The 230171-nt window shown below is 40.6% G+C and overlaps 14 protein-coding genes and 4 non-coding genes across 32 annotated transcripts; 8 read left to right on the forward strand and 10 right to left on the reverse strand.

Moving 5' to 3' along the window:
- Positions 1–7948: 7948 nt before the first annotated feature.
- Positions 7949–10586, reverse strand: LOC113148965 (zinc-binding protein A33-like). Its single transcript, XM_026340738.1, has 6 exons — positions 9935–10586; positions 9750–9845; positions 9437–9667; positions 9298–9320; positions 9018–9136; positions 7949–8873 (listed from the first exon to the last, which is right to left on the reverse strand). The coding sequence occupies exons 1-6, from the start codon at positions 10337–10339 to the stop codon at positions 8389–8391; spliced, it is 1359 nt and encodes a 452-aa protein (XP_026196523.1). The 5' UTR covers positions 10340–10586; the 3' UTR covers positions 7949–8388.
- Positions 10587–17568: 6982 nt separating this feature from the next.
- eya4 (EYA transcriptional coactivator and phosphatase 4) lies at positions 17569–56394 on the forward strand. 5 transcript variants are annotated; one of them, XM_026341224.1, is made up of 20 exons: positions 17569–17965; positions 21622–21684; positions 38614–38663; positions 40498–40619; positions 43013–43096; positions 43714–43791; positions 44381–44447; positions 44629–44771; positions 45187–45330; positions 45557–45639; positions 46601–46775; positions 47990–48126; positions 48370–48453; positions 50835–50924; positions 51285–51343; positions 51519–51679; positions 52294–52408; positions 52605–52726; positions 53934–54034; positions 55353–56394. In XM_026341224.1, exons 2-20 carry the CDS (start codon positions 21652–21654, stop codon positions 55431–55433), a joined length of 1929 nt encoding a protein of 642 aa, XP_026197009.1. In that variant the 5' UTR covers positions 17569–17965; positions 21622–21651; the 3' UTR covers positions 55434–56394. The 5 variants fall into 5 exon arrangements, with proteins under 5 accessions (XP_026197009.1, XP_026197008.1, XP_026197012.1 ...); XM_026341223.1 differs by lacking the exon at positions 53934–54034 and adding an exon at positions 54114–54214 and having other exon boundaries at positions 17570–17965; XM_026341227.1 differs by lacking the exon at positions 43013–43096 and having other exon boundaries at positions 17570–17965.
- A 7-nt stretch (positions 56395–56401) lies between these two features.
- rps12 (ribosomal protein S12) lies at positions 56402–59038 on the reverse strand. The gene is made up of 6 exons (XM_026341228.1): positions 58969–59038; positions 58797–58843; positions 57950–58066; positions 57661–57763; positions 57234–57335; positions 56402–56487 (listed from the first exon to the last, which is right to left on the reverse strand). Exons 1-6 carry the CDS (start codon positions 59005–59007, stop codon positions 56425–56427), a joined length of 471 nt encoding a protein of 156 aa, XP_026197013.1. The 5' UTR covers positions 59008–59038; the 3' UTR covers positions 56402–56424.
- LOC113149885 lies at positions 57506–57590 on the reverse strand. Its single transcript, XR_003297603.1, has one exon. It is a non-coding gene; the product is annotated as a small nucleolar RNA SNORD100 (small nucleolar RNA).
- On the reverse strand, positions 57830–57912 carry LOC113149886. Its single transcript, XR_003297604.1, has one exon. It is a non-coding gene; the product is annotated as a small nucleolar RNA SNORD100 (small nucleolar RNA).
- Positions 58157–58232, reverse strand: LOC113149895. Its single transcript, XR_003297612.1, has one exon. It is a non-coding gene; the product is annotated as a small nucleolar RNA SNORD101 (small nucleolar RNA).
- Positions 59039–60122: 1084 nt separating the features above from the next.
- Positions 60123–61699, reverse strand: zgc:153284 (GRX_SH3BGR domain-containing protein). Its single transcript, XM_026340772.1, has 3 exons — positions 61526–61699; positions 61137–61304; positions 60123–60485 (listed from the first exon to the last, which is right to left on the reverse strand). The coding sequence occupies exons 1-3, from the start codon at positions 61568–61570 to the stop codon at positions 60423–60425; spliced, it is 276 nt and encodes a 91-aa protein (XP_026196557.1). The 5' UTR covers positions 61571–61699; the 3' UTR covers positions 60123–60422.
- A 4480-nt stretch (positions 61700–66179) lies between these two features.
- On the reverse strand, positions 66180–85307 carry LOC113149616 (scavenger receptor cysteine-rich type 1 protein M160-like). Its single transcript, XM_026341826.1, has 27 exons — positions 85146–85307; positions 84904–84981; positions 84602–84628; positions 84191–84502; positions 83003–83293; positions 82600–82914; positions 82155–82445; positions 81496–81810; positions 80968–81267; positions 80287–80589; positions 79595–79909; positions 78665–78973; positions 75293–75319; positions 74882–75193; positions 72549–72839; positions 72118–72432; positions 71673–71963; positions 71032–71346; positions 70522–70821; positions 69791–70099; positions 69240–69554; positions 68711–69019; positions 68309–68602; positions 67867–68202; positions 67653–67760; positions 66877–66961; positions 66180–66768 (listed from the first exon to the last, which is right to left on the reverse strand). Exons 2-27 carry the CDS (start codon positions 84953–84955, stop codon positions 66618–66620), a joined length of 6588 nt encoding a protein of 2195 aa, XP_026197611.1. The 5' UTR covers positions 84956–84981; positions 85146–85307; the 3' UTR covers positions 66180–66617.
- A 4825-nt stretch (positions 85308–90132) lies between these two features.
- On the reverse strand, positions 90133–96178 carry sh3bgrl2 (SH3 domain binding glutamate-rich protein like 2). Its single transcript, XM_026341616.1, has 4 exons — positions 95956–96178; positions 92965–93150; positions 92426–92506; positions 90133–91654 (listed from the first exon to the last, which is right to left on the reverse strand). Exons 1-4 carry the CDS (start codon positions 95998–96000, stop codon positions 91640–91642), a joined length of 327 nt encoding a protein of 108 aa, XP_026197401.1. The 5' UTR covers positions 96001–96178; the 3' UTR covers positions 90133–91639.
- A 726-nt stretch (positions 96179–96904) lies between these two features.
- lca5 (lebercilin LCA5) lies at positions 96905–102682 on the forward strand. 6 transcript variants are annotated; one of them, XM_026341611.1, is made up of 10 exons: positions 96905–96980; positions 97722–97819; positions 98753–99162; positions 99444–99685; positions 99905–100210; positions 100336–100473; positions 100577–100673; positions 100825–100961; positions 101089–101266; positions 101347–102682. In XM_026341611.1, the coding sequence occupies exons 3-10, from the start codon at positions 98775–98777 to the stop codon at positions 102267–102269; spliced, it is 2409 nt and encodes an 802-aa protein (XP_026197396.1). In that variant the 5' UTR covers positions 96905–96980; positions 97722–97819; positions 98753–98774; the 3' UTR covers positions 102270–102682. The 6 variants fall into 6 exon arrangements, with proteins under 6 accessions (XP_026197396.1, XP_026197399.1, XP_026197395.1 ...); XM_026341614.1 differs by having other exon boundaries at positions 98768–99162; XM_026341610.1 differs by having other exon boundaries at positions 96918–97057.
- A 1296-nt stretch (positions 102683–103978) lies between these two features.
- On the forward strand, positions 103979–109372 carry fam167ab (family with sequence similarity 167 member Ab). 2 transcript variants are annotated; one of them, XM_026340815.1, is made up of 3 exons: positions 103979–104019; positions 106515–107075; positions 107630–109372. In XM_026340815.1, the coding sequence occupies exons 2-3, from the start codon at positions 106710–106712 to the stop codon at positions 107891–107893; spliced, it is 630 nt and encodes a 209-aa protein (XP_026196600.1). In that variant the 5' UTR covers positions 103979–104019; positions 106515–106709; the 3' UTR covers positions 107894–109372. The 2 variants fall into 2 exon arrangements, with proteins under 2 accessions (XP_026196600.1, XP_026196599.1); XM_026340814.1 differs by lacking the exon at positions 103979–104019 and adding an exon at positions 106283–106406.
- Positions 109373–112511: 3139 nt separating this feature from the next.
- Positions 112512–120959, reverse strand: ccm2 (CCM2 scaffold protein). 2 transcript variants are annotated; one of them, XM_026341978.1, is made up of 10 exons: positions 120555–120959; positions 116983–117159; positions 116719–116802; positions 116451–116631; positions 115897–116033; positions 115370–115505; positions 115165–115222; positions 114931–115066; positions 114694–114832; positions 112512–113795 (listed from the first exon to the last, which is right to left on the reverse strand). In XM_026341978.1, the coding sequence occupies exons 1-10, from the start codon at positions 120582–120584 to the stop codon at positions 113491–113493; spliced, it is 1383 nt and encodes a 460-aa protein (XP_026197763.1). In that variant the 5' UTR covers positions 120585–120959; the 3' UTR covers positions 112512–113490. The 2 variants fall into 2 exon arrangements, with proteins under 2 accessions (XP_026197763.1, XP_026197762.1); XM_026341977.1 differs by having other exon boundaries at positions 116451–116634.
- Positions 120960–128465: 7506 nt separating this feature from the next.
- xkr6b (XK, Kell blood group complex subunit-related family, member 6b) lies at positions 128466–165647 on the reverse strand. The gene is made up of 3 exons (XM_026341662.1): positions 165079–165647; positions 130069–130265; positions 128466–129436 (listed from the first exon to the last, which is right to left on the reverse strand). The coding sequence occupies exons 1-3, from the start codon at positions 165645–165647 to the stop codon at positions 128466–128468; spliced, it is 1737 nt and encodes a 578-aa protein (XP_026197447.1).
- Positions 165648–170245: 4598 nt separating this feature from the next.
- mtmr9 (myotubularin related protein 9) lies at positions 170246–178871 on the forward strand. Of its 4 annotated transcripts, none has more exons than XM_026341750.1 (11): positions 170246–170301; positions 170715–170904; positions 171516–171624; positions 171852–171977; positions 172082–172255; positions 172367–172584; positions 172840–173001; positions 173184–173325; positions 173477–173697; positions 173877–174028; positions 176451–178871. In XM_026341750.1, exons 2-11 carry the CDS (start codon positions 170723–170725, stop codon positions 176612–176614), a joined length of 1650 nt encoding a protein of 549 aa, XP_026197535.1. In that variant the 5' UTR covers positions 170246–170301; positions 170715–170722; the 3' UTR covers positions 176615–178871. The 4 variants fall into 4 exon arrangements, with proteins under 4 accessions (XP_026197535.1, XP_026197536.1, XP_026197537.1 ...); XM_026341751.1 differs by having other exon boundaries at positions 170250–170301; positions 170720–170904; XM_026341752.1 differs by having other exon boundaries at positions 170256–170293.
- Positions 178872–180745: 1874 nt separating this feature from the next.
- On the forward strand, positions 180746–186044 carry tdh (L-threonine dehydrogenase). The gene is made up of 9 exons (XM_026342173.1): positions 180746–180863; positions 182229–182423; positions 182564–182606; positions 182713–182783; positions 183368–183517; positions 183608–183780; positions 183873–183963; positions 184251–184520; positions 184968–186044. Exons 2-9 carry the CDS (start codon positions 182237–182239, stop codon positions 185105–185107), a joined length of 1125 nt encoding a protein of 374 aa, XP_026197958.1. The 5' UTR covers positions 180746–180863; positions 182229–182236; the 3' UTR covers positions 185108–186044.
- A 4836-nt stretch (positions 186045–190880) lies between these two features.
- Positions 190881–208823, forward strand: pinx1 (PIN2 (TERF1) interacting telomerase inhibitor 1). The gene is made up of 7 exons (XM_026342012.1): positions 190881–190957; positions 191526–191635; positions 191787–191879; positions 192770–192851; positions 193673–193762; positions 197764–197846; positions 207422–208823. The coding sequence occupies exons 1-7, from the start codon at positions 190939–190941 to the stop codon at positions 208124–208126; spliced, it is 1182 nt and encodes a 393-aa protein (XP_026197797.1). The 5' UTR covers positions 190881–190938; the 3' UTR covers positions 208127–208823.
- Positions 208824–211183: 2360 nt separating this feature from the next.
- sox7 (SRY-box transcription factor 7) lies at positions 211184–214313 on the forward strand. Its single transcript, XM_026342195.1, has 2 exons — positions 211184–211716; positions 212571–214313. The coding sequence occupies exons 1-2, from the start codon at positions 211482–211484 to the stop codon at positions 213560–213562; spliced, it is 1227 nt and encodes a 408-aa protein (XP_026197980.1). The 5' UTR covers positions 211184–211481; the 3' UTR covers positions 213563–214313.
- Positions 214314–221928: 7615 nt separating this feature from the next.
- trnal-cag lies at positions 221929–222011 on the forward strand. Its single transcript has one exon. It is a non-coding gene; the product is annotated as a tRNA-Leu (tRNA).
- The last annotated feature ends 8160 nt before the right edge of the window (positions 222012–230171 follow it).

The raw sequence follows: 230171 nt of genomic DNA on the forward strand, positions 1-230171 counted from the left end.
CTGCAGTTTCTTTTGTGCCTAAGTTGAATTTGCCCACATCCCAGCAGTCAGAGCATATTCAATAAAAACTAACTCAAACATCACACACTAAAAGGGTTTTTCTGCAGACTAAATAAGCTTTTCTGTCACTTACATTTTGATATTTTCCCCTGGAGTGGGTATAAAGCAGATTCTAACCTGATATTATCCGTATTACTGGTTTTAAGAAGCATTCACCCATTTGAAGAACTCAACTTGCTCTGACACAAAGTCTTAAAACGTGTTATTTGCTTCTGCAAAAGACCAAAACCCAATCACGGCAACATTCAAAGTGGCGTAAATCTGTTTCCTTCAGTTACATTTGCTGTTTTGAGGAGTGATCGACTTGTGGGGGGAAATTAAATCTGAGGGAATGTTTCATGTTGAGTTAGACTTCGGTGAACATTAGCATGAATTTGCACCGAGGAAGCCGTCTTGACTGTGTTGTCCTCTGGAGCACGGAGTGAGAAATGAATGAAGCTATTATTCGCTTTCATTTAACCTCCTCTGTTAGAGTTCCACAAAGGAGGAGAGGTTTGCAGATAGCAATAAACTGTGTAAACAGGCGGTAGCTGTTTTTCATTTTCACTAACTCTGACATTTTGCTGTGTCACTTTCTGGTGTTTCTGGGACCTGGAATAAAGATAATTGTAAGGTTAGACAGCAAAAAATATATATATCAATATATATTCAAATATAAACTTGGTGCTTGCTTTAAGAGAACTTCTCCTATCATTATTTTACTGTAAATAAAGTAGCACAGTTTGGCATCTTCTGCTGTGTTTTTACTCTAATAATTCATTTTGTGATGCATCAGTGTTTTCACAGGTTCCTTATTTATTGTGTGTGTGTGTTTGTGTGTAAATGTCAGGATTAAAGAGTGAAAGAGCCACATTCACCAGGAGTTTCATCAGCAAGTCAAGAGTTAGCTGTCCCAGGCAAGAACACATCACCCACCTACTCACCCATTCTCTTCGCCCTCGCTCTCCCTCTTTCTCTCTAGATGCCATTTGTCCACCTTGGTACGCTGATGCCCTTCCGGAGAGGCAAGTATCAGCTTTCTTCCCCAAGCGGCCCGCAGCTCCCTCCACCATGCATTTTTAATGGACACACTCGTGCAGCGGACAAATGATTTTTATTTTTGACAGGGGAGGGCTGGCTCCGGTTACATAGGGATATAGAACGTGTGAGCGAGCGAGCACACACTCAAGTGAGCATGATGAAGAATGCACACTCACACACACCCACACAATAGACAAGAAGACACAATAGACTAGGAAAGAAAGTATGTATACTTTATGCTGTAAGTTTAAATCTTATGGACAACCTCATTAGACCATGTAGTTATGTCTCATAGGCTTTGCAAAACACACACGAACACAAACACACACACACACACACACAATCGCATACATATCCTCCACTTACCATGAAGTGGTTGATTAATTCACTACTTAGATTATGATTGGCTGTCGTCCAGGATGACTAGGCAAGCAGCCCACCAAGGCCTTCATTAAACCAGGATTAGAGCCAGTCTAAACCCATTAACTCTGGCTTAAAACCACTTTAATTCCAATCAAATCCGAATTAAAATTCACACTGCGAGACTACGTGCATCCTACGCATTGTGACATTATGTGTGTTAAGTTCCACCTCACAGCGCACGCATGTGTGTGTGGTACCTGTGCTGGCTTTGCAACTGGACGGTGTAATCTGTTCATTAAGGGAAGAGAGATATTACTGAGCACTCGTAACAGAAACTATAAAATTACCAATAAGCAGGGGAGGGTAAAGAGGGGCGAATTAAAACAAGCTTTAACTTTGTTGCACCTAATTTGAACACATTTCTGGTTTTGCTGGTAGATGTAGTTTGTCCCACCTGAACCTTTGGAAATCATGTTTACTCTTATTTCCAGTCTTTAGACTAAGGCTAAGCTGTCTGCTGGCTGTAGATAGACTTTTTACTTTAAACAGAAGAACGTCAAAAAGTGAATTTCCCTGATTTTGCTGAAAACAATGTGTTTGTTGCAAGTGAACCGTTCCAATCACCCTTTATATTTCAGTGTTAGAATATGTATTCTGTAAGTAGAATGCAGTTTAATGTGTTTTTATGAGAGCTTAAATGGTAACAACCAGCTGTTGTTAATCCTATCAGAACATTACTTGTTATTTGTACACGATAAATCTCATACTGTTTACTTATTTCTCTTTTATCAGTAGAAGTAAACAAAAGTAAAGTAAATGTAATTTGTTACTTTCCACCTCCAGAGAAAGGAAATGATGGAGACGAATGTTAGGCAGGTTAGCTGAAAGAGCATTCCCAGTTCTGACCACAGCATTCCCTCCATACACTTTAATAAACCACTGTGTGTGGTTTGTGCGTGCGCGTATGCAGGCAGGTCTGAGATTTGTAGCTCGTAGCCAAACTGGAGCTGAACTTCGGTCCTACGGCCAATAACAACAACTTCTAACTCAAGTGTACACACACGTACACACAAATAGGACCTGGCTAAACACATTTGTACTCGCAGAGGTGACAAGTGAGGATAAAATGATTTTTATTTGAACTCACACTTTTGGAAGTGTTGGTGGTGAAAAAGTCATTTGATGCAGGGTGGCAAAATGACTGTGTCCTCGTAAGAACTCTATCGGTGTGTATTGTTTGACGAATAAATGTGTGTTCTGGGTTGTACGAAGAGTGTGTGTAGCCGTGAGACCTAAAGGTTTTCCTTTTAGCTCAGTTTCAGTTTTTTACCCCTCTCTTAATCGTCTCCCTTTCTTGTTAAAGATTTCAATTTGGAGACAGCAATGAAGGAAACTTGGCAGGACACCTACTGACAACGGGTCTCGACTGTATGTGTGCGAATCACATGGTCTGTGTATTTGCATGCTTAAATATCGAGTATGTGCTTGTGTATGTGTATGACTCTGTGCGTTTAATTATGTGAATGTGTGTATTTGCGTGTGTGTGTAATGTGAGCCTCTTTGTGACACAGCAGTTGGCAGATAGAGGGGACTGAGTTACCCAAGCTCCCCTGGGGCATCCACATTGTGGAGGGCTGTCTGGGGCTCTGCAGTGGTATGTATAGGTGTGTGTTTGTGTGTGTGTGTGTGTGTGTGTGTGTGTGTGTGTGTGTCCCATGGCAAGGAAACATGATGGTTCAGGGATTACAGGAAAGGTGGATGTCAGCCTGAGGCAGAAAAAGAAGTGAAATGAAGCTGAAGGCATAAAAGAGTAAATTGATGGTGAGAAAGGGAGACAAAGGAGGGGGGGGGGGGGGGGGGTCAACTAAAACAAAGTTGCTGAAGTTAAAAGTTAAAAAAAGAATGAAAATCTGACTTTAAGCTAAAGACACACTGTGGATTACAACTCAATATTATCCAATAATAGATGTCAGAGTCAGTTCCGCCTTTTCTACCTTAGCTCCCCTTCTTTAAAATACTTCTGAAGGGACTTTTGCCATTATAAGGAGAGCCAAATCAAACAGTGCACAGAACTGTGTGCTACTTCTTCTTACTCTATTGTATACGCCGATTTCCTAGCAAGCAGTCTGAGTGGTAATGTGAAAGTCACAATTCTTATATTAACAAGGAATTATGTGGAATGTGAAAGGTGCAGCACGAACAGGGGTGACAAACCCAAACTAAAATATATTTCAAGAACAAGAAAGGCTGCTTTGAGGCCATAATGAATTAGCCCTGGTAGGCTGAAAACAGTAGCAGCTGCTGGATGTGGCCAAACAGATGGCACAGGTACAGTCCTCACACATGTGCACCCACACAGTCACCCAGTCACAACACCATCCGCTTGCCTGATGTGAAGCACTACTCTCGCACACCCCTTCTGCTGGTGTAAGATATGAATGAACAAGGATGAGGTTTAATGGCTGTTTTACAGACTTATTATCTTACTTTGTCCCCAACCTTTCCATCAGTCTCCCCTCTCATCGCCAGCTCCATTCAGTCCAAGCTTGTTGTTTGAATGAGAGGAGTGGACCACCCCGGGGAGAAATGGGGGAGATCACATTACCCCCAAAAATGTAGAGGGCCTACAAAAGGGCCCTGATACATCGGGGTGAGGGAGAGAGGGCGGCAGGGAGAGAGAGGGAGAAATAGGAGAGCACATGAAAGAGTGCATTAGTGAGGGGGAGGGAGAGATTGATTGGGATGGAGAGATGAGGGAATGGATAAAGAGGGGTGGAGGTGAGAGAAAGGAGGGGTGGAATGAGATGAAATGCTTTTTTATTATGAAGATCTAAGTATTGCATAAATACACAACGTGCCTACTGAAAATCTTGAAAAGCTTGTTTAATGTGCTTCAGGACAAGACGCGGAACACAAGTAGTGAGACATTTGTCAAAAGTCAGAGTAGCCAAAGTAAAAAAATGACAAAGTATTGTTTGGCCTACCGTTGGTATTGTTTATATTTTGGGTTACTAGATTTTCCTCTCCTACAGGAATCAAAGCATTTTTCATGGTTAGAACTGAATACTCCCTCGGTTTAGGTTGCCTAAGCATGCATGATTAAATACTGAATAAGTCAATGCTGACTTGAAACACACAACACTTTATTTTTTAAATATTTAATCAATGTTCCCCCGACCTCAACCGAAGGTCATCTAGCAGCCCAAACCTCAGTCTCCAAACAAAAAGCCTTTGGATTTTTGTATGCCCACCGAGCACCCAGGTCACTACCCTACAATTTCAATAAAAACAAGCATCTTGGTCTGGAAAAGCTGTTGCCAGTGAACACAATCAGGGCAGCTATTACAGCGGCAAGAAAAAGTATGTGAACCTTTTTTTGGAATTTCATGGTTTTCTGCATTAATTTGTCATAAAATGTGAACAGGTCTTCATCCAAGTCAAGAGCATTAACAAATATCATGTGCCTAAAGTAATAACACAAAAGAAAGTAAAGTAAAGAAACAATCCAGAGTAACAACCAAAGATTTAACATACATTACATGTTCACATTTTCAATTAGCACTGAGGTGACTACAGTGCATCATGACCAATAGATATGATAAAATGAACCTTTCAAGTTAAGACAAGGTTCTTTAAGTGACCTATGGCAGGAACGTGACTTAAATCCTGCAAACTGCTGACCACAGTGATGACTATCTGGAGTATCTATTCAAGTTAATGTATACCAGTTGATTCAGGACATTTATTATTAATGTGTTAACTATCCTCTGTGACTCAGCAACATAATTGTAAATGTGAAATCTGAACAGAGACATGTAAAGGAAGATGGGATTGTATGAGGTAAAGGCCTTCTTCTTATTTCAGTTACATGTTGCAAATCAAAAGGTAGTGATTCCCGCACGAGGTCAAAATGTTTTCACATCGCTGAATCGAATGCTCTGTTCACTAAGGCTGCAGTTTTCAGCAAGTGTCCTTAGGAGGCGCTGTGGGTCAAAGCTTCAGGATTCATCTGAAGAGTCTAGCTCTTCCTGGGCGTTCATTGACATTTAATGATAATTATAACATGGGTCACACCAGGGGCAGACGCACACGCACACGCACACACGCGCACACACACACACACACACATTGCCTGGTTAAAAACATGAAGACATTAGTGGTAACCTGATTCTGAGTGAGTATTGATCTACTCTCAGGGGGCTTAGAGAGCGAGAGTACACCAGACAGCACTTTATCACAGCACCTGACCATCTAGGCTGGCCACTGCAAGTGTGTGTGTGTGTGTGTGTGTGTGTGTGTGTGTGTGCATGTTAGAGAGAGGAAGCGGGTGCCTTAAGAAAAAGAAAACAAGAACAGGTCTCCGCTGTCAAAAAAGTCTTTGAAATCCAGCCTCGTTTCACACGAACATCTTCTAACTCTGCGCTTCATTCATAACTTTTCCTTTCTTTCATTGCTCTTTTCTTTCTCCACCATTTCTCCCAATATCCTCCTGTGAGGTCCTGACTGACATGTTCAATCTGCATCTACAACATTACACAGACCAGACTGAGCCCCAATCAGGCCTGTGTGTGTGTGTGGGGGGTGGGTGTGTGTGTGTGTGTGTGTGTGAGAGAGAGAGAGAGGGAGAGAGAGACCAGAAGGGATTTCGTGATTATGATTGCTGAGGACACGTGCTGCTCAAATTCTTCAATGATTGCCTCCAAACGAAACATAACTGCCAAACAAAACAATAAACCCCTCGAGAAAGAGGGAGAGACACATGCACTTGGAGCCCTGTTTCTTGAAGATCTCCAGACCACAATAACATGAGCAAAAAGTGACCAAAAGGGACCCAAAAACAAGGAGCAGATGGAAAAACAGCCACATAAAAGTGCACGTGTGGATTTTTTTTTTTCATGTGCCTGTTCCTGCGTCGATGCGTCGACTCTGTGTAAACCTGCTGATATACACTGAGCCGTGCTCGTTTGTACTACGTCCTCATTAGGTTTTGTTGTTCTAACATTTAGCTGTCCAGTCCCACGGCCATGTAAGCATTTATTTCCGCCCTCGACACAGAAGAGCAGAAACACACCTTTGCAAAGAGACGCATACGTCTTCTCAGAAGTCAGGCCAAGTCAGACTAGATACTGTAGGTGCTAGATGCTCTCAAACCTCCAGGCGCCTGGCACATCTCCCGCTTCCTCCCTTTTGTCTCTCAGTTTTTTTTTTATATACGTCTCTTAAGTTGATATGTCTGCCTACTGTTTTGGCTCCAGTTCAGAGCCAGGTTGTCACTCTGATCACAAAGACTCACTTTTCATCTCTTTATCCCAAGTCATTCATTTTCTGCACTTTTGTCTCACACGTGATTTATGACTAGCGTATGTATAACACCCAAATCGCACCCATATACAGTAAATATACACACAGGCTGCTTTGTTGTGCCCTTTTACTTCTTGCAATAAAAATCATTGAATGTGATTGATTCTCTTTGTAATGTCTTGGGACGAAAGTAATTTCCATGTCATTACAAAAACAACACTGAGTGCTTTGAAATTCTTCAGATTAATGTGTTTATTTCATCTGATTGGTACAAAAATGGGGCTTTCAGTACAATTATGTGACGTATTCTGCTCGGTGGCTCCGTGGTGCTTTCTGGTCAACACCGATGATTGATCGCTCAAAGAGGATTTTAAAAAACAAAAAGTCTTGGACACGCTGGTTTGCAGTCATTCCTTTAAGATAAAGCAATGGTTTACACAGGAAGAGGAATGATTTGTAGAGAGAAAAGTAAAACTAAAACAGCAAGAAGAAGGTTCTTATTCCAACATCTTAAACCAGCCACATCATTGCTGAGTTGAATGGAAGTTTGCACATCTAAGGATCAACCGTGTAATGTTGACTTCCTTTAAAATGACATGTTTATGTCAAGCAGCTAAACTGCACTTTTGGATAAATATCAAATCTTAATAACAGAGTTGAGTAATGACTGAAACTATCTATTTATGTTGGGTAATCAAGGGGAAAAAATCCCTTCAAGGCCACATTTGAGCAGATGTTGACATGTCAGTCAACCCCTGATCTTCAACCTTCATTAGCCCCGAGATAACTAGATTCAGAAACCCATATAAAACTCATACGAACAGAATGAGAGCTGCCTATACGCCACTCCTGTTTCCTCTTCTCCCTCACTATGATTTCTCCTCTCGGTCCTTTTTCCTCTTTTAATTTGGCCCCTCTGTTTGTTTTTTTTCTTCATTCTTTCATTAGTTGAAAAAACCTAGCAGGAATTCCAGCTGTAATACCACTGAGATTCAGTATCAGTGTGGGGATTCAGACTCGTGTGTGAGTGGTGAGCAGAGACACAGAGAGACGGCAGCGAGACATGATTATCTCCTAATCGATCAGCTTTGTGTGTGTGTGTGTGTCTGTGTATGTGTGTGTGTGTGTGTGTGTGTGCATGTTGGCAGACAAGTCAGTTGCACTGGGGCATCATGAAGACAATCAGGCAGCATTAGAGCTTCATTTGTTTATTATCTGTTTGTTGTACTGTATTATTATTATTGTTGTATTATTAGTTTTCTAGCTTTCTTACATATTTTTCCTTAACAACAAAAGACATTCAACTTGATACACATTTATAGACATTCAAAAGGAAATAACAATAACAGGGAATAATAATATATACACACATATGTGATATGATGAATGTATTGTAAATTCAAATGTTCATTTCATTAGCCGACCAACGACGGCTTCATCGACCAATGGATCAAATCATATCAAATCATTATCCAGCATATCATAAATTTTGTACGAATGATGCTTGCATAAACAATATGTATGGAACAAAATGGCGAAGTGTCCAAACTCTCTATTTACTGCTCACTATTGAGTGGACTACTGATTGTAAATTATATAATGTGTACAGGATGTGTGAATAGGGAGCTGTTTAACAGTCCAATTTTATCTGGGCTGTTTAATCCTCACTGCCAGTTCAGCTGGAAGAATTTTCACAGTCGAATTAAAATATGGAAAAACGGTTTGTGTGAAACGGTATTTGATGGTGTGTACATGTGTTTTCCTATCAAGGTCAAAAAATGTTAATAATCCCCTGTTATAATCTAGCAGCACTCTGACCTTTTTGGGTATTACTGCCCTTATTATTTCTTGAGATCCATGCAGTTCACATAAAGGTCCAAGGGTTTCTGTATGCATGGCAATGCCACAGATCACTGAGGGTGTATCAGTCACACCAAGACCCCACCAACCATCCACTTCCACATCCCAGCTGTGTTTTCCAGAGCTAAAGCCTTCATAGCCAAGGACACCTGAATACCGCCTCTCTGGGTTCTCAGGGAGCTGCTTAGCCTTGTCACTTTCTGAACAAGTTAAATTCTGTGATAGAGTCAGTGAAGAGCAACCAGTGTTGGGATTGAGAATTACGGGACCTAAATGGGAAACACACATACAACAGGAAATGTTTATTGAAGTGTACATTAAAGTTTTACTAAAGGCTACAGTGCACCGGTTAACTGTTTCATCTATGGTGAACTGGTGTAATGTTTGGCAAGAGAGACGGTGACACAGCTTACTGTATTGGATTATAGAAGTCATCTTTTTCAAGACTGTGAACAGCAGGTTCCCCACGTGTTTGGCCTCATCGATCAGGGCTCCTGATGGAGTTTCTGGTCCTGGCAGGTTACAACGGCCTCTGAAATATGTAGTGACACAGTGCAGATATAGTAAATTAGGTATTTCATGTTATCAATAAGTGTATGCTGGTTAAAACTGGTTAACTGTTTCCCACGTAGTGGATGAGACAGTCCAAAGTTGAAGTCTGTATGTTGACAGTGTACAAGAAGCTGTACTTACTGTTTAAGAATGGATTTGACATCCTGTTAAATAAAGAGAACAGACATCAGAAAAGACATCATCACATGCTTTGTTAGATACAAATTTAATATAAACTTTATTTATGTACTATCATTCGATCAAACAAATCATCAATTACCCTCATGAATGAAAAGTCCTCAGCTTTTATCTCCCTTTCTATGGTTTGGATTTTAGCTCTGAGTGAGGAGATCTCTGAACTTAGGTTGACAATCCTGATGCTCATCGCGTCACTCTTGAGTTTCCCCTCGTCCCTCACCGCATTAATCCTCGCAGTCTCCTCGGCTTTCAGGAACTTGTGAAGTTTCTGAAACTCCTCTTTGATTGTTTTTTCGGTCTGCTGAGCCTGGAACTGAGGAAAAAACACCTTTTAGGAAAAGTGTGAAAACACATGTTGCCAAAAAGCCTCTGTAGTCATCGTGTCTGTGACTTACCTTGATGTGTCCGGCCATTTTATCACATTTGAGTTTATTCATTTCAAATGACCCCAGTTTGCTTTTTAAGTGCATGAGTTCAACCTTGAGTTTGGTCTAGAAAGAAAGTAAACAAAGCATAATTTATAACCGTTACTTGCTTGTGTGACTAGACTACTGCATGTTTACTACTGTTTATTACTTACTTTTTGGCTTTCGGCTGCTTCGTTGATGGGAATGCAGTTGTGTTTCTTATGCTGTTGTGCATCCCTACAAATCACACAGATGAGCTGTTCGTCATCCTGACAGAAGAGTTTGAATTTCTCACCGTGTACACTGCAGAGATCATCAAGTGCCGCCATCGCTCTATCGCTCCTCTCTTGTCTCTTGTTGTCAGATAGGTTTCTAAGTGCTAGATTAGGTGGAGGCTGTGACATTGGAAAAATCTCCTTACAGACGGGGCATTTCTGGATGGTACTCTGTCTCCACCACTCCTGAATACAGGACTTACAGAAGCTGTGACCACACAACAAGACAATGGGATCCGTAAAGATGTCACAGCACACAGGGCAGGTGTAATCCATTTCAGACTGTGACATGTTAGTAGCCATTGTGTCGTTTTCCCGTCTGGCCTGGTCCTGCTGGTCTCAGACAACTTACTTTCACTTTCACAGGCTCACTCTTATTTGCTCAGCCAGTCCTCTGATTCAGCAATTTTGGTTCCAAATGGTTTGAACAGATCCTTAAAAATACACTGCTACAAATCTAAACGTGCTATGTGCTGGATTGACGTCCCTATGTTTGTTTAGAAAGACAGTACTGAGAGCTGCTGTAGGTGCCAACTTCTCCTGCTGCTTCCTGTCTACTGGGAAAAAGGGAGGAGCTCTTGCTTTGCACTGCACTGGAGTTTTGTCCTGCTCTGTGCAATGAATAGTAACACACTGATCTGGTCTAGCCAAAGAATAAAGAAAGAAACAATCCAAATTTTTGATTGGCTTCTGTGGTTTTGTTTAGTGTTGAGCTGTTCCTGCATTAAGAGTGGACTGCAGCATTTATTCATATGCAAGAATCAATCATAAATCTGTCATTTGATTAAGCTGTGAGAATATTTAGACAAAGTGACAAATCTACTGCAGCCTAAACACCACATTTGTTAATCTTAAATTACTTATAGGCTACATGTACATATGTGGGTAGCAGACAACATGCAAGAGTAATGAAAAGTGAAATACCACTTTTGTTATGGACTTGCACTTTTGGAAAATGTAATTATAAACTATTGCAATGTTTGAAGTTACTGTATCTTTCTGCTGATGTTGAGATGCTAAGAAAAGTTAGGTGGTGAAGCCTCCAAGATTTTTATTCTTCATGTGTTGTTACAAAACTGCTGATGATACTGCCCCCACTGGCCAAGTACTGAGTTGTCTCTGTAAAATTAAAACATCTGAAGATGTGCACAACCAACGTCCAGTCATCATGCACATTGTAACACTTAGTTATTAGAGGGCAGAGCAATGAAGTGGGGCACTTTTTTAGGTGTGCTTATCAATTGGGTGTTAAATGCACTGCTCGAACAATTAATTTAGTCACAACAGGTTCAGTTGTATCAATGACTGTTTTCAGATAGATCGTACAACCCCTAACTAAACAGAAAACTATGGCAATATCAGTGTGGAAGGTAATGGTTTCTTTGAGGAAGAGACTACAGTCTGCAAGACACATGATTGTTGGCAGAACAGGTTTGCTCACAAGCTGGCGTAATCACATGCGGACTAGATTGCTGGCATGTTCACTTTCATGTCTGGTGTTTGTCGTTTTGTGTCTCTCAACAATGTTACTTCATTATTTGAGTTTAATTTTCTTTTAACTACCAGTGCATAGTAACATAGACATAACTAATGCCACCATGTCCATTGTGTACTAGAATCCCAGAGATCCAGTCATATTTCCAGCACTCACAGTACATTTCTTATTTCAGTACTCTAACACATCTCCCTCCCTTTATTGATAATAAAACACAGGCACATGAGATTCTCAGCAGTGAAAATCACAAGTGATTTGCCCCTTGACCGCTGCAGCAATAGCTATCAAAAGGCTAAATGTTTTAACATGACAGCACACACCACCATGTGGCCTGCTAATGTGTTTCCCCACTCTTTGTCTTTTTCTAATTTTTTATATGATTCTTTAGAGAACTAGACACCTTCTAGACATATTTTAGACATGATACAGTGATTGTGTGTGGTAATAAACCTAAAGAAACAGGTAGCCTGGCTGTAATTGTTGCACAATTAGATTAGATATTGTCTGGCAATGTGTAAAAATCTTCATAGTCATCATTAGGAGTAGTGGTCAAACCGGGAGTCCTCTTCTCTCATAAAGGAAACACTGAGCAGTGTGAGCTCAGCTGCATAACTTCACAATAATTTATCTCCTACAGAAATATGTATTTTTCCCACTTACCTGTAGGCCGGGGTAATTGTTAGGAATGGGGATAGTGGTGTGGGGGTGGACTCTTGTGAGACTGTTCCTATACTTAAATATTATGTCCATAACCATAAAACATTAGATCTACATAAAGAGTTCTGGATCTGGCCACAGTAGCCTCCCCAGGGTGGTGCCATAAAACTGCCCTGAGCCACCATTAGGTGGAGGGAGCTGGAAGAAATACTGGACAGAGGCTGGGACCGAATGAGAGTGGGAGCACAGATGATGGTAAACTAATTTTAAACCAGCACAGACACAAAGACAAACACACACGTGTGCAGTAAGTGCGGCGTTCACACACAGCGTGCACGTCTGCATGTAACACACACTCTGTCACGTCTCCACACGAGTAAGATGTCTCTAAGGACCCTCAAAGTGGAACTAAATCACACACTCTCTCTTGCTCTTTCCATCTTTTTCCCTCAACTGCTCTCACACACACTTGATCACAATCTCGCCGAATAAGACACATGCTTCATCATTTGCCTTGAGGGACAGAAGACTGGGAAGGCAGTCAGTGCTTTATTTGCATGTATTAACGGTGTTCCTGCACACAGTTTTCGTGCCTGTGAAGCAAAAGAAACACTAGTCTAAATCTGGACTTGATATTCGGTGTGGACTGTTTCAAATAAAGGGAAGAAAACATTAGTCATGTTCTTTAGATGATAAATAGCCCCAATTATGTCTGAAAGGAGGTGCATGTTAATGCCAGCAATCATGTTGCAAGAACATGTCAAACTTCCAAACGTTAAACATCTTACTTAGAAATTGAATCAGCTTTTCCTGCTCTATGAACGTTTAAAGCACCTGAGACTAAAACCACTGTCTGTTGATCTGATTCAGTTGATGAAGTTTTTTGCTCTCTGATGAACAGATAGTGGACTATTTATTTATTTATTAAGTTTACATAGAGAAACTTTGATGCACTGATTCCAGGAGGACATAACAAAACTTGCAAAAAACGTAATATTTTTGCTTTAGCTGTCCGTGTACTGTGTTGTGTGTGTATCTCTCTCTGTCACTGAGCACCAATGAAGAGTAAGCAAAAAAAACAAAAAACAGAGTGACAGTTTCTCAGCAGGAGACTACAGGAATTTACGATGTGTTAAATGTCCCCTTTGTTCCTCCCGTGGCAGCTCGCTCCATTAAATGGGGAAGACAGCAGCCTGCAGTGAGCTCCTTTACCCCCACCCCCATCACACTGTGTAATTTTTTTTTGTGATTGATTGATTGACACAAGTCAGCAAGTCATTACACGTGCAATTTAGTGCTGTTATTAATGTTCACACAAAAAAACTCTCATATACTCAATATAGATTGATCCAGATCACTTTTCTTTTTCTCTCGATATTGTTGTAAAATCTGACACCCACCTGTGGCACTAGGCCAAAGTCTAAAATGCCAGCAGACTTTTTTTTTTCTTTCCACACACACACACACACCCTGAAATAAACCCCATTCGCTGCTCCATTTGGCAAACCAATTTGGGACAGAGGGTGGGGGCAGGAAAGGAGAGGAATAGGTTAGCTGTAGTAATAATCATAAATCACCTCTGAAATGCTGCCATGTCACATGCCGGACTGCAGCACTAATGATCAGCCCCATCTTTCACTGAGTATTTTTATCTGTGTATTCTGACACTTGACTTCTGGAAGCGTCCTCTCGTTTTACGTCGTCAGCACCTCGGTCCGGTCTGAGCACAAGTTCCTTGCATATCTATAAATACCAGCCAGCTAAATGGTATTTTCTCCCACCCACCCACTGCTTGGCAAGAACCAGGGGCTCTGTGACTTGGCAAAGGAAGCTGCAGTCCTACGCCACTAAACATCTTGGGGCTTAGCCCCCCAACCCCAGCGTCACCCTCCTGAGAACAGCTGGCCAAAAAAATAGATCCATCTGCCACTGCCTTCAAATACCAAATCGGTTCCACTTTAATTAAACAGAGGGGAAATAGTTTTCTTTAAGATTTAAAATAAAGTAGAACATATTAGGACACCAACATGATTTAAAAACACCTGTAGGAGGAAGTTGTTGCTTCACAGGTGCAGTTAAAGTATGAGGATACAGTGCATCAGAGCGTACGACTCCTATACTCACAGACATGCTCTGTCACACACATAGAAACTCACAAACACCTGTACGTGCTTCCTTTGTGCAGAGTGTCCTGCCAAGTTTTTTAAGCTTGCTGACATGTGGCTCTAGAGACTGCAGGTCAGCGACAGCTTCCTGCTATTTTGGGCCCTGTCACAGCTTGAGGTTTTAATTTATTCTGCCAGAATGTGTCAATCACTGAGCAGCACGAGTTCAGGCCCGAGTTTGCTTCTGGATTAGGTCTTATTCTTTTTGAAGGAGTCATACAAAATAAAAACAAATGGAAGATGACAGCAAGTAAATGTATTCATTTATGCTGCATTGCATTGCTTCATAGACTATCGCCGGCTGTGTTTACACACGTGCATGTGTAGATCCAGGAGAAATAGGTGTGATGCTTACTTTCATTTTCCACCTGACACAAGTACCACAAGGGTGCAGCTGCATAAAATAAGACACCAAGTGCATAGAAACATAGAGCACAAGAAGTTAAAGACACCATATGTTCCTAAGGACGGATAAAGAAAATCATTGTGCAATGTTCACTAGTTGTTGTTGTTATTGTTGTTGTTGTTGTCATTGTACTTTTAGCACCAGGCTACTGTTTGCTACGCCAGCGGCCATGCCAAGGGTTTGAATTTGTCCCTCCCAGTGCAGTGCCAAACACATGCACATCAGTCATCATCGCATGATATCATGTCTTCTACACATGAGATCGTAAGACTTTACCTTTTTGTAAAGCAAATCATTTGACTCACAAATTAAATTTACATTTTCAAGCCATTTTTTAGTAGATGATGTGTTTCTTTCTAGTTTTCCTAGTTAATGTCACTTCTTTTTATGTATGAATCAGTGGTAAATGTTAAACCAATACAGAGCAGTAGTCTGTATTTGTTTAAATTGTACGTTGCACTGTAAAATGTTTTATTGTTGTAGTACTGTGAAATTTACTTTTTTTGTATTTCCTCATTGATTCACCATCATTTTTGTGTCTTGTGACAATAAAAAAAAACATTACCTGCAACATCAAAACAAATCAGTGCTGACATTTAACTTTAACCACATCTTTCTAATCATAACCATGACAGCAGTAACTTCAACTATGTGTTTTAATTAGATGTTTAACGCAAACCACAGCAGGACCTGACCTAGATTTTTGACTGGCAAGTTTCAAGTCAAGTTGTTTATGTTGCTCCTATAGGCCAATATCCAGACGTGGGACAGTTTGCATGTTATAATCTTATCTCACTTGCGGTACTGTGCTAACATGTTAGCTGTCAGAGTTGTTGTGTACAGTTGAGTTACACAACTCCCACCTGCCATTTGATTGTTAGTCTTGAATTTACTGTTCTTTTTATTTTTTTTCCCTTTGCGTTTGGGCACCTCTCTCATGCTTCCTGATCGTCAACAATTTTCGGATTAAATCACGCGTGGGTGTCAGTTCACAAATCTCTTGTACAGCATGTGTCGCTCTTGAAGGGGTGATCAAACAACGTATTTTGACATTTAACGAGGATGAATGGCGACAGATCAGATTCTAACCCAGCTTCAGCACCCACCCACACTTCAATTTTCTTGCTGACAAGATACAATGACAAGTGGTAAACCCAACATTGTAGCCATGTTTTCTGCTGACTACAGCTGGGATAGACTTCAGCACTCAATGAATCTCATTTTCTCTGGGACTGATGTATGAGCCAATACCACAAAAATATATCTTTTTAGTGTTTGTGTACAGTATGTGATGCCAGGGAAACTTTGGCTCTTTACATTCTACAGAAGAAATGCTAGGAAGCCTTGTTTTAATCACATAAACAAATAGTGCATTTGTGTGCATGAGAGGAATAGAGAACGCTGGGGGAAGAAAGTAAAATGTTTGTGTGTGTGTGTGTGTGTGTGTGTGTGTGTGTGTGTGTGTGGATGTCAGCAAAATCTCTAAACCAACAATCATGGATCACTCAAAGAGGCCGCTGACATCATCATCTCAAATCAACAGCAGCATGGTAAAAGAGCACTGGTTCAAGGCCAGCGGGATCTAGCAGTCACAGAATCCATACACCATAACAAACAGTGAATTTTTCAAATAAACTTCACTCCGTGCCCAAGTCTGTCATCTTTCTGGGGCCACTGTGGAGCAGTGATGTCTGATTTCAATCTCGCAAGATTTATTTGAGTCGGACTGGTTTGTGTTTGTTATGTCGTTTTTCAGATTCAGCGTTTTCCCGTACTGTGTCTATAAAAGTGAGCAGGTCAGCAAATGCATCACGGCTATCTGTGTAATTCTGGATTCTGCCATTAAGCTGCCATCAACCACAGAGCAGGGTTACACAAGTTGTTATGAAACCTTAGGGAAATATGGTTGACCCTGTTTTAAAGGGTCAGTCTGCATAAATTACTTACCTCTCACTTTTCAGATGTTTGCCTCCATTTCAACGGCCGAGCAAATTTAATTTGTGTTGTTTACAGCATCAAAAAAATTACTTTAAAAAAAAAAAAGTCAGCAGCCACTTAAGCAGTAGCTGCTACTGCGGACCGTGAACTCATACTGTATGGAGTAGCTTGTTTGTTGTGGTAGTTTTAACAAGCTGAGAAGGAGATTAGATTCTCCAGTTACACAGAAACAGAAAGTGTGGTTTAAGTCTGTCATTTTTGACCAGACTTAATCTGAGTATTCTGTTGTTTTTCATATAAATCAGCTTTTCTTTTCTGTTCTGGCACTGTAAATAGACTAGGATGCCAAATATGTTTTAGCTAACAGAATGAAATGTAAAGTAGTGGTATTAGTTTTATTCTCCTTTTCTCATTTCTCATGCTTTTTTTTTTTATTTATGTAATAAGTTATTTGTTTTCTATCAATTTCTGTTTATGTAAATATCTTGTCCCACATATGTTTGTGTGTATAAGGAGTCCCTGGAAAACCACATCAGCTGAACTAGTGCTTTGATCACATAATCAAACATAAATACAATTAACAAATAAAAAAGATTAAAAACGCAAAACACAACATGAACAATCTGATCATTTTGAGCCATTTGCAGAAAATGTCTCTACTAGGATTATTCCTCACATTGCGGAGAGGACTTCCACCTGTTAAATAAATATAAAAGTGCGTGTTGTCTTCGCTCTGAGGGAATAAATAAAACTGTGAGCACGTCACTTGGGCCCAACTATTAATAAGGTTCCCTCATCTCCCCTCTGAACCCCATCACTCCTTTGGACGCTTGCCCACTAGTGCCCGCATGGCAGCTGGACGCATGCGCAGCGGCCGGGTTCCTCAATAATCAAGTGGAGTCTGATCCCTCTGCGCAGCCTGGTGCTCAAAAAGTTTGGAGGCGAACTGAAAATTATGTCGTTTCACCAAAGAAGTGAGCTGTCTGCCCACCGAAACCGTGTCCGGGGACGCGCGCCCGAGTTTGCAAATTAGTTGGATCGAGGCTAAGTCACTCGTCGAGCTCGGTTTTCTGGACTCTTTTCAAGATATGGCTGAAGTGTTTTGATCTAGTCAGTGACAGCCTGCAAACAGCAGGGAGAGCTGCTGCGGCGACCACACTGCGTCTGATCATGAGAGATCCGAGCCGTGGATGAAATCAAGGAGCTGGGTTTCGTATTGGCACCAAAAAAACAAAAAAAAACAAAAACAAAAATCAACTTTAACACAGGTTTGTTCACGTTTTAATTTTTCTAATCATAACACAGTTACAGGCTTTACGCTGCAGGTCTGCGGCTCTTTAGGTGGCTGGAGTGTGAGGATGGTAAATGTCACAGTTTGGTTCTGGCTGATTGATTTAATTAGATTTTGATTACAAAGTTTTTTTTGCAACACACATGTCATCCTTATTTAAAACATGTCATATTTTACATTTCTCCTCCAAAGATTAACGAATAGACTGGAAGTTTTTTTTTTTTTTTTTTTTTGTAAGTGACAATGATAACATTTATTTTACATTTACATTTATCTGCGCGCACTGCTGCTGAAAATTACCGACCCATCACATTTGTTAGAGAAGATCATTTATTTATTTATTTTTTTATTTCTTTTTACACGAGTTAGTCTGGGATGAAATCCAAACTTCATCCTAACATCGGAGCCTCGACAGGTTCAGCCCGCTTCAATTGAACTGACGTTATCTACCTCATGATTTCCAGGTGAAGAGTTTGCTTATCGCTTATTTTTATTAAAATAAACATCGCATTTAATCAGTCCCATCTCTGTAAACCTCAACTTTTTTAAACCTTTAAAATAAATAGTTAAAAGATGATGAGATGATTTGATCTGTGAGCCCAGCACCGTGTACTTTCTGCATCTTTGTATCGAGACATGTGGACGCATGTGGGGGGATTTTATTCCCTCTCAGTCAGAGCTTTGCCTCCATCCCTGCGTGGTTCCTCGGGTTTTCCATCACGTCTCTCCTCTCATCCCACGTGTAGTTTGTGTTTATATTTGATATGTAGGAAACGGGAATCTTACGCTACGGCGGGGCTCTCAGGGCTTGAATGGCCCCTGGCTATTGGCCTGTCCGTAACAACATGACAAGTTACGCGCTGACTCAAAATCTGATAGGGCCTACTACGAAGTAATCCATACAGATTAGATTTCACATTAAGGACTCATACTTAACCAACGCGCATTAATGCGCAAATGATGGATGGGATTTGGTGCGTGGAGATTTGGTGGGAAAAAAAAAAAAAGATAAAGTCCTGGACATAGATGGTAAAAATAAAATTGTAATGGCGTTTTTAAAAATTAGAATAAACCCTGACATGGAGACTGTATTTAATTATGAGTTGATTTTAACCAGCAAATGATTCATGAATGACATTTAGTTTCCTTTTTAGGATTTATTAATTGTATTATTGATCCTGCACACTTTGTTTTAATATAAAAAAATAAAGATGGGTGCAGACGCTTTTATAGCATTTAATCAAATGTTGATTTATTATTTGGACAGAAAAAACATTTTCATGCCTGACATGGTTATTTCTCTCACTCTCTCTTTCATTCCCGTTGTCCTGAAAACACATAGAAAGATATTTGGAGTTTGGCTGAAAATATTTGTGAGATTTCTTTTTTATAATAATGGCGTGCACAGTGATTCCCACCAGTACAGGCGGTGTGTGTGTGTGTGTGTGTGTGTGTGTGTGTGTGCTCTCAGTATTTATACTGGGTAATAGGCCTACATGTGGCCCAGCTACAGTAAACCCAGAGTCATAAGAGTGAAGACGTTTCACCAGATCATCCTTAACTCTGTCATCTACAGATGAATCCGTGCGTAAAGCAGCGGTTGTTAAGTCGGTGAGGATGGAGCTGAATTGAAGTTGCGCCTTCACTCCGACCTCTGCAGACCCAGCAGCAGCAGCAGCAGCAGTCTGCGGTTTTGCTCGACATTCTCCTCTCTTCGGCTTTTATAGCGTGAAATTACCGCAGTGTCGCTGGGCAGTCCACTCTCTAATTCCCCGCCGTCCCACATGTGTTTCTTATGTCGCTGTCAATATCCATAGTGAGAAATATAATTCTCTCTTCTGGGACGGTGAAGGAAATGGCAGGCATTATTGACTCCCTGTGCAGTGTCAGGTAACTGGGTGGTTTTAAGGCCATGCGAGGCGGTCATGTGCAGTGGGTTACAACACTTCAAGAGTTGTGCTGCTCTTCAGCAGGTAGCAAGATTTAACAGGCGCCTATTTTGACATGCATGGCAGTAAAAAACCAATTCTAGACTGAAATGGAAGATGTGAGCATCAAACATGTTATATGTTTACCACACAAACCCTTCATCTCCTCATAAAATGAGATGATAATGATAGAAAAGCATAGATAGTGGAGGGGAGAGTGAAACACCAGATAGAAGACTGATTCTGCCCTCCACAAAGGTGAGAGAGCGAGAGAAAGAGGGAAGGGAACGAGGGAGTGAGGGGGCGAGGGAGGGAGGGAGGGAGGCTTAGGCTCAAATCAATTCACCTGAGAGACGCATTATTGTCTTGGGTTTCAGGCGAGGAGGAGCTGAATGCTATGAAAAATTAAAAGGATGCCAGTTAGTTTAAAGGATCGAGCCAGAAAAGTCCACAGCGAAGGAGCACACACACACACACACACACACTGTTCTAACCCATGTAGCAGGATTATCATTGTAATATTGTAATAATATGGATTTTAAAATACTGCCCAGCCTTTGTAGAGGAGTAGACAGTTCCCTGATCGCACAGAACAGGTGCGCAGCACGTATGTGATGATGTAAATACCATTATTCACTTAGAGTATGACGCAAAGCCTTGATTACACTAGGACACAAGGACACCAAGCCCGCTCTTGATACTGGCTCAAAGTTCAGGTGCAGAAGAAGAAAAAAAAAGAAGTGGGAAAAGTGCAGGTACCTTGAATTGAAAGTAATATTTTTATTGTCATGGGGAAAATAAGCTGGAAAAGGTTCAGTGGCACTCCTTACCACACTTGGTGGGAACCGCAGATCTAATGACAGGGAGGGACTTTTGTGTTTGCATGTCAGTGTGTGTTTTTGCAGCCTACTCTTTTGTTCGGCTGTCAAACCTTTTTCTGACGAGCTTTGTACAATATGGCGTAGAGAAAAGACATTTTGTTCCATTCCGTTGGGATGATGGCATTGTTGTCCATTGTTGTCAACTGGACTTTTGTTGCAGCGTCACCTTCCGCGTGAAAGTAGCTGCAAAGAAAGAAAGAAGGAAAAAAAAAAAAGTGAGAAAATGTCATTTCTTTCTCAGTTTTTCTGATCGCGTCGTCTTATCTCACTTAAGTTGTAGACGATCACCTTGGCCTCCAGACTCCTGCGTCAACCTGTCTCCTGTCTAGTATTAATAGGGTCACTCACTGTCTTCGTGCTCTAGCCAGCCACTGTGTCTGTGGTCCTGAGCGAGCCAAGCTGCCATATCTTTTACACTTCTCCATTTTCATTGTTGATATTTACTTCTGCAATTATCTCTCCACTTCACTCTGGGCTGAAGATGATATGCTGAAGTTAACGCTGCTGCTTCCCTCCTTCAGTCTCCTGTTGCTCACACATAAACACATTGACAGAAGGTCCAACCAACAGATGCGTACAGACACTAAAGCAAAGCAAATTAATACAGTATGGTGGGTGTTTCATATATAACCTGAGTGCAATTAAATAAATGAAACAAATCAAACTCTCAAGCAAGTTAAGTTTGAAATCATCTTTTCACATACAGCAAAGTGCAGGTCATCATTAAATGTTAAATGTGTGCACAGGTGAATAAGAAAAAGGTGACTTCCTTATTTTATAGCCGCTGACCCACATTTTGTTTTTTCTAATTTTTGCTTCTCAAGTGTGTGTGACGGATCACAGCCCAGGACGCAATGGAGGCCTCACAGGACCTCAACGAACAGATGGTGAGTTAAAGGCTACTGTATGCATCTGAGTGTGTGTGTGGGTGTGTGTGTGTGTGTGTGTGGGTGTGGGTGGGTGGCTGAGTATACCTTGTGACGACCACACAAGTCTGCGATAGGCTGTGTGTGTGTGTGTGTGTGCACGCTAACACACGGCAGATGTGATTCAGTGAGTGTACAGTAACCATATGGCAGCAGTCAGAGTCAGTGAGACTTAGACTTAGACATCATTTAGCAACTGTGTGTGTGTGTATGTGTGTGTGCGCGCAGTATACAGCAGTGTATATGTGAGCATAGGTGTGCATGTAATTCAAGGGACACCATAGTCATTTAAATGACTCATTAGCTAAATTGAAAAAGGTTTTTTTTTTTTCTCTTCTCTCTGTGTGTTGTAGACCTCCAACACACACTCAGGTGCAAACACACCCCACGCACATAGCCTGAAGAGTTGTTAGTGTGTCAGCACAGCAGGCCGTCTCTGCGTCACATCAGCGCAGCGTCCCAGTTCTGCTTGTTTAAAGATCAGGCTGTATTGTTGGGAAAATGATTTTGGCGGCGAGCTAGGTCCACTCGCATTTCAAAGTCGTTAGTCAGCCACCAGAACAGGTGTAATTTCATCTCCTCCTCCTCCTCCTCCTCCTCCATCAAGCTTGGTTCTCCCTCTCCCTCTGACCTGCCAGCCTCGACAGTAATAATAGCACAAAGTGGGACAGAGCACATGAAGTATGTTGTTTTTCTCCCACTTTTTGTGTTGCTCTGTCAGACTCGCCCTGGGTTAGATTACGGGCTGACCCCAGCGGAGTACTGTCACTCACACGCACAGCACCAGTACACATGCACACGACAACAAAAAAACACCGAGAATTACTAAGAAAGAAAAGACAAGAAAGGAGGATCCATCTTGTCCTGCTGCCATCCAAATATCAAATATTGATGTCCATATTCCACAATTACTTCACCTGCTTTAAATAGGGCAGTGATATCATTTATAATGTGAATTTGAGCTGCTGCTCAAAGACATTGATTAATTGTTCAGGTTGGGAAATGAGACCTGACCATTTCCAACCTGAAAGACCAGAGCAAGGGCAGATTATAATCGTACCACAGAGCTTATAGGCTTATAGAGCCGAGATTTGTGAGTTCTTGAATTGTTTGGTCAAATCTCTAATCGGGTTTATTAAATGTCATAAAAGACTGAGGCTATAGCACAAGGATTTTTAGTTTAATAGCATAAAGAGGAAGAAAACCAAAACAACTAAACGCAGAAAATGAGAAAACAGCCAACATTTCACAAATGGTTCAAAGTAACAGTTCATTTTCTGTTCAGCCTGTCTCCCACTATGGTGAAACAAATCCCATCATGAATTTATATCAGTATTATATCACAGTAGATATGTCTTCCTGCTCTGTTTCAAAGGTTTGTTTTTTCAGTTTTATCAAAAATTGTTTTAATATGTTAATATTTATCATAATAATAAATGTTCTTGAAATGTTTTACAGCACTTGCGTTTAATATTTGAAGTAAAAGTGGCTAATTGTATTTCTGCACCGCTTCATTAAAATAGGTGTTTCTCGGGTGACTAAGAAAACTTCGCAGACCTCACACACAAAGATTTGGGGAGTTGTCTGAAGATATCTGATATGTTGATTCCTCCCATCTACCCTTTAAAGTCTCCCCCCTATCCCTTACTTCCTCCACCCTTTTCCCACATCCATCCCACGTCATCTGGGTTATGGTCAGGCGTCCCCTCTGGCCTCCTGCCTACTGAGGACCAGCCTGCCGTCTGGGGTCCTCAGGGAGCATTGGAAGGAGCCTGAGGCAGGGCCGACCACGGTTATCCCCATAATGCTACTTTTAGCTTGTTTAAGTGTCTCACTCCATCTGTTATCTGTTGATTGGCTGTTTTGTTGTCAAGCGATTTGAGATGATGCTGACGAGATGGTACTGGTTCAAGATGTTACTTAAATCCCAAATATCGGTTTGTATAATTATAATCAGGTATTTAATAAAGCTGCAGCATGAGTCTCAGAATATATACACAAAAACACACACACATGCTCTGCATACATTCCCACAGTGGCTCTTGATCCAGCAGAGCTCAGAGTCTCCAGCCTGTTGGCTCATGGAGGCAGCAGTGAAAGAGAAGGGGAGCAGCAGTGGACCCTGAGGAGTCTTGCAGGATTTAAATGTATGGCCACCAGAAGAAAAAAGTGAGAGAGATGGAGGAGGAAAAAAAAAGGATGAAAAGGGGAAACGAGTTCTTTTAGCTATAGCCTTTTCCTCTGGTGCACTGGGAGAGGCCCAGAGTATGGCAGCTGTCCCAGTATATGTGTGTGAGACAGAAAGACGAAGTGAGAGAGAGCGAGAGAGACCAAGTTAGAGGAGGAAAGGGGTCAGGTTGCACCCCTCTTTCACCCCTACAACCCCATACAGACGCATTCACACAAACTTACATGCAGCAGCAGTAGCTAAATATGAGCATGGCCCCACCCGTTTGCCAAGATTGCACTGGCATCATAGACAGTCGTTTCGAAATCTGCCCGGCGACAAGGCATGTGGACAGCTCACAGAAGTGCGGAGTGTAACAGCTACCCCCTGGCATCCCTCTAGTAGGCTGGCATCCTAGTTGTGGCACCAAGGTGCACTTCAATTTCAGCTTAGTGTACAGTGATTCTTGTAAGATTTATGTTTAGTTGACAGCTGAGTGTTGGTGAGAGTCTGCCGTTCAGACATTTAGTCACCTCTGTCTGAGCTTGATAACTATGGCAGAGAAGATACAGGAAAACGAAACAAACTTGTGCAAAGCATTTTTAGAAGCACGTTTGACGTCCAAGTCTCGCAGAAACATTTCCACACAGACCCCCTAAACACACTCGTAAGATGAGGAAAGCCTAATTTCCGCAAACAGCATTTTAAATCACATTACACAAATCTTGCTTTTTGTAGCCTCGCTTAGCATAAAGACTGAAAGCAGAGAGAAAGTGTGATGATGATGTTATTTCTTGAATGTTTAATCTGTACAAACAGTAAAAATACATTGTGGTTTTATATGTTGTTCTATTTTTCCATGAAGGGTGCTGACTAAGTCAACAAACCACTGTACAGAGGGGGTGACAGGGTGATTTTGTTATGTTTGGGCAGAGCCAAGCTACTTTTCCCCACTTATTCCAGTCTTTATGTTAAGTTGAGCTAACTGGTTAAGTGAATGCTGGCTGGATTTAGCAGACAAACAGGAGAGTGGTATTGATTTTCTGTCAGTACAACAACAAATAAGCTGATTTCCAAGTGATTAGTTAAAATACAATACTTCTACTAGTGTGAGGAAAGGAAACAAAAACGTCTGCAGCCTTTTTTAACATGACCAAAGTGCAAAAAAACTCCATTCAGCTCACACCTTGGTTCAGATAATTTATAACTTGCATATAAGGCAGCTGAGTGAGAGTCTGGGCAGCCAGGGAAAGTCAGCTAGGTGTGAGGTCAATAGGTCACAGACAGCATGTGAGCCAGTAACTGTCTGACAGAATCAACCCCCCCAAACAGACTGGAGAATTCATCTAGAAACCCAGAGCAACCAGCGTGGGCTTTCTAGAAGAACGCAGCAGACAGGAAACCACACGATATGTGTGTATGCATGCATGTGTCTGTGTGAGATGAAGTGCGTGTGTGTAGGTGTTTCTTTGTCTGTTATACACATATAGTTTCTGTGGTGTGAGACAGTTGAGGTCATCTGAGTGGAGAGTGTCTCATATTGTGACCATGCTTGTTTAATGGAAGTCAATCAGGGAACAATATTTCATGCCAAGATTCTTCACTTTATTGATCACTCAGAGCTTTCAAAGAAAATCACATTATTGCCAGATGTTACATTTGTGTGTACTGAACATTTTGACATGATGAAGTTGATTCTTGACGTTGAATTCAAACACTTCCAAAATTACATTACACGAACAGAGGATCTCTGTAAAGTAGTAAAACATTTTATTCTGTGTTCCCAGCAACTTCCATAAATAGAGCCCTTGACAACACAGCCCACCTTTTGTTCAGCTTGGGCTTCTGGCTAAACACTCATCTGCCGCTGGTTACAAAAAAAAAAAAAAAAAAAAAGAGCATATTTCCTCATTTTGCTGGGAAAGAAATGAAATTGCAACAATTGTGCTTTGGTTACGGAGGAACCTGCCTGCCCTGCATGCCGCGAGAACTTCCTCTGCTGCTCTGCTGGGAGATTGGATTTCTCTCTGCAGCAAAGAGTCAGAGAGGTATCAGGGGGTTCAGTGTGGCCAGATGGGCCATGACCTGGTCTCTGTACTGGCTTTATAGTCTGTACAATGGCTGCAACTAATCATTACTTTTATTATCAATTAGCTCTACCTTTAAACTCTTGTACTTTTGTGACTCATGCACATTGCTGCAAATTAAATTAAATTCTCACTAATAATAAAGTTGAAGTTATTCTACAAAAACCTCAGAATTGCCTAAGGTGACATCTTGAGATTTTTAGTTTTATTTTGTCCTCCCGGTAACTGAATTTCTCTCTTGTGATAACAATTTGAATACCTCAGATGGTAAATTGCTTCTCATACTGAATGCAGTTATTGAACAGTTATTGTATAGAAAGTACTGAAACCAATTTTATCTAATGTAACACGAGACCAGGGTTTACTGTGGTGCTAAAAAGTCAGCTGGCCAATGATGACTCAGTGAGGACTGTGAGCGGGAATATAAAATTGTCAAAAATTCAATATTGACATTGATACTAATCTGCTTTCCTAAATTAGAAAGACATAATATAAAGTTTTTAAGGATTTAGCATGTTGTTGGGCTGTAGAATGCCTAAAAGTTAAGGAGATGACAGACGTTTGTTCATATATCGGGATGATCCTTTTGAAAATGGCAACAGTTAAATTATAACATTACATTTTATTGTAAATTTCTCCATGTCATCCTGTTTGAACTGGATCCGTCCAGTAAGAGACACATTTTACTCCGTCTGTCCTTGATTCTTTCTGTCTTCCTGTCCCACCGTCTCTTTGTCCGTCGGGCCTACGCGCCTCCTCGTCTCTCCCTGCGTCTCTCTGGCTCGAGTGATGATTCAGGGGCTATTGTGAAGTCAGCAATCCGATACAGAGCTAGCCTGAGAGCAGGGGGGGGGGGATGGGTACGATGGAGGGATAGCGAGAGCAATGAGAAACAGAAAGGATTATGGGTGTTCTCATAGCCAGGTTCATGCTGTCTGGAGCCCAGGGTGCTTTGGCACCCTTATCTGCCCTATGCTTTACCTGTTGCTCTCATTCTGCCGTTTTCCCCTTATCTTTCTCACACCTCCAAGCTCCTCACTACCTCTTTTTTTGTGCTCTGCCCTTCGCTTGCTTCTTTTCACACTTACGTACATCCCCCTTTCACTGTCAGTCTGCCTTCCCTCTTCACAAGACATATGGTATTGTGAGTGATTTTATTAGGAAGATGATATGAAGTGTTTCAAGGCCTGGTATGAAGGAACAGCTTGTGACTTTTGAGACATTCTACTCCTGTTCCCTGTCCTCAGTGCACAGGGCAGCAGTAACTTCTAATAATCAGCTGCATATTGAATCTGAGAGCAGATGGTGTGTGTGTGTGTGTGTGTGTGTGAGTGTGTGTGTGTGAGACAGCATACCTATCTGTCTGGTGAATGTTTTTTAAGGATATCTACCTTATGTTGTACCTCTCTCATACACACACTGTGATGTCATGAGCAGCATTATTTAACAGGCAGCTGGGAGGCCATTCATCATTTAATTAAAAGCGTCTGAAAGGGATCTGAGGCCTAATGAGATTAGCTTTAATTATTGATGCGGCTGCTGCTGCCACAGACACGCACTTAGACACACAGGCTCACAAACACATACACATTTCAGTTACGACCGCTACGGACACTCGGTCTTAGATTCTAAGTCTTAACACGCAGACACTTACATGTGAGTCTTTTTGCTTTTCAGTTCATTCCTCTTTTACCTGATACACACACACACACACACACACACATATACATCTAATTGATTGATTTCGCTATACTGTGGGATGTGGAGTTGCTCGGGGGGGTGGATTTAAAAGGGGGAAGGCTGCAGTATGGGGGCAGAGCAGGGGGTTCGGTAGCTGTGGTCAGGTTGGGGATGAGGAAGGGTGGGGGCAGGTGGGTGCAGGATGGAGTTGTGTTTCCTCAAGTCCTGCAGCAGCAGAGAGGAGCTCTTACTGTTCTAGTTCACCCACCCTGTTCCCTATTTCATCACGCTGAATTCTGCCGCAGAACATGGAGTCCATATAAAATACCAGTGGAAGGATTACTTGAGTGTTGGTTAACTATATAACCATCGCTTTATCTACTTTTATTCCTGCTTGAAAGTAAACATTGAAATATTCAAACTTCACGATTCATTGTCTTATAATCAGAAGAACTGGATCATTTCATAAAATCAGAAACACTACATAATGTAAAAGTGGACTATTGCCAGGAACATTAATACCAAGTTAATAAGAGATACAGTATGTAGGTAAATGACTCACTACTGGCCTTGTGTGGGTAGACCACTCAGTCTAAGGCCCATGGTCGATTCACTTATGGTAAATAGTGAAGAACATAATGGAATCGGGAGGATCTGAAAATGTGATCCAATTGTAACTCATTTGCAACAGAAATAGGGTTTGAATAGATCATAATGGCTAGATAACATGTTTGTTTTTATGTAATAAAGAAATGTTGTTTATTTAAATCACAGATGTGGTGATACTGAGTAAAACTCTCACTGACACCATTTTTGTAACAAAAACTCTGAACTTACCGTACACAAACTGGTCAAAGTGAGGGGAATATTTAGTAACGTTCAGTCACTTCAATCACAATATGTTTCATCTGGATTTAGCAATAGATGTTACAGTATAGTTTGCTGATTTTTAGTTTATTGTTCAGTCATTATCTCAATATAAAATTATAAATAATTAAAGACAGTTCAACAGTTGGCAAACCAATGATTTCAGTACTACAATCATGCAGCTATCTGTCCCAGTGTCTGTTGTCATTATTATCTTTAGACATTTCATGTTGAGCTGTCTGTTCTTGAATGTGTTTCTGCTGCCACTGAGTAGAATGATGGCCAGAGTTGTTGTGTGTGTGTGTGTGTGTGTGTGTGTGTGTGTGTGTGTGTGTGTGTGTGTGTGTCTGTGTGTGTGTGTGTGTCTGTGTGTGCTTGGTCAGCCATGGACTGGTTTAGGTTTCTCCCAGTTGTTTTTTTAATCACTCTCATCAGATTAGCTGAGCAGGGGCAGTCGAGGCCAAACGCTTCACAATTAACAGCGCAGAACCGGCCCACACGCACACACACACACATCCATCATTGACTTTTCATTTGTCTCCACTGGGTAAAGCTGCATTAAATCATGTCTGTGATCCCCTCACTCTCTGAGACAATGAGGAGCCAATTCTCTGTAAATGGTAGATATGAAGACCACCAGGACAGTAAGCTTCTCAAACATGTGCCCTATAAGTTGATTAAATAAAAATAATCTTTGGGATTCTAAAATTAGCAAGATGCACTGATCACCCTTGTGGTTTTATGAAAAAAATGAAATAAAATACATTATTTTTAAAGCGACAGAAGGAATGATTAATATCTTATTATATAAATTAGCAAGACGGGACTTTTTAACAAAATAAATCAATCTCAAAAAAGGAATAATTCATTTTTAAATCATATTTTAGCACAGGATACTGGTCAAATCAAATTTGCATGTTAAAGTAAAAAGTGCCTGTCGCAGCAGTAACTGCCAAAACTATCTGTGGCACTCTTCTCATTGTTTTTTGCAGATATTTAGGCCTGATTTTCATCCCAGGCTTTCTGCAGCACCTACCCAAAGGTCTGCTGTGCTCTCTGTTTGAAAGTCTTGGTTAAGGTTTCTCCCACCCCAGCTCATTGGGGGGGTCAGAATAGGTGATTGAGAATGGCCAAGCCTTCACAGAGAGTATTCCAGCAGCTTATTTGTTCTCAAAATAATTATTACACAACCTAGAAGAATGCCTGGGGCCACAGTTTTGCTGCAAAATGAAGTTATCCCCAATGAGTCATTGCCCAGGGGGAATGGCATGTCTCTTCAGCATGGACTGGTATCCAAACTGATCGAGGATGCCTTGCATATTATGCAGATTGTCCGCTCTCCCGTTGCCAAAGCATCCCCAGATCATCATGTTTCCACCTCTATGCTTCACTGACGGTGTAATGCTCATCTTTTTATGAGCTCTGTACTGTATGTTCTTTGCTTGGATCCAAACACCTCATCAGTCCTCAAGACTTCCCTTTCTCCACTGCATGTGCATCTTGGTCTACTGCAACCTTTTCTTACAATGTGCCAACTTTCGTAGGGTTTTTTTTTTTTTTTCTAGAAATCTCTGACCGTGCCCTACAGTGTCTGTGCACACTGGTTTCTCTCTCTTCTGTTCAACAATGCAGCCAATTCAGGAGCAGTGAGGCATCTGTTTCCCAAGGAGGACACTCACAAGTACTTGCCTTCTTAGACAGATTGGACACACTTGGGCTTTAAATTGCATTTTATGTTTTGATAGGATCCAGTTGCAGCATGTCTCTGGATATTATAGTGTAGACTTTTTAAAGAAATCTGTAATTTCTTGGCCATATCTGACAGAGAATGTCTTTTCAAGACAATAAAGACTAAGGACAGTTTTGTTTGGCCAGTCTTTTTATATGTGTTATATTTAACTGCTTATTAACTTATTACAGATGAATGAGGAACATGTTCTCTGTGTTTTTGTTTTGTTTTTTACATATTTTTTCTTGGCAGCGTACCTGTTACAAGGTTGGGGTGTGACCTCTGTAAGTGCCTACATCCACCTACAGCCTAAATGTATTTAAATCTGAAATTCCTAATCAGGTTGCAGAATTTAATGGGTCACAGAAACCTGGGCAGAGGTTTCTGGCCCTCGAGCTTAGATTCATATTGGCTCAGATTGTCTGTGTGGTGATTACTCTGTGACAGTTTGATTAATTGCAATTTTGTTTGGAAATGCACCACTAAAGTACAATTTATATTAAAATAATAAGGGTCCTAATGTCGTTCCAACATTTTTTTAATTCTTAAATGTCTTGTGGTGAAAACACCTCAGACACATTCACTGTAGCTGGAGACGGTGTCCAACTTCAGCACATCAGTAAAACTAGATTGGATTTCACATGACCTGGTTAATGCTGATTTGCTGTTGTTTTTATTGTACTAGAATTCACAGATTACAGCTTTAGATTGATGAAGTGTTTCCTTGTATTTATGCTACAAAATCAGTGTTGTCTATTTGTTGTCTGTGCAGTTAGGTAACTCCTAAAAGTAAATTTCTTTCAAGCTGCCTCAACTCACACACCCAATTAGCCCCTTTTCCTTCTGTCCGCCATAGCATCTCTAAGCTATATCGCTGGGAGTGACCGCTCTCATATCACAAACTGTTTGCATTGTCTTGGAGTACGTAAAGGCCCGTTCTAGTTTTAGCTCTATTTTTGTCATTTTCTCCCCTCCCCGGGGAGATTCAAAGATAAAGGTTCAGAGACATGTGATACTCGAGGTGCAGAAACTGCGTGTGAATATACTTTTGTGTTTGTAGCCATCAAAATTGTGAGAAACGCCAGTCGGCTCTTGGCAATATCATGCAAGCTAAGGCAGAGAGGTACACCTAGCCAGAGATGTTTTTGGAGACTACCTTTTCACCCAAACACCTCCTCCTCCACCTTTTCCCTTCTCCACAGACTCACCCTGTTCTTCCCTTTCACTCTGTTGCTTCTTTTTTTTTCTTTTATAGCTTCCTACTACACCTGAAAAAGGGGCATTTTTGGAGGCATAAAGAGAGGGATAGTTTTACACCTCCCCAGGCTGGGGGAACTAGGGGGAGTAGTAGGAGTGGTGGAGGGAAAGAGGGAGGGAGGAGGCTCAGCACAATGTATTTTACATGAAAGGAAGGGGATAGAGTTACCACACCGATAACCACTCATACAAATGGGGAAGGCAGAGAGCTTTGAGCAGGGGACAGGTAAACGGTTGAGGGCGTGTGTGTGTGTGTGTGTGTGTGTGTGTGTGTGTGTGTGTGTGTGTGTGTGTGTGTGAGTGAGAGAGAATGTGGAGGATAGAGATGAAGGTTGTGTTTGTGTGGTGACTAACATCCTTCATGAGTGTGTTTTGTGGTCAACACACACCAGCCGATGTCAGAGACAGGAATGGCTGGATGATCACATTGCACAGGTGTGTGTGTGTGTGTGTGTGTGTGTGTGTGTGTGTGTGCATCTGTGAAAGACTGTTTTCTTTCTTTCTTTGTTTTTTTTTTGTTTTGTTTTTTTGTAATGATTTCTCATGAACCCCCAGCTACTATGTGTTAAGATGTCTATATAACTAAATTTGACTGTTTTTGACTTTTTTGTTTGTCTATAAGGTTAACATTGCAGATTGATGCACTCATTTTCTTTTTGTCAAGTGTTGCATTTGAAGATTAATATCGCTCTGAGTCTGTCTCCATCATTTTTGCTTTCTGCTGAGGGGAAGATAAACTGCTGTTATTCCGCTTGAAGAACAAAGTTGTCCTCGAGGGCCTCTTAAAAGACACCTCCATCCACACTTTTAAAACACCCCTAAAGTCAACAAAACCAGTCATTGAACTCTCTAACATACTGCCCTTCCTTTGCTCAGTTTACTGCTCTGATGTTCCCATGCAATGCTACTGTTTTTCTTTTTTTAATCAGGCACGTTGTTGGTCACCTCCCTTGCTCCTGTCTCCACTTGCTGTGAAAATATTTCACTGGGGATGATTTTGGACAACCCCCTCCTGATGGGGTCCTGCCTGGCTAATAATAAAGTGCTTGAGTTGTCAAGCACTTCGGCAACACCCTAATCTGTTCTGACAGCTAGTCCTCCACATGCGCTCTAAAGCATCCAGCACACGCACGCAAATGTATGTCGGCATGCACGTATAGCACACTTTCAACTGATCTGTGCACACAGGTTCACAGACAGTCTATCAATCAAGGTGTTTATTGGAGTTGGAGGATAAATGCTGTGGGACAGGGCCGCGTGCTGTCACCATGGCGACCGAGCCAAAGGTGACGGGTGCACAGTCGTAGACCCTGTTTCAAACTGGTCTCTAGGGATGTATACATGTATACATATATATATATACTCCCTTCTGTAGACTCATACTTGTACAGTAGGATTTAAGCTAGCATAAATGGCATTAAAGGATCAGTTCACCCAAATAGTTATGCTGGTATTTATGCTTAATTTATTTGAGCCCCATATTACTTTGTTACATGTAATGTAAAAACACATTATAGTGTATTTTATAGAATTAGCTTTAAAGATAAGCTTAATTGGCCATGTATGTTTACTGTTGCAGTGCCTATTAAAAGTAATTACCCTGCTTTTCACATTTTATTTATTTTATTTTATTATTATAAATTACAATTATTATTATTTTGTTAATATTTAGTAAAAGTTGGGATTTTTTTTTTGGGGGGGGTTTTTTGTTTGTTTTTCTCATCAACTGCAAAAGAAATCTTTCATGTCCAAGTTCAAATGGATCTCTACAAAGTAATTTACAGTACCAGTCTGGACACACATAGGAATTATCATGTTTTCATGAAGAATGCATGTCTTCAGCTGTGAAGTGTTATTGGAATACAGTAATGTTTGCTAATTATGTGCTACAGCTACAACATTCATTTACTATATTAACAATGTCTTCATTGTATTTCTGATCAATTTTAATTTTTTACATCTGCTTGTTTTCTTTCTTTCAAAAACATGGTATATTACTTATGGGTCCAACCTTTTGACAGTTAGTATAAATTCCAAATGTAAAACAGTAAATGCACAAGTATTCATCCCATTTCCATCTGTATTTAGTAGGTGTGCCTCTTTGTGTGTGTGTACAGACAGTTGGTCTCAGTCAGCTTAGCACATCTGGACACTACAAGTTTTTCCCCATTTTTCTTTACAAAACCATTCAAGCTGTGTTAGATTTCATGGGGATTGTGAGTGAACAGCCATTTTCAAGTTGAGCCACAAATTCTCAATTGGATTGAGGTCTGGGCTGACTTGGCCACTTCAGAATATTGACTTTGTTTTGAAACTATTTGTGTGTAGCTTTGGCTGTTGGCTTGGAGTCATTATCTTGCTGGAAAATATATTTTCACTCAAGTCGTAGTTCTCTTGTAGACTTCATCAGATTTTCTTCAAGGATTTCCATTTATTTTGCTGCCTTCATTTTACCGTCTGACTTCACAAACCTTTTAGAGCCAAGAAGCATCCCCACAGCATGATGTTGCCACTACCATAATTCACAGTGGGGCTGGTTTGCTTGTGATCACGTGCAGTTGCTGGTTCAACCCGAACATAGCATCCAGTCTGATCGCCAAAAGGTTCAAATCTGACCCCATCACATCATAGAAGCTTCTTCCAGTTGACGTCAGAGTCTCCCAGTACTTTTTTAATGTCAAGTGTCACAGCTGTGAGCAAGAGAGATTAAACTCTATTTGCCTCCACTGTATTCCTATGGTAGCAAGAAATCTGTGAGACAAATATCTCAAGACCTGGCAGAAACAAACAAAACTTTTTACATGGCTACATACTAATGTAGGTAATTGAGAAAATGGTTTTGAGCTGTATTGGTGTGGGTGTGTGCCTACCCTGAGAGCACCTTGGCGACTATAGTGAAAGAGTGCCATCTTCAGACCGAGGCAGCTGGGAGATTATGTTTCGTGTGTCCACCTCATTGATGCTACAACCCGACCTGTCCCTCTGGTCTAGCTACACTTTACATATGACACACAAACATGCACCACATGTGGTTCCTGTTAACACAGGCTGGATGTGTGTGTGTGTTCATATGCTCAGGTGTGCATTTGAGTCTCTGTGTGGTATCGGTGTGTGCGTGTCTTGGGGTCAATTGCATGGTGTGAAGTTTATGGTCTCACCTGTACTCTTTCTACTTCACAATGAGAAATTGACATTACATCCTCACTACGTCTCCATTTACTGATTAAACATGGTGGAAGTATTTACATCAGTAGGATTTGAGTGACACGCGGATGTTTCAGGAAGTGCTCCAACTTGTAGTTTCACTTTATATATTATATATTTATACAAATGTGGAATTCAGTTTGTGTCTATATTAGATACATTAAAAGTTCTTAGGCGTTAAATGTAAGCTTGAGTGAGTCTGTAGTGAGTGACAGCCAAGAGAGCGAGGAGGAGGAACAGGAGGAGAAGAGAAAAAGAGGGGGAGGAGGCAGAGGAGGAGGGCAACAGAACGAATGAAATGTTCCCCATTACTGGAGTCGGGGAAGACAGGAGCTGTGCGTGGATTGACCTTAGAGACAGAGAGGTAGAGAGGAAGAGAGAAGTGTGGCTCATTTGCAGTGTTTCCTTTTTCGAGCTGCTACACGTTTGTTCAGAATGAAAGAGAGAGACACAAAGAGAAAGAGAAAAATCCTGAGTTTTCCTGTGTAGAGCAAAAACAAGAAAAGTGTGACACCTGGAGTACAAAGTGAGGGGGCAGGTAGAGAGAGAGAGACGAGCTTCAGTGTATTCTTGTGTGTGTGAGCGCAGCAAGCCTGCGTGTGCCGGGAAGCTGGTGGATCGTACAGCTCTGTAATGCTTTGTGGAAGTATAGGACTGTTAACTGACCTGATTACACCCCGAGGTAAGAACGACCATTTAATTCAGAGTGTGCGTTTTAAGCTCAAATTCATACCGTGGATGTGTTTTTAAAATCAATGCAGTGTTGAGAATTTTCTGTTTTACTTGTAATAATTCTGGAAGAATAAATGTTGTTTTTATAGGTAAAGGTGAAAATTATAATAAAATTTTAAATGTAGTAATTTGGATACTCAATACTAAATCATGAGGTTAATAGGTTATGATTATAGCAATTTATAGCAACAGTGTGGTTTAAATAAATTTGTGTAAAATTGGTATATATTATGTTTCATAACAGGTTACTTATGTTACTTGAAATAATACATATATTAAATTAGAAAACAAATAATACAGGCTGTTTTAATTGAGCTTTAACCTTATCTACATACAGAGATTTTGCTTTTGACACAGGTCATGTTTTTTGATATTTTTAAATATTCTGCCTTTGGCTTTTGGTGTAATAATACAGAAAAGGATCTCCATTATCGATTGATTTCTGTTTTTTGTTTTTTTTATTTAGTTTTTTGTTTGTTTGACTTTTTTTTTTCAACGATTAAGAAAATGAGTTTAATTTACAATTCATGTGAATGCAAAGCATGTGCAGTTATCGCTGAGTGGAATTGCTGCACTTCTAGCAGAAATAAAGTTTATAGTGTGATGATACGGAAAATATAAAATTCATGATTAAAAACAGTATAAACCGATTTTCTTAAAGGCTTCATCTACCATTTTGTGTGTGTGTATGTGGTTGAGTGTGTGCTTGCAACTCTATGCGTGGTATCGGATGTCTCATTGCAGATAGGTTGGGTTATTACCAGAAACATAGCTCTATTCCTCTTTCTCTGTCCTTCTCTCTTCCTGCGCAGGGTTTTCTCAGTTTGCCTGGAACAATAACACAAATCCATGTTGGTGCACCTTTCGTGTCAGATTTTAGATTTTCGAGTTTGTTAAAGGCAAAAAAAAAAAAAAAGCACAAAACAAAGAAACACAGCTAGAACTAAGAGTTCTGCTTATTTCTCACACCTACTGTTTGTTTCTGGCTTTTGTGGATAAAATTAGCCCTCATGCTGTTATTACATCCATTAGACGATAAATATCATTAGTAAGTAACAACACAAACACGGCAGTGTGTAATTCCCTTAAATAAATAATTGTTATTACTGCTAATTAGTTGGGATGCCTATTTATCCCTTAGGGAGTTCCCAGGCCAGGCAGGTTGTGTTCCAAGCCAGTCACCCAGCCAACCAGGTCAAAGGTCACCTATTTAAGTGGCTCAGGTGACACCAATGGGTAATTTAGGCATAGTGGCCACCTAAGCGGGTGCTTAGAAGCCCTTCATTTTGTATATTTGCCTGGAAGATACAAAAAGAGAAAGAATGGCACTGAATATCTGAATGCAGAACTCCACAAACACTTGAATGTTCGTAGCCTTATTATTGTAGAGTGCTGTTCGGTTTTCAGTTTTAATGGGTCTCAACTGGACTGAAACAACTGGACTGGAAATGTTAAACGTGGTCAGTGAAGAGACACTCATTAGAAAAAATATTTTAATGCCACGATTTACAATGCTTAATTGGGGAAAATGCTTGAATAACAGAATTATATGTGTAATAGTTTTAAATAAAAAACAGACAAAGATAAAAGTGGTGAAAGAGGTGAAGAAAGAGTCACAGAGGTTGACAGTGAGAGAAAGTGTGCAAGGGATAAAGCACAATGATAAAAGCTTTTCGGGATCAAAGCCTGCGTGTGCTTGTGATTTCATAGATCATGTTGAGACAGAAACCTTCAGGCTTGTGTGTGTGTGTGTGTGTGTGTGTGTGTGTGTGTGTGTGTGTGTGTCTGCGCGCACATGCGGGCTGTGTGCGTGTTTCTGTGTAACACTACGTGTGTGTTGCATGTGGATTGGAGGTTCTCACGGCCATGCTGTTGATGTCGTGACTGACAGCCTTGTTAAATTTCAGTAAAGCATGAAACGTGACATGAAAGTGGCTTGTGTGTGTGTGTGTGTGTGTGTGTGTGTGTGTGTGTGTGTGTGTGTGTGTGTGTGTGTGTGTGTGTGTGTGTGTATGTAAAGTGATCCATACGAGGGCACTGACTAACCTTTGAACCTTGTCTTAAACAGCTAAGTGCTGCTTCTTATTCCCTCTCAGCAGGATCCTCTAATCAGAACCATAACACTAAGTCTCAACACACACACACACACACACACACACACACACAAATGTCCTAGTTTCCATGTACCTGGAGTTTAGTATTTGCTTGGCCAAGCACATTCTCTGTATACTTACCTGTGATTGCAATAATGTGCAAATGACTTTAATATATGCAGCCTGGCTGAATTGGACCATGTGCGTTTGTATGTGCATTTCCATGGGTGTGTGTATTTGGCACCTCGCGCGTGCCCTACACCTCGACAGTGTGTTGACACAGTGATTATAGAGCAGCTGGTACACATTGGCCCTCGCTCCGCCCTGCATTTACTGTTCTAATTAGTTCCTGTTCCAAATAAGAGCGAGGAATTTTAATAGAGAACCGCTGGTCTGCCATGTTCCTGCACATACGCTGCGGTGAAAAGACGCTGATGCTGGAGTGTGTTTTCTTAATCCCCCCCCCCCCCCCCTATATATTTTATTTTTTTTGAACTTCAATGATGACGGAAAAGTTCCAGCGCACAGTGATTGACGTGACCAAATGTCTCGGTTACCACCCAAAGTCACAGCTCGATTTAGTGCCTGCGCTGACCCTGCTAAGGGTGAAGAGTGCTCCCTGTGACCTAACATGACCCCGCCGTGACCTTTCAACTTTTTAAGGACTGAGGAAGGGGCTTAAGAAGGAAAGTTAGTCCGTCGATTAGAGGCCAGTTAGCACTTCTAAGGCAGTGTCTCAATTAGTTTTTCTTTCAGAATTTGAGTAGCATTTAAAAATCACTGAACACGCTGTAATTTTCTCTTTACTTCGCTGTAATTTAAGATCTAATTGAGTTCTGTCCCTCTTTGGCAGAGTTGTCTCTGCTTTTCTTGGAAGTGCCGAGAGTGGGAATTTATTTTGTTATTCACAACAGTTCATGATACTAATGCAGTTTGTCTGATTCATAAACACTAGTTTATGAGGCTGCTTTATGACATGCTAAAGACCGGTTCTTCAGAGCTGGATGTGTGTAATTAAACGTGTGTGTGGTTTTTGTTTTTAGTAACATTTTCTCTACTCTGGTTTCTCTGCAGGTAAAGAAATCCCACAGTGAATCTCATGTTCCAGACCCTTCAGACTCCAGGTACCCTCACATGTGCCTGTTTGCACGATATTACTAACAATATTAGGTTTGGGAGAACATTATGTGTGCACTGGTGTACAGCTATGTGCGTGTGTGTGTGTCTGTGTGTCCTAGTTCTGTGGTCATGGTGCAAAGAGGTGAGGTTTCACTGCCGATGCGAGCTGTGATGAGGTCATCAACACTCTCCCAAGCCCTCAGTGTTCGAAATGCACACACAGACGAAAACATGCAGAGAACCAATTGAAGGACAAGAAGAGGGAGCATGCAGCCCACACAGTAACGGATTTAATGAACTGAAAAAATAAAGGCAGGCATATAAATAATGAAATCTTTTAGTTACAGACCCAAAACTATTTATTTCACATAATATAACAAACATTACAGTAAGATGCTCAATAGCTTAGCTGGTAAGACATAATGCGAAAACCCGAAAAGTGTATTGAGAAAGACCTTGAAGGGGAGACAGAATCATTTCCTGCTGTTGAGAGACAAAAGAACAGGACGACTGCGGAGGGCTGAAACACAAAAAGACAAAATTGAAAAGTGAAACAGCCCCATAATCTGGCAGAAACAATTTGGGCTTTGTGTTTCCAATATAAAATGCTCAGGAGACAGCATAAATGTTTATCTGTAAACAGAAAGAAGTGGACAGAGACGTTTGATTTAGACTGTTTATCTTTTGGACGTTCCCTCTTTTGCACTCTTTAGCTGTGTCTTTCTAGTCTGCTGACAGCTCTGTGTTTATACCTATCAGTCTGACTGTGGGTTGCAGTCATGTGTGACGCGGCTATCTGGCCATGGCATTGAGATGGCAAGCTTCCAGACCGCCACACAGATGTACACTCTCTCTTTTCGTACATATGTACACAAAGTGCAGACCAGCAGCCCGCATTTGTTTAATTCTGCCTCCATCTCTGTAATTTCTCACTTTGATGTCTCACACAATAGTACAAGTGTGACCAAACTGCGGGCAGCGTGAGTCAGAGCTCACGCACCCACACACACACACAGATGCTCACACACGTTCATGTGAGGCAGTATCCAAACACACACTGACTCACTCAAAATTAAACTATGTCTTCCACCAAAGGAAATGTCAAAATGTGGGTTTGTGGCAGCAGCGACAAAGAGCTGTAAGCAAGTGTTTTATGTTGGTTCTCTTACGGTGAGCATGCATACATGACAGTTACATCTTTCACTCGAGGTTGTGGACCCCTGAAAGAGTAGTTGTAGCCATGGTAACACCTAATACAGATGCAAAATAAACAGTAAACACTGATGTATCAAAGGCAGACTCCTACTCCACCATAAATATGTTTCTCCATTCTATTCTTGTATCTGTTTACTTCCACTTCCAACCATCCACACACACACACACACACCCTCACTTTACTATTATCACCTTGTGTGCTGGTTCGTCCCAGTCATGCATGTGGAACACATTGTAAAACTAAAGCATGCTGGCAGGCTGTGGGTTTGCAGAAGTGCACACACACACACGCACACACACACTCTATAAAAGAGCCAGCAGGCCCGCAGACAATGTCTAGCGCCTTTGAACACATGCTCACGTAAGCTAACTGGTACGGAGAAGCATGAAGTTTATGACTCTGTGTGTGTGTGTGTGTGGGGGTGTGTGTGTGTGTGTGTGTGGGTGTGTGGTTCCTGTGTATCTATTCAGCATTTGTGTGAGTGAGTGTTTTCACTGGGATCCTAATGTGATATATAGGGGTGGGACATTCCCAGCTGTGATTGCACACAGTTGTTGATCCGTTTTTCATTCAAAAATCGCAGTTCATCTCATGTTCTCTCCTTTTCCTATTCCCTCCTGTAGGTCTATGGAAATGCAGGACCTAGCCAGTCCTCATAACCGTGTGGGAGGTGGAGATTCAGCGAGCTCCAAGCTGGACAAGAACAACCTTGGCAGCCCCTCCATCACCACCAATGGAACAGGAGGTGAGATGGCAGAGAGTGTTGAGTGCCGGAGTAATGAATGAGCAATTGTGTCTGTGGGAAGGTTTGTTCAACTGTTAAAAAATATAAAATATCATCGTAGTGCCAATTATTTTTTTTCATCACTTCTATTTTTAATTTCAATTTCTATTAATCAATATTAGCTCAAATATTTCAAAAACAAAGTTGCTGCTCGGCCACAGAGCGAGATCACACACATTCCACATAAAAGGCATAACTTTACTTTCTTATCAAAAGATCATTTAAAAAAACGATACCACTCTCAGTTTATCCTAGAACCAAAATTGGAAACTGGAAAACAGCTAACTTGGCTCCTTCCAAAGTCAACAAAATGCATGCAAAAACCTACGTGTAAAACTTAATTGTGGTTTTAGTGGAGGTTATGTGCGCAACTGTTTCTTGGCTGGGAACTAGGTTAGACTCCAGGAATTTAGTGCAACCGGCTAAGAAATGGTTCTCCACTAAAACCACAACATCTTATTTGAAAAGCTTGATTTTTATTCAGTCTTTACAGATTAAACTATGAAGATATTTAACGTGTTAACAAGTCATCTTTGTTTCCTTCTGGTTTCAGTTTTATGCTAAATTAATGCTATAATTGAGCTTTCTATTTGCCATACAGACGTGCCAGTGATATGACTCTTGGTGAGAAAGTCAATGAGCTTATTTCTCCTAGTTTGTTTGTTTGTTTGTTTGTTTGGGGGTTAGAGACTCATTTTCGTACAGCGGGTCTTGCTCCAACCAAAATTCAATGTGCATAATGAAGGTTGCTTTTGGCAGATTTGCCGAGTGTAATAGAATGTAATGAAATCATCATCAGAACGATTTTCAACACACAGAGATAAGTACTTCTTGAGGAATTTATGAAGATGAAAAATAGACGTGCACATGCAGCGCGCGCACACGCATCCATGCTGGCATGAGGACTTGAGTAAACCACTAGAGAATGTGTGTAAACATACGGTGGAGCACTTCTGCTCTCCGCTAACTGCTTGGCAGTGTGTGTGTGTGTGTGTGTGTGTGTGTGTGTGTGTGTGTGTGTGTGTGTGTGTGTTGTTTGAGTGTGTATGTTTGAGTGTAAGCCCAAAATCCCACTGGAAACTATTTCCTCTACAAGAGCATTAAAGCATCACTGCTCTCTTAGATGTCAACACCAGCGGGCCCTCTATTCTCCTTTTCTCTTCTTTTTCTTTGCCCTCTGTCCAACTGAGTTTCTCTTTTCTCCTTCTCATTTTTTTTTCTCCGCTCCTGTCACCATTGATCTCGCTCTCTCTTATTCTCTGTCCACTGGAGTCATTTTTTACAGGGCGGTTTGATGTTATACCACTGGATATAAGTGCTTTTGTTGAGGGCGATCCTTTGATTTGTTGCTGATTTAACAGGCGATGGAAACATCTTTTAATAGTAATGTAATGGAAAAAGTGAGATGCTGCATTTTTGTTGATGCGTCAACACACACGCTCACAGAAATAGCCGTGTTCAGAGCGGACTTAACGGCGCATTCAGGCTGTATTAGAGCACATTAAATCATTTTTGATGAGCTCACGCTTAATGGTTTCACCAGACAGACTGGGGACTACACGCTCACAGCCAAAACAAACTACATACCCAACATTCCCCTCACCTGACATCAGCCAGTGTTCGGACCCACAGGCCATCTCCATAGCGACTCATTTGTCTTCATTAGGCTTGTCCAACAGGGTTGTATTGCTCCCTGAGAGGATTAATGAAGTTGTCCTGAATTAAATGGAGTTTTCAGATGGCCGCTGATAATGGCTTTTACTCATGTTTAGAGAGAAACAAGAAAAGTCACAGAAAAACAGCATGCTGGATGTAGGGGTGTTCGCGACCATGTGGCCATACACCCAGTTAGCAGGTTGTTCTGCAATACGTCCGTCATCGGTCATAATGTTTGCTTTTTCTTGTATTTCTTGTGTTCTGTTGTGTTGCTGCATCGCTTTAGGCAACAGTACAGATTAAATTGACTATAGACTGGCTGCTACAACATGTCTGGCTATAAGAATTTTTTAATCACATGACTATGTGCAAGTTAAAGTGCTCACAGGGTTACAGATAACTCCCATCACACTCTTTAGTTCTCCTTTATAGAGCATTTCAGGATCTTTCAGTTTACTGTTTTGGTTCATACCCATCTCTCTCATCATCACCAGGTCTAAAGCTAAAAGGAGAATGGGACCAGATATCTGGTGGGCTAGTTGGTTCGCTATCTTTTCCAGAAGCCATACAATACCAATGTCTGTTCTTCAAAATAAACCCACACCGTGACCTATATACGTCCTGTACTGTACGTGAGATTCATGTGTGCCTCTCAGTGCATCATATTCTCACCACCTTCCTACCTTGCACCCCTTTAGGTGAAAACATGACCGTTCTAAACACGGCTGATTGGCTGCTGGGCTGCAGCAGCCCGTCCCCTGCCGCCGGCTCCAAGGACTATGGTACAGAGGTGCATGTGTGTGAATCCTACGCAAAAACAAACATTAGTACATGAAATGCTAAAGGAATGGGTTCCTGTAGGCTGAACTGGCTGTAGATCTGATGTTCCTTGTGCTGGATTTGCTGTGATTTTCATTAGTTCTGCAGTGTTCCCTGCTCTTTGGGTCCAATTGTGAATTTATGACGTGTATATGGAGTTATTACATATATGCAGCGATCTCACTCGTCAACACATTTATGCTCATTTGCTGAGGAATTAAGCAAATATCAGATTAGGTTGATCATATTGAAATATTAACAGCTACGTTGCATGATTACGTTTTCAGAATTTATTCACTACATTTTCTGGCTTTCCTGAGGTGAAAATTACATTACATAGTAAAAGAAGTCACGCTAGTGTTTTGATGTTACAGAAATCGCTAGGACCTGTGGAATTTGAAATGGGAACCTGCGCACAACATTTTCTCACACATTGGAACTGCATGATCGTTTTTTTATTTGCTCTTTACTCAATAATGTTTTCTTTGTGTGTGTGTGTGTGTGTGTGTGTGTGTGTGTGTGTGTGATGGGACTTCCTTACTGGCCTCCCCTAACACTGATCCTTTCCCTCTTCCTTAAGTGAAAACAGAGCCCATGAACAACAGCGATACAGTCACCACGACAGGCGACACAGCATTGGACACATACGCAGGCTCAGGTAACAAACCCAAATGTATGCTCGGGTACTTTTTTTTTTTTTTTGATGTTGAGGAAAAAACGAATTCACGTCTCTGTACTCGTCAGTTCTGTATCACTGTCTTTTCTCAAACGCACACATTCAAGCTCAGTGGTTGGCCTGCTGAAAGCTTTAATCCTATGAAGTATTGCCTGTCCTTGGATTGCATCATCAAAGGCTGGCAGAATGATGGGAGCGCGGGAGAGACACACACAGACGCACAAAATCATTAAGTATGACACACAGTGAGGGTTTAGAAGCAGCGGGGTGTTTGTCAGTATTAAGCTCTGACATCTCAATGACCACAAACAGACATTGTGTTTTACTGTGAGGCCCGCTGTAAGGGCTTCGTGGACTACATGCTCTCTAAGGGGGGCGAGAACTTGGCTCGTCTCCATTGGAAAATGCTTCAAATTATGTTTACTGGAACAGCTCAAACAAGCTGGAGGCCATGAATTGTGCTATTCAGGAGTGATTTGGTTGAATGTGAAAGAAAACAGAAGATTTGAGTTGACACCATGCGTAACCTGTTTGTGCCTTGTTGTTTTTGATTATTGTGCTGTTTTTTTAGTAATCACCAGCAGCGGATACAGCCCTCGTTCAGCCCACCAGTACTCTCCTCCCCTCTACCCATCAAAGTAAGCGCGATTCGATTTCTGTTTTACAAAACAGACGCCGCTTTCTAACAATCCTTATAAGTATGGCAATTACCTTTAAATTGCCCTCATTGCGTTCTGTGCAGTAATCCATAATCTGTCCAGGACGTACCTCACCTGTCAGTCTGTCTCAATGCTGCATCTCATTCCTCTCCTTTCCCAGGCCCTACCCTCACATCCTCTCCACGCCGGCAGCCCCTCCCATGCCGACATACGCCGGCCAACCCCAGTTCAACAGCATGCAGCAGTCGACCGTCTACACCGCTTACTCCCAGACAGGACAGGCCTATGGACTTTCCACCTATGGTAACAACAACAACATAAAGTGCCATGCAGTTGGTTTTCAGTAGCAGCTTGTTTCTTTGAAATTCATGCACAGTAAAAGCAAGCAATTATTTATTTATTTTTTTATTTATGATTAATTAAAATGCGACTCTGGTGGAATAGGGAAGCAAAACTAAAGCAGAAATGCTAATTCAGGTGACATGTAATGAGTTAACAATGACTGATAATCATGGTATTTGTTGTAGTAATTCTAACAAAAAGCTTCTAAATTGTGTTTTGTGTGAAGCAAAACTGTAAATGTAGGAATGATCTTGGATTTAAGAAAATTGTGACATGCTTGTTTTGTTTGTTGGAAAAAAATGACTTTATATTTTGCTGCTGTACTTTTAATATTGAATTATTTACATCTGTCTTGAACATTCTTGTATTGTTCTAGACCTCGGTGTGATGCTCCCAGGCATCAAGACAGAGAGCGGCCTGGCCCAGAGTCAGTCTCCTCTGCAGACAGGCCTCAGCTACAGCCCCGGCTTCACCACACCCCAGCCCGGACAGACGGCATATTCACCATATCAGATGCCAGGTCCGCAGACAAACCATCCTATTAAACAACGCGATGCTTGATTTATGCTTCTGTGGTGAATCGACACAGAGCTTTGCTTCACTTGTCACTATATCAATGCTGAAAAAGACTTCCTCGTATTTTGGATTCCAGCTAAAATATTCAGCATTTACTGCGCATAGTTTGAGTCTGTCTGTCTTAAAACTGTCCATCTGGTGTCTCTCTGTGTCTTCCTCCTCCTCTAAAGGTTCCAGTTTCACCTCTTCCTCAGGCCTCTACACCACCAACAACTCAGTATCTAACCCCGCCAACTACACTGCCACACAGCAGGTACTGTATGTGAGTCTTATTCCAGCTTAATCTTCTACTATTCATTCTCCCCGGGCCAATAAGAAAGCCCATTTCCTAAGGGAGTTCTCGCCAGAGCAGATCAACTGTGCCACATTTGCTCCGAGTGGTCAAGTGAAAGTCATTTTCCTCATTATGCTGCCTCAAACAAAAGACGAGGACTTTATATGGTGCAGTTGTGATAGTGTTTGAGACCAGAAGTAGTTTTACAGTCATGCTCCCACACAACCTTTCCCATTCAGAGTCGCTTCAAGAAATAAAATTGAATTATACGGTTATCATAGGAGAGAAACAGACAATTAGTCTTTATGAAAGAGTGTTTTGTTCTGGGTATTTCTCTACGTCTATATGATGAATATATGTGGTAGTAAAATGCTTAAAGGTGGTTTTTAATGTCACTCTGTGATAGATGTGGTTGTTTACAAGAAGAAAGTTAAGTTTTGGCCCGAGAGGGTGGATTAAGAGGGAAATAGTTTAAATGAAAGGAAAAAAAAAACACAAGCAAGAGACAGAAAAGGAGGGGGGGTGACAGAAAGCAAGTCTCTGTGTGTGAAGCATGTGTTAATATACATGCTTGCATATGCTGACTACACACTAACCCCGCGTGCGTGTGTGTGTGTGTGTGTGTGTGTGTGTGTGCATTCATATAGTGGGCTCAACTTTATAAGGACTCGGACAGATGGACGTAGTGACAGGTTTAGAGAGCTGACTCATATAAGTGCCCATCTCCACTGGGTCAATAAAAAGCAGCAACACAAGGATTGAACTGTTTCTGGAGATGTAAAATAGAGATTGGAGGGAATCAAAGATTAGAGAGATGAGGAGGAACACTCGTAAAGTTTGTGTTCAAAAGTCGGCCTGAACCTTTCTAGAACAGTGAAACATTTTAATTCTCCAGCTTTCTTCTGTCCGTTTGTGTGTTTATAATTCTCGTTCTCTGCAGGAGTATCCCTCATACACCACATTTGGCCAAAACCAGTATGCCCAGTATTATTCTGCCTCCACCTACGGGACTTATATGACCTCCAACAGCGTGGATGGCACCGGCTCCACAGCAGCCTACCAGCTGCAGGATCCCACCCCCGCCATGACTGGACAGGCTGCTGAGCTTCACCCAGGTTCGCATTTTACAACGAAACACACCAGTCAGAAACCATCGAACTGCAGACACTCCACCGCAGTTCTACCTTCATAAATATGCAAACAAATGTCAGGTCTTTCATTGCTCCTTGATTGTGGCTCCATAATCTTGTTTCCAGTAGAAAAATACCACAGTTTGGGTAACTGAGTTCAAACCCACTTTCAACCATGATGAAGCACAGGAAGTAACTTCAGACCTATGTAACCATAGTTACCTGGCATCGTGCTTGCTAATTGGAGAATTGGCATGTGTTTACGTTTGCCTCTGAGGCTTTGATTAGAGTGAAGTTACATGAATTATTGCACTTTTGTGGACAAGTCAGAAAAAGAGGAGAAAATACTAAATAAGAAAGTTCATATGTGCAAAAATATGGCTTCATGTTTAATTTTTGTTTCTTTTTTTTTTCACATTTTTCCTCGGTTTATCTTGGCTGTAATTCAGGAAGCCTGATTAGAGGAGCTTATCATTCTTCCTGTCACTGGCACTTTCGCTCTCTGCGCCTTTCTCACTTTTTCTCTTTCTTTTTTTACAGTGTCTTTTTTTTTTTTTTTTCTTGGTAGCTCACATTCTCTCCGTGTCTTTCTGTGTCTTTATCCACCCCCAACCCATGTGTCTCCTCCTCCCTCTTTCCCTGATTGAGACATAACAATATGAGAGCTGAAGCTTAGAGTCTGGTTCTAGTTACCACACAGCAGTGGGAGCATATGGCATTAGGAGGGGGTCTGTGTGCACAAAAGAATGTGTGTGTGTGTGTACGCTCGTGTATCCTCCTGCAGAATTTTGTGTGCACAGTTTCTTTGCAAGATGCATCAGATTACATAACTTTTTTAAATTTATTGCACATTTCCATCTTTCCCCCCTCACTGCTAAATCTTTATGTGAATGTTATTAGTAATCAGTCAGAATACTAATGGTACTTTTGTACAGGTTTTTAAATTAAAGAAAATGCCAATTAACTTGAATTATTAAACCTGACCAAGATGGCTTATTACAGTACAAAGTTATTGCCTTCCGGAAGTGGATACAACCTCCAAACACCTGTGGGATCACCTCAAACTACATCATTACTGTTGCTTTAACAAACAAACTGTCATTTTGATTACTTGGTTATACTACAGTAGGACAGACATTTGATCATTTGTAAAATTTCAATGTTTTATATCTCCTGTGTGTGTTTGCATACTTTCTCAGGCGACTTTGACACAGTGCAGAGCCCCTCCACACCTATCAAAGAATTGGATGACCGAGCCTGCCGCAGCGGGGGTTCCAAGTCCCGGGGCAGAGGCCGCAAGAACAACCCCTCCCCTCCGCCTGATAGCGACCTGGAGGTAAAGGACCAAAAAAAATCCACTGACCAAATCGACTTGAATGAATGTTCCATCATATCAATAGAGATTCCCTTAGTATTCTCTTTTATCTTTATTGTCTCATCTCATTGATGTCTCAAAATGGAACAGAAGAGTATCTGATAGAGACCATCACCAATGTCACTCCATTTGTAAATATATACATACACATTTGGATGTAATGTTTTTGAAAAGTTTTTATGTCTCTTTTTTTCCCCTCTCCAGAGGGTGTTTGTGTGGGATCTGGATGAGACAATCATTGTCTTCCATTCTCTGCTGACAGGCTCCTACGCACAGAAATATGGCAAGGTACAGTAAGATCATCACCCTGCCTCCACTGTCTCTCTCATTACTGCATCATCTGCCTAGTACTTTCTAATGTAAGCAAACTGTTGGTCTCACTGTCTGACTTTGATTAAATAAAGGGTGATGGATCCTCACACTTAAGTCCAGTCGTTTGACGAATTGAAAAAGTTTTTAAAACTGAAGCGTCGGCTTTTCAAGTCTGGCTGCTAACTGCTGCACTGTTGTAGCTTAGGAAAGATGATGCATCATTTTGGTACTGACTGGACCCTAGAGAGCACTTTCAGCCCAGGACATAATTTCCACAGGGAATGTTTAATTTACTCAGTAAAATTTCTTTAAACAGTTTTCTCTGACTGTGCAGCTGCCAAAATTCCAATAAAAGCAGAGAGAGTTGATAAACATGCTGATACACTCATCTGGGTGCAGTAGGTATTTCTAGTCAGACAAAGTGCATACAAAAAGATACCTGATTGGCCTGTGAGATAACAGTACCAACCATCATGCTGCCCTTGTTGACCACATACATAATTAAATGTACTACATATTAAGACTACATGTAAAATCCACTGATAATAGTTTCTACTTACATTAACTTATAATCTGACCTACTTACATCACAGCTGGACTGTTTATAGTTCCCTTTATTTTAATAGTTCCTGACCACACGTTTTTATTGGGTGATGTCATTTCCTGTGGGTACCGGAGTTGCCACCAACCTGCCCGAGTCCATTCTTACATCTCGTTTGGCAGTCGAACAAAAGTTGGCATCGTGCACACACATGAAGCTTTAGGAGGCCGGGCAGTTTACAGATACAGTTTGTGGGCACTCATGTGCTTCCTAGTTGCTCTAAAGTATGAATTTAATGATTGGCAATTAGGCTTTAATGAGTATAAGATAGGCCCTATTGTATTATAAATCTGTGTGTGTGTGTGTTGGGTGGGGCAGTTCAGTGAGGTTAACTTTCACAGTTTTTATAGTTGAAACCCTGAATAACAAAGGGTGACATCACAGAAATGCTTTTGCACTGGCCGAGAATATTGTGCATTTCTCCTTATTTGCAAACAAATGATAAATGAAAATCTAAATGTGTCATCTTGCCTCACACGGACCACTGATCACTGCTTTTTTTCAACTCATTTATGGCTGCTGCCCCCAAGAAATACGGTGGCAGCTGTGTGTGTTCACACATCACCCAAAATAGTGTTTACACTGTTCACATAGCAACTGCAAGACCCGCTCATATAGCTGTGAGGATATATCTCTTCTAAATTATGTTTCGCTTTTCATGAATACGCATATACACGGACATATGTTTGACACAGATACACGTGTGTCACGCTCACTACAGGAGTTATTATAATCAGGGAGGATAGTTCCCAACATTATAAAGCGGTGAGTCTCCAGCGCTGAAATGATAACAGTGGAGGTGGATAGTAGAACAGATTTAAGCAAGCCATGCTCAAGCCAAAGTAATATTTGCAATTCTCGGAGTGACTGAACTTTACTAGCAAAATATTACAAAATCGCTATGTCAGCGTTTCTAGAGCCAAAAGTACAGCCAACTTCAACTGCTCAGAGAATAAACACATTTCAGCTACAAGGATTTGGACAAATCTGGATGTGCATAACTCCACTTTGGCTGGCAGCCAACCTGATTATTACCTGAGAGACAAACCTAAGTGCCTCTTTTCTGTGTGACTGACAGGAAAGCGAGAAAAGTGCTGGGGTCAAAATCACGATTAACCCCTGGTAACTCTTAGTGACGCTCACACACATTCAACTTTCAGTTTTTTTGGTGCACTTTCCGACAGTCAGAAATGGCGATCATCTCTCTGCCTGTGTGCCTCGCTTGCTCGCTTGCTCGCTTTCACTCTCCTTCCTGTTAGTTTCTTTCTATTCTGGTCGTCTGACAGCGTCAGCGAATCGCGCAGCAAGCTGTCGACCCTCGCTGACCTATCACAGATGATGGTTTTTGCAGCTGAGCCCTGGGCTGGCAGGGCGGTCTGCATTCTCCCAAACACTCACACATGTACACACACAAACCATTCACATACCACATATACTCAGAGTGTTTCCCTTTGAGAGTACCTACTTCCTACAACACACACATGAAGACTGTCACCCCCCCCAAAAAACATACCTCCCTACCAAGCAGGAGGAATGTTGATGGGACAGAACAAGTGCAACCTGTCTGTCAGCATCTGCTATGATGAGTGGAACATACCAGATATACAAGTGGGGGTTGGGGACAGGGGTATGAATTTGGATAAAATAGAAAGTATAGAAAAACTGACATTTCTGGGACTGAAAGAATTCACAACTCTGCAAGATAGTAAAAGCATATGACTTTAATCATGATGACGTTATCTTTGTCTCGTATCAGGACCCTCCGATGGCAGTAACGTTGGGTCTGAGGATGGAAGAGATGATCTTCAACCTGGCCGACACACACTTATTCTTCAATGACTTGGAGGTGAGATGCACTTCTGATAACTCAGATAACACCCTCATGCCTCCGTTAAAACATTTTCAAGAGCATGTTAAAAAGGGTTTTGTAAGCTTTTCAAATTTTGCACAAAGTACAACATTGAGAAGTTTCATGAAGCCACAGTCATTCAGTAAAATACTACTACTGCCCTCTAGTGTTATAAAGTGATGTAGCACCGCACTTACTACAGTTGTTTAGAGCAAATGGGGTCATACAATTCCACATTGTAAGTGATAATATGTTAATGATAATATTAACTAGCTTTATTCATTTAGTCTCAGTACAGTTTGCTAGTTACTACTTATGATGTTGAATGTAGTATTTCCTATTTGTTGTTGTGTGCAGGAGTGTGATCAGGTACATATTGACGATGTCTCATCAGACGACAATGGCCAGGACTTGAGGTGAGAATTGTTTTTCAATCAGACATTTGTTACATTTTACTGACTTTGTGCATAGTGAATTTGCATTTTAAAGATAATACTTAATTCTTATAAAAACATACTGAATAATAATAACCATCTTTTTTGTTCTACAAGAGCAGATTTTTCAAATAAATCATATCATTATTATTGACAGTACTTACAGTTTTGCAACTGATGGCTTCCATGCAGCTGCAACCAGCGCCAACCTGTGCCTGGCTACGGGTGTCCGCGGTGGAGTGGACTGGATGAGGAAACTGGCGTTCCGCTACCGACGAGTCAAAGAGTTGTATAGCACGTACAAAAACAATGTGGGGGGTAAGCCAATCAGATGGGTGGTTACTGGGACCAGGGACAGTTAAGAGGGAGAGGTCTTAATTAAAATAAACTTTTAAGTTGAAATGCTCTTTTTGATAAGATTCATGAAATGATTGATGTTCCACAATGATGAATCTGTGCTCCTGGATACTATAGTACATGTATATATTTGGAACCTTACTCGTTAATCTCATAAAAAGCCTTTCACCTGCATCACTTTGAAATAAACTGTATAATAACAAGCATCCCAAAAATGTAAAAATATATTTTCACTGATTCCTCCTGACAATCATCATCAGTACTAGAGTTTGAATGATTCTCAGATTCTTTTTAGACTGAAACATGATTAGCTTCCCTTTGAAGCGAGTCTGTTTCAGGTGCAGGAAGTTTGTAGTTCTTCTTTACAGCGCGTGAGAAGACTAAACCTTAAACACATTTATTAATGATAGACAACACCAAAGTCAAAATGTGATATTTCTCTACAGGCCCACATTACAACATCTGCATATGGATCTACTGGACCTTGTTTGTGGCCTCAGATTTGTTTATGCTTTTTGCCTTGATGTGTGACCTCTGTTGCTCCAAAGGTTAAATCACTGAATCCTGTGTTTTAGGTCTGCTGGGTCCTGCTAAGAGAGACGCTTGGCTGCAGCTCAGAGCTGAGGTCGAGGCTCTGACTGACTCCTGGCTCACCCATGCACTCAAGTCCTTGTCCATCATCAGCTCCAGGTGCAACTTTATGCTGGGTTTACTCTCTAAATCGGAAACTGTTGCTCATAGTCTGCTGTTACATTACTGCACGGATTGGTAGTGTCTATATCCAGATTTACATGTCATGAAGCCATGATCCATTTATCTGTATTGATCCATTCATTTATCCTTTTACCCACTTTTACTATTTCTAAACTGTTTCTGTGTCCCACAGGAGTAACTGTGTAAATGTGTTGGTGACCACAACGCAGCTCATACCCGCGCTGGCTAAAGTTCTCTTATATAGTCTGGGGTCTGTGTTCCCTATTGAGAACATTTACAGTGCAACAAAAATAGGTAAGACACCAATGCTTATGCAAACACAACCACACACACTTCATAGATTCTTTAACTAAGACTTAAATATTGATAGAAACAATACACAGTATTGCAGAATAGAAGTAATTTAATAATAACTGACTTAATGTATTTTAATGGTTCTAACCAAACATGTATGTTGTAGGTTGTTCTGTGTTTTAATGGTTCTTCATCCACTTCATGTGCTACTGATATCCTGCTCCCTGTTATGACATTGAAACTATTTAACTTGGGTTCAGGTCCAGCTTCATATGAAATGCCCAAATGATCTGACTTAGCGATCCAAAAATATGAAAATACAGACCACACCAATATTTACCTTTCAGCATTCACGACTTCTATTGCATCGAAATTCGAAATAAAGTAACCAGGAGACATTACAAGATATAGTGAACAATGTCAATTTATTGTAAAATATGAGACAAGAGTGAGATATTAAACAGTGGCCTTGAACAACTCGGACACTCGTGGGATCACGGACGCCCACACCCTGAACGGACTCAATTAGCCTGAACCTCAGTCGTTTACGCCAATGTGCCGCAACTGCGGCCAACACTAAATTATATTCAACTGTGCCTCTGTCTGAATGCAGGAAACAAAATAACTCAGATTACTGGAGGTAAAGAGCCAAACATTCAGCAACGAACACCCAAGCCAAATGTGTGTGTGTGTGTGTGTGTGTGTCTGCATGTTTTGGGGCTTAGGTTTCTACACCATCCAACCCCGCGCTGCCTCGATAGCAATGTGGTAGCTATGACAGCCACGTGAGGTTTAAGATACAAGCAGTTTGCACAAATGTTGGAGGCCAGATACTATATCCCACAGACTCCTGGATCCCTTTACCATCCATTTAACACTGTGTGCACTTGTACAGGAAAAAGGTTCATCTTGGGTGTGACTCCTGACATCGCTTTAAAGCATGTTTGCTCTTAAAAGTTTTTCATAGCAACTAGACTGATTGTATTTCTGTAAACTGAAACTCCTTGGATCCACCACATTGTGTCAGGATTAATCATAGTAATCTATCATGACAAAACTGTATTACATGTGTGAACGTTTCTTTTTTCCTTCACTTCATCCCTGACGCACACAGCTCCGCCTCTTCCTGTATTGTACTTTCATCCAAACCAAGTGTTTAAAAAACAAACAAACAAACAAACTGTGAAAGCCATTTGTTTGTCTCCAGGCAAAGAGAGCTGTTTTGAGCGTATAGTCTCCCGCTTTGGCACTAACATTACATATGTTGTGATTGGCGATGGGAAGGATGAAGAGCATGCGGCAAGCCAGGTAAACAAATGACTTATGAACTTTGACCCCTCTGACCTTGTGACCCTCCTTCCTCCCCTTGTTTATTTGTTTTTTGCAGGAAAAGAGAGTTGCTTTGAGCGCATAATGCAAAGGTTTGGCAGGAAAGTAGTGTATGTTGTAATTGGGGATGGTGTGGAAGAGGAACAGGCGGCCAAAAAGGTAATGGACCCACAACCCTCACCGCAACCCCGCCTACTCCACACAGTGTGAGCTCTGATTGGACAAAGCCTGCCTTTTTGCCGAAGCAGTTTTGTGTTGGTTGTTTATTTCGTTCTGTTTCCTTTTCCTGTTGTGTGGAGTGACAGGAAATGTTGCAGTGCAACTGCTGTGAGAACTCTGAGATTGAAGCTTGGTTGAAGATGTACATTTTGCACCTTTATTATCTAATAATTAAAATGATGGAATGATGAAATGATTGGGATCATCTACACCTAAACTCAATTTGGTCGTTGTCACATTTCGCATCAGTGAAGAAGGGCTGCCCAAATGTACACAGTGATTAAGCTTTGAACAATCTCATTTCATAGGAATAACGCTGGCTATCTAGTGGTGTGTGTTGTTTTATTTATTGATACTGTAGATTCTGTGGGAGAAAAGTAGAATTATATCACAACAAAATCATTTAATTACAAGTAGTGATGTACTCAAAATCCCATAACGTTAGCACAGATTTTTTGAAACATGAATATAAATCCTTTCTCTTCTACAGCTTTGGGTTTTATTTACAATACTTGGTGCTGGGACTGTTAAAGGAGCAGTTCGTCATTTTGGGAAACATGCTCACCGAGTTGGGAGAGAGGACACAGAAGTAAAAATACCATAAAGTAAAAAGTAAAAGTGCCTCAAAATTGTACTTAAGTACTTTAGTCTATGTAACTTACAACTCTGACAGGGATTATTGATATTAAACTTAGTTTAACTTTCATGTTGCCAGGCACCAGTGTCTCCATCAGCACATAACCCCCCTGTTTTAAAAGCATCCTAATTTTACACTGTTGTGTACGTTTTACACAAGATAAAACATTTTAATCAGTTGATGTGGTAGCAGGGGAAGTTTGGTTTTAGAGAGAATCAGATGAGGCATTTTCACCTGACACTCAACATGAAGGAAGCATATTTCCCAGAATGCTGTGCTTTTCCTTTAAGCCTTAGGGTTGCATGGATGTTGTTTGCAGTGCTTTCGCGATGTCCACAGCTACAAGCTACTGTGGTGTAGCTTGCATGACATCAGGTGGTGGTGTATATTGTGATGTAAACAGTATTGCCGGATTTAATGACATGTATGTCCACTTCACAGCACAACATGCCTTTCTGGAGGATATCCAGTCACTCTGACCTGCTGGCATTACACCAAGCACTGGAGTTTGAATACCTTTAACTATCATAGCAATATGGACTCATGCAATGTTACTATGGACACGGTCAGCCAGGCAGCCCCCTTCTTTTGTATAACTATTTAAGAACAAGAATACACTGCAGCTGTTTTTTGTGATTTTTCTTTTTGTCTTGTTTTTTGAACATCTGGATTTCCAAACTGAACGGTCTTAAGAAGCAAACTAGAGTTGGATGGAGGGTAATGAAAAGGACAGTGAGGCGGAGAGATGCTTCAGCTTTCCCGTGGCCCTGATGCTGACGTCTATAAAAACCAGTCTGTGTAGCTGTGGTAGACTGTACCTGTACAGGCTGAAGATCACCGTTGTCCTGGAGCACCCAGGCTTGGATCAGGACTGCTGTCAACAGGGAACGAACTATCCTCAATCAGTGAGGGCTTCTCAATACAGGCAGCATTGTGTGTGGGCATAAAAGCTTTTTCAAGTTTTCTTCCTTACTGGTGGTATAATCAACACCACATTGCAGTCTGTGGCAGAAATGTGTAAATTATTGATATTAAACTTAAGGGCAATGGTGGATGCTTTTGTTGAAGAATGTTTTGGGGTCTTGTTTTTGTTCCCCCCTCTGGATTTTTGTATTTTTCTTTCCCCCTGACAAATTGAGGATGTGCGTCATGTGTTGTGCCTTAATGTGTTTGAATGTCTTTTCTTTATTCAGAAGTGTCTATGTATGTAGATATAAAGGAGAACTTATCCAAATGACCCAATGCATCTTGTCTTCCCTGATAAAACAGTTGATCAAAGTAATGCAGTGCTGCTTTTTTACAGAATACAGCCTTTTCTGATAAAGTTATTGTGTAAATTTAAATACCCCTGCAGTGACCCCAGACAATCAATGATACCTTATGACTAATCATTTTGCAAACAAACTAAAACATAATTTCATATCAAAGCAACATGTTTTTTTTTGTCCCTGGAAATATCCAAATGGGGTAAATTAACAACAGACAACAGCTTCATTTCTACTTTTTATTGAACTTATTTCTTGGATTTGAAGTATTCCTCAATCACATCCTTGGCTTGAGATTCCTTGCCATAATCCTGTAGACAATAATGTTTGACTGTAAGTTACACATTTAATAAGTTATAAAACAATCATTTTATGTCAACTTCAAAAATAAACTTAAGCTTTGATTTAACTGAACAAACCCAACTAAACACTGTATAAGCACCAATTAGCCTTAAATCTATCAAATGCCACCTTAACTATAGAAACGACATACTGTGCCAGTATCACATGTACTACTCTGTATTTGCTTGTTCCCCACACACATTGCAGCTACTGTATGTATGCTGCTCGAGTGAAGTATTTTCAAGACATGTTTTTATGGCTGAACCATTAAAATTTAGCAAACACTCTTAATGTCTTGTGTATCATTTTCCTGAAATTCAGCCACTCGTGTTTGGAAACTTTGGCCTTGCTATAAGAATTTAAAGTTGGGTTGAAAGGGGCAAAGATTAGCTTTACAGTACAATGCTCCCTGTTAAACTGCTGCCATGTTATTGTATGTAGCCATTATTAGGGACCCCATGCACCATGGGTAGATGAAGGGGCTCGTACCCTGGCTGTCATCTTGCCAGGGTTTAACAACAGTTGCAAGGCACAAAGCAGAGCAACTGCACTTGACTGGCACAGCTTGTTTTTAAGTTATAATTTTCACTACTGAAAAGCCATTACTTTGTTCAACAAACTACAGTTTGACTAAAAGAGAGATGCCAACTTGTTTAGTCAATTACTTTCCTTGGTATACAGCTATACAAATTAAACCTTTAACAGCGGCACTCACCTTGACCACAACACAGCTGCAGCCCACCACCTTGCGGGGTTTGCCCTCACGGTCAATCTTGCACAGACCAACCCACTCACCGAGCTTCTTGTTGTCATCAACCTAAAATAAAGTGATGTTTTATTAGAGGCAGTGAAAATGGTGATAAAGTGAAAACCAAACTATTACTAACTAAATAAATACAGTCACTGGTGTGCACTGACAGTCTAACGCTTTCATATGCTCAGTTGAAGTAAAGACTAAGAAACAGGTGTAATGTGGGTACACCTGGCTGTATCTCAGACAAAAAAAATGGGTAACAGTGGCAATCTCCTCACAGTATTCAGTAGAGGGAGCCAAATTATCATCAGTGATACAGCAATAGCCATTGTACTACCACCTACACCTGTATTAATGCTAAGGGTCTAGTTTACAGAATGCTTATTACCTTGATCAAGTTGATTTGATGCTCAGCGCAGAGAGCCTCCACCAGCTTGACGTACATGGGCTCATCACAGTTGGCAGCAAGGACGCAGAGATGGGCTTGACGCCTGAAAGGGACAGCTGGTTAAGTCACAGTACAATGTTACACGTAACTGTGCGTATAAACGAAATGGTACATCTCAGACAGAAATTGGGTAACAATGGCAATCTCCTCACAGTATTCAGTAGAGGGAGCCAAGATATCATCAGTGACACCAAAAATGATGATAATGTAAAATTATCTTTGAACATACTTGTCCAGAGCCTTGGCAGCCTCACGGATACCACGGGCAAGGCCATCGTGGATAAGTGCGGTCTTGAGCACTTCAGGGAGAGCGGTGTTGACATCCATCACACCTCCGGCAGCAATGCTATTGAAAATAGAATAAAGAAAAACGAAAAGAGCTTAAGATCTTACTTTAATAGGCATGATAAACTGGTGCATTACAAATGAGCTTCCAGCATGTCAGAACGAGGATATCACTCATTGTTGAGTGAAGGGGTATCCGACAAAAGAATTAAAGTCATCATTTAAGTACCAGAAAGCTCATTTAAAGTGCCAACAACCTATTTTACAAGTCGAGTTGTCTGAAGCATGACCGGTGACAAAAAATTAATTGTGGAACAGACTTGATTGAGACATCAATAGCTTTATTTAGTAGTAGCTAGTAGTGTACTATGCGCATATCTATTTTACCTAAAATGCGGTGCGTTTAGCTTTAGCTTAACTGTAATCTGAGCTAGTTATGCTCTAGATTGGGAATTACCAAGATATCTGTATCAATTACAACAGTGTACAGCCGCTATTTTGTAATAAAGGTTCTGGCAAGATCTAAAATATCGATATTAGGTAGCAGTACTTATGCAGTTTATGTTACAGACGCCAATACAGTTTTATACATAAAACTCCGCTAAGCTAGCCAGTGAGCTCATATAAGAAAGTTTACCAAGCTGCAATATTTTTAAAGCCACAATAATTAAATATTACACCAATGTCATCTTGTCCAATAAAGAGTGGGTGTTTCTTTGCACATATTGCTGAATTTTGTATTTTCGCACTACTACTTTTGGACTAGTAACGAACAGAAACATCATGCTCACCCTTCCTCGGCCATTGTAGATTTGCGATGGATGCTGGACTTAAAAAGCTGCAATAAAGAACAGATATGAATAAACAGTCATTAGCAACCTCAGATTGATCACTCTGATCAATTTATAAGTTAAGATGTTTTGTTAATTTTGTGGATTGTGTCGCTAGTCAGACATAACGCACCCTATCCTCCTCTTGGGCAGCGGGTAAAGAGGACGTCATAAGCCCGCGACATTGGTTTAATATCACCAGGCCCCAGTGGTGTCCAATGTGTTGCCTGTAGCAATCTCGACTTGATCTAGGGACAATCTTTTAAATTTCTTTAAAGAAAAATATTTTAATGTTATAAAAATCGTTATCTATTAAAGTCAAATAAATACAATGTTTCTTTACACAAGCCTAGCCTTTTCATCTACAATATGTTGTAGTTTAATGCCATAGACATATACAGAGTATATATGGTCTAATCTAATCCAAGGTGTTTAACATTGCACAGCTTAATTAAGCTACATTATGAGATAAAAAATAAAATAAAATACATATAAAAAATAAATATAGGTATTATATGCATAAAGGTGTAATTTAAAATTTAGCTTTTTAGGCTGCAATAAACTTACTCACAACTAGGTAGGTCTAATAAAAAGCCATTGCTGATATTTGGTACAGGTTATTTACAAGATGTTGGGCAGGTGCTCTGCTCTGATGAGCTAATGAAACTTCCTTATTAACTTTACACTAGCTGAAGTCATTGTCTCTTTGAAATGATTATTATTCCATATTATTATTATTCCATATTATATTATTATTACACAATAACTGATCATTATTATTACAGTGGCAAGAAAAAGTATGTGACACTTTTGGAATTACATGTTTTCCTGCATTAATTTTTCCTAAAATGTGATCTGATCAAGTCATGAGTATTAACAAATATAATGAATCTAAGATAATACCACAACAAAAATCTGATCTTTCATGTCTCTATTCAGAACAACTTTATGGAACGACTTGAAGAGAGCCACACACGAGACGTCCAAAGAATATGACAGCACTAAAGCAGTTCTGCCTTGAAGAATGGGTTTTTATAGTTGTTCTCAATAAATATGTAAAAGAGCAAAATATTTTCATGTCATTGATCTAGGTACATTAGATTTGTTAATACTCTGGACTTTTATGGAGATCAGATCACATTTTAGGACAAATTAATGCAAAAAATCATGAAATTCCTAATAAGTCTGTAAAGTTCAGGCTGGACTCCTGGTGAATCTGGAGAGATCACTTTAAAACAGGCTTAAACCACTGAAAAAAACAACATGTTAATAAGTGCAAGAGGCAGATTTCCAATGATCTCAAACAAAAAATTTTTTATTTTTATCCCACAAAATGTTAAAACATGCAACTCCAAAAATTCTTAAATGCCCTTAAAGAAAGGCTGATATATCTATATATTTCCTTAAACTTTTAGCGTTGTTCATGAAACACGTGATGTATCCATCATCATCAAATCAAGCATTAGGAAGCTAAATAACTATATATTGCTTCATGGAAGATTTTTGAATGTTTAATTAGAAATGTAGATATTGCTGGAACATGACAATTTGGTTTAGTGTCCCACAGCTGGATGGTCATCGTTCCTTTTAGAGTTTAAGAAATTGATATAATTTGTCCTCCTCGATTGCATTTTCAAATGCAGTGATATCCTGAAAGAAAGAAAAGATAGGTAAGGGATTCAGAGATGGACAGAAAGAGAGAGACAGATAATCCGTTACTATACAGTTGTTTTATGTAATTTTATACAATCTCTTGACAGCTTGAGCACATTATTTTGAGATTTATAATGAACAGGCAGAACTGATATTAATAAGCACGATTCTGTTGTATAGGATTACATTTGTGTTATCAGATGGCAGCTTAGTGAGGGGCACAAAATACAAAAAAAAAAAAAGGTGCAGAGAAGTTTACCATGGCACTGACCAACTAATCAACCAACTGTAACCAACGTGTAAGGACAAAAGGAGAACTAAAAAAAGAGCAATCTGGTTAGGGTGTGTGTTGGGGAAGTAATTAGAGTGTGTGCTAACATACTTGTGCAGCTGAACAGACTGCATGTATTTCTGACATTTGTGTGTGTCTGAGCAAGCCCGTGGGTAGGCTAATGCTGTCAATATTTATTTAATCCCTTTGTCTACGCCCTACACTAGCCTAAGTTATTTCCTGTGTGACAAATGCAGGAAGAGTGTAAATGTTTTACATTCAATCATAGCATTATTACATTTGTAAAGGCATATGGTCAAAACATCCTATTGTTTCTTTTATGATATGAATATTTTAAGATATTATCTGTCACTTACTCCACAGTAGACACCCTCGCTGCATATTATAGGCGGCAGTGCAGTTGGGTTGCCTGCTATCTTTCTCATGGTATCCTTATCTGCAGGATTCTGAGAAATGTCCACAGGTTTGAAAGAGATCTTCTTAGACTGCAGGACACTGATGATTCTTTCTTGATCTTTCTTGATCTGCAAGGGACAGTGTTTTAGGCATTTCTAGTCTATTTCTAGTCTTTAACAAGATCCAACATGTACAGGTGGGCTACAGAAGTAAAGTGTAAATAATGTGCTCACAGACAGAACATAAAGTGCAGGATTCAGAATATTTTGGCGTTTTATTTAATATATCCAAAATGTATCAACAACAATGCCACAAGTAAGTATGAAACAAGTAAGAATGTATACTGTACCTTCACAGAACTGCTCACGCTGGTTATGTACACTGTCAGTGTCATATCTGCTATTTGAACAACAGTTCCTTAATATAAACACACTCAGGTTTCTAGCGATTTGGCTTTGAGAGAGGTTGAGCAAATGTTCCAGTAATCTACATGAAGGTATGTGGTGCTGTTTTGCTGGGACAGCAGACAAGGTGAGCAGGTTTGGACACAGCCCATTCGCCTGCATGGGCACACCCTCTTTTATGACGGCCAGCTGTGACTTGTCTGCAAGATTTTTTTAAATCACTAACATTTACCTACCATTGGTGGAAAGCTGCTTTATGATATGATCTCAAGTATTATGCTTTTAAACTGGAGGGGACTGTCTTTGCTTATCTCGAGTATTTCTGTATTACATGTACGTGTGTACATGTACCACCATATTTTATAACTTCCTCATACAGTATCACATGAGGAATGACACAGGTCTATAAATAATGCATACTGGTTCCCTGTAACACTGGGACTAAAGTGTATTGATGTGATTAGTCACGACACCTCTGTGTTTTCTATGATCAGAACAAAAGGAGTGCTAATCTAACAGTTTAAGTTAAATTAGTAGTTAGTTTGCATAATGAGTTTAATCATTAAGATGTAAAAAAATCCCACTATTTTACAGTTATCTAAAACATAAATAAGTTATATATATACTCATCTAAAACAGTCATAAATCGCATCAGAAACAACATTTAAATGTTGATCACACATTAATTCATTATACACCTGGCCAATCTATTTGGTACACCTATACAATCTAATGGGAAACAGCAGCTATAACATGAATTCTACATTTATAAGGTTGTCACCTCTCAGTTTTCTTCTCAATGCTTTTAGTATCTAATGTTAGTTAATGTATGGATATTCTGGACAAACCGAATTCAATCCACCCATGTGTTTGACTTGGATGCAGTGAGGTGATTCAGTTGAAGTATGAAGACACTAGGTCAGGGGTCACTAACAAGGCGGATCCGGACCCAGGAGCTGTCTCACATGGACCCGGAGCTACAGACAGAACCGAACGTTTTAATTCCAAATCTAGCGGGACACCTTAATTTTCGTCGGCGCAGCTATTTCGGTCTTTACGGTAGTTATTTACTGGACGCGAGAACGCACCGGCCAATGGGATGCGAGCCATCCCATGTGACTTCACTTAGCCAATAGATTCTGTGGATCACAGGCGGTAAATTTAGCGACTCAACAGTAGATGAGAGAAAGTTGGAGCTTGGAAAGAAATTAATAAACAAAGACGATGATAACAGAGAGAAAGAGAGGAGAGAGACAGACGACAGAGAGGAGAGATACAGACGACAGAGAGGAAAGAGATACAGACGACAGAGAGGAAAGAGATACAGACGACAGAGAGGAGAGATACAGACGACAGAGAGGAGAGAGACAGAGGACAGAGAGGAGAGAGACAGAGGACAGAGAGGAGAGAGACAGACGACAGAGAGGAGAGAGAGACAGACGACAGAGAGGAGAGATACAGACGACAGAGAGGAGAGAGACAGACGACAGAGAGGAGAGAGACAGACGACAGAGAGGAGAGAGACAGAGGACAGAGAGGAGAGAGAGACAGACGACAGAGAGGAGAGAGACAGAGGACAGAGAGGAGAGATACAGACGACAGAGAGGAGAGATACAGACGACAGAGAGGAGAGAGACACAGACGACAGAGAGGAGAGATACAGACGACAGAGAGGAGAGATACAGACGACAGAGAGGAGAGATACAGACGACAGAGAGGAGAGATACAGACGACAGAGAGGAGAGATACAGACGACAGAGAGGAGAGTGATACAGACGACAGAGAGGAGAGATACAGACGACAGAGAGGAGAGAGATACAGACGACAGAGAGGAGAGTGATACAGACGACAGAGAGGAGAGAGATACAGAGGACAGAGAGGAGAGAGATACAGACGACAGAGAGGAGAGAGACAGACGACAGAGAGGAGAGATACAGAAGACAGAGAGGAGAGAGACAGACGACAGAGAGGAGAGAGACAGAGGACAGAGAGGAGAGATACAGACGACAGAGAGGAGAGATACAGACGACAGAGAGGAGAGATACAGAAGACAGAGAGGAGAGATACAGACGACAGAGAGGAGAGATACAGAAGACAGAGAGGAGAGAGACAGACGACAGAGAGGAGAGAGACAGACGACAGAGAGGAGAGAGACAGAGGACAGAGAGGAGAGAGACAGACGACAGAGAGGAGAGATACAGAAGACAGAGAGGAGAGAGACAGACGACAGAGAGGAGAGAGACAGACGACAGAGAGGAGAGAGACAGAGGACAGAGAGGAGAGATACAGACGACAGAGAGGAGAGATACAGACGACAGAGAGGAGAGATACAGACGACAGAGAGGAGAGATACAGACGACAGAGAGGAGAGATACAGACGACAGAGAGGAGAGATACAGACGACAGAGAGGAAAGAGATACAGACGACAGAGAGGAGAGATACAGACGACAGAGAGGAGAGAGATACAGACGACAGAGAGGAGAGAGACAGACGACAGAGAGGAGAGAGATACAGAGGACAGAGAGGAGAGATACAGACGACAGAGAGGAGAGATACAGACGACAGAGAGGAGAGAGATACAGACGACAGAGAGGAGAGAGACAGACGACAGAGAGGAGAGAGATACAGACGACAGAGAGGAGAGAGACAGACGACAGAGAGGAGAGATACAGACGACAGAGAGGAGAGATACAGACGACAGAGAGAAGAGATACAGACGACAGAGAGGAGAGATACAGACGACAGGGAGGAGAGATACAGACGACAGAGAGGAAGAGATACAGACGACAGAGAGGAGAGATACAGACGACAGAGAGGAGAGAGATACAGACGACAGAGAGGAGAGAGACAGACGACAGAGAGGAGAGAGATACAGACGACAGAGAGGAGAGATACAGACGACAGAGAGGAGAGATACAGACGACAGAGAGGAGAGATACAGACGACAGAGAGGAGAGATACAGACGACAGAGAGGAAAGAGATACAGACGACAGAGAGGAGAGATACAGACGACAGAGAGGAGAGAGATACAGACGACAGAGAGGAGAGAGACAGACGACAGAGAGGAGAGAGATACAGACGACAGAGAGGAGAGAGACAGACGACAGAGAGGAGAGATACAGACGACAGAGAGAAGAGATACAGACGACAGAGAGGAGAGATACAGACGACAGGGAGGAGAGATACAGACGACAGAGAGGAGAGAGACAGACGACAGAGAGGAGAGAGACAGACGACAGAGAGGAGAGAGATACAGAGGACAGAGAGGAGAGATACAGACGACAGAGAGGAGAGATACAGACGACAGAGAGGAGAGAGACAGACGACAGAGAGGAGAGAGATACAGAGGACAGAGAGGAGAGATACAGACGACAGAGAGGAGAGATACAGAAGACAGAGAGGAGAGAGACAGACGACAGAGAGGAGAGAGACAGACGACAGAGAGGAGAGATACAGAAGACAGAGAGGAGAGAGACAGACGACAGAGAGGAGAGAGAGACAGACGACAGAGAGGAGAGATACAGACGACAGAGAGGAGAGAGACAGACGACAGAGAGGAAAGATACAGACGACAGAGAGGAGAGATACAGACGACAGAGAGGAGAGAGATAGACGACAGAGAGGAGAGAGACAGACGACAGAGAGGAGAGAGACAGACGACAGAGAGGAGAGAGATACAGACGACAGACAGGAGAGAGACAGACGACAGAGAGGAGAGAGACAGACGACAGAGAGGAGAAAATGAATAAAGTGACGGTAAGACAGTTTTTAATCCAGAATGGACAGACTCCTTTCTGTCCTGTGTGTCTGATATGTTCAGAAACTGTGGCTTTTATTAAAAGTGCCAATGTCAAACAGTATTATGAGACAAAACACAAAGGTTTTGAACACACGTACCCACTCAAATCTGAAGTGCGATCACAGAAAGTTGCTAGTATCAGACCAGTCCACCAGGATCTTGAGCCACATGCTCAGTTTGATGTTACATAACAATACATTTGTCAAAAGGTTTTTGAATTGTACTGAATTAATTTGATTGATAGTCAAGTATTGATTACATGCAGGCTACTTGATAATATATCGCAGTAAATAGTTAGACATTATAATCTTCTGGACCTTTGCTTCCAAAAATATTGTGTAACCGGACCTCTTTAAATTTTAGTTGAATAGCCCTGCACTAGGGTGTTTCCCCCTGGCAGATAATCATGTTTAGTTTTAGTTGGTTTAGCTCAAGGCTTTTCAAGCATTATACATGGATTTAAGGGTAGGCTATGGGAGAGTGCTTAGTCAGCCACAAGCAGAAGAAATGTCTTTACACAAAAGAGATGTGTAAATGAGTATTACTTTCTATTGTGCCAAATCTTAGTATATGGGAAAACTGTGAAAAAGCAGTGTAATGGTAAGTTACCTACCTACCTATTACTGTAAAAAAACAACAATTTAGTGAAATACCTTACTTTTGGCAACTAGCCCAACATGTCTAATGATGTTTTATCCAAATGCAGTGTCCAAACACAGTATTGATAAAATTAAAGCACACCTTCTCCCCAATAATAATAGTAACAATGTGGAAACTAAATAAAAAATTTGCAACATGGTAAGAAATGCAAATTTATTGACGGTGCTCACATTTGCCGAAAAAGCAAAGAAAGACAATGTAAAAAGTAAATCAAATGTACTATGCAAGGTTATTATGTTCCAACAGGTCAGTAGAGCTGAGCTTTGTGATTGTGATTAAAATGTCTGCAGTTAATTCTCTACATGTTGTTAAAATTGTTCTTATTTTTGCTTAAAAATACATGTAAGAACACACAAATCCTAGCACGTCAAAAGTTTTTGCTGACCTCCAAAGGTTAAACTTCAAATTGCAGCTTATGATGCAGACGTGTACCCCAGGGTGTGTCAGTGCATTATGACCTCACCGATGGGTGTGGTTACAGGCCCAACGAAAATTCAGCAGCACTGCTCTTTAGCCCTGTGTTGCATTACAAATTTGAATTTAGGAAACCCACATAAAACAGTTATTGTTTCATTATTAAAGAACGAGCGGTTCAAGCTCATAACACACTCTCCCAGCCAGGTCTTCAGGAACTCTCTCAACAGTGTTGTCAAACTCAACATCTGCGTTCTTGTCTCCTTGACCCCGACCACGTTCAACATACTCGTTCATTTGGTTATTCTGGTCCCTGCAGAAGGCAGAAGCGTGACAAGTGCAATCACTATGTCTTTCAAAATACATAAAATGGACATACTTTGCATGTAAGTCTCATCAACCTTTATATCCTTATTTCTACCTTTTATCAAGTGCTCCATTACTTCTGTCTTCTGTATTTGGTTTGATTGCTCCTCCAAACCTGTTACTGAACTGAACTCTTGCACCTGAAAAGTGAGTATAACATAACCATGACAATAGCAGTCATACGTTTGGTCAAACCCTAATCCAAAACTGCATTATTATTATTTTTTTGCCTTGTGGCCACTTGGGGGCAACACATAAGCTGCAAGTACGATTCTACACCACCCATCCAAAAAAAAGTCACCACCTGGATTTAACTAAGCGAATAGGTAAGAGCCTCCCATTGGATAATTACTGCATGGATGATTATTTTTCAGCTGGCAACAAATTATTTAACGCTAACTGAAGCAGTGGTTCTCACTTCTTAGACAAGCACAACAGAATCTGTTTCAGAAGGATCAAATTACTGACAACAAGCAAAGAAAACAGGATGATGAGTCCATGTACCATGTTGCAGAGTGATGGGCGCAACTTTGGACATTGCAGAAGTTCATCAAAACGATGCGACTGCAGAAGAGTGCTGTAATCAAAGCTAAAGACGGTTCAATGAAATATTAGTGTGTGACCTTTACTTTTTGGATGGGCAGTCTACATTTCATCTGTAGATTTGTTACTACAAGTGGCAATTTTCCCATGTCTCACAGTTTTTTCTTTTCTTTTTAAATATTGAAAATATATATTATATTATAAAGTCACATGCATGTGCCGCCATTAAAACAAATGCGGCACCGCAGCAGATTTGTAACATAAAAGATATGTTCATCTGCCACCTACCAGCGCCCTGCGATCTCTTTCTCCAGACCAAGAAGCCTATAACCAGCAAGACTAGCAACACCACTAGACCTCCCACAACTCCTGCGACAAGTGAAGACGATGAGGTTCCTGTAGGGATCAGAGAATCATGTAATAAGTTAACACAGGAGAAAATTATCTAGAATCACTAGATAGAATGAATAAAAACAGAAATGAAATCTTTTCTGGGTCATACCGACTACAGTGACTTGAAGTGGTTTGGAGGGACCAGAAAGGTAGGAATATGAGGAGATGTTAACACCATAGACACAGGTGTACTCTCCTTGTTGTTTATAGTCTATTGCACCAAATTCAAAAGTTGCCAGGTAGTAGATCAAGTGTCCAAAGGCTCGCTTCATTTCACTGGCTTTCATGTCACCCCTCATCAGATAGAAACCACCTCCAGGATATATGGAATTGGTAGAGCAAGTAATGGAGAAGCTGCTCCCTTGGGTGACTGATATTTTGTCAGGGCTGTAGATTACCATTGCATGTGGAGATGTCAGGGAGATGCTGGGCTTCTCCAGTTGCACTGCAGTATAAAGACATACTTTTTATAAACAAGTAATACAATATTACAAAATATTAACCCGTTAGTAGTCTAGATAATGATCAACTGGAAAGACATAATTATTGACCTTTGACAGACAGGTCAGCAGTATTTCCTTGAGGATAATAGATGACTTGATTGGGTAGTTTCTTCTGATATTCACAGAAGTACGATCCTGTGTGGTTGAAGTCCACTTTAGGAATGGAAAAGGTTACAGCTTCATGTTCAGAGAATTTTTCAATTTGAAACGATCCTTGGGTCTTTTTCAGGATGAATGTTCCACCTGAGTGCTCTGTTACTACAGTGCAGGTGATTTCAACTTTGTCACCCCAGTTGACCTCTGGAGCCGGACTCAGTGTGATCTGGGGTTTCTGTAGAGCACCTGAAATATACCATAAACTGTGTAACTGATGAGATGTGTTGTAACGGCCTAAATGGTTTAAGTTAAGAGGTAATGGATTGAATTATACATTTAAAACAATCGTCTTACCTAAACAGATAACACCAGCATCTTCACCGTGCCCACAGTTATTCGATCCAAAGCCAGCATGCGTACATTGTGTGAGAGCAGACTCTTGACCTGAACACTCCACATTGTCAAGCCATATAGGACCAGTGCCTTTGCCAAAGTGTGCACTTGTGGGAGCTGATACTGCATGGCCGCAGCCAATCTGTCTACATACCACGTCGGCATTGCTCATCCCCCATTCATCATCACACACAGTTCCCCACTGGCCTTTATAGAGGACCTCAACTCTACCAGAGCATTGGCCTGAGCCGCCGACCAATTGAAGTTGTGCTGCATATGGAAACAGTGCAAGTGCAAAGGAGAGTCCTTGAGTCATTTGTTTATATTCATACTTCAATTGCTAGTTTAAGAAAGCATAAGAAAAAAGCATTTTCCTGAAATGTTGAGGATTTAGCATGTTATTGACAGAACATCTGATCATTTTCTGTGCCACTGTTTTTATGATATGATGATACCATATTACAACTAGATGTGAGAATGTTGTCCTTACCAGCACAGAGAACACCAGCATCATGTTCATGCCCACATGTTCCCGCTTTGAAACCTTTGAGCGAACATTGCCTAAGGGATGTTGTGTTGTCGAAACATAGACCCCTAGCCTCCACTTGTTGCCCACTGCCTTGCCCAAAATTGGCAGCGCCGGGAGCGTTCACGGCACGTCCGCACTCCAGCAGCTCACACACCACATGAGCTTTATTCAAGGTCCACTCTGAGTCGCACACTGTTTTCCACTCCTCGCCTTGACGAACCTCTATTCTGCCAGAGCACTCATCCTTACCATTGACCAACCGCGCCTCCAAACTCCCTTTGAAGTCAAGTACACTAAAGTGATTATGGACTATCAAACTGTTGTATAATGATTGTAATAATATTACCCTTGACAACTAAGCAACTCCAAATCTCCAAAGCTAATATATGTTGAAATAGTCAGAAACACATGTAATGAACCAGACATTACAATTACAGATGTGTGATAAAACTTAACATAATAGACAAAACTCTTACTTTGGACACTGTTAGTAGCCAAATACTTTATCTCACCTGTGCAAACAACGCCAGCAATTGAAGTGACGTTGCAAGTTTTATCTGTAAATGGTCTTTGTGGGCACTGAGCCAACATTTGCTCTGTTCCACTGCATTCAATTTGATCAATCCAGGTTTGCCCTGGGCCGTGCCCATACTCGGTCATCGTGGTAATCCTATGAGCCCTCCCGCAGTCCAGCTGTCGGCACACTACCGTGGCATCGTTCATATCCCACGATTCACCACACACAGTTCCCCACTGCCCTTTGTCATAAAACTCCACTCTTCCAGAACAGAGATTAGGCCCACCAGATAATTTCACATTGCCTGAAAATGATAGTGGTTATATCAATATAAAAGCTGTCCAACTTTTGCATGTGTGATATTTGTTTCTTGGCCTAATTTAAAATCAACTAAAAGACTAAATTTAAGCTTTACGGTTGTGCTTCCTACATTTGCGTTCTCCAGGGGCATAGAGTTTTGGTACTGACTTACAGTTTCAGGACTGTAGTGGGCATTAATATGTCTTTTGTAAAATAGCTTGATTGCTTCATCTGACACAGCAGCAGTTAACTAACACTTGCAGTTAACCAACTGCCGGTGCGTCAGCCAACTGTGTTGCAATAGTGCTAAAGTCTAAAATAGTCTAAAAATACCCAATATAATATTTTATATGTCCTTTTCTATTTTACATCACCTTAATCAATAAAAATGGGGAAATTTAAATTCCCCCATTGTATAAGTTGTACCTGAACACTCAACAGTTGCCTCTCGAATATGATCGTTGCTGCTCCTGGTATGGTCTCTCACTGTGCAATGTGTAAGTGAACTCTCTCTGCCTGTGCAGCTGATCTTGTATCCGCTCAGATCTCCACTTTCACCGAAGGAGCCAGTGACCTTTACAGAATCTCCACAATTAATTTCTCGGCATACCACATTGGCTTCATTCGTTCCCCAGTCAACATTATACACTGGCGACCAGTGGTTGTTATAATGGACCATGACCCTGCCTGAGCACTGGTTAGTCCCATTAATCAGCCTAATGGAAGCTGGAAAGCAAAGCAGACAGAATCAACAATTAGTTAGTTGATCTTTTCATATGTTTGAAGTTGATTCTCTGCTTTATCACAAGTGTAATAAAGCAATCTATCAGAGGCAATGAGTAAATGAAAGCATTAATGTCAGTGTGTGAAATTAAGTAAATGATGTGCTAACAAAGAGGAGTGAACAACTCCACAGAGTATTAACTGAGATGATACCTGAACACACCACACTAGCATCCTCGCCATGCCCACAGTTATTTTCTCCAAAGGAAGGACGTTGGCAGTGCACAAGGGATGTCTCATTACCAATACAATTTACATCATCCAGCCAGATGACTCCATTGCCTTGACCAAAGAAGGCCCCGGATTTGACAGTCTGAGCTGTCCCACAGTCCATGGCTCTGCACACCACCTGAGCATCTCTGATGTCCCACTCATCATCACACACTGTTCCCCACTGGCCATCATGCAGAACCTCCACTCTGCCGGCGCAGCGGTCAGTGCCATTCACGAGTCTTATTGGTGAAAAACCTAGGGACAGGTCCACAATGTTGAAAGTTTTTACAACCTCAACTAACATAATGATATATTATGGTTCACATTGACCGTCAACTGTCAATTGACTTTACAGTCCAAAGGGACAACATATTAATAACAGCAGATAAAAAGCTAAAGCTGCCATTTAAACATATCAGAAATCATCACTGTGATAATGGCTTTTCCCTTACATTACTATAAAACAACCAAAACCAATAATGAAAAAACAATGAGTATTAACTATGTTTTCAAAATCTGGTATAACTTCAATTCCACATCTCATCCACACGCTGCGGTAAACATTATCTTTTGTGTCTTACCTGCACATGAAACAGAAACACCCTCACATGTTCCTGTGTGTTCTTGAAGAGTGCACTGGCTGATGGAGCTCACATTGCCAGCACATGTACTTACGAAGCTTCTCAGTCCACTTTCACCATAACTGAAGCTCTCTTGTGATTTTTTTGGATTTCCACAATTAAGCTCTTTACACACTATTGTGGCCTCTCTAAGACCCCAGTTATTGGTACAGATTTTCCCCCATCGGCCATCATGGAAGACCTCCAACCTGCCAGAGCACTGGTCAGTTCCATTAATCAATCTGACAGTCTCTGGAAAATAAGCAGATAAAACAGCTAAGTCTGGTATTTTCATCTCTTCAGAGTCATCGTTCCATCATTCTGCTATTTAACACTGGGGAGTTACACGCATTTTGTCAAGTACTTCACCAACTATGACATTTTTGAGCAACAAGAACAGTGTTACCTGAGCATACAACACCAGCATCTTCACTGTGGTCACAGTCATTTTCTCCAAAACCTCTGTGTGAGCAGTCACCAATAGCCTTCTCATGGCCAATACAGTCAATATCATCCAGCCAAATCTGATCCTGACCTCTGCCAAAGTAGGCTTTGTATTTGACTGCGAGTACATTCCCACAGTCCATCTGTCGGCAGGCGACAGCTGCTTCCTGCATCCCCCATCTGTCATCACAAATTGTGCCCCACTGTCCATCATGGTAGACTTCCACTCGACCAGAGCACTTATCAGTCCCATTTATCAGACGAATTGGTTTACTGTCTGTCCAGTTGAAAAGAATAAGAATAAGAATAAGTTAAAGGCATGCTTATTTAGAGGGGACTGAGGTAAAGTTTAAACACAAAATTACAGATGTTTTGGTCAGATGGATGACTTACTTGTACAGAGAACATTAGCGTCAGCACATCCTTCCTTGAACTCTTGAAGTGTGCACTCTGAGAGAGAGCTCTCATTTCCAAAACAATTAGTTTTTATTCCAACTACGTCGCTTGTCACTGCAAAACCAGGTGTTGGATTCAGGACAGGAGTGCCGCAGCTAATCTCTCTGCACAGCACATCAGCTTCTTCCTTTCCCCAATCGCTGCTACATACTCGTTTCCATTGGTCATTATGATAGACTTCCACTCTGCCACTACACCGATTACTTCCACCAACCACCCTCACGTGTTCTGCAAAGAGATATATACAAAGAATAGTTTGCCATTGTTTCTAGCTTCAAAATTGTCAAGCCAGAGCTTAGAGTCACAAGTAGCTTGAACTATTTCCCTAAGTATGCTGCAATCAAACATGTTTGTTAAGACTGCTAGGCATAAACTAATGCGTTAGCATCTCTCCCACACTTCCCACAACATGTCCATTATAGAAAAGCTTTAGCACACCTAATGATGCTGCTTTATTTTTGTTTAACAAGAAGAATGAAGGTGACATGAGGTGGAAGTATGTGACTGGAACGTGGCTTTTTACCAATCTTACAAACATGAGCAAAATGAGGTCATGTGATTGAATGCTGTTCTGTCACTTGTGTACTTTGTGCCCTTTGCACTTTACATTTGCAGTCATGTGCTGACCTTGCTGTTGCGCCTCTGCTGCAACTAAAATGCCAACACAGGTAGCCATAACCCTTAAAGTACACAATAAATTGTGAACTGACAAAACAACAGAGGTGGGTATAGTAGCCAAAAATTGTACTCAAGTAAGAGTAGCTGTACTTCAAAATAACATTACTCAAGTAGAGGTAAAAAGTAGTCATCCAAAATATTACTCAAGTTAGAGTAAAAAAGTATTCGGTGAAAAGACTACTCAAGTACTGAGTAACTGTTTCATCGTAATTTCTGATTCATTTAGTTATTTTCTTAGAAACTATGTAAACACTGCAGCCAGTTAAAATGATAATGCAGACACATTCCAAATAATAAAATAAGATGAATGAAATAAATAAAAATGAAAACACATCAAGTAAAAACATATCACAAAATAAAGCAGACATTTTGAACAATTAAACTTTTCCAGTGTATATTGAGTTGCCCTCCAAATGGCAGCAAACAACAGAGGGCTCACTTTACAATCAACTGTGTCTGCATGTGTGGCATTTTCACTCAGACTATTGAACTACTTCAATAGTAGTTGGCTTTCAAGGTTCTTGGAGTGGTTTTCAAAAGAATGTAGGTCTGTGCATTCTTCTTACCCTCATAATGTACAGGCTGCCACACTGCTGATGTTTGACATGAAAAGTTTCCTGAACTCTTGCCACCCTGTGGTTTTGACACTGACACACTGAACTCCTAATGGCAGTAACATTAACAAATAACACATTTCAGTTCCATTTGCTAAAGTTAACTTAACCAAAGGAGGATCGGTCGCCATTTGGTGGCAATTGAAATAACAAAATCCACCACATAGCCACAAACGCTACAGAAGCGAAACTGTAGAGGATTTAAACGTTATTAACGATATAACAGACAAATCGTTCATTGTGTTTCCTCAGATTAGACGTAGAGTTTTTATACGCTGAAATGTGTCTGTTTTGGCAGACAGAGAAGACACAGCATAACAAAGCTGTTCGTTTTCATTGTGTGTAACAAAACATGTTTTTAACATGAGGCTAGGGGTTGTTCGTCGTAGAATAAGAGTAGAGTTTCTTCTACACAAAAATATTCAGGTAAAAGTAAAAAGTTGGGTGCAGTAAAACTACTCATAGAAGTACATTTTTTTGAAAAAGTTACTCAAGTACATGTAACGGAGTAAATGTAACTCGTTACTACCCATCTCTGCAAAACATTTTCTATTTTTTAAATAACACAAGGCAATGATCAGTTAACATAAATGCTGTGTTAGCTGATTTTCTCCACATCTGCATTTCTCAACTTCTCTCTCCACAGTTCCACATTTTATGGATGTTTGTTTATATAAATTGGGGGAGAGACTTGTAACATAGGTTTTAGAACTTTCACTTACTCTGAAATATCACGCTAATGTTCATCTTTCATATTATAAGGCCTGCTCCAGCTTCAATTTAGATGCATTTAGCAAAAAGACAGAAAATAGTCTGTCTTAATGTGACTAGATCTGCCTATTAGCACCTGTATTATCAGTTTCTGTGCTACGTTATGTGGCCGCAGCTTTTTATTTAGGGGACACTGTCTCAACTCGGGTCCAACCATTTAAAAGTGAAGAAAACTTAGTTAAGATAAATGAGTAAAGTCAGTTTTACCTGAACAGACAACTCCAGCATCTTCACCATGGCCACAGTTATTTTGCCCAAGTGGTCTGTGCTGGCACTTGAGGATGGAAGACTCATGACCAGTACACTGCACATCATCTAGCCAGATCTCCTCCTTTCCAGGCCCAAAGAAGGCACTCTTTTTGGCCTCAAGAACTGTCCCACAGTTTAACTCCTTACACACCACATCGGCGTTGGTAATGCTCCAGTGATCATCACACACGGTTCCCCAGTTGTCTCTGTGGTAGACCTCAATTCTACCAGAGCAGCGAGAAGGACCAACCAGCCTAATTTTCTCACATTCTGGAAGTGACAAATAGAGACACAGTAGCTTTAGGCTGTGTCACCATAAAGTCAGTAACAACAATATATTTAGTAGAAAAAGATGTTAAAGCTACTAACCTGTAAGCAGTGGTAAGCTCAGCAAACCTATGGCAACAAATTGGTAAAACTTTGTAAATAAATCTGATACTTGTGGTCATTTTAAGCAAAAGTGCATCGGGATAAGCCACGGTTGCCCAACATTAAGGTTGTCATACTGATCAGAGGAAGAACATTAAAACAAACTTTCAGTTACAAAATTCTATGTTTCAGATATGTATGTCTTTTAATAAGACACAAATTACACTGAAGAATTGAAAAAGAACCCATTAAATTGAATAGGAACTCACCAATTGACAAATAAAGAGCAAAATGTAGTCTTTCAGCAGCCAGGAAGATCATACTGGTTCTTCAGGGTAGTTCAAAAGCTGTCAAGGTGTGGTTGAAATGAAACAAATCAAGTATTTGTACTCTTCATTATTACTCTTCGTTTGTAGAAATGATTGTGCTTCACTGCAGTGCCTCATCTGGCTTTCTTTAAGAAAAGCTTTCTAACTGTTTAGAAGTCATTAATTTATATATATTTTTTACCAAAAGGTTTAGTCATCTTACCTTTTAAATCCAGGTCTGGACAACTCTTAAATTGAACTCAAAATTCAAAATACATCTTGCCTAAAAAGATAGAAGACCCAGACCCAAGACTCAATTGTTATGAAAAACGTGGACTGCCTGCACTTGGACTGCAAACTGGACACATATTGACATTTTGATCAATCATTAAAGACAGAGCTTGTGAGGGAATTTCATTGCGTTTTACACAACATCTACGTTGCTATTTGGAAAAGACATTATATTCAACAGGAAAACACACCCACTTTTAACGAAAAAGTGGTAGTATAACTACTCTTAGTAGTATATGCGAGTAACGGTGATTCATGGACAGAGCAAAGATCAGCAGCAGAAAAACGTAAGTGGGAAACCTGAGATCAAAGGATTCTTGTTATGAACTAATGTCAAAAGGTGAACTTGACCAATGACTTCCAACATTGAACCTCACCACCGGTGCCCTCCCACCTCTGCTTATCATTCACAGCCCTTTTAAGTTGAATTTGTACAAGCCCCACACCACTTTTTTTTTTTTAAATAGCCTAAATATATAGGCGGTTTTCCTTTTTTTTATGCAAAAAACATTTTAAAAAGACTTTATCTGGTATAAATCAAAAATCTATTACCTATTTTGTGCACTTTTGTGTTAACCATCCATTTCAAATTTAATTATTGATGCTATGACCCACCTATTTCTTTAAATAACAAATATACTGTGTTAGGTTAGTTGTATCAAAGTTCAAAATTCTCTATCCAATAGAAAAATATATATATATGATTTCTTACCTGCTTTCACACAAACGCTTGACTTGATGGAACCATCTGTCATGCACAATATAATGGCACTGTTGCTGGGACTGATACACTCTTCAGTTTGCAAAAATTTGAACTACAGTAGTGTACGTAGTGCAGCCTGAAGATTTCTTGGATGTATCCAACACAATAGCCTGACTGAACCGTCTATTCAGCATTTTATATTTGCCTGGTTTGGTCAACTGATTTCACATGTACCCAATTTCCTTCTTCCCCTTTATTCTAATTTCATCACAGCATCAAAAATAATTTCATCCTCATTTTTCACACTCACCGATTCACACTTGCACGTTAATGTTTAACTAGTGTACAGTTGATAAATCTTTATAAATTTCTTTTTCAAATTTTCATTTTCAAGTTCAGAAAGAGATATGTGGCACTGGAGGTTCTATATAGTCATCATGTTTATTGATTGAGATTTTGAATTAAAGAAGCTGAGGAGGCATTTGGACTTGTTAACACAGTGGTTACTTATAATGTTCACACTTAAGTGACCAAACAAGCTGTTACTTTGTTTAAGCGTGCCAGGATGAACAGCACCATGTCTTTAAACTGAAGCAGCTAAATGGAATTCAATCATCATTGAGTTTAGTTATTTATTCATGCTATATCTGTGCTTATCATACTGTTACATGCTGAAATGTCTTCTATGAAAACAGCGACTAAACTGCTTGCCTTCTGTGACTATACTTGACTGATTTTATGATGTGGAAGTGTCCTTTCAAAACCAGGCTTCACTCATCTTTTCCAGATCAGCACAGCAGGAGGCTCTAGTACTGAACACTAATAGACTAATAGAGTGATCCAATGCTTCTCATCAGTATTCTCTATTAATGACAGAATTTCAATGGACAAGAGGTTAAGCACATATTGATGTCTGGGTAAATCATTACAGGACCAGAGATAAGCATCATTGATGGGAAAAGATGTTACAACTCAACTGGGTCAAATAAATAGGCATAGATCACTTTTTTATAAGCAAGTTAGAAACATTTGCACCATGTTTTTGGCTCATGTTCAGGTCGTTTATTGTGATATTACCTTGTTATAGACGAGTGAAAGAAAAGAAAGTGTTTTTTACATTTACCTCCTTGTAGAAATGACTTTGTTCTTCTTTCAGACAAAGTTCAAATAATCAACAGGTGAGCCTATAGACTGTTTATACTAATGAAAAACTAATAAAAAAAAAAAAAAACACCTGCTCCATTTTGTCTGTTTTAAACATCCCTTCTTTTTGCCACTCCTCACCTGTCCACTAGCTGCCACTGCAGTGTTTCTGTTCCTGTCCACTAGTTATCCGTCTGATCAGCAGCTCACCATCATTCATTAGTCACTAATGCCTTACGCTTAGTCTCTGCTTTAGAACTTTCAAAGTTGTTCCTATTGTCTAGATTAGACTCACTGAGTTCAAAGATGCAAAGAATAAACTAAATGTATAGCTGTGTTAATTCAACAATCATAACTTAGCTGTATTGTGCTTTGCTGTGCAGAAATCAACATACAGTAATGTGTCATTATTATTTCAGAAGCCTATTACAAACATAATAAGGGAGATGCTGGGCTTCTCCAGTTGCAATGCAGTACAAAGGCATATTTTTTACAACAAGTAATACAATATTACAAAATATGAACACGCCTGTAGTCTGCATTTCTAATTATGATCAACTGGACTGACAGGAGTATTTCCTTGAGGATAATAGATGACTTGATTGGGTAGTTTCTTCTGATATTCACAGAAGTGCGATCCTGTGGGGTTGAAGTCCACTTTAGGAATGGAAAAAGTTGCAGCTTTACGTTCAGAAAATTTTGAAATCATCCTTGGGTCTTTTTCAGGATGAATGTTCCACCTGAATGATCTGTTGCTACAGTGCAGGTGATTTTAACTTTGTCACCCCAGTTGACCTATGGAGCCGGACTCTATCGAGCACCTGAAATAAATCATTAATTGTAACGGATTAGTTGTGTGATAACAGCTCAAATGGTTTCAGTTAGGAGGTAATATATTGTATTATAAATTTAAAACGAGCCTCTTACCTAAACAGATAACACCAGCATCTTCAGCGTGCCCACAGTTATTCGATCCATAGCCAGCATGCTTACATAGTGTGAGAGCAGACTCTTTACCTGAACACTCCACATTGTCAAGCCATACAGGACCAGTGCCTCTGCCAAAGTGTGCACTTGTGGGAGCTGATACTGCATGGCCGCAGCCAATCTGTCTACATATCACGTCGGCATTGCTCATCCCCCATTCATCATCACACACAGTTCCCCACTGGCCTTTATAGAGGACTTCAACTCTACCAGAGCATTGGCCTGAGCCGCCGGCCAATCGAAGTGGTGCTGCATATGGAAACAGTGCAAGTGCAAAGGAGAGTCCTTGAGTCATTTGTTTACATTCATACTTTTTCAGATACTTATTTTTGCATATTGCATTTTGCATATGTGTGTGTTAATTCACATTACACATGTAAGTCACATTTGCACAGGTGCATTTTCAGAAACAATGTAAATGTAATTTACATATAAGTATACAAGTATTAGTGTCTTTTAGGTAAACCAGTGTAGGAGAGTTAGAGTTGAAGATAAACTACAACCAGCGGCCAGTAAGAGAAGCTCAGCACCAAGTCTGAAAATAGAGAAATTGAAAGTTTTGATTTGTTCTGAAATTTATCAACCGAGACAGTTAAAATTAAAGAATTAACACATTAGATTTATGATGCAAAATACACTGCTCTTTTAGCCTGTTTCTAATCTTTATGCCAAGATAGGCTGACCAGCCACTGGCTGTAGCAACATATTTATCCCACAGAGAGGTAAGAAAGAAGCATTTTCCTAAAATGTTGAACAATCCTTCTAAGGATTTAGCATGTTATTGACAGAACATCTGATCATTTTCTGTGCCACTGTTTTTATGATATGATGTTACCATATTACAACTAGATGTGAGAATGTTGTCCTTACCAGCACAGAGAACACCAGCATCATGTTCATGCCCACATGTTCCCGCTTTGAAACCTTTGAGCGAACATTGCTTAAGAGATGTTGCACTGTCGAAACATGGACCCCTAGCCTCCACTTGTTGCCCACTGCCTTGGCCAAAACTGGCAGCGCCGGGAGCTTTCACGGCACGTCCGCACTCCAGCAGCTCACACGCCACATGAGCTTTATTCAGGGTCCACTCTGAGTCGCACACTGTTTTCCACTCCTCGCCTTGACGAACCTCTATTCTGCCAGAGCACTCATCCTTACCATTGACCAACCGCGCCTCCAAACTCCCTGTGAAGTCAAGTACACTAAAGTGATTATGGACTATCAAACTGTTACTATAGTTAAAGATATGAGAGATGAAAAATAAGGAACTTTCTACTTTTTGCAGTTCAATTAAACACAGTTGAAAAAGAACTTTAAAACAATATAATGTTTGTTATAGTTGACAACTAAGCAACATCTGCAAATCTAATATATGTTGAAATAGTCAGAAACACCTTGTAAGTGGCCCTTTGAATTTTTATATTGCAATTTGTAGAAATGTAGAGGTTTTTTGAAGTGCATATAAAAAACAGACATTACATTTACAAATATGTGATAAAAATTACAAGAATAGACAAAACTCTTACTTTGGACACGGTTAGTAGCCAAATACTTTATCTCACCTGTGCAAACAACGCCAGCAAGTGAGGTGACGTCACAAGTTTTATCTGTAAATGGACTTTGTGGGCACTGAGCCAACATTTCCTCTGTTCCACTGCATTCAATTTGATCAATCCAGGTTTGCCCTGTGCCATGCCCAGTTATCGTGGTAATCCTATGAGCCCCCCCGCAGTCCAGCTGCCGGCACACCACCGTGGCATCGTTCATATCCCACGATTCAGCACACACAGTTCCCCACTGCCCTTTGTCATAAAACTCCACTCTTCCAGAACATCGATTGGGCCCACCAGATAATTTCACATTGCCTGAAAATGATAGTGTTACATGAAAATCAAAGCAGTCCAACTTTGCATGTGTGATATTAGTTTCTTGGCCTAATTTATAATCACCTAAAAGACTAAATTTAAACTTTACGGTTGTGCTTCCTACATTTGCATTCTCCAGGGGCATAGAGTTTTGGTACTGACTTACAGTTTGAGGACTGTACTGGGCATTAATATGTCTTTTGTAAAGCAGCAATTAACCAACACTTACAGTTAACTGTCGGTGCATCAGCCAAGTGTGTTGCAATAGTGCTAGTCTAAAAATACCCAATATAATGATTTATATGTCCTTTTCTATTTTATATTACCTTAGTCAATAAAAAAGGAGAAATTCAAATTTCCCCATTGTATAAGTTGTACCTGAACACTCAACAGTTGCCTCTCGAATATGATCGTTGCTGCTCCTGGTATGGTCTGTCACTGTGCAATGTATAAGTGAACTCTCTCCCCCTGTGCAGCTGATCTTGTATCCCCTCAGATCTCCACTTTCACCGAAGGAGCCAGTGACCTTTACAGGATCTCCACAATTCATTTCTCGGCATACCACATTGGCTTCATTCGTTCCCCAGTTGACATTATAGACTGGCGACCAGCGCTTGTTATAATAGATCACGACCCTGCCTGAGCACTGGTTAGTCCCACCTATCAGCCTAATGGAAGCTGGAAAGCAAAGCAGACAGAATCAACAATTAGTTAGTTGATCTTTTCATATGTTTGAAGTTGATTCTATCACAATCAATTCTATCGCAATTTTCATGCTTGACACTAATCAGCTAAATCTATCAGAGGCAATGAGTAAATGAAAGCATAAATGTCAGTGTGTGAAATTAAGTAAATGACGTGCTAACAAAGAGGAGTGAACAACTCCAGTATTAACTGAGATGATACCTGAACACACCACACCAGCATCCTCGCCATGGCCACAGTTATTTCCTCCAAAGGAAGGACGTTGGCAGTGCACAAGGGATGTCTCATTACCAATACAATTTACATTATCCAGCCAAATGACTCCATGGCCTTGACCAAAGAAGGCACTGGATTTGGCAGTCTGAGCTGTCCCACAGTCCATGGCTCTGCACACCACCTGAGCATCTCTGATGTCCCACTCATCATCACACACTGTTCCCCACAGGCCATCATGCAGAACCTCCACTCTGCCGGCGCAGCGGTCAGTGCCATTCATAAGTCTTATTGGTGTAAAACCTAGGGACAGGTCCACAATGTTGAAAGTTTTTACAACCTCAACTAACATAATGATATATTATGGTTCACATTGTCAACTGTCAATTGACTTTACAGTCCAAAGGGACAACATATTAATAACAGCAGATAAAAAGCTAAAGCTGCCATTTAAGCATATCAGAAATCATCACTCCCACCTACTCTGAGTGATAATGCCTTTTCCCTTACATTACTATGAAACAACCAAAACCAAAAATGAAAAAAAACAAAAACAATGAGTATTAACTATGTTTTCAAAATCTGGTATAACTTCAATTCCACATCTCATCCACACGCTGCAGTAAACATTATCTTTTGTGTCTTACCTACACATGAAACAGAAACACCCTCACATGTTCCTGTGTGTTCTTGAAGAGTGCACTGGCTGATGGAGCTCACACTGCCAGCACATGTACTTACGAAGCTTCTCAGTCCACTTTCACCATAACTGAAGCTCTCTTGTGATTTTTTTGGATTTCCACAATTGAGCTCTTTACACACCATTGTGGTCTCTTTAAGACCCCAGTTATTGGTACAGATTTTCCCCCATCGGCCATCATGGAAGACCTCCAACCTGCCAGAGCACTGGTCAGGTCCATTAATCAATCTGACAGTCTCTGGAAAATAAGCAGATAAAACAGCTAAGTCTGGTATTTTCATCTCTTCAGAGTCATCGTTCTATCATTCTGCTATTTAACACTGGGGAGTTACACGCATTTTGTCAAGTACTTCACCAACTATGACATTTTTGAGCAACAAGAACAGTGTTACCTGAGCATACAACACCAGCATCTTCACTGTGGTCACAGTCATTTCTTCCAAAACCTCTGTGTGAGCAGTCACCAATAGCCTTCTCATGGCCAATACAGTCAATATCATCCATCCAAATCTGATCCTGACCTCTGCCAAAGTAGGCTTTGTATTGGACTGAGAGTGCATTCCCACAGTCCATCTGTCGGCAGGTGACAGCTGCTTCCTGCATCCCCCATCTGTCATCACAAATTGTGCCCCACTGTCCATCATGGTAGACTTCCACTCGACCAGAGCACTTATCAGTCCCATTTATCAGACGAATTGGTTTACTGTCTGTCCAGTTGAAAAGAATAAGAATAAGTTAAAGGCATGCTTATTTCAACACAAAATTACAGATGTTTTGGTCAGATGGATGACTTACCTGTACAGAAAACATTAGCGGCAGCACATCCTCCCTTCAACTCTTGAAGTGTGCACTGTGAGAGAGAGTTCTCATTTCCAAAACAATTAGTTTTTATTCCAACTACGTCGGGTTTCGCTGCAAAACCGTGTGTTAGAGTCAGGACAGGAGTGCCGCAGCTAATCTCTCTGCACAGCACATCAGCTTCTTCCTTTCCCCAATCGCTGCTACATACTCGTTTCCATTGGTCATTATGATAGACTTCCACTCTGCCACTACACCGATTACTTCCACCAACCACCCTCACGTGTTCTGCAAAGAGATACATACAAAGAATAGTTTGCCATTGTTTCTAGCTTCAAAATTGAGTCACAAGTAGCTTGAACTATTTCCCTAAGTATGCTGCAATCAAACATGTTTGTTAAGACTGCTAGGCATAAACTAATGTGTCAGCATCTCTCCCACACTTCCCAAACATGTCCATTATAGAAAAGATTTAGCACACCTAATGATGCTGCTTTATTTTTGTTTAACAAGAAGAATGAAGGTGACATGAGGTGGAAGTATGTGACTGGAACGCGCTTTTTACCAATCTTACAAACATGAGCAAAATGAGGTCATGTGATTGAATGCTGTTCTGTCACTTGTGTACTTTGTGCCCTTTGCACTTTACATTTGCAGTCATGTGCTGACCTTGCTGTTGCTCCTCTGCTGCAACTAAACTGCCAACACAGGTAGCCATAACCCTTAAAGTACACAATAAATTGCGAACTGACAAAACAGTGTCTATTTTTTAAATAACACAAAGCAATGATCAGTTAGGATAAATGCTGTGTTAGCTGATTTTGTCCACAGCTGCATTTCTCAACTTCTCTCTCCACAGTTCCACATTTTATGGATGTTTGTTTATATAAATTGGGGGAGAGACTTGTAACATAGGTTTTAGAACTTTCACTTACTCTGCAATATCACGCTAATGTTCATCTTTCATATTATAAGGCCTGCTCCAGCTTCAATTTAGATGCATTTAGCAAAAAGACAGAACATAATCTGTCTTAATGTGACTAGATCTGCATAGCAGCACCTATATTATCAGTTTCTGTGCTACGTTATGTGGCAGCAGCTTTTTATCTAATGGACACTGTCTCAACTCCTGTCCAACCAAGTGAGGCAAGCTTAGTTAAGATAAATGAGTAAAGTCAGTTTTACCTGAACAGACAACTCCAGCATCTTCACCATGGCCACAGTTATTTTGCCCAAGTGGTCTGTGCTGGCAGTTGAGGATGGAAGACTCATCACCATTACACTGCACATCACCTAGCCAGATCTCCTCCTTTCCAGGCCCAAAGAAGGCACTCTTTTTGGCCTCAAGAGCTGTCCCACAGTTTAACTCCCTACACACCACATCGGCGTTGGTAATGCTCCAGTGATCATCACACACGGTTCCCCAGCTGTCTCTGTAGTAGACCTCAATTCTACCAGAGCAGCGAGAAGGACCAACCAGCCTAATTTTCTCACATTCTGGAAATGACAAATAGAGACACAGTAGCTTTAGGCTGTGTCACCATAAAGTCAGTAACAAGAAAGTATTTAGTAGAAGAAGATGTGGAACCTACTAACCTGTAAGCAGTGGTAAGCTCAGCAAACCTATGGTAAAATATTGGTAAAATGTTGAAATTAAATCTGATACTTTGGTAATTTTAAACAATTTTATGCAGCAAGGTGAAGTAATTGGTCAGTTTGTCAGTGTATCAGGTTAAGCCACAGTTGTCCAACATTAACTTTGTCATACTGATTGGAGGACGAACATTAAAACAAATTTTCAGTTACAAAATTCTATGTATCAGATATGTATTTCTAAATAGGACACTAATTACACTGAAGAATTGAAAAAGAACCCATTAAATTAAATAGGAACTCACCAATTGACAAATAAAGAGCAAAATGTAGTCTTTCAGCAGCCAGGAAGATCATACTGGTTCTTCAGGGTAGTTCAAAAGCTGTCAAGGTGTGGTTGAAATGAAACAAATCAAGTATTTGTACTCTTCGTTTGTAGAAATGATTGTATTTCACTGCAGTGCCTCATCTGTCTTTCTTTAAGAAAAGCTTCCTAACTCTTTAGAAGTCATTAGGATTTTTTTACCAATAGGTTTAGTCATCTTACCTTTTAAATCCAGGTCTGGACAACTCTTAAATTGAACTCAAAATTCAAAATACATCTTGCCTAAAAAGATAGAAGACCCAGACCCAAGACTCAATTCTTATGAAAAAAGTGGACTGCCTGCACTTGGACTACAAACTGGACACATATTGACATTTTGATCAATTATTAAAGACAGAGTGTGAGAGGGAAAAGACATTATATTCAACAGGAAAACACACCCACTTTTAATGAAAACGTGGTAGTATAACTACTCCTAGTAGTATACAGTGGCAAGAAAAACTTTGTGAACCTTTTGGAATTTCAGGTTTTCTGCATTAATTGGTCATAAAATGTGCTCTGATCTTCATCTAACTAAAAACACAGTCTGATGAAAATAATAGTGCATAAACATTATATGTCTTCATGTTTTTATTGAACATAACGTGTAAACATTCACAGTGCGGGGTGGAAAAAGTAAGTAGACTTAATAACTGGTTGACCCTTGGGTTGAGATCAGGACTCTGACTGGGCCACTCCAGAAGGAGTATTTTATTCTGTTGAAGCCATTCTTTTGTTGAATTACTTGTATGCTTTGCGTCATTGTCCTGTTACATCACCCATCCTCTGTGGAGCTTCAGTTGGCGGACAGATGGTCTTACGTTTTCCTGCAAAATGTCTTGATAAACTCTGGAATTCATTTTTCCATCAATGAAAACAATCCGTCCAAGCCCTGAGGCAGCAAAGCAGCACCAAACCATGATGCTCCCTCTGCCATGTTTTACAGTGGGGATGAGGTTTTGATGTTGGTGTGCTGTGCCTTTTTTTCTCTACACAGTGTTGTGTGTTTTTGCCAAACAACTCTATTTTGGTTGCATCTGTCCACAGAATATTTTGCCAGTAGTGGTGTGGAACATCCAGGTGCTCTTTTGCAAACTTAAAACATGCTGCAAAATTTTATTTGGACAGCAATGGCTTTCTCCGTGGTGTCCTCCCATGTATTCCATTCTTGTTTGATGTTTTCCTTATTGTTGATGTGTCAACAAAAATTTTAGCATGTGCCAAGTCTTTAGCTGACACTCCAGGATTTTTCTTTACCTCATTAAGCATTCTCACTTCTGGCTCCAATTAGCTCATGGAGAAGTCATTAGCCTAGGGGTTCACATACTTTTTCCAACCTGCACTGTGAATGTTTACATGTTAGGTTCAATAAAAACATGAAAACATGTAATGTTTGTTTAGTATTATTTTAAGCAGACTGTTTTTCTGTTGTTGTAACTTAGATGAAGATCAGAGCACATTTTATGTGTTATATATTAACAATATATATATTAATGCAGAAAACCATGAAATTCCAAAAGGTTCACAAAGTTTTTCTTGCCACTGTACGAGAGTAATGGTGATTCCTGGACAGAACAAAGGTCAGCAGCAGACACAAAATAAGAGGGAAATCTGAGGTCAAAGGATTTTTGTTATGAATGTCAAAGGTGAACTTTCATTTTACTTCATGCACATACAATATAAGACGTTAAAACACCTGCACAGAACCTTAAAGATGCCAAAAAACATTTTAAACAACTTGTTCTGGGATAAATAAAAAAATCGTGCCTATTTTGTGCAATTTTGTGTTAACTATCCATTTCAAATTTAATTATTGATGCTATGAAACTACATATTCGTTAAATAACAAACATACTGTGTTGCGTTAGTTATATCAAAGTTCAAAATTCTCTACCCAAAAGAAAAAATATATTTATATGATTTCTTACCTGCTTTCCCACAAACGCTTGACTTGATGGAACCAGCTGTCATGCACAATATAATGGCACTGGTACTGTGACTGATAGACTCTTCAGTTTGCAAAAATGTGAACTACAGTAGTGTACGTAGTGCAGCCTGAAGATTTCTTGACAACAACTACAAAATTGCAAGGATGTATCCAACACAATAGCCTGACTGAACTGTCTATTCAGCATTTTATGTTTGCCTGGTTTGGTCAACTGTTTTCACATTTCACACCGAATTTTTCTCTTCCCCTTTATCCTAATTTCATCACAGCATCAAAAATAATTTCATCCTCACCGATTCACACTTGCACGTTAATGTTTAACTAGTGTACAGTTGATAAATCTTTATAAATTTCTTTTTCAAATTTTCATTTTCAAGTTCAGAAAGAGATATGTGGCACTGGAGGTTCTATATAGTCATCATGTTTATTGATTGAGATTTAGAGTTGAAGAAGCTGAGGAGGCATTTGGACTTGTTAGCACAGTGGTTACTTAAAATGTTCACACTCAATTGACCAAAAAAGCTGTTACTCCATGTAAGCGAGCTTTAAACTGAAGCAGCTAAATGGAATTCAATTATCACTGAGTTTAGTTATTTATTTATGCTATATCTGTGCTTATCATACTGTTACATGCTGAAATGTCTTCCAATCTAGCTACAGGGGTTGCAAGCCAGTGACTTCTGTGCCGGTCCCAAGCCCGGATAAATAGAGAGGGTTGCGTCAAGAAGGGCATCCGGCGTAGAAATTGCCAAAATAACCATGCAAATTGCCCATAAGACTTTCATACCGGATCGGTCAAGGCCCGGGTTAACAACGACCGCCACCGATGCTGTTAACCTACAGGGTCCCGGTGGAAATTGGACTACTGTTGGTCGAAGAAAGAGGGGAGGCAGAAGGGTTCGTGGACAGAGAGAGAAGAGGAAAGGCAGGAGCATAGATCTGAGAATAGGGACTCTAAATGTTGGCACGATGACAGGGAAAGGTAGAGAGCTGGCAGACATGATGGAGAGAAGGAAGGTAGATGTACTGTGTGTGCAGGAGACAAGGTGGAAGGGCAGCAAAGCACGTAGTATTGGAGGAGGATACAAATTGTTCTACCATGTTGTTGATAGGAAGAGAAACGTGGGAGGGGTGATCCTGAAGGGGGAGTTTGTGAACAATGTTCTAGAGGTGAAAAGAGTCTCGGACAGGATGATGAGCCTAAAGCTAGAAATTGAAGGGGTGATAGTGAATGTAGTCAGTGGGTATGCTCCACAAGTTGGCTGTGAGTTAGAAGAGAAGTAGAGAGACAGAGTGACATACAAGAGTGGAGGTAGGAGTACGCAGGTGGACTACATCCTATGTAGACGAGGTCATTTGAGAGAGGTTAGTGACTGCAAAGTGGTGGTAGGAGAGAGTGTAGCTAGACAGCACCGCATGGTGGTGTGTAAGATGACTCTGGTGGTCAGGAAGAAGAAGAGAGGGAGGACAGAAATAAGACCAAGTGGTGGAAGCTAAAGAATGAAGAAACTTGTGAGGAGGCAGAAGTTGAGACAGGTTCTGGGCGGTCAGGATGAGCTCCCAGATGACTGGGAAACTACAGCAGAGGTTATCAGGGAAACAGGTAGGAAGGTGCTAGGTGTGTCATGTGGAAAGAGGAAAGAAGGTAAAGACACTTGGTGGTGGAATGAGGAAGTACAGGACTGCAGCCAGAGGAAGAGGTTGGCTAAAAGGAAGTGGGATGTAGAAAGGACTGAGGAAAGTAGACAGGAGTACAAGGAAGTGCAGCGTAGAGTGGGAGGGGGCAAAGGCAAAACAGATTGCTTACGATGAGATGTACGACAGGTTAGACACGAAGGAAGGAGAGAAGGACTTGTACAGGCTAGCCAGACAGAGAGATAGAGATGGGAAGGCTGTGCAACAGATAAGGGTGATTAAGGACAGAGATGGAAAGGTGCTAACAACCCAGGAGAGTGTGCAGAAAAGATGGAAGGAGTATTTTGAGGAGCTGATGAGTGAGGAAAATGACAGGGAAAGAAGGGAGGAAGAGGCATGAAAGTCAGGCGTAGTAAGACAGAATACATGTGTCTGAACGAGAGGGATCAAGGTAGAAGCGTTAGGTTACAGGGGGCTGAGGTGAAGAAGGTGCAGGAGTTTAAGTACTTGGGGTCAACAGTTCAGTGTGATGGGGAGTGTGGAAAAGAGGTGAAGAGGCGAGTGCAGGCAGGTTGGAGCGGGTGGAGGAAAGTGTCAGGAGTGTTGTGTGACAGAAGAGTGTAAAAGACAGTGGTGAGACCAGCTCTGCTCTATGGGTTAGAGAGAGAGAATATATTGTTAAAAGGATGTTGGAGATGGAGCTGCCAGGCAGGAGGGCAAGAGGACGACCACATGATGTAGAAGTATCTCTTCAAAACCAGGCTTCACTCATCTTTTCCAGATCAGCACAGCAGGAGGCTTTAGTATTGAAGACTAATAGACCAAGTGATCCAACACTTCTCATCAGTATTCTCTATTAATGCCAGAATTTCAGAGGACAAGAGGTTAAGCACATATTGATGTCTGGGTAAATCATTACAGGACCAGAGATAAGCATCATTGATGGGAAAAGATGTTGCAACTCATCTGGGTCAAATAAATAGGCATAGATCACTTTTTTTTTAAAGCAAGTTAGGAACAGTGGCACCAGGTTTTTGGCTCATGTTCAGGTCGTTTATTGTGATATTACCTTGTTATAGACAATAAATGTTCTATGATAAAAAAGTGTTTTTTACATTTACCTCCTTGTAGAAATGACTTTGTTCTTCTTTCAGACAAAGTTCAAATAATCAAAAGGTGAGCCTATAGTCTGTTTATATTAATGATAAAAAAACACCTGCTCCATTTTTCTGTTTTAAACATCCCTCCTTTTTGCCACTCCTCACCTGTCCACTAGCTGCCACTGCAGTGTTTCTGTTCCTGTCCACTAGTTATCCGTCTGATCAGCAGCTCACCATCATTCATTAGTCACTAATGCCTTACACTTAGTCTCTGCTTTAGAACTTTCAAAGTTGTTCCTATTGTCTAGATTAGACTCACTGAGATGCAAAGAATAAACTAAGTGTGTAGCTGTATTAATTCAACAATTATAACTTAGCTGTATTGTGCTTTGCTGTGCAGAAATCAACATACAGTAATGTGTCATTATTATTTTCAGAAGCCTATTACAAACATAATTCCAAAATAAACCACAAGCAGAATCCCAAGTAGAGAGGTATTGCACAAAGGTCGTTTAGTCAGATTGTGTTCCAACCTATACGCATTTACAAAAAATTACAACAGTCATTACACGACTTGACAATAAATGAGGATACATGTAAGCAAAACAGGAATGTTGTCAGTGTAAGTGGTGGCATTGTGATGCCCTGTGTTTGATTTGAAATGACATTATCTTTTCGCAATATGGCATGACATTTAGGGAAAGATAGCTCGTAAACATTAGCTGTGTCTTTCGCGTGTAAACAGAAGGAAACCAAGCAGTGGTTCTAGTACAGGAAGATACATTAGTGTTGTTCATGCAGGAAACCCGAGTTCATGTAAGTTATTCAGTAAATGTGTCAATCGGTGTTCTTTCGAAATTTGTAAAACGCACAGTAAGTATTTTTCGTGCATTTCAGCATCTGTTTACTTTTGGAAACACAGAGAAGAGGCATGCACAGGAAATCCTGAGTAATGGTAAAATCTGTACTCTTGCAGCTCATGTGATTGATTGTTGTAATGCTTTATGTAGAAGAATAAAGCTGGTGATAATCTATGTTTTGTCAACAAATCCAGGGAAAACACCTGACACATACTGTTTTGAGTGACATGGATTATTCCACCCAGCCTCAGAGCACTATTATTTTCCAAAAACTCTGTCCTCTGGTCACACTAGTTTGGGAGTTGTATGATTTAAGAACAAGGTGTATTGTATTTTATGACAGTGATGACAAACTGGCACTGATATACGTTATATGTTATCCCTTATATAAGTATGCATGGCAATTGGTCTCATTTGCTTTGTGTTTGTAAAGTGAAGTGTCACTGGCACCTCTGGAGAAGCATCTATGTGTGCGTATGTGTACACACACGCGCACACACACAAAGTAAATAGGCCTCAGGCTGTTTCAGGTTACATTAAGCACTCCTTCTGAGCGCCACTTCACTTAACACAGCCTTCATTAACAGCTGCTGACTGAGACAGAGACATGCGAGGCAGACACACACATTCACACACACAAAATCGCACAATCGCACACAAAACAGTTGTATATTCATGTGACACTGTATGTGCCGCAACTAAAAACTTCTTCCTCATCCACTGCATTGTAGACTGACCCAAACCAGACGGTGTACTTGTGCAGACGCTGCTACATTTTGTTTTAGTTTGCACAGAGTTTAGTGTTTATGCTACTGCATTTTTAAACAGTGTTTGCTGTCACAGTGTGTTAAACAGGAAAAAAGGACCACAAATGCATCCTTTACAAAGTGAATCCCCTTCTTCTGTGATAAAGCATCTGTGGCTACTTGGGAATTAGACACTTGTGGAGGCTTAAGGGAAAGTGGAATGTTGTTTTAAAGACTTTTTAAAATCAGAAGAGGTCATGTAGGTGCAACCCATGGGTGTTTGGCAAATTGCTGGCATCATAGCAGGAGGATCATGGGTAAGGAGGAGATGCAGTTTTTGTCTTCAGATTTTTAAGGTCCCCTGGATGGCACACACCAGTTGTTTGATCTACGACTCAGAATCCTGGAAAGAGTGAGGAAAAAAAAGTAAAGCAGGTTGTGTTTTATCTATTTGTTTATTTCATTATGTCACACTTTGTGTCCTCTAAATCTTAGATTTACTAAACCAAATGTTGTATAGGCTACCTACATAGCCAGATATTGTCTGCTAAACATGAAACTCTGGAGTTGAATGAATGCATCTGCTTTCTTACATATAATCAGATCTTCTCTAACTCAGTTATCCAATTAGCCTCTACAGGAGGGACAGAAGAATTATGTGATTGGAGGAAAATCAAATAAATATTGCTAGTGATAAATGGAGTAAGCTCTGTAATTTGTACTGCACCACTGAGCTGCGCTTTGTATTGTATTTGTTTTGCTGATCATCCAAGTGCTAAGATGAACTCTGTCCATCTACGGTTAGAAACTATGATTATCTAAATGATTATAAATGTCTTGGTGAGACATGGTGGTTAAATCTCGATATTTGTAACAGATTGAAGGGAGGAGAAGGAGGCCCACAGAGTCTATATACTGGCTGTTCTCCTTACCAAAACAGTTTGATGAAATACCAACAGCTCATAAATCAAATGTTTTTATAGGCTCTTTGCAGAACTAGTGCTGCTGTTTCAGCACTATGGAAGGATGATACAGGGTTTAGTGTTTGATGAAGATGAGACTGACAGGAAATCTTGTACAATTTAAACAGCACCATCTCTGTATGTGTGTGTGTGTGTGTGTGTGTGTGTGTGTGTGTGTGTGTGTGTGTGTGTGTGTGTGTGTAGTCACTTACTTTCACTGAAGGTTGGGAACTGAGCCCAAGGAATGCAAACACAGTGTTGTTCTCTTTTGATTGGAAGAAGTCTTCATAGTCCTAAGGGGAAGGACAAAAATGAGCATGCTCAGTGTTTTATAATATCTACCTGTTTGACAATTGTAAACATTGCTGACAAACAATTCTTTAATATTATTCAGTGACCACACATTGCAGAGCAACATTGGATTGCCCAGGCAAGCAAGAGTGATGGCAGGGAGAGCAGATAATCTTCCCTATCTGTGAAACTGGATTACGACAGGATTACAGAGTAGTGTGCAATCTCAGTGGAGGACGTAAACTGACAAGCTCCAACTGGTCAAACTCATTTGCTAGTATGGTTAGCTCAACCTTGGATTGGTAGGACTGATACTGGTGATACATAACGACATGCAGTTTAGTGTGAAACAATAACTCCAGCACCCCTAACCTCCAAACAAATGAATATTAGAACTGCAAAGAACAACGCTCTAAGTGTGCAGGAAGGCGTCACTGGTCTAAACTGACAACTGTCATACCCCACAGTAGCGATCATCATTGAAGATCTGCGGAGGCAGCGGGTTGCCTTTCTCTGGTAGCTTGTCTCTGGGGATGTTGCGATACATCCAGAGCCTCTGCTCCTCTAGCATGGTGATATCTATTTCCTGGAAGTTGATTCGATTGGCCTCCAGGAAGCCAACCACTGCCTGCTGATGCTTTTTCACCTTTGAGTAGACAAAAATGAAGAAATGAAATGAAGAGGGTGAAGAAAGGTTTGGACATTTTAGATTATACACTTTTGATACGCAGAAAGTGCAGCTCATCACTACATGTACAGCATGTATGTACATCTTCTCCATGTCTCTGTATACTGCTGGTGGTTGGGTTTAATAAACTGATAGCCTCTGAACCAGAGCACACAGACACACACATCACTGCACAGTGACTGCATTGTTAATAGCAACATTAAGAAGGATTATTGATTAGTGGAGAAGATTAGGTTTGGAATCTGAAAGCTGACATCCTTCTCTTACAGTATGTCTTGAATTTTATATCACATCAACCACATTTAGAAGAACTCAGAGAAGACCGTAGTTTACACTAGATCGTACTGATCAGTGAAAGTTATCCTTTCACTTTGTTCTATTCACATCTGGCTTGTAATGTTTATAAATGTAGTTTTTGTATATCAATTCTTTCCAATCCATCTGTAATTTGTTATAGATTGCAAATTAAATTAAAGCATTCCATCTATGGTGACTCAGATTCTTCTAATAATTATGCTTCAATCTTCATTAGCATCACAAAAGGCAGATTACACAGTGTGAACAAGTAAGACAGGGGATAAATACTATTGTTTATTATGCAGTGCACTGTCTTTGATGGAGAATGAATTTACAAGGGATGATCAGGGCCACAATGAGGTTATTGTTTTATCTTTTACACAGTAAGGTCTGTTATAGACACACACCCAAACAAGTCTACATAAACTGTTGAGTCTCTGTAAATGATTTTCTGTGTCTGACTAGAAAACAGTTTAATCTGGACCCTTCAAGCCTACAGGAAGGTAAATGACTGAAAAGAATAATGACTTTAAAGACAAAAAGGCTAGGTTTGTTGTGGCAGTATATTACGCTGTTGGTGAACAACTTAGTATAGAGTGAATGACTCAACCTACCCCTAAGCTGAAAGGCAGACAACATCAGTTTAAATAATGAAAGAGGTGCCCCCAGTAAGGGTGAGTGTGTTTTCCAGGAGATGGATTAATGTGTGTGTGTGTGTGTGTGTGGATTAAAGACATACAAACACTCAAATTACAGTATATGCGTAAACATGCATTGTTTGAAAGCCGTTTGTGAAATGTAGGGATTAGTTAAAGGTTAAGAAAGAAGTAATCCATTGTTCACACACACAAGGGGGGGAGGGGAGGGGTTCTAACAGAAGAATAATATTCAAATACTAATATATTAACAGCCTGGACAACAAAAGAGTGGTTTTAAAAATGGACTTCACATTACCTCCAAAATGGATTTTCAACGTGCACGGTGTATGTCGGGAGGGAATTACCTTTCTTGTAAACGATTAGTAAAATGGAAATTATCAAAAGTAAAATCTGATGATATTAAAGCCAACACACATCAACAACATGGAGAAGTGGGGGATAACCTAATTTGCTCTTTTCTCATTCCGTGCTGATAATTTCCGCCCTACTAATCTGCAGTTGTAAATCTGTGAACAGCTCTTTTCATGAGGACACTTCTGTGTTTTTAATAATACCTTTTCCTTTAAGTTAATCTTCTTCTGCTTATAGTATATATTCCTGCATTTGTTGCATGCATGTATTTTCCAGATTACTGGCCTCACACTATTATCATTTCCTCCCTTTCAGTCCATTTGTTTTTCTACACACACTTCAACTCTGCTGACAGATTCACTCCCACCTCTCCCTTTTATTCAATTGCTTGCAACTCAAAAGCATTCAGAGTGAATTACATTCACATGAGCTCAACAACTAACACATCTGACCCCAGTAGTCTGTGCTTGGCTGTGCTTTGTGTGTGTGAGAAACAAAGTCTGTGTGTTTTGAATGTATGTGTCACGGAGTTAAAAATAACTCTCTTGTAAACAGTCAAAGATTGTGCTGCCTTCTTCCACCAACACGAAGCATGATAAAATAAATATATTACTCATTTGTCCCATTACCTAAGACTTTAAGCATCCAAGCAAGAGTGTTGTTTGATAGTTTTCTGCACAAACTCAGTATCAGCTGGAATCTTTCTGTGGCATATGTCTGTTGATCCCAAGAGACCCTACAAGTAGGAGCTGTACCTCCTAGAACTGCTCAGGGGCTAAACAAATTCAAAGGAACATCTCTAAATGTTCACTGGTAAAGAGGTGGCCTCAAAGGGCACTGGTATTTAATGTAGGTAAGAATAAAGCTACTAAAAAGGGAAGACTAATAGTTCCTAGGGTGTACACTCCTACTGCTGCCGCTGACGGTTTCACAGTAAATCAGACACATCTCTAAGGAACACATTGTCTCTGAAGCTTATAACTTTAACCATGTAGCTACAGTATGTATTCATATATAGCATACCTACAATAAATACAATGTGAGGGAGTGCAAATGGATCACTAATGGCTTATTTGCACACCCAACACGTTGTTTCCACTGAGCCTCTCTTTGGACACAGGTTGGGTTGCAAGACGTTGCCTACATAATAATACATAATACAAATTGCAGAAATCAACAGGCTGATTTGATAGATGCAATGCACAGACCACGACATGAACTCTCCCTATTGCAATGTGCATCTTAGTTACTGAGCGGCCTTCCTACCTGTCTGAATGGCGCTGATACTTTTACTGGCCGTGCACAGTCTGGAGCAGATGAGAGAACTCCCTGTCCCGTTACATAATTAAAATAAGCGCCATTCAACAGCAAGAATACAGATTTAAACGTGGGTTTTCACATGCATGCGTCATTTTAATGCACCTGTCAAACACGTCTGAGTGCAATAAACACTCACCGCGACAGAGCCGGTGGAGGAGGCGATGTAAACCTTGATGACCATTTTAATCCCAATTAACGAGAGACAGTCGACAACAAACTACGAGGTGGCAGCGAGTCCCGTTTTCTCCTCAGATTACAGCTAAAGACTGACTGACTTCACACTTTAGATGACAGAATACGAGCGTCTGCAATATTTGAAGTGAGCCATGATAATCAAACATCGTGCGCTCCTGCTAACTCAGTCGAGGCAGGCGAATAATAAACAAGGACTTCCGCTCATGACCTTCACAATAAAAACAGTCAAACAACAACACTCGTTTGTTTTCGTGTGGAAAACCCAAATCCACCTTAATATAGACTAAAGTTGTAACTAAGTACATTATTTCACGCTGCCTAATAAAGAGATTATATTTGTGTTTTTATTCTATAAAATGTCTACGTGATACGATGTTATGTAGACACTCAAATGATTTTTGTCTATTTATTTTGAAAAGAATAACACTTCCTTCCTAAGTCTGTTTCATTCACCGATATGTCTGGTAACTTGACGAAGGCATCAACCAAAACTAGTTTCAGGTAGACGCTTAAAGAAAGGAAGATGGGCCTGGGAGAGAGAAATGTGATTATCTACATAACTGTGACATCTTGACATGGTTTTATTTTAATCACACACTGGTAATCACACTGAATTGACTGTGTTTAAGATTTATACTATACCAATAAACTCGCCCTGCCCGTGTATATTTTGTTATTTATATCTGTAAGAAGGATGATAATGTGCATGTATCTAGCAATGCACTCATATGCTGGCGTTGAAGAAGTAGACATTGTGCCTTCACACATATCGCACAAATAAGAATAATAATAAGAAAAACAACTCGGCGGCTGTTTTGTCGTCACCGTAGCTCTCCACACTAACGTCACATGTATTACAGCGCCCCCTGTGGTAAACTGGTGTCATAGCAGGGAGTGCTCCGGTTGCCATGGTACGGTGTCAGCGGCTGATCTGGAGCAAACCTCAAGGCGTGGACTGAAAAAATGGTATCTCATCGATTCCGACTGCTAGGAACACTTCGTACCGTTTTGCTGTGCATAACTACAGGACGACGCATTTAAATGTAATGTCCATGTCTTTATAAATGGTAATGGTAGCTACAGTAGTTAGCTAAAGTTAAGGCTAGCTTGATAGCTAGTATTTGCAGCTAATCTTAGCCAGTCGAATGTAAACAAGAAGCTGGTGTTGTTACAGACATTAGTTTAAACCATACAGCACCAGCAATTTCTTTTTAACTAGACGTGGAAACAGGCGAGTTTGTGTGAGAAAAACCCCCAACTTCTAACTAAGTGTTACCTGTTGATGGTGGTTTCATGTTGCCATGCTAACGTAACGTTAATCACGTAACGTTAGCTAGTAAAAATGAAACCCCGACGATGAGCAAGCTGTCACTAACCCCACACATTTCCTGGACTCCTTTGAGATTAGCTCATGTTTGCCGTTGTCAGCATGCTGAACTTTGCTTGATTCATCGTTTACTTTCTTCTTTTATGCGCGTCTGTTTGATAATGCTGCTCGTAGGAAGTATATGGAGACGTGTGCTGCCTGGCTTTACTGCTCTCATTTGACAGGTAACGTTAACAATGCGTCCTGTCAACCGCAGACGACCACTTTAATCCCTTTTCTTTGTGTTCTTTGTATAACGCTGTAGGTACCGCTGTTAGCACTAGAAAGAAACCAATTTATTTGTACCTGAGGTAACTAAAAACAATCTTCTATTGTAACAGTATCACCAGGGACCTGGAGACAGTCAGATACAGTGCTGATCAGGATGAAGTAGAAGATGAGATGAATACAGAAGAGGTGACTGAGAAGGATGATTGTGGTGAGTGCTTAAATACTGGGGCAAATTATAAGACAAATCTGTTAAAATCTGTCCAGATGTACAAAATAAGCATAATTTAAAAATACAATTAAAGAAATGTTAACATCTTATTCAGTTTGTTCCATTGTAAGACCTTCTATCCTGCTTACATTACTCGGTGATGCAACTGTGTGTGCTGGTGTTGCCATAGATACTTGCCCATCAAGTGATTCTATTATTGTCAGGATGGATGAAAGGACCAGATGACTGCATGACCTTTATATACCATTAACACAAATATTAAGGAGCCAGCTTGCTATTTAGTGTTAGGTTGAAATTATGGGTTTCTTCTTCAAACTGTTTAAATACTTACAGTGCACACACAAAGAATTACAAAGATTACACCAAGAATTGACAGTAGAAAAAACATTACACAGAAGTTCACCTAAAATAATGTACAGTATGTTTACGAAATGCACAACACTTTATTTCTACATTTGGTGAATATGTGTGTAAATGTTCATCTACTTATACTCACAAATAATGTTTAATATGTTAATGACTCACTAAGGCAGACAGGGCCAAAGTAGTATTTTGTATGTAGCAGCATTGATGTGGAATAGTGATATCATACATCATTAAGCCTAATGGAAAATTCCACCTCATGTGTGTTGTCGCTTAGTGACCAAGGTACACAATACGGAAAACCTGAGAGATACAAATTGGGCTAGCTCCTTGGTACAGTTTTGGATGAATTCTGAGAATTTTCCTTTTGCACAGTACAAAAGTTGAGGTCAGTTTACCACGACAACTCTAATGTAAGCCTGTTAAATCAAGTAAGGTACATCCTGTACAAGAAAGTAAAATTTTACATTGAAACTCTGAAAAATCCTGTTGTAATTCAAATGGTGATATGTGTTTCTTTTCCGCTTTTTGTGTTTAAATTTAACACAGCATTTCTTCTCAAAGTGAGAACATGGAATCTGAAATTGCCTCTGACCTGTACAAAGACAACCGGGATGCTGATCTAAGTCGTCAATCCCTCCGGAGTACAAGGACAAATTCTCATGCATCGTCCTTCCAAAAACACAAAAAGAAATTCCAGGACAAGAACACAGATGAAGGGGAAAAAGACACCTTTGAGGGTAGATCGAAAACGCAAACCTGGAATTCAGATCCTGATCGGGACCACTTATCAGACAGAGAGGGACGGAGAAGTGGTGGATCTTTTTATTCAGAGGACTATGAGAATGAGTCTCCAGAGCGCTCACTCTCACCATATTCACATTCCCGGACTCCATCTCCTACTCCTCAAAGAGAGGTCCGGGCCAAGAGAATTTCTAGCAGCCCCCTACACAAAACAAGTATGTATAACATTTAAAGTGTATGTCCAGGTGATGGCAGTGTAGGGCAGATTTTAACATGAGGATTGCTATAAATGTGGGGGATAAGATGAGGATAAGATTTCATAGCAATTTTCACCATCAGTTTTTAACTCCGTCAGGCTATTATTTCTTATTAAGTTCCATCCTTAAATTATATTTACTATTCATTAAGGGATGTGTTTAAGTAGTTCCCTGTAAAAGTGTTTATTGTTATTATCTTTAAATAAGTTCTACACCATTTCTATTTGTTCTTCTTGTAGGTGGTTTAGGGCGACGGGGTGTGTCCCGCCCACAGCGTCCAGGTGGTCAACGGCTAAACCAACAGCATCGTAGGGGAGGACAGTCACAGAGCAAAGAGTCCACACCACCCAAAGACCTGGACCTGGTGACTAAGCGTATGCTTTCAGCCCGCCTGCTTAAGATCAATGAACTTCGTAATTCTCTCGCTGAACTTCAACAGCGTACTGATGAGCTGCAGAAGGAAAATCGCATTCTCAGACAGGTATGTGTAGGCCTAGAGTAAATTTTGGATTCATTGTATGAAGCAAGTCTAGACACACAGTATCATCTCTTAGCAGCTATTATTAATGTTGTATAATATAAACTCATCTTTTTTCCGGAATATCTGTCATACATTTTTTGAAAAATTTCTTCTCAATTTAACATCTGTGGTCCCCTAAAATAGTTATAAATTATTATTGTATTATTTTCCATGCTGCAGCTTCAGGTGCGCCAAGAGAAAGCCCTGCAGCGCTACGATGACACAGAAAGCGAGATTTCTCAGCTGCTTTCTCGCCACTCCAATGAGACCCATGTGCTGCGTGAACGGCTCAGACGCACTCAAGAGCGGGAGCGGGCAGCTGAGCGGCGTTTAAAAGACAGTGAGGAGCAATTGCAGAGGAGTCAGGTGACCATCGTCCGACTGAAGAAGCTCGTTGACCAGCAAGAGTTAGGAACTAGAGATGAACTAAGCCGCAGGCTGGACGAAGAGAAGACACGGGCCCAAGAGGCAGAACACAAGATTAAGGTTTTTACTGAAGCCAGTCTTTGCAAATATTTGGCACATTTATTTCTCCTGTTTTTCATTACTACTGATTTTTTAAAATTAGATCTGCTTTATATAAATTTCATGTTTTCCTGTGTAATTTGAAGGAGCTGGAGCGTAGCATGGAGCTGAGCAACAGCAGCTATCAGCGACAGCTGGCTGCAGAAAGGAAGAAAACCATCAGTGCCCAGGATGAGATCAGAACTCTGCAGGAAGAGCTGGAACGACTGGCCAATAAACTAAAGGTGCATGAGCACAAAAGACACTTTAAATAGCCACAGAAACAAACAGTCCTGTTGTTTGCATAAAAAGCAGCTTGCTCATTGTATGAAAATTAAATTGTGCCAGGAGAAGGAGAGAGAACTAGATGCCAAGAACATCTACGCCAATCGCATGTTGAAAGGTTCACAAAGAAAAGATACTGACAGCTGCATAAAGCGGAAAGGTAAGACCTAATTGTTTGTTGGTTTCATCATAATTTTCCCAACTATTATCATTCAGTTTTTCTGCCTGTTGACATTTAATAGATATTAATGTAAGTATGGTTAAGAATAAGTGTAAAATTGATAATAATAATAATAATATTTTTTGTCTAGTACCCAGCAGGAACAGTACCAAGGCAGTGCAGACTGAAAACAGGATGTCAAGTCTGGATTTCCCCACACCTCCCCCTGCCATCACAGATGCCACTGAGTACAGTGAGCAACCACCTGATGAATACCTGTCACTCAAGGTAAACTGTCTTCCTCTCACCTTTTCGGTATCCACATTTAATCTTTGGGTTGATGCAGCCTGTCACTGTAATTGTTCTGTTGTTCACCTGTTGTATCTATTTCTCTCAAATCAATTTCTGTCAAAAGGAGCTTGGCAGAGTGGACAGACAGGAAGAAACAGACAGGTATCAAAACCAAAAACAGGAGAAGATGAGAGACAATGAGAAGGACTTAGCAAAGGGTAAAAAGCTTGAGAAAGAAGAGAAACTGCAACTCAGCCAGGAGCTGAATGTGTTTGAAGAGAAGGCAAATAGACTAAAAGATGGTAAGAAGAACATACCTACACAAACTTATTGCCTACATCAGTGAAAAGGAACATAAGTTAATTTTACTTTGTCTACACAGGTTGGGAGAATAAAATGGGGGAGCAAGACAGAATGAAGACAAATTCCTTACTGAATCAGGAAGATGAAGAAAACAAGAAGAAACATGGTCGTGTCCAGGAGGAGGTGGCGAGATGGAACCAAGAGGCTCTGGTCAATCAGCAAGCAGCAGAGGAAGCCCGTCGCAAAAAAGATCAGCTGCTGGCTAAAATGCTCGAAATAGACCGTCAGAACCAGGGAGTGCAGGATTCAATGTGTGTTGGGTCAGATCCTTCTGAGTCTAGTAATGATACTGGGGACCATTTTTCTCCACGTCCACCTGAGCAGAGGAACCATAACTCTTCAATATTTAACCTCACAGAATCAGAAGAGTCAGCCAGTTTGCGTACTGGAGCTGGAAGCAGAGAAGGTGGAAGGAGAAGACCAGGCACAGAGGGTGGAGCTGTTACCACTGGAATAGGAAGAAGAGCACTTCGTACCCAAATCTCCAGTAACGACTTGGCATTTGGAAGCTACGCACCCTCTTTTGCACATTCAGCTTCACGAGGCTCCTCTGGGTTCCCTCCACCTCCGCCCAAAGAGGACAGGGACTCTGCATTAGAAGCAATAGGTGTTTTTAGTCTCAGAGGGTTGGAGACAGAGAAGGAAAAGGAAACAGAAAAGGGAATGGAAACGGACAGGAAGTCTAGCCTCATGCAGCAGCTGTTTGGTGCCCTGGCCATGCCTGCAGGTGACAGCTTGAACACCTCCAGTAAAATGGAGGTCCTCAGTAGTCCTCCAACTACAAATGGAGTACGTTCAAGAAGGGAGGGACTGCTCAGCTTTAACTCAGGGTCCTCTACCCCTCCAGCATCCTCTCGAAGCACCTTACATGTAGCAGAGAGCAGACCTGCCATCCGAGCCATCAACTCATTTGATGATGACATAGAAGAACTGACATTATGACAGCAGCTTAAACCAGAGTTAGTCCGTTTCACAGCCATAAAATCAGACATTGTGAGTTGAATACAGAAATGTAATAGATGGAATGCAGGTGTGAACATATCTCTCAGTAACAATTGGACATTGACAACAGAAAAATACACAGAAGCAAAAATAAACATTATGTAAACACTACACGACTATAAAAACATTATTGTTATGTTTCTTTGTGTAGAAAGTGTGTATTTGTAATATCCCAAGATTTTGATTGCAAGTCACAATTCCTTGCATTTCACATTTTAGTGCTTTACCATATATTTCAAATTAAAAAAGGGCTCTTAGTCGTTGATTAGTTAGGGATCCTACATTTTCTGTATATCTTTCAAGTACAAACATTGCAGGGAAAAGTTAAAGCTATAGACGACCTTTCAAGTCCATGCCAGTTAAACACAGTTGATAGTTTACTTTTTACAGGCTACCTTGAGTTGTAGTCTGAAAATGTCTTTCACCACAAAGAGGGATGTTGATGTCATATAAGAAAACCTTTATTAGTCCCACAATGGGGAAATTGCATTTTTACAACAACTTAAATACTAGAGTGTCAGAAAGACAGTCTGACCAAAGGAGACGAAATACTAAACTGGCACAGTCCGAGATAAATAGGCTATGAAACCTGACAGTATAAACAGTTCAGTAATAAATAAAATATATACATGTAAGTACAGTATATGTAGCAGTATGAGTATGTACAGTATATGGATATTACTAGATGGCAGTATTGAAAATGTACATTGTGTAAGTTGGTTTATGATTATTGTCCAGGTGTAATATGAGTATCAGCAGTGTTCATTGTACAGTCTGACTGCAGCAGGGAGAAAAGATCTGCGTAATCTCTCCTTCGCACAGCGAGGGTGGATCAGTCTGTCACTGAAGCTGCTCCCCAGAGCAGACAGGGCGTCCTGCAGTGGGTGAGACTCGTGGTCCAGCATGGATGTCAGTTTTGCCAGGACCCTTCTCTCACCCACCTCTCGCACTGAGTCCAAGGGACAGCCCAGGACAGAGCTGGACTTCTTGATTACTTTGTCCAGCTTCTTCCTCTCCCTCTCTGTGATGCTGCTGCTCCAGCAGGCCTAAATATACTAAAATAAATAATTAGTAATAAGCTGATGGAGAGGTAGGGTAGCTGTGTTTGTACCGTGTGAAATGAATTGAACATACTTTTGTATTTAGATATGTTTTGTATTTAAATGAACAATTATCAGCAACAACAATGTTCCAATAATATTAACTAAAAAATATAATGTTCTGTTATTGTCTCTATTTATTAGTGTTTGTTAAATTCAACACAGAGCATAACAACTCTTAGTCTAGTTGCACATTCTTACAGATTTCTACCATTTTGTATTTATTCTTTCAGAATATATTAGACTTATTGAGAATTATGAAGTTATCACTAGTTCAGATTCGTTTTTTTCTTTTCTATTTTGTACTTACCCTTCAGTTGATGTCGTATTTTGTTGAATGGAAATAAACGATAGTAAGACTGGAGCTGTCCGCTGGTTATTGATTATCGATGAGTTATTATCGACAGTCGTGTGGCGGGAACTCTGGCAGGGATTCCCGGGACGTCTCCAAGCAACCAGAACCTGACGCAACCTCCCCGCCCCTCCTCCGGCAGCTCACTGCTCAAAAACAAGTGGACCGAGCAGGAGAGAGGTGTCTTCGCCGTCACCGCCCGCCTGGACTCAGGGAGCCGCCGGACTCTTCACCGCAGGTAAACGAGCCGGACGCGGACTGTGTCTCTGTACCTGACGTGACGCCGGCAGCTGATGTAACCTTCAATGTGGCAGCGATCTTTGACACGCAGGAGAGAATTTAACCGGCAATGTGGAACAGAGATGGAGATCAAACACGACTTTGACACGAGTTTATATTCCTGTAGTCTCCGTTTGATGGGCTATGGCTAAGTTATTATTGAAGAAGAGAATAAGACAAGCTACTAGTGTTGTCTGTTAAAAGGATGAAAACACTGTGAGGATTCATGAAAAACATTCAACAGGTTCAAGAAAACGCTCAGAAATGGCATGTTGAATGTTTTGCATGTTTGCATGTTTTGATTTTTATATTGTTTTAATATAGAGTGAGACTTATACTGACATAACTGGAGAGTAAATCAAAAATCATATTAGATTATTATTTGTGTAAGCATGCAAAGGAAAGAAGGAGATATTTTAACTTCTTCAAATGTTGTTTTAATTGACATGAAACCTCCTTTTCTGAATCTACACGACTATACAAGAACTGTTTGATCGTGCTATTTATGACACTCTGTTTTATTGAGTTTCTTTCGTTAGACCAAAGGAACCCAATACGCCTCAGTACAGTACGTTATTATTATCTTTATGTAAAGCGTTTGTGCATCTCTTTGAGTTAACTCATGATTCTCTCAAAGATTTCTAGAGAAATGATCTCATGTAAGCATGAAAACGCAGCAGATTGAAATTCAGTACGTCTGCACTGGAATGAGTCAGAGGCCGGTTGTGCTATAGATTAGTGAGATACATTATACATTAAAGCCTGATTAGTTATTCTGCTGCGGTCATGTTTGCTGCACAGACATGTCTGCATTTTCCAGACAGGAGAGCCAGGCTTCCTAAACCCTTTTAGCCAGATGAGGTTTTGGCATCTCAACGTGCACCACCACCAAATACATTTTATTGGTGTGGCAACACTGCAACTGGATGTTGCTGAACAATCAACTTCTACAGTCCTGAAACCAGAGGAATGTAGGGGTGATGGGGTTTTTTTTGGATGCCAGTAAGGACATTTGGATAATGGTGATAAGTGCTGTTTTCCTTAAGTGTTTTATTTGACCCAGACAACATTTGATATTCAGGATTTACATCTTGGCTTCTCTAAGACAAAGCATCCCTGCTGGTCTAAAGTGTCCACATTCACCAAAAGTGCCCCTTAAATGATCAAGCAACCAACAAGAGGCTGGTTTGGGGGGGTTTCCTGTCATTACAGTTGCTTTGTAATATTTGTACACACACGTTTCACATTTTCCTAACCCTAACCTCTTAACGCTGCAGTTTCCTTTTCAATCTTTACTGTGCATACATGGTCTTTAAAAATGCATATAGCATGGATTTTCCTCCTGGATTGGCCTCTGGAGACACACTGATTCCTGTAGAGAATAAGGAGAGGATCCGTTCTCAGGCATTCATAAGTCGGCTACTCTGCACAGCCAGAGGTCTACATTACCCTGAAAAAAAGCCAAGCCTATCATTAGATACAAGGGCAATGACTTCACTGCTGGTCTGCTGTGCCCATTATGGAATAACTTAGTGCGAACCATTTATTGAGTGCTTGAAGACTTTGTAAGAGGACACGGCAGAAAGTCTGCTTTTGTTGCCACTGTTGGCTGCTTTAAAGATTTAGACTTTATTTCCTGAGTTAGACTTTTCCAGTGTGCCTCCAGACTCAAAAATGGACTATATACCAACACCTAATTGGATTGAAGTAGGTGTAAGATTACTGACTTTTGCTTAAGCACCCTGAGGTTGACATTTGTGGTATTTTGGTAACTAATTGACAGGTTACCATGAAATTCTGCACGGGGACATTCTTGTCCCCGTGTGAACTTTAGTCATTTTCACGTCGTACCACCTGCTTAACTGACGCAGATGTAGTTTGTGATCAGTGCAAATGTCAGCTAGCACCTGTTGTCATTCACTGCAAAGGAGATAAAATGCAGATTGTTGAATAGTGTGTTAAAGCAGACAGACTTGTACCTGTGTCTAATGAGGTGTGGTTATATATATATATGTCCATAATCTTCAGCATCAAGTTATTTTAAAAACGTGATTCATTGCCACTTCAGGTTGGTTCAGGCAATAATCCCTGAGGACAGGAGGTGCAAAAGTTGCATATTCATTTACAGAGCCTGTGTCGTTGCCATGGAAACGATTTGTTCCTGTTAAATGAAAATCCTGGAGGTGTGTTCCCTCAGTTTGCTGATCCTTTATTAAATGATATGTAAGACGCCAAATGCTCCATCTCACTGAGTCTCACAGGATCACACGTTATCATCACTCAGTATTTTTGAAGTGGATGTCATGGATCCAGTTATACAGCTGAGCCTGTCACGCCAAAGCTGAGGTGTAGCCTTTTTGTCATGTGTCACATCAGTTTTGTCTCATCATTTTTACATGGTTGGCAGTAGTATTGTCAGCAAATGTTAAAGCTGCCTTCTTCTCTTCTCTGCAGTTGTAAAGACTATCTGCCAGGACACCAATGGACTGTTTAAAGGTCTAAACACCGACAAATACCAGAGAAAGTGAGTGCGGAGGACAGAAAGTGACGTATATAGCTATTTGCAAGAGGCCACCGATGAAAAGAAGATATTGTTAACTTTTATTTTCACGTTTTTTCGAGGAGCTTCTTGCATTTAACCAATTCAGGATGGATGTACCCTCACCTCCTCAAATCATGGTGGACAGGGCTGGTGCCCCAGAAATAGCAGAATGTGGAGAAGACGTGGATTTGTCCACTGATGATCACCTCATGAACTTGAAGGCCTTGGCAGAGAAATTAAGACTGGAAACCAGGAGACCCTCATACCTGGAATGGAAAGCCCGGCTGGAAGCAGAACGCTTCAGAGAGTCAGGAACGGTAAAAGGAGCAATCCAAGCCGAGACTGGAGGGAAGGTCGTCGCACCCAAAGACACCGCGGTGAACTCTGATGCGATTCAGTGCCGACTGCAGTCAAACGCACTGAAAAGATTTGGCAACGTCGATGAAGCTCTCAGCTGGCTCCGGAGAGAACTGGTGAGATTTTCTTGTAGAGTTGTTTTGGACCCCCTTGGAAAAAAAGAATATAGTTGGACACTTGAAATTAAAATACACATTATTTTACTTTTTGAAGAACCATTGTGTCATAATTTAGCTAATTAGAATTGAACAATGCACACAATGTCCAATTACTGTCCTGAAGAGCCCCATTCACAGTGGTGACTGATTGGGTCTCAGCGAGATGCATTAGACAGTTTCATTTTCAGCTCAATTACTCTGCACATTCAGTCGCAGTTCAGGAGCTCGGAGCGAGCACGCAAAGAGGCTCTGACAGAAGCAGACTCACACTTGCAATATGTGGTCACACACAAGACTGTGAACAAGAGATATGATTGGGATCTCTATACAGACGTTTGCACATAGACAGTGGACACCAAAGAGATAATGCCAAGAGAGCTTATGCTGAGAGACTTGTTTATGCCCCACTGTGGGTTTTCTCTTTAGCCTTAGATACACAATAAGAGCTGAATGAAGGAAAACAATCTGATATCACACTTGCTACCACTCATTTTAGTGTTGTTTTTTTGCAGACAGACATGAGGTTGCAGGACCAGCAGCTGGCGAGGCAGCTCATGAGGCTCCGGAACGACATCAACAAGCTGAAGATTGAGCAGACGTGCCACCTGCATCGCAGGATGCTCAACGATGCCACGTTTGGTCTCGAGGAGCGGGACGAGTTGTCCGACCTGCTGTGCGAGTGCCCAGTGACCCCGGGCCTCGGCCTCTCGGCTCCACTGAGACTCATCGGCGTCACCAAGATGAACATAAACTCTCGCCGTTTCTCGCTGTGCTAAGGCCGGTGACCGCACTTGAGCCGGAGAGTGCTGAAAATAAAACAGCTTGTCTAGTATTATCTTTCCTCCAGTGCAACACGCCAGCCAGTGACACGCATTAGATAGAGCTGCAATCGTGACCGCATCGTTGTGAGGATGCACCCTGTAATCAGAAGCACAGAAAAAGGAGGGTCAGCACACACAAATCAATGAGATGTTTCCTTTGATTGAGCTCAAATGGTCACAGTCCAATTTAGGTAATGTATATTATTTAGCAGGGAGAGTACATATGTGTTTATGCCAATAAACTATAATGGCAGCTTCAAGATTTTAGGCCTTCAGGCTGTCACTTGCAGTTTAACTAAAGCAATACTATTATTTTGTACCCTGTGTATTTCTATATACTTTGGTTGTTTGCTTGGACTATTGTGGTTTTTATATACAAGATACCTTTAGGCATATTTTCTATATATATAGAATTAGTACTCAATGTTCCGGATCCTAATCTAAATGTTTGTGCTTTCACAAGACAGTCTGTCTTATTATGCCCTGATCTAGTAATGACTTATTCTCTATAATGATCGTCCTTTTGCACTAGTTGCGGAACTCATTATAGTTTCCAGTTCTTTGCTGAAATTTGTTTCTGTAAACGAGGACGTCTTGAAGTCTTGGTTGGAGCTTTGCCTTTTAATCTGATAGTTGAGCTCCAGCTTTTTGAGGTGTAATGATCTGTTTGAGACAGAATCATTGGTCAGCGTCATGGATAAACATTAAATTGTAATAACTCATCTGGATATCTACAGTGCATGTATCCAATTACGTGATCTTATGGGTCTTGTTGTGAGCCTTCTATCGGATACTTGTTTCTTTAGATATGAGATTTAGTAGGATTGGATTTGAAACGTGAGCCTATGAAGTCAACGGCAACTAAAAAAAACATAACAAAAAGGATATCACTGTTCTCTCTGTGCTGTTTGCTTTCTGCTCTAACAATATCTTACACTGTCGAACAAAGAGGCACAGTGCCACCTGGCAACAAAACAACTATGTCAACTTGATCTTGCGTTACTAAACCTATAATTGAACGGAACATACCTTAAAAGTGGTGGAGTAAAATGTGATACCCTAAATTACTACAACTTTGTCTCCAAGTGTACTGTAAATAAATCATCCATCAAGAGTTTTGATTCATTACCTTTTAATTTGCTGTCATCACAACAAAACCTCACCAGTGGCCATGTTTTCCTACTTAAAACCTGTCACTCACAGGATAAGAAGGGAGTCTTTTATCAGCAAACTGTGTATTAGGAGGTTCAGTGAAGCCTGGGAAGATCTGAGAAATGAAGCATATGAAAAAGCTTAGATACTCTGAACTCGTGATCCCTCAGAAGTGGCACACAGTGATGTTACTGTTGACCTCTAACGATGCTGAGTGCTTTTAACAAAACATTTAACTGGAATATGCCGTGTCCTTGTTATCATAGGCACTATTAACAGGACAACAGGAACAAGTGAAAACAGTTGGGTCCAGTGTGGAGACATGAACATGAGGTCACGGGTTTTTGCACACGGGGGTCAGTGAACCCACTCGCTGATCCCCGTGTCCCTCTCATTTACTCTCCTTGCGGCCTGAAGTGGCATCTCATGAATGACTTTGCTGAGCCTGAGATTTTTATGCATGAGCTCCAGCTTTCTGCGGGCTCACCCTCTCTGAAAGCCACAACTCCTTTTGATAGAAACGCCGCCGTGGTTTCATCACTATTACTATTCAGAATCAGAAACTATTAATTGTCGGGTACTTTACAGCACTAGGAACTGGTGATATTTAAACTGTTACAGTTAAATAATACAAATGCAACTGTGTTTAAATTCGAGAACAATTAAAGAGAAAAGCACCAGTTTGCGCTTGTTTAAATTCCGTTTCTCGCCATGAGCTGTCCCTGGAGTGGGTCATTTCATTAATTTCATGCCTAAACCATCACATTTGCATGACAAAATGGCTTGACAGGCATAAAATCAAGCAGTATCTCTGCTGCTGAGCCATGAAGACCAGATACTGTATCAGTGGCTACAGTCCTGATGCCAAAATTAGGCCATGATGAGAATTTAAATAAGAGGCTGGTTTAGGATGATTCGGACAAAAATCACTTGACAGTGTGGTCTGCAACTACTTTAAGGGAAATTCTGGTATATGAGCACTTTCTATAGTTTTTATTGAGGGATGCAGTCAGTTAATAATTCTCCTTCCTTTCTCTACCAAGAGCTTTTTTCTTGTTCTTAATGTAGCTGCTGTTTTGTTCCAGTAATATAGCAGATGTGACACCACAGAGACGCACTTCTCACCATGACTGAGCTGCAAAAACAAGCACGAACGACTGGTACAAACCTCACCAAGGTGAAAGCCTTCGCCTGAGGCTGGCGAGAATCCCGGACTGCACCTCACGCTGTGAGCTGTCTCACTCACAGCTATGCCCCATGAAACTGAAACGGCTCTTTCTAGAGCACTTTACTTTAATGTTCGTCTCCCTGGCTTAAATGCTTTGCTTGCTTTGTACTTCACTTGTAAGTCGCTTTAGATAAAAGCATCTGCCAAATAACTGCATGTAATGTAAATGTAAGAATGAGATGGTTAAAGACCAGAACACCACAGCCCAGAGAAGAACACAATAAACAAAAGGAGTCGGCAAAGTTTTCTGTGACCACTCTATTAGGGATGTACTGGAAAATCTTTAACAAGCAATGACACTCTTAATATTCAATGGTGTTGAAATAAGAGCTGAATCAGTCAGCTTGACCACACAATAAACCCCCCCGGAGTGTGGAGATATTGATTCTTACTGTGTTGGTTCTTGGAAAATAGATTTACAGCGTCAGAGGAACACTTGGGGCCAACTCCTGGACACATATTAAACACGTGAACGAGCTGAAATAGCTTTCAAACCAAAGCCTTTAATGTGGGAGTTTCGAGTGAATAGATCTTTACTGTTTTTTTTAAATAGTGATTAAGCTTTATGATGAATGCAAAGCAATATTCAGCCTCCTTTAACTTTCTGACCTCCACTGATTTCTTGTCTATAGCTGCAAAATGCACACATGTTCTACTAACTTCATGCTAAGCTTGTTTTTCACACTATACAGCAACAACAGCTTGCTCTCTTAAGATAATGTTTCGTGACAGTGGTAAGTGTGAATAAAAACAATGAGCTCCAATGTGCTTAAAAAGCTCTGTAGGACTGAGAATAACTGCACAGTCGGGTGCTTCATCCTTTGAGTGCACAGCTACAGGTCACTCACATACAAGTAATCATATGATCCACTGTTAATATAGTCATTATAGCTTTTTGTAACATTCATATTTATGATTTGGGTTAAAAATCTGAACATGATTATGTTCATTCCTGACTACCAGAGCTATATTTACTCAAGGGAAACATTGCACTACATTTATTTAACAGCTTTAGTTGTTGCTGTTTGTCGTCATTTTTACATTTAATAATTTGATGAACAAATTTGGACATTTATCAACAACAACAAAAAAAAACTGTTTGATTGGAGGAGTATTTGTACTTTGAGTACATTTCAAACCATGTTCTTGACGTGGTACCTCTACTTGAGTGTTGAGTTTGTGTACTTCTACCACCTGTGCTGAATACAACTGTTTTCTCATTGGAACAAGTAATAAACACATCTGATTTTTCCTTGTAAATCATGGTATGGAGGCACTGTAGGGGATCAGTCATTGCTGGAAACATAATTGGCAAACGTATTATAAGACAGCATGTGATCCTTTAATGGCTTAATTAAACCAACTGATCTATTTAATAAGCATGGGATTTGAACGAGGTACCGTAATGAGTCACTCTGTTTGGTCTAAAATTGGATCAAGATGAGAATTTACAGGCGGCCAATTAAGACTCGTCCAAGTACTGTGAGAAAACAGACGCAGTTCAATTACACCAAAAGCATGTGAGGAACAATTATTTAACCTCGTACTGTACCAAAACAATGAAGCAACGGCTGAATAGTCTGTGTGAGGACAAAGAATCTGTATTTGCTCTGTGAGGTCACAGGCTTCTTGATTACCTCATTCTTTTGTTTGAGGCAGACAGCATCTCAAGCCAAAGTAGATATTCGAACCCAAGGTGTTGTGTTCCAGTCTGTATATGCACTCCTATAGTTCTGCACCAATCCCACAACAAATGTGAGACAATCCAGACAATAGACGAAAACTCACGTGTAAACTTTTCATATGCAGTACGTACATACGTGAAGAACAATCCCGGTGAATGGTTTCACAGACCGGAATGTGCTCAGTTCCAGCTGCCCCGCCAACTCCTCGTCCCTCAGACTCACAAAACTAATTCCCGACTTTGAGCCTGTTCCACAACATCCAGCATGTGTGCTTTGATGAAAATCAGGCTGAAGTTCTGCTGCAGCTTAGGTGCACCCAAGCAAACGATCTGTCAGAGAGCATTATGATCACATTACAAAACCTTCTTGTGTCAGTTTTGCTTTCACATGGAATGAGGCTAGCATCACATCAAACTGCTGATAATGCAGCAGACGGGCGTAAATGGTAAATATGCATTTCATTAGACACGATGATGCTTGCAATTTTACAACACGGACATGAACAGAGTAAAGTAGCTGTTATTTAATAACTATGATTTGCTCAACAACTGTAGTTACAGTTCATAATTACTTGTCTGTGCTCACAGACAGTTGGCAGCAGTACTGCAGTGCAATGGCACAATGACAGATGTAACGTCATAAGACACAACACAATGACCTGCATGAGTAGAACAAAGAATCTAAAATCGTAAATTTACATCAGCCATCAACTAACTGGCTTTGTCAAACACAGTCTTCATGGATTTTCTTCAACTGAATTTGTTTTTACAGCATTTCCTGGTCAGTATGAATAAGGAAAAAATATATAAATGAGTAAACGCAGATAACAAATGATAGTGTAAAACAAAGTGGTACACAAATCTTACTGAAAAACTATTACATATAGCAAGATGTTACACTCTCACAGCAAACACAAATATGAAATAAGTGAGGAAAACAAAAGTTCTCCTGGTTGATGAAGCTGATTTGACCTATAGTAATATTAAAGCACAAACCAGTACAGCCTCAGGCTTAACCTTTTAAAATATATACAGTCGCCTGTTGGATCCTCCAGAGTCTTTGAGTGTTTATTTGAAACAGAAAAGCTCTCAAAGACTGAGAATAGTTGCTACATTGCCAACAACAGTGGCAGATACTGCCAATAAATGAGTATAAAAAAAAAATCAAAGAAACTTTCAAAATATATCAGAAGCTATGAATCCATCTGAAATGCAAAAATAGCCAACTAACTGTGTGTCCTCTACAGGGTCTGCATTAAGTGCATATGTTGACTTCATGATTTTGTGGTAATAGGTTGAGGTTTTCCTTGAGTGTGTGGGGACTGTGGAACATCCTCTTGATAATTAAATACAATTAACCAAATCTTAGGTCAGTGCTAGGAACCATCTTCATCTGCTCCATTCAGCTGATGCCCACTATATATATGAAGAGCGGCTGTCAGTTCATGTCGTTAGCGCTTTCAAAAATATCTCCCTTTGTTCATCGTGTCAGGGTGTCACTCCCTCCTGGTCCATGCTGCAGCCGAGAGCTTCAATGTCATTACTGATATCGGTGATCATACGGTCCCATTCGTCCCCCTCAGACGCCTCTTGGCCTTCATCTGAGGCTGCGCTGTCACCACTTCCTCCAGCTGCTCCATTGCCATTGGTGGTGGAATCAGAGGCAGAGCTGGCAGTACGTCGATAGCGGCCAAAGCTGTCTGTGATGATTCCTCTGCCATCTTTGACACCAATGGTCTCGAGGAAATTCTCAAAGTGCTGGCTGTCCTTCTCTGGTATGAAGGGACGCAGGCCTGCAGGGACAGGGGAAAATATGGATGCTGGTTAAATGTCTTTTTAGCACATATTTTACAACAACTGCACTTGTGTTAAATAAGCTTGTGATGGACTGGCAATTTGTCTGGGGTGTATGCCACATTACTCTAAATGACAGCCGTGATCAGTTCCAGCACCTCCCCCAACCCGTAACCAGATAAGTGGTAAAAGATAGCAGATGAATAAATGTTTGTGTTACATGTATCGTGAAACATGAAGGTAGTAGAGGAGCCAGCAATGTAGATGTCTCACATTTTCATGTAAAGAGATTAAAGGGAATCGGAAACTGTTGTGGTGAAAAAAAAAAATCACAGGGTGTAGCATTACTTGCATACACGCTGAGAAGAATACTGCTGTCTGTTGTTGGCTTCACTAGTTCCTATCATCTACTCACAAGGTAACAACACTACCAACTTAGCACATTTTGGGAGCACTTACTTTGCGATAGTTAATAGATCCAAAGTTAATACAATGGAGTAGGTGACAGTGAAAATACTGCTGTAAGTATGAAACTATTGCTGAAGTTTAGACTAGTTCAATATAATGCACAGGAAAGAGGACTATGCAGGTAAACGTATTTCCTCTGGCAACAGGTGCTTTGCCAGGAAGCACTCCCTGACATCGATTAACATTTTTTTTTGTCCAAGTTGGAATTTTATTTTTCAGTGTGATTCACTATGCTCAACATTTCATCATTTTTCATTCTATCATTGTTAGATTAGGTTTCATATAATAATCTCCTGACGCCAGACAAAAGTCCACGATCAAAGCTTAGAAAATCTGTAAAGAAAAACATCAAGGAGGTATAGATATGCAAAATTATTGCATAGCAATTTGCAGATGGGGTGCCGGGGTGGGGGAATAAAGTGGCCGTACCAAGTAGGAGGAACTTCCTGCTGTCCCCATAGAGTTGTCGCAGGTTTATGCAGAACTCATGGATGGAGGCACCATCACGATACTCATGGAGCAGGGTAGCAAACTGCTGGATCTCCTGCGAGGACAGTTTTGTCCGCAGCTACAAGAGAACGAAAGTAAGAAAAGAAAAATCAAAACAAGAATCAATGCAGTGTGAATAAGAACGGTACAAAGAAAGTGAAAGTGTTAACACCATACTGTGGTCATGTAGTCTTGCAACAGCTCTGCAGCAGTTGTGCTGAGCTCTCCTTCACTTGCAGTGGTTGTCTGAGGGGATGCTGGGGTGGAAGCTGTTGGAGAGCTTCCTTCTGCCTCAATAGAAGCCTGAAAAGGACTGAGGAAATAATGCATGCCTTGTAAGTGACAGGCCAAAGTAAACAACCTTCAATGTGTAAAAATGTTTCTTGAAGGATGTACTCTTCAAATCCTTACAATGTGCTGGCTTCCACTTCGAAGGCCTCCTTCACATCAACTTTGCTCGAGGAGTCATCTGCAAAATTAACAAAGCACACATTTTATATTTCATAAATACCTGTGGTTTGAGAGGGGGGTAAAATTGCACTGGGTAAAACAATATTTCTCTGTATTATCAAATAAAGTGTTACAAAATGTTCTATTTGCTCTAAGTGTAACTTACCACTGTACAGAGAAAGGTGTCTTGTAGGTGTAGTTGCTCCATCATAAATGGCTCTATCTAAGAAATCAATGGTTGATTCTGTGTAAACAATCTGAAAGACCTGGCTGAGCAACAGGCACAGCTCCTCTGCTGCCGCCTAGAAGAAAAGAAGAGATCAGAAACACTCTTTAGCAAAAACCGGTTTAATATCCTTTTTGTTTGCGATACTGTCAGCATTATATCAATGTGAGTGAGAAGACTTGCTGAAGTCCAGACTGTAATAAATCATTTCTGATCCATAAAAATACATGAAGTTAGTTATGTGAATCAAAACAGACTGTGCCTTTTGTTAAAAGTCAACATTTATCTCATTGTGCAAATATTTTTAGATTTTAGACGAACACTTTTAAGCTTTCTCTGTATATTAATTTGTTTGACATCTTGGTTTAATTGCTCAACCCATAGCTTTACCATGACCCAATTAAAGAGATAAATCAATGTGTATTTAGTTACAAGATCTAAATATAACCACAGATGCACAATAATACCTTATTATCAACAGCCAGCACATGCAAACAGCAGACTTCTACAAGCATAGCTCCACTCTCTGATAGGGAGCTGAGGGTCTGAGATTTGTTGAGATCAGGACATGAGCTGGGACAGGGAGAGCCTCCTGAGTCCTGGGCTGAAAATATAAAATATTACACCGTTTAATTTATTAATTAAAAGGTCAGCAGGTAAACTTTTGAACATTTTAGTGACAGGTGAATTAAAACTTTTCTTCAATATTGGACCAAATTATATCAAATATTTGGATCCTGATTAAGGTCATTTCTAAAACTGGGGTTAACATTATCAGATTCCTCTAATTTGCTTTAATTTTAACCTTAGGCAATCAAATAAAAACATTAGCAAACAATCAAATATTCAGAGGAACCTGACAACCTGACAATAACTTTAAATAATGCATTACAGCAGGAGTGCAGGTAACTCCTATTAGTATTATCACCATGCGAAGTTCCTGCTAAAACAAAATTAAACTCCATGTGTTCTTATGTTTCCTTAATCTTAAGACTCTTGCTTAGAACCAGTATCTTTTTACCTGTTTTAATCACCACAAGGTGTAATGAGTCATCTCTGATGTAGGACACAGCAGCAATATCATGTATGGGCACTCTGAGGATGATGTCTTCTCCATCACGCCATACAAGCTTTATGTTGTAAGCTGACAAGCTCACCACTGCATCCTGCTCTGATGTCAGCTGGCCTGCCAACTGATGGGACTTCTGAGATAAATAAATATGGTTACTTATACACAGTAACACACAACAAGTGAAGGATCAGGTTAAACCTCCTACTCACACACCTACCCTTGCATTGTCAATGAGCTGCAGAACCTCTGTCCTGCTAGATGGGTTCAAGTATCCTGGAACTGATGTCAGCTGCCCCAAGTACTAGACAGGAGAAAACATGTGCAAACCTTTCACTAAGAGATGTACAAACATGTCTTATTTAGTTTAAAAATGAATCTAAAGTGTTGAAATGTTACATGACTGTTACATGACTGTTTATACAACAGTTTTAGAAAATGAGTATAAATGAGTATGAGCTTTAGAGCTGCGTGTCACACTAACTTTGACTTCTTTCTCAATGTAGTCATTAAGTAGAATGTCAGGGTCAATGCGGTGGTCGGGCTGAGAGAGTGAGAAGGTGTGCAGCGCCCTGCGCTCCGTGGCCTTCTCCTGGGCCTTTTTGTCCCTCCCCTTCTCTCCTTTCAGGAAGACTCGCTTGAATGGAGACACGATACCAGGCTAGTGAATAAAGACAAAGAGAGCATAGGGTCAACATCAGTCTACACTTCTGTTGATAAGCTGCCTTCCAAAATGCATTTAGAATGACACTCAGTTTTCTGTATACGTAGCATGTCAGACTTCATTATAAACCACTGACAGTCTGCCTGTGCTACAGAATATTAAAAATGATTACAAGTACATCCACAACAGACATAGGGTGAAACAGCAAATAATGGCATTACAGGAAAGTGATTTGAAATAAAAAGGACACAAAACACAAAAAGAAACTACATCAAACTTAAGTTCACTGTCATACTTGCTGCCTTGTCATTTCTACTGACCCTACTTCCCCTGGCTGTGCCGACTGCTGCAGAGCAAGACACAGATGCAAATGTAGAGCTCTCTGTGTTACTCAATACGTGTTGCTCAAATGTCAGTATACCAGCAGGTCCTAAAGGAAACTACATTTTGTAATAAAACAGGAGTGTGCAGACGCAAGTCTGAGTAAAACAGAATAATATAACAGTTGCCACAAACATATCAGAAATTAATTATAAAATTAAGTAAAATGTTGGTATTTTCAGTTTATAAGGCGTTTTCTGATTTGCTTGCATAGTACCAGTAGAAACACAGAGTAAAAGTTAATTGTACTTCGTACTTGACCAATTTTGTCCAAAAACAAAAAACTAGTTTTAGGTTTAAAGCAATGTGAAAAGCCTACCTCGTTCTCCATGAACCCACGCCTACAACTGTCACCTAATAAACAGCAAGCGCACAGCCTCGCCACAGATGCTACTACGCTTACTCTGTCCAAACTAGGCACCTGTTGCCGCCACTCACACACAATGACAGCTGCCAACCGGTGAGAGACGCAGGATCAAACAGCCTGATTGCGTATTTGAGGGGTGTGACCCCCCACAAAGGAAGGGAAGTGTCTCTATGTCTATACTCAAACACAAGAACAGGAAGGGGACCAGCCACAACTTCCTGTGATGACACGCTTATACATGCTTCAAATATTGAAACAGTTTAAAATGGCAACAGACTTCTCACAAAGTGCATCACAGCTAAATCCTGACTAAAGAGTTGTCTATATTAGATTGTGTGGTATAATCACTTTTACTTTATATGCTTTATTGTGATGTGATGGTTGCTTCTTTCCATCACTTACTCAAGACTAAAAGACTTTATAATCTATTGAACTAACAACAGGTGCCATCTTTACGGTACGGTTCACACTTCATACTAAATGCAGTATGCCGAGCAGTATACACAATCTAATGTAGCTCTTGAGGACGTCTTCCTTTAATTACATTATTTAATGTATTTTATTCTTACACCATAGTCCTAATTTAGTTCTTGTGTGTTGTGTTGACATTTGACCACAGATACACAGAAAAACACAACCTGTACGACAACTGCATAATGCAAGAGTATGTAGAAGACGAGCACATGAACATTTTATGTCTTTGCCTGGTAAAATGTGAGGCAACAGTTTCCATAGCTGAGTCCAGTAAACAGCCTGAATAGATGCTCTTATGGTGGTAGTCTCTTTACAAAAAATCATAAGCAGGGATATGGCTTCTTTGTGCAGTGGTGGTCAGGGTAAAAACAAGAACAGGTGACCGTTCAAACATTCCTACATTTAAACAATGCAGGGAAACTTAAACCAGTGTAACAGCAATTTACGTGCTTAGGAAGGAAAAAAAAAAAAATTAACCTTATTGAGACTAAAACAGTAAAGTAAAAGACTAGAAGTCCAGTTCCACAAATAATCAACATCTTACGTTTATGATGAGCAACAATTAAGTAGTAGTAAAGACAACTTTCACCTTTGCAATATTCCTTGGCAAGTAAAACAAGTTTAACAATTAGTTCGTTTAAATCCAACAGCAAAGTGATTCAAATATGTTATCATGTGAAAGGCTGTGAGCTTTATAAACATGTATAATGAAGTAACACTCTTAAAGGTGAATATAAATATACATCTCTGCCAAATGTGATTCACTATCACCACCAAGTGGCACAAACAAGAACTCTGTATGCACTGGTGACACTGTTGTCTAGATTTAAGTTATAAACAGAGGACAGAAGGAGTTTAAAAAAAGCTGTGAATGAATAACTTTGTCATTAGGATTTAATGGAGAGTGACTGATTTCATGTAATGATATATGTCTTTTCAAATAACGTAGATGGCAAGAGTTTAAAATTAATCTTTTATGAATGGATTTGTTTTCTGCCACTTCTAGGCAACCTAGTAAATCTAGACTAGTTAGTGATCGACACATTTTAAGTGTAAAATGTTGAAGCTACAGCGTGTCTTATCACGCTAAGTGCACAATTTGGATTAGATGACATCGGTGGAAAACATTTCCTTTCCACAACAAACCTTCCTAACACTAAGCTAACACTTCATTTCCTTCCAAAATTCCACTCTCTCTCTCTCAGACACTTCACGCCTCATTATTCTGCGCAGGCTGTGAGCCTCTAATGTCCTGCCTTGATGCGGCAGGTCCTGCCCTTCAGTTTCTTCCAGTGCCAAAGAGAAGAACAGAGGGATTTGTTTCCCCTCTGTTCTTCTCTTTGGCATAGACATAGTGGGAATAAAGGATTAAGGCACGTCTCTAAAAGAAATGTCAGCTATGTGTTGGAACATAAAACCCTGTCTTCATATCAAACAGGGTCATTAGGTAGTATGTGTCTGTACTGTAGCTATATATGAGAGGGAGCTGGATTCAAGACTTAACCAAGAAGTGTTGATTCTCTTTAACATGACTGACACTGATAACCACTGCCTTTGACAGCTAGTGGTGAGCATACAAGTCTCCCATGACCTCCATCTACAGGCAACAACGAGTGTTTTTATTCTGGGAAACATGTTTGTGCTTTTCTTACCTTTAGAGAGCACGATCACCGCCACGTACCAGCATCACCCTAACTTGTGAAAATGCCATTAAGAATAATACACTGATCCAATTAAAATAAGAATGCCCAGTGATATCCCACAATTACAAACTGCTGCGTCTGAGCACAGCTGAATGAACTCTGAAAACAAATGTTGGGAGACAAATTCGAGCTATGAAATCTAAAAGCAGCCAGAAGCTCACGGTGATCCTGGACGGAAACACTAACTTTATCTAACGAAGTAACAAACTTTAATCGTGTCAATTATATATGAGTTGAGTTACATCTTACACGCCACCGTATGTGATTATAGTTGACAGTACAGACAATAAACCTGTCGGTGTTATCGTGTTTTTCCAGCTAACTGACGCTAAACGACAACCTCCATCATTTGGCTAACCTTAGCCAGCTAACAGTTAACATCTGAGCTAACGTTACTTTCGTCTAACGTTAGCTAGTGAGTTAGCATGCTAGCCAACCAACTTAGCCAAGTCTATAAGTTGACTTACCTTTTTCACTTTTTTCACATCATCCTCCATTTCTATGTAAAGGTCCTCTTCTTCATATTCCGGTCCGTATCGAGATCCAGGTGGGACAAAGCATAATTAAGTTGACCTACAGAATCTTTTAACTATCTTAGCACTCATCTGACAGTAGTTAGCGTGCTAGGCTAGCTTAGCCAAGCATTGGTGAAGTGATGCCCGAAGTTCAGCTGATGGCAAAACGCCATGTTCATGCTCGGCCTATTCTGTAACTATTAAAAAAATCCCGGCGTACCACCAGTGTGAAAATATTGTGCTTCAATGCAGCTGAAGCAACTAAAGATATACTCTGTAAAAAAGACAAAGTCGGACAAAACAGGCAAAACTTTTCAATCGTGCCGCCATTTTGGGCGTTGAACAGCGGTCCAGCATGCTTTGCTCAAACCAAAACAGCTGCTACTGGGTAACGTTAGTCTGAAGAGAGAGGAGAGAAGCCTTACTAGAATAATAAAAATCCTCACTGTTAACATGACAGCCGCTTCAGATCTCTAAAAAATACCATAAATAGGCCTACAGACCTCTGTTCAAAGCAAGTTAGCTGTATCTATTTCTTCGTTACTTTGGTTTTATTTGTTTACTTTGTTGCTGCAGGCCCATGCTTTCATTTTCTGATGTTAAAAAACAGAAAACATAGCAGTAAACAAAAAGAAAGATGTGTGGCTTTCCTAAAGACAATTGAGGAGGCATGACAAAATGTCAGCCTCTTCCTAAAAGTATAAATTAATTATAAAGAGGCTATAAACAGAATTCGTTTAGTGTTTTCTAGTACGCTCTCATTTATTAACCTGCATCCCTAAATGTAACTTAGCTGTTATTAATGTCATATTAATGACCTTATTAAAAAAAACACTAGTGGTACAATGTGTTTCACATGTATGTACATGTTGACATGCTTTTTAAAGTTATGTTTTACTGTTTTTGTTTTACTAGAACAAGAATATGAACAATCAAGACAGCAACAAACAGAAAGAGACAGGTGAGACAGTGGGGAAAGACAGAAACATGCATAGCAGGAGGATATGGAATAGACCTGTCACTCACAAGGTTGGCTGCATCAAGTGTCTACAAAAGAAAGGTAATAGCACCTTACTTACTAAATAATATCATATATAGCAGTCTTATATTTTTTTTAAACTTGAGTATAATGCAGGTTAACAGTACTGTGGCTATCGATTTGAATATTTCATAATTTTGTGGTGAGGTCTGTGGAATCTTATTTGGATTTTATTATTTACAACATAAAATAGTTTATGGTGCTTAGCATTTCTAGACCTTCAGTAATATATTCTGAACTGAAACATAATGCTTTTGTAAAATGTAATTATCCAATGAGAACATTAACACCCTAAACATATACACTGACCTTAGAATTACTTTAATATTTACTGATATTGATGGGTTAAATGATTTGATCTTATTCAGCCTTAAAAGTCCATCATCCAACCACATAGGTAATGTCATTTAAATTAGCGGATTTTCTCAAGTTTATGACTGTCTCTCGTGTTGCAATGACTCAGACCTTTATCACTAGTTTGTTGATCACCTACAGAAACGCCACCGCAGCTCCACTGGCTGGAGATCTAATCTGTGGAAATGAGAACCTGGGTGGTTGTGCAGGTCTTTAACAAGCTAAATTTAATACTACACTAATTGCAACATAAAGCATCAGGAGACATTCAATAAACTATTATTGTAGTCTTAAGTGGAGACTCACATTTTACACAACCTTTACAGGCCATACACTGCAGCCACTATCATGTGTCAAAATGTGAGATATGCATGTGAATACAGTACCGATTTATTGCACTTTCAAATACTATATTTATTTTTCTCTTCTGGGATGAACAGTCTGATATATGAATCTACAGTAAGGCTTAACATTACATTTTCAGCATAATATTTCTCTTTTCATCTAAAAACCAAAACATACAAAAGAACTTTAGCACCATATGTTATTAATAATATTCATATTGTTCCCAAAAATCGGGTGTAGGTACAATACTGGACATCAGTTTTGCGTTTTTTAAAGAACGGGGATTCCATGAAACAATTTACTTACATTTTATATTTAACAACAACAAAGAAATCATTCCTTATATGTTCTCTGTCGCAACATAGGTTGTATGAGTATACGTTCATAAAGATGCTACAGACTGTAGCAAATTTGCTTACTGACATTGTGCCAACTTTTCAAATACCCAGGATTAATCATATAACCTAGGAAATATCCTGATAGATTTGTGAAATACACCAACAAGCTAACACAATCTAGAAATTGATTGAATATAAACAAAGCAATATTTCCCAACACCTTTGATAACAATTTCAAAAATCAGCAGCAATTAATATGACAACCATAATCGCTTCATTGGAATATCAAATCCATTTTAAAGAAAAGATTACAGCCAATTCTACAATAACAACAAAAATAGATACACACAGATTAAGGACATATAGATGACAGGAATTTACAACACAGCAATCACGTTCTATATATTATTTTACCCAAATTCCAGTAGCAGAAGTACATCTGTGCTCCTGTGTGTTTGCCATAAAAGATGCATTTTGTCATCTACCAGTTTCATTCTCTCTGAGAAAAGAAAGAAAATCCTAGTGCAGATTGAATCATAGAAAAACGAAAACATGCTATATGCTAAAACAACTGTAATAAACAAATGAACAGAATAGTAACTTTTTGTTGCTTTTTTGTGCAGGTTGGAAAATCAAAATGGCACCATTGAAAGTTGAGTTCTGCTGTAAACTGTGTGGATTTGAGGTGCTAGCTCTGGAGCATTTTGAGATTGCAAGTTTGTGGGGTGCAGGCTCTCAGTCAACCCGGAAGGCCATGCTCTCAAAAAGCCAAAAGTGGACTCTGCAGTCCACAGAGGTAGCACCTTTTAAATGTATTTATTCAGCACCAGGTTGTTAACAAAAACCAAAGGAGGAACAACAGTAAAGGAAGAAAATGCACCGTTTTATCATCTGAACAAACTGCTCCAATGGTCAAACAGGTTGATGACACAAAGGTACAGACTCAAACCAAGTTAAACACTACAGTGGCCTGCTGCTACACATTAATGCAGAAATCAGAGGCTTTATTGTGCAGTAGAGAGCTCTCACATGCTAAATGTTGAGGGTCACCTCACAATGAGTTCTAAAGGCATGCGGGGAGGTGGTAGGAAAACCATTAAACGAGTGATTGGGCCTGTTTCATCATACATGTCTGATTTTTGTCATCACTGACTTCTTTCACGTTTTACTCCAACTGCAGGCATTATTGTTCTGGCTAGGGGATGTACTGTTCACACAAGACAAACGACACAGAAAGTTTACGTCTTGGCACTATAAATCATTCATCATTTGCAAGACAGAAGAATATGTAAAGGCATAGACAAAAGTACAAAACAATCATTGACCAAATTGTTCAGTAACTTGGCTGGCACCACTTATGATCAAATAAACAGTCCAAAATTAATGCTTTTGATCTGAGTCTAGACTAATAATTGTAACTTGCTGAATCAGCTGGGGATTTAATGATTCAGCCTACTCGAATGTAATAAAGATGAGGAACCCTACGTTCAAGTACAGAAGATGTTCAGTATTGCCTTACTTTTTCTCCTAAGCTTTTGAAAGAACCAGTAATTGGGGTTCACACAGTACCCGTCGCTTGGTTCTGTCAGACTGTGAAGAGAAACTGTAACACTGTAACTAGGTAACATTGCAGTTCTGCGGACGACAACTTGGATGAAACTGTAAGACTAAATAGCATTGTCAACTGAGCTGACAGAATTGAGAACATGGCTCAAATCTGGTTTTGTGGAGACAGACAGAGAGGATTATTGTTTGGTGTTGTCATTTTGGTGAGTGTGCTGGCACGTGAAACGAGCAAAGAAAGATATTGGCATTGTTGTTTGCGGACCTGGCTGCCATGGCTGGATTGAAGCACCCAAAGTAACAAGGCACAACAAGGACTGAGAAGAACAAGCTTGCTGTTCAAATGCTCTTGCTGTGTGTTGATGGATGTAGAGTTGGGCAGGTAACCTGACAAACTATTCTCTGAAGGTGATTTGTTTTTGACCTTGTTTATGGTATAATGTGTGGCAGCATGAAGACTACACTATACAGTATAGAAACAGCTTCCACTAGCACTACTGTGCAGCTTAGCTCTTGAAACATGTGTATAATTTAAACAAAACAAGAACAAATGATCTAACCAACTTATTACCCAGCTAGCTTTACTAGAGACAGAATATGGCAAAATGATGATTGCTCTGTAGAAATACATAAAATATACTGCATGTTTTATAAAAATCCAGACTTATACATATAGACTCTTTGTAGACTTAGTTAAAATTGGTTTAATTAGGAGTCACTACTACTATTCTAATGACACAGTTATGCAAGCATAAATACTCTGCCTTATACAACATTAAGCACCACTAGATGAAATGCAGCCCAATTGTACATAATCTTGTTTATAATGCTATATAATACTGTTGCCACACACGAACGCACACACACTAAAATGATTGAATCACAGTGTATTTGCACCTGATTTGAACATGTGTCCATGTCTGGAAAAGGTCAGCAGTGTTTAGAAAGGATGCACCATATGCCAGGCAGCCAACTACCACAAAAAACGGCCCCCACCCACCTATCCAATAATAAGGATGTGTAATCATTTCCCCAAAACAAAATGTGCAGTCTATAACGTAGTGGCACAATCCCAGCCAAGGAGTAGTCCAGGATGTATGTATTATGTTAAGGAAAAAATGGAGACCCTTGAGGACATGCCTGGGGATAAGAACTGCATTGAGACACCCCTGAGTCAGCTGGTTCAGTGATCTGGTTTGTTGGTCCTGAGGAACCCCTGTATTGGCTGTTTTGCTGAGTTTTTGTTGTTTTTTAGTTTAACAATACTTATTATTCATTATTAATTTGTCGACTAACTATTAACATGGCTGTTTATTCACTACAACAGAGAGAAAAAAAACTACTCTAGCTACTATGGTAAACGATGAACAAGTTGGTTGTTTGCATACACATATCATATGGTGTGTTGGATGTTTGCTCCACCCTAGCTGACCCAACAGTTCTCAATTACTCAGGGCTGAACATCGCTTTTAAGCTGAAGGGTGGCAGACCCCGGATGTTGAAGCTCTTGGCTATGGCAGTGTACCTCATTGCATGTTCTCATGTCAGGATCTCCAGTTGTTCAGCCTCAACCCCGTTGTTCAGTTACCAGAGAGTGTGAGAGTGTTGCACGGGAGTGTACCAAGGCCCAGCACTGTAGAGATGGGGAAGAGGGTGGAGCAGCAACCAAGGATGGAGCCGAACAATCAGCTAAAGAACAGAACTGTGGGAAAGGGCTGAAGAGACACTGACAACTTAGCACTCAATATGTACTGTGCATTGTACAGTACACACTAAGGCTTTTGCACACAAGCACACAAATATCCATACACCATAATGCATTCAGGACCTTTATCACAATCTGTCTTAATGTTCTTTTCCAACCCTGGCAAAACCCCCCTCTCACCTTTAGCCTGGACTTACATGGCATCTGCTTTTTACAGTACGATGTTAACAGGAACATGTGGCCACAGCTGAACAGAAAGCCAGTTAGCCAGGAAAAAGGAATCTCTGTTTTGTGGAAGGCTCTTGGGCATCCCTTCTTGGGTGCATTTGTACTAATGCTTCATACTGAAGTCATGCCAAACACTACAATGTAAAAAAACAACAACAAAAAAACACATTTCTCTATATATTCAGATGAATATTTGAATAAATAGATAAAATTGGAGTATGAAATGCATTCATTTTTCTTATGAATTGTTCAGTAGCCCTCACTGGAAATTTTAGTCAAGCTCCTTTTGACTTAGAAGGCATGTTTTTTTCATTAATTTTTTCCATGAGTGAATACTGTGGGTATCTGTGGTGGAGAGCTACCCAGGTTCAGCAGAGAGATGGGTACATCAGTGTTTAATTGCTGCACTGCAGGCCTATAGATGACACATTTTGCAAAGACTCATTCTACTGGTTCAAAGGGGGCAGATATATCGAAAAAGACAGTACTAGAAGATGCGATTTGGCTTTGCTTCAACTGCATTAGCAGGTGCCAGAACAGTCGCCCTGTACACCCATTTAAGAGCATAACCTCTTTGAGGGCACACTGATGTTGAAGAGTATACCTTTTAACACTGTAACATGTTTTGTTATGTAAAAAAGTGTGTGTTTTGGTAAAATATAGTTGTGACTATAAATGTGGACACAAATACGCACTGAAGTATAATAGTATAGAAATATCTTCTCAGATGTCATATTTTTTTTAAGAACTTATGACATATCTTTGCACCCAATAAGCATATATGCTCACTGGCTGCTCTATTAGGAACACCTGTACAATCCAATGCAATCCAATAAAGAAGGTGTGCCAATAATTCTACTATAATTGCTCAGTCTTTGTTTAAACCATTCGAAAGGTGATAATTCTACTATATAATTGAGGTAATTTTGGGTGGTATGTCAATATTGTGGTCAAAACATTATAACTTTTCTCACGGTTTCCACAAACAGAAATTATAACATTGTAAAAGTAGAATTCTTGGCAGAGCTGCCATACAGGATTGCAATAAATTGCACTGGTGTACCTAATCAAGTGGCCAGTGAATGTGTATATCAATTAACCTAAAACTGTTGCTGATAAGAAAACAAACTAGGGAGATTGGAAAAGGGAGTACTTTCTAGGATTTAGAAGGGAATGGTGGAGGATTCCTTGAAGGCTGTCTTTGCACATCAAAAAAAGTGCACGTTAATATACATTTGTACCCTTCTACCGTTTACTAAATATCTACAATCTTTTTAAAAAGTCTTTGGAATGTTACTATGATTTTCTACTCACCAATTTAAAAACCTTGTGCTCATTTTAAGTACATTCTACATTCCTTCAATTGTGTTTTTTTTTTTTTTCCTCTCATATGGTCATCTTAATATTTTGTGCTGTTCTATCTACAGGCATTACTGACCGAGGTGCGCTATTAGAGCTTCCCTCCAGTGGAGGGCAGTCTGCACTTAAAAAATGGAATATGTGGGTGGAACTGATTGAAGGTCAGTGTGCTTTTTTTTCTTCTTTACATGAAGCGATTACGATTTAGGATTTTGAACAAAAATAGTACAGCCAGAACACAGCTGAGCCACGTAGGCTCACAGATGTAAAATCCATATTGAATTGCGTCTCTTAGACACATCTTTAAATGTGCCCTTTCTATTATTTGCAGCATCGAGATAAAAATTCAGTGCTTTTTATTTCACGGGCTAATGATTTGGTAAACACTATGATACATTTAAATGGTGTACATAAAGAATGGCAGTAAATGTCGAGGTGTGCAAAGACCTGCCCCCTCTGAGTCTCTCCTCCATCATTCCCATCAGGCTTTGCACCAGTCCCATATCACAGGGACATACAATATGCCCTTCACAAGTATTCACAGGTTGAAACACCAATACAGTATAATGCATTAAACACATTTCATAATGAAACATTCATATGTTATCTACACACTCATACAGAACCCTGCTCTATCAATATAGAGGGATTTATATGAGACTTCTGTATATATCACATAAGATACTGTAGGTTCATAATTTTACCATTTGTTTTTTTCCAAAAATAAATCATGACTGTGTGTTTAAACTGTCTTTGACAGATTTTCGGTTTACAAAACACACACCTCCTGCAGAAAGAAAAGAGAGAAGGAGAGAGCTGAGTGTCAAATGGGAAGAGACCAAATCTGAAGAGGAGAAAGAGCAGAATGAAGGAAGGGAAATGCATGTGCACCATTGTAAGGGGGAGTGACTGAGCTATGGAATAGGATGCCTTCAGAGGGAGGATTCGTACTGCAGGAGTTCATAAAGAAGTGGACCGTCCCTATACCTGATGCCCACCGCATTAGGGCTAATGTACTGCAGCACGTTTATGGTCCTGCGCAGGCGCCGATCCACAAAGTGTGCATCCCAAGCTGGGTAGCGTTTTCTGGGCATGTCTATCTTGATGAGGGGACCCTCAGGCCGGATGGGCCTGCCAGCTGCATCCACAGGCTCTGTGGACCTCACCTGGAAAACCGGAAGGCAAGTATCCGTGGCTGTTTCATCTGATTCCACATTTTCCCCGGCCAGACCCCGTGTGGGGGTGGCCTGAGAGCCACGGGGGCCTGTTGTGGGAGCCATGGGCTCAGCCTCGGGGGGTAATGGCAGGCCCCACAGCAGCTCAGCACAGCAGGAGCTGGCCAGCACCCTCAGCCGCGGGCCCATGGGGTGTAGGACCCCGTAATAGAGGACCATACACGCCACACCTGAGGCAAAGCACAGGAAGACGCCACAGAGGGCAAAAGAGGCATAGGCGTCAGTGGTGGTTGGGTCACGGTAAGCATACCAAAGGGAGCTGAGGATGGCATTCTCTAACAGTACTACTGTGTAATAGGCCACCATTCTGTACCGTGTCCGGCCCTCACGTACGTTGAACCAACAGAAGACATAGACAACGCCCACCACCATATTGAACAGTACCTCCTCCCACTTGGACATGCAGAAGTCGGTGCCGCCATGGATGACCCAAAAAGCCATGGCACACCAATGGAGCACCACAAAAATGCCAAAGTAGATGTGGAAAACAGAGGCAAATAGGGCAAAGGAGAGCACCCGTGAAGAGATGGTAAAAAGGCGCCAGAAGAGATGCACCAGGGCACCTCTGTAACTCATGCTCTTCTTGTCGTCACGTGAATCACGCAGGAGTTTGTGGTAAGAGGCTAGCACCCAAGCCAGGGACAGGAGGGAGGACATGGCAGAAACACCTGGGAATACACACAGAGAGAAAAGTAGAGAAAGACTAAGAATAGCAAGAATGAGACACACTGAAAAAGCTTTAAGTTTTATCTTCACTTGGCTGCTATTTCACCTACTGTACAGTGGGTTTTTATTTCAATATCATCGAGGGTCATTTGATCAACACAGTCTGAATTTTAGTGCAACAATTCAGATTCCTTAAGATACATATAATAGTAGAGACAGCAGATATGGCAGAGCAGTAACTTGCTACAAAAAATGAAGGGATTATCTGCAAAGTAGCAGCGCAGTGCCTCTCAGCAAATGTATTGATGGCAATTCTATAGACACCCTGACAGAGGAGGGTATCACTTGTTGTGAATGAATTGCCTTCCTTGGGGAACTATTGCATGAGGAAACTGAAATTGTGAAAGAGGTTTCGATATCAAGAGTGATGAATGTTAAAAATTGGATACAGTCATGGAGAATTTACTCTGTAAATAAAGTGATATGCTCAGAAAACTATGAATACATCACAGTATCATGTGATAAGCAGATTATAATGCAAAAAAATCAATAAGAGAGAGCAAACCAACAAAGAAACAAAAAAAAAAAATCTGACATAAACATTGCTCGTATAAAGCCTTAGGAAACGCCTTACACTGCAGCCACTCAGCCTTGTTGCTCTGGATCATGATGCAGAGCTGCAGCACCAGCTGAGGGGCACTTTCTAAGAAGGTCTCTAGCAGTCGCAGCATGTTGACATCGGCATACTCGTACATCATGGCCCAGTAAAAACGCCGCTGGTTCTCCTTCTGCCGGTGACTTTGTATGCCGAGGTACATGGTGCGGATGTATCTGCGGAGCGAGAAAGGATGGAGAGTTAGACAATTCCATCATTCTGGCATATTTTGCCATCCATGTAATGCTTTTACTGTGTTAACCCAAAAGCTATGACTTGGGACCCAGAGACATGTACAGTATAAAGTCACAGTTCGTCTGTACAGTTTTACTACTACATAGGGTGACTGCCTTGTGTGAAGCAACAACGAGGAAAACATCACTAGTATGTTGCTGAAAAGTATTTTACAGTCGTCTCTAGGGTCTCAGAATATGTGGTTATTGAACTTTTTATGATGCATATAGTAAGCATGGCAATAATCATCATCTTAAGTGCACCACCTGAGCTATAATGTCAGCTGCTGCAGTGGCTATTTTCATAACGGATGGGGTTTCATAATGGTGAAGTGAGGGAACTGGTAGGTAATGCAGCTGAGAGGTGGCAGCTAATTGAATTAAGCTCCTGTTGCAATCTAAGCTGTACTACTGCTTTTTTTTTTTTTTTTTTAAGGCCAAGACACAGAGAGCCATTGTGTGCTGCTGAGCAAAAATGTAATATGCTCAGAGCTGTGATATAGCTAATTAAGATCATTATCTTCTTTGGGTATGGATTTGTTTTGAAATGTAACACTGCGGTTGGAGCCGCCAATTAACGTGCACAGAAGAAGACGGGTAAACAATGATGAGGAAAACATTCAGTGGATCGAAGCTTTGGACACCGCACACTTGCCTGGGAAAAACATCAATCCATCCAACAAAAGAAAATCAAGACAACTAAAGGAATGAAAACAGCTGCTGGTGGGCCTTTATCCTCTCCAACCTATGAGCAGTCTTCAGTTCATGTTAACCCAAGTCTGGCTGTAGAAAACAGCACAGAAACCAGTATGACAGTTATAGTGGTTTATAGTTATCTTAACTGTGACTTCAGTCATTGCATATTGGGTGGTAGCTGCAGGGTCTATCTGCCTGAGCTGGCAGAGTGGCCAAATAAATACAGCACTTGATGTGAAGGCAGTCAACCGAGGACAATAGTGTGGCAAGGACAGAAATAGACTAGACAGTAGCACTCCTGTGAGCAAATTGAGAGGCCATGGATCTAAACACACTTCCTAAAAGTGAGACATAGGCATACGAAATGAAACCATAAAATGTTTATGTTTTCAACATAACTCGCTCCTGCGTTAACCGTGACACAGAAGACTGCTGTTAAATTGGAAACAAGGTTGAGAACAGAGCACTGTGAAGAACGCATCATCTAGTGCAGTCTACCAGCTTCCGGGTATTGTTTTGACGGAAATGTAAGCATTAACCAATTCCTATTACCACGCCACTCTAAGCAACTCGCTAGACCTTCAGTTCAATGTGATAAGACCTGAGAAAATGACATACGTTTTATACATAATGAAAATCTGCAAACCAATTGATTATCACTATTTCCACTTGTCTAGAGATTTCATGATCTTTACATACCTTTTGTTTAAGAAAATAATTATTCTTCAACAATAAATAATAAATAATTATTAAATAAATAAGAACATTTCACATACATTAGCCCTGAACTCCCTTTTTTTCTTGCATAATTATAATTTTCAGTAGGCTTTATTCCACACTGAGATCACAGAATAATCGTTTATTAGAGAAGATCAAATAAACCATGACATTTATAAGGAGACAAGACAATTCCAAGCACATACAAGGAAAGTGATTAGTCGTTTCTTTTCTTCAAGGAACAAACGCCCCTCTGCCTCCACTTCCTTTTCAGACAAAGCTGGCAAACCTCTATGTGGTCCAGTCTGTCAGTCAATTAGCTAACTTGAAAAGACAGCCAGAGTTTCCCAATAGATGGGAAAGAAACTGAAGTGAAACAACGGAAACAAAACTTCAGCACACAGCACATAAAGCTACAATATCACACAGCTACAATAATGCACAGAGTAATGAAAAACAGGGGAAGGTCTGGCTGAGCAAGGAATTTTCAGAGCTCACTGAAAAGTGGACTTTCTCGGGACAGTGCACAGGGGGAACAAGAGAAGGGGCAAAATGGACTAGCGTTTTTTTGGGATCAATAGCTGTGGGCTGTGAGAGGCGGTATTATATCCAGAGGTAAAGGCTGGCATTCCATGACATTTTCAGTCGGACTGGTAAATGTCAGATGGAACAAGTCAACCTGTCTCCCTCACTAATGACATGCCACAGAGACCTGCACGGGCCCTTTGTCTTCATCCCTCAATTTCCATTAGTCTGTGTGTTCCGCTGATACGTCTCACTGGTCTGTAGTGTCTTCCGCCCCAGTCATTTTCCTTGCCTCTGTAGCTGTCTCACTTTGTTGAAACCACCATGCTAGAAGCCCTGTGAGGCTTTTTAGTGGTCCTTTGAGCTGAAAGCTCAACATCTACCTCTTGGTGGCACTAGAGGGAAGGTCGGGAATCACCTAAGTAATAATTATCAATGGTAATCCACAGGATGGTTGCTGATAACTTTCTCTAAAAAACTAAAATGTCAACTTTATGGTAACAGTTTGTAGCAATCTTTCCAATAGTTGCTGACAGTTATGTACAGACACGAAACAGAACAATGAAAACAAAATATTATGGTAATAGACAATGTGACATGGTATGAATATATATAATGTGATATTTCATCAACGCTGACTGAGTGTAAGCTATATTAGGTGCTTGTATTTTATTTAAGTGTGGCTCATCATTCATTCATTGATCATTTGATCTGTTGTGTTTTCACACTTTAACACTTTAGCCTTGACATAAAAGCACACAAAACTAAATGTGTGTTGTTGTCGTTGTACACATGCGCCACTTTTCTCCCTCATAACAGTTTGTTAGTTCTCATTCCCTTGGTTTCAGCAAAAAAAAAAAAAAAAAAAAAAAAAAGAACTTGTACAGTTAAACACTTTGGGTTTCACAGCTGTCAGAAAAATCTGAACTCACTCCATCACGTCTCCAACACACACACACACACACAGCGCATGCATTCACAAGAACCTCTCACCCGTGCTGCAATTGTGATGCACACAGTTAACACTCCCACTGTGCCTTTTCAGATGGAGTAACACAAATGGTTCCCAAAACACACACACCTACACACACACACACACACACACACACACACACACACACACACAAGCATTCTTGTTAGTGCTGTAGGTAATAGGGGATTTCAAGTCTATTTCAGGCACGTTCGTCAGATGGATCTCTTTCTCTCTGTCTTCCTCCCCTTTGCCTCCCATCCTCACTCCACTTAGGCCGTGGTCCATTCCTTGATGTTTTCCTCTCCCCGTTCACTTTTAGCTCCATAGCTTCTCTACAGGGCTCCTCATGAATTATTTGTAGAAAGATCATAGCCATCGCTCATGGCTCGTTAAGCAGTGTATGCATGGCCTAACAGCTCGACGCTGTGCCGGGGTCATGTTCCAAGCACAGCTGTCTGCTGGTGCTGTCAAGACACAAGCCACCATTAAACCTAACCACACCACCTCAGTACATACAGATACACGTATACAGTGCCAAACAAACACATACTTTATTCAGAAACATGGGTATGAAACTGTCATTGCATGAGCAGACATCTTGAGATCTGAGCATGACCTGCAGTGAGGGACAGGTGGAGTGACAAACACACACTCACATCCAGACCATGTGGATGACTGACTCCTTGAACATGTTGTTCCTCCCTATCCTCCAAAGTCATTGACCGATGAGTCATCCAACCACCCTTACACTAATCCCTTGAGTGGGTGGTTAGACGGATCACACACATACACACACCTAGCCAAATTTGACAGTATCAGTGGGAAGGCTCAGCAGCTCAGACTGCATTCATATCTTGTCATAAACTGATTCATAAGAAGATCACAAGTACTATTACAGCAGAGCTTATGCGTCGTCTGCTAACAGGTGGAATTTGGCACAACTCAAAGCATAGGGGACACATACAGAAGGCCTGAGGGTTTATTAAAAAGTATGTGTAAGGTGGAGGCAATGCCAGCTGCAATGAGTCACACCCTGAGTCACTCAGAGAGGCCACGCGTCGACTCTCAATGAGGTTTAAACCTCCTTTATCAGGGAGATTTACATTTCTCTCCCTCCTCCTTTGCTCAGCATCTTGCTTCTCTGTGTCTTCTCCTCTCCTCATAACTCTCCAGAATATCCCACTGTTCTCTCAAAGCAGAATTTCAGCATGTGTCAATTACTGTTTTCAGTGTGGATTTCTCTGTGAGCAGCATGGTGCAGGGGATATTTGGGAGAGGCCGAGCAGTTACAGCACGTACTGTTTACTGTAATAGTCCACCAATTACAGACAGTTTTGAAAATAAAATAATGTCTTATTGCAGCCACATTGCATATTGATCTGAATGCTCTGGTAAGAAAGGGCCTTCCTGCCTTTCTAAATCAATCTGCCCATTATCTTTTTCATTCTTCCACTTCTCTGGTGAACAAAATTAAAATACTGTACCTTTTTATCTTTAGTTCTAATTACCAAATCTTGGTGACAGTCATCTAAGGTCGGTAGTACTGATAGCTATAGTAAAAATGGCAGTGATTGGATGGCCACATCAACAGACTGTCTCACAAATTGGTCTTCTTTCACCCTTTACAGTGAATAAAAGTATCACCACTCTGGAGGGAGTATTTGTGATGCCAGTGTTGTGTTATTCATCATTTGCCAATTTGTACAGTGCCAACGAAAACTGTTATAGTAAACATTTTTTTTCAGCTCAGCAGCTCAGCTTCTATGGGAGAGAACCAGAAAGAAAATTCAAATGTAACACAAGTTTCAAAAAATATTTTGTGGATGTCAATACCAAGATTATTTTTTTTTCCAGAAACACTTTGCGGCTCAATGGGTTTATCGTGTAACAGTGTACCACTGATCCACCATCAGATATGCCTTTATCCTCCTTATGGCAATGAATAGCCCTGGATGAAAGTCTGGCGTAGTTGAGATCCGAGTCCCACAGGCGAGTCAGATACACTCACATACAAACACACAACGATCTGTGACCAGTGCCTTTGGGCGATTCCTAAACCTTGAGCTGCTGGAATGTTGCACGGAGACGAGGTTGACATGATGCAAACTGAAAGCAATGGGGAAAAGCAAGCCAAGATGAGATGCTGTGTCAAAACTGCTCTGGCTTGTCAGTTCTTTGAGTATGTATTTGTTAACCATCTCTGACATCTTGACTAAACAATTATCACTGTAAATATAGTATACACCATATGATGTGTTTTGTTACGTGAAGTTTTTTTTTTTTTTAACCAAGGGTTACCACCAACACCACAGTGAATCTTACTTTGTTTGCATTGTTTGCAGATAGCAAAGACTGACCCCCCAGCAGGTATAGCAGCTCCCCTTTCTAGTGTACTACTTCATTTCTCCTCTCTGCCAGTCATTTGTCACCGTTAGCAACAATCTTCAGGTACGCCAACTCATTCCACTCGTGTGACAATGTGCCACCACTAAGACAAGTGGAGAGCAGACAGCAGAGGGTGAAAAGGAAGATTAGAGTGAAAGATATAAGATGAAGTAGATAAGGGAAGAAGAGAAGAAAGGGGATCAAGGCCAGTTAGCCTTCAGATGGATGACAGAGAGATTCTAGAGATCTAGCCCAGTCTAAGATATCATTCTCCATAATGGACTGGATGATAAAGATGTGCAAATGTGAAAGATGTGCCTTTCAGATAAAGTACCCATTGATCACTTCAGCTTGACATTAGAAACTATCAAGAACACTGGGCTGCACTATACAATATTCAGATGGATAATCAAATGAAGAGCAGGCTTTGTTAAGTCACTTATCACTTTCTCCTCAGTGAATATGAGCATCGGAGTACCACAGGGTTGTGTACTCAATACTGTATGCTCTCTTCGCCAATGACCGTGTAGCAACACACAGCAACAACACCATTATAGAGTTTGCAGACGATACCACCATCATTGACCTGATCACTGGTAATGACAGTCAGCTTACAGAAAGGAGCTAAAAGCCCTGACATCATGGTGTAAGGACAACACCTCTGTCTGCAAAACTAAGGAGATGATGTTAGATTAGCACATAGGACACCTGTGGAGAGAGTTAACAGCCTCAAGGTTCTGAACTTGAAACAGACAACCCATATTGAGTCATTGTTAAGGACTGCAAACCAGCACCAGCACTTTTTCTTCCTCAGGTAACCGAGTGGGGTTGGCATGAACAAGAGATACACTGCAACGTCTACAGATAAGACATTGAAAGAGTCTTCTCTGGCTGCATCACAAACCGATTTTTGAGCAACCCCAAGCATGACTGAACCAGAGAATCAAGGCGACACAATGCATCAGTATGTCTAAATAGCCATCCATGCAGGTCCTCTACACTCAGAGAAGCATAAAGAAAGCTGGAAAAATCAAGGACTCCAGCCACCCTCAGCCACAGACTCATTACATCACTGCCATCAGGGAAATGATACAGAAGCATCAGAGCCAGATCCAGCAGGCTGGCAGACATCTTCAACCCACAGGCTGTCAGACATTTGAACTGACATACAATATATACCTGCCTAACTTTCTTTTTTTTTTCTTCTAATATTCTGATTTTTATTCTTTTACAGCCTTGCTATACTGCTGCCATACTGTTGCTATACAGACTTGTCTGATCAACCCTAAATATTTGGATAGGTGGTTATTAAAAATTGAACTCCTTTTTTGGGTGAAGTGAAATCCTCTTTCTCTCTCCTTTCCCTGTTATCTGTCTTTGATTCTCTGTTTTCCTGCCCGTCGTCTATTTTTTGGTAGCTGCTCTTCAGCAAGAGGAAGGGCCAGATTATGTATGGATTAAGAAGAAAGGCTTGACCCACTTGCTTTTCAAAGAGCGCCAAACCAAACAGGGCCACGCAAAGCCTGACTTTCTATTCTGTGTCAGCATCTCTGTTCTACTGTGTGTAACACTTGAAGCTCATGTTTATTGCTCTTAAGACTTTAATTAGCAGGGCTGGCAAATGGTATTAAAATGCTTTCCTGACTTACCAACTGACTGAACGTTCTCCATGTAAATCTTCTTTGTGCATGAGAGATTTTACTGCTACTATCACCTAACCAAAAATATATAATTACCTCTCTGGATAATTTTTATTTCAAGGTTTGATGGACTTCCTTGCAGGTTAGGTGGCATTATGCATTTTTCAAGCCCTGAAGATAACACAAGAATGGAGGCGAGAGCCAAGTCAGCACACAAGGAGGAAAAGAGGAAGAGGGGGGGAGACAGAGAGAGGAGAGGCTGTGGAGATAACCGCCAAGAAAGTGGAGGAGAGCAGCTGAGAAGAGGAGAGAACAGAGAGATGTGACGGTGTGATGTAGTGACAGAGGAAGTGGAAAGTAGCAAGAAAGTGTTGAAAGTGGCACGAAGACGCTAGGAGAAGATACAAGAGGTAGCAAAGAACCTGCAGAGTGAAAGGAGCGTGAGAGGGGGGGAGTGAGAGAGAATGAGACCCAGGAGGTAAACTAATCATGAGCACGCAATGCAATTTTCTGGCTCTGTGCCTCCACTCCACCATGCTCCTCCTTCCTTCGCTCTGGCTGCCTTCCTCCCACCATGCACCCCCCCTTCATCTCTGGGGCTCTTTTTACTATTCCACTCACACACACTGTCTCTCGCTCCTCTATCTATCAGGCTGTACCATTTCAGCACTCCCCTCTCGTCTTTATTGCTGCCCAGTAATCCCTTCTGGCTCCCAAAAATGGACTGAGCCACTTTGGCCATCAGCATTAAGAATTGTTGGGAGGGAATTTTAATGGACATGTTTTTGTGATTCTGTATATTTTAAATGATTTTTTTTTTAATTATTTGGAGCAGAACCGTTCAGATGTCTCCAATCCATATCTCTAGGTGGGATTTGTGTGTGACAAGGCGAATGATGGGAAAATTCAACAGTCAGCAAGAAGAAAGAAGAATGTAAAAAGCATCTTTCTGTTTGCATCTGTGCATGTGCATGCATGTGTGTTTCCCCTGAGGTGAAGGCATTTAGGAAACGTTTGATAGCGCTGCGGTAAAGGTTTGAAAGTGTGTTCAGTCTCTCTCCCGAGAGCGTCGGCGGTGTCTGCCTGCCTCACTGTTTTGCAGTGCCTTGATGATGATGATAGATGTTCACTCCAGACATGCAAATAAAGGAGGCGGCTCCATGGAAGTGCACACATGCTGTCGCTCACACACACACGCACACCAGCACATGTGTATGATCAAGTCATCCATTGATCTATTAATCTAACTCTTTAGGGAATATACCCCTAGGAAGAAGAAAAAGCGAGCTCTCACGTACTGCACACCTAAAACTGTCCTATTTTCACAGACGCACCGACTAGAGAGGAAGATTAGTCATGTAACGTGCTAATCTGAAAAACAGCAGAGGAAGGTGTGAATAGAGCAAAGTAGCTCATTATTGATATCTAGTATATGTCACCTCATCCATCATAAGTGGCAGTGCTATCACCACTGATGCTTACTAGAATACACACACACAGACACACACACACACAAACACACACTGGGAGATCAATTTCAACAAGCTTATCAAATTTTCACGCTTGCACAATTGTATCGATGTGCACAGTGTCTCTGTCTCTCTTTCTCTCACACATACACACACACACACAAACACACAATCACATTCTTTTTACCAGACTTCACACCATCAGACGGTGCTACTATGGGAAAGCCCAAAGCCTTTCGCTAACCTGAGGGTATCCACTGACACCAAGCATATGTATGAGCCCCCAGCTGTTAGACAGGCCCACTGAGCATAACCTGTAGTGACAGATCAAAATATCAGCCTCGCAGGCGCAGGAGTGAAGGAGTTGAGGCAAGTAGACAGACAGAGAGGCAAAGAAAACACATTAAATGGCGACCATAACATACATAGTTATAAAGGTTACTTTAAGGTCACAGACAGGCATTAGTACAGTAGGGCTGCACAGCAGACTAGGCGAGACATGTTTACTGACAGTAAATAAGAAAAAAAGGGAGAAAAGTCATCATAGTTTTCTTAAGGAAAACACACCTCTAAAAAGCTGAGGATGGAAAATATCTCTACTGCCCTTTACAGCATTCATAGCGTCTTAAAAACACATATGTACACACAGGGTAGCCTTAACAGACGTAACACACACACACACACACACACGAAGGCTCAGCTATAGGATGAGAACTCCTGGGTCTTTTCTGCCTGTCTGCACTGGGAAATGGTTAGACTGAGGATGCGAGGAAAAGGAGATGCAGGGGATGGGTCCAGATCAATAGAAGTAACCTGGGAACCCTTCCTTTCTTACTGAATGTATGCAGGGAAAAACGGATGCTGACAGGGCAAAGCCCCTCTCTGGACACTGCATCTAGGTCTCTGCCCTCTCTGAGGACACCTCATCAGTGCATGGAGTAAATGATCAGCTGTTTCAGTGGACGCAAACATCTCTCATGCAGCAACATCTGTAGTGTCAGTAAAAAGATAACAGCTGTATCCTTTTTGTTAGTGCCTCAGGGCTGGAAAGGAAAAGCCTGCTATGTGGGATAAGATAAGACATATACTGTGTGTTAAAAACAGTGAAAATAGTGTAGTATGTAGTATGTATTGACAATATGACAAGAGGGATCTGTTTATTGATGGAACTGTCGGAAGATAGTGGTGTTATCTTAACAAGTTGTCAAAAATACAGTCTGACAGGTACAAGCTTGTACACTGCACTAGCACCTGAGAAGAGGCCATCAGTCAAAGGATGCCAGAAAACTGTCAGTGGACTAAATTAAGGTCAATGAGTTCTTCCGCCTTTACAGAGACCTTTTCATGCCGTTTGCTGCAGACACTATTATTCATTTGGAGTCATGCTTATTCCTATTAGCTCTGTTTTGGTCTCCACCAACTCCTTGTGGAAATATTTGAATACTTAGTTGCTAAACACTCCTTTATGTTCACACGGATTTTGTCTGTCAGCTGTTTGGTAAGGTTATAGTTAAGTGTGTATTTTTGCTAAAGACAGATTCAAACTACAGCAGAAACTACGAGAACAGTTGCGACTGAGCTGAACCTTTAGTTTTACAGCAGCAACAATGTACTCTAACGATAATTTAAAGCTTATTTTGGAATTTATTTGAGACAGCAAGTGAGGGGATGTCTCCTGGGAGCTGCTAAGTGATGGTAACTGGACTCCAACATGTTGCAGTCTGGGAAGTCTCCTGATGAAAAGGAGGGAGAGAGGGCAGCAGAGGAGGGATGGGGAGGAAGACAGGAGAAAACTGAGCTGTGTAATGTATGGGCATGGTTCCAAGGCATCCATTTCATTCACAAAACCCCGAAGCATGTCCAACCTTAGGCTGAACAATCTGCAATCTGCTCCTACTCAGCCCCGGGGAGAAAGGACAAGAAGCTTCTCTCACTCCTCTCTCCTCGCTCACTTTTTTTGCTTTGCTGTTTCTGCTTTCTTTTCATCTTTTCTGTGCTGTGTTTTTTTTTTTTTTGTGTTTTGTTTTTGGAAAAGTCTTAAAATAAATGTTATTATGCAGCCTCACTTTGACTGTGTTGACAAGGCCCACCAGCCAAATCCATGTTTCTTTGGGAATCCCTGGCTAAATTCATTGAGTGCTTTCCAAGTGCAAATGAGTCATTTGGCATTGGCATGTATTTTTTAAAGAAATGCTAATTGTACCTAAAAATGAAGCATCAGCTACACAGTTGTGTAACCGCTAATCCCTGAGGTCTACATGCCAAGATTGCTTTCAACTAAAGTCACAGTAGACTTTTCAAAATGGAAAAATGTGGTTTTAAATTTTTCATAGAAAGTATCATATCCCACTTGCAGCTATCCAACTCCCCCTGACCTTCGGGTAATTTGAGTCAGAGGTGCTGCCTCAGCCGGTCTGCTCGTCATTTTAGAAAAAGAAAGTGCATACAAAAGGTTGTGTATGCATCTCAAATTATAACTTGTATCACTTTTGGTGAGATAATTAAGATCTTCTTTCCTGCGCCACCTTAAAAAGCACAAATTCAAGCTCAATAGAGGGAATAAAAATCATGAAGTCATGTGTGGGGAACCTTTACAATATTTGTTAAAAGTTTGTAGTTTTTCAATAACACTGTAGAAATTCTCTCCTACCTACAGTATCACACACCTACACGTTTACACCGACACCCTATTTACTCATAGTACAAGTGTACAGCTTGCAGTTGTCCCAGTGACACACTGCATGTCAACACAAAAGCACAGCACATACTGATCTTTTAAGTCACGAGCGCCTCAACAACACACAGCTGATCTCAAAATTAGCAATATCTCCAGCAGCTAAAGCTTCTGAGTTTGCTGTGACTCATAATTGTTGTGTATTTACATGTCTGTAGGTGTATGTGTAGGTGTGAGTTTTCAGAAAACAAATCTAGACAAATTTCTCTCCTAAGATTAACCCAGTGTGTTCCAGCATGTATGAATTCTGCAGCATGTATAGTATGTATTATGTGTAAATGTTTACATTTACAGGCTAAGGTTAAAATAGTCTCCTCACAGGATAAAGTAAAGGGCCGATGGACAACCAACAGAGATTAAAAGAAAAGGCAAGGAAAAATGTTTTATGCTGCATGATTTTGAGTCTTAAGTGGCAGCTTAGAGCATGACTTTAGGAGATGGTGGGGAGCTAGGGAGAGAGGAAGATCATGAGGCAGAGGAGAAACAGAGAGAGAGAAAGTAGGACAGAGATGTATGGGCCTGGCTCTGGAAGGACGATGGCTCTAATCAGGACTGAGCAGCTGCTATTACTCCAGTGCTCTCTCAGGGAGCGCAGGCAAAATCCTATTCATGCATTAACATCAAGGAGGAACATCTAAATCTCTGTTAGGAAAAGCACATAGTCTTTGAAAAATCACAGGTTAAAAAGGATTTTCTCTAATATTAAGACACTGCAGCTCATGTAAAAAAAAAAAACCCTGTTCACAGTAAGTATATGAAGCTGTGTAGTGACCCACCATGGCCGGCATTTTACTTTGGTCTCAGTCTATTAATATAATATAATGTACAGTTGAAATATACATATGTATAGAGGCAGATATAGGCACATACATTAAAGGTCCACAGTTGTAAACACACTGTGGACATTGCTGTTTCATGGCACAGCAACCAGGGCACAACTTCCAGTTATCATCAGCAGAAACTTTTTCATCCAAACTTTTTTCAGCCTCTAAATGCTGAACACAAATTGTGTTTCATACAAGTCACCAAAGTCGCAATCCCTGTCACAGATCCTGTAGAAACAACACCAGCAAACGCCCCCCTCTGAAATATTACACAGAAAATGGGAAGCGACAGTCTCTTGAACATTCAGCACTTTGTGAGGAAAAACAAGCTGCCAATATCAGCGCTCTGGAAGCACAGGACACCCGAAAGAAACAGACAGAGAGACACACAGTCACCAAGATAGGGGACATGTTCACATCTTTCTCGCCCTCACTGTAGGTTAAGACGCACCTCTGTGACAGGACGATGTTGATCTACATCTTAAATGGACAGCTGAGCCAAAAGAGCTACGCTGTGTTATCTGTGTTTGCCCCCAGAGGCCCTGCAGGGTGAAACTCCTGTAAAACACTTCTGTCTTTGCTCTTCTAGCCCACAAGGCTGAAAATACTTTAAGGGTAAAACTGCTGCACCACAGAATTTTGAATCTGTTGAATTTTTAACATGATTTTATGACAAATTATTTCTTACAAGAGGAAAATACTCCACAGGAAATGTAGAGTAAATCAACACTGGCCGTGTTGTTTGATATCCCCAAGTGTGATCTATTGTACATATAATTTTGTGTCATTTTTTGCCATCACACTAAAGCCATCTGTTATGTCCCAGGCAGCTGTTTGTATGTGTCAGATGTTTAGAAGGAGTTATGTTCAGTAATTTATTAATAATGTTTTTTTTCTGTTTGTTTGTTTTGCAAAAATGATCACAAGGAAATTCTTTGATTAATACATGAGAACACACACTAAAGAGAATCTGTTTTCAAAGTTAGGACTCAGCTTGATCTACTGTACATTACATAAAAAGCATATCCATAAAAATGTCCAACGTTGCTGGTGGTGGGCTCACATGGCAAAATGGCATCTCATTGGTGCCTATAGATGAACAGACATTGCTCCAGGACTTTGAAAGCTCCAAACATGTTGATTTGTTTTAATGTAAGTGATAATTTGGCTGTGAAAATGCACTGCTCCTATTGTGTTGTTATCTCTGTTCACAGTTAATAAATAAACCTTTGACGTTGGTATATTTATATGGATTCCCTTTACGGCAGGTTCACAACGCTTCCCAAAAGTAAACATCTGGGATTCGATAATTAGCTAGTGTGCAGGAGAAAGCCTATGTGCACTTGCACTCAGGTCACCCTCCCTAATTCACATCAGACCACATCAAATAACAGCATCTCAAGTCTGTGACACACTTTCATCAAAGGCAGCACAGAGGAAAGAGCAAGCTCTTCAGAAAGGCTCAATATGTTACGGTCGGGTTGTGTTCCTAAAGCAGGCCAGGATATACGCAGCACTGCAAAGCACACATCATGGCGCACCCCAGTCCGGGGATACACACACAAATAAATGGAATAGAATGGTTAGAATAGTCTAACAATGATACAGGAGACATTTAGGTGGCACAAAATGGATTTGTTGTGAACACACAGCTGCAGACGGAGAGGGGGTCACATTAATGTGACACATACAGACTAACTCAAAATATGCAGCTCAAATCATAAAAACTTTTTCAAAGGAAAACTGCGCTTCTACATTGGCTACACGTCAGCACATTCATCTTATAGATGTCTGTCAACTTCAGAGGCTTGTATTTTCTTAGCTTTTCCTATTTTTTTTTTTTTTTTTTTTTTTTGCCATATTCTGCACAATGTCTGTCTGCAAGCACAAGGCAGAGTGACTTCAAACAGTCTAGTCCCATCGAACAACACGTCACAGTCCCACCAGCTCTACCTTTGAAGCACCCAACATGGAGCATGCTCAGTGGTGCTCAAGTGCCACTCGGCATTCGCTGACAAATGCACTGTATCTGCTTTGGTAATCTGTTGAATGTTGAAGTAATGAAAATGAAAAGTCACTTTATTGTAGACTAAACTATGCTTCAGAAAAGCTTTGGATAAGCTTTGGCAATAAGCCACTTTAAATTATTTTTTCAAACAAAGTACTAACTTTTAATAAGTGAAAAAATGATGTCACTTTTACCCAAAGTGACTTACAAGTGAGGAACATGGTAGAAAGGCAGGGTAAGAATAAGGACACTATCCAGCCTCAACATACTCAACAGAACAATGACACTACTACTACTCACTACTACTAGCATTGTGACTCTGGAATGATGCCAGTGAAAAGCACTGACACATCCTTAACTAGCACGGTTATATTATCTAACTTGGAAAAACCAACTTCACTCCTGTGAAGTTCCCACTATCTTACAAGCACAATACAAAGCCTAGTAATGGAAGAACAAAAAAGTATTAAGACAAGAATTGCTTTAACCAGGTCAAGTCGTGCTGTGTAGACATTGTAAAAAGATGTGACGGCAAGATTTAAAAGTAAAAACTCACAGCAAGATCAGTAGGCATTCATGAGGCCTTGAGACTGAGATCAAAACCTCTATGCATAGTGCATGGGCAGAGCCACTTCAGAAAGTCTCTTTCATGACTCTTCTTGTTGTTGACCCAATGTGAACTTGTCCTTTCTTTCTTTGCTTTCCTTTCTCAGTCTTATTAAATAGTTTTGCTTTCTTACCTTCTGTGTTTTTTCCTTTTCTTCCACGTTTCTCATCTTTCTTTTTTCACTATGATCCTTTCAGTCAACTATGTGAAGACTCTTATTGTAAAAAGAAACGGAAAATATCGTGCTGTTGTGACGAATAGCTGCTTGTTCAACCTTCTTTTCTTGATATTTTCTTAATTCTGAGAAGTGATTTACAGTAGATGTTTTATTCTGTATTAACAGCAACAACACATTAATCAATAAATCTTAATAGTTCTTCTTAATAGTTACTTAAATACTTTATGCACAGTTATGAGTGAAAGTATAAACAGAATACATCTTGTGTATAGCCTACATACAGTAGTTAATAACGTAGTTTATTGATTCCTAAATAAAAATTAGATTAAAGTCAATCATTTGTGAACAAAATCAAAATATGACAATGCCAAGGATGTTGAATTAAACAGTATTACTGTATACCTACAGTTCATCATTCAGTTTGCTTATGTGACACATGCAGTTGGTACCCGTGCTAACAAAAATTAGCAGGCTTTAATCTCCACTAATGCATCTAGTAGTATCAGAGTAGCAGTCCACCATCATCCCTGTAAACCCAGATCCCTCTGTCCCCTGTCAATTTCCTCTGTCACCACCAGGCTGTGTGTGAGTGAGTGACTGTGAGAGAAACTGTAATTTCCTAGGAGAGGTGGAGAGCTGGCTCAGTAACAGCACAGCCTCAGGCCGTGCACACACCTCCTTTAACCAATTCTCAGGGGAGCAGCCTTTAAGCAGGACGATACCTGCCAGCTGAAAATAAAAGGAGCCGCCATGTAATGCTAGGTCGAGCCAAAAAATAAGTAACTAGTCACAAGATATTCACATGTACCCTCCTACCCTTGAGCTCTGGTTGCAGTGCACTCTAGGAAACAGAACTAAAATAAGACTGAACTGCTGGGATGTGATATGTAGGTCATTAATACAGCTTGTCATCCTCTGTGCATTGATCCAGAGGATGCACATCATTAAGAGGCCTTTGCCTCCACTTAAAATGTCCAAAATTACTGTATACCAAACCAAGCTTCCACTACCATGACTCTCTGTGAATTTTTTCTTTGCTATCTATCTCACACCCGCACATTTCATCAAGAGTTTACATCTTCACATCACAAGTGTTTGATAACATGAATATGCATTTTCTACAGCTATAAAGACCAAATAGATATTTATACTGATTTACTGATTGTATAATTTCTGCAAACATGTTGTTGACTGTTGATGGCAAACCAGTGTTTTCCAAGCCTTTTGTTTTCTGATCCCTTGTCAGAGGTTGCCCATTCAACCAAAGTAGTTCTGCGCAGACCGTTTAATTGTCAGAAGTCTGAATGAGTTTGAAGAGGCAATCAATCTAGCATAAGACAAGAAAATATTTATATATGAGAAAAGTAGAGACATTTTCCAGGGGACAGAGCTCCTCTGTGGGAGGCTCTGGCCTTTCATCACCCTGCAGAATAAGCAGACTAGGACAAAACATCTTGTGCAAACACCAACCTAAGAATCCGCCCACCCTGACTATCCAATAAGTTGAGTGGAACCCTGCTGGGTGCCACGTTGGAATGACACCATCAGCAGAGGGCTCGGTACGCCCCCACGCTTGGACCTCAGCGGGGGGTGTGCGCTTACGAGAGGATGCTATGGTAACAAGACGTGACTCTTCTGTGAGCTTTTGAACACTCGTATGGACTGATACCTGGAGATGAAAGGATAGTGCATGTGAGAGATGCCGGTCTGCACTCAGGAGATACAGAAAACAAGCACGTCATTACACTTCACATTTACACTTCAGACATTTGTCCTATGTTAAAACAGCACAAGGAGGTGTGTTGTTTCATATTTATGGCATAGCACTGGCCTGAAGTTATACTGTGAGGAATCTCTGAGTTATCTTTGATATCTCCTTTACATCATACAAAAAATAAATCTCTATAACTGCCTTCTTCCAAAATTAGGAGCATCCTGTCTCAAAGTGATGCTGAAAAACTAGTCCATGCATTTGTTACTTCCAGACTGGACTATTGTAATTCACTATTAATAGGATGTCCCAATAATTCATTTTAAAGTCGTCCAGTTAAACCAAAATGCTGCAGCCAGAGCTCTGACTGGAAGAGAGATCATATTTCTTATACATTAGCTTCTCTCCATTGGCTTCCTGTAAAATCCAGAATAGAGTTTAAAACACTTAATAATCAAGCTCCATCATATCCTAAAGACCTCATAGTTCCATAATTTCCCAGCAGAACAGAGTGCAGGTTTACTTGTGGTTACTAGAGTTTCCAAATGTAGAATGGGAGGCAGAGCCTTTAACTATCAAGCTCCTCTCCTGTGGAACCAGCTCCCAGTTCAGGTTCTGGAGGCAGACACCCTCCATACATTTAAGACTCGACTTAAAACTGTCCTTTTTTCTAAAGCTTAAAGTTAGAGATGGATCTGGTAACTGTGAACCATCTCTTAGTTATGTTGCTATGGGTTTTTCTGCTGGGGGAGAAAACACACTGAGCTCCTCTCCTCTCTCCTCTCCTCTATCCATTTAAATGCCACTGTTGCATTTCATTAACTTTGTGTCTTCGCTTTCCCGTAATTGTGTTTCCTCCTCTCTGCCTCCCTCTCTCTGCACTTTTCTGCAGGTTTCCTCGGCTTTGGAGCTGTTTATTTTTAGAGTGCAGTTACTGGCCCTACCGACCTGCCCAATGTTTTCCTACTTGTTGTTTTTTGTTGCCTGCTGTTCTTTTCTCTCTCCTCTTTCCACTCAACCCAACCGGTTAAGGCAGATGGCCTTTCACCCTGATCCTGGTTGTGCTGAAGGGTATTTTTCCTCTCTACTGTCGCCTAAAGCTTGCTCAAGTGGGTTGTTGGATTTTCTATATAATTTTGTATATAGTAATATTTTGCAAAGTCTTAACCCTTAAACACTGTAAAGTGCCTTAAGATTACATCTGTTGTGATTTGGCGCTATATAAATAAAACCGAATAAATTGAATATAGTGAGATAATAAAATGCCATCAGGGAAATTTATGTGTACAAAAAAAGGTTATTAGATGCTAAAATACAGCAAACAAGCAGGATTTTAGATCTTTGAAAGGTTAATATGGCGGCAACGGTTTTCCTCAGGTAAATGGCAAATATATGTTCACCTTCCCAGGTAATCTAGTTTGTCAGTCCAACTTGTGTTGCTTGAAGTTCTTGAACAGGCTTCATTGGAAGCAGCACCTTTGGGATAATCTAGCAGGAATGATGATTGCCAAACCAGAAAACACTGAATCAAATCCAAATATTCTTCAACACAATTCTACGTTGTTCCAGCAGAATCAATGCGGTGCTGCTCCCCACTGCATAACACACTCAAAATGATGCAGAGTGAAACTCTGTTTGAACGCAGCCTCAGGGATTCCCCCTCCTCCCACCCATCTGCCTTTCTCTCCTTTTCAAGATTGCATGCACAAACGCTAGAGCGACTGCTTATATCGCTGTTTGCTGAGCAGTTCACACTGATTCCACATTTTATGCAAAGCTTCCAGGAGACAAGCGTCTGAGAGCAGGGAGAGAAACAGAGAGTGACAAAAGGGGAAAGGCAGAGGTATAGGCAATGGGAGACAGTGGGATGAGTCAACACTGTACAGAGCCAGATCACAACGCAGAGACAAACACCATCTGGAAGCCTGAGAGTGTCGCTGTCATCGTGTTGTTCTCCTGAACCTGAAATCTATCACACAACCTTGTAATCAACACTATTCCACTGGAAGCCTACGTCCAGCTGAGAGGGGAAACAATTAGCGATGGCGCTTAGCACCCAAAATGCTGCGACAGGCACGGCCGCCAGAATCCAACAAGCATGCGGTGATTGTCGCCTAACACTTAATCATGAGTCGCTGCTGCATTTGAATAGTGGGTCAACAGCTGGCTGGGAGCTGAGGGGAGGCGGTTGAACATCTGCACATGGGTGGGGTTCCGGGGGTGTAAGGAGTTTGTTTTTGGTGCAAACTCCTTACAAAAAAAAAAAAGCTTTGGAAAATGACAGAGGTGAAACTAAGTCCTCAGTGATTTTCTCTTGTGCAACCTGGTGACTAAAAGCTCTCAGGGGAGCAGTCAATCTCAAACCACTTGTTGCCATGGTAATTAAATGTCAATCAAGAGATTCTCCACATTAGCTCAGACACCCACATGCTTAGGCACTCCGTCTCACACTTGCCTTATTCACGCTGAAAGGGCTACAGCAAATAAACATAAACATGTAGGTGGAGTTCACTGATCGTGTCATGAAAATCATCAAAGCCTGATGTGGAGAAAATCTGACTTTTTAATTTTATTTTCCACAGCAGCAAATTTAATATTCAGTGCACTTCAAACTTTTGCAATCCCTCTTATTTGAATTCAGATGCCTTTCAAATTTAATTTCACCAGTAACTCTGCTCCATCCTCTTCTTTAAGCTTCTCTTTCTACATACAATAATAACTAAATATTCCTGTTTCCTGTGTCTCTCTGCCTATCAGTGTTTCCCATTCACTTCTCACCTCATCCCCCTCTTTCTTTGTTTTTGTGACTGAGACAGTGCTGTGGAGTCTCTGTGGGGATAAGTGAAAGTGACCTTGCAATCGACTGCTAATACAACTGTCATCGCCTGCTGCCCACCGAGGCCCACCAGGGTAGTTCTGGGAAAAGCAACAGAGAAATGAGCGGCAATGGGTTTACATGCGCGTGAAGAAAAAATAGTAAAAGAGTACTGTATGAGCAAAAATGGGAGAGAAGCTGGCAATGTGGTAGAAAAGAATAAAGAATAAGGCCCTGGAGGAAAGAAAGCAGTAAAAATGTAAAAAAGACCGCGAGTGGAGAGCAAAAGGGAACGATGGCAGAGAAGCACAGTGAGAGAGAACTTATGTCAGTGGGTGAGCCGGAGCAGTGTGGGGTGCAGAGGCAGACTGCTCAGACTATTATGAGTCACAAAGGTCGTCCTGTGACAAGGCTGCACACTGTAACATCACAGTCAACAGGTCAGACAGGTGGATGGCTGTGAGCAGGAAATGTTTTCTACCTCACTGGACATACCAGAGTGCACAAAGGTGCACCTGCCACGGTGCACGGTGCACATTCACCTGAATAAATGTAGTATTTGATCTTAGTCTTCTTCATTAATACATCATACACAGGTTAAAATTCTGTTTTCTGTACTTTTGTACTTTTATGCTGATTGAGTTAAATGTTCTGTAGGTGGCAGCTACATTAAATTTTGTGTGTAGTGTTTTTAAAGCGTCTGTTCAACCAAATTACAAAATGCATTTTCTCATTTATAATATCAAGTCTAGCTCTGTAGATAGTGATTTCTGTTCAACTCCAGTATTTGGTTTAAATTTATTAAGAAACTACAAGTATTGACTAGTAAAAAATATATTTTTGCCCGTTTCCTCTATGGATGATACATCTGCAATTTCTTCACAATTAGAAGCAAACTTCACAATGTTTCCTTCAACCATCTGCAGGTTTTTTTTCACCATCATTTACAGCTACATTTCATGATACCCTGTCCTACCTCTTCTCTTCATATGGGTCTAAAATTAATGAAGATGCATTTGACTGATGGAGTTTGATCACCAAAATCTATAATAAATATATTTTATTCTATTTATTATATTATATTATTGTTAACCACATATGTTTCCAACAGTTTTGCTATTGAAATATATTTAATAAAAATATGAGCACACAGAGTAGGAGAGATGAGCTGTGGTTTTTATTTTTCATTTCTTACGCATGGTTGTGTAGACAGTGTGTTTCAGAAGAAAGTAGAGCGCTGCCACTGTGCAGCAACAGTGGTCTGACTGGTCAGTGCTGGACCCCACTGTAAATCTAGGTCACAGTTTGCAGCAGAGCATTGCCTTATTAACATTTCCGCATATGCACATCTGTGTAAGATCTGACCACGGGCCACAGAGTATTACAAATAAACTTTTAAAGTTTCACAACACAGAGAAAATCTCTGAGAAGAAGCTCTGTGGTTCTAAAGCAATATATTTTTTCATTATGTTAGCAGTATGTTAGTATATTTCCATATTATGGAAATGGTCACAAAAAGGTAAATGTCAGTCACTATTGTGTCTACAGTAATAAAGAGTAAAGATATGTGTGTATTTACAGTGCACATAATGGATGCTCTTCACCAAAGCTGCTGTGAGAACTTCCACAGCAAATCTGACACTTGCAAAATTAAGTGTTAGATTTGTGTTGTAATTGTGATGGGCAGATGTTGCGCAAAAAGCTAATTAAAACTGTACAAGCAGCTCAGCAGAGAAAAGTTAACTGGATTATTACTGTACTTGCAAATGATCTACAGCATTTAATAAGTCTTGCGAAAGAAACATCTCCTTAAAAAAGCAATTTTCAAAACCTTAAAATCACACACACATTCTTATGATCTCTTCGCCCTCTCTCTGTCTTTACCTTGCTCTCTTCGGTCACATACATACACACACAGGCGACGCAGATATTTTGCTTTGCTCTGGTTTTTCCACTCCATTGCACATGGATTTAGAAAAAAAAAAAAACACAATGATGTGAAGCATGTTAATGACCGGTTGGACATTTTAAGAAAACTTAACCAATGTTTTGGCTCAATTAATTTCACAGTTTCACTGGCAGGGACAGGTGTAAATGAAACCTGACACATCAAATCAGCATCAACAACCCAAACTCAGGATGAAATGATAGATGCACAAACACGAGAGCCAGCCTGTGTACCAGCTTCACACAGAAACAGCCACACACACACACACAGTGACACACACGTCAGCTGAAGTGTAAAAATGACTGTATAGCACTAATGGCATTTGCCTTGGTAAATTAATCTCACAGGTATGAGCAATTATGCAGATGGTGGAGCCATAATGGAAGAATAAGAATATCTGAGCTTAAATCCCACCACTCTGAAGAAGACCATTAGTACTTGTGAAATGATATACAATATAATGTAGTATGTAATATAATGATATAACTGCAAGTCGTCTTCAATGACTTAAATGAAATTCAGTGTGAGTATATACGTAAGTAAATATTAATATTTGTCCAAAATACCCTTTTGAGATCAAACATGCAAAAATACATAATAATACTAATATAACATGAAGTAACAACATGATATAACATCATATAATAAACACACATTCACTTTCCTAATTTCTAGTCTCGGTTTTGTTTCACTATTGACACTGAACTGTCTAATCAGTGTAACTAAAAAACAGCAGTGTTACTAAACAAAGCCTGGAAAGAAACACGTTCTGTTCAAACTTTAACCTAGTCAATACTGGATTATAGACGCTGAATACAAAAAAAGTTTAGAAAAATCCAATAACAGCATATCAACCACTAAATCATTTTCAGGTAAATAGCATAATTAAATATAGATTAGCATGCAATGTGATGAACTTGCATATACATCTGCAATAAACTTTACTTTGGTCCAGACCATTATGTCTAGATCTAATAAAAACCTTAAGGAGGATTCATTTTTCACAGTACTCCTGAAATCGTGGCTACAGCTCTGTTAACAGAACACTCAGCGTTTCATTAAAAATAACGTTTGTGGAGGTTTAAGGTCATCTTTAGCAGCTACACCAACATAAATGCAGAGATGTTTAAGAAAGAGCAACCCGTCAAGGACAGAGAGGAACTACCATCTTACCCTCATTGTACAACTCGGGGGAAAAAGATCTGATGAAATACTAACCAAAGGACTCATTAACAGAGTGGGAAGTACTCTGGGTGCAAACCTACAACTGCACATACAAGCACAAACTGTTCGCAGTGCAGATTTTATGTCTGCTGTCAGCCTGTGGTGCATTGCTCCATGTTTTGTTACATTCACTTGTCTTCAAAGAGCTGAGATATATGCCCAGTGGGGAGGTGAGAGAGAGGAGAGCTCGACCATGCCAAAAAAGACAAAGACCAATCTGGAAACTCTTGTGGCAGTGAGGTAAAAAAAAAAAAGATAAACAACCATCTATCTCATGGACTAAATATTTTAGGAACAGCCTCAAAGTTCTGCACAGAAAACATATCAAAAACAGTCACAAATAAATCAATAAAAAAACACTCAAACATTTGACGGTGCTCTTTGATTATGAATTCCCAAGGACCTTTTTCGTCAGTACAGACAAAAGAATTCCCATGCTGCTTTTTCACTGCCACTGAAATAATTGTTAAGCTTATTTCAAAAAGCTCCACGGTTAAACTTCCTGCTAATCTCGTTGCGTTTTACATAAAACGCCACAGTGCAAGTTACTGCAAATGAGGGGAGGCAATCACAGAAAGCGGGGTTACCATCAATTCCCAGGTCAAAAATAAGAGAAAATGTGCTAGAACTATAAAAAGAAATGTGAGGAAATGTGTTTGCCTGTCACTACTCACTGAGGTTAAAAATGTGTAAATTAGCCATATGGCTAATAGGCAATTCTCTATGTGTGGGTGAGGGAAAGAGACAGAGTGAGCTAAAAATAGAGTGTTAAAGACTGTAAGTGAGTTTGTGTCTAATTCGTGTCCTTGCCCCCATGCAAGGAGTCTAAGAAATACTGTAAAGGAATATAATGCAGACTTAATTAAAGATGCAAGCCATTAATAATACAATAGTTGAATAGGTTAAATAGAACAATACAATCAACAGCTCTAGCCTGGAAGAAAATAAAAACCGTCTTTTCGTTGAGTCCTTCAAACCTGTAATCCATATGGAAGCAAGGGAGCTGCAGTAGCAGTTTTTAAACTGCTATGTCCCTTAAAGGAATGGTGGACTAATCTACTCAGACATGGTAGCTGAAAATATCTCACTGGCTCCATTGCTTTCTGAATCCACTGCAGAGGAAGTACAAAGTGGCAAAACATTCATACACATCGTAGACCCAAACATATGCCTTATATGCTAGAAATCCAAAAAATGCAGGTACAGTATATGGCAGCAATCAGAGTTGTGTTCAAACAAACTCTAAATGTGTGTACTCAAAATGTATTTATTTTTATTTCTACACACAATGACATCTGGGATATCTGGATCAACATGTACAAAATCTAATAACTGAGCTTTCCTTGTTTTCATTAGTGATTGTGTATTTCATCCATCATCTGGTGCACCGCAAGGCTCAGTTCTTGGTCCACGCTTGTTCTCTCTCTTTGTTCAGTCTCGCATGTACAGCTAATCATAGTACAAAGCAACCAGAAGCATCAGCTGTTTAATACTATAACATAAGAAATGTGTCAAGTACTACTCAACACTCATTGTGACATAAGGCAAAAGAACATTAATTTCTACTATGCATGCATTCACACATACGCATATGCATACATACATACAAAAATCATGGACAAGATAAGGAAGAAGTTGGAAATAAAAAAGTGCAAACAAAAACAGGGGCAGACAAAAGGATACATTGATGGACAAGAGTTAGAGAAAAGGAAAATAATCCGACAAGGACAGTTTCAACATCTGAAGCGCACTTTGCATGGCCCCAGTCCCTGTCTGGCCTGCAGAGGTGGTTATGACACATCTAAGTGTTCACTATTGGGCTCCTGAGTTGATGACCTCTCTATTGTGATGCTCTCACATCCCCTTCAAGAACCCAATTTAGCTCTCCTGGCTTGCCTCAGTCACCTGGAAAAAGGAAAAGAAAAGCAACCCCACCACAATCACGACGAAGAGAGTGTAAGGACGCAGGAAGGACAGTGATGGACTGCTGAGAAGAAGCCCTGATTATGGACTGTCCTAAATATGAAAAGGCTAATAACATTATGTGGGCCAGGTCAGATTTTTTTTATGTGCGAAAGTGAAAATTCATGTTAGTTTACATGAACCCACGCTGCTGTTTCCCACAAATCACCAAATATAAAGAGAGAATCAGTTTCTCTGTCTGTCAACACACAAAATGTAAACTCTGAATGCCACTCAATGCCACTGACTCATACCTCTCCAGCCTAGGTAATAATGCCTTTACAGCAAAAACTAGTCATTATAAATACAAATACCACACAAATATTCACCTGACACTAATATTAAGATATATTTTGTGTTAATTTATTGTTTTTTACTGTACACATTCTTGTCATTTTTGTCAGCTTAGCAACTGTGTGTTTTCATCTTTACATCAAACTTCTGGAAACATTTTCTGCACTCTGAATGACACTGTATTTGCATGGGTTTATCATAGTTTATTGTCAGTCTCACAACAGCATGGTGACACCCTGCTTAGCGAGGCTGTCATACATACTCACTGCACAACAGCAGTGATTTTGTGAATGGAGTGTGCTTTTCTGACTTCGCATCCAACATATCTTCATATTCCTCATTTCTCAGTGAGTGTAACAGCTCACTAAGCAGGGTATCACCATGCAAATATGAGAATGAGAAGAGACGACTGTGAAGCCCTGCAAGTGTGACACTGTGAGTGAGCAAACTAACGGGGCTCTTCAATTATTTATGAGCAGAGATTGTCTGTTTATCAAACTGACGCCTGAAGCGTCGGCCATGATTAGACTCTAACAATGGTGGTCTTCTCTGAGCGTGGCTGATGCAGCTTCCAAGACCCAGCTCCTGATATGAGTGAGACTCACAACATCAAAGAAGTGTCTGTGTGTGCACTTAAAGTAAGTGAATGTCTTTTTGTGTAAATGGTGTTATCCGGTGCTTAGAGTGATCTTCGGAATATATACTGCTACAAACCTTCAAAGTCACTTTTATCTGCTTATGACCTAAATTTGGCCATGTCATATGTTAATGCTGTGGTATATAATACGCATTATTGTTAAAACATGCTTCTTTATATACAGTGATTTTATGTTTTACTCACCTAACAGCAAGTAGCAGAGTCTCGCGACTGACTCCTTCTTAATTATCTCATTGTTTGTTTTTGTGATTTCATATGTTTTTATATACATTTAATTTTGATTTAATTATTTTCTTCCTTTTTCATTACATTGTGAATTGGTAAATTGCTTTACAAAGTAATTATAATCCTATATAGTCTTATATTCACTCTATTATTATATTATACTGGTATCTATTTAGCTTTCAAGGTACTTGTTTTCTTCCAGTTCACCAAGTGCAGGTTGTGTACAATCAGCCTATGTGATCTCTTGGGCTTGAGTGTGGCTTCCCACAGTTGTGTGTGAACCAACATCATTTTAAACCCAGTTGCAAAGTGGCTGAAAACTGCACAGCACTGTCTAGTGGGGTGTTGCGTCTCAGTGGGATCAGAAACACTACTAGCCATTTCACAACACAGGAGTAATTTGATTCAGCAGTAAAGACCCTCAAATGTTGGGTATAAACTCTCAATTTCTGTAGTGTTTTGTATTGATTCACTCTATTGTGTGCAGTCTTTTCAGCAGAGTATAAGTAAGTGCCGGTGAAAAGCTGTATCCAAAGGTATGGCATGCATTGTGAGAAGAAAGCCATTAAGCAACAGGTTGGAACTGAGGTGTAACAGTTTCCTGCAAAAATGAGACATTTTGTCAGATAGAAAGAGCCGACGTGAAAAACAAAAGGGGTGGCAGAAAGTGGGAGATCTGAAAATGGGCCCTGTAGGGAGCAAAAGATGGGTGGTATGGCAGGATAAGGGAGACAGCGAAAGAGGAGGTGTGGAGCTGTAATGGGGCAGGAGCCAGATGCTCCAGTTTCCTTGACAGAAATGGAGGTCAAGTGCAGCCTAATGTGAAGGCAACACAGGGAGAGAGGCACAGACATAAAGAGAAAGACAGAGCGGAGGGAGCTACCATAATGACTTTAACTAGTAGTAAGGGACAAAGGCTATTGAGTACAGAATGTAGAGAGCCCAATCCTTCTAACTACAGCAAATAAGAGAAGGATAAGATACCACAGAGTAGCGCACAGTGTGGTGTCTCCTTCCAAGACGGATGGAGGGGGATAAAGGGCTTTATGAGGACCTTAAGAATATTAATAAGTGTAAGTGATAGGGAGGGATAAAAAAAAAAAAACATATGTTAACCTCATAAGGAGGACAGATGGTAATGTGGTGGCTGAGCTTATGAAGAGCACTAATGGACAGAGAAAGTGCACAGGGAGAACACATGATGATCTCAAATAGCACATTTGGGAGTGTGGGCCTCACCTATTTCAAGAGAAAGGGAAGCACATATTAGAAATATCGCCTAACTACTAGGCTAGGGACTTCAGATGAAAAATAATCTTTGTGTGCGAGGGTTTCAACTCTCACCGGATACTCTCTGGGTGAGGTAGTGAATATCTCTGAGTAGAATATGCAGGGAAGTAATGTGGAAAAATATACATCACGCCACGTGCACAATGCGTTTCTTTCCGTCTTCTGTAGATATTAAAAAGAAAAGATTTAGATTTTTGTTTAGAGAATGGAAATAATAGATATTTACTGGGGGGGATTGAGGATTGAACTCATGCAGCCAGTGTAACTGCCAAATAGACCTAGGCACACAGCACCCTCAACAAACAACAGACTTCAAAGTCAATAAATCCTACATGATCGTGAGCCAAGTTTCAACAAGCACGCAAGCTGTGACATTGTAAACATGTTAACATACACAAAAAAAACACACAAATTGAAAAATGCTCTGAATCTGGCAAGTGTGTGTCTAATGAAATTTAAAGCATAACTGCACAACTTTAGTTTTCCTACTGTCCACTCACACAGCAATTGGTTCCTAGGGAAGACACAAAATAATTTCAAATGGGTCACAAACATACAAAATTAACCTTGGAGGAAAATATTAAATATCAATATAAATTTGGAAACTGGATTTGGGGGGTGGTGTTGGGATGGGGGTGTTTACCAAACCCTAAATGAAGGTATTAGTGGATTTGTCATATAATACATAGATATGTCATGCAATTCTTGATGTAATATCCATTATATGTCTTCATAGCTAGTTTGGGTCTTTGACAATATAAATATTATCCCTAATAGTTCTTATTTCTTAACTAAAACAATTTAGATATCCACTCTATATCCATGTTCATAAGAATGCTAAATATTAAATTAAGTGGCAGACCTGTTTCTCTGTGCTCTAAGGAGAGTGCAGCTGACTTTTTTTTAAAAGGAAAAGGTAGGGGGTACATTGTCCATTGGCTACACCGCCTCCCTCGCTCTCTCTTTGATCTAAGCGCCTAAAGAAACAGGACATGGAATTGTGTAATTCTGCCAAGGTGTGTGTGTTTCTGTGTGTCCATGAGTGAGAGAGATGCTGTGTGTTGTGAGACTGCATGTAAGGAGGTACAGTATATTTAAAAAAAAAAAAAAAGAGCCAGCCTCTTCTCTACTCCCCTGAGGTGTGGTTTGTGTCTGTGCGCGTACACATACGTGCGTGATCTGCATACAAATGTCCATCTTGTAACCCAGCCCGTGTGCTTAATGTCCCTTCATGAGTGCCAGACTGCCACTGTCTGTTGACCGGTGTTGAGAGGAGGAAGCAAAGATGCAACATCAGCGCCTTCAGGCTTCTACTACAAAATATTGTTTGCTCAGAAGGCAAGCCTGAGGCAGTTAAATCAAGCATCATCAAAGGCTCTTTATCCCCGTTCATTTACACGGTGCTGAACTTAGGAGCTCACCGCAGCAACAGTGGGTGTTATTGCCTGTGGAAGTGACACTGCAATCTGCTAACATGAGAGCTTGTCGTTTATTTGGGTTTTTAATCCTCGTGTACGCCAAAAACATTGTTTTAAGATGTTTGAATTTCATGATTGCCTGTTTGATAGTGCATCTTTTAGTTTAATGTAAGTGAAATATTTTGATTTAAACAAGTGCGATGCGCTGAATCGAACATTTTCAAGCAATGCTGTCTAATTCAATAACCCAGCTTGAACTGCAATCCTGATGACACTGAACCAAAACAGCAACTGAATCGCCTTTTCAGGTCTCCCTCTTTTCCTCTGCTACTTCAGCGACTGAAGAACACATTTCAGTGTCATTTCTGGCTCCTCATCTCTTTACCCCCAGCTGCGATAGGCTCCCAAGTAAGCCAGCTTTGCTTGCATTTTGATGGGCTCACATAATTGGGAGTTTTCTCAGGGTGCTGCCTTTAAAGGTTTGTCCCCTGTTATTAGTGCTAATGGGAAAATAAGTACTGTTACACTGATATGTTCCAGAGCAGCAATGGCTGTGTAATGTGCTGTCTGTAAATAACACACAACAGATGTGTAACCTTAATAAAGATAAAGCATTTTAATGAGATTCCCAGTCTTTATTTATTCTGCCAGCAAACGGAGTAAGGACACAGTAAGACCCAGTTGAATTTCCTTCAATCTTAAAAAATACTCCAGTGTCTCCACTGTGGAGGGAACAAAATGTTCCCATCTTTCGCCATTTTAAACTTTCAATACATAATTATATGGATTGTTACCAATGTATCCAAGCCTTCATCTTTTCCCTCTTTTACCCCTTCCACTGTTTTTTTTTCTTGACAGGGCAGCTGGTTGCATTGTATCATCTCAATGTCTCGCTTCGCCGCATGTACAAACCTTTCTTGGCAACTACAAGCAGCCCAGCCAGCCAAGAGAGGCTTTTGTCGACTCATTCCCAGTCTGTATTAATATTTACCAGGCAAGGAAACAGAGGCAGATGTCAACCATGAGGCGATTTCTTCGTGTTGCTCGGTGGAGAGCCCACTCGTGTTCTGGATTAAAGCATAATCCAGGCATCAGATTTATGTTCTTAACACATTTTGTGGATCGGGGGAGCCCCCGCCACTTTGGCTGCTGCAAAACTGGAGAATTCCTCAACATGAATGAGGATGAAGATGAATGAACGAGAACAAACATATGCAGTTCCCAGTCAGCTAAGCACGTTTCCTCGTGGTCTTGCCTTATCACTACACATTCACTTCAAATGTTTTGTGGACGTGGCTGCTGAGACACACTCTCCAGGCCAATATTTCAGCACCATTAAACAAATCAAGAATCTAGGACTAAGTGTAACGTAAGTCCACCGTCTACTCCAGCTTTTGCTGAATGTGCACTCAATACACTATTGAACATATAATAATTCAGGATATCAAAACATGACCCATATCTTCTAGATCATCTTCACTGCAGTTAGGCTGCCACACAATGTATTTGCTTTGGAGACTATATGACACCCAGTCAGACAGTACAAATCAATACTCTCATGTATGCATACCCTATAATATTGTACTCAGTCATTTTAATCCAGTACAGGACTAAATGAAGTTGAAAATATCAAGTAAACACAAAATGCATTGAAAGAAGGGCTTGGGTGAGAATTTCAGCACTGGACAGCTCCAAGAGGAACACTAAAGTGGTGTGGTTGGTTTTATGAGGGACAACTCTACATACAATAAGCTCTACAGTAATATATTGTATCTGGACAACAGCAACTAGGAAAACCAGCAAATATCAGACGGATTTCTGCAAAAGTGGACAGCTACTGACCGACCAACTTTAAGCAGCTATTCAGAAGACCGATGACCCAATTTGAGTGGACATGGAAGTCCTCGACTGTGTTTTGAGATGATGTCCTCTGATGCATATTTTCTGAAAAGAGGCACTCCAACAGCCTACTGTTGTGCGTATAGTTGAAGGACTTCTCCTTCATTTTTAGTTTTTGCACATCTGAGTCAAGGGTCTAAGGACAGAGGGCGTCGTTGTCGAGCTGTTTGTAAAAGCCCTCTGAGACAAGGTTCACATTTGACTTTTTGAATTGAACTGACTTTGCCTTTAAGTGGACATTAAGCACTTTGAATTGTTCTTATGTATGAAAAGTGCTATTTAAATAAAACTTAACTTGACTGGACTAATAAACACCTTTAAAACAAACAATATGTTCTGACTTTCATTCTCTGGTGTTGGTTGAGCTCCAAAGATGCTGGATCCTACATTACTCACAATGCATTCCTACTTAAATTTCCATAGGAGCTTTTATTGAGCCTCCCTGCCTCCTATATCTTCACAGCACTCCTTCATGTGAACAGCTTAACAGTGGATGCAGCTTAAAAATATGTAATAGTTTAACTAAATTAAAATAGTCAGTCACTGTCTGAATTTCGAGAAATGTAAGAGAATATAAGCTACAAAATATGATAAAGTTGAAATGTTCACTACACAGCTGTGAGTAACTGCATGGCACTTGAGGTTGTGAGAAGCTTCTGAAAATTATACAATATTTTCACTCACACACACTGTAAAAAATTTAGCAGGGAAGGAGAGGAAAAACACCCAACCCAATTCTACGGGGACTACCCCACAACAAAGAGCTTCTAAAACTTTCTACATGCCTTTCCCCAGGAGGAGGAGGTGGATGCAGCACTTTCTCAGTCAGACACTAATTTGGGTTTACACTGATTAAGCTGTCCACGGCACAGCCTGGAGGCCTCTGTGTATGTGTGATCTGCTATGTGCCTGAGTGTATGTGAGCGGAATCTCTAAACCTGAAGGAGACACTGTCAGCAATGCCGGTGAGTCACAACGAGGTAAGACAAGGCAGAGCTGTGGAGAGCCGGTGACATAGCAGGATTACAGATGGGAGGGGAATCCTCCCCGTTCTGTCAACAATTAACAAAGAGATAACTACAAAACAAAGCCTAGAGATTCTGTCATCAGCCCGGTCCTCAGGTGCACAGAGGGAAAGCAGCTAATTGAACATAGAATTGAAAACACAATTGCGTAATGAGACTTGATGAGGCGGTGTTTTTGACTCCTGTCAGCACTTTAACTTGTTTTCTCATATTAATGAAGGCAAAATATTTCACAAACTGACACAGCAGCATTTAGAGCATGCCTGGGAATGGCCATAATAGCTGCTTTAAAATGTTTGTATCATTTATTCCCCATATGATACCTGAATACATTACAAAAAGCGAATTTAAATAATAGGTTAAAACCTCAAGTAAGCAAATTCCTAATACACTGTTTATTAATACACATACAGGCGTACAGAGTAATACAGTGTAATGTGATAACATATGCTGCCTTTTCGCAGGGTGGCCTCTCACAGTGTCTAATAATCTCCACATCAAATGTTAGCCCTGTGGGTCTTAGGTTATGAACTAAGCTGACATGAACAGCTTTTGACCCTCAACCCCGAACCAGCCAGCCAGACGGATCATGTCCGCAGGGAGACAGTGGCCTGACAGTGATCCCTCTCCCCGGGCTTCGAGCGGCCACAACATACACACCAACACTTTGGTCCTTTAAGTCTAAGCAAGTTTTAGTGCTCTACAATATCTACACACTGCTCTAAAGTGGTATTATGTATGAATCCCAAATAACAGTGTGGCTTTTAAGCTCCCAATGATGTATAGGACACATAGATTTTTATATTAAACACAAACACATTTGTAATTTCTATACTATATAGCCTACAATGTCCAAATAGACATAATTGTCAAAGTATATTATGGACACGGGAATACCTGAAGTCCCAACTACATGTAGCTACTGAATTCTCTCAAATTAATCATTTTGGATTCTGGGAAACACACTTAGCTTCTGGCTAAGAGGTAAATGAAAAGATTGATACCTCTCTCAGTTGTGTTTATTACTGCTCCAGCCAACAGCCTACCAGCACCCAATTTACACACGCTGTAAATCACATGCTATAGATTGTTTGTTTAATCAGTGGAAAAAAAAAAGATGTAAGAACAATAATTCAACATTTTACCGATGGTATGTGGTGGAGTTTATGGACCTAATTAGCAGACTCCAATAAATGATTGACCTCAGCCCAGATATAGTCTGGGACATGACCTTCCTAAAACCTAATGTGCCCTAAAATGTAAATTAGTAAGCCGCTTGTTCTAGACGTTAAGCTTCTCTGTACATTTCCCAAACTGTTCTACATGTTCTCTTGTCAAAGCAGGAAATGCAGCATGTCTCAGTTTGACTTAGGTACTCAAGGTAATACTGATACACAACTTGTGGTGGACATTGATTGTATTAAATGTACAAGAAGGGTTTGAGATATGGTCAAACATATGATGTACCAGTGACATGTGCAAGCAAGCTGCCTCTTGTTTGTGCAGCAGTGCTTCGTATGAATCCCAAGTAAACCTCTGACATTCACAGGTTTACTGAGGTTACATTCGTAGCAACCACTATAACCACCAACGCAGCCACTGTCTTTGCTGGGGCGCCACTTCGCAGCGCTCACTGTGTCTTATTCTGATGACAGATCAATTAAACCACAGTGGGGTAAATAAACTTGAGCCAATACAACTGCAGCTTATCAGTATATCAACCTTCAGGTAGGGCTCAGAATAACTCTTATGAGGCACAAGTGTTTCATTCTGGGGAAGCCTAACTTGAGAAGGGGGTGCATCATCATGCATTAAATTTAACTTGACCATAACAGTGAAGATGTTTTTTTTAAGCAGATGTCACCATTATCTGGCTAATTCAGCAACCCTCTTCCCCTTATGTCCGTGTTGTGTTAATTCATATTTAGATGAATGACGGACAGGAGGACCTCATCTACTTTAGTGCCATCGCTGACTGTCTGGACAACAGTCATACAGCTGGCTTGGTGTAGGTACTGTATCTCACATACACCACACGTGGGCACTTCACCTGTGAATTGGCACCTTTGTTCATTAGCCAGTGGCATTTACCCACAAAGATAGGGCATCTTTAAGCCAACCAAATTTCATGAATCCATGCAATTACTGCAAACGATCACCATAAGAGAAAATGGAATTACACAACATACAAACATTGTATTGTAACACATAAATAATACAAAACTGTAAATGGAAAATAAGTGAATCTCGATTAGATCTTATTTCATCCTTGAAGCGTTTTCTTTCCCCAAAAAGGTCAGTGGGCTCACTCTCAGCATGTGAGTAACTCAGCCTGTAGCACGAATGTTCTCATGGACTAAAAAAAACAATCATGACTTGTAAAAATCCAAATGTCTGGTGAGGAGCCTGCTGTCAAAGACAAGCACCAGAACACAAGCAGTGGACAATTTGTTTGTCTCACGCACAAAAACACAAAACGTCGAGTGAGAACAAGAAGGAGTGAAAAGCATGAAATCATTTGACCCCGTCCAGCAGACCTCACAGTGCACACTGCTTTACATGTTTTCAGCCGCTGGCAGTCCACTCAGAGCAGCCGTCATGCCTTACTTATTATTTATTTTTTTTCCCATTAACTGCCAGCCACTGCGTCTGCCTGCACCAAAACAAGCGCTGCTCAGAACAGGCTAAATGGAGTAGATCAGCTGCACGCACCAGTGTCACATTTTACTACGACGGTAGCAGCTACATGTCCCAGATTACGCACAGAGACGTACGCCTCAATGCGATGCCCCCGACGCATCAACTTGGATGGCCAAAAAAAAAAAAAAAAAAAAAAAAAAGCTGATTTGGGGACCAAAGATGTCGAGCGTCGCAGAGGAATCGATGACATCATGTCTGTGGGGGGAAGATGTAGTTTTGTGAGCCTGAAAACAGAAGCTCGTCTGGCCTCTAGTTGCAGAGTTTGAATATGTGATGCGGGGAGAGAGAGAGAGAGAGAGAGAGAGAGAGCGGGTGAATCGAGGCGACTGTGCACTGTGATGTGAGCGTCAACGGCGCGCCTGACACACACACACACACACACACACACACACACACACACACACACACACACTCAGATAAACACACGCACTCACACCGGGCTACCTGTCCCTCTTTCAACAAACAGCTCTCTTCCCTCCCCACACAAGCGCAATGGCGCACTGTGATGAAATAATCACAGCAATGCAATTTCTTTGCTGCTGTGACAGTTTGGTCTGGACACATGGTTAAAACACTGATGTAGTTCAAATGTCACCACCAAGGAGTGTGTGTCAAATAAAAAAGTGCAAATACAAGCGTGTGTTAAGCCAAATAGTGGGGTCCGTGAGGCGAGCGTAATGGCACGGTGCTGATTTTCACCCCAGTCATGTCCACAACAGCGGGTTATACCAGGTGACACAAGGCTGAATGGAGGGGAGGGGGGAGCTGGAAACAATGGGCTGTGGGGGGTTAACTGGTTCTTTAAAAAGCAAAACTTTAAGTTTGTCTTACCTCCACACTTGTCCCATCTGAAAGATGTGTATGACGGTCTGCCAGATCCAGACAGAGAGGCGGCAGCACCTGTCTCTTTGCAGACTGGCTGTAGCTCTCCGACTACTTAGCCCCTCCACGGAGCCCAGTCCGCCCCCTGTGTAATCCTGCACAAACCACCTGAAGCTCAGGATCTGGACCAGAACCGAGGGCACCAGCACGAAGAACAGGGTCAGGCCCGACCACAGGAAATCCTGCTTGTGGTAATAGTCGATGGCCAGCCACAAATCGGTGCCCACATCCCAGAAGAAGACCAGCAGCGCCAGGATGATCCACAGGCAGTCCAGCCAGAGGCGCTGCTCCTGCGGTGGCCGCGCCGCGTCTCTCCCCTTCCCCTTCCCCTTCCCCCGGAGGTAATGCAGGCAGGCGCTCCTGCAGCCCCAGTAGCACGACGAGGTGTTGCAGCAGTGGCAGATGTGGAATGAACTGCCGTTCCCAGTGTCATCCTCCCCCGTCCCCACCACCTCGTCCAGGTTGTGCAGCTGGGCGAAACCGGTGACGACCCCGCGACCATCGGATTTCGCTGCCATCTTTCCCTCTGATGTTCCCACCTCCTCCGGCTTCCGGGGTTCGTGACGACACTTCCCTGACACCTGTTTTGCACCCCAAATGTTGGAGCCATCTAAAAGAGGGGTATCCGCGCGTCGCCGTCGCTCACTCTGTCCCCAGATAGCGCCCGAGTGGCGCCACGGACGCAGCGCATGTTTCCTCGCTTTCCCTTCGCTGGAGCTCTGTTCTCACCTTGCGACAATGACCTAACCCACAAGTTCAAACTGTTTTAGTCTGTCACTCATGCGCCCAAGTGTGTCACCTGTGTTATTAGTCCATTTCACCGCTGCTCGGTTGTTTCCCCCTCTCTGCAGCTCTCCTCCAGCTGCAAGCTGAGTGCCATCAGCAGACCGTCCCTCCACTGTCCCACGCCGACGTAATTCATCCCCCCCTTACATCTCCCCTCCCAGCTCTCTCTCTCTCTCTCCTCCGTCTTTCACACACCCACACATGCACACACATGCACGCTCCGTCTCTCTCCCTCTCAACGTGGTTGCCATCTAGTGTCTCGTCTGAAGCCCCTCCAAACACGCAGGAGAGGACTGCATGATGTAATGCAACATGCCTCCTCATCACCAGCAGAAGTCTTTCCTGGTGTTCGAACATTTGAGTCAGTCACAGTGACACAGTGTGTGGTCACCCTTTGGAGGAGGAACTGAGAACAGAAACAAAATTATTAATTTTTATTACAATTAATCAAAGCATCATGGAGCAATAAAGGAACATGACAACAAGATGTAGGCAACTTCTAGATGCAACATCCTCAGGACAGTATTCCCTCCTTAAGATGTTATCATTTGATTAGTGACACTTTCCTCACAGGCTCAGCAACACTGTGATTAGACTGTGCCCACAGAGCTTCCATACAGGGTCACATCCAGAGTGTGATTGATTGGATCATGTCTGTCTCACCTGGCCGATGCCTTCACTGCTCTGCTGTACTCTGCCTGTTTGGATGCCAGATTTGATGGGAGCTGTCCAGTGCTGAAGTAGAGCTGAATCCTGACAAACCTTCTTCTCTCTCTCTCTCTCTTTCTCTCTCTCTGAGGACTCAATGACAAACACCCTAAGTCCAAACTTAGTTCTATTCTTTTCTCTAAGCCTGTCAAACAACCCCATGACGTATTGGTTCAGATTAGCCATTACAAATCATCCTCAGTGTCTAAAACGTCCAAACTAAGGACACATACATGTGTGGTCAATTCAAAAAGACCAATCCAAACATGTCATCAGCACATGACATCATGTTATCAGCACTAAGGTCCATTTGCCTGTAAAAAGTCTTGTGACCAATGAGAAATAATCACACTGGAACAAAAGTTTACACATTACATTAGTTCATTTGCATTTTCTCAGTGGGTATCACTAAACCCTAGTTATTATAAACATCTTCTATTACGTTTTTACAGTAAAGCTAATGCAGCTAAAGATATTCCAAGGTTTGATTTCTTCTATTTGATTTCTATTCAAGTTATCACCGAAGCGGTATCGTCTCCAGAATTATGTTCTGTCCCATCATGCGAATACCTCAAGGAAGATTAAAACCTTACAGTATGTGTCGCAGCCTAGCACTTGTTTTATCAAGGATTGTAAGCCGTGAGACAGAAAAAAGGGTCTTTTGTTTTAGAGTAGCATGAAAAGTAACAGTAATGCTGAATGAAAAGAATCAGGTCACAGCCATTCCTCTAGGCTAGATAACTGGGAAAAAAATCTTTAAAAGTGATCGAATGCACACATGAGAGTACTGTTGTGTGCAAGGGACTGGCACATCATAAAGCCTGTTTCATCTGAGTAGCCTTCATTTTCGCTCCTTCTTCCTCAGGGTGGTTAGGCCTACACAGTGCCTTCTGAGCAGCACACTAGACACGCGCTCAGCTCTAATGTTCAGAGGAGACAGTAGACAGTTTAATGCAGAAAAGACCTCACAGCAATAAAAACAATCAAATCGCATGACATCAATTCTAATTATAAATCACCTATGGGTCACAAATCGCTTTGCGGGGCAACTAACAGGCATTAGTCATTTTAAACAAAGGGAAAGCAAATCACAGGCCTGACATGAGTGTGCGCGAGGCAGAGAGGGCGGGTGAGTATTCAAGCAGACTTTAAAAGAACGGAAAGAAGGAGTAGGAAGAAACATCTTTGAGGAAAAGATCGGGATGAAGGATGGTGAGAGGTGGGGACAAAGGCAACATAAATCAGATGATCTGTGTGGGATTTTAATCTATGGACAAGCACCCTATACCCTACCCTACCACATGAGAAAAACATATTAGTAACAAACACATATATGACATTTGGGTGTGAAGTAGCTGTTGTACATGTGACCTTGCCAACCAGTAGCTTCAACTCACAGAAGACCAAGGAAACAATCAAATAATAACTGGTAGTACTGGAAGATTGGCAGCAAATGCAGATATGTTCAAATAACAATGGATGAACTGTTATTCATATTATCAGCATGATAAGTTATAAAAGAACCATTACAAACTTTCTGAGGTAGAAAGGCTACAAGTAGAGATCTGAGTAGAACAAGTTTATAACTGAGTTGTGCAACTAACGTTGGTATTAGCAAGTCACCATTATCTGGAATGACAGACTGCTCTGATTCACTGGACAAGCCCAAAAATAACAACACAGCATCACATAAATAGCAATTCAAACAAATAACAACATCTGAGAACAGAGGGTCAACGGAAGAAAGTGAATCACGCATGAGACATTGTCTCAATCAGAAACTGAATGAAAAGCTTGAGTGAGTAATGGTGTAGGTGTTGGCACAAACTGTCGGCCCCTAAAATCTGCAGAATAACGTTCCAAAATCTTCAGGAGTTTTCAATAAATGTCAAAGTATGATCTATAAAATGTGACGCAAATGAGCACGGAGCTAACTTAACATACTCAAGACAGATTTGGAAACTCAGTGATAACAGTCACAGTTTGACAGTTACTGGTTGTAGTTACTCTCCTCAGCTTATTAGCGTACATCTCTGTGAAAACGCAAGCTTGTGTCTGACACGTTTATTAATATTTTTTTCACCCTTAAATTCCTCCAAGACACCTCGCGCACAGTGTATCTCCAGCTTTACCTCTTTAAACATTCAGCTGCTGCCATAAAAGTTAACATTTTGTTACTGAATCTTTCATAAGAGATACTCACGTAAATAGTCTCCTCCAGCACCAACACATTTGTCTGAGCATCCTGTTAAATAAAACATAGAGGTTAGGTTACTCTGTTGTACCCTGCATGAGGCTGTGAAGTGAATACTTGCTTTGAAAGCCATTTTTTATCACCTCATCTCCTTTTCCAAAAGCCATAGCAAAGCATATTTTCCCCAGAAGAAGGGCAGTTATTTGGTTTGTAAAGCAATGCAAGGTTTCACATTCAATTGGGCTCCAGCGTCTGTACAGCTATTCTCTATGATGTGGGCTGGAAGGGCCCAGAGCAAACCATATATTGTGAAGCCCAGACAGGCTGCAACTGAAGCAAATACTGCACTGATTTGCAATACATCAGACACACATACACACCCTGCCCTGACAAAGATGTATCTGAAACAACAAACAAACAGGCCCACTGTAGCTCCCGCCAAGCCATCTGTTCTTCTTCCTTTTCTCTCTCCAAAATCCTTCACCTCTTTAGAGAGTCTCAAGGTCGATGTGTGTTCCTTCATGTGCTTTAAAGTCTCAGCAGGCAGACCTCATCGCTTTCCCCTGAACTAAGACAAACTCCTCAGGCAGAAGCCCTTCCTACTGCATCGTCTCTCTTTACAATTAACTTCCAGCTGCTATTAGGAAAGTCGGGTCTCTGATAATATTTCAGTCTAGACTCAAGCTTTCTATTATGTCAGCACAATGAATTTGTGAATCAGTGTCTATAAAGCAGTAAATATATAAATAAAACTGAATTGAATTACTTTCCAGGCTGTTCATGTATCTAACATACTGATGTCTTGCTGGACTGCTGTTTATTTTGAATTCAGTTTACCTTTTTGCACTGCCTATTAATATTATACAGAGATCCCTGTCACCAGGTATACAGTAATCCTGGACCATTTACTTCTTTCACAATCTATGATTTATTTAACAGCAAAATAACAACCACACCTTCTTTGAGTATCTCAAAGGCATTTTAAACCAAGGTGATATTGAATTAGAGGTCCATGCAATTCAGTCCTTTAACAACCCAAGTGCCTAAAAGTGTTTCAATGTTACCACCTAGTGTTAGCTTTTGATATGATTACAATACAGGATATCAAATGTTAAAGAGAAAAGTGTATACGTAATAATTACTTAACCATTTTATTATTGATGAAAAGTTTGGATCTCTTCCTCTTTAATTAAAGATTGTTTCATTTTGACTTGACATTTTTATACAAGGATGAAAAGGGTGCACCAACATATTTGAATAAGTTGTTTAATCTAATTTTCACGCCATATGTTTTTTCTAATTGAGTTAGTGTTGCCATTCTAAAGCATTAAACCGCTAAACACTATTTTTTAAACATTTTACTATATTAAAATAAAATAATCTGTGATTGTGGAACAACTTTCCAATTCAGCTGTTTCTGGTCGGCGTGTTTTTGTGAACGTACCAGCCTCATCCAACAACAAAATAAACGGAAAGGTAATCAGGTAATGGAATGATAATTAATATACAATAAGTGCAAAAACGTGCATTTGTCTTTAGTGCATTTAAACTATGTGAGATGTTAACATTTTGAGGTACATTTTAAAATGACGGACAATGTGTACGGCTAACGTTTCTCTTTCTGTCACGATTAGCTTGCTAGCTAACGTTAGCAGCTTCATTTCCTGAGTCGAGCTAAGTAGCTAGCTGTCAGATTGTTTCATCTTATTACCTTAATGTTAACTGTCATCGACTTACACGATACCTTTTTTAAAAGCTGCACAGCAGGGCTTGAATTGGTCTTAACAATAGTAACGTTTGCTAATCGGTGGCGTTGTTCATGTGTGCTAATAAAACTTCTCAGCCTCATCATTTCTTTTCGTATCTGTGTCTGAATTAGCTGCTGTCTTTTCTTCAGGTCAGACCATGGAGTTTGCAGAACTGATAAAGACACCCAGGGTGGATGGGGTTGTTCTACACCGGCCTTTTATGCCCACAGTGGAGGGGACTCTGTGTTTGACTGGTCACCACTTGATTCTCTCCTCCAGACAGGACAACACGGAGGAGCTGTGGCTGCTCCACTCAAACATTGACTCTATAGAAAAAAGGTGGTGTACTACTTATTAACTGTTGTTGTTAAGAGTTTACATCTTCTTCATTAATCGTGATAACACCAATAACACAAATAATTATTACACTTTCAAATTGCACTTTCATTACCCACTTAAAAAGACACTGGGACATTGTACAGTGTATATTTGCATGGTGTGAGTCAGATCAGTAGAACAGGCATTTGATCAAGTCATTCTGAGTGACATGAGGAAAAAGGTGTTTGTGGTTACATTTGCATGCCTCCCATGCAAGATTTACACTTTTTCTGTTGCACTGTAAAATAGAGGATCTGAAATTGGTTAAAGGATCTGAAAATGTTGTGACAGGTTAAGAAAATATTTATTTTGGTTGTGTCTTGGGGGAGAGGGGTGCTGTAAACATCTTAACCACAAAGCAAATTGACTTAACAAATCAATCAGTGAATATACAAACAAATTGAAGCTAAAATATAACTTATGCTCCATAACACACCTTCAGACAAGGTGCAGGAAATGCCTCTGAGAGGCTTTCACAGCACATACTCACAGAGCAACACCGTCAGGCAAACTGAGATATTCCTTACTAAAGGTTTCAACATGCCTTTTCAATCAGACAACTTGTGTTTCAGATTTGTGGGGTCTCTAGGAAGTATCATTGTGAAATGCAAAGACCTGAGGGTGATCCAGCTGGACATCCCTGGCATGGAGGAGTGTCTCAACATCGCCAGCTCCATTGAGGTGAAAATAATTTTTGTGACATATGCTACTGTCTGTCAAATGAGTGTCTTAGCTAGAGGAGGAAGAGGCATCTCTCTTTCCTTCGTTGCCCCCCTGCATAATTAATTGACTTAGGACAGAGGGTGTCATAAGTTTTAGAGACACTATTAAGTCAAATAATGTGAACTTATACTGTATATAGGGATTCAAACTGTATACAATCATTTAATATCTATTCTCCTCTTTAGGCTTTGTCCACACTTGATTTAGTCTCCCTGATGTATCCTTTCTTCTACCGGCCCATGTTTGAGGTTATAGAAGATGGGTGGAATTCTTTTCTTCCAGAAAATGCATTTAAAGATTTGGAGTCGATGGTATGGACATGAATAGTGACAACATTTTCACACTTGTCATTCTTTCAGTCCTTTGTTGTACATGCTTAAAACTTGTATTTAACCATCTACATGTTTTTTATCAGACTGATGAGTGGAGGCTGAGTGAGGTCAACAAGGACTTCAGTGTGTGTCCATCATATCCTCCTCTGGTTGCTGTCCCCAAAGATACTGACGATGACTCGCTGAGGAAAATAGCTAACTTCCGTCATAGTGGTCGTTTTCCTGTACTGAGCTACTACCACAGGAAGAACGGCATGGTTAGTAGTCATCATTCATTCAACAATTTCTGTTGAAAAATATCTCATGTGCATTTTAATTGTGCGGCTGCTGCAGCTACTGTCTTCACCTTAAATCACTTCCAATTCTAGGTGATCATGCGAGCAGGACAGCCTCTTACTGGCACCAACGGGCGACGGTGTAAAGAAGATGAGAAGCTGATCAATGCCACGTTGCGGTTGGGCAAACGTGGCTACATCATTGATACACGCACTATCAATGTTGCCCAGCAGGCCAAAGCTCGAGGTGGAGGATTTGAGTCTGAAGCTAACTACCCCCAGTGGAGGAGGATTCACAAGTCCATTGAAAGGTGGGTGGTCACTAGGTCCATTAAACAGTAAAGCAAACCTTGGTCCTGCATCCTTTAAGGCATTGTGCTTCCTTTTTTGTTTTTTTCCTGGATATTGCTAAGACTAAGATAAAATTGGGTAGTGAAAATTGGACAATTGGAAATGTCTAAAAGATAGCTTGATATTTCAACATTATTCCTGTCTGAAATTAATATTAATATTTATTACGTATATAGAAGTGTTGTTTAATATTGCTTCACATCTACCATTTCCAGGTATAGTGTCCTTCAGGAGAGCCTTATTAAGCTGGTGGAAGCATGTAACGACCAGTCCCACAGCATGGACCGCTGGCTAAGCAAGCTAGAGGCCTCGAGCTGGCAGAGTCATGTCAAGGAGATCCTTACCACTGCTTGTCTGGCTGCCCAGTGCATCGACAGGTTAGGGAATTTAGTTTGATTTGCTTTATATACCAACCCTGGACAAGTAAATATAAACAGTACTTTAACACTGTGTTCATTTGCGCTGTACATATTGAATTAAGAAAATCAGTGTTCAGCAATGTTACTTAGATTAGCAGGTGATACACAGTACACACTTTAAGCACGTATGTTTGTCTCAGGGAGGGAGCTTCAGTTCTCGTTCATGGTACAGAAGGGACAGACTCCACCCTGCAGGTGACCTCCTTGGCTCAGATCATTCTTGATCCGGCCTGCAGGACCATCAGAGGCTTCCAAGGCCTAGTAGAGCGAGAGTGGCTCCAGGTGAGTTCCCTTGAGCTTTAATGCACTGTAATATTTTCTTGTTCCAAATATTGATAACAGTCGTTACTTAGCATTACTAAGTAGATGAAAGGACGTGCAATTTTAGAAGCACTTAAGGTAACCCTTACCACCTCTTTGACCAAATATTCAGGCAGGTCATCCATTTCAGCAGCGCTGTGCCCAGTCTGCTTACTCTAACAGCAAACCTCGCCAAGAGGCTCCTGTCTTCTTGCTCTTCTTGGACTGTGTGTGGCAGATTCTTCGCCAGTTTCCCTGCTCCTTTGAATTCAATGAGAGCTTCCTGGTGCTGCTTTTCGAACACGCCTATGCTTCTCAGTTTGGTACTTTCCTGGGCAACAATGCAGCCGAGAGGTTAGTCTACCAATTTTATGAGCTCTACCATCATCTCAGCCTTATGTTATGTGATCTAGCTTCACTAAAAAGTGAAAGGAAAACATTTAGATTTTCCTTTTTCATCCACTAATCAGTCTTGGTACAGATTACAAGGCGACCACTGTACTTATTGATTAACTGTCTTAACTGTTTCATAGAGCCAAACTGTCACTGCCTGAGAAGACAGTGTCCCTTTGGTCATGGGTGAATCGGCCACAGGAGCTGGAGCGTCTGACCAACCCACTTTATGAATCCAACAGTCTTGTGATCTGGCCCTCTGTGGCCCCCCAGAGTCTGCTGCTATGGGAAGGTAAGAACCAAAATAAAAAGATGTACAGTGTCTGAGATCTCTCTGATGGGACTAAACGCCCTGCAATTGTGGGTTTTATTACACTAATTTCATTTTATAGAACACTGTCTCATATAATATAATGGACAGGTGAACTGATCTACTATTGAAAAGTTCTACACGTGTTTTAGACAGAAGGTAGCATAAACAAGTAAGAGGACTTAACTTGATTCAATAATAGGTTTGGATAGAACATCATGTTCACTGTATGTGTTCTAGACCACACCGGAAGTAATTTAAACTACTGACAATGAGGCTGATATTTTTGTTTGACCCTGAAACCCCACTTCTGTGCATCAACCACTGAAACCATATGCTGTGTGCATTTACACTGTGACTTGTTAGATCTGATGACATTGTAGGTTTGAACTTGAAAAATTAGGTAATGTCTGAAGCTGTGGGTGGGAAAACTGTTGTAAAAGCCACAGGTGTGGTACTGTATATAGTTTATTGTCACATTTTTACTTTATCTTACTTTCTTAAATCTCACAGGAAGGGGGCACCAGTCATTTCTCCATGCACCTAGGTAAACTGTGGTGCATGGTGCCACTAGGACTCTAAATACTGCACCATGTGTATTTGGTCCCTATTAATATTTGGCCATATTTTCAAAGCTGCATCATGCACGCATTTACATATATATGAATGTGTATACAGGTGTATTGTGTGTTGTATAGTAATTCCGATCTTTGTTGACCTTTTCTGACATATATTAGACTATTTATCAAGCAGATAATCAGCAACTGACAATAAAAATACTTTAGTGTCTGTTCACGTGTGAAAACTTTAACGTAACTCATGCACGTGACTTTCAGCGCCTTTGTCAACATTGCTCAGATAGTTTTCCAGACACACCAGTGTGCGTTTGGCCTACGTGTTTGTCTTATTATAGATCGCACAGAAGGTTTCCTCACTGACATCTGAGCTCATCTGACGCTGCCTCATGATCTGTAACATTATGAGGCTGAGGTTTTATCCTGCAGCAGAGATTTCAGTTTGCAAATTATGGCCATTATAAATCAAGGATAGCCTTGAATTAATTAGATGCCATCCCTAAGTATGCCGTGCTGGACATAACATTTTATAAGTTATAGATATGGGATATGGAATGACCTAATTAAACATCAGGGATGTGGGACTATGGATTCAGTCACGGTAACTCCAGAAACACCCATCTATGCTTAAACGTGCGGACTCTTGCATCAGCTGAAAGCAAAGGCATTCCATAAAGAGGAAAGGGGGGAGGGGTGTCTAGACAGATGATGGGGTCATTAGGTTCAAATGTTTGTGAAGGCGTGAGCTTCCTGCCTAAAGCCACAAAGCCACACCCACATTCTGTATGAAGCAGAATATACAATATGAGAGCTGACTGAAACGTGAAATTCAACAGACTTCCTGCTTACGCTGCTCTTTCACAGACATTCACTCCAGGACCTACATAAAGAGCCCATAGAAGCTGACATCTGTGACTCTTGATGTTGGCACCAATAGGAACTGAAGGCGTGAACCAATTATTTATAGAACTCCATCCACATACTCTTCAAATATATGAGGGCGCCCTTGCTTTGCTTCGACTAGAGAGACTTCAACACAAATTTAAATGAACTTTAGTGCAATAAAACTATTTTGTAGCCTAACATGAAATCAAATAAACAAGCACATCAAGCCCATCAGAAGCACCTCATCAGGATCTAATCTGTGCTGGTTCTAGTTACCCTAAAACTCCTAATAAATCTCATGACTAAAAATTGACATCGGGAATGCATGAAACTAGTGACACTTTAGCCACATGGGTGCCCAGTTAAATATTACCATCTACAGACGTTTTACTGTTACGTCACTGAGTTTTGTGGTCACACCTCTTCACTGTGTTGTACATTCTGATCTTACAGCTTGTCCCTGTGGTCACACTTGTGTTTCCAGTATGTCAGTCCCTTTGTTCCTTTGCCAAAGTCTCCCAGTCACCACCATCAAGCTGGTGTTCTTGGTGATCTTTTCGCAGTCAGTTTGCACAATCAGTGCTCTGTTTGGTAATAATATTTTATGTCTTCTCACATTCAAATCAACCACAAGAACCCTTACATGTTTATCATCCAAAGAATCACTGCTATAATGTAACACAGTCTATTCACTTGCTATTCTGTCACGTTTAGTTGTTTTGGCTTTTACCCAAAGCGACTCAAAAGTGAGCGGCATAGCCATATGAGTATAAGTTAGGCTTCAGTGTCTTGCACAAGGACACTTAAGACTGGAGGAGCTGAGAACTGAACCACCAACCATGTGATTGGTGAACCTCCTGAGTGTAAACGCTTGGTTTCTTTACCTCATAGTTTGCTTTGAACTGTATTGATTGCTCATAGCGCTCTGGTACTCTTTATTCCAGGAGTGTTCCTTCGCTGGAACCGGTCCTCTAAGTGTTTGGATGAGGCCTATGACGAAATGGTACACATCATTGAATACAACAAAGAGCTTCAGAACAAGGTAAACAGCCTGCGCAGGCAGTTGGCCCAGCTGGAAACTGAAGATCCTCTGCTGCAGTCACCATAGTGGGAGAGGCAGGGAGCTGCTGAAAGTAAACAAGATGAGAAGAAAATGTGAACAAATCAGCCAGTGTGTGTTTATCTGCCCTTAAGTAATGTGGTCACCCTGAGAAATGAGGTATACAGCTAATTGGTGAATGTGTTAAATATTATGTAGTAACCTTGTTAGCAGAGAGGTAATCAGATTTCTCCCATATTCTGTTTTGGAGGCATGGCGCATAAATTTCAAGATGCTCATTCCTGATTTTTTTTTTTTTTTTTTGCCAAATCTGAGTAAGAGCAGATTGATAAAAAAAAAAAAAAGAAGACAAGACTGAGCTCATTTTCTGAGATAGAACAAAAAAAAGTGATGTTCAGCAGTGGAAACCAACTCATCATACCTTGCCTTAGTTTCAGTTTTTGTCAGCGTTATTTTAAATAAGAGAAGATGCCACTTCATGTAAAGATCTCTCCTTTCATGCAGCCGTTCCACCCTGCTAAATTACCTGTTTGCTGTCTTTTGTGTTGCACATGAGCTCTTGAAAAAGCCAATTAGAAACCTGGCTACGCATATACATAGAAGAGGAATCTGTGTTGTCATGGAGTTCTCCTGAATAAACTACCTGGGGAATCAGGTTTCTCTAATCCCCTACCTACGGCTACAGTTACCAGGTTTCTTGTTTACATGACAGAGATTTTACACAAGAAAGCCAGCTGTAACCAGCTTACTTATGTGCATGTAAACACACTCTGTGTCCTCCGGCATTTGAGAACACATAATCTAAATTTTACTTTTTAAAATCCTGTTGTTCATCTCACACTTCTCTAATATCATTTAAAATGCAGAGGATGTACAGGGGGGGAAGCAAATTTCTTTAAATGACGCCTTAGCTGTTCTGGTGATTTTGCATTTGCTTCGTTCGCTAAGCTCTCTCAGCTTAGCTTGTGTGTAGATGATCACTTACGACAGGTACACAGTTTAAGCAAACATCCTGCTGAATATATGTGCCACTGAAGCACTGCACAGTAACTATGGCAACATATAAGCTGCTGTAAGGCAACATGTGACTTTACTGCACATTGAGATGATATAATAAGCGTAGGTAGGGTCAGCACCTACTGTACTGTACACTGAGAGAGGGGAGAGGGGGATTCCGACCAAAATATCCTTTCTGTTTTTATTAGTTTGGCATTACTTGACATTCCAATGAGGAATATGAGTTTACAGACTTCACATCTGTGAATTATACCAAACATTTGTTTAACCTCATAAAACAGCAATGGTCAATGTTTGCTTACCGTTCGTCATTATGAATCGTGCTGAACTGTCAAAATCTGTTGGAGAATATGATGTAGAGAAAGTGTAATGATGGTACTGAGGGTCTTCTTGTAATGGGTAAGGCAAGAAGACCCTGATTATCAGCGAGACTTGACACAGTTGATCACATGGAGGTTTGTCTGTCTAACGTGAGACGCTTCTTTAAAGACCAGTTTATTTTTTGGTAATGAAAGCTATATAATGTTGCTTTCAAGTACATTGATAATCAGAATGCATATCTGTTGTTTTGTAGTTCACTTTCAGAACTAATGCACTTTGTTTAAATGCCATTTCAATTACTCTGTGTGTATATGTCTATATACAGAGAGAGAGAGAGAGATAAAGGTGAAGCCTTAAAACTGTTACACAGTATCAGACCTATTCTTCTTATTAATAACTGGCATTCATTTTTGTTTGTACCCATTAGCAGCTGTAAAGCCATAGTAGACAGTACAGATAAACTGTTAAACTATTAGGCACAGAAGAAAAAGACTGCGTGTCATAGGAAAGTTCACTTCAGTGTCAACTTCTCCACCCAAAGTAATAATTTTCTCACCAACCCTGGGCTCATCCTGAAGAAAACCGCTGTCTGACAAGCGGCATAAACCCATTGTCTCTAAAGTTTTTTTGTTTTTTTTTTTGCATTGTGAAAATAAACTAAGAAAACATGTTCAAACTACTAAATTGTCTTGGTAATAGGTGAAAGTACATATATAGCTAGTTAAATCTTTTTTCTTTTTTATTAAATGTGGCAGTGTTGAGGTAAAATTAAAACCAGTGTTCGGCATTGGGCATTTTTCTTTGTTTTGCAAGTAAAAATATACATTTTCTCTTAATGCATTTCATCTATTTTGCTTCAAGAATGATGTAGTAATCACACTAACTGATTCCAGCCACTAAAGTTAAAATGCTTTGTAAAGTGAAAGTTTACATCTGTACTTTATGTCTGCACTATAATACACTGTTTCCTTCAGCCAAAAAGACACCTTCCCTTGATGCTTTGCATGTGCATGAGTTTAACCAAGGTAATGGTGTGATTTATGATTCTACAAATTCCCTATACTTGCTTTATAAATAAAGGTAACCTCAAATAATCTTTGCTTTGTCAACAAAACTCTAAAAGTATTTGTGTTTTTTGTTGTTGTACTGATCAATGTTGTGCAATCGCTTACTAAAAATCAGAGTTGATTAAGTTTTTTTGTTTGTTTGTTTTATCAATGCTGACGTCTGTAAAATTATATTTTTGTTCAAAAGATAATTCTTTTTTAAGTTTTCAAGCCATTAAAAGTTATACCACAAAAGATGCTTCATTGGCTCCTTCTACAAGCTTTGTGCATTTTATTTTATACTTAATTTAATACATAATTACATTAACTTATGTGTTATTATTTCAAAGCTGCACTAATTTGCTATTAAACTGTGATGTCAAATTTACCAATCATATTGATCGTTAATTAAAAGAAAACATTAATTAAAAAAGAAACTGATGTACTATTTGCTTTAAATACGTTACTGTCACTGCCCAGTGACAAAGGAGCAGTTTTGCCACTCTAATAATAAGTAACACTGAATTTAATTATCCCACAGCTTGTCCAGTGCCAAGTAAACATTACCCACCCACCTCCAAAAACACGTTACCGTCACTGTGATGAAACGATCACCAGATGAGCTGACTGAGAAATAAATAGCCAAGGATCAGCTGCTTCGTGGGGGCATGTGATGGCGGACAGTGTTTACAGTGCTGCCGTTTAGCCATAACTCTTCTCTCCATTAATGCAACCTTGCATCTGTCACTACTCTGATTTCATGGCTGAGAGCCTTGCTTCACTTAAAACACAGATGCCATGATTCCCAGTTGGAACAACAGAGGGCTGTATATAGCCTCAATGGGTCTTTCAGTGAAAATGAGGGTTTATGTTACTTCCTGGAGTTATAGTATTGAATTATATTACACTTAATGCTGTGAGTTATGGTTATGAGGTGTCCTTTTGAGTCTGGTGTTGGCAGCAGAGAACAGGGTTATCTAAGTTCATCCATATTAAATAATATATATTTGACTTTCATAAATGGAACAACATCTAAGTTTTCAGTGTTGACAGACATGGGGGTGTGCTCCAATCCACCACTCACACGCTCGCACAGATCTTCAGCTCTCCCTCGTCCACCTCTTTGGCCCTCCTCTATCTACTGCAAACAAACCTCAAACCAAGGCAAAGTCAAACAGGGTGCGTGTGCGTGCATGCCCATGCTATACCTTTCCCCGAGTCAGTGATAAACACAGTGTTTCCCCCCTACCCTGCAAAAACTTTGCAGTTTCACTATTCTCATCACAAAAACCTGCAGTGCTCCACAAAAAATGATTTAATGTTACATGTTAAAAATGTCAGTGTTGTTACTCACTGACTTGTCTCAGTACTTATACAGTATACCCTTTGTGTGGATGGATTGGGCCTACTGTACCCGGCCTACACTCACACTCACATCACCCAGAGGTGCAGGGCCATCCTGACCTGTCAGACCCCTGTCCAGCCCTCAGTGAGGAGACACAAAATAATCATAAAGAGAGACAAGTGTTGAAATAAAATCTATTATGCAACATGAATCAAGTTAAGTTTTATTTCTGTAAATCGCTGCGTGTGTGTACAGGCTCACACACACACACACACACACACAGAGGATCTGCAGCCACGCTGAGCAGCGCAGCACTCGGCTGGTGTGAGTGACGCTCTGTGGGCGTGGTCCGGCGAGGGAGGACCGCACCTCCGGGCTCCACCAATCCGAGAGAAAGCCGGCTTCTCCTGAAGCCAGATGGTCGCAGATATATAGCTAGAAGACGGAGCTGATGCAACACTGGACGGTGATAACATAGGCATCGCGTTATAGCGCTGCAGGCTACAGCTCAAAGTGAGAGAGCGAGTCAGACTGGATTTTCGGCTGCAAACACTCCGTAGACTTACCGGTGAGTTTCCGTTATAAACCAGCTGAAATGTTTTAAATACATGTATCTATATGTGCCTACTGAACAATCCTAGTGCCTATTGTAATCCATCATAGCGTGCTCTCTAGAAGATACTAAATACCTGGTCGTTTTATGTCTGCCACTTCCCTCATTCAAGAAGATTGATAGTTCAGCGGTGACGTGTTGCGCTCAGGCCATGTGCCAACACAGCTTCACCGCGCCGCGCTGACCTGGTTTGATTTGTGTGGCTGCCTCCAAAAATAATTTGAACAACTATTATCTTATAACTTGTTGGTATCACACGGTCAGAACTGGCTCGTCTCATCAAGTCCAACACAGCGCGCTCGTAAACCTGGTGATGGGATGGAGCAGGAGCGCACGGGCGTTATGCGTAAAAGAAAAGTCTATAACAGGAAATGTATTATTTTGTTCTATAATGAAGAGGATGTCGAAAATCCCTACCCAACGAATTGAAAATAAAAGATCTGTCCTGTCACTCTTAAACTGCTCCAAAAGATATGTCGAAATCCCCTCACTGAGTGTCGACTGGATCTTGGCACTTGTTAGAAATTGTATAGCGCTGTACGCCCTCTCTCTCTGATTGGCTCATGTTGAAGGTAGGGCAGTATAAATACACTCAGGTTACTGTCATCGTTCTTTTTTGCTAAGCTCCACCAGTTTCGGTAAGTACATTTATCAAATGATGCTTTTTCTCAGTGACAGACTTTTACACTAGAATTAAATTAAAGCGCACCGTGAAGCTCTGATGTACTGCTCGTTCGCTTTTGGAGAGCCGCTCGCCATATTCGGACTTAATGTTCTGTAGTGTGGTGTTTCTCAAAAGGAAAATGGAAAAGTGAAACCCACGTTGAAACATATATTTTCACCATCGTCCCATTGAAGCTTTGTAAAAGTTTAAAAACAGACTGAGTGACAGTGAGATGTTTGGAGTTGCTATGCGCTTACGTGCTCCGCAGCACTTACGCCTCTTTCCCTGCTCTGCTCACTTTTTTGTTTTTGTTTTTTTTTTGCATCTTAATATTTTTCATTATTTTTTACACGTTTGTCTCTGATCTTAAATCTTTTCTGCAGACACACATGTAGAGGCTGTCATGTAATCGTCTCCCTCATTGCCAACTTTTTTTTTTTTTTTCTGTGTCTCTTGGCACTGAAGGTCTGGAGAGCAGCCTAAATCTCTCTGTATACCTTGGCTGGAAATTGTACTGAAAGAAGCCACCAGATGAAAGAAGTCAAATATATGTGAATGTTTGATATAAAATGTGCTGCAGTGAAAAGGGGAATCTCTGTGGGGTGAGTCATTAGCTGATGTGGCCTAAATAATGAACCCACTCTTATCCTCCACAGGTACCAGCATGCCCGTTATCAGAACACTCACTAAGGTGGCCAAGCAGGCCCTGCTCAGCACCCCCGGGTGCGGCTGCCAGCCCCTCACTGTGGCTGTACGCAACATCAGCTTCTCCCCACGACAGGTGACATCTGATGCCAGCTTCCACTCTGTGTCCTTTTCAGAAACAGACCACCCCAAAGTGCTCATTACAGGTACGCAGCATCACTTTTTAGTAACTGTTAAATAAAGTGGAGCACATTAAGATGCCGGTTAAGAACAAAGTGCGTCCAGTCTCCATGGAAACCAGCACAGATAGATGCAGTGTCTTACTGTTTCTGTCTCTCTCCATCAGGAGGCCTCGGTCAGCTTGGGGTGGGTCTAGCCAAGCTGCTGAGGTAAGAATTCAAATGAGTTTTTTTGCAGTGACACATCTCATAACACCGCGTTACGTTCAGACTTATTTTCTAATTATGCAACACTGACTTCCTTCTTGATTTGCAGGAAGAGGTTCGGAAAGAACAATGTGATTCTGTCAGACATCAGGAAACCTCCAAGCAATGTTTTCCACAGTGGTGAGTTATACTGTATACTGTGCTGCATTACAGCTGACACACCTGAAATATAGCTTTCACAACTGGGCAAAAATGAACCTCTGGGACGAGCTGTGTGTGATTTAAAATATCATATTTGGCCTCTGTAGAGTTGTTTCATCATGACAGAGCACAAAGTCCAGCTCCTCTGGTTGCGCACGTTTCCGACTAAGACCAGAGATGTTTAAATTATTCAGGTATTTGGCAAGAAAGGACATTAAATCGCTGATAAAATTTGTTAATGTGTGACAAATGTACCACAGCTTCTTGCCTCAGGCCAAAATGACAAAATAAAGAGCAAGTCTGCTGTGGACTCTCTCATTTATATTGATTTTCCTTTAGTTATCCTCAAAAGGACGTCATGGTTTCCTGAATTGATCTTTTTGATAAATCGGACTAAATCAATATGTGACGCATGGTGACTTTGGCAGTATCCACAACAAACGAGCACAAAGTGTTGACATTTGTCTTACGCAGTGAGAACGTCTTAAAATAATTATATAAAGATGTATTGAAATGTTTTACATCGTTCTTATCTAATCTTTTCATTTCTCTGTCACCATCAGGCCCCTTTATTTACTCAGACATCTTGGACTACAAGAATCTCAGGGAAATAGTGGTGAACAACCGCATCACCTGGCTGGTTCACTACAGCGCCCTCCTCAGTGCTGTTGGGGAAGCTAACGTGGCCCTGGCGCGCTCTGTTAACATCACTGGTGAGGGAACTTGCTAGTGAACTTTACATCATTTGCGCCGGCAGTGTTGGTGCAGAGCAGTGTCCCAATAGTTTTTTTTTTTTTTTCCAGGGCTTCACAACATCCTGGACATTGCAGCAGAGCACGGCCTGCGTCTGTTTGTCCCCAGCACCATTGGTGCCTTCGGTCCCACTTCCCCTCGTAACCCTACGCCAGACGTCTGTGTGCAGAGACCTCGCACTATCTACGGCGTCTCCAAAGTCCATGCTGAGTTGATGGGAGAGGTGAGAGCTGACAATTCTTCTGTGTCTCCAAAAGTCACACACATTCACCACGTTGTGTTATCAATAACTAATTCTTGTCTGTCCGTCCACAGTACTACCACCACCGGTACGGCCTGGACTTTCGCTGTCTCCGCTACCCAGGAATCATCTCTGCTGACTCCATGCCAGGAGGTGGCACAACAGGTGAGAGAGATAAAATTCAGACCATGTGCAAGGTTTCACTTTTAATGTATGGCTATTCCTGTACTGCTCATGTTATGTCACATGTTTATTATGTAACTTCCCGGAGATCTGCCTCGGCGTGTTTGTATTCATAGATCAGCAGATAATTTATGTGCTGCACATTTTTTACTTCGCACCCACCACACACACTTCAGTTAGTTTCTTCATAACTGCAGTGTTGTTACTATTTAGTATTATTTCCTTCCAGCCGGCCACAGTCATAAGGTTTCATTTCTGTCTCCGTCTAGACTATGCCGTCCAAATTTTCCACGATGCAATCAAAACTGGCAAGTTTGAGTGCAATCTGAAACCAGATACGCGGCTGCCCATGATGTATATAGACGACTGCCTGCGTGCCACCCTGGAGGTGATGGAAGCGCCAGCTGACACACTCAGCATGAGGACGTACAACATCAATGCTATGAGCTTCACCCCTGAGGAACTGACCCAGGAGCTCCAGAAGCAGATGCCAGAGCTGGAGGTCACATATGACGTTGACCCTGTGCGTCAGGCTATTGGTAAGTCCCTGTTTGATTTGTTTGTGTGAACAGCAAATGCTGTGGTCACAAGGGCTAAATGCACATTGAAGCTTCCTTTACTGTGTAACCTTCTCTTGAATCAGCTGCTATCAGGAAGTAAATGTTGTTGGCTTTGACTAAAATGCAGCAGAACAGGAGTGAAGTAATTAAGTTAACAACATGAAATGATTCAGTATTGTCACAGTAGTTTCTGTTTTAAACCAGCATAAGCCAGTTGTTGATTTTTTTCTTTCAAGGGTTAAACAACCTTGTCTTTAGGTACAGTAAAAAGTGGTTATAGTAAATACAGATGAGAGTTAGTAGTTCTCCGTTAAGTAGTTCGAGTTTAGGTTAAAAAACTTTTATCAGATTGACGCCTGCTGACGTATCAAACCAACATGTTCTCTTTAAATTAAATTCGACATCTTCCTTATCTCTTCTCCACAGCTGACAGTTGGCCAATGAACTTCGATGACTCCAACGCACGAAAAGACTGGGGATGGAAACACGATTATGACCTTCCGGAGCTCGTCCAGACGATGCTCAACTACTTTGGTGCAGAAACGCGCATGGCCCGCGTTAACTGAACATCGGTCCGAGTATTCTGTGTACATAAAGTAAAGACTGACCAAAGAGACTAGAGAAACGCGACCTGTACATAGTCATTCTCTCACTTCTCTCTGTAAAATCAGAAGGGCTGTGCTTGCCTGGAAAAGGCTATCATGCCTCCAGAATGTAAAGGTCAGTGCGGGCTAGACAATCCTCCCTGCTCCTGTCTCTACTCTTGCTTTGCTCTCTTTGCCCTTTTTTTTCTGCTTGGAAATTTGGGTCAAGAACAACCTGTTGGTGGAAGGTTTTCAGCAGCACGAGGGTTAACAATGTGGCCTGTGAACGCTTGTTCGGGTGAAAAACAAGATGGTTTGCATATTCATTATTTGGAATATTTTCTGAGCGAAAAAAAGAAAAATGATGTCAAGAAACTGGGAATGTTCGTTGTATTTATTTTGAAATCCAAATTTCCAAGCAGTGTCAAAAAATCAGGTATTCAGGGACTAAAGCACCTTGGACTAAAAATCAATCAAGTACTTTGGCTTGAGGGGTTTGATGCACTTTGGATTGATTTATAGTTTGAAATTCATGACAATAAATGAGCCTGACCACCTGCAGGGGTGATTTCTGATACAGTGCATCTGTATTTCGAGCAGTGTGGAGCTCTAATTCTTAAGAATCGTTCCTCTGTCTATTCCACATAACATTATTTATTCTGTCTGTTGGTGTTAAATGCCTTTTTTTTTTCTAAGTGTTTCTGTCCACTTTAATGTTGAGTTTTCATCAACTTTGTGGGATTTATGTTTTTAAAAAGGGACACTGGTCGCCAGTGTACATTTCTCCACATTCAGTGGTTTCTGTATTTCGACATTAGGCAAAAGAAAAGCTGAAACTGGTTTCTACTTTAGTAGGTTCTGTCTGTTCTCTTAATCACACAAACTTTGAAAATAAACAACTTTTTTTTTTCCACACGCACCATGTTCTGCCTGTTTCTGTAGTCATTTTCAGTCCGTCGCAACATGAAGATGCAGTTTCATCTCTAACTGGTTCGTCTAGGCTCCTAAACCAACAGGAAGTGTGACTTATGGGCGAGTACTTCTGCTCAGGGTGAGAAGAAAGGAAAGAGAACAGGACAAAATGTTCAAAATGTCCTCGGTCCTGAGAACTTGGAACAGACTTCAGTAAAAAAGGAGCTTAGATTTGTTAGAGTTTAAAAGAGATTGATTTCCTTTTGTAAATTTATTTTCAACCAGTCATACTGGGTGGTAAGGTACACAAGCCGTCCCTAGACCCTGGAAATCAGTGTATAACCCTCAGCAAACACGCTGCATTAGAGCATCTAGTGATGTTAATGGTGACATTAGCCGATTCACCTTTAATTCCACTTTTATTAATCTGACTGCAGGTATTTGCAGCAATAAAGTAAGATGCAAGCTGAAACCTGTACTGCATGTGACTGCAGAAGTATGTACTGTATGTAAACTGTACATTTCTTTAAATTAAATACTGTACAGGAGTGAAAGGCAGATTTCTGTCGGCTTTATTAGAATTATCTGTGGTGTAAGCCTCGCCTTTACTTTTAGATTTTTTTACTCTGAATTTGATGTAAATGTATTGGTCATGCTGTGATATTCAGCACCCATTAACAATGCTCTTAGAGGAAAGTTTATTCCTCAAGGACAACAAATCCTAATTCTGCAGTTTATACCATAAACTTGTCAATCTGTAGCTCTCAGTTACTTTGATAAAGTCTAAGGTCTAGTCTGCCGGCACTGTTCACAATGATCTTTGTGAAAATACATAAACACGTCGTCTATAACATGCCAAACCAATATAGAGTGATATACGTGTCCCTAAACCATAAAGCTACGTTGGCCTAGGAGGAGCCTGAAAGAAAGCTGCATTCATACAATATCCTTCCTGTATAGTTGAGCTGAAGTGTGGTTATGTTTATTTTTGCTTTACGAATCTACATCCAAGACATTCAAGTCAAAAAATGTAATCTAGAATGGAAAACAGTTTCTAAATATCTTGGTATCTACGTTTGCAAAAGCATAAAATTGAGTTGAATTAACTTGAAAATAAAATATATTTATTTGACTTATTTGAATGATTTATAGTGTAGCTATATTCTTGATGCAGTACCAAGTTAGTTTGAGCTTGGAGCTGACATATGTAACACACACACACACACACCGTTCAGTGAGACCATAATGATAGGGTCATATCAAGTGTGGAATATAGCGTCCTATGACCTGAAGGGGAATCCAAGTGTTAGGATCTGCCTATGTGGCAATAAGAGAATGCACACATCCAGCTGTCAAGATTTTTTTTTTGATGGACCTGTTTTGATTGACTCTCCATTCTGCAGCTATAGACTACTGTCGATCTGCGCTACAAACAGATGAAACCTGAAAATCAGTTACGACAGATACTAAAAGTCATCGCACAACTGCTGAGAAGAACTGTTGTCAGTGACCTCACTGACCTTATTGACCTCCAAGAATCAAAAGAGCAGACAACAGCTTTGCTGAGTCAGTACATAAAAGTAAATTATTTGATTGTATGAGTCATGAGACGCGTCCAGCACAAGTACTAATTTAGAGTTGTCAGACGAAATGGGGAAAAAAAGATGTTTATAATGATATAATATATATTTTAACATGAATATTCAATGTAAACAGAAGTTCTGATGATACAAACTGGACATTTTTAACCGAAGTAGCTTGAAAATCCAAAACTTCAATACTCACATTAAGCTAATTAAATAAGCTGATTCCACAAAATGAGAATTACCAGTGAGCTGTTTAATTGGACTGCAGTGTCCTACAGAGGAAAACATAGGGGAAAGTGTCCTCCTCAGCACATCAATAAAAACACTAAACTGAAGGTGTGTTGTTTTTCATCAGATGGGCTCATAAACTGGTAAACCCTGAGGTCAGCAGTGTCCTTCATTTCACGCTTTCTAGCCTTTATTCAATTTCTCTGTGTCAGTAATTGCTTGTGTTTCAGGTGACCTTGTGTAGTTTTGTTTTGCTGCTGCGACAGCAGAGCGCAGAGGGGAGACAGGATGCCCGAGTGCACCGAGAGATTCACTTCATTTAGCTAAATTCAGTGTTAAGTAAGGTGAAGTACATTTTCCATTCGAGGTCTTAATCATGAGCCACTGAGGCTGAAGAGCATGCAGGCAGTACATGAGCTCTCATCGCTAATTAGTGCCTCTCCTCTGGGAATGTGTGTCAATACATCTGCAGGTGTTCTCTGTGGTTGGCAAGAAAAATGTTAATTTTCTCATTACAAAACTCCCCAAATTTGGTGCAAGTTCTTTCACACGTTCCCATGATTCCACCACATAGAAGCGCTTTCACGCTGTGCAATTTCACAGTTTGCTCACACCGGTGCATGTTCTCCAAATAATATTATCTTTGTTATCTTAACTTACACAGCAGAGAGAACACTAAATATTGCTGACACTTGATGGAAAGGTTCCTTTATCATATGTATGCCTGTATGTAAATGTATGTATGTTTTTGTTATTTTAAATGTGTGTTTTCTTACAGTAATGTATTAATGTGTATTGTCAAAATAATTTTAAAATAAGAGTTGTAATTTCTGTAAAGTAACTGTAAATAAAAAATCAATATTTGCTTTGAATTTGGAAAGTGCCAAATACCAAACTATGGGTCTACTTCAGTTTTAATGCACAGAGGCAAAACATTCACACATACACGTTTTGTTTTGTACAAGAGTGTCATGAAGGAAAGTTGTTTTTAAAACACAAACAAGGAGGCAAATTATTTTTCCTCGCTATACTGTGTGTTCTCTAGACTCTTATCTAAGACGTCTCATTGGGTGTACATACACACTTGCAGGCTTGCCTTCCAGCAGCCAATCAAAGGGCTTCCTCGGTCGGCAGGGCCCCAGCATTCAGTTCGTCATCGTGTAATAGGATTCACCACGCAGTGGGTAGTGGCTTACGTTGGCTGAGGCACAAACTGAAGGGCGACACATAAAGAAAAGCAGGGGGGAGGAAAGCTGCTGGGCAGCGGACCAAAAACTCCATTACACTCTGTGCCACAGCTGTTAGTCCATACAAAGACCTGTTGCCGTAGTAATGGAGACCAAGACCCCATCTCCAGCACTCTTTTTCCTTAAGAAAACGCTGAACGGTATTGAGATGATGTTTCAAAGAAGTTAACATCTTTTCTCACAAGGGCTTATGCTGTGATAATGATATCACATTTATGAGCTGTGTGACTCAATGATTTCTAAAAAAGTAATAGACTCTGAATAACTCTTTAAACCTGTTATTACCTCAAGTATCCACAGTATTTGAATTTTTAGTTTTATTTTGAAAATCATTTCAAACCAGGTCATAATGACTGGAACATATACAGAAGATGGAAACTCGAGATCAGGTACAGCGACAGTCTGGTGTGTCGGGTTTTCACGATTTGCTGATACTGATCCTTTTTCTGTTACATAACATGTGGAAATCCCTATGTCTAAAGCAAAGATTTGGGGTAAGATTAGAGCATCACACAACTCAGCCTTGACCATAATAGAAACGATGACTGTACCTGCAGTGCAGGTTTCACCTCTATACTTACATACCATATAGTATATAGTTGGACACAGGCCAAATCAGGGGATTAGATTGAACAGCTAAAGAAAAGAGGGCTAGTACTGTAAATGTAAGATAAATTAGTTAATCCACTATTTTATGAGCTCTAGGTTGTGCTTTAATCTCCAGTTGTCTTTATCAATATTAGTATTGAGTAGGCTTAGATTTAAATGGGAACAGAGAACATGAGTTTAGAGGATCTGTATCTTACTGAGATTAGTTTATTGTCAGCTACCAAATCTGAACTAACAACACTGAAACCCAATATTGTCTTAGCTGATAACAACTGCACAATTACATAAAACCCTCACAATCGCTGTTTGCTTTAACAGTTACCATTGAAAATATCCCTTAGTCATACTACATCAACACTGGCTCCTTCCCAACGCAAACATTTCTTGAAGGTGACACATGTCAGCATTAAAAAAAAAAAAAAAAAAATCCCGGACATGATTTCAGAAAACTAAGATCATCAAGGGGAACTATGTAACATAAATAAATATTATGTTAATGTAAGTTGTTTATGTAACACTTACCACATATCAGAATGTTCCTAGAAAACTTTTATAAAGCGTGACCCTCAAGGGCTCACAGCCACAAACTGCAAAGCAACCACAAGTGGAGCAAACATGTCACTGGAGTAGACGTTTAATACATTTATTACATTTATTATATACATTTTTAAATAAAATTTTTTTCAAGTTGTGGACATTCTAACAGCAACTTTAACATATAACATATATCTATAAGCAACCAACCAGTAACATCCAGGAACATCCCCTGATTTTATAATATTTGGCAGCTTGTTTTTTTTTTTTTTTAGGTTTGTGTTGTTGTTTTAAATGTGCTTAAGAGAACTTAAATATATGTTAGCATTTTAAAATAATGTTCCTATTATTGACACATAAGCATCAGGTCCGTGGATCTATGATCATTCAGTGGTTCTGGGTTCATTGAACCTGAGTAACCCAGCACACGCATAGTGCTGCTGTGTAACAGTGGCGCCATCTGTCGGCGAAAATAAGGATTTGCAGTAACATAATAAAAATATGATCATGAAAAGTTGCAAAAAATCGACTAAATAGCATGATTTCATCCCCGTGGAACACGAGACATAACGAAATGTTTTATAAGACGTAATATATATTTTATAGAAAACAAACTAATTTCGTATTTCATATATTGTGTTCAGGCATTTTCTGGGAAGCCTACTCGCGTGTCGTCAAGCTGTTTAAGGACCCCAGGATGTCCATGCTTGCTGAGCGTATGTAACTTTCGTCTAGTTTTAATGCGTTTCTTTTTTATTCTTTCATTGTATCGATATACATTTTCATGTTCTAAGTTTGTGAAAAAAAAACACCGCTAACGTTAGGTACTGTCGAGATAAATTTTCTTTGAAAGGATTCCGGACACAATATTGGTAGCCAATGTTAGCATTAGCATTAGCTAAAGTAGTCTCTGTAAACACGTGTCTTAAATACCGGCATCTGATTTACCGTAACTCGGCTCTGTCGCGTTTCAGCTAAATGTTTTGTCCAAGATAACTAAATATTTTGAACATACTTTCTATTTCTCCTTTAAACTGACAGTAAGATGTGACACGCAACTTAATCCAGCCTCACATGGTTTTTGAAGATGGTCAGTTTATTCTGACAGCTGTCAGTCTCCGTATTTGATGTGGTTTTCTTTGTCCTGATTATTACGTGGGCCGTGAAAGTTTCACGCTGTCGGCAGCATTTTGTATGTGAGCGTCTGGCCCAGTGGGTATCACCATTTCTTTTTGTTGTTGTTGTTGTGACTGTTATGTAACATTTCCGTTGCTTGTTCTCCAGCCCGGAGGAAACAGAAGTGGTCTGTTGACCCCAGGAACAGTACCTGGAGTAACGATGACTCCAAATTTGGTCAGAAGATGCTGGAGAGAATGGGCTGGTCAAAGGGGAAGGTGAGTGCAGGGATGGGTTGTTATTTATTCTAGTTTGAAAAATACAGGTGATTCAAGGCAGGGGATGGAGAAATATTAAAAGCTGCTGAAATCCGTGTTAAAGAAGAATTGAATGTTTTAATGACATGTTACTATTTTTTTTCATGTCAAGGGTCTTGGCCGGACTGAGCAGGGCTCCACCGAACACATCAAAGTTAAAGTGAAAAACAATAACTATGGGTTAGGAACGAATGCCAGCCATGAGGTGAGCACAATTCATACGTGATATGATTTTAAGTGTACCTGGATCTTTTGAACACTTTAATGCTTGGGGAAATTATGTGAAGGATGTTTGTGAGATGTCGGCTCCTTTTTATTTTTATTTTTTTGTATCAAGATGCGAGTACAACAGGCGTAGGGGTGTTTAAACTAAATGTATTATAATGCCAGCCGGCTTAACAAGCTGCAAAAAAAATCTTTGTTGTAGTACTGCTTCACTGTTATTTATTATTGAAGAAACCAGAAATTAGTCAAGTCAAGAAGCTTTGTCATTCCAACCACATATAGCTGAAGCAGTACATAGTGAAATGAGACGATGTTTCTCTAGAACCATGGTGCTACATAGGACGTCACAATGGTTGTTGACTTGAGGCTGGTAGGAACAACGGCGCTGCTCAGTGAGATGTTGAAGATGTCAGTGAAGACATCCACGAGCTGTTCTGCACATTCTGAGCACCCTGCCAGGAACGTTGTCTGGACCAGCAGCCTTCCGTGGGTTGATTCTGCGTAGAGTCTTCCTCACGTCATCTGTGGAGAGAAGAGAGCACCTGATCATCTGAAGGAGGGGTGGATTTCTTAGATACCATGTTATTTTTTACCTGTACCTCGAATCGGGCGTAGAAGTCATTCAGCACATCTGGGAGGGAGGCGTCGCTGTCACAGATGGATGGAGTTGTCTTGTAGTTAGTGAAGCTTTGTAGTACACACATTAAAAAGTCACCAACAGTGAACCATGCACTATTGAAGCATTTACATTTCACAGTTCCTCAATTTTTTTGGCCATGTAACTGATAATATTAATTGAAAGCACACGCATTAAATATGGTGTGCTGTCGAGGTTTTTCACTTGTCTAAATGTATCATCTGTGTTCACAGGATAACTGGATTGCACACCAAGATGATTTTAATGAACTTCTTGCTCAACTAAACAACTGCCATGGCCAAAACAACAGCAGTGGTATGTACACAAAGCTTGTTTAAGCTGTAAAGGGTATGCATACTGTGCTTTAGTAAGAGTGAGGCTGAGGTTCAAGTGTACTCATAGCTACACGCTTATGTCAGTGGGTGGTTCAACCACAGTCGCGGTTGCTGCTGGTTGCCATTATATAGCCTGCACACAAACATAGAGATGGCCAAATCATTTAGTTTTAATTTTAGTAGATTAGTGAGGTTATTTGTTACTGCAGTAGAGACAATCAATAGGTAACACAGCAAGCAGCTGGAGCTATAGTTAGCTGCTTTGCAAACCAGAGATTGAAATCATTTTTTTTTTTGCGCAAACTCAGTGGTGTCAGTTTTTATTCGTAAAGTGTTCAAGTTAAAGTAGAGTGTTCACATGTGTTCACATGTATTATTCAGTTTTTTTGGATGTGACCTGAATAAATTTCCTCATAATACTCAGGGTGTTTTTTTGTTACTCCACTGATTTGAAATATATTTTTTCTCTAAAGCCCCATTAATTGTAAAGATGAGTAAGAAGTTACTTTCAGTAGCAACCACAGCAATTTCGCTTTGCATCACATGACTGCACCAAGGTATTTCCATGCACAGCTTTTTTAATTGGTTTGTCCATCCATTAAGCAGTAGAGGGGGCTATAGTGCAACATTTAGTAAAAGCCTGGATATAGACAATGTCCCGTAATGAGCCATCACCATTATTACTTTGTCAGAAAACAACTCACAATAGTATGTTACCTGGTAATCATACCAAACAACATCTTGAATTTGTAATTTCATGTTATATTGAGTTTCAAATATATTTTCTTTTATTACATGTAGAATCTCCTGCGGATGAACAGAAAGGTTTCAGCCTGGAAGAAAAGTCAAAGACTTCCAGGAAGAGGGTCCATTACACAAAGTTCACTAAAGGTGGGTTTATGTTTTGACAGCTGACAGACAGAGATCATCAAAGGAAATGCAAAAAAATCCAGACCAAAACAAACAAAGAAATGTCTTTACAGGGATCTGTTAAACTTTGCCTTTAGTGTACTGCAGCAAACTGAACCAGAGTGTATTGTCCACTCATTACATAGCAAAAGGCAACTGTTTATCTCTAATAGTTTTTAGGTAACCAATAGTTGACTGAAGAGCAGCGCTTATTTTCTCACACCAGCAACTCAAATAGGTACCTCTGCATTCTCAGCTTTCTGTCCGTATGCATCTAGATGTCATGTACTCGCAGAGACAGACAGCCTTCTTTATCCCTTGTTGAGCACTTGGCTCAGACCAAGACACTGATCAGAGCTCTTGGAGCCTGTGCTGGGTCAGTTGGTCCGGTCAGTGCTAGGGGAGGTTATTAATAACTCGTCCCTCTACTTTCATTACTCCTTTACACGTCAGGAAGTCAAGATTTGCTGGTCAAGGCCAGTGCACTGATAGGCAAGTGGAGGAATTTGGTGTTCAGGACCACTGGAGACCAAAATGAAAAACCACAACCCCATATTTTATTGCCGAGTCTCATTACTTGAGCATTCAGCATAGTTTTGTGATTACTGGTATAATATGTTAGTTTTTAAAAATCTAGTAACATTGTTTTGTGTTGGACCTGAAGATTTTAAACTTGCAGTATGTAGTTTATGTTAATCATAGTGTTTCTTTTAATCACAGTAATTAAAGTGCAAGCTCATCAAATATGTGCAGAACATGTGTATAAGTAATTAATCTGTAAAAGTTTGTTATTGGATTTAGCTCTGTCACATCAGGTGAGCATACATGGGAAAACAAATCTCTCAACTTTAGTCTCACCTGGAAGAGCTTTTTATAGTTTACGTCATTCAGTAGCAACTTCCTGTTTCCTGTTTGGGGCATCTGGCATGTCCATTTACTGGCCCCCCAAAAACAACACCTCCCAGGGGCTGTGTGACCTATTAGATGACCTAGCCAGATAAAACGTGACCAAGGTTTCTCCCCAAGACCCCCTCACCCTGTTTTTGTGATCTTTATTTGGCAGGAGCCAGAAAAAAAAAAGCCTTGACAGTTGAGATGCACAACTTAGGCCATGAAGCATGGAGATTAGGGATGTGATGATGACTCTTGTTTTTCTTAGTTTCTTTTGGATGCCTCTCCTTTCCCCCCTCACTCTCTGTAGCTACTGCATAAGAAACTTAAACAAACAAACTTAAACCAGCAAAGTTTGCTCACATGAGATTGCATATTTTTGTTGTCATTTCACATTACCTTTCTTTCATGTTACCATTTACATAAGAAAGTAATTCTAGGCAACAAAAGTGCTTGGAGAATGTTATTCCTTCTAAATTCATAGTTTTTCATTTTTCATAATGTGGATGTACAATATTTATGTGATCTGATGTGTTCTTAGTCAAAAACGTGCTTCCAACTGTGGAGCATCTGTTTCTAGTGAACTACTTGATCCGTTTGACCAGTCATTCCAGGCCACATTTGTCTGATGTTCTCTGCTGAACATTTGTGCTCACTGTAAGCTTTTATGGTATTCGCATTAGGGTGCACTTGTGCCCCAACCTAACATCAACTAATTAAGTCTGATCCTGCAAGACTTTGAATTCTAATCCATTTGAGGAGATCCCTTCTATTACCTTTGCCAGCTGTTTATAAGTGTCAGGAGACGCTAAAGAGGAGGCACTTGGCGCTACTGCTGTTTGTTACGTTAAATATTTACCACTATTATTTCTACTTACAGTCAAGAAAACAGATTACGTGGAAATGCAGATGGGAATGCTGTTATTGAAATTCAACCTGGGCAGTAGAACTGTCAATTCAACTGTCTTTGGCAACATAACACCACCTTAACATGTATAACCAAAGAGGCCGCAAATGTTGTCATGCAACAGGAGGGACGCTGGCACTGCCTGTGTCTTCAAGAACGACTCATACTTAAATTGGAAACTTGAGAGTTCAGTTCTCAAGTATTACTGTCAGGCCACTTAAGTGGCCTGAGTGCACTTTCAAAACTGTCAGTTCTCAGATTTGGAGATGTTGGTCATATTTAAGATATGACAGCTACAACAATTATTTTAATCCTCTCAGTCTGTTGACATGACCTCGCCATGTCCAGTTTGTGCTCTGAATTGACATGGGCAACCAAAGAGTTACCTGGCGACATGTAACATGCCACGCCCGTTTGCATGCTTCTTCTGACTGCTCTGGTGCCAAGTCCCCTCCTTGTGAAGTTGTTGCCAAGTTAATTCTTAGTAATAGCTTTAGTGTCACTAAGCTTGTTACTTGAGAGGATGAAAAAGTCAGGTACTCATAATTGTGACTGTGGGCAGGTGAAGTCCAACCAGTGATTCTGCTCTTAAATACCTGATTTCATAGTCATAGAAGAGAGTAGTCATAGAGTCATAGTCTTAAAATTGTGTTTGGCTAGCCTATAACCAATAACTAACATCAGTGATTTCTATAAATAATAATTATGTATTAATTGATTGAGTGCCCTTAAGGTAGTGATTAAGTGCTCGTTAAAACTGAGAAAAGCATTCACATAACTGCAAAATATGTAGCTGCGATAAAATCAAAGAGTACTATCAGACTTGGTTTCCTCTGAGTGCAGGCCTCCTCTTTACTCTCTCCTGCTTTTTTTTTATTGATATCCTGTTCATGCAGGCTCTCTCACTGCCAGCTATGAGGATTGATGGCCTTTGTTTGTGGGGGAAAGGCACCAAAATCTCTGCTGCAAAGGTCCGGGCCCCACAGCATAAACCAGTAACCCAGTTTTAATTGCTACCTCCATCTATCACCTGTCAGGGCAGTGAGGGCGGTTGATGCAGAATTTAACTACAGCTCTCCATCCGCTGTTCTGCGTGGTGGCTTTACTTCAGCCTTTGAGCTTCTAATGTCTTCGTCTGTAAAGTGAGAGCTTTTAAGTAAATGGTATCGGCCAAATCAGCTACAGGAAATTATCGAGCTAAACATTCGAGGCCGCAGATGGTTTTGTTCATTTGTTCCCCTGAAAACATCACATCTGTCTACTGATTTTATTCACAGTATATATTTTTAAAGTAATTTAGTATTTGTCAGTTACAGCTTCACTTATTTGTTAGTCTGGTTTGACTAGTTATCTGTAGTGACAGTTGTTTCCATTTCAACGGTGACCATGGAAACCAGCATGTGTATTAAGTAACACTAGGCACTCAACGTCTGCACTACCCATGCTTCATCTTGTGTTTAAGAGAAAAAAGTAGGGTTAAGCTCGTTTTTCTCACAACATTGTTATTTGCACTTTCACCTGAAAGCCTGAGCACTCTGACAGGAACTTCCTCATCCAAACAGTAAAAAAAGGTCAGATTGGGCATAATTTCACGATTGACCTAAGTTCACGAGATGACAAACACCACAGACCCCCTCCTCATTTGTTTTAGTTTTCAACATGGTTTCTTGGTTTTACTTAGACCTGCACAAGCAGTGACTTTCAAAGCCAAGGGTAGGGGAGATAGAAGTTTAAAAGCAATAAATAACCAAATGTTATCAGAGTCTTTCTGGAGGAAGAGGATGCAGCTGTACGAACAGGGCCCAGGCTTGAGACAGCGACTGTGTGCTCCAGGAGTCTTTGAGGGCTGGCTTGAAAATGGGAATCCGGAGGTGTGGCGTGGTAGACATCGTCAGTTTATTATTCTTTGTCGTTTTATCCTTGGAGCAAGAAGCAAACCCCGCAAACCTCCTCTTTCTTTGCTCAGAAGCATCTTTCCCTTCACCCCCAACACACACGCACACACACACACACACACACGCACACACACACTCACACTCACGCCACCCCTAAGCTTACAACTGCAGTGATTAAGAAATTTAATGGGTATGTGTTCTGTGAAGTGTGACTATAAAGCATCAGTTTCTGTTTAATTTTATGCAGTTCTTGATATATATATTTTTTTATTTGTTTATTTTTTATTTAGGAAAGGACCTGTCCTCTCGCAGTGAAACAGACCTCAACTGTATCTTTGGAAAGAGAGCAAAATCTGCCAAAGACCTAGAGCAGGTAAGAGACATGGAACATATAAATTAGACAAAATCCAATATTTCCCTAATATTGCTTTGTGTAACTCACTTACACAGTTCATTTAACAATATTTAAATAAAAGTGGGGTTTGGTTTTGGTGTGTGAAAGAGAGAAAATGTCCTGTATCCACTTAAAAAAGAAGACAATCGCTTATTCAATATGTGATCTGCTCTTTTTGTACTGAAACAGTATTTGTCTAAATTGAGAAGTCGGGCCTCAAAGTGTGCATGGGGGGCGGGGGGGAGATGACATACCCCTGGCCAGGAGGATCAAGCTTATCTGCCTCTGTTGGTAATTGAGAATGACCACTGGTGCTGATGCCTCCATCAGTAGCTGCAGCATCATGTGGTCCCTTCTGCTTCTACTGGGCCCGGTTCTTGAGCAGCCCGTGGCTCAAGATTAGCCATGTCACAGCATGCTGCTTTAACATTGCCAACAGGCCACTGGTGGCGGCAAGGGCATCTAAATCCAGTTAAAGGATTTACACTCTTACCCCCACTCCGCTCCTTCACACCACCCCTCTTCTCTGCTTCTGTCTTGGAGCGTTGACATCAGGTAGTTAAGTGTGCCACCGGGCATTATTAAAGGAAGATCAAAATTGCAGTGAGGTGCAGAGATCTGAAATGATGACGCTTGCAAAAAAGTTGTGTTGTTGCCTTTGGCATTTGTAGTCACTTTAAATGTCACTTGTCCATTTGGCAGTATGCTGGCTCACATGCTTTTGAAATGTGGCTCACAGGCTTAGGGAGGTACAAGTTGATTTTCAAGTTCAGTAACTTCCTTTGACTTATCAAAAACAAACCTTTACTAAATTAACCTGGATATTTTATATGGTCTTTTTTTGTTATAGGCTGCCTTTGGACCAAAAGGATTTATGTTTACATTTTCATTATTGTCAGAACTCAAGTAGAAAACTACAGACCCACATTACATGTTGAAGACATCTGAGTGATAATATTATCACTAGACAATATTTGATATTTAAAAGCATAACAATCCCACCCCTTTGATTTGGTAAAGTTTTTAATGGAAGGTTTAGACGTGGCCACAAATGGCAAATAAAATTGGACTTTTTAAGATTTTGCTTAAGCAAAATAAGCTGTGAGGTTTTTTTTATAAAGTTGAAGTGTGACACAAGCACACATAAGATATTGGGGTATTTTATTACAAGTTAGTAAATCTTCATTTATTGTGTCACATGGTCTGCTGACTCTATACAGCGCCAGAATGACAATGACAAACATGGCTTTTGGACTTTATACACAGAGGATCCATTTGCTGGCTTTCTCTGTTTATCTCAAGCATTTGGCTTGAAGAAATTGGCATCTTAAAATCCATAAATTGTACAAGAAATAAACCTTCTCTCACCGTGCAGGTGCTGAGCCATAGCATCACAATGGCTGCAGTTCCCCAGCTGATTAACATTGGAAATGCAAGAAATACACACCATCATTTTTTCCCTAATCGTTTGGTTATGGGTTGTTATTTTTCAGCCAGGAGGGACACCATTGACCATATCGAAAACTGAACACAATTACAATGGCTTCCCATGAGCCCTTGTGTTGAAGGCCAGCAAAAGCTGAGGTTGCTGGGATGAGGTAAAGAAGGTGATGGACCAATCAAGCTGTAGGCATTGTGCAGGATCTTCTGTGTGCATAGTATACACACTAATAATGATCAGAAGATAAAGATATGTATTCTTAAGTAGGGAATATAAAAATTGGTTTGGTGTTGCAGTTAATTTGTAAGGATTTGAGGAAACTGCCACCTGTCACATTATCACTCTTGCATCCCGACGAGAGGAGGCCATGAGACTCGACCAAATCTCCACTGGCTTCTCCACAACTGCCCTCCTTCCCCATGTGAATCTTCCAGTGCTTCACCCACCACCCACTGCTGTCTCTTCAGCCAGCCTTCCAACAGTCCCCCCACCCCCACCCCACTGCTGGGTTTTCCTTCCTCTGCAGTGATGTGCTTCCTGCTTGACTCTTATCGCTTCTCACAACACTCCCTGAAGCACAGACAGGCAGACACACGCATGCACACACACACTCAGCTGTCCCACATACCTCTATTCATCAAAGGCACCACTGCATGTGTTGAAAACAACACGAGCAGATGTGACAAAATATGAACCCCATCATATTGTATCTGAGGTATCTTTCAAGTTTATTTTAAAGTTTGAATTGTTTTGTAATTTCAAAATGTATATTTTGAATTTGAATGTAAAATGTGCCATTTTGTCTCCTAAAAATAACAAAACGACTCCATACTTAATTAATAATAATTAATAATAATAATTTGAGACCTAAATTCTTCCTGAAGTAATGTGGATTAAATATGGCTTTTCAAAAAGCATGATCACCACAGTAAATATAGGCTTGCTTATCTTAATGATCTCCTTTTCATGAATGACTTTACAAGCTGATTGGATGACCCTCATTCCACCCACTCATGTAGCCACCTGAAAGTGTATGCTCAAAACCATTATTTATACTCCTTGACCAGTGAGGGTTATCACGTTGTGGTGGAGCACCTGTCCATCTACACAGTTCTCTGTGATCCATCACCCATCCCACGCTTGGGAGCCCCCTCCATCTTCTGCCTCCTCTTGTGTCCCTCAACACAATTACTCACCGCATGACAAACGACAGGCTCTCTCTGCCGAGATATCAAAAAAAGCCCCGGCCACTTCTAAATGAAGGCGCTTTGGCAGCCCTGTGCTCCCCGTGCTTATCGGCGGGCGAGCAGTGCCCCTGGCCATTCTGCGTCCCCCCCTCTGCTTTCACCATCCCCTTCCACCACTCCCAGCTCTCTGTGCCCTCCTCAGGGGGTTTAGTTAGGGGAGCCACATGGAGGGGCAGCCTGGCTTGATTTATCTCCCTTACCCCTCTGCCCGGCCACTCAGGCAGGCTGAAAGAGCCGACGAGGCTCCAACGGGCCTCAGCTCGAAAGCCCGGCATTAGCTGAAATAAACCATTCTGCCGCCCAGTGAAAAATGTCCTCTGATTGGCTAATTAATCAGTCAAAGGGGAGCGACGCAGCTTGTGACTTGAGGGACCCAAACGGGCGACCGCAGAGGGCCTGCTGATAAATAGACTCCCCGCCGATTCATACATCAACAAAAGTTAGTCATTTTTTAAAGCCACCAGCTCAGATGAAAGGTGGAAACAAGCCATGGTTTTATTTCTCCACCTACATTTCTTTTTGGGTGTTCAGCACTACGAAATTCTGTGTGTGTCTGTGCGTGTATGTGTGTTTCATTATTCTACATTTGTAGCACAATTTCAATATGGTATTTTAATATGTCTCAGATGATGTGACATTGATAATAGTTGGTCACAGTAAGAGTTCAGTATTTTAATATATTCTGCCACATTGTAAAAGAATACTTCCAAATCTAAGAAGAACTTACAATGTGTTTCTTTTGCTTAAATAATTAATTACTTTCTAAACAGTAAATTTAGGCTTAGTGTTGGTCAGTTATGTAAAAAATAACTTTCCACTCAACAGAATTACATTGTAAGAATAACGATTATATTTACCTAACTACTGTATGAAAACATTTTAATTAATACAGCATTGACCAGTTCATCAGCTCTGTACTCACTAAACATGTCAGCTTAGAAAAGTAGTCAAATATAATGTGGTACAAGCCTTGTTTTGGTGTCTGAACCCTCCAGTCAGTCGTTATGGTGCAGCCTGTTCTCGGTCAGCATGACCCCTGCGGCCTCTCACACTCCCACTCCCCCTCAGGCACAAAGGGCTGAGGTTCAAGCCTCATCGAGTGGCACCTGTTGCTAGTTTTTCCTACCCACGCGTCGTCCACATGAAGGATCACACAACAGTGGGGACTCCCTCAATACCACAATCTTAAGGAATATGGGCCAAGGGCGACGTGGGCTGGGGGCCCAAGCGTTTGGCAGATGCGTAGGCAGGGCGCCAGGGAGCCAGCGGGTGGAGTCCAGGAGTGAAACATTGCTGACAGCACAAGAAACTGTGTGAAACTATAGTGCAGGATTTAGAAGTTGCTATTGAGCCTTGTGTAGTGAGGTAGTGTGTTTTCACTGTGCCATAATTATCAAGACCAACAGTTAAGTATCTAACCTATTTGTCCACAAATCGTGTCTACTCTAGTTCCATGCATTATGTAATTAACTTTATAAATAGAAATGGTTTTTTTTTTTCTCTCTCTCTTTTGGTCCGTCAGCACCGATCTGTTGACAGGGGATGCCGGTGTAAACGTGCTGTGTCAGTCTGGTTGGTGCAGTTTGAATGGGCCAGTGTACACATGCAGGGTGCCGGGGTTATTGTGAAGCTGAGGAGCTCTAATTAATTCTCAGATAACATCTAATTGCCACAAGCAAAAGTTCTCCCTTTTTTTGAGCACGTTTGTCGACAGGTCCTTTTACTCCTGCAACTGAAAATATAAAGGCCCGCCAAGCAGCCCCTCCTGCAGAAAGACACACACATACCACACAATTACCACCTCCCTCCCTGGCAGTTCTGTGGATTGCTCCCTCCTGGCCATGCCAGCTCGCTGACACTTACAGATTAGCACAGGACAAAAAAGAAAAAGAGGGCGTCCGTCTCTTAGTTACAGACCTAAGCTGGAATACATAGGACCAGGGTAATTACCGTCTGGTGAAGCTAACCTCCCAAAGATTTCCAGCCCTCTCGGCTGTTTACAGCCACAGAGAACCGTTTAATCACTGACTCTTTAATCTAATAAATCACAGCGGGGGAAAATAATCACAGTATCTTCCCTCTCTGGGGTTATGGTTGGGGGGCTCCTATACTACTGAGGGGGGCTTTGTTGGCAAGCATCTACAGTGTTGAACAAGCACAGAGCAGTCATACTGCATGCATAATATAGTCTTCATTTGTTACTTATGATAAACGTTCTCGCACCGGGCACAAAGTGCAATTTTTCAAAAGCTTGTGTTTTTTTATTTGTTAACTACACACAGAAAGTATGCCTTTAGCAAAAATATTGCTTTGTGGAATCTACCGTGTGTGGTATTTAATGTTCTTACGTTATGTCTTTTTACCGTTTTTAACTTCGTGTAAGCATTATTTCTGTAGAATGTGAGGACGAATATTAGGATCATTTCAGAGGCAGTGACATTACTTAAAAAAATATTGATGGTCATCCAAAGCTTTTGCTTACTTACCAGAGAATAAGTTATCCACCTGTTTTTCTGTCCGCCCACATCATGCTCATGAAGGATGGGCTGCTGGACCTAGGTGCTCATCAGGGAGAGACAGCTGGCTAATCAGGGCCTGATCCATAGACCTTGAGTACCGCCAAATTTATTATTGTGGCAGGACAATGAGGGCACACTCATGCAATTGCAGACCCAACCAATATTGGCTAGAAATTATTGGGGGGGAAAAAACGGCAAGTAATGCTAACAGGCAGTTTTAAATAAACGGGAAACTGCAGCTTTGTCAAATGCTAATTAACATAAAAATCACAAGGATATGTGGTGTTGTATACTTCTGAAAAGCATATTAGTCAGACATAACTCTGTGTGTGTGTGTGTATATGTATATATACACAAACACTTTCCAGCTTTATATAAATCAGTAATTCATGATCATAGAAAATGTTATAAATATAGTTATAAGCTACCATCAAAAAATTCCATTTTTGATGGCATGGATCTCTCTAAAACTGAGACATATGTAAAATGACTCCATATAATGTATTAATCAAAGTTAAATGACAGTTCATGTTGCTGCAGAGCTTGAAAGTCACACACATCCAACAGTGGTTTGGCTTTTATACACTGAAGCCCTGGAATACCTGAATCATTACACAACATTATGTACTGTAGAATGTGAAAGACCTAAAAAATATTTTTAAACTGACAATTCTCTCATTATATATGACTCAGTGTGTGTCATTAAAATACACAATTTAGTGGATGTTCCTTTCAAACCTAGTTACAATTCATGTAAGGATTTATTAAAGTTCCTTATTGTAAGAACACTTTAAAAGCACAAAGATTGGTTTGAGATGGACAAAATAATTATACCACTCGAGAAACATTTATTTTAGTATTGTTTTACAAGGTTTCATAACTGGTCATTAATCAACTACGTAATCAAAATAAAATTTTTCTGCTCATCGTGCATAAAATAAGTTCTACATGCACTTTTTTGCACCTTCTCCACCATTCCTCTGCTGGCTGGGTTGACTTTCCTCCTAAATATGTTGGCCTTCATATTTCGGTACCCTGGCACACGTCTTGCTGTTGGCTTTCCATTGGCCACATTAGCAGGGACAGATAGAACTGGAGTGTCTTGAAGGAGGTGGCCTGTTGAATGTCTTCCCACCCTCTCCTTTTCTTTGGGACCCTCTGTGGGCCCTCCCTGTGTTCCCTGCCCAGCCCCAGCCCCCGCCAGGGGAGAAAGCAGAGCAGGAAGGGCCCGATAGCCAGCCAGACCGCTCCTCTGCTGAAGGAGCCTTATCTCAGAACTGCACACAGTGCAGTGAGCGCATCCTTTTCCTGGGGTTCTGAGTCTGGGAGAAGGTGGAGGAGTAGACATGGCTGGATATAGGTGTGTTCTCCAAACCTCCACTTATGAACCCCACTGTGTTATTGCCTTTTGGAGTCCCCTTCTGGCTCCAGCAAATATGTAAACTGATTTTACAAATAAGTTAAAGTTTGTTTTAAGATGTTATTGGTAGTTGTATTGAAATCCTTTTGTTAAGTATTACAGAACATAAGCTTTTCTTTTAAAAACTTTGCTGGGTGCATATAAAGTTCACTTATAGTTCTTTTTACATGTGCGCACCTCATATAATTATTGCTCTGTAGTTAACTTACGACTGTGTCTCTTCACTGACAAAAACCGACTTGTGGCTACGATACCTGATGTAGTAAAGTTAAATAATCCTGCTGATTAATTAATAATTTATTAATTTACACATAAGAATGTTTTTTTTAATTTAATGGCACTCACTGGACATAGTATACAGTGGCTGTTTTCTAACAGCTTGACAATATAAATTGATAATGTGGTAGTTTCATTTAATATTTCAAAGCAAATGCAATGGATAACAAATGTCAAAAATTAGAATGCTTTAATGACAACAGTATAGAGAGAAAAAACATAAATTCATATAAATCCTTGTTGATTTCTGTGTTTTGTTATTATTGTATTAATGCAGTGGCCTATCATGAACCTTTTGTAGTCTAAGGGTATTAGGTCATGTGTTCTGTGTGCACTTTGCCATGGCCTTTCATACACAAATTGTGAGTAATTACAGCCAAGAGAAGATGACACACACCTGGAAATAGTGAAACAAGATCTCAAACATTGCTGCAGAGTTGTCTTGGTAACGTGTTGCCCTCAACACTCGCCAACAAAAATCTCCAGGGCTGCCAGTAATGCAGACTGGATGTGTAGGTTTGCATCCACTGTGTGCGTGCGTGTGTGTGTCCAGTCTGTGTCAGCACAGTATTTTCTGCTTGTCGGATCAGCGTCTAATGGAGATCCCCAGGCTGTGTGGACGAACCACATACCAAGTTCCAGACACTTTTCCCTGATGAAGAAGATGTTCCTCTCTCAGTCACTCTCCTCTTTTTTTTTCCCTCGCTCATTCACCTTCTCCCTCTCTTGAGAGTAATTTCACAGGCAGCTCTAAAGTGGCCCCCAGCCATCTTCCCAAATCCCAGTTACATGTTGTTTGGCGCTGTCAGCTCTAAGCCCCATCTCTGCTCAGAATGAAGAGGAAGCCATTGTGCAGTAACAGGGAGTATAGATTTTCTCTGGGAAGCTGGAAAGTTTTGTTTAATGGCGTCTCAGCTGAAGGGCCGCATCCCGCCTCGTTAGAAGTTGGGGTTCTTTCTAGATGAGGTCTGAGGTGGTGGAAAACTTTGTGGTCCATTTGAACACCCCCCGTCTCTTCATTTAGCCTCAGTTGTGCTTTATGTGAGATTAGATGTAATTGTCTTATGTAATACTCGGATATCAAATTAGTCTTTTTTTGTACTTTGCGTAATTCGCAGCCTAAAAAGAGAATGAACCCGTCTTTTTTTTTTGAGTCAGTATATTGGACCATAAAAGCAACGGTGGTTTCCCTTAGGGAAACATATTGACTTTAGGTGGGTCAAGACAAATGCTGGTGGGGTTTTTCAGAAGTCCCTGGTGGTACTTATGGTAAATCTGACTTATCTAAGAAACCAAATTATTAGCCAAAAGCCGGTAATGTATGAAAATCCCTGGAGGATACCCATTGCATATTTCAGTCAGTTTAGGTCCCACAATACCTCAGTGGATGAACATTTACATTGTTTTACCTGAACATCCGTTAGCCTGTCTATCTTAATCACTGTTGTGGGTCAGAACAGTGTAATCTGTACGTAGAAGTTTAAAGGGCAAACCATGAGGTGACTCGACACAGCAGTGTTTTCAATTTATCTCTAATCTGTAGGGTTTGAAAAATGCTGTTCACTTCGCCTTCTGTGAAGTAATACACAGAGCTGTATTGTTTAGTGGGATCCTCAGGAGGAGCTTCTGTATTCTTCTGAACAAATCATTATGCATTGAGTAGGCCATTAGGAAAATGAAGACAAATGGGTCGCAAGGGTGAGGTGACAAATTGTTCGTGCTGTAGAGTTAAAATCTAGACCATGTTGTGCCTCACAATTGTAAAGTTGGCCATGTGTAATGTGTACCCTAAAGGTTGAAGAGAGATGTTGGTGACAAGACCCATGTCCCCCCAGACATTTTAACCAAAATGAATGAGTGCTGCTCCTCCCTTATTTTAACCTTTACTGTTAGTTAAACTTTTTTTTTTGTTGTTGCCCTGAGCAAACACTCGACAGTGTGAGCTGCTTCCTCACAAATAAAATCTAAAGCTGATGTTTGAGGGGGAAATGTCTTGTATAATGGGGGCATGTGGCAAACACCAGAAACCTGCATTAACTAAGGGTCAAAATAGTTTCTCCAGAAAAATAACACAAAAGAAAAACAATTCAAGCCTATTCAAAACAAAACCTTAGCAACACCATTTTTTTTTATTTTGTATTGAGGCGTTTCTGTTTCTATTTATTGTACTGATTGATCAAGCTGTTAATAAGTTATCATTTTCTAATTGAAAACTCAAATTGAAGATATTGGTAAAAAGGGAAAATAATATACACATAAATATTTCTAGTTACATTTACTGGAGTCACTATGTAAACTGAAAATTGGCTCTTGCACAGTGTCAACTCTTTATTCATACTGCCTTCGTCAGACACAGGTATTGTTTTATTCTTTCGGGAAAAAAAAAATCTGTTACAGGACGATTGCAGTTAAGGAACTGAAGGATATTCGGCTGGATTTCTAGAAATATGTAGTGTGATAAGGAAGAAGGATGTGTGATGCTCATGTCTTTCACGTATTGTTTTTTTTAAAGTAATCCTCTAATATCTGGTTAATCTCTGTATGTTGATTGATAATCACTTAAGCTTCTGGCTTAACTCTTGTTTACACTGTGTAAATTCCCTAAATGCTACATTATAGCCTAACTTTGCTTTTTTGTGTTTTTGGTCTAGGAGAGCAACAGCAGTGATTCACAGGGTGACGCAGAGGTGAATGCGACTACGGGTGAATCTGAAGTGGATGCAGAATCCATCACCAAGACTGTCACTAGTACGCTCACTATGCAGGAGTATTTTGCACAGCGAATGGCTCAGTTGAAGAAGGCTCGGGAACAGACCCAGAATTCAGCATCCTCAGTCGCAGACTCCACTGACACATCTAGTCCAGCAGATGAGCCGTGTCCCATCCACAGCAGCAACGAGGACACAGAGAAGGCCAAAAAGAAACGGAAGAAGAAGAAGAAGAACAAAGAGGCTGCAGATGAAGTGGAAATAGTAGGAGAAAGCAGTCCCGCTCTCATTGCAGTGGAAGACGATGATAACCAGGAGCTGGAACATTCAGGGAAAAGGAAAAAGAGGAAAATGGCCGAAAACAAAGGAGCTACTAATGAGAACTGTAGCTCCACCCCAGGTACAGAACAGAACTGTGAGGAGCTGCCCCCTACCAAAAAGAAAAAGCTTAAAAAACACAGTAAGGAAGCTGAGCTACTAAATGGACGTGGGACAACTGAGGATCAAGCAGTAGAGTCAGAGGTTGTAAAGAAAAAGAAGAAGAAACGCAGAGAGAAAGTGGACAGTGTTGTAGAAGAGGAGAAGCAGGAGCTGGTAGAGAAGAAACCCAAAAAAGACAAGAAAAAGAAAAAGAAACATCAAGAATAAAGAGAAGTCCTTCAGGGGGACTCTTTCGTGCTGTGGTCCTGAAGGCTCACATGTGGAGTTGATTCCTTTATTAGCTAATTAGTTGTCTTGTTTGTGAACAACACTTGTTTACAGTGACAAAAAACGAGGTTAGACATTTAATCCCATTAAAACCTTGAAGGCACCACCTTTGGACTTGATGAGAAGATTGATAACCACTGACACATCTGTACGCTAGCTAAGAAACTAAAACAGTTTGTAACCCCTAATAAAACCATAACACCTCACACATAACTTTTGTAAAAAGATACAACATGTTACTCGTGAGGTTTAGAGGTGCTCTTTGGCTGATCTGCTACCTTGGACATAGGTAACCGTTTGGTCACTGTGCTAAACTAATCTAACAGACTGCTGTTCAAACATGAGAACAGTTTTAATCTTCTCATCCAACTCTGGGCAAAATATTGAATTAAGCATATCCCCTAAAATGTTCTACAATTATTTCACTTATGTCTGTCTTTATGACTGCCTCCACAGTTCACATTGTACAAATACAGGCATTTTTTTAATTAGTAGGTGAGACTGATGAATTACACTTTGGGCTATACTAAATCAAAATGATAGTAATTGTTAGTTTAGAAAACTTCTTAGTAAATGACGTGTTCAAATACCATTGTTTTGTATGTCACCACCAATTAAATCTCTGCATTACTATTTATTCAAGCAAGACATTTATTTTCTTTCCAGCATTTACTTGAACCACCTTTGTCCAGTTGTAGATGTTGCCTTTGGAAATGAAACCCAGAGTTGCTTTTAGTCATGTTTGTAAAAGCGTATACTAATGATCTATCTCTCTCTTTCATGTTACTGTATCTGAACAGATGTAATTTGATCGTATTTTACATCGTCCGTCTGGTGCTGAATCAAATACCTTTTTTATTATTAAATCCAAATAGCAATTCATTTGTTTGTTTTTAATCATAGAAATATTGGACAGTGGTGAAGAGAAATGCATGTGAAGTGGTGAGCTGTAAACGTTGCCTGAAGATGATGCGTATTGTTCACACACCTCTTTTTTTAAACATGGATTTCTCAGCAGCCACGGTCCCTTTCCAAACATGATGCACGTGCTTTGGCAATCTCTTGTTTGACTTGATAGACAAACTCTTAACAAGCCAGTCTTGTTCAGCAATCTAAGAGGGTGGTGTGAGTCAGAGGAGGAATATGGAAACTTGATCTGTGTAAGCTTAAACATTACAAGAACACGGACTTCCCCATCACTATTTGGGTGTTTAAATTACGTAAAAAAAAAAAAAAGTTTACATAGGTTTGTTTGTCAACTTGTGATGCGAGTATTACTGTAAGCAGGTGGGAAGAGGTTTTCCCTCTCCCTGTTATACAGTTGGATTTGTACTAGACCTATTAGCCAAAATAGAAAGAATAGATAAAGGTTAAAAGTCTAAATGTGATGGAAGTAAATGGCTTTAGAAACTGACCCTAATTAATTTAGCATATATAAAGTTTTATTTTTTTAAAAAGGCACTACTTAGATTTAGTTGAGCCTAATAATGGTCAACAATGAAATCTATTCACAGACTGTTTTGGATGTGTAATTGCTTACAGAAAGTGGTTCCCATAGTGACATTTCTGTTCAGACAAAGGCAAACCCCCTCCTCGTGTCTCCAGTAGCCACATGTCTTGTACACGCGGAGCAACAGCAGGTTGATATGGCTCCTGCCCACACGGTGGTTAGCACGTACAGCTATTAGTCACTTTAAAAAAACCCTGACTCCGAGATTTCATGTGCAAATTGCAAATTTGATGTGAAACTAATGGAGTCTGCTGTCCGACTGTACTCTCGCTCACTCGTGACTTCGTCGGCTCACACTTGCTCTGTTGTGCTTACTTTCACCCCACTGCAAATCAACATGGCCTACATGTCAGAGCAGTGAGAGGAAGTGCAGCCCTATATATCAATGATGTGCCTGCTCTACGCGCAATCTGTGGCTTCAGGTGCTGTATCCTGTTCCTGTGGGGGGGCTAAGACTCACACAAAGTTAGAGCTGACACTTCACTTTGATGGGTGGTGCAGGCACTACTGACTAAAACGTGTATTCTTAACTTAAGATCCAAGTAGCCTATGAATGAATTCTCAGGTAAGACAGGTCATATGACTAGTCGGTTTATATCACAAACCAAGATCTGACCTGTGATCAGGAGCTGTTTCTGGGCAGTGTGTGTGAGAGAGTGTGAGCTACTCCAGCGCTGCTGCCGAAGAGTGTCCTGTCAACAGGAACTCCTGGATTTGATATGCACCCGCCTCTGGCCACAGAAGGAAACTGATTTGTTTGTAGTGTGCGTTCAATGGTTTTATCTCTCCTCTCAGCCACACACGTGTTCAGAGGTTCCAGAAATTAATGTGCATCCAAACTGTTAAGAAAAAGAAGACATTTTGATTCCGATTGAGGAAAATATGGATAAGCCATTGAGTTATTTCTGCATAAATGTTGTCTAAAAATAGAAAGAAGTGGCTTTTTCTATTTAAAGAATAGGGGAAAAAAATTGGGAGTGCTGGGTTTTCATGGTGCCACACACCCTGGCAAGTTTTGGAGTTTAGTTGAAAGCTGAAAACGTCACCTAACCGGTGCAGTGTGATGTGTAATGCCGTTAATTATATTGCAGAACAGGTTAGATGAGGTTGTCAGGTTAAGCTTTCCTTGTTGACCTTTAAAAAAACAGAAATTGGCAAATCATATGTACACGAGTGCATAAACTAAGACAGAGTTTCTTTTATGTGTGTGTGTGTGTGTGTGTTTTCTTGTTTGCCAAACTTTGGTTTCACCTGGATTTAACACAGTTGACCATTAAAAACAAAAAGTTGGGGGTCAACAGCTTAAAAGAAGAATCAAGAAGTCCCACAGCTTCAGATGTGTTGTGCTCATACTTTACATAATTTGTGTTATCTGTCAGTATAAATGTTGTTTTGTTGTTTTAAGTAGTTAGTGGTGTTGAAATGCTGCGCGCTCTCTCTTTTCCTTTCACGGGGCTCAACTTGCAATCAAGGAGGAGCCGGGAGTCCTCCGGGGTTTCTCCTGGAACCTGCTCCTCAAATATAAAGCGCTCCCCCTGTCCACAAGGAAAGACTGAATCATAACTCAAAGGAGGAGCCGCTGCCTGAGCGCATCTGCGGTTTCTCCTAAAACCTGTGCTGACATCTGACTGTGTCCTGTAGAGCATGTGTGTGCGAAACATCGCTGGATGACACGTTCAAAAGACAAAACTTCAGCTTTCTGGTGAGTCTTCAGTACAGTCGGAGCGAGAAGAAAACTTGTCAGAGAGTGTGAGTGAGAAGCGCGTCTGAAGTTTTGGAGCGCGCATGATGGCAGCCCTCATCAGCGCGTACTCGTCATGGCCGGAGTCCTTCGAGTGTCCTTCAGGAGACGGGGACGTGTCGGACGGACACGGCCCGCACAGGACCCCCGCAGACAAGGCTCCGGAGCCGCGGATCAGACGGCCCATGAACGCGTTCATGGTCTGGGCCAAAGATGAACGCAAACGGCTGGCCGTCCAAAATCCAGACCTGCACAATGCCGAGCTCAGCAAAATGTTAGGTGAGTAGAAAATTTATTATTATTATTATTATTATTATTATTATTATTATTATTATTATTATTATTATTATTATTATGGCCTCGGACTGATGTTTTCTAAACTTAACAAATTCAGTGCCAACGCTAATAGAAAGTAAAAGCTTATCAAACGTGGAAAATTCTGTTTAACAAAAGTCTATTAAATCGCTTTTATTTATTTTTTTAATCTTCAATTAACTCACAGTTAATCAAGTAAATTAACACAAAACTTTCTAATTGTAAAACTTCCAACCCGTGAAATTCGTTAACAGCGCAGTTATTTTATAAAACTGATAATTTCCCCTTTTGTGTTTAATCTAAATCTGGTATTCGCGCAAATCAGGAATCATTTTAAAACAAAGCCTGAACAGTAACACGTGTGTTTATGAGTATTTCTTTTTAAAATAGGAGGTTTATTAAATACAACTCAGAGCTAATAAGAATGTAAGTTTTATAATAAGTTTTAAAAGTAAGTTTTTATAATTCACACACATCTGCAAAAATAAATCAGGGTTAAGAGCTGTTATAAAACAGTTTTTGAACATTTATTCTGTTTTAATGTCAAGTCCAATCCACTCCACCCACTCTTCATACCAACGTCTTAATTAAGAAAGAGAAATGTTGGCCTTCAACTCCTAAACACATTTTAATTTAATACGTTTACTAGATATTTTACAACTTATCGAAACTTTTAGAACAGATGTTTCATTTCTGATTCTTCTTCTAGAAATTAGAGATGAAGGTGGAATAAAAACAAAATTGCAGTCTATTTTGTCAAACCCTGTTCAGGGATTTTGGTTAAAATTCAAAGTTCTTCCTTTTTCCTCTTCGTGTAGGTAAGTCATGGAAGGCCCTGACTCCCTCCCAGAAGCGGCCCTACGTAGAGGAAGCAGAGAGGCTTCGGGTGCAGCACATGCAGGACTACCCCAACTATAAGTATCGGCCTCGCCGGAAGAAACAGCTGAAACGCATCTGCAAGAGAGTGGACCCCGGTTTCCTCCTGAGTGGACTGGGTCCTGATCAGAATGCCCTGCCTGACCAGCGAGCCCTCTGCCACCCCCATGACAAAGACGAGGGAGGCCCTAACGGTGTCGTCTCTGGGTTTTCCAGCCCTAGCACTGCTCTGCCCAGCGTCAGAAGCTTCAGAGACCCACCTGGTCCCAACAGCAGCTTCGACACGTACCCCTATGGCCTGCCCACACCTCCTGAGATGTCACCGCTAGACGCCATGGACCACGAGCATGTACCCCCTTCTTACTACTCAACGTCTGGTAGCTCCTCTGTCTCCTGCTCATCGTCAACCTCCTGTCCAGATGAGCACCATCAGAATCAGCCGCACATGGGCAGCCCACCCCCTTACCACACTGACTACACTCAGAACCAAATCCACTGTGGGGGCACACACATTGGTCACATCCCTCACATGGCCCAAAATGGAGGAAGTGGTGGACTGATCCCAGGTGCTCCGCTGTCCTACTACAGTTCCCAATCCTTCCCCCAGATTCACCATGGGCTCCACCAGGGCCACCTGGGTCAGCTTTCTCCTCCACCAGAGACACAAGGCCACCTGGAGACTCTAGACCAGCTGAGCCAGGCTGAACTTCTAGGCGAGGTGGACCGCAATGAGTTCGACCAGTACCTAAACTCCACTGCGACTGGGTTCCACCCTGAGCAGGGCAGCAGTCTGACTGTAACTGGACACATCCAGGTGGCTTCATCCGCCACTGCTTCAGCCACTGCGTGCCCCAGTAGTGCCACGGAAACCAGCCTCATTTCCGTGCTGGCGGATGCAACGGCAGCCTACTACAACAACTATGGCATCTCGTAAGTTGAGCCGCAGCACCCATTGCACTTGTGACCGATCAGAGACACTACAAGGTTTAAAATGGGTGGAAGAAATCTGGGGTGATGTTGTTTTTGGATGCTGATAAAGGGAAGATCTCTGTGCTCCCATCTGTAGTTTTAAAACTCCCTATTAGCATCTGTGAGCAAAGTCATTCCATCCTAATCAAAACCGGAACCGATTGCTGAGCAATATGATTGTCTGAAGCCGAAGAAAAAACAAAGCGCTGTTGGAGGAATATGAAGAAAGGGAGATGGACACCTCAGGGATGCCAACATAAAACACTATAGTATGCCACCTCCAGCTGTTGTGAAATATTGAACCAGAGGAACAATCGGAAAAGACTTGTTGTCCACTTGTAAATGTCACCAGTTACTGTTGTACAGACGCTCTTTAGAAGCTAATTTAAGTCCTTTGATGTTTCGCTAAATGCTAACTGTAATGCTATTATCAACACTTTCCATTTGAATGTTTGTATTATATGTTCTCGCTCTCATTAGTTTGGGAGTCTTACCTCAGTAGCTGTAATTGAATGAGGTTTTAGTTGGACATTTCTTATGCAATTTAACAAAATGGTGTATAATGAAGAAAAAAGGCGTTTATACTTCTTCTCAAGTACTTAATAATATATAATCATAACCTCTATGATGAAAAATAATAATGGTAACTATAGCTGTATGCTGATTTAGGTTTGTGAAAGACAATAATTTAAAATAAAGGACAATTTTTATACTAATGCAGTTGCTACTTGGATATTGTGCTCACAGGCAACAACCACAACCTTTTAGTATTTCACCATTAGAAAGTACTGCTAATAACTGATACACTTAAAAGGCGTCGCGCAGTAGCAGATCAACACATTTCTACTCATATACAATAAATACACTCAGATTCCTAAATGAAAACAATAGACGAAAGTAGGACTCCTGCTATTTCGATAGCTTTTGAACACTACAATTTACCATTTAAAAAAAAATAGCATGTGCTAATTGTCCACCCATGAATTCTATGTCACCATGTATTCTTCTATTTTGGGCTGTGTCTAGCGGTTGTTACTGCGAGTGGCCCATTCTGACACCCACTCCCCTACTCCCTTTTTCCACCCTCCATCACATCATCCTTCTCCATCCGTCTCCTCTCGCTTTCATTTCATCTTGGTTCAGAGGATTAGTGTAAAACAGGCACAGCCGTCGCCACCCGCCTCCATCTCAACCGTCCTTTGTTTTCCTGGAGTCTTATTCAGGGTGCCATTCTTAGGCACTCTGGACCCCCACCCCCTCACCCCGTGTTATATCTTGCTGATGCAGACCTTTCGTAATCTGTGCAAAATAAATAAAAAAAATAAATCCTGGGGCCTCGTTGACTGTTTTATACCCTCCTAATTTTTCTCGTTTTTTTTTCCTCTCTCCTCTTCACTCCTCCCCTTCTCACCCTCTCTGTTCTCTTGAATTTTTCTTTTTCGATAAAAGGAATTCAGGGGGCTTTTGACAAATCCTGGAGTCTGGCTGGTCTTCCTGCATTTTTTGGGAACGGTTGAGTCGTGCTTCTTGTAAAGAGGATGTAGCGGACGAGCGGTGTTTCCTGACTGATAAGGGAAAAGCCTCTCTCCGTCAGGATGTTTGGGCCTGGCTGGGCCCTGCATTAAAGAGCCAGAGTGAGGGAAGGGAACCCGCTGTTCAGTGAGCGCGAGGAAACAGTGTCGTACTGATTAGCATCTTACTTACCCGTCTTTACTTACCCACCATTTTTCAAGAGAAGCTTTGTCAACCTGGCCTGTTGTACCTTGAACACAGATACATGAGGCCTACAGAGTAACAAGCAAATAAACAGGTTTCATACTCCAAAACCAGACAACACCCACTGTAGATAAAATTAACCGTGATCACGCTCTTCTGATACACGTTCAAACGCTCGCTGTGAACGTGATTAAACTAACTAGAATGACAACATTCATCACGTACCACTGTTTGCAGCTTGCTTATATTGTGCATTTTTCTTTGGGCTTAGATCATTACCTTTTTTTTTTGCCTGCAGGTGTTTAAAACTCAGAGGGTCCATTTGATTGCAACCATATTTTGGATGTAGGATCCAGACATGTGGTGCCCCAGGCACACAGGCTGAGAAAGTAGTCTTTGGTACGGCATCAGCCCCAGAGCTGTTAGGGTCAGTGCAGAGCGCTGTTGTAGACTCCCTTGGTGAAGACGCCTAGTAATGTCTCAACAATCACATTCACCACCTCAGGGTAGGACACTGTAACACGGACAAGGACAAAGACCCAACAAAGCATCATGACATTAGACCCCACACAGGAACCTCAAGTCAGACATGGGTTGAGGTTCTATACGTGAGCATAAATAGCAGAACAAAACAATATTATTGTGCCATATTAATCCTATATGCTTTGATATTTTACAGTATTTTTTTCATCCAAACAACTCATCATAATTCTGTGCAGAGACAATTGGTAATATACAAGCAAATACATTGAAATAGTGATCCTGCTGCTGTTGTTGACCATGATCATGATATCATAAGATAATCTGGTATCTAAACCACAAAATACACAGTAGGTGTCATTGAAAAAGTAAAAACAACAAACAAACAACATTCACCTTTTAATAGTGCATTAAAACCCTCTCTAAAATACCAGAGAGCTCCACGGGAGTATTTACTGAGTTTTAAGTTCTCGGGAAGTGAGGGCAAAGCACTCAACTTGTTAGCCTCAACTCTTTCCTCCCTAGAAGTTGATTCATCATCATGTTAGTCAGAGTTAATCTTTAGTCGGAGCATTTGCAGAATACCATTGCTGGTGTTTTAGCTGCCCTAAATCAACAAGAAGGGAAAAGAGAAAACAATGTGTCAACAAATAGCAGCATGACATTGTTTTGAACTGCATAAACTTTGCACTTTGTGCACATTGACACCCGCAGGGACTGTCTGTGTAGCCATTCTTTCAATGAGAAGGGTGTGCTTAATCTGTTTAATTTGACTAATTGAATCATTCTCATACTTACAAGATCAAAAGATTTACAATATTAGCAAATATGAGGATATAGGCTGAACAAACAAAAGAGCCTCCTCTTGTTATTTCTCTGTGATTGCTGGCTGGCTCAGTTCCAGTCTCAGGTCAAGCCTGTGGAATGAGTCTGTCAGGTAGTCTGTTATGTTTCCTATTTCCTCCCCTGCCGTCATGTCACTTCCCTGGGCAAACAAACAACTCGGCGGTCTAACTCAACACCAACTGTCAAGGTAACAGCGTAAGGCTTGGTGTGTGTGGACGGGGCCCAGAGCCTGCACAGCTGTGTAAAGTATTATCCATCTGCTGGGACTGAGGTGAGCTGTGATCACTTTAAATATCGCGTCCTCTGGAGGCATGGAGGAGGCTGACTGTCTGGTTGGTCTAGTGTCCATTGTGTAGCCAGTGCGGGAACGTCCAATCACGTCACATTAGCAGGTCACTCATTTGTGCTCTATGACGTTGTATGTGTATTAACTGTAGGTCAAGAGGAAGTGCCTGATTTGAACTACGTGACTAAGGCATATGAGTTACCTAGAGGGAGATGCCCTTTAAACCTAAATATACTATACTATACTATAGATATGCTATGGTGTGTTTGAGTTGAACCAGCCACCAGCTGTTGTATTACTGTTACACTATGATCACACTGTAACCGTACATATCATAAATAAGGGAGCACAGTATTGTAAGTAAGTAAGTGATTCTCAATGAATTTGTACATTTGTTTTGTTAATCCTCGCAAATAGAAAACAACAAACCCATTCCAGCATTTAGTCTTCATCAGACTAAATGCAGTGAACTTCACACCAAATTAAACTACTCTGTGTGACGGATAAAGACACACTTACATCAGTAAATACTAAATGTTGTCGGAGTGCATTTCCAGTTGGAGTGTGTTACAGCAGCATAATAACCTGTTTACAATTTGTACTTGGCCCTGAATCTGGCCAAAGGAGGAAAAGAAGAAAAAAAAAAAACACACATCTCACAGTAAGGGATTATGGGTGCAGCTATTCTTCATCTCATTGTGGCTCAACAACAGGCAGAGTGTGGGGTGGCAGGCAGGCGTGTACGTCGCTGGACGAAGAATGGACCAGACTCGTCGAGGGACAGGTGCCATGTGGCAGCGGATGTGCGGGGACACAGATGGAGACCCCTGGAAAACTTGGGGGACTGTATGAGCAGCCAAGGGCCTCCCACCCGTACCTGTGCTGTGAATGCTGCAGCTGAGCGGGATCCTGCACCTGTTCTAAGCAGATACAGGCGACCAGCGAAAGCACAGAGGGAGGCCAGCACGCGGCTGCCAACCAGGGAAGGAGAAGGCTAGATTTCCATTTACCCATAAGCGCAGCCTGATTACCAAACCAGCACAAGCAGGAAAGCTTGTGCTCTACTGCGGAAGATACAAAAAAAAATCATTGAGAAACGCATTTCCTTCCAGAATAATGTACATTTCACTAAACTCTCCATAAAACACTTCAGTAAGAGCGTTCTAGCTGTGTACTGATATTGTTGTGTGGCAAACTTTTTCCAGACTGTTTGCATAACCGGAAAAAATTAGTGACGCAAAATTACAAAATGTCCTATTTTTTACAGCCTGGCTCTAATTGGCCCCTCTCTCTGTGGTGGCATGGGTTGCACGGGTCTGCTGCAGTGCTATCTAGCTTGTTTTTGACTGCTGCAGATACTCCCAGGGGTGATGTAACTCTTCACCTCAATGTGGAGGAGGATGTTCCTATTGTGCTTCCTAATTGCAATGTGGTTGTTCCATTTAAGAGATAGAACATCCTTATCTGTTCCGTGTGTGATCTTACATTGGGGGAACAACCAGAAGAGGAATTTCTGATTTTTATTCATGTTTTAATTGAGTCAACATTTGATGCAATATTTAAATTTTCTAACACTTATATTTCATCAATACTAGATTTTTTTAAGCAGAGTCTTGCAGTTATACAGAATAATACATAATTATAATATGTTTTTTTGTCAAACAAGGACACTGACCACATACGAGTCCCCAAGCTTTAACATTTTATTGGGCCCACATGTTGCCATTGTGGCCAAGGCCCCGTCATCCTGCACCAACACAGTTTACTCAGCATGCATCCTGAAAAGCAGACGCACTAATGATTTAGATGAGTGATGTTATAAGTTCAGTGGTGTGAGAAAGCCCCTTTTAACAGCTACTGTGGAGAATAGACAAAGCAAACCACCAGGATGCCTGATGACCGTTTCTGAGACATACCGAGAGCCATTAACTTAAATATTTCAGCGAATATCATACATGAAATTTGTGTGGTTACAATGTAAACTAAAAAAAGAGCTCCTTGATGTAATGCTTTACTAATCAACAGGTATAGTTAAAGATTTAAAATCATTGTCCTTGACTTGTTTTATATTTTTGTTAAATTCTATTAAATTAGATTTCATGTTGTGCATTTTATTTGATCTGCATCACCACACATACATCCCTGAAATGTTTTATACCATTTGAATTTGACAAATTTAGGAGTCAATGTTCAATCACAGGTGTAAAATATGGTACCATCTAATGCAATCCAATGCAGCATCTCCGCCATGAATTCTAATTTTACAAGGTTTCTCAGTTCATTTCTCAGTTCCTTCTCCAGAATTAAGTAGGTGATAATTCTACTTAATGCTTAATATTGATGTCATACTGGTGTGCATTGTAGTATGAGGTGTTTCTAATGTTTTGGCCACTTGAGTTATCGAAATGAGAGGGCTGAAACATTAGAAATACAATCTACTGAAATGATTAAATTAAGTAAAATTATTAAATACATTTTAAACATTTAATTTACAGACAGAACATAGTTCAAGTCAAACGTGTTCAGTCTGAGCTTGCAATCGAATCTGAAGTAAACATGATAGAAAGCTTAGTGATAGTGTGGTATAATAAAACACACTAAATTATGTGTAGTTACTAAAATGCAAGTAACTGACAAAAAACAAAGGATTAACCAATTTTTTAACCAATGAAAGGTTAAACATACTGTAGTTTCTGAGCAGGTATACAAGGCATAGTATTGAGAACTATTTAAACTATGATTTTTACTATTAACTATTAAACTATGATTTTTATTTTCTAACGTCATTGTCAACGCAGCTCCTGGTTTTCTTTTAACCCGTGGGTTAATTCCCACATCATCCCTGACATCAGGACTGCCATTTCTCACATGATCAGTGTTGATATTGTAATCTTTGGCATTAAGCTCAACGTGACTCAGCTTCTCACTTTGTCTCAGTGGTGAATATGTGTCCTATTGTAAAATGACTTATGTATAGTAAATTATGTTCTTTGAGATTTGTTACTTAAAAATATATTTTATCTTGCTGTCATCTTAACAATTAAAAAGTTACTTATGAGGGTTTAGGTGAAAATTCACTACTTTTTAAAAGAGGATGTCACTGAATCATTTAAAATTAAAATAACTATAAGCCTTCAAATGTTTTTTATATTTGAAATGATTTTTGAACTCATCCAGTGTATTAAGTAGTAGTGACTTTAGTGTTTTTTCTTCTTCCTCACATTGCTGTTGGACATTTGCACTGTGAGCATGAGGGTGTTGAACTTATTATTTATTTATTTTTACCTGTTGGCAAGTTTCATTCAGCTCAGGAGGTTGAGGAAAGGAATATAGTCAGTGATTTGATTTCCGTACTGATGCACAATTTGTTTGGAGTTATTATTATTCATATTGGAAATAATATAAAATGAAAGTAACAAATACTTTAAGACTCGTTTAACAATATAAGTAATGTTTACAAGCAAGACACCTAAAAAGGTCCAATGTTAACTGATTCCGGTTTCTTACTGTATGTGAGACTTTCTGGGAGCTGGGCAGTTAGTCAAACAAAAAAGCAATACATACAGGAACAACAAATCTAATTTACCGCTGCTTATTCAGAGATAAAGTACGTCAGCCGTGACACACAGCATTTCCTCTGCCTTGATGTGTTCTATTTACACTGAGAATTTGTGAGTAAGATCGTTCCTGACTGACCTTGGTGATGGGTCACTCTGGCATCATTTCCATGCTCACTCCCATTCCTCCAACCTTACGTTGTGGGTTTAATATTCGGGATGTTGTTGATGCCTGAGCTTGAAGGAATCCCTTCCTGCTGGATGCTCGGCACCATTTCCTTAAAGACTGAACATCAAAAATGAGACACATGGAAATGACTCACACAGTTGTCCCCAGAGTTCAGACACTTCAACTAAAGTACCATGTTGACAGATTCAAAACAGGATATGAGCTGGATACGCTTATGTTCATTACAGATGGCGGAATACTTAAGAGCAGTGATAGCTGAAAGCTCTGATAAGCAAATAAAGCAGATACAGTCACGTATTCACTGTGACCTACAAGTAGACACACAGACAGTGAACTCACAAATCATCAGCACTCAGAAGTCTCACTTTACACTTTAATAATTTCACATTCAGGCTCCCTGGACATTTCAACTGCTCCTCTGATCCATAAATTGCAGCAAGGCAGCACAAATGAATAAGTAAAGTTACATTAACTTATTTTCTGGAAACTCTTTGGTAACCTGTAGTTAGGTAAATTCTGCTTCTGCAAAATTTAGCTTAGTTTGCATTTTCACAGGTCAGTTTTCCCAAGGTGTTTGGAAGTAAGATCTATAAAACTCATTAATTACGATATCGCATGACCTTACAGGTAAAACTGTGCAATTTATACACTGACTAATTTTTGCATAGTGGTATTATACCTAATAATAATTACGAGTGAATCTGAAACATATACATTAAACATTAAAGTAAGATATATAGACAAGCCTACTAAATTTAATTAGATACCATCAGGTACTTTTTACCTCTAAACCAATTTAAAGTGTGCAAATATATTTTTTAATACAGTTCACATATCACTTGCAACAGTGGTGCACAAGTTTGACAGAAGAACCCTTGAAAACGACCTACCTGTATAGTAGGAGAGTTATTGCATTGAATGAGTGACTTGACTCAATTTTGTACAAGTTAGCATCTAGCGACCATGAGAGGAACCGCAGCCTGCAGCTCGTCCGCCTCATGATCAGCCACCGAACCACCGCGGAAACGTGTTCCCGTGTCGTCTAACGTGTTTCTATTAAAGGTTAGATTTCTGCAGCCAGATCCAACGTAATGACCCGATCTGCAAGAAAAGATTATTATAAAGTATCTGCCACCAGATGTGTCAAATCATATTTGTCAAATAACTGTATTATTATTGAAACCTTTCAACAATCGTGTTTCTGTTTCATACAGTGACAATAGTTTTACTATCATGTGTTGATGCTGCGTTCAGTTGTCAGGATGGCCGAGCGGTCTAAGGCGCTGCGTTCAGGTCGCAGTCTCCCCTGGAGGCGTGGGTTCGAATCCCACTTCTGACAAACACCTCTTTTACTTCTCTGAAAACGCATTTGTGTTTGCAATTATTACAAAAACTAAGACAGGAAAAGAGTGGTCGACGGAAACAGACAAAGAGGAAATATAGTTTCAAGTACACTGTAACTGCTCTTACGTCTTTCATCCAGTTTCTTTATTTCACAGCATAAAATAGGACATGTTACCATATAAACTGCAAAATGTAAGCACAGTGCAGCATGTCTTTAAAGATCTTAAACTGTTGTGTGCTTGAAGAAAATGCACACACACACACACACACACACACACACACACACACACACACACATATACATATAAAGACAGATGTTGGTATTTCATTTTTTGCACCACAAAAAGTAGTTGAGAAAATTGTATATATTATGTATAATAACTTCATTATTATACATATATTATATATATATGTATAATAACTTCAATAGAGATGAAGTTAATAATAAAATCATAGGTATAATTCAAGGTAAACATTTGATATAACATAATAAATCATAGTTGTACATGCATCTGTGAAAGTGATAGCTGCAAATCTGTTACCTTAGTTTGGCTTATACAAAAATAACAGCATTGTAAAATTAGCATAGGTTTTCTGTAAGCACTACAGGATATAAATACTGCATGTGTGTACTTGTATGCTCGGTCCCTGTGATCCTCACCTCACTGTGGCAGGTAAATGTTAAAGGGTGACCAGAGGTAAAGCCTGTCTGGACACTCATTATCATGAGATTAGCACAGGTCCTTTATTGTTTAGGTTAAACTCTAGTGACAAAGACATGAAATTGCTCTTGATCTTGATTTAGCTTACGTATTTCTTCTTATGTAACACAGGGACAGACAGGTGACCTGTCCAGGCTGTTTTCAATACCTGATTGATAGACAGCTCTGATACAGCTTTTTTCCTAAATAGTATTTTTAATCACTCCGTGACTTTAGATTAGGTTGGATTAGGTTAGATAACATTAGATTTTTTTTTAACTGGCACCTTTGTTGAACTTGGAAATTATGGAAGACTTGTGTTATAAATATACTTCTTTGAAAACAGTGACCCTTGGAATATTTATATGTGATTTGGGTTTCTTTCTTCTATTGGTGCCGTAATAATGTATGTTGCAGCTTTTTGTTTTTCATATGTATGATATCTTTTTAATCATGTTTTGATATCCCTTCATTACTGTAGCACTTTTAATGTAAAAGCTACTGTTTGGCTGTGCAGCATATGCATCCTAAATGAATGAAGTTAATTAACAGTGTTAGTATTTGTGACTGTTCATGCACATTTGAAGTGAAGTATTTACCACATCTTAACTTCAGCCTTCAACTTGGATTAAAATGTTCAAGTCGTACCCTTTTAATAGGGGCATTTATTGAGGTTTCAACTTTCCTGGTGTAGTGCTCTAGTTGAATGTGACTTAACGTAGCAGGAGTCCTGCTGCACAGCAGGTTGCACACTAATTAGCCCTGATATTTTAACTGCAGCCAGGAGGGGGGAGTGCTAAGCCTCACCATCAGTGCACACATGTGAGCTTGACTGATGATGAGATTCATGACCTCCTGCTGTGACTGTGATCCAAACTACATCCGGCAGAGTTTGGAAGGCTGACGAGATTTGAAAATACAGGTAATCATATTTGATTCGAATTGATCCATACAAGCTCCTTCAGCTCTGAGAGGTTGGTGGTGCACGTGGTGATAAGGTTTTTTATTTTATTTTGTTGATTCTGTTGAGTGTTAAGTATACAAGAAATATTTGTCATAGAAGTCAAACCTTTAATTACCACATAAAGTCATGTGACACTGCATAATAACTCCATTCAGAGCTGAGTCTGGCTGACTGTAAGAAGGAGGAGCCTTCCTTGCGCAGGAAAACCTACAATCAGAACCACATCCTCAGCACTTCTTTTGAGTCACTCAGTCACCGTCATGACTCAGCAGGGGGTCTTTCTGCTGTTTTCTCCCGTGAGTCAGGACACAATAAATCTGCTCCACCCACCATGACCCATCAAGCTCTTTAAGATTAAGACAGATGGTGCTGTAAGGGTTTGCCCCTGTGAGTGTGTGTGTTTGCGTAGGCTTCGTGGGAGTAGGTGCACTTCTCGGAACTCCCCGGCCAGCATCATAGGGAGGGATTGGTATGCTGTCTGTAAACCCCTGATAAGGGTAACCCCTCATGTATTCTGTGGCAGCTCTTTTGTCCTTGTGAAGCGTGAGCTAACCCAGAGTGATATTTAGAAAAGGAAAGAACAGAATCTACAATAGCTGCAAACACCTTTCACATATACAGTAACCAATGCAGGTAGAACATGCATGATTAGATTTATTTTTGGGTTGTAAACATTTTACATGATCTGTTTAAACAGACCGTCAGCAGAGATCGTGTCAGCCAGGCAGTGGGGTTGAAGTAAGCTAATTAGCAGGAGCCCGTACATCTCTTGTTAGTGTCACAGTGCCCTGCAAAATAAATGTGTAATTCAAATGCTGTCTAAACTAACTGTCACCCATTTATCTTGATATGACCCTTGAAATTGTGTCTTCTGTTGGCTGTATTTAATTTATTTTTTGTGCAGAACCTCTGATGGGTGTGCTGTTGATCAGGTTGCTAAATGTCCAAACAAAACCAGACACCAGGTTATTATTAAGAAAATTGATCCCCAACTCCTCCCGTCCATGTGTTCAGATTCCCCTCGACCAACACACAGCACTGAGCCCCATATAGCTGCTAATGGTCAAGCGTGCATCTTGCACGGGCGAATGAGCGCTGTATAACTGCAGGTTTTATGTGAACATCAGAACTACAATGAAAACACAATACAGATGAAAAGTAGTAAAATAAAAAATAAACAAACAAGCATTAGAAGGTCAAAGTTAAAGCACAGCTACAACTGACTTTAATAGGAAGAAAACTGAAGTTTCAGTTTTGCATTTGACCTCATGGGACACACACAAAATAAAAAAAAAATCTGGTAGATGTGTGAGTAGATTTATCACCCATAACTCACCAAGGGAGACTTTTGACATTGATGCACTACTTACATCACAACATGTGAGTGTTCTGACAGTGATTGTTTTGATTTGCTTTTTTCTTAACTGGAACTGTTGACGCTGCTGTCACCGTGACAAATATACTATGGTCATATCTCTCTTTAACAGAAAAACTCTGAGATGAAAAGCAAAAAGCCACTTACTGAAAAGAAGAAAAAGTAGATGAATGATGACACAATAAATATGTTCTTAAAATAAAAAAGGGTTTTAGTGATTATGTCATGTTAAGTCATGTCTGCTTTAATTGGATAGTCTAAAGTAAAATCTCTCAAGATGCTCAAGGAGAAAAGAATATAATGATGTTATATTAACATTTTTCTTATTATTTTGAGATAGCAAATCATTTATTGTTATACCAAAACCAAATTACTGAAGAAAACTTCCTTATTCCAACAAGTAAGTTTTGTATCTGTTGTAAAATCCTGCTCAGGTTATAAAAGAAGCCCACAGTTTAATGTCTAGTATCAGAGACAAGACGCAGCAAACAGTACAGACATATAATGCCAGAGGGGACAATAGCTCGGGGGGGATAAAACAAACATTATGCCTATTCATAGATCGTCACTGAGTCTTCAACTGCTTTCTAAAAGTGTGTTTAACTCCCTTTATGCAATGGTGAAGTACAAGTCATGTGTCCAAAGCATGAGCAGATTTCAGTCCAATCTCAGAGTGATTAGCAGGGCTTTTCATTCTATCCTTAGCTTCCCATGTATCTGATTAGCAGGTAGGCCCGCTTCTGGAGGGAGGCTTTTGAACTGGTTTCTTGTTTCTCTGCTTGCAGCAGCTCTGGCATTTCTGTGGGAGTTTACATTTTTCATCCTGTGGCTTTGGAACTATTCCTTTTCTGTTTGGCTCTTTTGTCCTCTGGATTATGATTGTGGTTCATGTGAGTATATACTGCACATACCGGCTGTTCAGATTCATCTCTTGCACATTACACATGGAAAAAATGTACCAATACCTGCTAATAATTACAGGTGTAGTAGTGGATGTCTGTATGATTCTCACACAGAAGGGATGAATGAAACCATGTTAAACTGTATGAAGTCAGACTGGCCACTATGCAGGATGTGATTTTTATTTTTTCTGTCTTACTTACAAACCTCACTCTGCAAATATGACACCATAGGGATAATGTGACCAATGCTAGGGAAGCCTTCCTGGCTTTTTAATGAAGAAAAAAACTTTTTGCATTTATAATCTATTAGCTAGAAACATAGTGGCCATAATAACCACCTTGATTTAACTAAACAAATAGTCCTGGCAACAAGTTATTTGACCCTAACTGATGCATAACTGATGCAGTGAATAGCTTCTCATTGCTTAAACAACCCTGTCAGAAGACACATCCTGTGGTTGTGGAAAAGATGAGTAAGAAGATAGGTGGGTGAAGCGATGCACCCATCACACCTAGTGCCTACTGTACAAGCCTGTGGGGGCAGTGCTATGATCTGGGGTTGCTGCAGTTGGTCAGGTCTAGGTTCAGCAACGCTGTTTGTCAGTGTCTGTGTAATAATGTGTGATAATGTCAAAGGCCACTCAGGGCTGCAATAGCAATAACTTGTACACTATAAACTGTGTACTGTAGAGATTCTATGATTGATATTACAAGATGTTTTATAAAGAATGCATTCAAAAACAGGATTCATTTTTACAATCCCGGATTATGGAGGATATAATAACCTTTTCTATTCAAGTTGTATTCAAAGACAATTAAAATGCTGTTGTAGATCATAAATGGGTATAGGTTCTCTCAAGGCTTAGAGGCCGCAGTTGGCAACTTAACATATAAGAGTATTTATGCCAATCAATTACTTTTCTCTGCCAAAATATCCTGCTAGAGGAATCACTTGCTGCAACAGCCAAGCCAGTTCTTTATGGGTGTCAGTCAAGCTTAGCCTATTTTTTAGTCACAGTATTTGACTCATTTCTATTTGCATGTCATTGTGGGCTTGCATCCCTTTCCATCAAGCAACAATGAATTGTCTTTACCTCCCAGTATTGTCTCAGAAAGAATGTGCCGTGCTTATTGCAGATATTTCTGTTTTTCAGAGGTAATCCTTACCAGCTAAGAATGTATTTTCTCCGGTGACAGCGACAATCATTGAGGTAATGTCCACTTTTACTGCTAGTAGAGAATTAAGCTTGTTATTTAAAGCCACTTGGCACATTTATTTGTGGCTGTATCCTCATTATCCCTGTCTTCTTTTACTCTTTGAACTTCACAGGAGTCTGTACATAACTAAATCAGTCACGTGTATTTATTTTTATAACTGTAGGAGATAATTACAAGTTACAAATTGCGAGTGCAGCAGCTACAACAGGTATTAATCGATTGATGAATCAATGGAAATTTTGCTATTCTATAGGTCTCTTCTTAAGCATTTTCTTTTACAGACACGTTTAGACTTCAGACTTAAATACGTAAAGGAAGCAGCAGAGGAGCCATGCTGGGTTGGCAGGAAAAACTATAACGGACATAAAAGTGCAGCTGGAAGTTGATTGTCTGTACACAGATTAGCCAAAGGAAACAAAGTTATATATAAAGAAAACAGGAATTCAGTCATATTTTTGTACATTTTCTCTTTTCTCTATTGAAGTGATCACTTTTGCTGAAAGATATTTAGATAAAGATTTTCACTTTCTAACCTGTCCTGTGTTTCAACTCTTGTTCTTTCTTGCCTGTCGCCCATTTTTCAGCCTGCGATGAGCGGGAGCCAAGAAGATATGTGGTGCTTTACTTCCCCTCGGCAGCCTGGGAGAAACACGACAAACTCCTGTCACTTTCCCGTTTGTCTGCTCATCTGAGTCCATCTTTCATACACAGCAGAACGCTTACCACAGACAATGTCCCACAACCACAACTTCCAGTGCTTCAATACTGTGGAAGGGGAAGGCTCCCATAAGTCAGGTGTGCCGTTCAAGCATCACACCAGTCGCCTCCCCAGGATCCCTCAACATGGCATGGTGGCCCATCACGAATCTCTGGAGCAATGCTATCTGTGCTCTGAGCACAGACGTGCTCAGGCCATGGAAGAATTAGAGACTCACGTTTCACCTTTGTGTCACATTCACACACCATATCACCACCATCATCCACAGCTGTATGCTATCAGGGGGCCGATCCGGCCTGAGGAGGCACATTCAGGCCACAACCGCCACATCCACCATCACAGGTACAGCAAGAAAGTGACGCTGGTGAAGAACAGTGACCCCTCGTTTAGGAAGACCATCGTCTTACACCGCAGGAGTCTACGCAGTTTTGGGCTTTTCTTAGAGGAAGTTACTGAGCTCATGCAGTACCATGTCAGGAAGCTGTGCACTCTGGAGGGCCGCAAGGTGAGGTCATAAACACCTGGATCGAGATGATGTAAAGATACAGTACATTTAGTTTTTCATATATATTCGTTTTCTGGATACGTAACCGACACAGAGCTTGTGAGTAGAGGGGTTGTGTGAGAGTTTATTCTATTACGTGTTCAGGAAACTTCTTTTTCCAACAGGAAGTGTCTGTGCTTGACCCTAAGTAAATATCTTGCCTTGTGTTTTGATGTAGGAAGAAAAGATGGGCTAACAGTAAGTTAACAGTGACTGTGAGTTGAGTTTGTGTACATTACACTGCGTTTAAAAAACTAAAAAGTACTCTAAACCAACATGCTGTTTGTTTTAAAGGTTTATTAGGCATTGTTGTACCAGAGAATGGAAACCAGAGTGACAGGACTGATTCCCACAAAAAACACAGAGGGGTCATACATATCTTTGATTCTTATTTGTTATAGTTGATTTATGTTTAGAAGGATGATTTATATTTCCTAAGGCATTGTGTTTGACTGATCAGTTTCTTTCACAGTATGTTCACTCGATATATGAGAGGGATTACCACTATATGTGCAATTTCAAGACATTTACACAGCAAATACATTCTTACCTTGGTCGTTTATTATAACCTACACGTGGCAAGATAACTAAAAATTTTGAATGTATGCATGGAGAAATGAAACAGGGATGAAACAGGGATATTCCTTCACACAGAGCTTCAGATTGTAGGTATCTCTCCAAATCCCATTAATCTTGGTCAAATCAGTGCTATTTTTGAGAGAGGAGAAACAGGTCACTCCCCACTCCCCTAGTTTGATACCAGAGGTGTCTCAGAAATGCATCTTCCCCAGCAATTAATTATCTTCACCTGGGCTATGTGTGACCACGGATGAAGCCATTCATCTGCCTTTAGCAACAGTGTGTTTAAAATTCAAAACTGCACCGTCATCAAAAACTGACTGCTCAAAAGCAAAATAGAAAAATAACAAACTCTCAATTTTTTCTCATAGCTGTCAGTGAAGGACACAAGCACCAGTATTCAATACTGAGTGTCATGAAAATGTGAAAGCACACTAATATTAGACTCTACAGTATATCTACATCTACATCTATATCTATATCTATATCTATATAGACACACAGACTAGATACTATACACCACTTGATTATGAAATTAATACAAAGATGCACCAGCAATTAAAGCATTAACATTGGATAATTACCATTTCCTACTATCTCAAGATGCAGGATAATTATATATTTACATGAAACAGGAATTCTATATTTTGTGCTAATGCCTTTGAATCAAATTGCATTTGTAAAAGCTTTTACAAGGCATGCTTGCAAGGTACTTTTATCAGGCCTCTGTATGGAGAAGCCAGGGAAAGCAGGTCACCACCACACTCACCCTTTAGATAAGCGTTGAGCTATTGAGGCTAATCATCTGTGAGACACAAGACTTCCACTTTAATTCATCCCACTGTGATGACGATGATAATTATCCTGCATTACATTAGCCATCCTCTGTTGCTAATAATCGTGTGGTACTAGCACGCACTATAAGTTTTAGGTGTCCTGCAGTACAATAAATCAGTGTAATTATGCTGTATTAATGTGATTACAATTGCCAGATCACTTGACAATTACTTTTACACACACAGGAAGATTACAATAATGCTGAGCAATACCCAGCCCTCTTACAAGTGACAGTGGCAACTTATCATCTGACGTTTCCCAGCGATCATCCTGGATTAGGGTATTTATCTTGTCTTGACTCACTGCTTGACTCATAG

The sequence above is a fragment of the Anabas testudineus genome, chromosome 24 (assembly GCF_900324465.2).
Source record: "Anabas testudineus chromosome 24, fAnaTes1.2, whole genome shotgun sequence".
Taxonomy (NCBI): Eukaryota; Metazoa; Chordata; class Actinopteri; order Anabantiformes; family Anabantidae; genus Anabas; species Anabas testudineus.

Bases quoted from the DNA above. Each gene is read 5' to 3' on its own strand.
- LOC113148965 (XM_026340738.1), bottom strand. From the start codon at position 10,339: ATGGCTACTAACATGTCACAGTCTGAAATGGATTACACCTGCCCTGTG. The intron at 9,846-9,934 runs GTAAGTAATAAA...CTTTCTTTCTAG, and splicing joins AAGCAGCCGAAAGCCAAAAA to ACCAAACTCAAGGTTGAACT. The intron at 9,321-9,436 runs GTAATTGATGAT...TTTATTTAACAG, and splicing joins AGGACTTTTCATTCATGAGG to GATGTCAAATCCATTCTTAA.
- rps12 (XM_026341228.1), bottom strand. From the start codon at position 59,007: ATGACGTCCTCTTTACCCGCTGCCCAAGAGGAGGATAGG. The intron at 57,764-57,949 runs GTATGTTCAAAG...TGTCCCTTTCAG, and splicing joins GCTGCCAAGGCTCTGGACAA to GCGTCAAGCCCATCTCTGCG. The intron at 57,336-57,660 runs GTAATAAGCATT...ACTTTATTTTAG, and splicing joins ATCAAATCAACTTGATCAAG to GTTGATGACAACAAGAAGCT.
- ccm2 (XM_026341977.1), bottom strand. From the start codon at position 120,584: ATGGAGGATGATGTGAAAAAAGTGAAAAAG. The intron at 116,034-116,450 runs GTAAAAAGATAC...TTATATTTTCAG, and splicing joins CCTTGTGGTGATTAAAACAG to CCCAGGACTCAGGAGGCTCT. The intron at 115,067-115,164 runs GTAAGGATTTGA...TTATTTCCTCAG, and splicing joins GAAGTGGAAGCCAGCACATT to TCCTTTTCAGGCTTCTATTG.
- zgc:153284 (XM_026340772.1), bottom strand. From the start codon at position 61,570: ATGACACTGACAGTGTACATAACCAGCGTGAGCAGTTCTGTGAAG. The intron at 61,305-61,525 runs GTACAGTATACA...TGTCCCTTGCAG, and splicing joins GCGTGAGCAGTTCTGTGAAG to ATCAAGAAAGATCAAGAAAG. The intron at 60,486-61,136 runs GTAAGTGACAGA...TCTTTCTTTCAG, and splicing joins GCGAGGGTGTCTACTGTGGA to GATATCACTGCATTTGAAAA.
- lca5 (XM_026341611.1), top strand. From the start codon at position 98,775: ATGGAATCTGAAATTGCCTCTGACCTGTACAAAGACAACCGGGATGCT. The intron at 100,962-101,088 runs GTAAACTGTCTT...TTCTGTCAAAAG, and splicing joins ATGAATACCTGTCACTCAAG to GAGCTTGGCAGAGTGGACAG. The intron at 101,267-101,346 runs GTAAGAAGAACA...TTGTCTACACAG, and splicing joins GGCAAATAGACTAAAAGATG to GTTGGGAGAATAAAATGGGG.
- sh3bgrl2 (XM_026341616.1), bottom strand. From the start codon at position 96,000: ATGGTCATCAAGGTTTACATCGCCTCCTCCACCGGCTCTGTCGCG. The intron at 93,151-95,955 runs GTGAGTGTTTAT...GTCTACTCAAAG, and splicing joins CCTCCACCGGCTCTGTCGCG to GTGAAAAAGCATCAGCAGGC. The intron at 92,507-92,964 runs GTATGACAGTTG...CCTTCCCCTTAG, and splicing joins ATGATGATCGCTACTGTGGG to GACTATGAAGACTTCTTCCA.
- sox7 (XM_026342195.1), top strand. From the start codon at position 211,482: ATGATGGCAGCCCTCATCAGCGCGTACTCGTCATGGCCGGAGTCCTTC. The intron at 211,717-212,570 runs GTGAGTAGAAAA...CTCTTCGTGTAG, and splicing joins CGAGCTCAGCAAAATGTTAG to GTAAGTCATGGAAGGCCCTG.
- LOC113149616 (XM_026341826.1), bottom strand. From the start codon at position 84,955: ATGATCTTCCTGGCTGCTGAAAGACTACATTTTGCTCTTTATTTGTCA. The intron at 84,503-84,601 runs GTTAGTAGGTTC...TGTCATTTCCAG, and splicing joins GAGCTTACCACTGCTTACAG to AATGTGAGAAAATTAGGCTG. The intron at 80,590-80,967 runs GTACAACTTATA...TATCATTTTCAG, and splicing joins GGCAACTGTTGAGTGTTCAG to GCAATGTGAAATTATCTGGT.
- pinx1 (XM_026342012.1), top strand. The intron at 193,763-197,763 runs GTGGGTTTATGT...TTTTTTATTTAG, and splicing joins TTACACAAAGTTCACTAAAG to GAAAGGACCTGTCCTCTCGC. The intron at 197,847-207,421 runs GTAAGAGACATG...TTTTTGGTCTAG, and splicing joins CTGCCAAAGACCTAGAGCAG to GAGAGCAACAGCAGTGATTC.
- eya4 (XM_026341224.1), top strand. From the start codon at position 21,652: ATGGAGGCCTCACAGGACCTCAACGAACAGATG. The intron at 43,097-43,713 runs GTACAGAGGTGC...CTCTTCCTTAAG, and splicing joins CGCCGGCTCCAAGGACTATG to TGAAAACAGAGCCCATGAAC. The intron at 44,772-45,186 runs GTAACAACAACA...GTATTGTTCTAG, and splicing joins CTATGGACTTTCCACCTATG to ACCTCGGTGTGATGCTCCCA.
- mtmr9 (XM_026341750.1), top strand. From the start codon at position 170,723: ATGGAGTTTGCAGAACTGATAAAGACACCCAGGGTGGATGGGGTTGTT. The intron at 173,326-173,476 runs GTGAGTTCCCTT...CCAAATATTCAG, and splicing joins TAGAGCGAGAGTGGCTCCAG to GCAGGTCATCCATTTCAGCA. The intron at 174,029-176,450 runs GTAAGAACCAAA...TCTTTATTCCAG, and splicing joins GAGTCTGCTGCTATGGGAAG to GAGTGTTCCTTCGCTGGAAC.
- tdh (XM_026342173.1), top strand. From the start codon at position 182,237: ATGCCCGTTATCAGAACACTCACTAAGGTGGCCAAGCAGGCCCTGCTC. The intron at 183,518-183,607 runs GTGAGGGAACTT...TTTTTTTTCCAG, and splicing joins GCGCTCTGTTAACATCACTG to GGCTTCACAACATCCTGGAC. The intron at 183,781-183,872 runs GTGAGAGCTGAC...GTCCGTCCACAG, and splicing joins ATGCTGAGTTGATGGGAGAG to TACTACCACCACCGGTACGG.
- fam167ab (XM_026340815.1), top strand. From the start codon at position 106,710: ATGGATGTACCCTCACCTCCTCAAATCATGGTGGACAGGGCTGGTGCC. The intron at 107,076-107,629 runs GTGAGATTTTCT...GTTTTTTTGCAG, and splicing joins GCTGGCTCCGGAGAGAACTG to ACAGACATGAGGTTGCAGGA.
- xkr6b (XM_026341662.1), bottom strand. From the start codon at position 165,647: ATGGCAGCGAAATCCGATGGTCGCGGGGTCGTCACCGGTTTCGCCCAG. The intron at 130,266-165,078 runs GTAAGACAAACT...CTCGCTCCGCAG, and splicing joins CAGATGGGACAAGTGTGGAG to ATACATCCGCACCATGTACC. The intron at 129,437-130,068 runs GTAAGGCGTTTC...GTGTATTCCCAG, and splicing joins CAAGGCTGAGTGGCTGCAGT to GTGTTTCTGCCATGTCCTCC.